General features: G+C 42.5%; 2 protein-coding genes across 2 annotated transcripts; one reads left to right on the top strand and one right to left on the bottom strand.

The window, feature by feature from the left end:
• Positions 1–2660: 2660 nt before the first annotated feature.
• SLC49A4 (solute carrier family 49 member 4) lies at positions 2661–126031 on the bottom strand. Its single transcript, XM_056861436.1, has 9 exons — positions 125668–126031; positions 100312–100405; positions 68472–68740; positions 66394–66523; positions 44148–44256; positions 41622–41689; positions 35559–35686; positions 11751–11933; positions 2661–2834 (listed from the first exon to the last, which is right to left on the bottom strand). The coding sequence occupies exons 1-9, from the start codon at positions 126029–126031 to the stop codon at positions 2719–2721; spliced, it is 1461 nt and encodes a 486-aa protein (XP_056717414.1). The 3' UTR covers positions 2661–2718.
• Positions 126032–149535: 23504 nt separating this feature from the next.
• HSPBAP1 (HSPB1 associated protein 1) lies at positions 149536–194648 on the top strand. The gene is made up of 7 exons (XM_056861438.1): positions 149536–149716; positions 155968–156152; positions 167736–167872; positions 173363–173534; positions 185628–185711; positions 190274–190384; positions 194133–194648. The coding sequence occupies exons 1-7, from the start codon at positions 149578–149580 to the stop codon at positions 194646–194648; spliced, it is 1344 nt and encodes a 447-aa protein (XP_056717416.1). The 5' UTR covers positions 149536–149577.
• Positions 194649–243793: the final 49145 nt, after the last annotated feature.

The raw sequence follows: 243793 nt of genomic DNA, 5'->3' as shown, positions 1-243793 counted from the left end.
AAGCTATTGCAACGTAAGTAATAACACAGCTGTCAGGGGAGTCTTTGCATTATAAAATATTATCTGCTTCTCATCAAGGGTTTTCAAAAAGATGTATCCAGCAGGAAAACCACTAATGGGGAAACCATACAGTATTTATTAAATGGCAGAGAAATTTTGTTTATATCCTATCCATCCTTGAATAAAATGGACCCCCAATCCAAGTTCATGAATTGCTATCAGTTGGACCTCCTCTGTTGCACAGTAGCTTTAAGTTGTTTTCATACAGAAACTGCTACAGGGCACTGCAGAGTTCTAGAGGAAGACTTTCCGTGAGCAATCTGCCCCTGCCCCTCCTTGTTGTCGGGCAGCCCGAGCAGAGAGTTGTGAGAAAAGAACGACTAAATCCCCCCTTGGAGACCAAAAAAAAAAAAAAAAGAGAGAGAGAGAGAGGCCTGGTCTGCAAAGTGAAGGGAAATCTTCCTGCCTATAAATTTCAGGTGGTACATGTCTTTGCCCTAGTTGGGAGCTGCAGGTCTGCATGTGCTGAGAGCCCCAAGCATGTTCTTGGCAAAAAAACCGGAATTACTTTATACTGCAACATAAAATAAGAACATTTGCTTTGCTGGAATGGTATCTCTAAGGGAAAAGGTTTAATCTTTAGTGAACTGTCACGTCCTAGATCATTGCCCTCCATGGCATACAAAAAAGGCAGCAGTAATGACCACTAAGAGTAAACTCTGTAAAATTACAGCAACAATTCCCTTTGAACTCACAATTGTAAATCTCAGTTAACATTAAACTCATAATCCCCTGATATACAGAATAACTCCAGTTGGACAAGCCAAAAATAAAAAAGAGCCATGTGACAATAGAAAATTGTTAATTTCCAAGTTACAATTGGCCAAATGAATCAAGAGTGTCAGACTAAAATCTCTTGCAGGAGTGAAATACATCCAATTCAGAGTTCTCACTGAAGCAGAATAATACATGCCAGCATCCTCAAATGTCCCTGGGTAAAATGGCTATGTCACCCACAGCAGAACGACAACAAACAAAATTACTGTATTAATTCTATAGCTTATACAACTCACTTGAGAAGTTTAATTTCCTGAAGAGACCCCTTTGCTAACGGACAATGGCACCAATGTGTCATTAGAAGTTTTTCTTTGTATATTTTACTGCAGAGATATGCCATGCAGAGAGAAAGGTTAGCAAAAATATGTATGTATGTACAATTTTCCCCTCAAACACACATACCAATTGAGCCAGCACACTTGGTAAAAAAGAACAGAGTATTTGAGTTACAAGAAAACTAATCAAGGTGGCAAATACTTAAGAGAATTATTCTTGCCATGGTTTAGTAAGTTTGCAATAACCATCACCCCTCCAGAGCGCACCACAATGACAAACATATTCCACACTTGGCAATGTACTACTTGCTTTAGAGTTGTTAAGAAGAAGCACATTAAAAACAAGCACAAGACCCAAATGAAGAGCACAAGTGAGGTGCAGGGGGCATTGGCAGTGCCACTTAAAACCTGCCCCTTGTTTTGTCATTTTGCCACAAAAAAACCTGAAAAGTGTCGCTGTAAGGGAGAGGCACTCATTAATTGTAAACTAATCTGAAAAGAGGCGAGAGCTACAACATACATGTAACAAGAACCTTGGTTCTTGGCTTTGGTGAAGCTACAGCTTGATGGGAAAGGTAAGTCAAGCAATTCCTTCCAGATGGAATATACAAGCAAAAGTACAGTACTGACCTGTAACAACGTTGGTACCTATCAGGAGTGGCCGCACCCTGACAACTGAGATGCCCACCTTTACTTTCTATACCATGGCAGAGAAGTGACATAATAAGTCTTGTAGCACCAGTTTACTATATGGCTAAAATTACTCCTTCCTTCAGTGTCAAGTAGTGAAACCAAATGAAAGCACGTTTATCCAAAGGGTATTTACTATGGTTAAAAACCAAACATACCACATCAGAAATTTCTTCATTAGAAAATATATGTAGTGTACAGGGGATATACTAGGACATGTCTGTGGAATTCAACATTTAAACACAATCACTTATTTTAAAATCCTGTTTTTACAAGGGTTATTTGTGTCTATTTAGCATTCCTCTTATGAAAAGAACACAGATGGATTATTTATAAATAGAAGAACAAAAAACTGGCCAGGAAGTCTTTGCCATCACTTTGCCACAAGAAATTTCCTGCCACCACGAGGGATAGGATGTTATAAAGAAAAGAAAAGAAATAGGTAATCATCAGAATTTTCAATCAGTATCTTGGGGGCTGCCAATAAAAGTGGGTGGCTGTTGTTGTTGTTTTGGCATATTGGAGATTCTTTTCTCCATCCTTGAATGAGAAGATTTTATTCTTGGGATACAGTGATTTCAAGTGGCACAAAAATATACACCATTAAATAGCTTATTAAATAAAATATAACTTCTTACATTACGGCTTTTCCCTAACACACATTCTGTTGCGTGTTTACTTAAAAATAATCTAATTCCCATTCAAGTACAACACTCAAAATTATCTGGATAATAAAATACCAAATCAGGGAGTACAGTTTTTTTTTAAACCCTTCTTTCATAACCCAGTTAAAATGTCTGTGTTAAAATTTTGTAGTTTGCTTGCCACATTCTTGTGGCTGTTTAGTTTCTAAAAAAAATGTACGGAGCACCATTCTGAATTCCATCCTCTTCTTGAGCTCCTCTGTTTTGTGCTATCAAACGGAGACCACAACATCAAGATAAAGTCTATCATAGGATTCCCTGAAGCAAAGGATGAGAAGAAGACTTAGCAGGCAGGATCCTGGGAGACACCAGTTAAACCAGGAGAATTCTGTTTGGGGAGGGGAAAAAAAGAGAGTTTTGCCTTAGATATTTGTACAATGTGCTCTACTCCACCATAATAAAACTTCAATTCTTACAGATAGTCAAAATCTAGATTAAAGCAGCTACAGGCCACCCCAATGACATATACCAAACTGCAGCATGCCAAACTAGTTTGCTTGGCATACAAGGATGGTTGTCTCCTCAAGCAACCCAGGAAAACCTCTGAGGTGCTGGCGGTGATGTTGGAGCTGGTGGCATGGGAGAAGGCGATGTGCATGGCCTATGCCCTCCATTGGTGTCCGGACCCATGTAGCCACCAGCTGGCTCTGCCTGAGGCAGCAGTAGTGCCCACTGGGGCTCAGTTTATCCCCACTACACCTGGTCAAGAACAACTCTTGCCCCCCTGCCAATTTGGTTTGCCAGAACACCAACACCTTCCCAGGTAGACACTGCCTTTCTAGCATCTAGACGTAAAACATTACCTATCTCCGGGTTAAGTTAATGACTTTTATTGGATCAGCCTCTCTGGATGTAAGACAAAGCAAATCTTATCCTCACAAATCTTTATTTAGACAGAAATTGGCACTCTGTTCACCAACAGACATTACAAACTCATTGATCGTCTTTCTTTTTCATGCTTGGGAACTAAACAACAGCCATTTTTTATACCAACTAATTTCTGTAAGTTGCCAAGGCTTTAATTTGAGAAGCAATATATAGTGAGAATCACACAGAGAGAAATGTATTGGGTTGGATCCAGTGAAGTCTGAGTGGAAAGGAAAAAGTATTTTGCCCAGTTCTGCTTGCACAAGCAGTAGCGCAACGGGTACAACAACACACAGCACTTTACTATAATCTTTCACAAAATAAATGTTCATAGATAGCAATGGAAAGTACATCAGAGGGTTCACATTATTTAATTTGGTTTTGAAACTGTATCTGAAGCAATACCTTGTAATACATCTTGCACATGGGGAAAATATAGTCGGGATACAATTGCTTTCACTTAGCGCAAGCAGAGGAGTAATTTTAGTGCTTCCACTTATGCGAGGACCATTATGCACACAGAAATCAAACAATGGCATTAATTTCAATCACCTTCATTAGCTGAGATACAGAAAACGATTCTAGCTCATTAAACAAAAATTCAGCCATCTGCTATATGTGGAGGGCAGGCGAGAGGCTGGAGGCTGGCAGCATCCTGTGTAGACTTTCACCTACAGGTCCATGCTGCCACCCATGGCCTTGGCCCTTCTGACTGGACCTTGGGCATCCAGGCAGTTGGCAGCAGGGAAGTCCTAAGGACTGGAGGTAAGACTGCCAATATGATTCCGAATCTAAAGAGCCTGGAGATCATTCTGGAATGAACTGTAGCATTTTTAAAGGATCTAGTAAGCAGAAGGTCCATTTTAATAGTTACTTATTTCATGGTCACTTTTTTAGTATTTTCAATTTTTGTGAACTACCTCTTTACCCTTTGGCTCCCAATGCAGAGGTTAAAAGGATGCTCACTAACTAGATATGACCAATTAGTTTGTCTGGAACACAAAGGTAAATGGTTAGCAAGTGAGCCAGTTCATGTTTAAATAGCTGTACACAAAATCTCAAGAAGTCATCTTGTTGGCACCAGAGGTTAAATGCATCTAATGCCCTGTTTTCATCAAAAAGAACAACCAAGTTCTTCTTTGTATTTTTCTCTCTGACTCGGATTTTTTGAAGCAGAATATACTTCTGTTTTGAATGTTCACTCTTCTCACAGAACTTTAAACTATCAAGCAACCTTGGCTTAGTTTAATCCCATAATTCAGAGGAGCTAAAGATAAACAGCAATTAATTTTATCAAAGCCTGCAAATTTAAAAAGAGAAAGGCTTAAAAAAATCAATGCTTCTGCAGAAATCGACCTCTCTCTACATTCTAATATTTTCCAGAAATCTTTTCAATCAAAAGCTTTACTCTGTGTTAAACTGGGTTCTATATAATTTAAACCAACTATCTGATATCACTAGGAATTTAATTTGCCCCTCATTTCCTTACATCACCCTCCACAAGAATGGTAGGATAAAAGAGTATGGAAATTATCCAAGTGGGCCATATTTTTTAAAAGGCAGCAACAGCTTTTATGAGACTTCCAAATACCAAAGCTATTTTGCTGGCTAAACGACACTTCTATTAACCCAAGGGCTTTGAGGTATCAGAAGAAATAAGGTGTATGAAATCAGAATTCACTGATAATAAATAAGTTTCAGTGAAGTCAATTTGCTTAGTATTTCCTGTATCAGGAGATCCACACATCTAGACAAGAAAACCCAGGACATAATTGATTACAATAGTGCAATATCCAAAGGCATGCAGAGTCCCCTTTTAGTGTAAGCAGTCGGTGGCACTAATGGAAGAATACATTTTTATTCATCCTTCAGAAGCTCAAGGCAATCCCCTTTTCTCGAACAACAACAAAAGGGGGGGGGGACAAATTAAACTCAACCAAAATGTTGAATACCTCTAAGGCCTCATCCTGTGGTATGTGTGTGTGTGTGTAAAGTGCCTTCAAGTCGCAGCCGACCTATGGCGACCCCTTTTGGGGTTTTCAAGGCAAGAGACTAACAGAGGTGGCTTGCCAGTGCCTTCCTCTGCACAGCAACCCTGGACTTCCTTGGTGGTCTCCCATCCAAATACTAACCAGGGCTGACCCTGCTTAGCTTCTGAGATCTGAAGAGATCAGGCTAGCCTGGGCCATCCAGGTCAGGGAATCCTGTGGTATATTAGTATATAATGATACCACATTCAGAGATACAAAAAATAACTCCTCTGTATCCAGCCTTATGTTGTTAATCTGATTCAGGAAATCCATGGTGTCCTTCAGGTATGAATCTATTTTTTTAACTAATGGTTTTAAAAATATGTCCAGATATTCTGCTCACGGTTCTAGACAGACCCACACCCAGAGACAATTGGTCGTCCTGGTGTGGGTTGTGTGCCTTTATGGATTGTGGGTAACAGATAGAATTGAGGCACCCTTTCTTCTGATTGTAATAAGAACTCATAAGTTGATTTGTTGATGCATCCTTCCTGCATGCCTTCTAGCTGTACTATTAGTGCCTTTATCTGTTTGGAGGGGTTCTGTATACTCTTTGAATAGTGCTTAGGGTTGTTGTCTGTGGGCCTCAGCTATGTAGTCCTCTCTACCCCCGATAACTGTAGCCCCCCCCCACCCTTTATCTGCTTTCTTAATAATGATCTCCCTTCTTTGGCTAAGTTGTTGTAATGCCTTGTTTTCTAATTTGCTAAAATTATGCCAAACTGATATGCCTTTGTTCCAGTAGTTTCAGTTCTTATAAAATAAATTCCTGGAATGCCAATATCCTTGGATTAGTGGTGGTTGGATTAAATGTAGATTAGGGTTTCAATTGTTCTCCCTTTGTTTATCTCCCACCTCTTTTTGGTCTTTAAAAAAATCTGCCAGTCTATTTTTTCTGAAGAGGTTCTGGATTTCAATCATAAGTTTTAGAGGCCGAAACGCATTTGGTCCTTATTTGGCCCTACTTTGGTAATTGTACAGTTTCACATCAAATGTGAATGAGCTTCATGTATTTATTGACTGTGTATGACTCGCCTATGATATAGGCAGGGCCGGTGCTACCATTAGGTGAACTAGGCGGTTGCCTAGGGCGCAGACCTCAAGAGGGGCACAGACCTCAGAGGGGCGCAGAACTGGCCTGAGGGGCACAGTTTTTAACAGATTAGTTTCTTGAAAAAATGCAACTGACAATTTATATTTTTTATTTTAAGGTAAGTATCACAACAGTGCAATGGAATATAATTAATTATAATGTCTTAAAAGATTTTGTAGGAATGCATCAGGCTTTTATTTTTTCTACAAGACATGTTTTTGAAAATTGGTTAGCAATGGGGGGCACAAGTAGTTAGCCTTGCCTAGGGCGCAAAAAAGACTGGCACCAGCCCTGGATGTAGGCCTTATGTTTTTAACTTTACTGTGCACCATATTAACATTTATATATTTGTAATTTTAGTATTTTTTAGCTCAACCCTTTCGGCTTGAATTCCCTTTTCTCTTCATAACATACACAATACACAACATGAATTCTCAAAGTCCATGCACTGTTATAAGCAATCACAAATGCATGTCTGTTGCTGTGTAATATGTGAAACACCTACACTGTGTCGCTAACAGCAGATTAGACATATACTACTGAGAACACACAGACACAATCTGCACTAAAGTGAACAAAAGTTGTGAGAGAACAAATGGCTACCCAGGAGGAATTCCAAGTTAACTGCGCACATTTATCCTCAAACAATGCTTGCTGGGGTTATGTTTTTCTTCAGGGAAACCAAAAAGGTTTCACCTTACTGCTGTATGGCTGCCTGATCTTACATGCAATAGAACAGTGGGGCTTTTTTTTGTGATTTAAAAAAAAAATCTGCCTTTAGGGAATACTTTCTACATCAACTCATCAGTGGTGGCAGGGGGCTGTTGCAGAGACTACATGGAGACTTCCCAAGGTGCCACGTCAGTTTCCTGCAGAGTCTGCTGGGCCTCACCGCTGACCCCGTGTGAATTGTGAGCATAGCCCAGAACACACTCAACACTCAGGGGAAGCTCAGCCATGTTAGGCAAGCTGCTTTTCAAGAGAACTTGTCCGCTACTACAGATTGTCCCATTGAGAAAACCCCGAAAAGTTTCCAAGGCATACCCAGGGCCTCCCAGGAATACAGCTTGAAAAAACAGCTATACTAATCCACAACCCTTAGAAAAAAGGAAAACCACTACTTTACAGTAATGTTTTTTAAAATGCTGCATTTTGAAATTACCAAGAAAATGAAACAGCTGAACTGTTCAGCACTGTATTTTTACATTACATGGAAAACATATCCATAGCTCATACACATTCAACTCAATTTTGAATGCTTAATTAGAAACAAATCCCAAGAAGTTCATTCAGTGAGGTTTATTCCAAAGGAAGTGCAGATGGGATGACTTTATGTCAAAGCCATTTCTGCAACCATGAACGAAAAAGCAATTCTCAAGGTCTGAAGAAAACTTGGCTCACTCCATGATATTCTCTCTCGCGCTCACTTTTCCATTTGTTTTGCATGGATTTTGTCATCTCATTTGTAAACATTCAGCTTCACAGGCAACACATTATTGAGAAGCCTCAAAACAAATGGAAGAATCGCTACTGTGGCAGAGACTGTCTAATGAAACGTCATGTCAATTTTGACTTCTGTGACGAGGAGTATGATTTTCAAAGCTAACTACTGGAGCTACAAAGGAAAGGATTTATATTTTGCCGTTCTGACTTGACTGCATCCACAAATCACATAGTTACAAAGCATGAGGCATCCACCTTTACGCTGCTATTATAAAAATAATATTAGAAGTAACAGCTCTAGGCTGGATTACTGTATCGTGCTTTATGCAGGGCTGCCCTTGAGGTTGCTCTGGAAGCTTCAACTGGTCCAGAATGTGGTGGCTCAGGTGACAGAGACCCCCTGGAGAGCACATATTCAACCTGTGCTCAGGTTGCACCGTCAGCGTCAGCTGCACCGGCTCCAGATTGAATACCAGATCAAGTTCAAGGTTTTGGTACTCATCTAAATGGTCTGGGACCTTTGTATCTGCGGGACCGCCTTTCCTGATATACCTCCCAGAGAGCTTCATGATCATCAGGAAGTAACCTATTGGTGGCCCCTGGTCCCCAGACTATCCAGCTGTCTTCAGCCAGGGCTTTTTCAGCTCTAGCCTCAGCCTGGTGGAACTCCCTGTCCATTGAGACCCGAGCCCTGCAGGACTTAACTCAGTTCCTCAGGCCTGTAAGACAGAGATGTTCCACCAGGCATATGGCTGAGGCAGCAACTGTAAACAGAGCAGTCGGCCCCCTTCCTTTTCCTGCCCCTTGTCTCCACCCCTGGGGATTCTACTAGACTAGGCCTTTTCGGCCTTCTGCTTATGACTGTCATGGACCTTCCCCACCTTTAGGACTTATATTTTATCATTATTATAGTAAGTGTAAATTAGGCAGCCTTTTAAAAAAATCTGTGTGTGTTTTAAATGCGATGTTTTAACTTTTTTTTTTTTGCTTTAAATTATATATTGTATGACACACATTGTTGGAAACAGCCCTGAGCCCAGCCAGAGCTGGGAAAGGGTGGGATATAAATTGAATAAAGTAAAATAATAAAATAAACATGAGAAAGAGGGTGGGATTCGCAGGCGGCCTGCAGAGAGGATTCCAGGGGCATGCATGCAGGTGCTTAGTCAAGGCGTGGCACAAGTGAAAACTTATTTAAAAGTACTGCAGTGGAGCCTGAAGACATTAAATAAATGGACTCATTTTGAGGCAGTGAAATAAGTGGGCATACAACTAGAGCTCAAATGGAGTAAAGTTCAAAATGTGAATGTGACCTAACATAGCTAAGAGGGTCACATGCCCTGTGGAAGCTATGACAATGAAATGGGCTTACTTCTCTGCTACCACTGCATCTGTCTAGAGATGGTATTCTAGTTTCTGATTGGGTTTTATCTTAATTTTCATCCTATCCTTATTTTATGTGGATGCAAACTCAGAAAATGTGCAGGTTCACTGTAACTCTTTTGTGATACATTTTTTTCAGTGAAAATAACTAGGATCTGCCACAACTTGGATGTCACAGTTGGTTCAGTTAAAACTCAGGCTGTTCTTAGAGTGCAGCCTGGTCCTAGTTTTATGGATGACTTTCAGTTGGTGCAATCTGACAGATGCAACTATGAGACCTCTCCTGAAGAAGGCATCCCTGGACTCGAATGACCTAAATGATTACCACCCATTGGCCACTGTTCCACTGTTGGACAAGGTGCTTAAGCAGCTGGTGGGCAGGCAGCTTCAGGTGGTCTTGGAGGTGATGGGCTATCTAGATCCATTTCAATTTGGATTCAGGTCTGGGTTTGGGGCAGAAACTGCTTTAGTCACTTTGACCAAAAGTCTTGGGAGTGTGGCAGGGAGGGCATCTCCATTGATTCCCCTGTACCTCTTGGCAGCTGTGTCTATACCACTAACCACTGAGGCTTGCTGTGATGGGAGTGGAGGGGGGTAGCATTGGGTTTTGGTGGCTCTGTTCTTACCTGGCTGGACAGTACCAGAAGTTGTTACGGGGTGTTTGTGTGTATGCTGTGGGCTTCCATCATGGCTATTTAACATCTACATGTAACTGCTAGGAGAGATTTTTCAGCGACTGGGACTGACACACTATCAATATGTGGATGACACTTAATTCTATTGCTCCCTAACAGCTGAGCAGATTGGTCTGTGGAAATCATGAACAAATGGCTGTAGAAGATAATGAGACAGATGAGAAACAATAAACCTGAAGCTCAGTTCAGACAAAAGTGAAGTTCTGTTGGTCAATGACAATGCTGATGAGGACTGAAAAATCAGCCTGTCCTGGAGGGGCTGTATTCCCCCTTACCCCGAAGTTCATAGTTTAGGGTACTTGTGGGATCCTGGTCTACAACTAGAGGCTTGGGTGTTCTGTGCAGCCCACAGTACCTTTTATCAGTTTCATCTGATGCACCGATTTTGGCCATTTCTTCAAAAGCATGATTTGGCCACAGTGACTCAGACTTTGATCATACCCAGGACAGATTACTGTAATGCACTTTGTGTGGGTCTGCCTTTGAAAACTACCAGGAAACTTCAAAAGTGGCAGTCATGCTACTCTCAGGAGCTTAATACAGGGATCATGTATTCTGTGAATGAACTGACCTGAAAATAATCTGCCTTTAGTAATATGTTGAAATGATCTAAAACACTACATGAAATATGCCACTCCATGTTTTCCAATAGCTCTAGTATACCAGAATTTGAAACAGTTCCAACCTGGGCTTTACTTAGGGCCCTGTCTCTCTCTCTCTGGCATGAACTGGCCACTAAGGAAACAATTAAGGGAAATCCTTGGGTAAGAGAAATGGAGAAAGATCACAGGAGCCCCTGTACACAGCTCAATAACAAATGTTTTCCCAACTAATGACCAAACACTTCATCATTACGTCTGAACTTTCAACTGTGATTGGTTCTCTTTCCTCCAAACCAGAATGAAGCCATGGCTTGTTTGAAAAGTACAGGGCAAACTGTAGTTTGTCACTTAGATGTAAAAACACTATTGTTAACCAAGAATCGAAGATGATGGGAAAACGAGGGTCTATGTGAACCTGTGTCATGAAACATTCTACTAGGCCTCCACATATTTCTTTGAACTAAAGTTCTAGTAAAACGCGACTTTGCCTTGTGTGTTTCTCTAAATTTGCTCACATTTAAGACAAATCTTACAACTGCCAATATCTGGCTTCATTCTCCAAATTACCAAAGCAACTCTACATGTACCCATCATGCTACACAGTAAGAGGAATGCTTAAAAGGGTCAGAGTGAAATATCTACTCTATTACCATTCTGTGATTGTGAGTATGGCATGAATATAAACAATAACTTAAAGACGTGATTGGAAAGGAGGGGAAAAATCCTCACACCTTTACTGACCCCCAGCAGGCAATCGGATTAGACCCTGAAGCATGAAATTGGATTAGTTTTATCATTGTTTTAGCCTGCCTAGCTACAAGTGTTATTAATGGTCATAACATTATGCTGTTCTTTTAAAAAATCCTGCCACAGTGTTTATCTCAAAGACATCCTGCTGCTCTGGCTTTAAATCCCTCTATGTGAGGATTTCATTCTTTGATTGACACATATATAAAGACAAACAATTAGGAGGGCTATTCTTCACTACAAATGCTGTGGGGATTTATACACATCATTAGCACTGGTGCAAGATCTGCATGCAGTTCTTCTTAGTGGAGCCAACAATAAGACCGAAGACGAAACACACAGTTCTTGCAAATTACTGTCAGCAAGCAGGGAAACTCTCCTTACCTTCATGGTAAAAAGTAAGAAAAAACAAAAGGACTCCCATGAAGATGTTACTTAGAAAAGTGACTACGCCACAGGTGATCCCTTCTGGAACAGGGTAGACTGTTTCCACAAAAAGTTCAAAGAATATAGGTACGCTGCTGTTCAAGAAGACGCCCAGCAAAATGCAGGATGTGTACAATGTGGCTGCAAACAAAACAAAAGCACAGTACATTTATAGCATAACACTAAAAATAACCAATTCAGATGTTTAAAATCTTCAGCTGATGTAACTGAATGGCCCCTATGGATGTGTCTGAGAGGAGAACACAATATCTGATTTTGGCCATCTGCAGATATTTAACTTTTAAATGTATACATTTCATTTAGGTCCAGACTCTCACATACAGTACCAGCTGTTCCACTGCAGCTAATAAATATGCTTTTGGAAAAATCATGGGTGCAAAAAGTGTTTATCCACACACACACCCCAAATTCTTCCCCAATTCTGTTTGAAAAAATATGGAAGAACACTGAAAAAATTCCTATGAAATGTTTTCTCTGCAGATATTTCCATTTCCCAAGAATTTCTATTTTTCTTTAGGCAGAAAAGTTCACACATGAACGGGCCCTTGAAGCCCTTGGAAGAAAGAAAAGATAAAAGGTATATTCAAATAGAATAAATAAAATGTTCCTTTTGGATTTTTAAAATTATAACATAAACATTTCCTTTACCATCAGGTATGATGTACAATTGTTCTGAACTTTTCACATAATTAAAATAACAACAAGATAAATGCTCCCATCTTTACCCACTGTCATTCTCAAATTGTTCATGAATATTTATTTAAATAAAATGGTTTATCCTCTCATTAACAGCTACCTATTCTAGTTATTAACATTCTTATCCTGCCCTTTCTCTAAAGAATTCAGGATCATATTCATGCTTCCTTCCCTCCCCACTTAAACTCACAACCTGGTGAAGAAACTTACCCTGATCATAGTGTATGGTGTAAGGTCAATCAATAAGCTTTGTGGACGAGTGGGAATTTGACCTTAGCTGAACAACGATTACATCATGCTTGTGGATGTTGTTCCATAGTTGAACACATGACGTTACTTTTCACCAAGTCAGACCACTGGTCTACCATTGACTGAGCTAATCTGACTGGTAGTGGCTCTCCAAGGTCTTGGGCAAAGAAGGCTTTTCTCTATATCTGATACCTGATCTCCTTTAGTTGGAGATGCCAGGGATAGAAACTGGACACTTCCACATGTAAAGCATACAACCTACCACTAAGCCACAATCCATCTGTAATATGGTTACAGAAGGTTAGTGGTGTGGATTTATTCAAATTTCAAATACCTTTATTGGCACAGTACAATCTGAAGTGTGGACTTATGTTAAAGATTTCTATACCTCATTCTCTAAGCCACTGAGGTAGTTTCCAGTATAATACAACAATAAAGCCAACAACTGCAAGATCCTGCATATTTTTTAAATATGGGACATAAAGACATAAAACAGCATGCAACATGATCAGCATAAAAAGAAGAATGCCATCTAATCACAGATAAAAATCAATAAAGGGGCACAAATTCTAATAAACCAGCAAGTGGATTATACAAAACGATCCATTTTAACATACTCAGATTCAATATTGAATACATAGTGCACATACAGAAGTTATTCCTATATGTATATATGTTGCAATGCTACTTCATTAAGCAGAAAATAAGAAATCCCTGTTCTTACCCATACAGGCAAAAACAGAAAACAAATCTCAGAGAGGAGCCTCTGCTCCTTTCCTATCTCTCTAGCATTCTTAATAGCAGCTGCTTCACGTTCTATAACCCAGCTGGCTCAGTGACAAGGTCACCCTTCGACACTGGCCCTCTCCATGTATTTCAGAAACCCACTCCTGAGCAATGCGAACCACAAAAATTTTATCTGAAGGTAGTAAAGAGAGTGCAGGCACGGCCTACCTTCAAGATGCTGTGGAGCAGGCTAAGAGTGTGCATTCGGCTAAATGGGGGGGGGGGTTTACTGGTAAAAAAAATGGCGGCAATTAAAGGGAGTCCAAAAAGTGGGTCCCAAATAATGCTAAATTTTGGGGGCATTATTCAGGGCCGCTTCGGCTCCACCACCATTTTCCATCCTCCCTCCCCTCCACGTGGACTTTGAAGGTGGCAGTTGGCAGGGAACTGAACACTGGATTACGTGAAGCCCATCATTCAGCTCTGCACCACGTATTTTTCGGGTTTAATAAATCCCCCCCTCAATTGATTTTTCCAGAAAAGCGGAATCCCTTATATTTAGCTTTTCAGATTTTTTGAAAATGTCCACGTTTATTAAACCCGAACCCAAAAAATACTGGGGGGAAAGTGCACACCCCTAGAGCAGGACACAAAGCTTCTCACCAAGTGTAACAGATAGCTGCTTCTAATCAACGATTTCATGAAAACACAATTCAGGATGAAATGGTTTCAAACTATTTTCAATGATTATTATAATGACACCCCAAAAACCTGTTTCCACACTGGTGACTGAATGTTTTAGTAACTTTTAATTGGAAAACGTATTGTTTAACATTTTTCTTCAATCCTGCTTATTAATGATACATGAATGACAACTATGATACTGCTTGGAAATACAACAATCTGCTTCAACTACAGGAATAACATCTAGCAGCAATTACAAGAGACGAGTGCTTGCTGAAAAGTGGGCCTAAAAGAATCCTTCGGACGAAGGGCTTGGTCCATATTGGAGCGGGAAACTCTCTGAATGAACTCAGAGCAACATTCCAACAATTGTTTCAGGCTTCACCATAGCATCAGCAGCAACAGCTGTTCCTCTTCCCTTTGCACCATTTACTGAACTGATATTTAATAGGATAAGAGGAGCCAAATCTTGTTAAATGGTAATTTAATTATTTCATCCCTTAAAACCTTCTATTTGCTAATAAAATGGGCTGTGTTACATTTTTGGTGACCTTGCAGGTTAAAAAAATAACAATTTTAAGAATAATGGAATCATAAAGTTGGAAGGGGCTATATAGGCCATCTAGTCCAACCCTCTGCTCAATGCAGGATCAGCCGAAAACAACCCTGGAAGTGCTCGTTCAGCTGCTGCTTGAAGTCTGCCAGTGAGGGGGAGCTCACCACCTCCCTAGACAGCCAATTCCACTGCTGAACTACTACTGTAAAAAATTTCCCCCCAATATCCAGCCAATACCTTTCCACCCATAATTTAAACCCATTACTGAGTACAATCCTCTGCTTCGAACAGAACAGCTCCCTGCCCTCCTCTAAGTGACAGCCTTTCAAATACTTAAAGAGAGCAATCATGTCCCCCCTCAACCTCTTTTCCAGAGTGAACATTCCCAAGTCTCTCAGCCTTTCCTTGTAGGGCTTGGACTCCAGGCCCTGATCCTCCTCCTCTGCACCCACTCCATTTTGTCCACATTATTTATGAAGTGTGGGCTCCAGAACTGCACATAGTACTCCACGTGCGGCCTGACCAATACAGTGTGCAGCAGAACTATGACATCTTGGAATTTGGATGTTATGCCTTGGTTGATACACCTCAAGACTGCATTAGCATTATTTGCTGCTGCATTATACTTGCATGATGCATCATAACCCCACGATCGTGTTCACACACACTGCTACTCAGAAGTATACCGTCCATTCAGTATGTGTGCTTCTCATTTTGTTACTCAGATCTAGAAGTCTACACTTATTTTTGTTGAACTGCGTCTTGTTCATATCTGCCCACTTTTCCAGTGTGTTCAGATCTTGTTGGATTCTATCTTCCGGGGTGTTCGCTACTCCTCCCAATATGGTGTCATCTGCAAATTTAATTAGTCCCTCCACCTTCTCATCCAGATCATTTATAAAAATCTTGAAATGTACCAGGCCCAGAACCGAGCCCTATGGTAGCCCACTGGACAGCTCCATCCATTCAGATGAAATGCCAGACAACTACTCTTTAGGTGGAGTTCTCCAACCACTTTCCTATCTGAAAGCTTTACTGAAATCCAGGTAAACAACATTGAGGGCATTCCCATGATCCAGTAAGCTCGTCACTTAATCAAAGAAAGAAACAAGGTTGGTCTGGGGAGTGGTGGCGTTCGGGGACCCCGTTGGGCCTGTAGAGGTGGAGATCACATCCTGGGGGCGCGCATGGAGAGCGGAGGGTGCGCCGGAACGTCGGCCCGGTGGTCCGCTCCTGCGGCGGGGCTGGTCCTCAGCGGCCGCCTTCTGCGGTTCGGTCGGGGCTTGGCGAGGGGGGTTGGGACGACCCGAACGAGAGGGGCATTGCGACGCAAAGTGTCCCTTTCCCCCGCAGGTCAGGCAGACACCGGTCTCAAAACGCTTGCGGCGTTCAGCGGCCGAGGGACCCCCGCTCCCTCCCGGTCGGACCTTTTTTCCAAACAGGTCCATTTCGTTCCATGTGCGGGTCTTCCTTCGGCCCAAGGCTTGGCTAAACTGTTTGTCACGCACGTCCTCAGACTACACTCGATCCCTAGGAAGGTCCTCTCCGACCGGGGGGTCCAGTTTGTAGCCAAATTCTGGCGAGCCTTCCTAAAATTGATGGGGGTGGAGGAACAGGGCCTCTCTTCCGCCTATCACCCCCAGACTGATGGTCAAACTGAACGTGTAAACGCGGTGGTAGAATGTTATTTGCGTTGCTATGTGAATTTCCACCAAGACGACTGGGTCGACCTGCTGCCTTTTGCCGAATATGCGTACAACAATGCGCCCCATTCCTCTACCGGCTTTAGTCCCTTCCAAGTAGTATACGGGACGGAATTTGGTCCTTTCGGTTCCGCCCCCGTCACGCCAGAGCTCCAGTCCACCCCCGACCTTCAGGAGTGGATTCAGGTAGTTAAATCTACCTGGCCGTGGCTGCTCAAAAACCTTGAGAAGGCAAAAAGCAAGTACAAGGAACAGGCAGACAAACACCGGTCTCCGGGGTGGGAACTTAAAGTGGGGGAGCAAGTTTATCTGTCCACCAAAAACCTCCGCTCTCTTCGTCCCTGCAAAAAACTCAGCGACCGTTATGTGGGACCTTTCCCCATTACCAGGGTGATCAACGAGGTTACCGTGGAACTAGAGCTCCCAAAGACCCTCAAGGGAGTCCACCCTGTCTTTCATATAAGCCTTCTCAAACCCTATGTGGCAGCTCCCCAGTTCCACCCCTCTCCCGAACACGAGATTCCTACCGTGGTGGGAGGGGATACCCATTTGGAAGTGTCCAAGGTTTTAGATTCCAAATGGAAGAAAGGGAAACTGTATTACTTTGTTCGTTGGAAATACCTTGGGTCCGCGCACGACGAGTGGGTGGCCGCACCCCACATGGCGGCCCCTCGCTTGGTCCGAGAATTCCACCTCGCTTATCCCGATAAGCCTCGTCCTTTCGAGGACGCGGGAGGGGGGCCTTAAGGGGGGCAGAATGTGAGGGTCTCTGTGTCTCTGACTCTGTGTCTCTGCTTTCCATCACCTGCTGTGTTATCAGTGAACTCATAAAAGCAGTTCACACCTTCTGGTCCCAGGCGCCTGGCCTGATTGCCCCAAGTATCTCCCCCCCGCTGTTCTTCCTGTCTGTACTCCCTCAGGCCGATGCGGCCTTGGAAGTGTGATAGCTTCAGCAGACTTCCTGGGACTCGTTTGATGTTTTGTATTATGCCAAGCTTGTAACTTCCCATAACAATAAGTGTGAACCCCAGTGCCCCAGTGCCCTGGAGTCAATATATTCTGTAAACCCGATAAGCCCCTCACTTGCAACTTTCTACCTGTGCCTGTCTCATCTCCTGATGTCTTCAATAAATCCTTTGTTTCTGTATCAACGCCTGAGCAATTGATTTGGAGAATTAGACTCAGAGAGGGGGAACTCTCACAGTTTGTTTCACAGCACACATCAGGGAATTTGAAGTCACCCATAACAACATGGTCATGTTGCTTGGATACACTGTCAAGCTGCTCAAGAAGGGCAGCATTCAACTTCTCACCCTAGTCAGGTAGCCTGTAGCAGACTCCAACCACAATACTGTTTGTCCTTTCCTCCCTTATCCTCACCCAGATATTTTCCATTGGGCTGTCACCCACCTCCTCCAATATTTCCTGACAAGCAAAACCTCACATACAGCATCACTCTACCTTCTCTTCGACCCTTACAGTTTTTCTTGAACAATTCATATCCATCCGCTACTACGTTCCAGTCATGGGAATCATCCCATCAAGTAATGCCTACTAAATCATATCCCTCTGTCTGCTTTAAAAGCTCAAGCTTCTCCTTCTTATTGCCCAAGAAGGTCATTGGTACATCGGCACAGGACTTAAGTTACACCAAAATGAATATAAGCCTTCCATTATCTTGGAAAAGTAAATGAATATCTATTGTTGATTTATCTCTAAAATAAACAAACACTAATATTCTACAGCCAATTACTGTGCTAAATAAGGATTGCAGTGTAAATTAATCTTTTTTGTTTGGCTCCAGAAAGGTCAGGATTAATTCTGGCTTCTACATTAAAGAAAACTAGGATCTGATGATTTACCAAGTTTCAAAAGCCCTGGTATCCAATACAGGTTGATCCTGTAAAATACAAGTTTGCTTCAGGCTCAACAGGGAAGGGAGGGATGCCTGGACCATTCTAAGCTTGAACCCCAAATGGACTGAAGGAGCAATCATAATTTTTCAAGGAGTCTTGCTACACTCCTGTCACATTCACAGGATTTTACAGAAGTGCACCACTCATGACCATGTATTTTAATTAGATAGATAGATAGATAGATAGATAGATAGATAGATAGATAGATAGACAGACAGACAGACAGACAGACAGACAGACAGACAGACAAGCTACACATCTTTAGAACATAAGTGTATGTTTCAATCTTTCCTAAACTGGGGAAGGGGCTAAAGGAAATGGTCAAAAGTATTTCTGTATGTGTGGTGTTAAGTTTTTAAAAATACAGAAGTGATACTACATTTATACACAGAGGGGTAAATACGCCGGTCTACTAAAATAGTCTAGCAGCCTACAGCTTACCAGATGCCATCACATGCCACAAGAAGTTCCCAACCTTGTATTCTGTTTCTGGCTACTGCAATAACACCCCTCTCTGTACACGCACACTCTGGACACACATCTCCATCTTCAGCATCTCTTGCAGAAGTATATTCAGGACCTGCCAAGTCACTACATCCAGTTCACTTTCACTGTCCATTTCATGTGGCACTGAGAGACTGTCTTCCTATTCTTGCCTTCCAACAACTGCTTTCTCTATGGCAGGCCTAGCCTAGCCACATTTAGGCTCTTTTTCTTATCCTTCCAATTTAGGCTGGGGGAAAATCCACAGCCATAGCCTTTGCAAAGCCTGTAAGGCATACAGTGTGAGGTACATTTCCAAGGATGTTAAACGTTTTTAAATGGTCTTCGTTGCTTGTATTTATATTATGTCCTGCAAATCTGATCAAATTTTTTTTGTGGCACAACAAACTAATGTTAAGTGAGTACATGGTCAAGTAGGCCAGTAAGAACAAGACCCATGGCACCAAACTTTCTGTAATTACATCAATCAGGAAGATGACTGCTGGTCTGGAAGAGGGCTCAGCAGATGATAATCAAAATCCACCACGCGTTAAATGGAAATCGATGGGCACAGATAACAAGTGGTTTTGGAAATGTCAAGCAGAGACTTCTTAGAAGAAAATCAATCAGCTGTACTGGAGGAAGCTTCAATTCACTGCATTTGAAAGCTGGAAAAGCTCAACTCACTACACAGAGAGTGAGTATGAAGATCATAAAGACCACCCACAGTGCCCAAAAGAGCAAGTGTGAATGCTGACTACCCTAGATGGAGCTCACTACCTACAGGTAATCAGCCACAACTGATGATCTAAAATGACTTGCAAGAAATCCAGTATGGCAATAAGAAAAGTGCAGGAAGACTCAAGGTACACATTTATAAGAGTTACAAGCCCCTTTTTCATTTTATTTGGGTTTCTAAGGGAGAAAATGTCAGCACATAGCACTTCTACCACCTTCCGTTTCATGAGGTTGTTTAAAACTACCTCAAAGTAATTATGGGACCAATCCTAAGCAGGTCTGCTCAGAATCCTACTTAAGGATTCTGAGGATGGCACTGTATGTCACAATACACACTTCAAAACTAAACAACACATCACATTGTGGTGGTTTCCACACGAGAAGGGGCTTGTGAGGTTTTCTTGCTTCCTGCATGACTGTTAAAGCACAGCAGTGGCGAGGGCTTTCCCATGGGCACGTTTCCCATGGGCTTTCCCATGGGCACGTGGCCCCATCCAGGAAGTGGACCGCCTCCTCTTCCCCTAAGCCACTGGGGCTTTTGTATTTAAAATAAATTAGCCATAAAATATCATTATATCCATATATCAGTGTAACAATAGATATAACAGCTTCCATTAAGAGTCTCTAGCCCCTTTGGTTGTGCAGATATGCCTTTCCTCTTCTAGAGGCTAGAGACTTACTTTAAAAATCAGAGAACCTGTTAAAATATTGTTACAATAGTATATCAATATAACAATATTCTACTGCTAATTTTTTTTTTAAATGAAAAGCCCCCTTCCAGTGGCAGGGGAGGAATGGCTGCCGCAGGGACAGGGTCAAGGAAAATAGCTGCCATGTGGGTGGGAAAATCCAAATCCAGACTTTACTGTGGTCTTTCCAAAAACTTCAAAGCAAAGCAAGTTTGAGAAAGATCAAAATAAAGCCAGGGAAACACCAGGAGGTGCACAAATGCATTACATACTGTGGGGGATCAGGAGGGGACCCTGCTTCCCAACATCACTGAACCCAGGGCAGATTACCTGTGCAGAAACAGTCTGATAATTTCATACAAAGAATATCTGGCCTAAAAGAGAATAACTGAAGTAGCCACAACCTTAAGACTGACAACCCTTTATAATCACAGTTAAGATACAGGACTGCAGGATCATGTTGCCCCTTCCTCTAGCCTAACTTCCCCATTCTCCAGTCATTATATCTAATGGCAAACTGGCTGAGCCCTGTGTGAATCATGAAAGCAGCAAAACAGGTCCAACTACAGACAAGGCAGGAGGAACTACATGCGTGAGGAACTTCCTAGTTAAACTGAAAAATCTGGAAATTAACCAAAAGAAAAGCCTAAGAAAAGGCCTGATGAAGAGAAAATGTGCTTCAGAAGGGATGGAATGCTAAAAATAGCCAAGTGCCATTTAAAAGAAAAAAAGGGAGAAGAAAGGAAACCAGCCTGCTCAAGCACGTAAGAGCTTAGAGGATCCTGGAGAAGAATAAGAGAAGGTTTTTATACCCCACTTTTCTCCATCCTAAAGAGTCTCAAAGAGGCTTACAATTGCATTCCCCTCCCACAATAGACACCTTGTGATCTAGGTGGGGCTGAGAGAGTTCTGAGAGAACTGTGACGGGCCCACGGTCAGCCAGTAGGCTTCATGTGGAGGAGTGGGGACTCAAACCCAGTTCTCCAGATTACAGTCCGCCACTCAACTACTACACCATGCTGGAGGGGAAGGTGTTTTATGGGATTCTTACAATTTCCAAATTATTTCTCCTCACCACAATTCCTTGAGGAGACCCAGCTTTCTTCAGTTAATAATAAACCCTAGTTAGTGTTTATCACGTTCAGAGCCACGTTCAAGTAAACAATAGCATCTGTGCATGGCTCTCAGATTGAAGAAAAGCAAGACTGGGAAGATTGCCCCAAAGATTTATGGCATCTTTACCCCTCTGGTGTATCTAAAGGCTTTCCCTGAAGTTAAAGTATGCTAGAATATATACTATTCTATATTTATCTTGGGAAGTAGAGAACTTTAAAAAAAATGCTCCCATTTGCTAATATACGAGAAGCCACAAAAAACAGATAGGAGAGGCTTAGGAGATAAAGCAAAAAAAACTATTCATCAGATTATTTGTGCGATATAAATTTTTCTAAAGACACAGAGGCATACTTCTTTGAAGAAAGGAAAGTGCCTAGATACAAAACTCTGAACAGCCTGCTAGAAAGATGACAAATGCCATGAGTTTGGAATAGGACAGATTAGGTTGGTCTTTATGCAGGTTAAAAAAAAATGTAACTAGGTTTATGTTAGGGAAAAATTAGGGTACTTGTAAACTCTCTTTATTCTCACTATTTTGATTACAGTTCTAAAATAAAAGGCAGAGGAACTGTTCCAAGTTAAGTTCAATACAGTTCAGGAAGAATTGGACGGAATTTAGTGTCATTGAGCCAGCAAGCTCTTGAAGCTGAAGTGAAATGAGCCAGTCCCTTGCCATGACACCCACAGATTCAACAGAAGGTCTTTACGGAGATTTGTAACTCAGTAAATCTGTTGCGCAGACCTCTTCTGTTGCCAGCAACAGAATTCTGCATGGCAAGAGTCCCTTAATCCTTCATTTAAAAAAGTTATCATGGTTTCGTTTTTCTGTTTCATCGCTTGGTGTTTTATGAAATTTCAGTATCAGATTTTTTGGGGGAAGGGGATTGGTCACTTGCTTTAGAACAAATAAAGCTACCCCTAAAATAAAGGGGAAAGTATTTTTCTGAGAAAACAACTTAGGTGAATACCAACAACTGCAATCACAGTGCCCATAACTTTCTAAACATGAACCCATACAATGCTTCGTGGAGGACTGACTTTCATTCCTCAAAGAGGAATTTTGAGAGCACAGAACCATACCTGCACCAGCACAAAACCCACGATTTCTGTGACAACAACCACCCAGAATGCTCTTTCACTAACAGCAGTTTCAACAGTAAATTTTATTAAAACCTTCTAATTGGCTATTCATTTAATCTCAGTTTATTCTCAATTAAAAAACAGTCCATAAAGCACAACAGCTTGTTAGACCTATCCTTATTGTACTGCGGTTTACCCACACACAAATACAAATCAATACCCTTAACAGTTTCACCTAATAATAAAATAAAACTATGTTTTAAAATACCCTCAGATAATAAAATCATAATATAAATCTTCCATTCAGTTAAAATCCAACTCCAGAATAATCTAATCTATCAGAATGTCTTCAGAACTTTATCATGGAGTTTTAGTACCAATAAAATAAGTTTTACTACTGTTGCTGTAGTCCTTCTGTCATCCCCAGCAGGAGATTCAAGGAGATGATAATCAGCAAAGCCATCAGGAAAAGTACCCATAAGAGGAACTATCATATTTGCTTAGCAGACAGTTTACAAGAAAAGAAAAAGGGTGCAATAGATTCTAGATTTCCTTTTGTGGCATCAACACAGCAGTAATTTGCTACATGTCCCCCATGGGGAACATGTAGCAAAAATGTACAGCTCATTTTTTTCCTCCAAGTTGATTTCTGGGCCCAAGTTAAAGCTCCGGTTTTAACCTTTAAGCTCCCAAACTTTAAGCTCTGGTTTTAACCTTTAAGCTGCCTGAAAATTGACGACTTCCATACAAATCTCCTTGTGCATTAAGACCTTCCTTAGAGGCCCTGTTCTGGATGCCTTCATTATCTGCAGTGAAGCTCCTGCCCTAGGAAGGTCTGCCTTGCCCCTTCTTGCCTAGTTTTCAGACAGCGCCATCCCAAAGTAGTTTTCTACCATGACGCTTCTGGGCTGCCCTATTTGTAACTTGGAATTGCGTGCTGCAGCTGCAAATTATGTGTGTTATGTGTCTTTTATTATTTTGTTAGCTTTGTTGTTTTAGCTTACGATTTGGTTTCAATTTACATCTTTGGTTTTGAAATGTTTTTGTTAGCTATCCTGGATATTTGTATCAGGTTCCCTCTTAACTGGGATTTGCAAACCCAGTTCAAACCGATTCCAAACTAGGAACTGGTTAGGACTGGTACAGATGAAACACTAAAGTATGGCTATGGCAAACAAGGGAAAAAAGTAGAAGAGGGGAAGGGAAGGGGGGAGCACTCATTCCCAAGGCCAGCTTTCAATGTATAAACCATAGCTTGGAGGTGGTAATATTGACCTCTTTGTAGGGTGGCAAATTATAATTGGGAAACCAAGCACAGTATGAAGAATGTTTGTATCACAGTAATTTCCAAAGGCTGAAAGGTCCAGCACCAGCAATCTGTTTTACCCCTCAACTGATCCTACAAGATGTAATGTCACATCAGCAATATTTGCTATACTGAAGTCCTATTATTTTAGACTGTGCAAAGGTAAGCTACCATAAAAACTGGCAGTGAAGTAACAAAGTTTTAACAATTAAGAAACCTAGACTAGTGTAATGGCAAACAAGTTTCCCCATAATTAATTTATAGGGGTGGGGAAATAAAAATAAAATGCATTTCTCCAGCGGTTATTTATCAGTTTAGTGAAGTTCACTCAAAAGATTCCTAGTCTGGTGCACACTGATCAAATTCTTATCCACATGAAAAAGTCATGAACGTTGTTTGCCATTAGAGAACAAATTTAATTTGCTTGATACTATTTACAGAAGAAAAATGCACCAATTCATTATTTTGGAACCCTACCCCAAACACAGTGCAAAATATGTCAGATGATATAAAATATGACTTTGCCCATGAGACGAACAGCAGCATAAAAAGGCCTCATTTCTTTTAAGTGAAGAGATTTCCTACATAACCTAAATAATACAATACCATGTTTGTTTAAAAGGAAATATGCATCTTTCTAGTAACAGCAAGAAAAATATACATGCTGAATTGGGCTATTTCAGCATAGCAGACAATATCACGCCATGTCTATGACTTAGAGGCAAAAAACACCCCCTTAAAATGCTGTCACTTTGGACTTATGGGAAATAATGGAAACAAATCTTGTATGGACATATATTGTGCAACTTTCCTTCTCATTTTCTTTATATTCACACCCTCCAATTAATAGCTTGGATCCCACAATCCATCAGGAGCTGATGTCTGCTGACCTTCTCAACTTTCCAGTCTTCCTATTTCTGACCATTGTAGAGTAATAGTAATGTGGGTTTGGGGGCTGTAGGAGGTAGGGGCAAAATCATCCCTGCCTGGCTGTTGTGGGAGTAGAGCTTCACTGAGGAAAGAGACAGAAGGGAATGACTTTGTCTCCTTTTCCCTCACCACTGTAGCCTCCCAACCTACATGGCTGCTATTCCTGGCAGGTCCACAATCCCAGGAATAAAGTTCCTAAAATTGAAAATGGCTGCCACGAGGAAGAGGAAAGTTGGGACAATCAGGGATCCTTGCATGAACTTCTCATGGCCCTTCTGCACAGGATCCAACCTAGTATCAATGAAAATACTAACCACTGGCAGATGTTACATTCAGATCGAAAATGCTTTCCCCCCCACTATGGAGATGATGTATTCTTTTCCTGGACATTTTCAGGGCACAGTCTGACATGGAATCCCTGCAAAGTGCATCTTAGTGGCTTTCTTAGGTTACCTAATTCCACATTTTTACAAACCCAAACTTGCTCAGTGGGAAAGCATGCATAGCCCCTAAGGGGTGTGTGCAACTGATATTACAAAAACAAAGCCCTTGCTCTACAATCATAAATATTTATTTTTAGAAAATCAAACCACCATGAAGCCAATTTACAGAGGGAATTTATGTTTAGGGCTTCCTTCATGAAGCATGGAAGACTCATTAGAATTTGTACATGCATAGACCAGTATGACTAGAGATGTGGAAAGAAAATACATTGCAAGCCTGACCATTCCGAAAGTACGCACAGGTAAGCGGGATCACCCCAAGTTATTTTTGACTTCAGTTTATGCTGATGGTGTTACTTATGGATAAGACTGTTAAATCATGATATTCCTATGCAGATGAAATAAACACTGGAGAACACACCATGATAAGCTTCTTTGTTTGATATTATAAAAATATTTTTTTTATTTTACACTAAAAAATTTACACCTTATAAATCTTCGTCATCTTTTTACGTGTTAGGTACCACCTATACATCATTTTATAAACATTTTCACTCATTGATTGAGCATCCACAGTCTTTCCCACTTATCCAAAGGAATATCATGACCCAAAGTTTGTGCCCAATTGATCATAGTAGGTTTAATTCTTTCTTGTTTAATTCTTTCTTGTTCACAATAAATTTCCAATAATAATTTGTATATCCTGGAAATGAGCTGGTTATTGTAATCCAGTAAAGATTTGTGAAAAGTTGATTTGTTTTTAGAAAAACCTGTTTTCATATCTTGTAAAAAAACTGAGTTAATCTGATGGTATTGAAACCAGGTTAAAACATCTTTCACCTCCTGGTAATCTTTTAAGTAACATTTATTACCATCCCATTTCAATAGGTCCTGGTATGTAACAAAGCGTTCTGGTCTAAGTGGGCGTAATGTCAGCATTTCTTGTGATGATATCCACATTGGTGTCTTTGGTTCAAGAAGATGTTTATATTTCATCCATACCCTAAATAACGTAGATTTAATTCTATGATTCCAAAATGATGTTTGTATTTTAATTTTATCATACCATAAATAGCCATGCCATCCACTTATATTCTCAAAACCTTCTAAGTCAAGCAATCGTGCATTTGATAAGTTGATCCAGTCCTTAAGCCATACCAAAGCAGCCGCTTTAGCATACAATTGAAAGTTAGGGAGTGCAAAACCTCCTCTATCTTTAGAGTCCACAATTCTCGATTTTTTCCCTTGCCAAATGAAATTAATAAGTCCTTTCTCCAAACATTAAAATATTTTACATGGGAAACAATTGGCAAGTTCTGAAATAAAAAAAGTATCCTTGGTAAAATATTCATTTGAGTTGTTGATATACGTCCCAAAAAGGAGAGTTTCTTATTTGACCAAGATATCATATCCTTCTTAATGGTCTCCCATAATTTAATATAATTATTTACAATCAAATCTTTGTTTTTTGTAGAAATCCAAATTCCCAAGTATTTAACTTTGTTAGTCTTTTCCCATCCTGTGTATGATACAAAGTCTCTCTGTTCGGTTTCAGGTGTATTCTTAAATACTGTTTGTGTTTTTTCTTGATTAATCTTAAACCCTGAGACATGCCCAAACGGTTTCAAAATATCCATCAATTTGCCCATTGATTGTGTTGGATTTTCCAAAGTTAATAAGAGGTTATCTGCAAATGCTCTCATTTTGAATTCATGTTTTTTTATTTGTAATCCACGGATGGCCTCTGTTGCTCTTACCTTACAGCACAAGGATTCCAATACTAAAATAAACAGTAATGGGGATAGTGGACAGCCTTGTCTTGTCCCTTTTTGTATTAAACAATTATCAGACATAGATTCATTAACCAAAATTTTAGCTTGTTGTGATGTATATATTGCTGTTATGCCTCTCATAAATAGTTCACCAAAGTTCATTTTTTCCAAAACTTTTTTCATGAAGTCCCAAGAGACCATATCAAAAGCTTTTTCTGCATCTAGGAAAGCAAAAGCTGCTTTATGCTGATTATTATGTTCATAGTATTCCAAAGAATCCAATAATATCCTGATATTGTCCTTGATTTGCCTTCCTGGTACAAAGCCTGCTTGGTCCTCATACATTAAATCTTTAATGAACTGTTTAACTCTATTTGATAGTACCGAGGCATAAATTTTATAATCCACATTCAACAACGAAATGGGCCTGTAATTTGAGACTTTCTCAGGATCTCTTCCCACTTTATGTATCAAAGATATGAAAGCATGTGACCATGTCTCAGGAGAAATTCCAGTATCCAAGATTGTATTACAAAGTGTTAGAAAAGGGTTTAAAATACTTTCTTTAAACATTCGATAGAATAAAGCAGTAATTCCATCTGGACCAGGGGTTTTGTCAATTTTTTAAGCCCTACTGATTTCAATAGGAAACTTACACTGCAATTACTATGCATGTTTATTCAGAAGTAACCCCTACATTGCTCATTGGGGCTTACTCTCATAACTACACATACAACTGCAGCCTTAAAAGTATTTAAATGCCTCCCACTGAAATCAACTGTATTTTAAAATGCTTAATTTTGCCTGGCTCATATCCATAGCTATCTTTCCTCAGTCTCAATACTGATTTTTCTGTACTAACCTATTCCTGTTTGACACATTCTTCCCTCTTTCATCCTCAGTGGCATCAGAAAATCACCACATCTCATTGGCTGCATAACATGATGATGTCATCAGGTTTACGACATGACTCATTACTGCTGACATCAGAATCTCCAGAAATTGTCAGGTTCCTAACTGAATGCAAGGTCCAGTCAGGCTCTTGACATAAGTTCCGGCCAAGTTCTGGCCACAAGTCAAGTCCTTGGTTCCCAGGGTTTTGAAGCTCCTGTGTATACTTACCTTTGCAAAGTGTTTTGTCTCCACTCATGAGAACCACTATCTCGCTGTTGCCTAGCAATGTTTATCTTATTCTTCTGCACTAGTGTTTTTAAGCAAGTAACCTCCTAGAGATCTCTAATGCTAACCTTCCTTGCCTGTGAGCGGTCAGTTCTTTTATTTGCCTATTAGTTCCTAATAAAGTATTACTGCTTCAGATCTACCTGACTGGATGAGTTTGCTTGAGGGATACTAGAGGCAGACGCCTGAGACTGACAGAAATAGTCTATTTTTGGTTTAGGTTGGATTACTGGGGTGCTTGATTGGGAAGGGAGATCAAGATGTTTTTACACTCTTTCCAGACCTTCCCTTCTAAAAATTTATTTTCCTCATGACTGTTTAAAATTAAAAGCAGACAATTCCACTCTGATAATGAGATCCATTTAGCAGAATACTGTACACCTGTAGTGCATGATGCATTAGCAGAGCAGCAGTTATAAGTAGCAGTTTCACCACCGCAATATTTAAGTATTTGGGTACTATAACCAGTAAAAGAAGGAATGTACTATTGAAAAAAAAAAACAAGAAATTGCTCAGAGATATGTAAAAGGATCAGAGGGATCAGTACTGCAAAGATGCATTAATTTGCAGGCCTTCTAACAGGTAGCTTGGTTTTATTTCAGCCCTCTCTAATCACTTTGTCTGGGTGCCGTCAGCCCTTTGAAAGCATAACCTAGAAAATAGTTTGGACCTTAATGCTTTTCATTCAACCTTCCGGCTGAACAGCAAGCATGATAATGCTTAACAGGTAGGGATCCATTTATTGGGAGTACTTACGATCACTTAATGAACCCAAACTGCCTTGAAAATTCTACCATAATTGCTAAGAAACATACTTGTGCACAGTGATAAACTGTTTTTGTTATACACAGTGCGTTCCCTCTTCTCGATTCAAGGAACTGCAAGTGCCCCTGTAACCTCCGATGTCAATGCAGCCCTGCTTTAGCATTAATCCTGAAGTTGTTCTGGCAGCTTAAGCAGCCATCTCACATTCCCTCCCTACAACCCGAGTGTCACTGAGTACTGCCCTGCATTTGAACTCCAATACTTTGTCTCTGTTACACACTACGCCCTGAAACTTTTAATTATCACAAAAAAGAATAAGTTCAACCAAATCAATTTAAATGTGCCATTTCTTCCAATTACCCTGGAGCACAGAGGTCGCCATTATATTGCATCATTACATTCAGGAATAAGGCGCCACGAAGCCCTATAAATTAGCACTTAAATAGCTGGTGCATTTTCACCCTCAAGAAATTATTCCATGTGGATGCGAGGCTGGTTTTCAAGGCACAAAGGCATCAATTAAGACAATGTAGCATTAATTTGTCCAAGAAAACAATTTCAAAAATTATGCTTCAGAAAAGCATGTGGAAGCTCCAGCAAAAACAAATAAATCGACTTTAGAAGACATAAATTAAGAGAAAGTGTGCTAAATCTGAATACAGATAGTCTGCAGAAATTCATTGTGTTTTTTCCCACTGTGAGCTTCAGTACTCAGATGTGCACACACAGACCGACCAGCCAAAGGCGACAGTTCCACAAAGACCAGAGGGTTGGATCCAGCCAGCTTTTCCACTGGTAAGAAACAGAAGGGAGTGTCCCCTTTGACCACCAAAAAGGCTATGCTGAGTATCATGGCACCTGCACAGGAAAAAGGCATGAATGATAGGAGGTAGAGTAAGTACGGAAATAGGGTGAGACTGAATGAAAAAGCTGGCTGGATCCAACTCAGTTATTCCAAAACAGCATCACAGCCAAATTCTGTACAGAAGTGGCAGTTTCGCCCAGGCATTTGATAACACTCCACCTTAAGGGACTGTCTTGTGTTGAAGGTAACAACAGTATTCTATTAGTTAAAGCGCTTCAGGAAAAGACATTGGACCTAAAAGAAGAATCTGACCTTTAGCAACTTATCAAGACTAATGGATTCTGCTTTTGGAAGACTTCATGCCAAGCACTAAAATATGAACTGGCATAAGAGAATGAGATAAGAAAAGGCTTTTAAATTTGAAGATTTATTGCAGTAGCTTGCCATATGGATGTTAGCAGTAAACTCAAGACACCAATACTAAAGTCTGCAAAAAGAGTGAAGGCTGCTTTCTATGTTAAAAAAGGAGATCACTAGGGTTGTCAACTCCCAAATTGGGAAACGGTATCATGTCATAGAGTCCACCCTCCAAAGCAGTCATTTTCTCCAGGGGAACTGATCCTGATCGGCTGGAGATCAACTGTAATAGCGGGAGATCTTCAGGTACCGCCTAGGAAGCGAACTGAGGAAGGGGCGATTCCAGCCCAAGAGACAGGAAATTGAAATTTGATCCTGCCTCCCTGATCAACCAGTGGGAATCACCCAAAGTTTCAAGATGCCCTCCTCGTCAGAGCAAGAGCTTGGTAGTTTATTTATTTACTTCATTTATTCCCTGCATTTTCCCTCATGAGGACCCAAAGCAGCTTACATCATTCTCTTCTCCATTTTATCCTCACAACAACCCTGTGGGGTGGGTTATATTGAGTGTGACTGGCCCAAGCTCACACAGCAAGCTTCCATGGCAGAGTGGGGATTCAAACCTTGATCTCCCAGATCCTCTAACCATTATGCCACACTGGCTCTCACACTGACTAGTCAAGAATCTTGGCAATTGCATTACAAAACAGGGCTGCATACACAGTCAACAAGATTACCGTATATACTCGCGTATAAGCCGAGTTTTTCAGCCCAAAAAAAGGGCTGAAAAAAGCCAACTCGACTTATACGCGGGTCAATACGGTAGGCGAGGGGAGGGGGGAGGGGGGAGAGAGGGGAAACTTACCGCCGCCATCCCGCACGCCTTCTCTGCGGCCTGGGAGAGGCCAGCAGGGCCTGCCTCAGTGCAGGAAGCCCCCCCCCCGTCGCCCCCCCCCCCGTGCCTTCTCTGCGGCCTGGGAGAGGCCAGCAGGGCCTGCCTGCGCTCAGGCAGGGCCCCGCTGCCGCCTCCGGCCTGCGTGCCTTCCCTGCCGCCGCCTCCAGCTGATCAGCGGGCCTCGTCCTCCCGGTGAGTAAGGGGTTCAGGGGCTCTTCTCCCTCCCCCCTAGGGTGGCGCTGGGGTCAGGGTGGGTGTGGAGGGCCCAGGAGGGGGTGGCACTGGGGTCGGGGTGGGTCTGGAGGGCCCGGGAGGCCGGGCGGGAGGGCAAGCTGGGGCAGGGGCATTGTGTAAGCCGACCCTCGGCTTATACACGGGTGCCTAATTTTTCCCCATTTTTGGGGTAAAATTAGGCACCTCGGCTTATACGCGGGTCGGCTTATACATGAGTATATACGGTATTAGAATTCATGTCACAGCATCCTCTCAAAGAAAAAAGCAGTGCTGTACAACTGGACATTACGAAAATTCATTCTCTCTGTATATAGTAACAAGAGGGGAACCCACAAGGACTTGCACTGAGCATCTCAATGTAATCCTCCCCCACTATTTCCTCTTTCCCTTCCCTGGAAGACCCAAAAGCGTCTCCACCTTTCCTGCTTCTTTCTGTCCTTCCAACTCACCATCCATCCTATATTTATCTGCCCTCCTGTCTTCAGCTTTCTGTCCTTCCCTCCTACCAGCAGCCTCCTCCTGGGCAAATGCTAGTCAAGTTGAATGGTGCTGGCTGAGCTAGGCCCAGTTGCACAGGGGGTAACCTGCAAGGACATGGTGGTGGTGGGACCTCACTTTTCTCTGTATCCCCCACACTATTCCCTCTCTCCCTCTTCCTGGCTGCCTCAATATTCCAATTCTTGCTTCATTCCCACCTACTAACCAATTTACCTTTTATCTGCCCTCCCTCTTCAGCTACATTATTTCATTCATATTCATATTTCATATTATATTCATTCATATTTCATTCATTATTTCAGTTGTACAGCACTGCTTTTTTTTTGAGAGGATGCTGTGACATGAATTCTAATTTCTCCATAGAAGGTCCTCAAAGCAGGTGACATCAGTCTCTTCTCCTCCAATTTATGCTCACAACAACCCTGTGAGGTAGGTTGTTAGAGTGTGTGAAGAACATAACAACATAAGGAAAGCCATGCTGGATCAGACCAAGGTCCATCAAGTCCAGCAGTCTGTTCACACAGCGGCCAACCAGGTGCCTCTAGGAAGTGAGAGTGTGTGAGGAAAATTGTGAGAGTGTGTTTGACTGGAACATGGTCATCTAGTGAGCTTCCATAACCGACTGGGGATTCAAACCTGGGTCTCCCAAATCTTAGTTTGAAACTCTAACAACTACACCGGCTTTTATGGGATAGCTGCTGTAGCCAGGGCAGGGTGAGTCATGCAAGTCAGGTGACAGAAAGTCACCCTCAGTTGTTGCTGGGCTTGGCCCTAATAAGCCCCCTTCAAATGCCAAACCAGCCCAGGAAAGAGTCATGCCTTTTACAAACAGAAATCAAGGCTTGAAGGCTGGCGATACTGTTGTCACTGCTTAGCAACAGCCACTAATGGCCCCCGTTCCTAAAAGTTACAGATACTCCTTTTATCATTTTGAGGTATTTTAACTCCCCCTCCCAATTAATTGATTTTAGATTTGATTTTTCTGCCAACCTGGAGCTTTTCTCAGGTTTATAGAAAGATTGGTCTTGCCTGTGCATGGCTTTAATGGCGGGATTTAAGTATCTGCAGACAGGGCCACACTGAGAATTAGATACACAAGTGGGGGACACAAAAGGACTTGCAGAGAGCATCTTATTTTCCCTCCCCCACCATTTCCCCTTTAACTTCCCAAAAAGCCCCCATAGGCACTCCTTTTTTCTTACCTCCTTCTTTCCTTCCAATCCACTGGCCCAACCTACCTTTATCTGCCCACCCACCTTCAGTTTTTCCTCTTTCCCTACCCCTACCACCCTCTTCCTGGGAAAATTCTGGCCAAGTTGCACAGTGCCAGCCACCAGACCCAGTAGGAACTTGTTAGGTACACCTCACTTCACCCTTTATCCCTTTCTCCACACAATTTCTTCTTTCCTTTCTCCAAGCAAACCTCATATCCTCTATATCTTCACCTTTCCCTGATTACTTCTCTCCTTCCCACCCACTCACCATCCTACCTTTTATCTGCTCCCCATCTTTAACTATGTTTATTATTAATTTCTTCATTTATACCACACCTTTCTTCACAATGTTAAAAGCTCTTAGCATATCCCTTCACCGCCAACTGTGGTTCAGTGATTTGCTACCCCAAAAAGGAAGCAACTGCTGCAAAGCTTGATTTGTTCAGCCATTAAAAATACTTTGCTAAAAAAAAAAAAAAAATCAGAGCTGATTACTTTAAATATGAAAAACAGATCACAGAAAAGACCAAGGGAAATTTTTGGCAATGGTAACTCAGGTGGTATTTTCTCTCAACTAGACACCAATTCCAATATGCTGTACTCATCTCTGGTTTATAGCTATACACCAAGGACAATTTTGAAGTCTCAAAGTTAATTTGAATAAGATAGACTATATATATAGATATGTAGACAGACAGAGAAAGCGCTCAGCAAAAACTCTGTTAATTAAACACAGTCAGGTGGTACAGCTAGGGAAGAGGTGCTTTGTGGCTATAGATCAGCAACAAAAAAGGGCACAAAGGCTCCAAGTTCATTAATGGATTTTCCACAACGAGGGGCAGCACCCCCGAAGTCCAGGGAATAGCACATCTGCTTCATGGTACCCACAATTACCTCTCTGAAACAGAGAGCACAATATGAAACCAAGGACTTGCCTACTTAGGTTTGGTGAAACAGCAAGGAGGAGCTTCAAGTCTACAGTTCCCTCTAACCTAATTTTAGTACATATTCAGCCTATAAGAAACGTTCCAGCTGTGACACATCTTGGTTTAAAGTCTTCTAAATCTCCTACCTGAAAAGAAAATCTTCCAAATGGGAGGAGAACTGAATTTGATGTGTTAATGGATCACTGAGTTTGCACAAAGCTTCAGACAATGGTCACCAAGGTGTGAACTCTGCCTGTCTCCCAGAGTATTAACTCTCAAGTCCGATAAATGCCTTCATGTGCTATTTGACTGCTGTTCCTCTTTTAGCAAATTGAATAGGAAAAAGTAAAATGTGAATCAGGGAATTACTAAAGGGAAACAAGAAAAGGGGAAAGATCAGCAGGTAAGCTACAGAAAAAGAAAGGAGAACACCCCTCTTCCTCCCCCCCCCCAAGTAGTACGAAACGGGAATAAAGAGCCAAAATAGTACAGAATTTAGCCCAGCAGCAAATTGTCTTAAAGAATTAAAAATGTGGAAGTAGCTTGCTGAGCAAATAAATAAATCATGGATTATAGTCTAGTCTCACACACACACACACACACACACACACAGGTGAAAACTCTAGCCTGGCTCTCAGTTTAAGCATCCCAGTAGCAGCAACAGAACAGAGACCACAGACAGGAGATGACATGCAAACCGAAAACATAATGTGCAGGAAAAAATACAGGGCAGTGAAATAAATGTATTATGCTAAATCAGAAAATGAAGGCATTCCAGAAATGTTTCTAAATCTAGTTCAAACCCATTACTTCTGCACAAAGTAACAGTACAGTGGGCCTATTCTATTCCAAATATATGATTTGAATGTAAAAAAACTGATGCAACTGAATCAGTAAAGCACAATTTGCAACATTCATTAATCCAATTTATTGCATACAACTCACTATAGTCATTTAACAACTTACATTTTTGGACTTGCTTGTTTTCCCAGATTTCAGATACATGGTATACATTATAGCACACCCATGTATAATTTCCATAGAAATTCTAGGAAAGCCAGGCTAAAAGTTGTAATTTATTTAAAATATTTATATGATGGCTTCCTCAATTAGCCCAAAAAATCAATATTTGTAACCAAACAGCAGCAATTTTGAAAAGTTTTAAGTTAGCAAACTTTGCTCAAAGCTAGCTTATTTTAACAAAAAAAATTTTTAAAGACTCCAGCGACAAAATTCCTTCAATTGCTTGTATGGATTTGCACATATGTAGCATAATCTTAAAGAGCCAGCGTTGCGTAGTGGTTGAGAGCAGCGGACACTAATCTGGAGAACTAGGTTGGATTCCCAACTCCTCCACATGAGGCCTGAGGCAGGCAATGGCAAACCACTTCTGAACGTCTCTTGCCTTGAAAACCCTACGGGATTGCCATAAGACAGCTGTGACTTGATGGCACTTTACACACAGCATAACCTTATACAATCAATCCAGAAATTCAGTTCCTGTAGCTGTATTGCAAGTAATTCTACAAAATTCTGCTTGAAAAGGGGGATTTGTAATCTGGCTTCAGATGCAGTGCAGCACTTGGGGGAGGGGGAGCTATGGTTCAGAACTGACTGCAAAAACAATCCCGTTCCCTAAACCCAGCAAGGCCACTGTTTTCAATTCAGAGTTTAAATAGTTTTACAGTATTTAATCTGTAACATAAAATTACTTTCACAACATTCCATATTAATCACTCATTAATACCACACCTGTTAATGAATGCTAGACATGAACATAAATACCTGTAGTTAAAGGCAGGTGAATGACAGTGGTTACACATGTCAAAGTGAACCAGATGGAAGCTAGAGTTGCCCCTGACAGTAAGAGGATAAGTATAAGTTTCAGCATTCCTCTGATGAAATCTGCAAACCTAGAAAAAAAGACATACAACACATTACAAGCACTTTACACATTGGAATAACAAGAGCATTATGCTTTAGCCTGAATTGCTGGGAAAGAGTTAATTTATCATGGTGATTGTTGAAACGGTATTGTGAAATTTAAGCCAAGCAGCAGACAACATTATCAAACATTACCTTTCCCTTTCTGAATATCATAATGTTTTAATAGCAGAAAGCAGTATCTAAAAAATCTTCAGTGAATTGAAACTTGTCTCATAAGCATTGCAAATGAACATAAGAACATAAGAAAGGCCCTGCTGGATCAGACCAAGGCCCATCAAGTCCAGCAGTCTGTTCACACAGTGGCCAACCAGGTGCCTTTAGGAAGCCACAAACAAGATGACTGCAGCAGCACCATCCTGCCTGTGTTTCACCACACCCAAAATAATAGGCATGCTCCTCTGATACTAGAGAGAATAGGTATGCAGCATGACCAGTATCCATTCTAACTAATAACCATGAATACCCCTCTCCTCCATGAATATGTCCACTCCCCTCTTAAAGCCCTCCAAGCTGGCAGCCATCACCACATCCTGGGGCAGGGAGTTCCACAATTTAACTATGCGTTGTATGAAAAAAAAATTCCTTTTATCTGTTTTGAATCTCTCGCTCTCCAGCTTTAGCAGATGACCCCGTGTTCTAGTATTATGGGAGAGGGAGAAAAACTCCCTGTCCACTCTCTCCTAACCATGCATAATTTTATAGACCTCTATCAAGTCTCCCCTTAGCCGCCTTCTTTCCAAGCTAAACAGCCCTAAGCGTCCTAACCGCTCCCCATAGGACAGTTGCTCTAGTCCCTTAAATCATTTTGGTTGCTCTTTTCTGCACCTTTTCAAGCTCTGTAATATCCTTTTTTAGGTGTGGTGACCAGAACTGTACACAGTATTCCAAGTGTGGTCTCACCATAGATTTGTATAAGGGCAGTATGATATCAGCAGTTTTATTCTCTATTCCTCGTCTAATTATGGCCAGCATGGAATTTGCCTTTTTTACAGCAGCCGCACACTGGGTTGACATCTTCACTGAGCTATCCACTACCACCCCAAGATCCCTTTCTTGGTCTGTCGCTGCTAGCACAGATCCCATCAATGTATATGTGAAGGTGAGATTTTTTGCTCCAATATGCACCATTTTACACTTGCTCACATTGAATCTCATTTGCCATTTTAATGCCCATTCTTCCAGTATGCAGAGATCCTTCTCGAGCTCTTCACAGTCCGATTTTGTTTTAACCACCCTAAATAATTTGGTGTCATCTGCAAACTTGGCTACTTCACTGTTTAACCCCAACTCCAGGTCATTGATGAACAGGTTGAAAAGCACCGGTCCCAACACAGATCCCTGAGGCACCCCACTGCTCACATCCCACCATTATGAGAACTGACCATTGATTCCTACTCTCTGCTTCCTATTTTTCAGCCAGCTCTCAGTCCATAAGAGAACTTGTCCTTTTATCCCATGACTATGAAGTTTGCTTAGCAGTCTTTGGTGGGGGACTTTGTCAAAAGCTTTTTGGAAATCCAAATACACAATATCCACAGGCTCATTCCTGTCCACATGCTTATTGACGCTATCAAAAAACTCTAATAGGTTAGTGAGACAGGACCTACCCTTGCAGAAGCCATGTTGGGTTTTGCCCAGCAAACCTTGCCCTTCTATATGCTTGACAATTCTATCTTTAATAATGCTTTCCACTAATTTACCCGGAACAGACGTTAAGCTAACTGGCCTGTAATTTCCTGGGTTCCCCCTGGAACCTTTTTTTATAAATGGGTGTTACATTATAAATGGGTGTTACAATGAAGTCCTTACCCAATGAGTAAAACTGTAGAATTTGCTGCCAGCGGATATAATGATGGCCACGAGCATAGACAGCTTTAAAAGGGAATCGGACGACTTCAATGAGCATACGTTTATCAAAGGCTAATGGCCATGGTGACTAATGGGGACCCCCCACATGCAGAGGCAGTGATCCTCTGAAAAACCAGTTCCAGAAGGCAACATCAGTGGAACGTGTTGGCTTCTGTTCCCTGTGTATTGGCCCTCCAAGGCAACTGATTGGCCATTGCATGAAACAGATGCTGGACTAGACCACTGGTTTGATCCAACAAGACTCTTACGTTTTTATCCAAAATTCAAGACGATAAGAAAAGCCATGCTGGATCAGACCAAGGACCACCAAGTCCAGCAGTCTGTTCACAAAGTGGCCAACCAGGTGCCTCTAAGAAACAAACAAGACAACTGTAGCAGCATCCTACCTGTGTTTCACAGCACCTAAAATAATGGGCATTCTCCTCTGATACTGTAGAGAATAGGTATGCATCATGACTAGTATTCATTTTAACCAGAAGCATGGATAGCCCTATCCTCCATAAACATTTCCACTCCCCTCTTAAAAGCCTTCCAAGTTGGCAGCCATCACCACATCCTGGGGCAGGGAGTTCCACAATTTTACTATGCATTGTGTGAAGAACCTTTTATCTGTTCTCTCACCCTCCAGCTTGTGTGAGCAAGTTACCATGCTTAAAGACCTATGATTGGTGCTATTATTTTGCAAGAGGCCGAAACGTGTATGGTCATTTATATTATGTATATCATTAACTGTGTTGCATACTTCTGTAAGTTTACACTGGTGGTTTTATATGTGGCCTGTATTCCAAGCCTAGTGTTTTTATCATACCTATCACTTCCTTATTCTTCAAAGCTACTTCAGCAGCTTCTCTCCTCTCTCTCATTCATACAAAGAGCCATACACTTTTGCTCTGGATGGGGAAATGACAGCACCAGTACCCTTTCTCATCCACCTCTCCTCCCCCTCTTGCACACCCACCCTTTCTCCAGCGAGGAAAGGAGCATGCTATCGACGCTTTCACCTTGCATCAGAGCTGCTGCTTGCCTCTTCCAGGAAAAACAAAACAAAACAGACAACTGTATATTTTTGTTCTGTACAGCATGGTGGTGGTTTGGAGAAGAAATAGGGTTGCCAACTCCAGGTTCAGAAACACCTGGAAATTTGAGGGTGGAGCCTGGGAGAGGGGTTCAGGGAAGAGAACTTGGTAGGGTACAATGCCATACAGCCCGCCTTCCAAAGCAGCCATTTTCTCCAGGAAAAGTAGATTAAATGTTTTAGATAAATAAGGAATATATAAACAAGCAATCTATGTAGTCTGGAGACCACTTGCAATTCTGGGAGCCCCCACCTGGAGGTTGGCAATCCTAAGAGGAAAGGTCTCCTTACCCAAGAACCGCAGACTTGCTTTAACCTACTGTACATTTTGTATAGGCTGCCGTTTTGTAGCTGGCTCCACCCACTAAGCCACCATTTTGTGATTCATAGCTCCCAAAAAAATTAAATAGCTCCTAGAACCATAATTTTTGCCCTCCCCTGCTGCATAGTACTTAGCTCTCTGTTAAACAATGGAAACATGAGAAACATGGAAGAGCATCACATTAATTCTTTCCTACCACAGATGCCAAGAATCTCTACCCCCCACCCCAAAGCCTGGACCAGTATTTTATGATCCAGAAAATTCACATTATGTGTCTACAATAGTGGAAAGCCATAATTTGTTGCTCTTGATCCCACTGCTGATTGCTATAAAAATTATACCAGCACACAAAGTTTGTTTTGACTTTGATGCAGTTTAAAAGATGAAGGAAATTCTGATCTGCGAAGGACAAAGTCTGAAAAATATCTGTGATCATTAATAAATGCGACAGGAAAAATGCCAGTGAAAAAAAAAGAGACTGATTTGTGTAGCTGTGTAATAAAAAAAAAGAATGTCACTGTTTGAAGTTGCTTCCCCTCCTCTCCTCAAACCAGTCTCGTTCTACAGTTGCCAACAAAAGGGTACAACACCCACCAGCTGCCCAAAATATCCAAGGCTCTTCAATCACAAACACACTTCATATAAATTATCTCAATGGCTCTTGGTCTGGGCTAGGAGAGCAGGAAGATTGAGCACATAAATCTCATGTGGAGGAAGATACTGTATGCTACAGGTAACAAAATAATGAAATCTAAGAGCATATTTTCCAACTGTGTCTTCCTTTGACAGGCCTAATTTTGTACCACAGGCACAAACATTTCTACTGAGAATAGAGATAGTTTTGACACCCAAATGATAGCTTTTTGCGTCACCAAAAATTGGAACGACACTCAGGGGTAGGGCTCTTTATTTAGGACGTCTGCAAGTAGTGTGCAATTATATTGTAATTTAGCTACACTGACCGGGTATGCGGGGAGGAGGCATTGACCAGGGGAAGGAAAGCTACACTATAGTTCTTAAATGGAAACACTTCAGGTTCTAACAAATTTGCAGCTAGAAGTACCAACAGCCCCCTTCCACACTGAGCCAAATTACAAAAGGTACTAGGCTGACAGTGAAATACACTGGCCTGTCACACTTGACAAGAATCATTACCTAATTTTCCTAATTACAACTTTCAGGAGATTATAGTCAGCACAGACATTGATTCAACTCCACCCAGATAACTGCTGAATAAGCCTAAAAAGAGGGAATCATCCATCAAAAACTGACAAATCACCACTCTTTTTGTGCACATAACTCTGTGTTTGAAACAATATAATCCCTCAACCAGAGAGTGATATTTGGAGACAGAGCTTTCGTTTTTCACAAAAAGCACAAATAAATACACTACAAAGCTAAGCAACAAGCTCTACAAGAGACGTCACCTTACTACAGAATTCGAAGGCAATTTTGTAGCAGTTCTAGGAGACATTAAAAGGGATATTCAGAGGTTGAAACTAGGCTACATATTAACCAAATTAATAGTACCACAAAAGGTCAAGATTTACATAATTGGCCTGAGTCAGCAAATCTGTGCTAGAACTGCCTTAAGGTTAGAAAAGGATGGCCCTCCAGTTTCAGAAGACTCCAATTTAATGGTGCAACATAATTTATGAGCAGAACGGAAATTTGGGCACACGCTACTATGCAGTATATAAAATGTCCTGTAAGAACCAGGAATTATTTTACATCACATAGGATCAGAGTTTTTTTACCTTTCCAAAAAGGGACTGAGGCTAGGCCTCTTTACAGTTGCAATTCTGTTTCCTTAATCCCACTGAAGTCAGCAGAATCTACTGGCAGAATCTACTGGCGTTATGAAGTGTGCCATCTACTGCTAGGAATCATATTCCCCAGGTTCCTGATTGCAGTTATTTCACTAGGCACTGCACACACTTTCAAGCATATCTTTGCAACCATAATGACAAGAAGCTTACTTTTTAAAAAAAGGATATTTTCCTTAGGTAGGTTACGCTGAGTGGCGGTGACCTGCCCTGGCTCAAGCAGGGAGTTTCCATGACAGAGTAGGTAACTGACCTTGGGTCTTCCAGATCCTAGTCTGACACCTCAGCCACCACACCATGCTGGCTTAAGGGTTTAGGGTGCTTTTAGCAATACTTTTTGGTCAGTTAGCTTAAGAAAGCAGAAAGCAACATAACGTTTAAACTAGGCCCTTAATGTCTAGTTCAGGATAGTATATTTTCTATAAAATTTGATTGAAGAAACTGTAACACCTATAAAGGAGGAGGTGTGAGTGAATAGGAAAAAAAGGACTGTCCTTGATTATTTTACGTAAGTGTTTCTTCCCACCTTAGGATGGTGTGAATGGGGAGTAGCCGACAAATACAACAGTATGAACTGCTCAGTTTGATCATTGAGCAATGGAATTTTCAGCACTTACAGGCGGAAAAACCCACAGAATACAAATTACTATTCTAGAAAAAGAACATATTGTCAGCTCAGACAAGCGCATTTGTTCTCTTACAGCTGTCATTGATAACAGAAAATTATCTCAAGGGTATCGTTTTAGTATAACTAAAGAACTATTCCACTGAAGGAAAGTAAAGCTACATGGGAAGGCTGCAATTCTTACCTTGCCAATGCTATGCCAAAAACACAGCCTCCTAAAATGGACCAGAATCCAATCCAACCTGCATCCACCTGGGAAAGATTAAATAAAGAGAATTTAGATGTTATTTCAAGCAAAGTGGAAAGCAATTTGAATATCTGCCATCTGTAAACAACACAAAAATTGACAAAAAAAACAACTCTCAATACAAGGGAACATTGTGGGAACTTAACTGCCACTTTATTGGATCAGATTTACAGTGCACATCTAGCACCGTGGTGAATGGACGGTAGCATTCAGTATGTGTGCTTCTCATTTTTGTTACTCCAATACCATCTAGACTTATGCTTTGGCAGTGCAACAGCTCTCCTCTGTGTTTGACCCCAGCAACAGCTTTCAATTGTACTCTGCTCCTGAATGTGGAGGTTCCATTTATTTATTTTAAAAAATATTTACACCCTACTTTATTTCCTTGAACTCAAGGCAGCTAACAATGCAACAAGTTGCAGAACATGAAACATAAAAGTCCATTCCCAAATAATGATAATTCACAGATTTTAAAACATACAGGGATTTAACACATACCCCTAAATCCACTGAGATGGCCACCCTCCTCCAAATGGTCCCTAGATGTGGCCTTCCAAGATATGGCTGATGAAGGTGCCTTCATCATCCACTCCACAGGACCAGACTTATACTACTACAGAGAAAGCACACAATCTCACTGTTGCTGTGTGGACAGTCCTAAGAGGGCACCACAAGGAGAAGGTTGTCTGAGGACAGTAACTGGTGCATGGGAGTGAACAAGAAGATATGGGTTGGTAAATATGGAGGCCCTAGGCTACAAGAGAAATAAATAGCACTTTGAATTGGGCCTAGAAGCAGGTAGGTAATGTGACAGAAATCCTAAAACTTGCTAAGGCTCACGAATGCTACTTAGAGTGCTGGGATCTTGGACCCCTAGAGATTCCATTAAAATGAGCTATTCACTTCCATTCCACCGTGAAGCATCCTGGCAGACTTAATCCCTTTGGACAAAGGGCGGTTAGGTTTGGACTAGACCACCTATTTGTCATGGAAGTTCAGAGCCACTACCAGGTGCTTGTTGGAGATGGGACTATACTGTATATAGCTCTGATTGGTAAACGTAGCCTCTGACATCAGAGATGGGGATTTGCATGAGATTGGAGAAATCAGTTTGTAATTCTTAGAAAGGAGGCTGGATTAGGTCCAACTACATTTAGCATAAATATCTAGACATTTGGGATTTTCACTTTTCTTCAGTGGAAACTGGGCCCACAGGAAGTTGGGTAGGGGTTAAGGACAGCATAGGTAACATGTTTATCTTAGTTAGTTCAACTGTATTGGTTTTCATTTGAATATTTCTGTGCTGTTGTTGCTGGGTGCTTTCCCCTGTATTTTGTTTTGCCTTTTCCCCGCCCCTTTTTGAATTCAACCACCCTTTCCCCTTTTCTCTCTCTCTTTTATAATAAGCCTTTTTATAAAGACTTTTTTTTTTTTGCTTCACTTAATACAATTTTTTTCTCTGGGATAGTTCTCTTAATCTCTTCCCTATGTGCTAGACTGTACAGGTGCTGCCGGGTTGGTTATAAGGTATTTTGTTATTGCTCTAGTACTGTGCTGGAAGACTTCCTTCACAGGTCAGTCTAGATGTTCTCTAGAGATTCTGAGTGGTGGCAACTGGTTATCAGGGTACTTTCCAGGGAACCCTTGGTCTAAGGGAGCTTCCCAGTGAGGAAAGACACAATTTTCCCCTTCCTACCGCAACTGGTATCTAGTGCAATTGAGGTAGCACTGGAGTGATATGCATTATGCAGCTGACCCGATAGGAATCTCACCAGTGCATTTTGTACCAACTGAAGCATCCGAGAAGACAGGCAGGCCCATGTACCACGCATTACAGTAGCCTGGTCTGGAGGTTACGGTGGCACGGATCAGCATGGCTAGGTCCTCAGGGGTCAGCTTGTGAGCTAGATGTAACTGAAATTTAGGTGTTCCTGGCAACGGTGCTGCCCTGTTTCTCCACCATCACAGCTAACAGCAGCTGGTAAACCATGAACTTGTTTTCATTTTTTAAAAACCTTCGAAGCCAGGAGCAATCATTACCTGTATGCCAGAACTTTTGTTGTATGAAGAATTACATTGTTTTGACTTTCCTGAATCTAATGCTAATCAATTTAATTCAGTGATGACTTGTAAAACTAGAACAATTGTTCTATATTTTTTTCACTTAAAAATACTTTTCAAATCTTAAAAACAAACATCTCTTTACCAATGAAATATGCTCTTCCAGTAAAGCAGAAACCAATTTTGTCCTCTTTCCTTTCTTAGTCCTCTCTTTTCTCAGCTTGGGAACTTTTCCAGTATCTGCTGAACCTCAAATGGTACCAGAGATGTTGGGCATACTTTTTTCTACATGGGCATCACTTTTTATGTGCTCTGCTTCAATCATTTTAGTTAACTGTAACAAAACAATAACTTACCAGCTACATACAAGCAAGTCTCATAAAGTGTCTTATACATACGTACCTGGCTCACATGAGCTGGGGTTAATATCCAGTCAAGAACTCCAGACCAACCAGAGAAAACACCCAATGGTATAGCATAAGCTAGAGCAATCATAAGGAACCTGGGATTGCTGTAAAATAAAAGAACAATTATAAATACCTGGGCCAAAGCAGAATCTAGAGAATCTAAATTTTGCCAAACGCAAACTCCACTTTATTATTATTGATCGTCAGGAACAGCTATCCCATTGGGTTTCACTGAATTGCAGCTTGTAGATGGAATCTGATTACACTCAGGATTCGGCTGTTTGCCACTTAAATGGTCAGAAGACCTGCCCCCCCCCCCACACACCAGATGTATACACTAGAGGCTCTAATGTATGTGTGGGGGGAGGGGGATTTTCTCTGGAAAGTCCCAGGTCACTGATTCAGATGGGGATAATACTAAAGTAGCCACAAGTGCTTTTCCCACACTACTTATAGGAACTTCCCTGCCTTTTCCATTTCTCTATTTATAGCTTTTTCTATACTTACCTGTTACTTTTTCTTCCACACAATACAGTGTTCCTCTCCCTACATCAAAGGCACTCTCATTACTGACCATCTTCTTCCTCACCCCACAAGTTTGCCTGCATCCTATATAACTGCTTTTTCGCTTCACCATCCAGGACCTTTCTACATACCGGTTCTCTCTTTCACCCTTCAGTAGCTTTTCTTGCCTGAAGTTTATGCCCCTGCCCCTTCTCTCTACTCCTCCTCCTTGCCAAGTTGGGTGGAAACATTACACTAGGCTGTCACTCTCCCAAAAATACACAATAAAGGAGTCTTGGTCATAAGCAGAGCTACCACAGTTGGGGAAACAATACAAACAAGTGTTTTATCAACTCCATCCTCACTCCTAATTTTGATAGGCTTGAGCACACTTTGACTATTCATACAAAAGAATGGGAAACGGTTGCATACTATGGATATTTCAAACTCAATGGGACAACTAGTTTTAATCATAACCCCCAAGGGCTGTTCAAACATTATGCTAGGAGTAATCTGCAAGTTTACTTCTTCCAATTTTTCCTTATCTCCCTTGAATGAATTGTTTTTTTTGATGAATGGTAACTTGAGGTGCTACCATTAGAAGCAGTCAAGAAGCTACTTAGTAATATCACATGTGGTAAGGCTCTTCTCTTCTTCAGATGTACAACAGGAACCAAAGGAAAAATGGATGTAGAGAAAGGCAATTTTTGTGAAATAAACTTGGTCATTCACCCATCCATCAACATCTGTGCACTTACTGGTGCATACACAATTAATATCGGCCCCAAGACACCTTATTTTTGGGCTGAGTGCCAGTTACACATCTATGTGCTTACAGTGCAATCCTAAACAGAGTTCCATCCTTCTAAATTCATTGAAGTCAATGGGCTTAGAAGGGTGTAACTCTGCTTGGGATTGCACAGTTAAGCAGCAAATTATCTGTGAAAATGCCCTATGCAGAAAACTCTTTAACCTTTCTCAAATAAATAATGCCTCTGACCTATAGAAACCATGTGAGGAGGAAAGAATCATAGCTTCACTTAAGCCAGGGACTTTCACGCAACCTTTAAAGAAAAGGGGTCACCTTATGCATTCATGGCATCTCCCAAGGAGAATGGTTATGTGTCTTGAAGCAAGGCAATGCCATTTAGGTATTAAAGCAGATAATAGCTGGGAGGAAAAAATGCTGAGACAGCAAATAAGGCTTCTGTATAAATGTACTAGTCCAAATTCCGACTCTCGTCCTGCAAAAGAGTAAATTACTTGGGGTCCAAGCACAGGGAGAAAATGCTCAAATAAGCCTGAGAACAAATACATCTACACAAATTATTAAGCGTGAAAGCCTTTGGAAGGGGGAGGAGAAAGAAGAAAGGAATCTGATATCGCCATTGTGTTCAATTAAGACTCAAGAAAAGCCCAAGAAACTGCACTAAGGGATGCAGGGTTTTCTTCTTTTAAAACACAGTTCACCTTCGCTGCTCACTTGAAGGTGAAGCAGTGCAAGCTGCATCACCATCCTCATTCAATCAAATAAACAGGAGCTGACAGAAAAGCCTAAAAGAAACAATTTTAGTGAAAATGGAGGAAACAAAAGGCAGTCCTTGGCTAAGAGGCACACAGTTCTTTCTAAACTACTCCAGTTTCTGAATTCTAGAGGTACATATAGCTTTACCTAATGCACGTTTTATGTTGCAATTTCAATATAAGGTTATTTGAAGGTTTTTCCAAACATTTAGCATTACATCAGCATTAGACTCTTGTTTTGTAGACAATGCTACCCAGGAACCACAGAATTTAAGGGTCCAAGAACCCCAAGATGATAACCAAGTCAGAACTTGGTTAAGGAATTAAAGGCCCAGAGGTTATTAATTTATTCCAGCTTTCTCCTTGTGAACCTCAGATACAACTGAGATTGGAACTTCCAGCCGTAAAGAAAAAGATTTGCTAAGCTGTGGTTAACTAGAAAGAGACAGTTACTGGATGACCTTCTGGATAACTATCTATAAGCAAGAGATAAGGTAAGTAATTTGTGATCAAAGTAGCCACAGTGCCAATCAGGGGCCCATGCTCTATTAATACCTTAAAGTTTGGGTGACTATCTATTAATTGAATTGATCAAATCAATGTGTAACTGCTTGCTAAGCAACGTGCACAAGACAGGAACAGAAGATGTAAGAAGCTATACGCTAGATAGGTAGGACTGCAAATCCTGTTTAAGCCCCCTCTTCACACAGACGTGTGAAAGTAAGGTTGCCTTGAACAGATGTATCTGGAGCATGTACATAAAAGCTGTTGCAGCAAAAAGGACCTGCTTAACGTAAACAATAGAAACATTTTTCTTTAAATGTGGATCATCTGGCAATGGCAGCTCAAGAGTACCCAGCAGAAGAGGAACTGACAGTGAGACCATCCCAAGAAAGCAAGCTTGGTTCTCCGCTCTCTAATGTAGTCGCAGCAAAGCTTGGCACAACAATGACTATTTCCTCCTTGCCATTCCTGAAAAGACCCAGCCTAACCATGCTCTCTACCATTGAAATGAATGGGTGGCCACCTTGTAGCTTTAACTTGATACCACAGATGCCTGCAGGTGAGTCAATATAACATACTTTACATACAGAGGGCTGTTAAAGTTCATGAAAAAGAGCTAACATTGGGAGGGGTATATATGTGTGTTAAGTATCATCAAGTCACCTCCGACTCATGGCAACACTCTGAATCAATATCCTGCAAAATGTCCTATCATTAACAGTCTTGCTCTGGTCTTGCAGACTGAGGACCTTGCCTTCCTTTGAGTTGATACATCTCATGTTGGGACTTCCTCTTTTCCTGCTGCCTTCAACTTTTCCTAGCACTATTGTTGTTCCAGGCTGGGGGACACACCCACTGGCTCAGGACTCCTCCCAACCCCACTCAGCTGACATGCCCCTGAGTGCTGCTCCAAGCGCCCAAGAGAAGGCCTCCCGGCTGCAGAGCCACCCAGACCCCATGACCCGATCCCACACTCACCTGAGGAAACAGGGAAGAAGGCCTCCAACACTCCCCGATGAGGTGGGATGGCCATGGAGCAGGGCGCCATGAGTGATGCCTCCGGGGGCGGCCCAAGCAGCGCCAGCCCAATGGGCCGTGCCTCCGAATGTGGCAGGCCGGGCAGGGCTCAAGAAGGCCGCGCCAACCCCAATGCTGCCAGCAATACATAAGGGGGGAAGGGGAAGGGCTCGGCCCCAGGCAGGGCAGGGCCAATAGTTAAGGTGGAACAACCCTTATGTAAGCAGAGAAGATATGGAGGCCAAGGAAGGAGGCATAGGATGCAAGTAGCGTGTCCAGTCACACTCAAAACCAGGAGAGGGGAGAGACCCAGTCGGCTCTCCCCTCCATTTCTGAGGCCTTCCCACAGACTCCTGCTGAGGGATTGCCAGTCACTGACCCACAGACCATAGGGGGCGCTGTGATGGACCTGGTCAGAGAAGGGACAACAAGGCCAGACCCGCTGTTGACAGGGGGTGCTGTGGCGGAAGCCCTCAAGGGTCTTTTCCAGTGACTCTTGTCTTCTCATAATATGACCAAAGTGCAATAGCCTCACTTTATTCATTTTGATTTCTAGGTAAAATCCAGGCATGATTTGATCTAGAACCCACTTATTTGTCTTTTTGGCGGTCCACAGTATCTGTAAACCTCACCTCCAGCACCATATTTCAAAGAAATCTACTTTCTTCCTGTCAGCTTTCTTCATTGCCCAACTTTCACACCCAAACACTGTAATGGGGAATCCGATGGCATGAATTAACTTGATCTTGGTTACCAGTGACACATCCTTACACTTAAGAATCTTTTCTAGCTCCTTCATTGCTACCCTTCCCAGTCTCAATCTCCTGACTGTTTGGCTGCATGATGGAGCCAAGTAACAGACAATCTTGAACAATTTCAATTACTTCATCATCATCAAGTTGTGTAATTCCCCTGTAGTCATTACTTTTGTCTTCTTGATGTTCAGACGTAATCCTGGTTTGACACTTTCTGTTTTAACCTTCATCAGTAGTCATTTCAAGTCTTTGCTGTTTTCTGCCAGTAATGTGGTATCATCGGCATACCTCAAATTGTTAATATTCCTTCCAATAATTTTCATTCCACCTTCATCTAAATCTAATTCAGCTTTTCTTATGTTCTGCATACAGACTGAACAGACAGGGAGATAAAATACATCCTTGTCTGACACCTTTGCCAATTGGAAACCATTCTGTTTCTCCCTCTTCTGTCCTAATAGTAGCCTCTTGTCCAGAGTATAGGTTGCGCATCAATACAATCAGATGCTGCAGCACACCCATTTTTTAAAAAAACCAGCTGGAGCTTTTCATGATCCACGCAGTCAAAAAGCTTTGTGGTAATCTATGAAACATAAGCTGATTTTCTTCTGACTTCCCTTGTATACTCCAGTAACTACCGTAAATTTGCAATATGATCTCTAGTGCCTCTTCCTTTTCTGAATCCAGCTTCAACATCTGGCATTTCTCGTTCAAGATATGGTAACAGTCTTTGTTGCAAGATTTTGAGCATCACTTTACTTGCGTGAGAAATTAATGCAATGGTCTGATAGTTGCTGCCATCTAACGTCTCCTTTTTTCACAATCGGAATGTAAATTGACCGTTTAAAATCTGTGGGCCATTATTTTGTTTTCTATATTTTTTTGGCATATTCTTGTTAAGATTTTGATGGACTCTGTATCTGTGACTTGGAACAGTGCTATTGATATTCCATTGATTCCTGGTGATATGTTTCTCTTAATTGCTCTCAATACAGAATTCAAGTTAATTCATGCCACTGTATTCCCTATTACTATGTATGCGTGTGAAAGTTGGACAATGAAGAAAGCTGATAGGAAGAAAGTAGATTCCTTTGAAATGTGTGTTGGAGGAGTCTTACAGATACTGTGGACTGCCAAAAAAATAAATCACTGGGTTCTAGATCAAATCAAGCCTGAACTGACCCTAGAAGCTAAAATGACTAAACTGAGGCTATTATACTTTGGTCACATTATGAGAAGACTAGAGTCACGGGAAAAGACAATCATGCTAGGAAAAGTTGAAGGCAGCAGGAAAAGAGGAAGACCCAACAAGAGATGGATTGACTCTATAAAGCAGGCCACAGCCCTCAATTTGCAAAACCTGAGCAAGGCTGTTAAAGATAGGATGTTTTGGAGGACACTGATTCATAGGGCTGCCATGAGTCGGAAGCAACTTGATGGCACTTAACACACACACACACACACACAGAGAGAGAGTCTTTTGCGCAGGAAGTGGAACTGACTTGTTTGTCTGATGTAAAGAGTGGAAGCACACTGTTGACATTTGATCGTGTATATAACACTGGAAGATGAACAAGTGAATGAGCCTGACATGGTATGGCTGGTATTGTTAGGGCTGTCAAGGCTGAATATGAGGAAAGAGTTGGCATCTTGTTTTGTTGCAAGCCCTGGTCCCAGAGTCCATGTCTATGTTAGAAAGGGCACTGTTATGAGTGAGAAGTTGTTTAACGTTAGACCAGGGGTCTGCAAACTGCGGCTCCCGAGCCGCATGCGGCTCTTTGGCCCGTTGAGTGCGGCTCTCCAAACTTGGTTCGGAGCCCCTGCTCTCGTACCCGTTCGCACCGGCAGCCGGGCTGCGGAGCCGGCACGCCTGAGAGAGAGAGCAAGCGAGCTGCCTCTCCCCCCACCCGCCGTGGAGAATGGCCAGGTCCCCCTTTCCCTTGCCCTCAATGGTTGGGAGGATAAAGCCTCCCCTCCCCTCTAGCCTATCAGCTGTTGGGCGGGGTGGGCTTCCTTTGGTAGACCTGGCCTCCAGCTGAGGCCCATTGGGAGGCCATGTCTACCCACTGGCTTTCTTGGCGGTAGACCTGGACTCCGAGGAGGGGACAAAGTCCCCCTTCAGAGGCCAGGTCTACTGCCAAGAAAGCCAGTGGGTAGACCTGGCCTCCCAATGGGACTCAGCCGGAGGCCAGGTCTACCAATAGGCTTTTATGGCGGTAGACCAGGCCTCCAGACGAGGACTCCAGATGGGGAGGGGGAAATGGCAGGGACTTACAATTTAATTTTTATCAATAAATAAGATCACTATTAAGTATGATATCAAGTTTTATTCCGTGTACCTATAGTTTAATTAAGACTTAAAACTTTAATTAAAGTTTATTAAGTTAATAAACAGTGTACCTACCTATATAGTTTAAGTTTAAGATATTTGGCTCTCAAAAGAAATCTCAATCGTTGTACTGTTGATATTTGGCTCTTTTGACTAATGAGTTTGCCAACCCCTGGGTTAGACTATCTGCGGGCAAGAAAAGATTTGCCTCTCAAAGCCTGTTAAAGAGAAGCATCGTTGTCCAGCATAGTGTGTGTGTGTGTGTGTGTGTGTGAGAAGTGCCGTCAAGTCGCAGCAGACTTATGGCGACCCTTTTTGGGTTTTCATGGCAAGAGACTAACAGAGGTGGTTTACCAGTGCCTTCCTCTGCATAGCAACCCTGGTATTCCTTGGTGGTCTCCCATTCAAATACTAACCAGGGCTGACCCTGCTTAGCTTCTGAGATCTGACGAGATCAGGCTAACCTGGGCCCTCTAGGTCAGGGCCCAGCATAGGCTGCACATCATTAATGATGCGTCGAACAGGTTTGAGCTGACAGCTGTGTGTGACCACCAGTAGCATTCTGTTGTTGTTTCGTTTGGGCCCATATTCTAGGGCATTATCCCTTGGTAGCATTCTGGCTTTGTTTATCTGTTTTTACTACATCAGGTGGGTATAGTAATTCCAAAAATGTCTGTTGTAGATCCTGCAAGTGAGAATCTTTGACTGAGGGATCATAACAGATGCTGTTGTGTAGAGCTTGGCTGTAGATGATGGATCGGTTGGTAAGTTTAAGATGGTGACTGGAGGCGTGTAGATATGTTTGGTGATCAGTAGGTTTCTGGTATAAGGTAGTTTTTATGCTGCCATTATACAGTGGTGTCCAGAAAATGTATTTCTTGTATGGATTGGTTAATGGTCAGGTTGATGGTGGGGTTGAAGTTGCTAAAGGCCTGGTGAAATTTCTCCAGTGCTTCTTTCCCATGTGCTCAAATGATGCAAATGTCATCAATAAATCTCAGGTAGAAGAGGGGTGTTAATAGATGTTTGCTCAGGAAGTGCTGCTCCAGGTCAGCCATCAAAATGTTGGCATATTGTGATGCCTGAAGCAAAGCAGGCATCCTCAGTAGAAGAAGTAGGGAAAACCCAATTAATCCTACTAAATGTGAATGCAGATTTAGGGCAACTTTGAACATTACAATGAGGCACACACAAAAAATAAAGAACACAAGTGACAAATTAATCCTCTTTCCACAGGAGAGAAGCAATTTGCCAGCTTTGGACATTCTTCCAAAGTCTGGAAATAAAATGAATGAATCACCTTGCATTTTTTTCAGCACTTCTGTTAATTTTTCCAAGGATCCTTAATTCCTTCTTCAAGAAAGCATAACTGCAAATGCCCACACAAGCCAAATTACACAAAAATGATGCTATACTAAGCACAGAAATTAATGAAGCTAGGGAAGGAGTTTAAAAATATTGTCGAAGGCTTTCACGGTCAGAGTTCATTGGTTCTCGTAGGTTATCCGGGCTGTGTAACCGTGGTCTTGGTATTTTCTTTCCTGATGTTTCACCAGCAGCTGTGGCCGGCATCTTCAGAGGAGTAACACTGAAGGACAGTGTCCTTCAGTGTTACTCCTCTGAAGATGCCGGCCACAGCTGCTGGCGAAACGTCAGGAAAGAAAATACCAAGACCACGGTTACACCGCCCGGATAACCTACGAGAACCAATGAGTTTAAAAATATTCTCTCAATGGTCTTTTTCACACTTCTTCTCACAGCTAGGGCCGTTAGAAACAGTTTTTGTATTTTACAGTCTTTTTGCTATATAATGCTCTGAAAGAAGAGGCTTTATAAACATAATGTTATAAACATACCTTTGTACAATGTTCATGTTAGTTTTCTTATTAAAAAAAGAAATGCAAGTTCTTTGTTGTTGTTATTTCTTCCTATTCCTTGCTTAGCCTTTTCAAAATTACCTATGTGTCTGCAAAGTTGGCAGAGTTCTTTGATCTACTGTTTTTTCTTCTTTCTTTCTGGACTGTACCCACAGTATTGCACCTACTGTAATTTGTAGAAACAGTACTGTGTACCACAGCGTTTATTATCCAAACTGCACTCCTCCCAATTAAAAATACACTGGCAGAATCAATCACACATCTCTCACGTGTTATTGCACATCTAACATGTTGCTGAACCACACAATAGTGTTCTTTCCCTCTTTTAGATGCATTTTAGCATGATTCATTCTATAGTTCAGGGGTGGGGAACCTCCGGCCCGTGGGCCGGATACGGCCCGCGAGCTCATTTTATCCGGCCCCCGGCTCGCCTGCCAAGGCGGGGAGCTCCACTGAGCTAGCTGTTGCTAGCCGAAGCCTCCTCTTGGCACTTCAGGTTTTGCTGGAAGGCAGGAGTGCATGCCGGCCCCAAACCTTCCCCCTCCTTGCTTGCCTTTCTTTGTGGGGCGTGGTAATCCCCTGGCCACACCCCTGTGCCGCGAGCTTTCGTGCCGGCGGGGCCTCGCCAGCCTGCGCGCTGGCCGCGCTGCCAGCTCGGGGGCCCTGTTCAGTCCTCCCCCTGCTCGACCCCACCCCTGGGCGCACCCCCGCTCTGCGGCCTAATGCTGAGATGGGGTTGAGACTCGGGCCTCCGGGGACTCGCCAGCTGTCAGGCTGCTATCTCGGTTTCGTTATTGCCTCTGTCTCTGCGCTGTACTGTCTGGCCCTCAAGGTCGCATACCTAGGCCTGGGAACTCAGCTCCTGGGAAACTGTATTCTGCCTATGCTTGTAATCTCCCGCCTTTTCTGCTTTATATTATCTCCCAGCTAGTGAGTCTCTCATAGCTGTCATTTTATTCGTTTGCACTGTATGCCTATTTGACCAGTAAAAGCCATCTGCTTGGACTCTATATGACTTTGTGGTGATTTCTGGTTCTGTGGGCCAAGGGCTGACATTATGACAGCTATCTCTTCACCATTCTACTAGCCAGGCTGGAGCCCAGGAGGGTTCGCCTGCCACTTGGATGGGAGCTGTGCAGCTCTCCAGGTGATCTACTACCCTGGAGCCCTTCTCTGAGGATCCTACTCTGTTACAAGACTTAATCGCTGAACTTTTCCGGACTACCCTAGAGGTTTGCCGCTTGCGGAGACTGGTGCAGACACAGTGGCAGTCTCTAAAGGGGGTTCTCTGGATGTTAACTTCGGAAGCTACTGATACTCGTTTAGACCTTCAGGATTTTGATCAATTACTGGATGATGCCCGGTTGGCATCCGAGGATTTACAAATACTGACTGAACTTTTGGACAATCTCATCTCTCGGGAGTCTCTCCCATCCAGGACGTTGACGCGCTCTGTTACCCGGGAAAGTGCTACGATGGCAGGAGCCGCGCCGGAAGTTTTTTCCCTGGTACCTAATGCAGCCGATTGTCAGGCTGAGGCCAAGCGGATTGCCGTTCACACAGCTCTCCTCCTTGTGGACTGTACAAAGGACACCCCGGTGGCCACCTTGGCCCAACATTTGGCCTCAACATTCGAGGCCGATGCGCCCGCAATTGCAGTTCGGCTACAGCCACTACTGGGCGGGGCCCCCGATCCCATACTTGCACTTCTGGAAACGGAGCTGTTACCGCGTGTTACTGCAGCTATAGCCCAAAGACTTGAGAACGCCAAGGTTCTTGCGGATAAGGAAGCTGCTGAAGCAGCTAAGGAGGCCGAGGCTCAAGCTGCCAGGGCTAAGGAGCGGGCACCGATGGACACCCGTCCCAAAGACAGAACAGGGGTCCCGTTAGGTCTCTCTTTCTCCCCAATTTTTGCTCCGTCGCGCACAACCCAACGCGCACGCCGCCTTGCTGGCCGACGTCAGGATCCAGAGGAGTCTGAGGAAGAGAACCTTTATGAAGACACCTCTCAATGGGCCACGAGTTTTCGGACAAGTAAACCTCAGCGCACTGGCGGCCCAGGTGAGGACGTTTACCTCTTACATGCCCGGAATCGGGAACTCTCCGACCGTGTCGATCAGCTCCAAGAACTAATGGAGCGTATGCTTCAGGACAATAGACAGTTACAACAAGCTCTCTTAGCCCAGGCACAGCCCGCTCTACCCCCGGGTCCGGGGGTTCCCGGCCAGCCACCCGCTAACGTGCCTGTTCTGCCTCCGCCTCCCGGAGCTCCCGTTGTACCGCCACCCGGACCGCCTGTTCAACCGGTTCAGCCTGTACCCGGACCTTGGAAGCAACTCAAATTGAGAACTACTTACGATGGGTCCCTCGAGACTCTACCTTGTTTTTTACATCAAGTGGACAGCTATATGCGGGAACAGGGACAATTGTTCCCCACAGAGGATAGCAGGGTGCGCTATGTGGCTTCCCTTCTAACGGGTAAAGCAGCGGAATGGATGGTCCTCCAGTTCGACACCCGTTCCCGCTCTATCCGTACCCTCAACAACTTTATGACTGCATTGCGGAGGAGGTTTGAAGACCCCTTCCTGGGGGAACGAGCCAAATCAGAACTGTTACAACTCAGGCAAGGCTCCACTCCGGTTCGAGAGTTTGCCGATGAATTTCAGAGACTGGCGAGTAAGATTGTGGGATGGCCCGAGGCCACCCTAATTCATCATTTCAGGGAATCCCTACACCCTGATATTCTGAACTGGTCTTACATGCGAGGGGATCCTGATACTCTTGAGGGATGGATCCTGTTAGCCGAGGAAGTGGAAAGCCGCCGACGCTATGTTTCCCATGTCCGCCAAAAGCACAGGGAAAAAGGCACCCAAAAGCCTCAGCCCAAGGCGCCACCGCCCACTCCACGGAATCCCGCACGCCCGCCCCAGGAACGGGAAGACCGGTTTCAGAGGGGGGCCTGTCTTATTTGCGGAGGAATGGGTCACTTAGCAGCTGTCTGCCCGTACCGCCCGGAAGCATCTCGCCCCAGCACGACAACCCGAGCCAGAGGTCGTCCACCACGCAGAGGCACCGCGGCCACCCGCAGCGCAGCGCCGGGAAGACCCACACCCTCTGCACTTCACGTTGGAGACCCGACCTCCCTGCCTACTACTGATGACCCTGCCGGGTCTCGGATTACAAGTGCCCCATTGGGGGACAACTCTCCATCCTCGGATGAAGGAGACCCATGGAATTCTCCAGCCTTAAACCTAGAATCTCCCCTCGACTTGTCAAAAAACGGCTTCGGTCTGTGGTGAATGGAGCGTCTCCACAGACCTCTGCAGATTCCCCTGCTAAACCGAATGCTCCCACTAAAATCAAGGAAGTGGACACCACTGTCTACGTGGACGCAGTTCTACAACACCATAAAGGTGGCCCCCAATTGCCCGTCAAAGCACTCATTGACTCCGGTTGCTGTCGCACTCTCATAAGCGAGGCCACTTTTGCTGCTCTCAAAGCCGAATCTGAGGCTTTGCCAAACCCTGTCCAATTTGCCCAAATGGACGGGAGCGATTTCCAGGGGGGTCCAGTTGATCACCGAACCGTAGGGGTAGCGATGGGAATTGGTTCCCACTGGGAACAAATAGACTTCACTATAGCCCCTATCCGATTTGAAGTGGTCTTGGGAATTAACTGGATTAAAGGACATAGTCCCAGTATTGATTGGGAAACAAACACTATCTCCTTCGCTAGTCCCACCTGCGACCAGCATCGGCAGAACTTTGCTCTGCTATATCCGCCCGTTCCAGCATTAACCTCTACTGCCCCAGCACCACCGGTTCTACCTGCTGTATACCGGGACTTTGAAGATGTCTTCGACCTTAGGGAATGTGATGCCTTACCCCCCCACCGGGCCTCAGACTGTGCGATTGAAGTGGTAAAGGACTGCACATTAACCAAGAGTAAGATTTACCCTATGAGCGCTTCCGAGCGCACTGTCCTCCGGGACTTTTTGGACAAAAACCTCGCCAGAGGGTTCATTCGCCCTTCGAATGCCCCAAACTCGGCCCCCGCGTTTTTCGTCCGGAAAAAAGAGGGCGACCTTCGCCTGTGCATTGACTTCAGAAAGCTCAATGCGGTTACCCAGACCAACGCCTATCCTATCCCATTAATATCGGATATTTTGGGACAATTACAGGAAGGCCGTGTGTTCTCTAAGTTAGACTTGGTGGAAGCCTACTACCGAGTCCGTATCCGCGAAGGGGATGAGCACCTCACTGCCTTCTCTAGCTGTTTCGGAATGTATGAATTCCTTGTGATGCCGTTCGGATTAAAAGGGGCCCCGGGGGTCTTCATGCAACTCATCAATGAAATCCTACATGACCTTCTATATCGTGGGGTGGTGGTCTATTTAGATGACATTCTCATTTATTCGAAAACTATGAACGAGCATGTGGCTCTGGTCCGGGAAGTTCTGCAACGCCTGCGTGACCATCAACTTTTCGCAAAACTAGCTAAGTGCGAATTTCATCAAAGCAAACTCACGTTTTTGGGATACATCATCTCCCACCAAGGTCTTCGCATGGACCCCGCCAAAGTCCAAGCCGTCCTCGATTGGACTCCCCCCACCAACCGTAAGCAAGTACAACAATTTCTGGGATTTGCAAACTTCTATCGGGGATTCATCCCTAACTTCGCCCAGGTGGCTCTACCCATTACGGACCTACTGAAAACTAAGGGAAAAGTAAGCTCGGCTGCCTTGCCCTCCGCAAAAATCCTATGGACTGAGCAATGCCAAGCCGCTTTTCTGGCCCTCAAACGCCTCTTCACTTCGGAGCCGGTGCTACGGCACCCAGACCCAAATCAAATGTTCATTGTGCAAGTCGATGCTTCCGATGTAGCCATGGGAAGGGCTCTCCTCCAGCAAGGACCGGATGGTCTTCTTCACCCTTGCGCTTACTTTTCAAAAAAATTTGCGCACGCTCAATTAAACTGGCCCATCTGGGAGAAAGAGGCCTCAGCAGTTCATCATGCACTGACTCTATGGCGGCAATTCTTGGAAGGGTCTAAAGTCCCCTTTGAGGTTTGGACCGATCACAAAAATCTAGCTGCCCTCACGGGGTCCCATAAGCTGTCGGCGAAACAACAACGGTGGGCGGAGTTCTTTGCTCAGTTCCGTTTCACCCTGAAGCACGTCCCTGGGAAGCAGAACGTTCTCGCGGATGCCCTCTCCCGTTTACCACAATATCCGGTAAAACTCGAGAGACCCACCAACTCTCTGTTCACCCCTATGCAACGTGGGGCCCTACCTGTGCTGGCTGTGCAAACTCGATCCCAGCATCAGCACGCCTTACCCAACTTACAAGCTCCGCCAGCCCAACCGGCTGCCCAGCCGCCACCGCAACAGACCGGCGTTCCCGCCCTTCCTACCCCTCCGGCCGCCCAGCCGCCTGCAGTCTGCGCGCCGCCGCACGTAAGCACTAGCCCCATAACTGTTTCTAAGATCACCATGACCGACGGGGGGGCCCCCTCCAAAATCCCCATCTCCGAGTCCTTTTTAAATGTCCTTCAGGACCAGTGCCTTTTAGAACGCTCCGCTCATACCCTACCTCCTGGTGTTTTGGAACAGGGAGGGTCCTGGTACAAGGACTCGAAATTGTATGTACCCAAAGCTCTCCGGAAGGACGTTTTACATTTAGCTCATGGAGCCAAAACAGCTGGGCACTTTGGGTTTCTGAAAACCCTTCACTTATTGCGCAGACAGTTCTGGTGGGGGGGAATGCGTTCCGACATTGACTCCTTCATCCGCAGCTGTCCCGTTTGTGCCGCTGCGAAACGATCGCAGGGCAAACCCCCGGGACTGCTACAACCTCTTGAAACGCCCAGCAAACCTTGGGAAGTGATTGCTATGGACTTTATGACTGATCTCCCTCTCAGTGGGGGTAAAACTGTGTTATGGGTTGTTACTGATTTGTTTTCTAAACAAATACATTTGATTCCATGCGCAGGGATCCCCTCTGCTCAGAAACTGGCCCGCCTCTTCGTGACGCATATCTTTCGTTTACATTCGTTTCCGCGTAAGATAATTTGTGACCGCGGAAGTGGTTTCGTTTCTAAGTTTTGGAAAGCTTTCCTCAAGTTGGTGGGAGTGGAACAAGGGTTGTCTAGTGCATACCATCCTCAAACTGATGGTCAAACTGAACGTGTCAATGCTGTACTTGAATGTTATTTACGCTGTTATGTTAACTACCACCAGGATGACTGGGTGGAACTGTTACCTTTAGCAGAATATGCCTACAATAATGCCATGCATCAATCCACAGGTTTTAGCCCATTTTTTGCTGTGTATGGACAAGATTTCAGTCCTATTGCTCCTGCAGATGATGTAGAGGGGGAGGGGAACCCCGACATTGCCTCCTGGGCACACGCCCTCCGTACCACTTGGCCCTGGCTCGTTAGCAACCTCGACCGGGCCAAGCGTAAATACAAAGCGCAAGCTGACAAACATCGCTCCCCCGGGGGTGATCTGCAAGTGGGTGCTTTGGTTTACCTTTCCACCAAAAATCTCCGTTCCACCCGTCCGTGCCATAAGCTCAGTGCTAAATTCATTGGCCCTTTCCCCATCACCCGGGTCATAAACCCTGTCACGGTGGAACTGGCTCTCCCCAAATCCTTGAGGCGTGTGCATCCTGTTTTCCACATTAGCCTCCTCAAACCCCATGTTGCTTCTCCACAGTGGCATCCGGATCCACCTCCTGCGCAACCCATCATGGTGGGGGGGGAGGAACACTTCGAAGTCTCCAAGATCCTTGACTCCCGTGTTCACCATGGCAACCTGCAGTATTTAGTCCGTTGGAAACATTTCCCCCCTGCCTATGACGAATGGGTGCGCGCACGGGATGTCTCCGCCCCCGACCTCGTCAACGCCTTTCACATTGCGTACCCGGATAAACCAGCCCCCTTGCGAACTGGGAGGGGGCCTTGAGGGGAGCAGAATGTCAGGCTGCTATCTCGGTTTCGTTATTGCCTCTGTCTCTGCGCTGTACTGTCTGGCCCTCAAGGTCGCATACCTAGGCCTGGGAACTCAGCTCCTGGGAAACTGTATTCTACCTATGCTTGTAATCTCCCGCCTTTTCTGCTTTATATTATCTCCCAGCTAGTGAGTCTCTCATAGCTGTCATTTTATTCGTTTGCACTGTATGCCTATTTGACCAGTAAAAGCCATCTGCTTGGACTCTATATGACTTTGTGGTGATTTCTGGTTCTGTGGGCCAAGGGCTGACACCAGCCTGCATGCTGGCTGCGCCGCCGGCTTAGTGGGCCCCTGTGTGCGTGGCCGAGTTCATGCAGGAAGGAACCTGGGACCTTCTGCAAGCGGGTGGGTGCCTTTGTATGTGTGCAGGGGAGGGGGGATCGGGAAGGAACCTGGGACCTTTTGTAAGCCAGTGCATGCCTTTGTGTTTGTGGGGAGGGGGGACCGGGAAGGAACCTGGGACCTTTTGCAAGCGGGTGCGTGCCTGTGTGTGTGTGTGCGCAGGGGAGGGGGGGGAACCGGGAAGGATTCCATGTTCCTTCCCGGCTCCCCCACTCCCCTGCAAGCACACACACAGGCACGCACCCGCTTGCAGAAGGTCCCAGGTTCCTCCGAGTGGTGGGGGGAGGGAGAAAGACGCTTCCCCCAAGGCTGCCCCTACAGCCGCGGTGTGCAGGAATGTTGTGGCACACTTAAAAAACCCCTTCCACTGCCTCAGCTGTTCCTGCATGCCGCGGCGGCGTGCGCAACTGGGCTTCAATCTTCCCGCCTCCCTACCCCGCCCCCAGAGTCGCTTAATCGCCTCCCGTGCGGATGCTCCGCCGCCGGGAGCGGCTTGGCTTCTTCTCTTCTTCCCCCCTCCCTCTTGCCACTCAACAGCTGACAGGCGGCGAGGGGGGGGAGAAGAAGAAGCCAGCCGTTCCTGGGAGCCGATTAGGCACTCTTGGGGCGGGGCGGGATGGGGAGGCGGGAAAGTTGAAGCCCAATTGCGCGGGGTTGCGCGCGCCGCTAGGTGTGTGTGTGTGTGTGTGTCTGTGGGGAGGCTTTTCTCTTTTCTCTTCCTTTTTCTGTCACTCCTTTCTCTCCCTTTCTTTCTCCCTCTTTTTCTGTCTCTTTCTTGGTCTGCCACACTCTGTCCTTTTCTTTTTCTCTGTCCTTTTCTTTCTTCCCCCTCCATCTTTCTTTCTTTCTTTCTTTCTTTCTTTCTTTCTTTCTTTCTTTCTTTCTTTCTTTCTTTCTTTCTTTCTTTCTTTCTTCCCAAAAACCTCCCTAGCCTCTCCCCACCCCACCCCCCGACCCCCTGCCGAGAGATCTACAACCGGTATGGCCCCCCGAATGATGTGATAAATATGCAAATGGCCATTGGCAGAAAAAAGGTTCCCCACCCCTACTATAGTGGGTCTCTGGTAAGGCGGCCTGTACATTTTTTAAAGTTTCCTAAATAAAATTGCTTATATAGCTGCAGTAAGACATTATTCTGATTAGAAATTATCATTAAACCACAAATTTGCCAACACTTTGGCCTTGATATGAAACTCCCTTTTATTTCTGTGAACAAAAAAATCCAGATATCCTTTGTGAAATCCAACCTGTAATACTTCATATAAGGTGCCAAAATGCCAAGTTGTTATGGTAGGTAGAGAGCTACAAGTGGGAATCCACAAGGACTTGCTTGGGGCGGGGGAATCTCATTTCCCCTCCCCCACTATTTCCTCTTTCCCTCCTTGAAAGTCCTCATAGCCTCTCCTCCTGCTTTCTTCTCTCCCTCCCACCAAACAGCCAACCTACCTTTTATCTGCCCCTCTGTCTTCAGCCTCCCCCAGCAGCCTCTGCCTAGAAAAACTATGCTCCAGCTGTGCAGGAGTGGCTGCTAGGCCAGGTTCACTTGCATGGTAATGAATTCTCAAGGACTTGTGGGGGTCACATCACTTCTTCCTGTATCCCCCACCCCACATTATTTCCCCTTTCCCACCTCCTGGCAACCCCATATACTCACCTCTGTCCTTGCCTCATTAACTCCTCCTCAGCCATTCACCAACCTATTTTTTATCTGCCTCTCTGCATTTTATTTGGGGGGAAATTTAACCCCCCTTTTTAATGTCAGATTTTTCTGCAAACCTAAGGGGTCCCTCAAGTTTGCAGAAACATCTGTTCAGTGCAAGTGTGGACCTTACCTCAGTAAGGCACCAGGGGCCCGACCCTTTCTTGCTTACAGACAGCCTGCTAACCTAAAACAACTTCTCACCCGCAATGATAAACTATTTAACAGTAGCATGGACTCTGGTACCAAGGCCTGCAGCAAACCAAGGTGCCAACTTTGCTCTCATATAGATCCTAGCAACACCATCACTGGGCCCAGCACTGTCAGCCGTACCATCTCAGGTTTATACTCCTGTTCATCTTCTAATGTGATTTTTGCCATCACATGTCAGCAACGCCCTTCCACCCTCTACATTGGACAAACAGGCCAGTCCCCATGACAAAGATTAAATGGACATAAGTCTGATATCAGAAATCACAACATTCAGAAACCAGTGGGGGAACATTTTAACCTTCCAAGACATTCAGTTGCTGATTTAAGAGTAGTAGTTATATTACAAAGGGATTTCAAAGGGAGATTAGAAAGAGAGACTGCTGAATTACAACCAATAATGAAGCTCAAGACAATGCATTCTCCTGGATTAAATAGAGATCTGGGATTCCTGTCTCATTACCAAAGCTAATTTCTCCATGCCTACTAAAGGTAAATGTAGTCCCCTGTACAAGCACTGGGTCATTCCTGACCCATGGGGTGACATCACAACCCAATGTTTACTAGGCAGACTATGTTGATGGGGTGGTTTGCCATTGCCTTCCCCAGTCGTCTACACTTTACCCCAGCAAGCTGGGTACTCATTTTACCGACCTCGGAAGGATGGAAGGCTGAGTTGACCTTGAGTTGGATACCTGAAACCAACTGCCGTCGGGATTGAACTCAGGTTGTGAGTAGAACTTTTGACTACAGTACTGCAGCTTACCACTCTGTGCCATGGGGCTCTAGTCCACGTCTACTACCCTTCTGCATATCTCGCTTACTAGCCTTCTACTAATCCAATCACACCTGCTAACGTCATTTACTTGATTTTGACATTTACATTGCCATTGTGTCTAATTCACTCTTCTCTATTTAAGGATAGATGAAATCACATTATAGCTGTATCTGAAGAAGTGAGCTGTTGCTCACAAAAGGTCATACCCTGCCAGAAATTTGGTAGTCTTTAAGGTGCTACTGGACTCTTGCTCTTTTTTATTGCTATTGACAGACAATCACCCATGGTGACAGATATCAACATATCACATGTTTAAGTCAACATATTCTACTTTTAATGTTTTGTTTGAAAAGGCTGGTGTTAATTATGGTTTATACAAGTGAGAAATCTGCAAGGACTTACAGGGGGCATCTCATCTTCTCCCATACTTCCTATTTCTCTTCACAGAAAGCCCCCATAGCCTCTCCCCTGTTCCTGCTTCTTTCTCTCCTTACCACACACAAGCAAATCTACCTTTATCTTCCCCCCTTCAGCTTTCTTTCCTTCTCTCCCCCTGGCAGCCTGTCCCCAAGAATAGTCTGGTCCAGTTGTACAGTCCCAGCCGGGCTCAGCAGACTTGCATGGTGCTGGCTGGGTTGGGCTAAGTTGCATGGTGGGAAACTTGCAAGGACTTGTGGGGAGTACCTTACTTTCATCTATATCCTCCTCCCCACACTATTTCACACCTCCTGTCAGCCCCGTTCCCTTCTCTCCCAATCAAACAACCTTATATATTTATTTACTTCATTTATACCCCACCTTTCTCGCCAATGGGGAGAAAGCAACTTACATCATTCTCTTCTCCTCCAATTTATCCTCACATAAACCCTGTGAGGTAGGTCAGATTGTGAGGGTGTGACCAGCCCAAGGTCACCCAGTGAGCTTCTGCAGTAGAGTAGGGATTCAAACCTGGGTCTCCCAGATCCCAGTCTGAAACTCTAACCACTGTACTACACTGGCTTTCATTGGGTGGCTGATGTCGAACAGCAGCAAGTAACCAGGCATGGGTGAGTCATACAAGTCACCTGGAATTACTGGCAGGCCTGGCCCCAGTGAGTCTTTCCTCAAAGGCCAAAATAGCCCTGGAAATGGCCTTGCCCCTTGTCCCTGCTTTTTACTAGCAGAAACTAAGTCTTTCCATGCATAATGCAAGGCCTGCTCTTTACTAACAGAAACTAATTCTGTTGTAGTTGCCTAGCAATGGTTACTGAAGGCGTTCATTTCTTAAATCTACAGGCCCTGCTTCTACCATGTTGGGTTTTTCAACCCTCCTGCAAACCTGGGATTTTCTCAGGTTTCCAGAAAGATCTAACTTGTCTGTCTATTTACCCAATCTCCAGATTTAAGCATCCACAGATGGGGCCATGTTGAGAATTAGATATATTGATGATTGTAAATGGCCTATTACAATTCTTGTTTTAAGATGATTTACAGTTTGCAACCAGTTGGCTATTTTCGTATTCTTTGTTGAACATTTATACCCTATTTCAACCCTTCATTAACTTTTGTTTCCCCCCCAGTAATTATAATAGTTCACAATGCAGGAACTCACAATATCCCTTGGTACTTTGGAAAAAAATCTAGATAGTAGTACAAATCATTATTGCATTTCACACACAAAGATGCATCTCCACAACAAAAGAATGTGATTTCTAATAAAAAGGTGCCTGCTCTTAAGGACAATGAAATTTGCACTACATGAGCAATGCCATTTGCTTCTCTGATGCACTACCTGGAGTTCACCAAGAACCATCTTATAGCATTTCTCCTTGGATGGAGAAAAGGATACCCAGAAGGAAAATGTTAAGGAAGTGTTTGAAAGATATGATTTTGATAGGTGTACACGGTGAAGCAAAGAAAACAAATATCAGGGGATGATAGCTGGAAAACAGGTACCAAAGAACTGGGTTGCTTTTAGAATATTAATCAACTCAAGCTTTGAAAGCAGAATATTAAAGACGCAGTCACTATTTGTCAAGTTTTTTGTCAAGCTTTTTTAAAAGGATAGTAAATTCAAAGTTTTGTAGCTTATCGTTCAACTTTACAGGGTTCTCAGATAGGGTGTTTAGAGTACTGTGAACAAGCACTCCTTTTATTAACATAGGTCCCAGATGGAGCCCCATCAACTGACATTTTGTATTTCACCTGCAGATCCAGTTGTTATTCAGGTTTTTATTTGACAATAACATTTTAACACCACAGCCCACAGGCAGATTTGCAAATGATGGCACTTCTGTGAGCACCAAGCATCCTCAACAGGAATTGCTTATATATAATAAAAATCAGTCAGGCTAATCCTGCTGTGTATGCTGTTTGATACAGATAATGGCTGCACTGATCACAGAAAATAAGATACAAACAGGTTCCTCTTAATAGAAGAATTACATTATCTGTCCTTGGTAACCTGGAAAGAACCCATTTTGGAGATAATCATGCTTACAATTTTCAAAAAGATTATGTAAGATCTATGTGAGGGATCGTTAACAAAAATATAACCAGGGTTATGCTTATGCGGCACTGACCTGGATGGTCCAGACCAGCCTGATCTCGTCAGATCTCAAAAGCTAAGCAGGGTCAGCCCTGGAAAATATTTGGATGGTAGGCCTCCAAGGAATACCAGGGTCATGACGCGGAGGCAGGCAATGGCAAACCACCTCTGAACATCTCTTGACTTGAAAACCCCACCAGGGGTTGTCATAAGTCAGATGCAACTTGATGGCACACCAACAAAAACACACTTATGCTGTGATTCCACAGGAACACAGAGGCACTGAATTTTGTACTGGGTGCAAAATTCAACTTTGTCTCAGCTTTTATTTTAAAAAGAGCCACACTGTTGCAAAGATATGCTTGAATATCAGAATATCAGAAGTTAGAGGAGGTCAGGGGTGCTTTAGAGCCCTGCATAACTGCTAGCAAACCAGAATCAATTTCGTAACGTTACATGCAGATTGATTTAACAGGTCACAGAGCTGAGCTTCTCTTGGCAAAAAAAATCCAGTTTTCTCTGTATGCTGGGTTAGAAATATTTTTAATATTAAAAAATCTGAGCAAAGGCTTTTCAGTGGAAAGCACACAGGCCTGAACATAGCAGAACTCTGAGTTACTTTAGTTAAAGATTTGTGAAATAAGAGTTTTCATAAATTATACTTGAGCATGCTAAATGACCAGTTTTATCCATTTCTAAAGCACTACACTGGATGGAAATATACAGAGGCTGAGGGATGCACACACAGACTTATGCGGACATATGAATCTACCACAACGAGTTAAACAATTGGTGCAGTCTATTCTTACTAACAGCAGGTCTCAGGGACAAAAAGGTTTTTCTAAGTCTTTATTCTTGAAGTCTTTAACTGGAGATACTGTGTAATTAATGAGACCTGCAGTATCCAAATCGTGTGCTCCAAGAAAGTTTGTCTTCAATATTTACAGTGCTACATCCTCACTAGAAAATCTTAATCCTTCAATATTGGGAAGTAGAATTCATTTTATTCATAATTTATTCTGCTTGCACCATTTGGGTTTCACTGTGATTCCCCTCTCCCTGGTATATATGCTATCCCCATTAGCGTGCATCAATGACTGCTTGATATTAGAGAGGCCAGAAGCTGCTATGATCTCTAACACCATGGAAAACATACATACCTTAGTAACCTACAAAAACTTCTTCTGTAGCTGAGCCTCTGGCTAGCTGCAGCGACACTGGGAGGAAACGGAGGACGTGACGGGAAGTAGGCTAGCGCTGCAGAGAATATCAAAGCCACAATGCCAAATTCTAAGGCGAAACAATTAAGAAAGAGCCAAGTAAGAAATGAATTATTGTAGAAGGTATGCATTATTCATAAAACATACTATTTGATCCACAGGAAAATTGTATTCAAACTTTTGTAAAAGTGAAATCAGATGCTGCATTAACAGAGGAGAATACAATCTAGAAATATCTAATAGCTAACTTCTGGAAATAAAAGAGCCTACAAACTGATGACGATCTTTTGATGTAATTGATTTAATTGTAACTGTGATCATGACATGGCTTGTAATTTCTTTTTTCTCTCTCTTTACTGTTTTGTTTTCCCTTCTCACTCCTACCCTGACATCGCATTTTAAAACCAAGCAGCTGGGACAGTCACAGCTATGACAGCTGCATGTGCTTCTGCTTCTTGTTTTAAGCGACAAATACCGTGGCAACATTCAGTTCTTTCCCTGTGCCCAGGCTAACAGGTGCAACATGGCCCAGCTTAAAAAGACAGAAGCATCTGAATAGCCCCGTGATGTTCCTTCCCTTAAGCAATTGCTATTCACCTTGGGCTAAGAAGATATAACTAGCTGAATCTCTGAGTTAAAATCTATAAGCTTGACTCAAGTAATATGTGTGAAGAGCTCTGAACAATCCCAAGCCCTGTTTGAATTCTAAGTATTATTTTTATCACTATTAGTAGAAGTAGAAGGGGACTCTTTTGAAATAAAAAAGGATCAAATGAATCACTGAAATACAGAAAAAACATTTAAGGCAGAAGAAACTGCAAGAACATTCCCCTCATAAGAAGCAAAGGGGATATAACATACAGGAGATCCGGGGGAAAAAAACTATCCACAGACTGAAACAAACCAAGAATTTGGATGCAAGGACGTTTCAAACTTGGATCTCAAAATTAACAAAGGATTCAGTGTAAGAATGAAATAAGAAAGGATGTATCAGGAGACTGAGACATTTTAGAAAATGAAGTACAGAAGAAGTGCATTTGAAAAGTAAAGACAACAGACATGGCATGAGACAATATAAAAGAAGATCCATAAAACAGACGAACAATTCATTGGGTCAGATAAAAGTGGCACCTAGGCTACTAGAGGATGCTTCACAGGAGGCATTAATACAGGATTGTCAAAACACCTCACATTTCCTGAACGTCACTTCCTGTAGTCCAAAATATGGGGACTGGCAAGAGAACTGTGCAGCATGCAGGCATCACAGCTTCTCAACATGCAGATTTATAATGAAGGCACAGACAATATTCCAACTCCAACACATTCAAGAAATAAGTGAACAATCTTACGTGAAGGAGAAATTAAGTACCTGATATCAAACATGCCTAATATCAGTGGAGTCAGGTCTCCGTGGGTATATTTCATACTATGGCAAGGCAGTCTGTGTGTAGAGATGTGAAAGCCTCAAAGGAAAAATTGAAAAAACTGAAAGAAATGTTTTCTTCCTTTTTTCTGAGCAGTTTTTAAATTCCAATGGAAAATTCTTGGAATTTGAGAGCGACTAATACACTGTGAGAGGAAGTTCCTGTACCTATGGGTAAGTTGGGAATGCATGCAAAATGCAAACACCGAAACAAAAAATACAAGGCCTAGTGGCCTGAATCATCTTAAAATCAACCCGTATGTTGCCAAAATCAGCTTAAGGTTTTCTTGGTTAGAATGGTGAAAAGTGACTGGGGCTGAAGTGGCACACAGTAATTACAAAGACACAGAACTTATACAGAAATCTAAGTAAGTTACTATTCTTGGAAAATCTCTTTTAAGGTATTCAAGAAAAGAGTGAAGTCAACAGCCATACAGCATGCACATGGCATCTAGCACCTCAAGAGAAAGGGCAAATAATTCTGAAGCTCATTGTGATAAAGATTTATTTCTACACATGTCACTAGAGGGCAGCAACTAACTCATAATAGATGCATGTTCCATACTCGACAGAAATTAAAGGGTTTCTTTAATACCTGCATATAGCACAGCCTCAATGCGGTCCTTGATATACTCGGGGCTGCTCTCAGAAGCAAGTGGAGGTGTTGACGACCCATTCGGCCCTGGAACCACCAGGGGTCCTACTAAAAAGGAAAAGGCTCCACCAAGGTAACTAATCAATGAAGCTATAGCTGTAGCAGTGGCACGCTCATCTGGTGAAAACCATGTTGTGGAGAGGAATGGAGCAGCACTTGTTACAGTTGGGCCTGCCAATCCATTCAACAGTTGCCCTCCATGAATCAGCCTGAAAAGAAAAACACAACACAGATATTTACACACAACTTCTTGGATACACCAGGTCCAAGGTTTCAAATAGCATATTAAAAAATGGAAGAAAAAATAACATTTTTCTTGGTTCCTGTTAAGAAAACATGCATCATTTTTATTACTACAGCCATTTATTCAGCTCTACCACTTCTACTATAGTAATTTTCAACCATCCCTTCTATCTTCCGTTCCTCTCTTACTTGTGTATCTGCAGTTGCTGTTCAATGTCGCCCTTCTTCCTTACATATTGTGTGTGTGTGTGTGTGTGTGTAAAGTGCCGTCAAGTCGCAGCAGACTTATGGTGACCCTTTTTGGGTTTTCATGGCAAGAGACTAACAGAGGTGGTTTGCCAGTGCCTTCCTCTGCACAGCAACCCTGGTATTCCTTGGCGGTCTCCCATCCAAATACTAACCAGGGCTGACCCTGCTTAGCTTCTGAGATCTGATGAGATCAGGCTAGCCTGGGCCATCCAGGTCAGGGCTCCTTACATATTACCACTCCAAAACTGAGCATACAGTCTCTCCCTGTCAGGAGTCAGGAGTCCTGTGGTCCAGGCAGGCTCTTGACATGAGTTAGGCCCGTTTCTGTTCAAGAGGATCTTTCAGTTTTGTTTCCCTGAGCTGTTCAAACTATCCCCGCTCCCTGCCTCCCCCCCACCCCCGCTCTGACCTTGAGTCACAAGCAGGCAACTTCAGTATTATGGCTTGCTCACTCCCTACTTCCCACCAGGCACTGTTATCTCCCAATTCCCAGGCCTGCTTGATCTTGCACCTGGGATTGCTTTGTGCTTAAAGTTCTGCTTTGTAGACTGGATGGTCATTAGCAGCTTTGAATCTGGGGATTGCTTATGCTGTACCTGCGGCTCCTGAATAAACGTTTACCTGCTTTAGATCTGCCTGTCTGAGCGAGTGACTTTTTGGGATTGCCGAGGTTGGCTGGAGAACCTCACACTCCCTTAACTATTCCTTACAAATTCTTCATCTTCTTGATAATATTATCTACCTTTTCCTCAGAGTTATAATTTAGATGTTATTTTACTGGTACTTTTTCCATCTGTTGTGGCCACTTCTTTCACTTACTTTTCTTCATTTTTCTTCTCTCAAGACACAACTCTGCTGTCCTTCTTATTCTGTTTTATGCTGCTTGCTCATCTCACTCTTCTATACCACTCTCTGCGCTGGCTTACTCCACTGTACTATCAAGTTTCTCTCAGGTGGAACCAGTAACCCTTACTTGGAGAAGGAATGTGAATCTTATCAAATCAAAATCATATAATGCCACCCCAAATATTGCAAAATAGTATTTTCAGCACTCTTCATCATGCAGATGTTCAACACAAACAAAAAAACAAACCAAAAGAGCATGGGGAGGGGAGATTTCCCAAGGCCATGGTGGAAATGTCTATGGCCTGAAGTCTATAGACCTTAGACTGGCTAGATACCTACAATAGCTATTTATTTTGGGAACTACTAAGCTTAGTAGTCAGACAGAGATTCTTCAACTGGAGGAAGATCAACTGGGATAGTGCTTTCCTTATTGGGGATTCTTTCCCCACAACCAGTAGGAAGTATTACTTTATGCCTTTCATTGCCTCTAGTGCCTCATAGAACAAACTGGAGTTCAATTTAGATGACTACCATTTTCTCCTCTAAACTCAGCTTTTAGGAGATTTGTGTATTCTATTTGGTGCTAGAGAGACAGCTGGCACCTGCTAGAGACAGCTGGCACCTGCTGGCATTTATAAATGGAAACTTCCACTTCTCCCCTTCTTTATTCCAGAAGACTTTGTGGCAACTTTGAACCTGTTGAAATCATACATCAAGCATCACCTAATCCATTTGCCTGTACAACACATCCATATTCTATTTTGAAAGTCTAACAGTATAATCCTGAGTTAATGTAGTCTGCCCACTGATTTCCATGGGTTTAGACTGGAGTAACTTTGCATAGGACTGCACTATAGAACTTGAAGACCAGAGGCCTTTCCATCATAGCTTGAAAACATCTTTTGTCCTGACCTCACCTCATGCTCTCCCTGCTGCACGCAGTTCAGGGTCTTCGGTAAGGAAGGGATGGCAAGTAACTATGGCCGAGATGCTTGGCGAGGCTGGCAGTAGGGTGCCAAAAGGTGGGAATAAGGTGGCAGCGTGAAGGGTCACTCGTCTCATCGGCGAGATGATTGCCATTGATGGGCTGCCCTTCAGCGCTGTAGAGAAAGTTGGCTCCCTGGTACATGCCCCCTGCTCTCACCATGATGAGTAGAGCTGTGATATCCTTGTTGTACAGGGCTGGGGGGGAGCATGTGAAGGCAAAGATTTCCCATGCTGGTGGGAGAACTGTGCACTTCACATCCAATATCTGGAGTAGCCCACAGTCGCAGCATGGGTTCATTTTCCTAACTGGGCACTGGTGGCAACCCAACTAGGTTCTGGGGAGGGGTGGGGAGAGCAGCGCTAGGTAGGGTGAGGGCCGGAGGGCTGGCTATTGCCAGGCTCTGCTCCACACCAAGCAGTTTGATGTGGTGCATGCATTGGACAACATCACTACCGCCATCAGACACCAGTTAGCGTCCTGGGCAGGCAGGAGAGTCACCATGGACTTCATGGTAATGGATGGTGGCAAAAACATCAGGGCAGCAGCAGTGGCATTGGGCCTAGAGACTTTGCAGCCCACCTTCTACACCTCGTGTTGAGGGATGCCCTGGGTCTGGGTTCTTCAGAGGAATCCAGACTGGATGCTGCGACTCATGATTTCCGGCATATCATCATGAAATGCTGGAATCTCGCGGGTCACCTCTAACAATGTTTGAAGGACTTCGTCTTTTTGGTGATGTCAGCACTTGCTGGAATTCCACTGACACCATGGTTGAGCATTTGGTGGAGCAGAGGAGAGCCCTCAATGCATTGTTCAGTGAGAGTGATGTGTTGCGGCAAAAGTGCCAGCTCAACCAGGAAGAGTGGTTGACTATCTCTCAAACCATGGAGGTCCTTCAGCCCTTTAAGGACTACACACAGTTGCTCTTGTCTGACACGGCTACGCTGGCTCTGGTCATTCCCATGACACAAGCACTTCATGAGAGGATGGCTGAGTTTCTGGAGCCAGCTGAAGGATGTGCAGACTACATTCCAGCAGTGCGCACACTGGTGCTGAGGCTGCAAAACGGTGTGACAACTCATCTTCAGCCTCTCGCCTAGCAACTGATCTACATATTGGTGACCATGTGTGACCCACACATCAAGGGCAGCATCGCCGAGCAGGCCAACCAGCCGGTGTGCTGGAGCTCTCCCAGCATGTGCAGCAAATGCAAGCCCAAAGGGGGACCTTGCCAGTGAAGGAGAAAGTGGGGGGGGGGGCAAGAAGCTCCTCTGCTACTTGTCCCCCACCTCCCACAACCTGCCACATCCTCCCCTGGGCAACCACCAAGATGAAACTGGAGATGGAGCTCGCTGGGCGGGCACTTGGCCCCTCTGGGAGGCCCCTCTGGGAGGACAAGGTGCATGAGAAAGGACACAGCAGCTGTAATGGTAAGGGGGTACCTTTCAGAGCCCTACGAGTTGCAGTCCATAAGTCCACTGAGCTACTGGGCCATGAAGGATTCAGTCTGGCCGGACCTCTCTCTAGTGGCCCAGAGACTCCTCTCTTGCCCTCTGATGAGCGTCCAGAATGAGTGTGTTTTTTCACACCTGGGTGACACCCTCAGTCCACATCGTTCACACATGGCACCTTGGCATGCAGAGCAGTTGGTCTTCCTCAAGGTCAACTAGCCTCTGTTCAACTTCCCAATTCTGGACTTTGAGGATGACTGAGGTGAGCACACACTTGTGCATACATCCGCTCAGGGTCTGTCTTGGGAAACTGGGGTGAAACACTCTTCCCGAAATAAAAAAGTCAAAATTAGAAAGAAGTGGCAGGTCAGATTTCCAATTTGATTGGCGGTCCCCTCCCCAACCCCTAATGCCACCTGAACCCACCAGCACGCACACTGAAGCCTCCATTGACCCTTCGTGGCCATGTGACACAGGGGAATGTTGAAGGTGGTTCTCGGATCATTCAGCCCCTTGCATGAACCCCGAAGTTTGGTGAAGACTGGGCTGGGGGTCCAATTTTATGGGCCCCCAAAGGGGCAGCCCCCATTCTCCATAGGAAAACATTGTGAAGTTTGCAGTGTTTTCCTATGGGGAATAGGGGCGACTCCTTTGGGGGCCCATAAAATTGGACCCCCTGACCCAATTTTTACCAAACTCTGGGGCTCATGCAAGGAGAGTCCCTTCAAGCTACCTGAAAACCTGGGGACTCTACCTCCAAAAATGCCCCATGGGAGCTTTGAAGAAAAAATTCCATAGACTATAATGGGCCCAAATGTGTTTTGTAAACCTAGAAATAAAGCCGAATACCCATTTACAGGTATGGGTATTCGGCGTATTTCAGGTTTACTGAAAAAAATCGCGCCCAATAAACCCAAGTACAAAATTTACCAAATTTTTCCTCCCCACAGCCCTACTGAATCTGATGTTTAAATGAAGTCACTGCTTGAGGCGATGTTTGTATTTTTACATTTCAAAAGCTTGTGCAGTGCTTTTTTATATTAGGTAACAAATGACAAACACAATACAGTCAAGTACAAAAAAGAAACATTAGATTAAAAGTTTTCTATCATCAAGAAATAACACCCAGAGGAGATAATCTATGTACTGTATGTTGAGATCTCTGTTGTTAGCCAACAACAAAATTGCTAACTTGGTAATAAGCATTTTGAACAGTGATGCAGTCCAAAGCTCTTTGGTTGACAAATGGGAAAGCCCAAGAGAAAAGCCCAGAATGCTGACAAATTGCAGAGGTCATATAATCACTAATGTTGTTGAAATAACATGACTATGTGGTGTTAAGGAGCCATATGCTTCTCCTGGATCACAATTCAAAATTAAACTCCTAAATGCTTGACAATTATTAAACCTTTACAGAAGTTTTCCAGACAGAGAAGCACTGGTCTGCTTCCAACTGTAGTAAATTATCTTGACTCTTGAATAATTCCCTAGGAAGCTTAACAACATACAGTATAATTCAGTGCTGGACCTATAATGAATTGCATGTCTCTCTCTGGATGTGAACACATTCTATTGTACTAGCAATGACTGCATTTCAGAGATATTTAGAGAAACACAACCTGAATAAGCAAAATCACTCTGGACTGAGAGGTGCAAATGCTCTGTTATTGCCTTGCAGAGAAATCTGTTTCCTAGTAACAGTCTCGAATACTGCCAGATACATCAGGAAGCTGCAAATACAATTCAAATTGTATTGTACATATAAGATGGATTCCTTGCATGATGGATGTGCAAGGCACTATTATCAGATCACACATACTGAAAAGATTACTGACAGTGCATAAGAAATAAAAAAGGAAGAGGACTGTGTGTAGGTAAAACTATGGATTATAAAGTTGCCAAGTCTTCCATCAAAATAGCATAATCAGCACAGAATGAGTATACTGAAGCTCTGCAACTGTCACTGTTTTTGCAGTATCATATAAGGAGTAATGTGATTACTTAATATCTTGGGAAATAGAAAAGGAACAGATATAAAAAAGAAAAATGACAGTGGCACAACTAAGTCACTTCTCCTTTTAGTTGACAGGAATGGGAGGAAGGTTAGCAGAAGAGATAAAAAAAGACTTCCTGCTGTTACCAAATAGGCTAACATACACTTTCTTAGTAGCAACTTTCTCTGGCCATAAAAACACGCTAAGGTGCTAAAAGCAGGGAGAAACCCTCTCATCTTTCTACCCCATCCAATGGCTGCCTAAACACCAAGTGAATGCATGTGTACATGTACACAGAGAGAGAGAGAGACTTTCTACTCCTTTCCCATGACTCCCTACCTTGACTCGAGTGATCTGGTCACATGGATCCATGCTATGGTGACCTCAAGGCTAGCCTATTGTAATGAACTCTACATGGGTCTGCCACTAAACTCAAATGGAAACCCCAGAACATTGTAGCTCAGTTACTACTGGGCACAAGGCAAAGCATGCCTGCCACACCCATTCTGAGGTCACGCCATTGGCTACCAATTTGTAACTGGGGTCAGTTGAAGGTGCTGGTTATAACCTGCAAAGCTAATAGGCTTAGACCCACATACCTGCAGGGCAGTCTCTCCTTGTATGCTCCGCCACAACAACTTCGCTAATCTGAGCAACACCTTCTGAAGGTGCCACCCCACAAACAGGTAAAATCAGCAACTACCTGCTCAAGTACATTCTCAGTGGTGGCTTCCACCTTGTGGAAACACCTGCCTGAGAAGGTCAGGAAGGCTCCCACACTTCTAGCATACTAAAAATTGAGCTACCATCAGTAACCAACAGCATTTATGCAAGCTAGTAACTCAAGGAGGGAAGTCTAAGCCACAAACTAATCAATGAACTCCTGTACAGTATTCAATAAAAAAATTAAGCTTACAGAGGATGCTTCTGTTCTTTTAGATGTGTCTGAGGCCAGCCAGTAAATATTTAGAAGAGTTCTAGGTACAAATATAAGCAGGGCCACTCACTAGTAGTAGAACATTGCTGCTCCAGATCAGGTTTTGGAGTTTATTAGGGACATGCATTCAGATATATCTGAGCCAAAAATACCCCAAAAAAACACCTTACTAATACTAGCTGGTTATCCCCCCCCCCCAAAAAAAAACCCAACCAAGTTTCTTTGGGTTCATTCAGTTAAAGGCGCCCAATGTTGCCCTATGCCCGTGTTGGCAAACCTATGGCATGCGTGCCGCAGCCGTCACGCCAAGCCCTCTCTGTGGGTACGCAAGGAGCCGTCACGCCTGCCTAGGGCTGTGCCGTGTTGCCATGGTAAGGGCGCTGAGGGCGGTGTTCCTTCTCCCCAAGCCCATGCTCCCAAGCCTGCACTGGCGCCCTCGCTCTCCTTGCACCCAGGGCTAGCCCCTCCCTCTCTCTCAGCTGAGCTGCAGCTCAGCTGTTTGTTGGGTGCCCCGCCCCTCTTCAGTTTGGACCGGGAGGCTGTGGCAGAGCACCTTGCCATGTCCCCCCTCTCAGCTGAGCACCCCACCCGTCTTCAGAGGGTTCAATCCTCTCTCTCTCTCTCTCTCTCACTCACTCACTTGCAAGGGTTTTTGGGAATTGTAGTTCACAGGAAAGAGGAGACAAGGCTGCAATGGAACAAAAAGCCCTGTTCTTTTATGGATCTTTCCTGTTCCTCCTTTCTTGTTTCCCTGCTTCCAGGAATTTTCACGTAGAAGTGGGGAATCATCTTCGGTTCTCCTTTGTGGAGGGGCGTGTGCATGCGTGCAGTCAAGTCACCACTGACTTAAGGTGACCCCACAGGGTTTTCAAGGCAAGAGACCTTCGGGGGTGGTTTGCCCATTGCCGGCCTCTGTGTGGGCTGAGAGAGTTCCAAGAGAACTCTTCAGTTTTGACAGGGAAGGCTGTGGCCGAGCACCTTGCACGCCCCCCCTCTCAGCTGAGCTGCAGGGCAGCTCAGCTGTTTGTCGGGGGGGGGGGGCCGCCAGTATTCAGAGGGTTCAGTCCTTTCTCTCTCTCTCTCTCTCTCTCTCTCTCTCTCTCTCTCTCTCTGAGCAGAGGACGAGTCCAGGAGAGATGCATGCCAAATGCAAACTTTTACCTTTCCATAAAAAGTTGTTTGTATCATTGAAAGCTCTATTATTGTGTTTTTCTTTTAATGCAAAATATGTGAATGTATGAGTTGTTTTTTCTAAACTAAAACCTCAGTATTCAGGTTAAATTGCCGTATTGGCACTTGGCGATAAATAAGTGGGTTTTGGGTTGCAGTTTGGGCACTCGGTCTCTAAAAGGTTCACCATCACTGCCCTGTGCCCTTTTCTACCTTTGGACTGGTTTCCAGGGGAACAGGAAGGAAGGGGGGCAAATAGAACAGCACATTAGGGGGAGCTGTATTGTTTGCCCAATCACAGCAATTATTTTATAGGGTTGTTTGGATTAAAATATGCTCCTCCCTCCATTAGCAGATTTCCCAGGGAACAGGAGGGAAGGGGGAAGGAGGCAGTGGCAAATAGGATTGCACATTAGGGGGAGCAGTGCTCTTTGCCCAATCACAGGAGTTGTTTCATAGCCTGGTTTTCTTTCAAGTTCTTCTGAGCATGGGCAAAGAGCATAAAAGCAGGCCCTGACTGCAGCTAGACTCCATTAGAGTGAGAGGTTTCTGGACTGTGCACTGCTAAGCTTCTGCAGCTGCTGCCTGTGAGTCTGTGACTTGGGCTGCATTAGAACCCGCCTGCCTGACGAAGATCATCGATCGGTTTGAACAAACTTGTTTATTTAATGTTTTCTCTTTTTCTTTTTTCCTTTGGGCCTGGTGGTGGTTTGTGCAGCGGGGAAATCTCCAATATACTCGAGTATGAAAAACACAGATTTTTTTAAAATGTACCCACCCCAGTGTTAACGTCTTGTGACTCCTTTAAATTGTGCATCTGGTATAGAGTGCACCATATGCATTTTAGTATATGTATGACATTGTTTTATACACTCACCCACGATGGAAGCCACAACCATGCTCAGTCCTCAACAGAACATTGAGACAAGTCTTTTTTTTTAATTTCTAAGTTCCTATTTTTCTAAATACCCAAGGAGCCCCCTTTTCTGTGGGTGAGCTTTTTCCACTACCTTCTGCATTTTCAGACTCCTGAAGGACAATAACCATGCTCAATATTTATCAGGCCATGAGCAAGTCTTCCTTTAAAATTTCCCAAGTAATATTTTTCAGTGAAATTCATGCATGAATAACCTGGGACTGCAAGCAATTTCTGAATGCTTGAAATTTTTCTCTTTTTTGGGACATGTGTTAGTGAATGCTGATAATCACACCTAAGTATGGCCCAGAGCCCATGTCCGCTGTAACATCCTGTCTCTATATCCATGGAGGCAACACTATTAGAAGACCTAAAAATGGCCAGGCTGTCTGGGGCCAATGCACCTGCTTGTTCTTCAGCATGATATATAAAACATCACACGCAAACCATGATAGGATCCAACACTCCTTTTCTACCAGAGTAAGGGTACATCTACCGGTGATAGGGAGGGAGTGTGGCTGCCATTTTCATGCCTTCATCATGCCAGCACTACTCCTGGGGTCCACTGAAACCCGGGGCGGCACTGTGGCTGCAGCAAGAACACAGGGACAGGACGTTCTACCCATAAGAGGAGCTCTCGTGACAGTACTTGAGATAGAACCCAATACATTCCGTTGGAATAAAAAATCAGCCTCAACATAAATGAATTAGTGGCCATAAATCTTACACTTAAAAGTGCTTTTATTATGTTGCTATCTGATTGGGATTTACTGTTCAAATTTTAAAGCTGTTTGTATTTTAATTGTGCTTTTGCTTTCATATATTTTAAGCTACCTTGTTGTTGTTATAAGGTGAGATATATTTTTAAAACGTTTACACCTAACTAGAAGAACCCCCAATATATTCTACAGATTACAAACACACACACACACTCACCCTCAAAATAATTTACGCCTCAAAAGGAGACTTTATCACTACCGCCTTCTTTGCCTATATGCTATTTTCCTTTCTTAGCTGATGCAACAAATTTGGGGGAAGGGGAGACTTGTGGTATCACACCCTCGATAAAAATTTCTCTTTAATGTTATTCTGCAAGACACAGATTTGTGATTTACAGGTTCTATATTTAGTCTGAAAAAGTCTTGATGTTCTCACATATTCTGAAGGAAGTGGTTAATTCCTTCTGTGTAATTTGCCAGAACAAGCATTTACACTATGTGATAGGGAATTTCACATAGGCAGACAAAAAAATTTTGAGCATTGCAAAAATTTTTTGAAATATATTTGTAAGATTGTTCTAAGGATACTTTGCTTCACATTCTATAAAAAGCAGTAGTCACAGAATGTAGATATATTAAGTAGCATGCTAGTGATCAGGTTCGTTCTGAAAGATATTTACCAGAGAGCCACCTACAACCGGATTTCTTCATTTTCCTGTGTTTTGTATTTTATGCAACATGCACCAGGCACAGCAGCCCCATGGTGGGACAGATGCTTTCAAACTACTGCTTCGCTAAAATCTCTCTGCAATATGTTCATATTCATTCATTGATTCATGAACCCTACCTTTCATTGGTTTTCTGTGTGTGTCTCCCTTATCTTTTTAGAGACAGACCAAAAGGAGATACTCACAATGTTGTTCAACTCATGTAGTAATCTACTGGTATTCTAGGAGACAAATTTGCAACAGCTAATACAGATGACAGAGAAATATGAACACAACAGTATCAGTGCATTTTGATGTTTGTTATAGTGTCTTGTTATCACCGTAGCAGATTTCAGCCTGAAAAGACTATCAGAATTCTTCCTTGCAGACCATCATCTATTCTAAAAATTGCTCTGAGATTAGAAGCATTTGTTCCTGTTATTTCCCCATTTTCTTCTTGTTGCAGTTATCCAGAAGGAGCAAAGAGCAACTACATTTTCCCCCAATGCCTCATACTGTAATTTAAGTTTGATTCTGTAATGCAAGATGTCTTTTGTATGAAAGATGAGCATAGCAAGACAATTTCATTCAGTGCTTTGCCCTGTTGGAAAGCATTTTCAAGACTGGCTAAACTAAGAGTTGCATTTTGATCGATTTCTATATCCTGTGTTCTTCTCTCAGGATTATACATTATTTTTTCAATATCCAGCTAATTATTTTCAGGCACCAAGCAATGTAGGGAGAACTGCGAGTTCAATCCCAGAGTGCAAGGTTTTTCATAACAAGGTTGCAACAAAAACTATAAGAGAAATGTAGAAGGAAAATTTCAACAGAGGGATTTATGAAATAATCAATTACCAAGTCTCTGCCTCAAGACTGAGGTCGATAAATGCCAAACCAGATTAAAAAAACAACACCGTTTGTAAACCAGGTTAAGAGTACCATATTAGCATTAATTTTGGATTAACTGCTTTGAGCTAGAGAACAGCCTGGCAAGCTCACCTTCCAAACAGCTGGCCAACTAAGGCAGTGTATAACTGCATCCTTTTCTTTGACTCTGCAGTACCCTAAATTTCTACATAAATAAGCACTGCATATCATTCATTCCATGGGGTAGTAAAATAGTAAGATTGATACACTGATTCTACTATTGATAGTATTTATAAGTAACCACTCAGGATATTTAAAGTGCTTGCTTCCTGAATGGAAGCATTCTCAGAGATATTAGTTCACATCTGGTAGATTTACAGCACAATCATACACACCACTGGTAGTTGCTTTGGTAGGCCATTCTATTTTGAATCACAAAGTTCATACAGCTTAAGAAAATAGCTGTTTTTAATTGTTCAAACTAATGAACAAGAAATGAACAGAAATATGCCATTCAAAATTTAGTAAATGTGACGTATGAAAATTAATATTAACCCCTCTTTCAAAAACCAGAATATTAATGAACAATTTTATATTATAGTTTTGTATATCTGGATTAAGCACACACACAAAGGGGAACAAACTCTTAATCACCCTGTTAGCTGATAATGAAAACTTGCACCTGAATGATTTGGAAAAAAACTATAGATACAAAGGCATATAAGTAAATGAAAGGTGGTTCCAAATATTAAGATGGTACTATTACCTGGAGGTTGGCAACCCTATCACACCTAGATAAAAGCCTTGGAAAATAACTTTCCTTCTGAAGAACCTAGTATTTCTACCTATTAATATAAGCTTACCAAAAAAAAAGTCTATTTGTATGAAAATGGGAATTTATTTTGAGTTATTACCGCAAAATGAGTTATTTCTACTGAGAAGTTGTATTCTTGCTAAATATTTATGGACTTGGGTTACTTGCATATTTGGTTTCATTTTCAATATATAAGGTCACCAATACATGATGGGTAATTTACAAGCAATCTGGCTCCAAAAAAGAAACACTGCGAATAGAAAACTGGAAAATAAACGAAACCACAACACAAGCCTTGTTGCCGAACAGTGAGGTAAAACAGGATCTTTATGAAGATCCAGGGGATTAAATCAAGAACTGTTTTCACGTCTCATAACCTGCAACTAACTACAAAAAGAACAAGAAAAGGTAAAAAAAGCCAAATTTAGTCCTGAGTGGGGGTGGGTTTTTTTTTTTAATGCTGAATTAGGTAAGGTCCCGCTCTCACTTACGTTTATGGGCTTTTGTCACTGCAGCTGTTTTTAAAGAAAACTTAAGCATTTTAGAACCCTGTGGACTGGTTTCTGAAATAATTGCAGAAGTCTTGTTATTTTGAAAATGTTTTTAACTGAAAGCCTGCCAAGCAAGAGAACAAAGATTTGCTATGAAACAAACGCAATACCAGGCCAACAAGCGCAATGCCAGGCCAACACGGCAGCATCTCTGTCAGAAATCCTGACAGTTAAAAGGCAACAACATCACGATACAGCGAGACCCCTGACAGTACGGTGACAAATTCTTTCAGATCCTCACATCATAATGCCCTGTTATTGCACTGCCATCACAGTTGTCACACACTTGAGAATGCTTCTTCGGTCAAAGCTTCATCTAAGTTTGAAAGACAAGGGCAAACGGAATCAAAGCTTGCAGGCCACATGTGTTATTAAGAGACCCCTGGGGTAAGAAAAACAAAATCGAGCCTCTCTTAACATTGTTTATTTCTTTCATGATGCCACACTTACAGAACACCACACAATAAAGACATTTCTCTCTTAGGGTAAGATGCACATTTACTTAGCAGTGAACTGTTGCTTATTAATGGGAGCCAATGATGGATAAGAACACAATCAGACAGATGAAAGAACCGCCAGGTGAAAAGGACAGGTGTGCAAATAGCCTCTTGCTTGGCTGCCTGTGCTAAGCAATAATTATGTCATACAACCAGGTAGACAGGAAGCAAGCTTTTGTAAACTGGAAGAGAACAAGGCTGGCTTTTTGTTCTTTTTAAAATCTCTTCTTAGTTTGCAACTAACTTGAGTATGCCTTGGCAGATGAGCTAGTAATTTCTCCAAAGGAATTTTAAAGGATGGAAAAAAAAACCTCATGGAATAAGAGTAAATGCTTTGAAAGGAAGTGGTGGTTAAGGAAACTGCAACCCCCTAAACCTACAATACATGCATGCAAAGGGTGACTCGTTTGTGGAAAAGCTACCACATGGTGACTTTTTTGCATCAAAAACATACATTCAAGGACTTCCGGTGGTGTCGCTGGGGTGAGTGCTACGTTTCCCCAGGTTGTCCTGGGGGAAATCCAAGTTTGCGTTAATTTTGGGGTATTATATGCACCCCAACCCGACCCTTGCAAGTGGGTCGGATAGCAGGAACTCCCTGCAGCCCGCAAACGCAGTTTGACCTCCCAAATACTCCGAGGGAGCTTCTCTAAGTCCCCCGGAGTTTTGGACGCCGGTCCTGCGAGGGCACCAAGGGAAAGAAATCACCAAAACGCAACTTCGGCTCAAGGCTCTACCCTCCACCACCTTATAACCAACATAAGGACTACTTTAAGATAAGAACCTCACCTCTAGATGCCCAAGTGAGTACACAAGAATCCTTCGTTTTTTACTGGCGTTACCGAATAACCGGGGGGTAGATGAAGACATTCCCAGCACCCTTGCTCCTCCCTTAATTGAATCAGATAAGATTGACTTACAAAACCCATCAGGATTGGAGGCAGGAGCCTTATCAAGTTGATCAGCTTAAACCAAAACAAAGAGTTAGAAGGATGCTTACAAGATGGACTAAAATCTCTACCAATGAGAAGCATTCTTGAGGGAAGGGGAGGGTGAATTTCTTTCTTCCGGTGGAAAGAGGTCCTCCTGCCACGTTTGCAACAAGGGATTCCTTAGACCGGAAGACCCTCTATACCACCCTCTCTATCATCTGACTTACAACAACAGGAAGTAAGTCGTAGGACCGGATACACGTCGCACTCGAGCAACATAGAAACAGTTCCTGAAGGAAACAACCATCGAGAAGAGGAGGTAGAAGGTCCACGGCGAAATCAACTTCCGGAATACTTCCTGGTTGATCCGACCTAGAGCGTCCGGCAAAACTCGCTGGTATTTCAAAACTTTAATAAGCTGTTTTAAAGCTAAAAAGGGGTCTTTTCAATGCGAAAAAATAATTAAGCTGATCATTGAATCATTCTCTATCAACTACCAATTAGAGGGCCCTGCCTGAGGACATGTATTTTACCAGCCTTATTTCAATGTAAATGTCTAGATCCCGACCCCGTTCTGGCTCACTACATAGCCCTGCCTATACAAAACTGAAAGAAACGGCAAAAACCTCAACCATGGATAAGAAATTGCAAGACATGTTAGCCAAACAAACAGAGGCAACAACTAAACAGTTTGAACAGATGTCCACACAGATGACGCAGCTGACTGCTATGATGACAAATCTTGGCCAAGCATCTCAAGCTATTAATCAAAAATTGGATGTGGTTAAAGAAGACCTTAAAGATGTAAAGACCCAAATGAATACTATGAAGACAGATATGCAAGCAATGGACTCATCAATCAAGAAAGTGATGGAAGAACATAAGGATACAAAGAAAAAATTAGCAAGCCAAGAAAAGCAGATTGAAACAATACAAACTAACCAGACAGCTGCTAAAGATCAGATAGCAATGATGGAGATGAGAGTTAGAGAAACCAACCTTCGTCTGCGCAACTTTGCAGATATGATGGGAGATAACAAAGAAACTGTAGTCCCCAATCTGGCTTACTTATTTCAAATAGAAGAACAAGTCTTGAACCAAGCCATCAATAGAGTCTACAGAATACCATTACCTGCTAGAATGAAAAGATCTAAACCAAGAGATCTCATGATTGTTTTTTATGACACTAGGATCAAGGACAGGATCATGAAGATCCACTATGACAACCCGGTTTCAGCAGGAGATATTCCTCTGATACTATTAAAGGACATACCAAGACTTAAATTTTTTTTTTCATAAGATGTTATTAGACAATGATACTCAACTGATTTCTAAAATGTATAATCTTCTTTTAACAATATACTGTGAGCAGGAGACAATTAAACCAACAATGATTGATTGGGCTCAAAATGTGGGACATGACATTGTTTTAAATAAATGGGAAAGATTATGGTCGAAAGACCTGAAAGGATTGAATGCGCAGTCAGTTCGAGAAAATATTTATAAAATTATGTATAGATGGCATTTAACACCTAAGAAGATTGCAAGGATTTACAAAATGACGTCTCCTAAATGTTGGAAATGTAACAAGGAAATTGGTTCCTTTTACCATATGTGGTGGACCTGTGACAAAGCTAAGGATTTTTGGGATATGATTTATAATGAATTAAGACTGATCGTACAAAAAAATATACCCAAAATACCAGAAATGATGCTACTAAGTATAATACCTGATGACTTGTCAACACAAAGAAACTTTTTGATTTATGCTACAACAGCTGCAAGACTGATTTATGCAGCAAAATGGAAAGGGGCAGATATTCCTGGGAAAAAAGACTGGATTATGAAAATGTTTGAACTGGTGGAAATGGCAAAACTTACAGCCATTTTAAATCAAAAAGACAATGCCCGATTTATGGGGGAATGGGAGGCTTGGATGAAATATTGTGATTATGAATTAAAACTGGGAAAAATGGAAGAATACCTTTTAATCTGATCTAGATGATACTATTAATATTAAGAGTTATAACCATTTATATCAATAGAGTATGTTATATGAAATGTAGCCCTGTTACTCACCGAGAGGGCTCTTTCCGCTCCGAGGTAAAAGGGGCATCTTGAAGCTTGGGTTTTCCCGCCCTTTGCTCGGGGAGGCAGGACTTAAATCTTCTCATTTCCTGTCTCCTGGGCGGGAAAGCCTCCAGCTTCCACTTTTCCAAGAAGCCGGTTGCTAGAGACAGGAATAAAAAACTAGAGAAGACAAACATAATAACCACAACCAAAAAACTTGGTATGGAAACAACCCAACGTTTAACATCCTAACTACACAAACAAGACGAGAATTACTTGGTGTAGCAGGGAATTAAGAACAAGAGGGTAGGCTACCCTCAAGGCTAAACAGACCTATGGATAACCAGTGGACTGAAGTGAGCTTGCATGTGCTATAGATAATCCTTCCTAATAAGGAAATTGTTGTGAAGGAGAAAGTAGTGTATGTTCTGAATAAGCCCAGGTTAACTAGAACCTGCCCCTCTAAATCAGGGTGGGGCAAGATGCCCCTTTTACCTCGGAGCGGAAAGAGCCCTCTCGGTGAGTAACAGGGCTACATTCCCGCTCCAGGCAAAAGGGGCATCTTGAAGCTTGGGATGTCCAAGAGCTTAAGTATCATCCGGGCGGGATTTAGAGTTCCCCTTCCTCTATTACATGCTGTAAGATTCGCCTTCCGAAGGCCGCATCTGCCGAAGCATAGGTGTTAATACGGTAGTGCTTCACAAAGGTGGAATTGGAAGCCCATGTGGCTGCTCTGCAAATTTCTTCGACTGACGCTTGTCTGTTAGCCGCAGCTGTGGTGGCAGCACTACGGACCAAATGGGCTGTGATGCCAGCTGGAACCGGAAGTTTGCTTTGATGGTAAGCCTCAGAAATGCAGCGCTTGATTGCTCGGCTTAAGGAAGGTCTGGACAATCTGCGACCCTTATTTGGTGCCGAAACTGAAATGAATAGAAAGTCCGTCATCCTAAAAGAAGCAGTCCTTTTGATGTATGTCCGAAGAGCTCTGCGGACGTCAAGAGTGTGCCATGACTTTTCTTTTGGGTTAGTAGGATTAGGACAGAAGGAAGGAAGGTAAATTTCTTGCTTCCTGTGGAAGGTAGAATTGACTTTAGGTGTAAAGGCCGGGTCAGGTCTAAGCACCACTTTGTCCCTTTGGAATAGACATAGTTCTTTCCTGATAGAAAGAGCCCCCAACTCTGAGATTCTCCTAGCAGAAGTAACCGCTGTAAGGAAGATAGTCTTCATTCCTAGATATTGAAGTTGTGTCTCTCCTAAAGGTTCAAATGGTGGTCTCGTGAGGGCACGAAGAACCAGACCAAGGCTCCACGTGGGGAACCGATGGATTGGATCAGGAAGAGTTTGGGCTACGCCCTTAAGGAAGGCTTTAACCTGTGGATGGCTTGCTAGGGTGTAACCGTCGAGTGAAGGAACTACCGTGGCAATGGCCGATACCTGTTTGCGCAAGGTATTTGTCCTTAAGCCCAGCAGGACTCCATGCTGTAAAAAGGCCAGAAGGGACGGGAGGTCTACGTTGAGTGGATCTGTATGTTTACGCCTGCACCACCTGACGAAAGTCCTCCAGGTGTATTCATATATTCTCCGTGTAGAAGGACGTCTGGCTTCTATTATGGTGTTGATCACTTCTTCACTCAGTCGCAACTGACGTAGCCTTAGCCTCTCAATGTCCACACGTTGAGCTTGAACCAAGCTGGATTGGGGTGTGAAATGGGTCCCTGATGTAGTAAGTTGGGGAAAGTTGGGAGCCACCAAGGCCTCTGAACAGACATTGCCATCAGGTCCGCGTACCACGGCCGGCGAGGCCAGTCCGGAGCAACCAGTATCACCAGGGCCTTCTCCAGCTGAATCTTTCTGATTACTCTTGGGAGAATGGGCAGGGGAGGAAAGGCAAACAGGATACCTGGTGGCCATGGAACTAGTAGAGCATCTATTTGTTCCGCACATGGATGGAAATAACGGGAGAAAAATCTGGGAAGTTGTCGATTTTGAATTGAAGCAAATAGATCCACCTGTAATGGACCCGACTTCTGGTTGATCAGTTGGAAGGCTTGATGACAAAGAGCCCATTCCCCCTCGTCCAGTATCCGACGGCTGAGCCAATCTGCCTGTACATTCTGTACTCCCTGAATGTGTTCTGCCTGAATGTGGAGAAGGTTCTTCTCTGCCCATCGGAAGATCTTTTCTGCTTCCTGGTGTAGCGTGGACGACCGGGACCCACCCTGCTTGTTTAGGTGGGCCTTCGTTGCTATGTTGTCTGTTCGAATGAGGACATGTTGGAATTGGATGTGACTGTGAAAATGAAGTAGTGCCAGGTACACCGCTCTTAGTTCCAGGAGGTTTATGTGATATTTTTGTTCCTCCCGGGACCAAATCCCCTGGATCAATTCTTTCCCTAGGGTGGCCCCCCACCCATGCAGGGAAGCATCGGTGAAGATCTGCAATGGTTCTGGCAGAATGAACAACTTGCCTTTCCGGAGATTTGATGTGTGGCTCCACCAATTGAGACTTTTCCTTGTTACCTGGTTCAAAGGAATGATCTTGTTGACTTTCCTGGTGATATGAGCCTGGTGGGGTCTCAGAAGCCACTGTAGCGGTCTTGCGTGGAAGCGGGCCCACGGCACGGCAGGGATGTATGAGATCATTAGACCCTGGAGACTTGCTAGGGTGAGGAGTCGTGAGCAATGTACCTTGGAAAGTTGTTTTGCAAGAAGAGATACCTTGGAGACTTTGTCCTCGGGGAGGATGATGGTGTCGTTGGCTGTGTTGATGACGACACCGAGGTGTAGTAGAGTCTGAGATGGTTGAAGGAAACTCTTGTTGTAATTCACAAGGTATCCGTGATCTTCTAGAGTGTGGATAACCCTTCTGGTGTGTGACAGCGACTGTTGATGCGATGGAGTGCACACTAGTAAGTCGTCTAGATACGGGTGTACCTGTATTCCCTCGCGTCGCAGCTCTGCTATTAGGGTCACCAGCACTTTGGTGAACACCCTGGGGGCTGATCCCAATCCGAACGGAAGGGCCTTGAATTGAAGATGGTCTCTGTGATAAGCAAATCTTAGATATTTTCGATGTAGAGGGTGGATTGGGATGTGGAGGTAAGCCTCCGTGAGGTCGATGGATGTCATGAATGATCCATGTTTTAGGGCCTCTAAGATGGAGAGGAGGGTCTCCATCCTGAAATGCTTTGTGGGGACAAATTTGTTTAAAAATTTTAGGTCTAGTATGGCCCTCCAGTCCCCGTTCTTCTTCGGGACAGTAAAGAAGGTTGAGTAAGCCCCGGTGTACTGTTCCAGAAGAGGCACTCTTTCTATCACACTGATGTGAAGAAGGTGGTTGATTGCTTCCACAGTACGAAGATGTTTGGATTCCGATTGGGATCTTGGAGAGGGAATGAAGCGGTCTGGAGGTGTCGTGCGGAACTCGATCTTGTATCCCTCCCGTATCAACTGGAGCACCCAGGCATCCGTCTGGGAACCCGTCCACTGTGGGAAAAAGTGTTGGAGTCTTCCTCCCACGGGAATCGGTTGGGCGTCATTGTTTATTGTTCTTTGAGAACTTGCCTGTCTTATCTCCTCCTCTGAACTGGGATTGCTGGAAAGGCCGGTTGTAGCGTCCCTGTCCCTGTCTACGAAAAGGCTGGTTGTTGTGGGACCAGGATGGTCGTCTGTGGTCCTGTCTAAATCGTTGGAGAGTATGGAAGGAACGAAAGGAGTGAGTGAAACCCTTGGTTTCCTTTCTGGAAGTTTTAGGCATGGTTCGCTTTTTGTCTTTGGTTTCTGCCAGCATTTTGTCTAGGCGTTCACCAAATAGCTTTCCCTCTTGGAGAGGATAAGAGAGAGGAACAGTTTTAAACTTAGAGTCCACCTGCCAGGTTCTCAGCCAGAGTGCCCTGCGGATTGCCGCATTGGAGGACATAGACCTGGCCGAAAAGGAGAGAGCGTCTAGAGACGCATCCGCCAGGAAGGAAGATGCTAGGATAATCCTGTCCATGCCATCTGTAATTCTTCTATCCGCTCCTGTGAGTAACTGAGAAATCTTTTTAGCCCAAGCGATGGAGGCTCGGGCTATGATGGCAGCAGTAGCATTGGCTTGGATAGTAAGAGCTGTGGACTCGTGCACTTTCCTGGAGAGAAACTCCATTTTGCGGTCAAACTGGTCTTTTATGGTGCCCACCCCTTCTTCTGACAAATCATCACGGGTCTGAAGAGAAGCTACTGGTGCATCCACCACAGGCAAGGCAAGTAATTCCATGGCTGGTGGAGTCATTTCGTATAGTTTTTTCACTGATACAGGGAACTGCCTGTTTTGTGTGGGTTTGTCCCACTCTGCTCTAATAAGCCTAACAAAATAATCAGGTAGAGGGACTCTCCTGCTCTTTGGGGCGCCCTGTGGGAAGTACTCCTTAGTACCCACCGGCCAGACCTTGGGTGTAGGCTCATCTGACTTAGATGGAGGCTGCTCAGAAAGTTCCAATGCGATTAAAGCCTTAGACAGTAAGTACTGGTAATCCTCAGGGGAAAAAAGCCTAGGCTGCTCTTCCCCTGGTGTGAGATCAACCTCCGTGTTGGAATTGTATTCCCCCTCCTCTCTATCCTCCTCAGAGTAGTTGGATTGGGAATCATCAATTGGCCCCCCTTGCCCTTGAGAGACACCACTGGGGGCCTTTAGGGCAGCTTTAGTGGGCCAGGGACCAAAGGACCGGGACTGGCTGCAGCAGGGTTCGCTTGCCAGTGATCTGGAGGGAGAGGAGGTGTGTTCCCTGGGCTGAGGAACCTGAGGGGCCTGTAAAGGGGCATTTTGTCTGGCCTGCCTGCGGTCTAACACTCTCTCTATGATCGCCTCCATATCGCTTAGAGTAAATATATTTGCCCCCGCCTGCAAGTTCCCGGCGCCCGTTACGTTACCGTCCGGCGATCCGCGGTTCCTGCCTGGGCTGGAATGACCCGACTGCTCAGCACACCGAGAGGAAAAAGAGAAGTCGGTAGAAACGGCCGCATGGACACCCGAGCTGTGCTTTGGGTCCCGCGGCCGCTTGTGGCTCTTGTTACCGGAGCCGCCTGCAGTCTTTGTAGAGTCTGTATGCTTGCGCTTGGCTGCCGCCTTTCCCGCCTTCTTTGAGGCGGCGGCAGGGCCGGGAGGCTCCGAACCCTCCGAGAGTCCGCCATGGCGGCTGACAGAGGATTCCTCCTGGGACTGAGTCCCTAGAGTCCTAAGGGACTGATCGTAGTCTTTTAAAGAAAGTAAATCGTCCTCTCTGGGGACGTTCTTCGCCGCGTCCACCATTTTGGATCGGGTCGGGCGAGAGAGAACTAACTAACTTTTTTTTTTTTTTTAACAGACGAAATAAACTGCACAGAACACACAAAGAGGACGAAACGCACAACTAAGACAACAATTAAACAATTGAAACAAGCCTAAAAGGATGAAAACCAAGGAGCTCTGCTAATGCGTGCTCTCCCCGCAAAGGCAGGAGGAAAAGTGGAAGCTGGAGGCTTTCCCGCCCAGGAGACAGGAAATGAGAAGATTTAAGTCCTGCCTCCCCGAGCAAAGGGCGGGAAAACCCAAGCTTCAAGATGCCCCTTTTGCCTGGAGCGGGAATTTAAATGAGTTTAAGAATAATTATGATCAGATCATATTACGATGGGACATAATTCTTTATTAAGAGGCGGACAGAGGTGATGGGGAAGTCAAGAAATTTTCTTTATTTTTCTTTTTTCTCTTTGTAATGTTTATATGCTCTTAGTTATCATGGAAAATTTATATTATAAAAACCAATAAAAATTTATTAAAAAAAAAAAACACATTCAAAATAGTACTAAAGAAGCTGGCCACCCCCCTGTGGTGGGAGCAGCTGCTCGTTTACCTATTCCAATTCATGGAAATGTATAGTACCCACTGACTAGTACTGAAGCGGAGTCTTATGGAATCCAAAACTCACTCACGCTACAGTCCTGCCCAACAGTTCAAAAACTGTGGGCTGGACATCTAACAGGATGGGGCACATGACACCTGAAGAAGGTGTGTGAAATTTCAAAAGATATTCATGCAGTAAGAGTTTTAATTCTCCATGAGCCAAGACCTGGATGGGTTAAATACCTTCTACCAAAATGCACTCATTTATTCACACTGGATTTGTGGGGGTGATGGCATATACAGTTCACTGGTACAGCAGTTGCTTCGCATGCAGTAGGTCCCAAATCCAATCCCTGACATTTCCAGTTAAAAGGATCAGGCAGTAGGTGAAGTGAAAGACCTGTACTTAAATCCTGGACAGTCAAAGCCAATTGCGCTGTCCTTGACAGACTAAAGGTCTGATTCAGCAGAAGCAGCTTCATGTGGAAGAATGCAGCTCAGAAAGAACTGGAGTGTTATTCTTGTGTGTGTTGCCCTGCTCAGATCCACTGAGTCTACGATACTCCCCTTAACATTGTGCTAGAGAGCTGATGAGTGTCCATAAACATAAGCAACCTCAATCAGGTTAGCTGGAGAAGAGTGTGCCATTGAGTCGCAACCAATTCATGGCGACCCCTTCCACAGGGCGTTCCAGGCATGACAATGAGCAGGGGCGGTTTGCCATTGAATATATCCACATATCAACCCCACTCTTCCTTGGTTGTCTCCCATGCAAGTACTGACCATGGCCATCCCTGCTTAGGCCCAAACCCTGACAAGCTCAGGCCAAACTGGGCTAATCAGGCTGAGACGATAGAAATTTTCAAAATAAAGCAAACCGACACATCACCCTCCACAAGCACTGCTTAGCTTGCTCAGACACAAGCAGATGCCAGGACAGTTGAAAGATTTCCCATCAGAGCCAGACACTGCTCGCCAGTCTTGGTCTTCCAGTCAGTGAAGCTACTTAAAATGGAAGCCACACTGCAACTGAAAGAAACATGACTTAAAAGGGTATACGATTGAACTATGCTGAGCACCACTAACAAATTCAATGTAAAAAAGGTTCATAGCATGTGTCTTTTCCATGTGCTGCACACTGTGAGCCACAAACAAAGCTATAAGTAGCTAGCTGAAGGACAAATCCTAGGTGCCTTAGTTCTGAGCTGCTGCTCTTATCAGCAATACACCACATAAGACTATTTAACTTCTATAAAAGTCAGCAGTTCATAAGGACTTCACAAATTGGGCCAAATGGCCTGCTTAAATTTTGGCTTGGCTACTAAGCACTTTTGCCTAATGGTTCCATTTACAAATTCCATCACAAAATAGTTCTCCTTGAAGGTTTATTACTCATTGATAAGTACATATACTGGCAGCCCAATGGTTTCTTTTTCTACACAGCAACGTGGCAGGTGAGCAGTTTTTGCCAAATGCTTTATTGATTTTTAATATGAGGGAGAGTAACCCAATGAACTGTATCCTGCTCACAAATAATAAAATTATTAATAATCTGAACTTCACTGGAGGCTTCTATCCAAAAAAATCACAGTGCTTTAAAAATAAATGCATTAAACCACACTGAGGCTCCAACCTAGAAGCTACTCACTAGTTCATTAAAACCTCACCATTTTATGGTAAGCACCTTCATTTAGTTGGAAAAGACAGCAAATGCTTGGCGTATGTCCATAAAAGACTCCATCTTGCTTCAAGACAAAATTTTATGTTCTCTTCATGGGTAAATATGCCACACTAAGAGCAGATTGTTATTGGCCTACATCCGCTATTTTCTAAATTATCTTGTTAAGACTACAAGACTGATTTAAACCCCAAAAGCCCAATATTTTAAGTTTCTGAATTCAGATATATTTTGACAAAACATTTCATAGAAAGAAAACAACAAAAAATTGATGATCCATGCTGGTAATCCCACAATAAATAACTAATTTAATCACAAAAGGCAATTTTACGATGAAAGTAATTGGGTGACAGCTAATTTTTGACAGGTTTCGTTTCACAATTCAGATATTATAAAAAGTCAAATCCAAGCCACATTTGTAGACATGTTGAACTTGTGCCTCGATGTCATGGCATAAGAGGCATTTATGCTGGCAGTGGGGGCTGTTCTGTCGGCACCTGGGTGCTGTGGAGCTCCATGTCGCAGTCTCTCTGGGACCTAAATCCTGGAAGAGATATGCAGCGCCAATGTGTGTGTGGGGTGTTCCCGGGGGCAGAGCTGATGATAGTCAGCTTCCAAAGCCCTTCCAGCCCAGGAACACCCCCTTGCACAACACCATTGCTGCACCAGGTTTTTCCTGATGCAACATCGCTGTTCTCTATGGGGGAAAAGCCCCATTTTATTTTTAATCATTTAAAAAAGGCTTTTTAAGGCCTTGCGGTGGCCGGGGAACCTCTTTGGAGGTGCCATGGCAGCGCCTAGGCTACACTGTCCTCAGCCACTGCCATTCATCAACTGAACATTAAATCACAAAGCACGTAAGCAACGTCTTTTCACTTAGGCCCTTGCTTTAGGTCCCTTAAAACATATTTAACTGTTCTTTTCAGTTTTGTTTGTGAGACTCAGATTAGAGTTGATTTCAAAAACTTGATACTGTGACTTAAATTTCAAAATTCAAAGCATTTAGACATGGTTTTGCTGCTACTTATCTTTTCTATAAGTGTGGCTGTATTAGAAGTCACAATAAACTGCTGCTTTGTTTAAACCAGTAAGTCTACCAAACAACAGACCACAGTTTGTTCTAGTTAGTCTACAGCAAGGAGGCGAGCAGAAGCTCTGGATGCCATTCCAAGCTTCACTGAGTTGCCACCAGCCTGCTGACAAAACCTCTCTTTAGACACAGTAGGCACAACAATGTTGGCTGTAATAAATGGGAGGAAGGGCTAGGAGAAGTATGCCTCCTTGCTCTCGGCTACGGATCGCTAGTATCCCTACTGCTTTCATTTTCCATCTAGCTGCTTCATTACATTATTTTTTAAAACTCTGAAACAAAATATACCCTTTACAGCCTTCGCCTCCTTTTCTTACTTCTCAATCACATTTCCCCTCCCTGACCATCCAGTTTCCAAGCACTCCCTAAACTACACACTGAAAAAGACAGACCTACAAAATTACCCTTTCTGTCTTACCATGTTCCCTAATTCATTTTTTTCCTCTCAGAAAAAAAATAAAAGTTGACCAAGACCAGGTCACTCACTCTCTCCTGGGCAAATCTGAAGGTATAGTGGTCATTAAAGGGAAGAAGATACAATAGTAGGTGGGCTGGGAACGGAACAGATTTGAAGTATGACATTGCCTTAAACTGTATCAGATCACCGGCATTCTGTATACTTTGACTAGCAGTGGCTCTCCAAGGTATTCAAGAGTGGCCTTACCAACACCTACAGTCTAGTATACTTTTAACTGAAGATGTGAAGGACTGAACCTTCAATCTGCACACAAAACCTGTATTCCACCATTCACCTTTGATCTTCTTTCCTCCTGCCTTTGACTGCAATAATGTTTTGTTTGGAACAGTTTGTTTTGTGTATGCTGACAAACTGAACAACATCAACTCTTTAAGAGAGATCTTTGTCCTGCTGCCTTTTAAAATTCCCCTCAGCTGAAGCTCACATTGCTGTTTTGTAAGATACCACTGGGGCAAGGGGGCACATGGAAAGCAGGCAGGAAGAGGGAGGAAGCTTTGAGAGAAGTACCACGGCTAGCTGTGATTTAGTGCTTCCATAGCTACATGCAGGAGGCTGAGAGGAGAACTGCTACTGAACAAACTGGGATTTCAACATTCAGACACCATAATAAACCACAGCTAACAAGGCAATAGCAAACCATAGTTTAGAACCCAGGTTTTGCTCCCAACAAGAGGGCTTTTCTCATGCTATAAAATAATAACATTTATTATTATTCATTACATCAACCACTTCCAACAAACATTTTTGTACCCTGACATTTGTACCCAGTGGGCACGAAAGATGTCTGTGTACAGAAAAACCCTGGTGTAACAGGCTGCTACAAAATTAGAGGTCTATGTGTGCCTCCCATATCTACACCTAGCGATACCCCACTGCCCACTGGTCAAGTTACTGGAGTAATTTGACAGGCCTCCCATTCCCTGGTCTGTTCCGATGTGCAACCAGTGCACAAGCTCCAGTTTGCTACCTATATACAACCAATACTCAGATCCTTCTGCACACAGGAAAGTTCATGTTATGGTAAGTTATGGTGAAGAGCAATTCAAGGAGTTTCAATATTACCTCTGTTTCAATATTACCTCTGTTACCAGAGGTAACAGTTATTCCCAACTTTGGGCCCACAAGAAATCTGAACAAACTAAATCAGAAGGGGAAATTGCAACATATCTTTATTTATAATAGACCAAGATGCAGCATTTTAAAAATGTTGGTCAACAACTGGAATTCTGAAGAGAAATCAAGCTGTAAGAGGTAACAGGGCTGGACAGTACACAGGGAGATAAACAGAGAACAAGAACTGTAAAAAATGTGAAGTGCTCTATGAAAGTCTCACCAAAGCATTCTTGGATTTCTGAGACTGCCACAAATGTTGCTCAAAAATTTCAGACTTTCTTTTGAAGCCAATAACCCCAGAAGGTTGCTTTTAAAAGAGGTAGAAATGGTTCAATCTCTTAAAATAATGCAAGGATCTATATTAAAAGGTGTGATAAAATTGCAAGGAATTCTTTCTCTGCTGTAACGACACTCTCAGATACACTACATATTTAAAATCAGAATAGTTTCATGGTTCTATTAGACACCGAAATTCACATTTAACCTTTCACTGCTTTAAACTATGAAAAAATCATCAATATTTCAGTTCCCACGGTGGAAAACTGCCTCCTTGCTCTCGGCTACGGATCGCTAGTATCCCTACAGCTTTCATTTTCCATCTAGCTGCTTCATTACATTATTTTTTAAAACTCTGAAACCCTAACCCTAACCCTTGACAGGCCCAAAATGCAAACATACTTGCTTAGTTAGCTAGATGGTGAGCAATACCACTAAACGCTTCAGCACCATGACCTACATCCATGTCCTTAATTTGAACTTCAGACAAATAAGGCTGTCAAAAGTATCAGTGTGAGGGCTTTATAGCCCTTTGAACCCCTAGATATCCAAGAGATATTATACTGGTGGGTAACTCAGTTAAACTAAACAAGAACACCTTAAAGACAAAGAAGATTTTACACCAGCAAAAGCTTTCATGGACTAAAGTCGACTTTGTCAAGCTCCAACAAAGATGGTAATTAGTGCAGGGCTTTAGGCAATTTTTATCTCAAGCTCTCAAAGGATAGAAAACTAATAGTAAACTGCCAAAGTTTTCCACTAAGTCACTAAATAGTACAAGATAGTAACTAGTGATTGAGATGGGCAACATTTAAATTGATAATTGAAATATCTTATTGCTAATTGGAAAACTGGCCAGTTCAGACACTGATCTTGCTTCTTCTGTAGATTATCAGTTTCTGGCCTCCAAAATACATCAGGTACCTTCCCGCCCTCCTTTTTAATGATTTTTTTTCAATTAAGGCAAACTGGTAATATTATCACTAAAAAGAAAGAAAGAAAGAGCAAAATGATTCACTAGCAGGGATTATGAGAGTACACAGCTCCATGGCCAAAGCGCAAAAAAACATGATGCTGAAAAGCAGGTATCAGGGGTCAGTTCAGACATGAATGAGGCCATGCTTGTATATTTCCTCCTTGTGTATTTCTTTCTTTCCCCACCCCTCTTATAGTCAGAATATGTTAGTGACTTCCAAGTTAGTCAAACCATTAGTTGACATTTACATCCAAACTGGTAAATTGTGGCTTGTGCTGAAGAAATCACTAACTGATTTTCAGAATGCTAGGGTCAGTGTATGTACAGAGCATCAAACCAAGATTGTATGGAGTTACACCTGAGCCAACCTTAAGAGCCCAATCAATAAACAGCTGAGAACAGCCTATGTATGCCTTAAAAACTGTAGGACTTAAAAACTGCTAGTGTCACACCTGTTTTGAAAGGCCATTACAAATGTCATGGATGCACCTGTTGTTCGGAGGCAATTCAGACCAAAACTTTAATTCATCCCTTTACTAAAAGGGCCTTTACTTTAAATCATTTTTCTAACTGCTCACCATTTAACGTGGTTCAATCCCGACGGAAGTTGGTTTCAGGTATCCGGCTCAAGGTTGACTCAGCCTTCCATCCTTCCGAGGTCGATAAAATGAGTACCCAGCTTGCTGGGGGTAAAGGGAAGATGACTGGGGAAGGCACTGGCAAACCACCCCGCAAAACAAAAGTCTGCCTTGGAAACGTCGGGATGTGACGTCACCCCATGGGTCAGGAATGACCCGGTGCTTGCACAGGTGACCTTTACCTTTTTACATTCATATTTGTCCTTGTGATTTTTTATACGTGGGCACCACCACACATCCCTTGAGACATGGACTCTCAGAACATGACAGCAAAACCAGCAATTGCAGTCTACAAGCTCTTTTGATAGCTCATTTCATGGAGAAACACCATTCAACATCTGATTTTAAGTTTTTAGTTATTGACAGGATATTACCCTGACCCTACCAATCTTATAACACTGAAAAATTACTGTTACAAAGGGAGGCCCATTGGATTATCACTTTAAATACATCAGCTCCATATGGCCTTAATGATCACTGGGACCTATCTTCTTTTTTATCAACTTTCCTCATGTTTGAGCTTTACACATGAAATATCTCTGTTTGCTCTGGTCCCTTTAAGGATGTATTTCCCCACATGCATATAAGCCTGGATGATGCAATGTACTCCAATTCAACCCATAGCCGTCTACACTGCACATGTCAATTGAATTTATGCCTTCATTGTCTCATATTGTCAGTCTTCAAATTGGGTTTGGGAGACTTTCAATTTTATCTTTATGTGCCTATGTTTACTAATTGTTATGTATTTTATTTTACTCATTAGACTTATGTGTCATAAAGGATAATTACTTCATTTCTGATGATAGCTACAGTAAATCCCATGTTATACGTTGGGTGTTGTAAATTGATTATGTGTTGTTGTATTATGTATTATTGTTATGGTTAAGCTCAAGACCTTTGGTCAAAGGAGCTAGTAAATAAATGGAATGGAATGGAGTAAATCCCATGTAATCTGTTGTGAATAAGTTATATCTAATTATTGTGTGATATTTGTACTAGTTATACTTCTGTTTGTTGATTTTCAAGGTTGCATTCCGAAGAAGAATATCGAAATGGGATACTAGCTGGCAAACCTGTCACTGTTGTGGCTTTATGTTATATTATCAACACTTTTGCTTTTTGCGTTTGATCGTTATTTCTATGCTGTAATACATGCCTGCAATTCAACTGAACCTTTGATGTTACTACTATTTTGTAAAACTTTGGAGTAGCTACAAGTGATTAGATAAACACCTTGTAACCTCTGGTGTTTTGCACATTTTTTTCTCTTTCTGCTAAATACCTACAGAGTAACATTGAGACCTTTTTGTTACTAACAGAAGAGGCATTATAGCCCCCAAAACAAAACAAAAAGATACCATTCAAAATAATTTCTTGATCGTTTAAATACATACACATTACCTTACTGAAGGAACTGAGATACCTTTTGCCTCCGGTGCAGTCTTAAATTAGTCCTGAATTCACTGCATTGGATCAATCAAATATGAAAAAAATGTTTCTTCTTCCAAAACTAGGAAAAAAACTATGCTGTTACGCTGCCATTCAGTAATATAAAAGAAACAGCAAGTGCTCCCTATCACAGTCATCCAGAATCTCTCTCTCTCGTCCTCTCTGTCTCTGTCTCACTCTACCCTTCCCTCTCCCACATGATTTCCACTTTCCATGATTTGCTTTAACCATTGTGCAGCACTGCCTCTACATCACCACTAACCATGTCAAGGGTTAACTGGTTTTCATTCCTTAACCAGAGTTTGAAGACTGTCTGAAGTATATGGTGCAACACTATTAGTAAGCAGATAACACTTCTTATTCCTATCTTTTTTCAGAGCCACGCTATGCATCTTGGTTTTGAACTGGTGCCTTGCCCTATTTATAGTCAGGACAAAGACTGGACAATTCAAATAAAATCCAAGCATAACAGATTTTCAAATAAAATCCAAGCATAATAGTGGTAACCAACTCTGATAAAATTAGCAAAGAAAGACTTCCTCTTAGTGAAGGGATTGAGACTACTTTTCATGACAGGTGGAGTCTTAAAATATTCTTGAATTGACCAGATGAATCAAACAACCAGAAACGGAGAAGTTCTTTTACATAAACTTGTTCCAACTTCCACTTCTCACTACAGCCCCCAATGCCCCCTGAAAAGCTGTGCCTGTGGGTGACATGGCAAGGGATGCTGCAGCACTAAGAGAAAGCATCATTTTTATATTTATTTAACAAAAATGTTTGTATTATTTTTGGATTGTTAGATGCCCTGAGCCCAAGTTGGTTGGGAAAGGGAGGGATAGAAATTGAATAATAATAAAATAAATCAGTAGAAATCACTCCTGTCTTGCAAAAACACACCCACAAACAGAGGAAAAGGTCATGCTGGAGTGGAGCGGAATTTCTGCCAGTTCCTCATTCATGATTCGACTCCCCCCTCCAATTTCCAAGGAGCTCCTAACCCTCAGAAGTGGCTAGAGAACTGCAGTAGGAAGGGGTAAAAATCTCTTTCCATGAACTCACTCAGTTCAGTCAAATAAATCCAACTCAGTGTTATCTCTAGATTCTCAGGTGTAAATAAGAAAAGACACAGTCTTGTTTCAACTGAAACAGTGCTCAGCCAGTCATGCAATTTCACTTCCCCATGGCCTATGATGACCCCAGCAATGGGCTTTCAAGGCAAGTGAGAAGCAGAGGTGGTTTGCCATTGCCCTCCTCTGCAGAGTCTTCCTTGGTGATCTTCCTTCCAAGCACCAACCCTACTTAGTGCTCGAGAACTGATAAGATCGGGCTATACCATTCCACCATCCCTCTCAATTCCCTGTATAACAGACACAATTCACAGTGCTGCTGCTAACTACTAAAGGCCTACACGCTTTGAAACAGATTATACAGCAGAAGATCTCTTGCTTTAATTTCTGAAAAATACTGAAGGCCCCAATGATAAGTAGTGGTTGGCCACAGTACACAAAAGGACACTCGCTATCTTCACCCCTCCTGACCTTTGGCCTAGATTGGGTTGACTGAGCATGACAAGCCAGCATAGTCAGACATGTGTAATCATGACAGAAGCACACTTAACATTACAGAGCAGATGAAAATGTTTATTAGAAAAATACAGCCTCATAACTTAAAATCAAACACTGAAAACATAAAAGAAGTATTTTTCAGTTGACAACTAATTAAAAGTGAAAAAGTGACCTGCAAACTAGATGAGATTTAAGCAGTTATTATTAGATTTGACTTTTTAATTTAACAATGGTCAGAAAACTATTGGTATGAGTGAACAACATGGAAAAAAACATTTTAATATTTACTACTTAAAATTTAATCTCTGCTTAAATTAATATAAAATAATTTGTGAACTTTTTTTCCTCCAGAGAATGGCGATATTCCACCAGATCTCCAGTTGAGGGTGGCTACTGTTCCATAGGAGATGGCCTCCCTACCCCCGTCCTTCTTTTTGTCTGTTCCCAACTAGTCTATGGGGAGGGCCCTGACAGTCTTGTGGTACCATAATGTGGGTGTTATGCTCTAAAATGAGCACCACCTGTCTGAAAATTTTAAATTGCTGAGGTTATTAGGATTGTTTTTATTTATTGACTGTGTATAATGATTTTATTGTACTTATCATATTGATACTTTTTGGTAGCTGCCCTGAGCCCAGCTTCAGCCAAGGATGAGGGCAGGATAAAAATCAAATGAATGAATGAATGAATGAATCTCTTACCATTTCCTTGTTGTTTGGTCTGTCACAGGTACACATCTCAGACCAGCTCCTAACACCATGAGGGATGATGTTAACAACACAGTTACTCTCAGGCCTAAATGAAAAAGAAAGGCAATTTAATTACAATAAAAAGTGGACATTGTAGAAGTAAAACACAGTACATAAAACTTAATTATTGCCAGTCACAAGTAATTCCTTTTGATAAAGGATTATCTAGCAGGAGAGATATTAACCACATAAATTTCTCTTTTCAGTTTCAACACTTATCTATATGTACTTAAAGAAAAAGGACTATACACTGAACTACACTTTACTGCACCAGATTATGCTATGTACACAGACTGCTCCAATCACTATGATGGAGAGGTTAGCTTCATGTAGGCACCCCTGAAGTAGACAACTGTTTTTGTTTCTGGGTGTGAGCCAGAGAGGGCTCAGGGCTCATAGGCTAGGGCCTATGTGTAAGGTAGTGTCATCAACCAGCAGCTCAGGATAAGTTTGAAAATTATTGGTTTTTGTTTTCATTTTGTGAGCTTCTTTGGGTCTCCGCAGGGAGAAAGGCAGCACACAAATGCAATAAATTAAATATCTACAAGAAATTGTGGGACAACCAGGTGAATTATATTTGTGTTTAGATACTGAACCTAAAGAGAAAGAAACAGATGTACTTTGCTACCTTTTCTGAAACAGTTAAAATGATTATTGTTTTAAAGTGATGTACTACATCTAATGAAAAAAATGATTTCTTCATTGGAAGGATTTTCTTACTTTCCAATACTGCAAAAGCGTAGAAACAATTGCTCTGTACAGGTCCAACTACCAAGTGATATGCACAGCATTTTAAAAATATCACATTGAGTTTCGATGAATCTTATGCATCCCTGTATAACTGCTACTGAGGAAGGAGGTGTAGGTGGACAGAAAACTCCATTAAAGGATCTAAAATTCCATTTCACTATACTTATACACTTTTAATATGTAACTTTTGTTGCTGATACAGAAAGCAAATATCTACTTCAATTACAACAGACTTTTTGGAGTTATATACATGATGGGCAGGGGCCATGGCTCAGTGGCAGAACATCTATGCTGCATGCAGTCGAGAACTAACCCGTGGTATCTCCAGTTAAAAGGATCAGGTGGTTGGTGATGTGAAAGACCTCTATCCAAGATCCTGAACAAGCACTGCTGGTCAGAACAGTTAATTCTGATCTTGATAGACCACTGGTCTAACCCAGTATAAGGCAGCTTTATCATCAACCTTAGGCCTGCTGGCTGGAGAAGGCCAGCCAGCAAAACTGATCTTACTGGTACAAGAAACTGTATAATCATCCTTGAGGAAGTGAACTGACACCTCCCCTTAAGGTCCCAGTACTTAGAACTACATCTAAAGATACCCTCAATGAAAAAAATATTGTCTCTCATCTCTCCTTTTTAAGGAACAACATTGAATACATTTTTGAAATTCTATAGCAGTCAGTTCTGGAGAACTCAAAATTCTTTGAAAGTCTTGACTTGGGTCCAACAATCAAGAAAAAATAAATGATGGAATGGGGCTCAAAAGAGAAGAAAAAGACCCCAATTTGATAGAGATCTCCTAACCCCGTGTTGGGGAACCTATGGCACGCATGCCGAGTCCAGAACGCGTAGCCCTCTCTGCCGGGACGCGCAGCTCAGCTGGGCGGCGGGGCCCCCGCCCTTTCCCTGGACTCCCCGCCGCCGGCTTTGAATTGCTCAGGCAGCGTGGAGCAGTTCAAAGGCCCCGCCCCCTTCCCTGGACTCCCCGCCGCCCAGCCTTTCCCCTCTCCCTCCCCCCCTCCCCGGCCAAAAACCCCTTTGCGGGGTGCACGACGCGGCTGCCCCCCTCCAGCCCCCTTCTCCCTCCCCCACTCGACTAAAAAACCCTTTGCAGGGTGCACGAGGCGGCTGCCGCCCTCCAGCCCCCTTCTCCCTCTCCTTCCCCGGCGAAAAACCCCTTTGCGGGGCTCACGAGGCCCTCCAGCCCCCTTCCCCCTCTCCCTCCAAAACCCCTTTCCTGGGCGCGCAAGGTGGCAGAGTGCCGGCCCAGAAGCCCCATTCTCTCCCCCACCCCCGCCAGAAGCCCCTTTCCTCAGCTTGCGAGGCTGCAGCTGCCTCTCATGCTGGCCCAGAAGCCCCCTTCCCCACCAAAAAACCCTTTCCTTGGCGAGCGAGGTGGCTGCCGCCTCGCTCACCAGCCCAGAAGCCCCCTTCCTTCCCTGACCAGAAAGCTCTTCCTTCCTTTCCCTCCCTCCCTCCCTGAAAACTTTCCTGATTCCAGCAAATGCCTGCTAGGTGTCTCCAGGACTTCCTCAAGAATGGAGAATACAGCCCTCCCACAACTGGTAGACTGCCTCTGAATGTGAAGGTACCACTAAGGGTGTCTGGTTCCCAGCTATATTAGTTCTAATGTAGTTTTTGTTCCAATGCAGTTTTTGCAGGCAGCACGGAGCAGTTCAAAGGCCCCGCCCCCTTCCCTGGACTCCCCGCCACTCAGCTGGGAGTCCAGGGAAGTTGTTTTTTCTAAACTAAAACCTCAGTATTCAGGTTAAATTGCCGTGTTGGCACTTTGCAATAAATAAGTGGGTTTTGGGTTGCAGTTTGGGCACTCGGACATCACTGTCCTAGCCTTTAGCTGAGTAGATATGCAGCCTAATGAATCTTTTGTACCCTTCATTATTGTTGCACTGATAAGTAGTAACAAAGAATATTTCCTGTTAAGGGGGCAGCAACTTTTCCTAGCATAGGGTCTTGGCAGGCATCATTCACACATTTATAACTTTAAGGGCCAACAAATGTAATGTGCTTCAAACCCTTGGAAAATGTTCAGAAGCTAATAATAATGTAATGATAGCACAGTCTAGTAAAATGTAAGAGTTTAATAATTTTAAAGAAAATATTGATTTTGTATATCATATATTTGTTCTGGTACAACTGAATACTGACTGGAATGGGTTATAGGGACCATATCTGTCTAGTCTTCTTCCACCTACCCTGATTTCCAGTCTTGTTCCACCTACCCTGGGGTTTCCAATTTTCTCCTGGGCCCATTTCAAGATGGCGGTATTGACTTTTCAAGCCCTATATTACTTGAGCTCAACAAACCTTAAAGACCACTTACTCCCACAATAACCTACCCAGCCACTCCGGCCATCTTCAGAGGCCTTGCTTCAGGTGACCCCACCATGTAACACTAGACAGGTGGCAACCTAAGAGAGTGCTACCATGGAATTCCCTCCCCCCAAAAATTCATCTGCTCACTTCTGTCATTGTCTTCTGTCAGAGGGTAAAAACATTTCTGTTTTGTTTCGCATTCCATAACTGACCCTTTTTCCTGTTTAATCACCTCGGCCGTTTTAGTTGGGCGGTACAAACAAATCCCCAAGGATCAACGCTTGTGTATCTGCAATACCCGTGTGCAGGAGGATTTACCCCATTATTTATTTCATTGTCCACTCTATGCACAGTCCAGGATTAAGTTTCTTGATGGGCTACTAGTGGGTACAAACCTCCACTCAGAAAAGAAGAAAATCATATTCTTGCTGTCTGACTCCAACAAGTATATTTCTCATAGAACATTACTGTTTGCTCTGGCAGCAAGAAAAATAAGAGCTACGGTAGTAAGCTCTAGAGTTCATATCAATGTTAATTCCACTAGATTTTATTTTCTTGTACATGTCCCTTTTTGTAACATTGTGCTACTCTGTGGATGATGTTTTGTGAAGGCCACATACAAATTGTTTATTCACCTATGTGTTTTGCTTTATACACACATACACACACACACAAAGTGGGGACTTGTGGGAATCACAGGGGAGGGGATCACACCCTTGGAAAACCCTTCACCCACCAGACCAGGCACTCGCTGGCTAGCAGCCAATATGCAGCTCTGACACTGCTCCTGACCTCCCCCCAGTCTGGCTGACACGGTGGGGTAGTTAGTGGCTCCAGCTCCGCCTCCCCCGGAGGAGAGGTGGCAGTGATGGGGGTGGCAGGCAGCAACAGGGTGAGCAGTGGTGGCTCCTGCTCCTCTTCCTCTGCCTGTAGCACTGCCACCTTGGCAGCAGAGGGGGTGGCAGGGGGAGGGGAGGCTCCTGATCCGCCTCCCCCCACCCACAGAGGAGAGGCAACAGTGCTGGGGTCGGCATTGGTCCCTGCTTCTCATCCCCTGCCTGCCCACCTACCTGCCTGCTGAGGAGAGGCAACAGTGACAAGGTTGGCCTTAGTGGCAGCCTCTCTAAGAGCTCCTTCCTCCCCTCCCCACTCACACATGTTGCCTGAGCAAACAACATGCCTCTGTTTTGGGGGGATTTAAACCCCTTTCACATAGTATAGTGGTTAAGAGTGTCAGACTAGTATCTGGGAGACCCAGGTTCAAATCCCCACTCATGCCATGGAAGCTCACTGGGTGACCTTGAGCCAGTTACACACTCTCAGCCTAATCTACCTCACAGGGTTGTTGTGAGGATAAAATTGAGCAGAGGAGAATGATATAAACCCCTTTGGATCCCCACTGGGGAGAAAGGCAGGGTACAAATGAATCAAATAAATAAATGCCTCCATTTGGGGGAGATTAAACCTCTTCACTTGGAGGTGGTTCACATTTTTCTGCTAACTTGGGAGATCCCCAAGTCTACAGAAGAATATCCCCTCTCTGAACCTAACTGTCAGGTTCTCCAGCCAACCTGGGCAATTCCCAAAAGGCCACTCGCTCAGACTGTCAAGTCAGAAGCAGGTAAACTTTATTGAAGAAGCAACAGGTACAGCTAAGGTAACTTGCGGGTTCAAAGCTGCTAATGTCGAGCCAGGCTACAAGGCATAACTTAAAAGCATGATTACATCACAGGTGCAGTTGCAAACAGCCTGGGAAATGACTAGATAACGGTGCTTGGCAGGAAGGAGGAAGACGGAGCCTAAACACAGTGCTGCTTGTTAGCCGCTCAAGGCCAAGGCAAGGGAGGGGGGAATGGAACAGGGAGTGGGAATAACAGAGCAAATGAACATCAAAGCAAAAATGCAAACACTGGCCGAACTCATGTCAAGAGCCTGACCGCTTGTACGGGCCAGCCCAAGCATGGCTAGGCAAGGACTCTGAAGACATTCAGTGAAGAACCAAAAGGCTATCAAAAGGCAACCTCTGACACTAACCTTCTTCTCTACATCCATTAATCTGCACGGGAGACAGGTTCAGCATTAGATACAGGATGTATGTATTGTTAAAACTAGTTTTAATGTTTTGATTGTTTGCTACCTTGGGGAACCTAATTTTGGTTGAAAGGCAACTTTAAAACATTTTAAATAAAATAAATAAAGTGATAGTATTGACCTATACAAGCCTAAATGGTCTAGAGCATCCAAAGGATCATCTTCTCTTGTAAGCACCCGACCATCAACTGAGATCATCATGATGGACCCTGTTCTGTAAATCCCGATGTCCTGAAGCTAGGTGAGTGTGTCTTTACAGTAGCCATGGTTACGTTTGAATTCCTCCTCCTTAGAAGCTTGAGAAGTGCCAGGACAACTTCATTTTAGTGTAATTTATTAGTGAGGACAGAAGGGGAAGTGCTCGCTTCTAAGCCCTGTTGCAGCCAGGTCAGGCATAGTAGTTTCTCCTAGCCATCTGCTGTGCTGTTGGACTGCTGCCTACTTGGCAAAACTGTCTTTAAAAGCTACTTCCTATTTTAAATAGTTGCTGTTAACTGTGCTTTATTTTAGTTCATTTTTTAAAATGCTGAAACTGAAGGTGGTCCAAAACGAAAATCAAAGAGAACAACAATTCCGTAATAATTTACATTTTACACAATGGAGCTCTCCTTTTCCAACATTTCCCCATTTTTCACTGTCTTCTGCAGCATCTCACAGCACCAAACAAACAAGTATAGAGGACTCTTGAGAACTGCATAGGATTCAGTGTTGCTATCTCTGGATCCAATCCATAGTTTCACAATTCTTAACTAATCTGTGTAATTAGCCTAAGTAACTGTCTATTTACAGTACCTTCTTATGTTGATTTAATAAAACCAAGTCTTTACAAAATACCTCCTACCATGATTATATGTAATGTTTTATCCACAGACTTTTGTACCTACGGTATGTAGTTGTTGTTGTTTAAAAAGAATACTACTTCCCTATGTGCTATTTTAAAAACAACAAGGGAACAAGAGCATTGTAATCAAAAAGAACCCTTTCTACAGAACTTCTAATCACAATTCTTATGGCAGGTGGAAAAAAGAAAACTTTTCCACTGTTCATAAAACTACTACGATTGCACAGGGCATGAACACACATGTGATGTATATGAGCACATAATATATTTGTTGGATGACCTGATAAAGACTAACAGCATTAACACACTTTAGGAATTTTTATCTTCCTTCCTCCTTACTATTTTAGCAAGTTTTTTTTAAAAAAGAGATTGAAATGTAATAAATCTTTTTAAAGACAAAACTCACTGAGAGTTGAATACGCTCCAGATCACACCCGTATTACTCATTCTGTTATTTTAAGTAACAAAACCAAGAGGCACTCCTCCTCTCCATAAGACTGGCATGGTGTTTCAGTTTATTAGTGATAAACAACCACCAAAATCCAAATAGGATTATGCATAGGAAAGCAGAATTACGCAGAGACATATGACTAAATTATGAAACGAGCATCTGACCCTTTCACACAATCTACAGCTTGAAACATCTTTGCATCACTTCTACATTTTGAAACACTGTACTTGTTATGCTACAGAAGGATTCAGGAAGAAAAGACATATGGAAGAGGACTGCAGCTGCCAGGTTCTTACTCAAACTCAATTTAAATTCATATGGAGCAATTTGTCTACAGCAACAGCCAACATCTCTCCTTTTGTACTACCATTACAACGGTGCCAGCATACATCATTGAATAGTGCACCAAACAGAATACTGATTTACTCCTAGGCAGGTTCATGTCCTGACTGACTCACAGAGCTACCCAATGGTCTGGGGGGGGGGTGTCTCAGTTTCCCATCTGTAAATAGGAGACTAGTAGTTCACTGTGTTTCTTTGAGGACCAAGCAAACTAATAATACAGACATGGAAATGCCATCCAATGCATATAGTTTCCAAGGTTGGCGTGCCGTAGAAGAGCTAGATTTGAGTCCAATACCACCTTAGAGACTAACAAGATTTTTGGGGTATGAGCTTTTGAGAGTCAAAGGTCTCTTCATCCGATGGAAAATTCAGATGCCAATGCAGAGTTTGTGCACAGTCAAAGGTTTCCCCATTGCTTTCAATGTACAGGAACACCATGCAGTCAGAATGAACCTTGGATTAGGGGTCTTTTGCCACTGGTACTGATTCCTTTAGGTCAAGATGGATCATTGCTATAGGGGAAAAACTAAACTATCTCTGTTAATTATTATGAATGGGTTGTGTGTGTATGTTAAGTGCCATCAAGTCGCTTCCGACTCATGGTGACCCTATGAATCAATGTCCTCCAAAGTGTCCTATCCTTAACAGCCTTGCTCAGATCTTGCAAATTGAGGGCCGTGGCATCCTTTATAGAGTCAATCCATCTCTTGTTGGGTCTTCCTCTTTTCCTGCTGCCTTCAACTTTTCCTAGCATGATTGTCTTTTCCAGTGACTCTTGTCTTCTCATAATATGTCTAAAGTACAACAGCCTCAGTTTAGTCATTTTAGCTTCTAGGGTCAGTTCAGGCTTGATTTGATCTAAAACCCACTGATTTGTTTTTTTGGCGGTCCAGGGTATCCGTAACATTCTCCTCCAACACCACATTTCAAAGGAATCTACTTTCTTCCCATCAGCTTTCTTCATTGTCCAGCTCTCCCACCCATACACAGTAATAGGGAATACGATGGCATGAATTAATCTGATCTTGGTTGCTAGTGACACATCCTTACACTTCAGAATCTTTTCCAGACTGACAAGAGACTAGACTCCCAGCAGAGTCACTCAAGGTGGAATGGTCACAGCTGAGACACCAGACGAAGATGCATCCACCCACTTCAGGGATCAATGGCCACATCAACAGAAGAGAACAGGCAGTTCCAATGGTGATGAGGGCAGAGGAATCCTTGAAGGCTAGCTACTGGGCAGCAGCAGTAGTGGAAGGTGACATTGGCGGAGGATCTTTCGTAGACAACGGCAATGCCACTACAGCTAACCCTGGTTAGTACTGCGCAGAAGAAGGCACTAGTAAACCACTTCTGACCAAACTTTACCTTGAAAACCCTATGATGAGACAATCCAAAATGAATGGGTTGAGGAGGTCCAAATTAATACATCCAAACAAAGTAGTAAAATGTGGTCCCCCCCCCCACATCCAGTGTCACATGCATGTGGATGGAATACCAGTCTATGTTAATGGTTGTAAATATGTAGTTGTGAGCAATTTTTGAATTACACAGCAAGTGCGGGGTAGTGATTTTGAAGACTTGGCGTCCTTTTGTGCACATCTTCTCATTCTCACTTACTTCACTCTCTTTTTTTCATTTATCTCATTCACTTATGTGTCCTGAGTTGTAGAACCGATCTGATTTATGCACAACTTTGGATGTTACAGTTCACATTCAAAGCAAACAAAGTTCTAGCTTAAGTTTCTCAAAAATTGTGTTTATGGTTTTTCTTAAAGTACATCTTGTTTGATGTGCAGCAGACATTAAGTTTGAAATTAGTACTCAATTCCTGAACCCACCCCAATAATTAGAAGTGACTAAATTAAATCTGAAACAGAGTTCAAGCAGTTACTACTATTGTAATAATAGAACAACCAATTATTGTCCTTTTGTGACTGTTACTTTGTTACTATAAGCATTAAGCTTCAAATCATGAGACAAGTAACTGAATCTTTTTAAAGTAAAAGTAATTGCCAGTAGTAAAATCTATGTGTTTTTTTTACAGGGGCAGACTGGAGTGAATTTAATCTCTACTGTACAAGTAATTCAAATACTTTTGACATCATACAGAAGTACACAATTCAATTCAAAACCTTTATTGGCATAGCGAGTCATTCAGAACATTCCATGATTAATCAGCTAATAAAATATCAATAGACATAAAATGGAGTATGCCAAAATAAAATGAATTTGGAATACATATAAAACAGGAATCTAAAATAGATAAATGATGATATCAGCTATTGCATTTTTGATTTGATCTTAATCATTGAGGCGTACTTCAAAAACATGGCTACTGCTTCTGTAATTTCTGGATCGTAACCATTCATTAGAAATCTAAAAAGGGAACGAGGAGAAGAGTTCCTGTTTACAATTAACGGCATTAAAAGTTTGGTGCGTAAATCGACTAACATTTCACACTCCAATAAAATATGATGAATGGAATCTATCTGATTCATGCCGCAACTGCAAATTCTCCTTTCCAAAGGGGTATTATTAAATCTCCCAAATAAGACCTCCGACGGGAAAGCATTTAGTCTTGCTAGCGTAAAAGCCCTATGAAGGGAGGGATCACTTAAAGAGTAGAAATAACCCTGGAGCAAACCAAAACGGTAAGATAGGCCTAATTTGGATGGCGAACAAGATGGAGGCATTGCAGGCAAGATTTTTTTGTCATTCATGGTCAAACAGTCTTTGTTTAATTACTCGGAAAATGGTTTGACTGTCCAGCATCAATAGATTGTCTATGTCTATTCCCAGGATTTTCAATTTGTTTGAGATAAGTGTAAACCACTCTATATTTGCAGCTTCTCGTAATAAAAAGAAAATGAGGCGATTTTCATTTAAAGAAAAACGAATCTTGATCCCAGAAGTACACCATGGGCAGATATTTTTGTGCAACAATAGGACTTACAAGTAAAAAAGAGAATCCCCATTTTCATTTTTGAAATGCTGGAGGGTAAGATTGACAGTTCTGTGAGTACAGCAGCGCCAAGTTGACCCAGACAATCACACTGATTTGTTGTGCTATTTATTTCTTTGGGTCATGGACAACTCCCAATGATCCTTGTGATTCTCATCCAGCACCAATATGAAAAGGACCTCATTCTGTACCTGCTTTTGTGGTATCTAGCATGTAAGGGTACAGGGTTGTACTTAAAAAACACACTTAAATTTCCTATAAAAACGCATTTCCAAACTCAGTAGTCAGAGAGTGTCAGTGATGTACAGTTTACTCAGAAGCAAGTTACACTGGGTTTAATGGCACTTACTCCCAAACAATTGTGCACAGGATTGCACTTCAAAGCTATGCACAGTTATTAAAAGCCACTTTATACCAAGTCAAACTATTTGTCTATTTCGCCAAGCGCTGTCTCCTTGGAATAGCAGTGGATTTCAAGGTTATAACCAAAGAAGTCCTGCTGTTGGAGATCCTTTTACCTGGAGATGGCACTGTCTAAACCCAAGGACCTTGTGTGCAAACCTACGGTTGCTCTCCTTATCTGGAAAATTGTACCTGAAAAAGTGGACTCTAACCTATGAACTCTAGCCAACAAAAATGTTTCTTCTTTAAGGTGCCTCAGAATGTCTTGTTCTTGGAAACACTGTTGTTTCATAGAAAATTCTTTTGGGCAATAAGCATTTCACTGGTCCTTTTTACAATAAATACATATTGTATAACATGATTAAAAATCAACCCATACACTTTGTTTGTAAAATAAAATACAAATATAAATTAGCACAGTTAGTGTAAGGTCCCATTAGTTGATTACCAAGCTCAGCCACAATTTGTGGACCCCTGGGTTACAGACATGCTTTTAAGTTGCTGCTATTGTTCATCTCTCAGCTAACTGCATAATCTTTACTATGAAGACAAAAAACAACTTCAGCTAATGATACACAGAGCTAACTTCATTCTATTGATCCCCCCCATGGGCAAAAACATTTCTATTCAATTACTAAATATAATTTATATATTTCATTTTGCCTAAATTATAAAAGAAGAAAATTTAGTATTTAACTTAACACACTATTAAACGTTTAAGGTACATTATTAATAAAGCAGAAGATTCTAGAAACATACATTCCAAGCACTGGTGTTATTCTATATCCCAAGTATAGCAACCCTATGGTACACTAATCATAACCTCAAGCTTATAAAACATACAGTAAACTAAGCCTATTAAAAAGAGTCATTCCTAAATCACAAATTAATGCAAGTGTTATATATTTTTTCATTACTCCAGAAACCAAATCTCTTTGCATAGATAATGGATACAGAATTTAGCAGTAGGAATCAACAGACCAAAATGCTAAACGCACAACTTTAATTGTTTTCAATAAAATCCATATCTTTCAAAGTCTTTACATTTTAATATCCTGTTTCTCAGCTAGAGAATACCTACACTTAAATTACATATTCAATCTGACATATTATGAATATGTCCAACAACACTAATGAAAATATGAGAACTCTTTTCAGAATTAGCTAATGCCCTAGAGAAAGCAGGATGGCACATTGGGTAATGCAATGAATTAGGCAATCATGTGAAGCAGAACACCTATTTTTATCTTTACTGCTAATCTGGCTAAATTATGCCACAACTTTGTTTTTGTTTTGTTTGTCTATATGCTGCAAACAGTTCACACTGAGTGGCCACTGGCTAGAAAGGGCGAGCTCCTTGAAGCTTTCCTCAAACTGTTAAAACAATCTCCTTCCCCAAAAAAGCCTTATATTGTCAACTTGCAACCACCCCTTAAGTTTCCCTCCTCAGCACAAACTCATCATTTGTCTAAATGTCTGCTGACCCAATCAAGATGCAGAAGCTGCAACAACCCCTATGTATATCAACAAAGAATTCTGGAGTGGTTTTAAGACAGTTTATTTTTTTTAGTTTCAGCTGTAATAAGCTTCTTTTTTTAAAAAAAATCTGGTTTCAAATGAAACCTAAATTGGCACAAAGATATGTTAGGAGAATCATATATTTGGTTTTAAACTACTAAAGGCTGTCTTTTTTTGTAAGGAAGACCTGTGGGGAAAGCAGTTGTGGCAGTCACCACAAAGCACAATCATTTAAGTAATCATTTTATGGCTTCATCTGCAATTCATCCCAAGTATCATCCACTGATCCAACTAGGTGACATTATACTACTATTTTATGTCCAGGAGCTACCTGACCTCTACAACTGGCTTAGTACTCTATTAAATGTTAATGACTCTAAGTACCAAACACCATGAACATTTACCCTCCTGGATGACAATAATATGACCAATAATGATCATCAGACCTTGCATATGATTTGAGGTTTTTTGTTTTGTTTTGTGGGTCAGAGCAGTTATGCAACAAAGGATAAAATGCAGCCCAAAGCAGAAAGAACACTGGAAAAAAGAAGGACCAAAGGATTGCTAATTTAAACCAGCATATGTTGTCGTCCCCCCTCGCCAAAAGCTTTCTGCAGGTCATAAAAGAGATCCTATACATACCTATAATTCAAAACTTTCTATTTAAACCAATCATAATTTAAAACTCTGCATTCAAACACCAAGGGGAAAAGGCTACTATAAATCATATAAATCAATCCATCCTACCATTCCTCAGTACAGTGTGAGTATTCCTTCTGCCATTTATTCTTTGAAGGTGATAACAAATCAGGTAAGAAAATGATTAAGGGCTATCTTGGGCCCTGTTTTAAATCAGATGGCCTTTTAATTAATTTGGTTTTATTATGTCAGGTTTCTGGTTGGTTTTAATCTGTTTTTATTGTAAAGCCACATTGAGCAATGGGGGGGGGGCATAGAATGTAATACATAAATAAATTGAGGATGTACCCTAGAATAATTGATCATATATGCAGAGCCTAAATCAAACACATTCTATTTCACACAACATTAATTTGAAACCAGGGCCTGAACAAGGTTGGTTAACCCTGGATAAGAGAGAACAGTTAACATTAACTATGGTTACCACCAGTGCAGATGTAATGCTAAACCGTGGCTACTGCTGAGGAGGGAAAGGAAGAATAATTCATACAGAAAAGGAGAGGAACTTGCTTTCCATATCCACTTCATACATTACATAAGTTTCTCACCCAAACACTGCTATCAAAAATTATTTTAAAATTATCATAATAAAAAAGTAGTAGCTTTAAGTAAGCATTCTATTTGTAACTGATTAATAAATATGTTCAACATGATGAGAGATAAGGCTATTTTTTAAAAAAATCCTTTATTTCCAAAGAATCAATAACATTGTGGGGAGGGGTGCCAGTTCCTTATTCTCCCATATTTCCTGACTGAGTATGGGCCCAGATAGCTCACAGTCAGGCCAAGAGACAGCATCATGTCTCCCCCCAATGCCACCCACCCACCCCATTCAGGATGCGCTACTCTCCTGCTGTTGGACTGACTGCTCATTCTGGATGTAAATGGCCCGACACGTGTGGGGGCACCCTTAGAGTTCTTCCTGAGGCAACTTAAAACATGCCATGAATCTCATAACTTCATTTTCTTCAACTTTTTCTCATCTGTACCAGGATCATGAAAAGCTTATATTTGATTTTTCCTCTGGGGTATTTACAGAGGCACAAACAGTTTCAGAGTGCAATCCTAAGGGAGGGGTACTTACGGTGGGGTTGGAGACGGCACAGCTGCATCGCCTCCTGAGCGGCCTGCAGGCTCGATGCAGAAGGGGAAAATGTATTACCCCCCAAAATCCTGTGTAACTGCCCCATTGAATTACATGGGGCAACACCATGGTTTTTACAGGCGCAAGTTCACACCTGCAGAAGGGGGCGTTCCCAAGGTGAAAGGGAGCTGACTAAAGTCAGCCATACCCCTGGGTACACCTCCTTTGGAGCCAACGTGAACCCTTGCACCGGAAAAACACTGTGGCGGCGGCTGTTCTACCACCCAAGCACGGTGCAGCTGCACCGCTCCCCAGCTCCAATGTAAATGGCCCTGTGCCGGCGTTAGTGCCACTTTAGCCAACGCAAGTGGCACTAAAGCCGGCACAGGAGTCACACAAGCTCCAAAGGCCTATCGCCTCCCCGCCCCCGAGGATTGCTCTGCCCATCTGAATTAGGGTTTCTATTTTAAGAAGGCTATACTGTACCTAGCAATAAAACTATTAGAATAGGAGACAAAAAAACAGCAGCAATAATACATTAATATCAATCTGCATTTTCATTTAGAGCAGTATTTTATGCCTTTTAGCATTCCCATCTTAGGTCAATAGAGAAGCACATAACATCATAGTTCTCAATGTCTGATGACGGCCACACACTAATATGTCTGATTGTTCATCAAAATGATTAATTAGTTATTCCCTTAAATCACAAAAAATTGAAGCTAACTGGACTGAAGCACACATAACTTTGTTAAATGCATCCATGGAGCTCTCTTTGGGAATTCAAATCTTTTTTTAAAAAAAAATACTAGTTCAAAAAGAATATGCAACTCTCACTGCTATCTAATGTCTCAGGCCTTTTAATGATCTCATTAAAGCTTTTATTGCTGTTTTTGGTACATGCTCCTGAATTGCTAATGTTACTGCTAAATTTATTTTTATTTGATCTTAAATCTATTTTTAATACTGTTTGTGAAAAAGCAGGATATTAGTTTAAATAAATACATCTGTTTGATAATAACCATATCTGTTATTTGGTGTAAATTACTCTATTGCTCCCACATAAAAAGTCTTCAAAAAATATAACAAAAAGCATTCTAGCAGTGGAAACCTATTCCCTTTTATAGCTTCTGTGCCCTGGGTAGACTTTGCCCTCTGGTCTTTACTCTGCAGGTAGTCTAGGGAGCTGAAGCAATTTAATTCACTCCCATTTTCTGCTATTTGGGAGCTGACTGTAATTTGGAAAACCAGTGACTGGGAAAACCAAATTTCTACAAAGTCAGCAAGTACGGAATCAGTCATCCAAACACCAATGCATGCACAGATGCACTAATTTCATAGCAGAATGGTGATGCAATGATCCCAAAGGATTTAAAACTCCTGCAGAGCTAGTCTCATGGACTTGTAACATCAGGTTTACCATATCAGATGACAAGAATAAGAATGCGGTTTTTTTTCCACTTACATAATACTAGCACGGTTTGAATCAATAATTTTTAATACAGTTTTTTAAAACTACATTTCTCACTTTCAAAACACATTCATTTGGGGGTTGAGTAAGATGAACCTCAAACATTGCAAAACAAAATGGAATAAAATTGCTTTTATGATTCAAGAGTGTACATGGACTACAAGCAGTCTGAGGATGCTGCAGCACCAGTTCCTAGAACACTGGGACTGACTTCCAGGGAAGTGTTCTTAGGAGGTTCAAAGTACTTCCCATATTCATTTAACCCATTTATACCCACAATCTTAATTTCATTCCCAAACAGCAATTGTCTCTGTAATACTTAGATCAAATAGGTCTGCATTATTATTATTCCCATTTTGCAAATGGATATATTGAGATTCCCCACACTTAGAAACAGAACAGCTTGCCTAAGGCCAACTAGCAATAATATGTAAGAGGCCAAGACTGAACTGTAGGATCTCCCTATCCTGGGTATTCCGGGCAAAGAAAGAAAAAAGGTATACATAAAATAGAGACAGAAATATAACAGTGGTAGCAAATCTACACATACGTTTCTACAAGCATTTTCGAAATATCTAAAAATAAGTCAGTGTAATTGTCATCTATATAACATGTCATCTATATGACATACTGATAGAGTTTTCTAAGGTCTTCAGTCCACTGATTCACCAGAGGTGGGCATTTGTCTTTCCAATGTTGTAATACGAGTCTTTTAGCTGTAATAAGGGATGGGCAGATTACTTACAAGTAAAGAAGTTGCTGGATTTTTTTTCCGGGGGGGGGGGGTGTTTTTGAAAATAAAAATTTTAAATCATGGATATTCTGGGCAGTTTCATAAACTTCATATTGTGTCTTAGGTATACAAACAATAATCAGCAGCTTTCAGTCTTAGCCTGCAAAATATATATATATGTTCATTAAAAAAGTTAAGAAGTACATCTGTTAAAGCATAAGTATTTTCTTCAAATTGCAACATCGACTAAATTTAATTTCAAAATGTTTTGGTGTGTGGTGTGTGTGTGTGTGTGTAAAGTGCCCTCAAGTCGCAGCCGACTTATGGCGACCCCTTTTGGGGTTTTCATGGCAAGAGACTAACAGAGGTGGTTTGCCAGTGCCTTCCTCTGCACAGCAACCCTGGTATTCCTTGGTGGTCTCCCATCCAAATACTAACCAGGACTGACCCTGCTTAGCTTCTGAGATCTGACGCGATCAGGCTAGCGTACAGCTCAAAAATATTCACATTTTGTGAGTAGCAAGAAATTTAATCTACTAAAAAAGATTCTGAAGAACAAGTGAAGACAGCACCATTTTAAATTTTAAAATAAATCTCCACAATTCTTACAATTTCCAATCACCATTCTTTAATCATCAGGTTTAATCTTTGTTTCTCTCTTGATTAGTTTCTTGTTGTTTACATGTATTTCTATATTATTGAGGTTTATGCCTTTTAAATGTAATGAACTGCATTTTTAATAATGAAAAACTGGCTTTAAAGTGTGCTCAGCAGTTTTTCATTGTCCAGAATATGGCTATTTATTTTACTGTGATTTCTCTATAGTTAGACTACAGACTGCAACCAAAAATAATATTATTCATTACCACATACCTAGTACTTGTAACTGCCTAATTTTAATTTCTGGCACTGCTTTGCCAAATAGCCTAATTTAAATTGCAGATAGGACCTAGAAAGATTAATGGTCTTTAATTTAGTAGAACTTTACTTCTGCTCATGTTAAAATCTGGAAATTCCATGAATTTTAAGTTGAAAGATTCTAAGATGTACAGGAATAATTATAGGAAATGTGACATCTCTGCCAACTATCATAAATCAAACATAATTTCATTACCTGGTTGATTTAGGTAAAGCAAATCTTATTATAATAGGACTCTATTTAGCACTGACCCTTCCTAGTTCAGTCAAACATAATCAGAGCCCATATTTGTAACTAACAGTCCCATTCCACTTTTCTTTGCATGACCGTCTAAATGTACACAGCACAATATTTCCCCTCTGGATGCAGACGGGATCTCAGCAAGCATTCAGCTGCATCCATTCCTCCCATGTTTGATCCCAGGTGGACATAGAACATAGGTACTCGCCAGGAAATTCCAAGTTAACACATTCCTGTAGCTTCAGCTTCTCCCCAGGCCACGAGCATTTAAGATAGAAGCAGGCCATAAGAGGATTGTGTGCGCGCACGTGAGCGGATATCACTCAGAAACCTTGAATTATCAAGAATGGTAGGGTAATGACAGCACATCCAGCATTGCTCTGGGGGCCAGTAAGGGAAGGGTTAACCTATATAAAGAACTTGACATTAACATTCTTGAGTCTTACTCATTTACCATCACAGCTTCTTTTACTTTCTGTCCAGATTTTCAACACACACAACAAATTTAAATTTCTGTGTCTATAAGACACTTTTTTCAACATGTTTTCCACTGTGCTAAATAAGACATCTCAGAGAGCCAGTGTGGTGTAGTGGTTAGAAGATTATATCAGGATCTCAGGGACCCAGGTTCAAATCCTTACTCAGCCATGAAAGCTTGTTGGGTAACCTTGGGCCAATTACATACTTTCAGCCTAACCTACTTCACAGGGTTGTTGTGAGGATAAATGGTGAAAGAGAAATGTTATAAGGCACTTTGCGTTCTTATTGGGATAAAAGAAAGGTATGTGTGTGAAGTGCCGTCAAGTCGCAGCCGACTTATGGCGACCCCTTTTTGAGGTTTTCATGGCAAGAGACTAACAGAGGTGGTTTGCCAGTGCCTTCCTCTGCATAGCAATCCTAGTATTCCTTGGTGGTCCCCCATCCAAATACTAACCAGGGCTGACCCTGCTTAGCTTCTGAGATCTGACGAGATCAGGCTAGCCTGGGCCATCCAGGTCAGGGCAAAGAAAGGTATAAATGAAGTAAATAAATAAAAAGTAAAAAATACTACTGAGATTGATAGTAGTAGCTCTGAAAAGGTTGAAGGCTATTAATATTTTTTGTACATTTTCAAGTGAGTTTTTTTCTGGCTTGTATATAAGTGTTGATAACCTTAGTCTCAACCTAACCTCAATGACTCATTATCACAGCCATAAGAATGCAAGTCTAAGGCCAGGATCACAGGCAAGTCCAATTTATACAAAATTCATGCAACAAAAAGCCTACTCTGGAATGCTAGTTCTCACATTACTGACAGTTCAATTAAGATCCACTGGAGCTTTATGGCAGTTTTCACTCAAAGGTAGATTGCCAACATGCCTTTCTACATGTGCAGATTTCAGCACCAAGCCATTTTCAAATTTTCCCATAGTAACATAAAAATATTTAATATTGTAAATTCAACACAAAAGTGCAAAAGCAAGATGTCAAGCAACGTTAAACCCAGAAAATTACTAAAATTTAGCAATTTAACTGTTTCTTTAATATGAAACTTTCTGTCTCATTTCCTTTAAGATTGAAGCGGGTCAGTGCCTTTCGAGTGACTATGCTCTTAGAATTGACCCCTTCCTGAGAAGTGGTATGTTATCTTATTCAGTTAGTCACCTACTAAGCAGGACTCAACTACTTTACTCACTTAAAAAAGTAAGTCTTTTTATTGATGTGCTCCAATGTAATTGTGTCTATGTGTGTATATGCAAGTATTACAAAGTCTTAAAATTCAGTAACAATGTATACAGAAAAACACGCAAGTTCTACACACTATTCAGTTATAAAATCCAACACTTAAAATATAACAGTTAAAGAAGTCTGATTTAGTTCAAAGTATCTAATTCACATTCTAGAATAATATATTTGTAAAGCCATACATACCAATACCATCTTCTGAGCCTCCCTTAGAGGTCTGAAGTTCTAGCCCTCTCCCTGCCTATATTTATACTGTTTCAGTCACCTTCAATGTCGTCCCCTTCTATAAAAAGGAAGTAGAAAGGACCCTTCCAGCTATAGGCCAATTAGTCTCATAAGTGTCATCAGCAAATTATATGCAAGGCACCTGCTAGATAAATTAACCCTTTGGCTCAATCAAGAGGATATTTTGGCAATAGAGCAGGCAGACTTTAGGGAAGGGAGAGCAACAATAGAGCACTGCCTTGTCCTGCAACATCTAGCAGAGAAATATTCTAATAAGGGACAACCCTCTTTATATGCGGCATTCATTGATTTTAGGGCAGCATTTGATTCGATTTCCAGACCTTTACTCTGGGACAAGCTCAAAGCCTCCAATGTAGATAAAAGGCTCCTGATGCTGCTGCAAGCCCTACATGAACGGACAGCACTGAGAGTCACGTGCAATAGGACATCTTACCGTCCCCATAAACACCTATAGTGGAGTTAGGCAGGGCTGTTTACTCGCCCCCCTGCTATTTGCCTATTATATAAATAACATAGTCAGTTCCTTGAACGCACCGGATTTACATCCACCTAAACTAGTGGACAGGCATATTCATATTCTGCTCTATGTCGACAACGCTGTACTTCTTTCAAGAACCCCAGTTGGCCTAAGGAGGGCGTTAGTGAGAGTGGGAACGTTCTGTGAGAAGGAACGCCTGTCTATTAATTATGATAAAACAAAAGTAATGGCTTTTGGTAATCACCCTAATTATAGAAGGTAGAGCATAAATGGCCATAGGTTGGAACAGGTAACCCAATTCAAATATCTTGGAACGACAATCCAGGCATCTGGCTCCAAGCTGGCCCATAATACCTATGTTGCCAATTTAGGGGAAAGATCAGCCCGTTCAATAATAAATTTTCTCCGGACCAAAGGGGCACACTATATTCCAGCCACCCTTAAACTTTTTCAGGCGAAAACTCTAGAACAAATGTTATATGGAACACAACTTGACTCTCCACCCTCATGTCTTATTCCCATGGAAAGAGTGCAATCCAAGTTTCTTAGAGCTGCCCTGCAATTGCCAAGATGTGTATCAAATGCTATGATCCATTTAGAAACTGGCATGATGAAGGTGGAGTCAAGGGTTGTCTTGTCCTCGCTTTATCTCTGGCTGAAAATTAATTTCAACCGCAAGGGTCTTCTTCCACTGATTCTTTGTGATACCTTTAGGTCAAAGTGGATAATATCCACTGAAAACAAATTAAATAACCTGGGTTTTACCCCCCTAGCACTACTTCAGTTAGGGTGGGATCAAGCTAAGTCAACTATAAACCAGAGTTAAAGATATTGAGCGACAAGTAGATCTAGCAAGAGTGCCCCTATTTATGGCTCCCCCCCATTCCAAATTTATTCTTGCACCGGCAGCCTATCTCCGTTACTTAGAGATAAACAAATATAGGAGGGCTTTTACCTTGGCTAGGTGCGCAACTTTACCCTCTGCTATGTTAGAGGGGAAATTCAAGAAGATACCCAGGGCAGAGAGACTATGCCCCTGCAAATCCGGGGATTTAGAAACCACTGAACATATTCTCCTGAACTGTAACTATTACACTATACCCCGTTCTAAGTTTATTGAGCCCCTCATACTGAGAATGGGACCCGACAGGGAAAGAGAAAAGATAGAAAAGCTCCTACAAGGAGATAATCCCTCAATCACCTCTCAGGTAGCAAAATTCTGTACGGCTGCAATGAAAATTCATTGCCACAGAGTAGTCTCTTAATCCAAATGGCAGATGTAACTCGGCTGTTATTTATTTTATTATTTTTAGTATTTTAAGTAACTTAAGACTCGGAATGTAAACCTTTGTCGGTAAGACCATTTTAGTCCATGTATCCTGTTTTATCTGGCCAAGGGCCGCAAATAAACTATCTGAATCAGTCACCTTCAATGAGCTTGAAACTAGAGCTCGAGCAGGAGACAGTTGTACTGCACATGCTCAGTGGCGTCCCTTTAGACTATCAAATAAGGACTTCCTCTTCCACCAGGCTAAGCATACCATTTCTTAAATAGTCAGTTTTGAGTTTTGTTATACTTTATATAATCAATTTTATCATCATTCTCATCTCCAGAAACACACGTTGAGAATGAACCTGTTCATTAATTTCTAGCATCATGTCTTCATGTTTAAATCTTAAAATACAATATATTGTTTACATTACATCATTACATCTTAGTCAGCATAGAATACCCTTGGAATGGAGAGAATTTCAGCACTTGAAGTCATTGGAAAAGCAGGAAGTTAGCACTCTGCTCTGTAGCCTAAAAAATGTGGGAGGTGCTGCAAAGGCTTTGCTCTCTAGCTACTGAAAAAGGCTGGGAAATGTCATAGAAAAAGGCAGAAAATGCTAGTAGCAAATCTGCACTGACACTGAAACCTTCAACAGAGTAATTCAGAAACACAAGCCTCTGGCAAAGAATATCCAGGCTCTCTTTCCTTTTAAAAGGAAATTTAAGCCTCTGCGGTATAGTTAGTTTATATGTGTAGCTTGGTTTTACATTGAATATTTCTGCATATGTACAACACTAATACCACAGTTCATGTGCTCTAATATGTCAAAGCCTGTAACAAGATGTCTTAATTTAGTTAATTTAATGTCTTCCGCAAAATTTGATGCAATCCTATCTCAATTCACCTTCTCATACATTCAGTTATTTAACTTTATTTTATCAAACATTTAGTTTTTAAATGCCACAATCCACCTCTACAGGAGGAGCAAGAATGTCCTGTTCCAAGACGTTTCTAGCACAACTGTGTTTTTTCCTGCACTTTGAACCAAACCGTCAGCATTCTCCCCAATATTTCATCATAAACATTTTGTCTACTGCGTTGGGCAAGACAGGGCATATATTTCCCTATTTCTAACAATGAATTTCTCATGTAGTTTTTATTAAACCCTTTTTCCACAATTGATCTCCAAAAGAACATAATCAAGACCTGCCCGTTTCACCAGACTGCCTATAGACAGAACCAACTAAAAAGTATATTTTGCTCTCATGTTCTAGATCTCTTTCCAGTTTTTCACACACTGATCCTGTTAGTTTTCTAATCTACACTTCAGAGAGTCTTTCTCTAAAGGCTAAACATCCCTGTACATGGTCAAGAAATATGGCAAGCTACATATAGGTGGAAGTGGGGCAAGGTTACAAAGAGGCCAGTTAGAAACAATAACCAATCAAAGTGGGTGAGGATCACTCACTGAAGGCAGATAGGCAGAATAGGATAAACATAAAAAGAGACCTAATCAACTAAGATGTAGCACGAGACATGATAAGCAGAACTAATTACTACTATCATGCTGCACTATTGGAGCTCACCTATAGGGAGTGAGGAAATTCAAGTCCCTATTCAAGCCTGGTAGAGATAGTGTGTTGAATCTCTTAATGATGGACTCTCTCCCTTGAAGTTATTCTATAGAACAATAACTTTAACCTTCCAGAACATACTGTTCCTGATCTAAAGTGTTTCCCCACTAGTTTCTAGGTATTGCAATTTTTACTGTCAGATGTGAGACCTTTCATTCTTTTGCACAGGAATGCATTAGAGAGCAATAGGGCATTGTTAACACAATAGGATGTACTAAGATGAGCCCAAGATGGTACAGCCACTATTATTAGGTCCTGTAACAGTACATACGAGACAGTTGGCATCTATGTTTTTTGCTGGGTTTGGTTCCTGGCTTTGTCTTTCTGTTTCATGGTCCACTGTTGTTAATAGGAAGCTGTGCTTTTGAGGGGGAGGGGGTCTGTAAGCACGGAAAGGCCTGCAACCCAAGATTGTGTGTGTGTGTGTGTGTGTGTGTGTGTGTGTGTGTGTGTGTAAAGTGCCATCAAGTCTCAGCCGACTTATGGCGACCCCTTTTGGGGTTTTCATGACAAGAGACTAACAGAGGTGGTTTGCCAGTGCCTTCCTCTGCACAGCAACCCTGGTCTTCCTTGGTGGTCTCCCATCCAAATACTAACCAGGGCTTACCCTGCTTAGCTTCTGAGATCTGACGAGATCAGGCTAGCCTGGGCCATCCAGGTCAGGAACCCAAGATTAAAAAGGTTAAGGTCCCCTCTGCAAGCATCCCGATGTTTACTAGGCAGACTTTGTTTTATGGGGTGGTTTGCCAGTGCCTTCCCCAGTCTTCTTCCCTTTACCCCCAGTAAGCTGGGTACTCATTTTACCGACCTCGGAAGGAGGGAAGGCTGAGTCAACCTTGAGCCGGCTACCTGAAACCAACTTCTGTCGGGATCGAACTCAGGTCGTGAGCAGAGCTTGGACTGCAGTACTGCAGCTTACCACCCTGCGCTATCACTGCTGTTTCTAACTGGCCTCTCTTTGTAATCTCTTTCCACTACCACCTTTGTGATGGTTGGTACTTTAAGCATAAACATATCCCCTATGGATGGACACTCAATGAGCCTGATTAAGTAAGCTCTGTCTCACAAGAATTTTGTTAGTGTTTAAAGATGCCATTAAACTTGTTTTATTTTTACCCCTCTGGGAATTACGGTCAAGAAAAGACAGACAAAAATTATCTACCAACACACAGCGCAGGCCGATTCAATTATCTGCTTTCTTCTGATACAGATAAATCTGCCAATTAATATGGAATGTGGATGCAGAAACAGTCATATGGCAAAGTACCCATCAACTTGTGGACATTTTCTAAATTACTCTCACATCAAGATATTACAGCCCTTAATATCCAAGAAAGACATAAAAACCAGATATTTGAGACCAGAATAGACTTCTACATACAGACACAATATTGGTTATGGGGAAGGGAATTATTACGTAAATTTTACTTCTTTCACTATTATCATACCATTGTAAACTTTTTAAAATAAATTTTTATTAATTTTTAATAACAACAAAAAAACAAAAAAAAACAAATACAATAAAAAGAAAATCAACATGAGAAAATACAAAAGGGTATCTATATATACTTATTCATACATTCGTAGTTACAAAATTATGAAAACCAAAGATACCCCTTTGACCCACCATCCACCTTAAAAAAGTGACCCTTCACCCAACTTCTGAAGAAGTGTCTTAACAGTTTTAAAAATATCTATTAACAGTATAATATAAAAATATCAAAACTAGTTTCTATAACTCACTAATTAAAGTAGTAAAATCCATTTTTGCCATTGTAAACTTGAGCAATAAGGTTGAAAGACAAAAACTTTGGTGACAACCTGTTAACGTGGCTAAAAATGATGGAAGAAATCAAGGTGAATTTCTTACTGATAATCGTATCCCTGTAACAAATATCCTTTTAAAATTAATACCATGGAGCCAAAAAAAAACACAGCAAAAACAAAACAACAACAAAACCCCGGCTGTATCCATGTTTATTTCACAAGGAAACCTCCCAAGAACATAAAACTGTAGATAAACACAAGCTAGAGGTGGGAACTGGTTCACTTTATAAATTCTTTTTTTCCCCACTTAAGAAATGTGGGTAGGGTTATATTAAGGGTTATATAGGGTTATAATAGGGTTATATTAAGGTACTGAAATTAAGGTACTGAAATTATATTAAGGTACTGAAATTACAAATTTTAACGAGACGAGTATATTTTAATTAAACAATTTGGGGATTAAGGTACTGAAATTATATTAAGGTACTGAAATTACAAATTAAGATTAAGGTACAGATTAAGGTACTGAAATTACATTAAGGTACTGAAATTACAAATTTTAACAAGACAAGTATATTTTAATTAAACAATTTGGGGATTAAGGTACTGAAATTATATTAAGGTACTGAAATTACAAATTAAGATTAAGGTACAGATTAAGGTACTGAAATTACATTAAGGTACTGAAATTACAAATTTTAACGAGACAAGTACATTTTAATTAAACAATTTGGGGATTAAGGTACTGAAATTATATTAAGGTACTGAAATTACAAATTAAGATTAAGGTACAGATTAAGGTACTGAAATTACATTAAGGTACTGAAATTACAAATTTTAACGAGACAAGTATTTTTTAATTAAACAATTTGGGGATTAAGGTACTGAAATTATATTAAGGTACTGAAATTACATTAAGGTACTGAAATTACAAATTTTAACAAGACAAGTACATTTTAATTAAACCATTTGGGGATTAATTTTGTCAGCAAAAGTATATACAATTTATTTGTAGATGGAAAAGCGTGAGGGGGAAGTCCTTTTAAGTTTAAACTATTGCTATTGTTGTTGTTGTTTTTTTACCAGTTTTGTTAATTCTTCAGTAAACAGATGTTGATGTCATGTTGTATATTAAATGAAGAAAATAATAACAATAAAAAAAATTATTAAGGAAGAACAGAAATGCGTCGCGAACACAGCTGCCAACGGGACGGAGCGACGGGCCTCCGTCCCGGGCCTGCCTACCTCACAGGTTCGTCGTGAGGGCAAAGCGCCCACGCACCCACCCACCCGCCCACCGCACAGCGCGACCTGCCCGCCGGGGCCTGCCTCGCTTACCCTTCTTGTCCATGAGCCACATGAAGGCGAAGCAGGGCGCGAAGCCGATGGGCCCCCAGAAGACGAGCAGCGCGATGTCCATGCCGGAGAAGGCGAAGGCGCGGCGGGCCGAGCTCTGGATGGGGCCCCACGTGTTCCACACCAGGCCCTGCGCGAAGCTCAGCAGCGAGAACAGCAGCAGCACCAGCCAGCGCCGCCCGGACACGCGCCCGGCCGCCGGAGCCAGGCGCGGCGGCCCGGCCGGCCGAGGAGGCCTCCGGAGCGGCGCCGGCGGGGGGCGCGCGGCCGGCGGGGGGAACGCGGCCGGCGGCGGCGGCGGCAGGAGGGGCTCCCGCTCCTCGGCGCTGCTCCAGTCTAAGCCCATCGCTCAGGGGAGCCCCGGCCGACCGCCCAACCGCCGCCCCAACCGCCCCAACCGCCACGGCCTAGGCGAGCCGGCGACTGGGGGGGGGGGGAGCCCTGCCCAGACGCATGCGCAGTGCGGCCGGGCCTCGCCTCGCCCGCCTCAGCGCGCCCAAGGGAAGGCGCCCACAGGGCGGCCAGGGGGACCTCCGCCCACGGCCCTCGGCAGAAGGGGCGGCCGCAGGGCCTTCCCCCCCCCCGCCTCCAAAGCGGTGGTGCTTCTCAACCGTCTTCAGCTCCGTTCGCCCCCCCCCCTTTCCCCGTTGTTCAGGATATAATCCCCCCCCCTTCCCAAAACAGTAGTAGAAAAGGGCCAGAGTCCAGGAGCACCTGAAAGACTAACAAGAATGTTTTCTGGCAGAGTATGAGCTTTCGTGAGCCACAGCTCACTACTTCAGATACCAGTAGTAGAAAAGGGCCAGAGTCCAGGAGCACCTGAAAGACTAACAAGAATATTTTCTGGCAGGGTGTGAGCTTTCGGGAGCCACAGCTCACTTCTTCAGATACCAGTAGTAGAAAAGGGCAGGAGTCCAGGAGCACCTGAAAGCCTGACAAGAATATTTTCTGGCAGGGTGTGAGCTTTCAGGAGCCACAGCTCCCTTCTTCAGATACCAGCAGTAGAAAAGGGCAAGAGTCCAGGAGCACCTGAAAGACTAACAAGAATATTTTCTGGCAGGGTGTGAGCTTTCAGGAGCCACAGCTCCCTTCTTCAGATACCAGTAGTAGAAAAGGGCAAGAGTCCAGGAGCACCTGAAAGACTAACAAGAATATTTTCTGGCAGGGTGTGAGCTTTCGGGAGCCACAGCTCACTTCAGATACCAGTAGTAGAAAAGGGCAAGAGTCCAGGAGCACCTGGAAGACTCACAAGAATATTTTCTGGCAGGGTGTGAGCTTTCGGGAGCCACAGCTCACTTCAGATACCAGTAGTAGAAAAGGGCAAGAGTCCAGGAGCACCTGGAAGACTCACAAGAATATTTTCTGGCAGGGTGTGAGCTTTCGGGAGCCACAGCTCACTTCAGATACCAGTAGTAGAAAAGGGCAAGAGTCCAGGAGCACCTGGAAGACTCACAAGAATATTTTCTGACAGGGTGTGAGCTTTCGGGAGCCACAGCTCACTTCAGATACCAGTAGTAGAAAAGGGCAAGAGTCCAGGAGCACCTGAAAGACTAACAAGAATATTTTCTGGCAGGGTGTGAGCTTTCGGGAGCCACAGCTCACTTCAGATACCAGTAGTAGAAAAGGGCAAGAGTCCAGGAGCACCTGGAAGACTCACAAGAATATTTTCTGGCAGGGTGTGAGCTTTCGGGAGCCACAGCTCACTTCAGATACCAGTAGTAGAAAAGGGCAAGAGTCCAGGAGCACCTGAAAGACTAACAAGAATATTTTCTGGCAGGGTGTGAGCTTTCGGGAGCCACAGCTCACTTCAGATACCAGTAGTAGAAAAGGGCAAGAGTCCAGGAGCACCTGGAAGACTCACAAGAATATTTTCTGACAGGGTGTGAGCTTTCAGGAGCCACAGGCTCACGAAAGCTCACACCCTACCAGAAAATATTTTTGTTAGTCTTTCAGGTGCTCCTGGACTCTTGCTCTTTTCTGCTACTGCAGACAGACTAACACGGCGACCCACTGTGAATCATCTGCACATTTACTGTTCAGATTTGTTAGAGGAGCTGCGCTTCCGGCGCGGTCGCCGTTTCATTCTGCAAAAGAAGCAGCCGGGCCCTCACTGATTTCAAAATGGCAGAGCTGCCTTTGGTTTTAATGGATCAGAATTGTGGCTCGGGTTTTGTTGACACAGAGGAATTGGTAGGACTGTCAGAAAGCGATTCCCCCCCCCCCTTGGCAGAAGAAGACAGGGAAGTAGATTAAACTAAGGGGTAGAAAAGGGCAAGAGTCCAGGAGCACCTTAAAGACTAACAAAAATATTTTCTGGTAGGGTATGAGCTCATACCCTGCCAGAAAATATTCTTGTTAGTCTTTAAGGTGCTCCTGGACTCTTGCCCTTTTCTCTGAAGAAGTGAGCTGTGGCTCCCGAAAGCTCACCCCCTGCCAGAAAATATGCTTGTTAGTCTTTCAGGTGCTCCTGGACTCTGGCCCTTTTCTACTACTGGTATCTGAAGAAGTGAGCTGTGGCTCCCGAAAGCTCACACCCTGCCAGAAAATATTCTTGTTAGCCTTTAAGATGCTCCTGGACTCCGGCCCTTTTCTACTACTGGTATCTGAAGAAGTGAGCTGTGGCTCACAAAAGCTCACACCCTGCCAGAAAACATTCTTGTTAGTCTTTCAGGTGCTGCTGGACTCTAGTAAATATGCAGCTCAGTGGTTACTTTGCACGGCAATTTCCTTCACAACCCGGGCAGAGGAGAAACAGCCAACCGACCGCTCCGCCTGGCCTCCTGAACCCGCGTTCCACGATAGCCACGTGACTGGGCTCAGCTGGCCTCTCACGTGATCCTGGTGACGGGGCGGCTTGATAGTTGTGACGGAAAAAGCCTGCGCCGCTGTCAATGGGGGGGGGGGCGGGGGAGTGACGGTTGGGCCGGTTTCTCTTTCGGAACAGGGAGCGTTGCGAGGGGGCAATGGCAGGAGCCTCCGCGAGAGCCCTGGATCTCTCGCCGCCTGGTAGGTGCGCCTTTCGGCCTCCCAAAAGGATGAAGCTGTTGTGGCTTTTCGTGTCTCGTATGCAGCTCTGCAAACGCACGTGTCTGTCGCATTCCCAGATCGACGCGGAATACGCGTCGCATTAGAAAAATGTGGTGTTTGTGGCCGAGCCTCCTTTCGCTGTGTGAAATATAACTCAAGCCTCTTAGGTTGTCGCCCTAAACCACTTTATAAGGTAATTCACAGTGGGTAGCCGGGTTAGTCTGTTTGCAGTAGTAGAAAAGGGCAAGAGTCCAGTAGCACCTTCAAGACTAACAAAAATATTTTCTGGCAGGGTGTGAGCTTTCGTGAGCCACAGCTCACTTCTTCAGAAAGCTCACACCCTACCAGAAAATATTTTTGTTAGTCTTTAAGGTGCTACTGGACTCTTGCCCTGTTTGACCACTTTATAAGGAAACGTGCCGCTGAAATTAGTGCAATTGAATGCAAAATAAGGATGCTTTGGAGTATGATATTAGACTAATAAGGCTCATCTGTTGGGAAGATATGTAAAAGGTAAAGGTAAAGGTCCCCTGTGCAAGCAACGGATCATTCATTCCTGACCCATGGGGTGACGTCACATCCCGACATTTACTAGGCAGACTTTGTTTTTATGGGGTGGTTTGCCAGTGCCTTCCCCAGTCTTCTTCCCTTTACCCCCAGCAAGCCGGGTCCTCATTTCACCGACCTCGGAAGGATGGAAGGCTGAGCCAACCTTGAGCCGGCTACCTGAAACCGACTTCCGTCGGGATCGAACTCAGGTCGTGAGCAGAGCTTGGACTGCAGTACTGCAGCTTAACACTCTGCGCCACGGGGTTCCTGGGAAGATATGACAAGGGTGTTAATGAACACCATTGGAGACTGGCAAAACTTTGCAGAAATTAGCATGGAGCCCCACCTGGCCAATGGGCAGTAGGGTTGCCAATCTCCCTGTGAGTTCTTAAAGAATTACATCTGATCTCCATACCACAGAGATCAAATCTCCTGAAATAAATGGCAGTTTCGGAGGGTGGATTCTATAGCTTTACATCCCCACTGAGTTCCCTCCCCAAACTCCCTTTTCGCAGACAGTGTCCCCCAAATCTCCAAGAATTTCCGAAGCTGAAGTTGGCAACTCTAAGGCAGCCTCATAACTAGTTCAAGTGGGGGGGGGTTCCATTCTAATTGCTCCCCGTCATTCAGGGTACTGCATGGGGTATGTGTGCTGAGGATAATGACCATGAAGTACGCATTCACCTGAGATCATAGAGAATGTGCACATACTGTGTGGATGAACAGGTAATTGTGTATGTTTCTGACCAACATACATGTTGGACAATACACATTTACCAGTGAACATGCAAAGTCTCCAAGTGGAGGATAGATATATCCCAAAGGCATTGTATGAAATAAACCGTTAATGGTTGAATACTACCTGATACAGTATAATTTGGAAGCTTACAATGTTCACTGGAAAACATGCAAAATCATCTGCAATCCCCTGTTCATTGTGCACATGCGGCAGGATGTTTGATAAGTGGCTGTTTTTAAGGCACATTCTATATTCATCTGATGCAGTATATGACATTTTATCAATGTCATCAGTTCATCCATTCTTCTCCTTTTCACCACCAGCTCAGTCATCAATTAATAGTAAAACACAGTGTTTTACAATTGATTTGGCATTCTCATCTCCCCTTTGTAAAGTGATATATCAATCAAACTGGTCTTTGAAAAAGACAATGGGGTTCCAACACACAGCAACTTTCATTCCAGTTTCACAAACTTTCAGGTAGATTATATGTTTTATGTTGCATCTCTCCTCACTCCCTTGAAACAGGTGTGTTTGTTAAGCTGTGGTTTGCATTTGAAACATAGATTGTAATCTTAAGCATGAGTACCGGTGTTCATTCTGTTGTCTCAGTGTTCATGGGGGAATTGAGGGAGACTGTGTGTGAGCACTTCACTCGCACAGTGAATTTGGATCACTTTCCTTCGAATTAATATCCCTAGCTGGTGCAACAGACCATCCTGTGCCACCAGGTGGGCAAGTGGCTGTATGCCTGCCTTCTTGCCCGTGTCGGGCGGGGGCGTCATCTGGGGCAGCTGCCTGCTTAGGGCTTGGTCAGCTAATTTTTAAGGTGATAATTTTGTATGGCCCACGAATGATGTTATAAATATCCAAATCGCCCTTGGTGGGAAAAAGGTTCCCCACCCCTGCTCTGTGCAGCCTAATCTTAGGCAGGTTGATTTGGAAGTAAATCCAATTGAGTTCAGTGAGACTTTAATCCTAACTATCTCTTTGATCCAGTGCAAACTGTGCAAGCACCGGGTCATTCCTAACCCATGGGGTGACGTCACATTATCCCGACATTTTCTAGGCACACTTTGTTTGCGGGGTGGTTTGCCAGTGCCTTCCCCAGTCATCTTCCCTTTACCCCCAGCAAGCTGGGTACTCATTTTACCCACCTCGGAAGGATGGAAGGCTGAGTCAACCTTGAGCCGGCTACCTGAAACCAACTTCAGTCGGGATCGAACTCAGGTTGTGAGCAGAGCTTTTGACTGCAGTACTGCAGCTTACCACTCTGCACCACAGGGCTCCTAGTCACAACTAGGAATGTCTAATTCTACATAGGATTGGACAACAGTATGCATAGAATTAAATGCATAACCCACCACCAACCCTTGGCGTATGACTCAGTCTCCCCCACCCCGGTATATCGAAGGATGATTTTATAGGGGCCTTGACAGTTGACAGTTTATTTTTGGAGGGGTTTAAAGCAAATGATTCATTAAATAAATGGCATAATTGGTTAATTTCGTTATATTGTTTCACTAATAATGTTCTTTTATAAGCATTTTCAGTACAAATAAATGATAGTTTGTACATAAAAAGTTGTATTTTAATTTTTTTGAAAAAAAATTTCACTCAAGATTGGCAGTATGACTGGCGGTAAGTATATTGATTCCATCAATATACATTCAGATGAACTGCAGTGTTTTGTATAAAGTAACACAGATATTGACTTTGAGCAAAAGGGGCTAGGAAGTTGACTAATGTCAGCTTCGCCCCTTGGAATGCCCTCCCAACACCAGCGTGAGCTTTCCCTTTCGAGAAGTCCCTGCCAGTGTGGCTGCAGTGTTCGTCCTCGCGCCAGCTTATGCCGTCTCCTATGGAGCTTTGCCCTCCCCTCAGGAATGCGCTCTAAATCTCTTTGCTTATAATGAATATTTTAGGACAGATATTAAATAATTTGCATTTTTTTCCTATTAATTAAAATCATAATTGAAATAACTATTTTTAATTACAGCATTTTAGATTGCTTTGGTTCATAGCACCAGTCTCTTCATACACAGATTTCTTTAGTGATGTGACCTTTCCTCCCCAGTTAATTGAAGATGGTGTAGCATTCCATGTAAATTACAAAAAACAGAGCCATCTAAATTAGTTAATGTAGAGAGATGTGCATTGTTGATAAACTGTTAGAAGCCAAATTAGTTTTATCTTGCAGCCAACTGATAGCATTATTTCACTCCTGGGATTAATACATCTTCTGAATATGCTAATTTCACACTTACTTTAGTTGGATGACATTTTTAAGATTCTCATCATCGACATTATAATATTAATGGAAGGAGATCTTGTCCTGCATTAGCCTTTCTTACAATATAACCCCAAAGTTAAGCACTGGTAGGGTAGGAAAATAAAACACACAAGGACTTTTCACATGACATCCCATGGATAGTGAACATGGTGTGATGGAAAGCTCCACCCCAAGCTAACAAGCATGCATTGTTAGGAGAGCATGGGTCTTACAGATGTAAAAATGTAGGTCCATGGGGGTTATATGCCTGGATCTTCCTGCCATCCCCTAGGTCCGTGATGGCGAACCTATGGCACACGTGCCAAGTCCGGCACGCCAAGCCCTCTCTGTGGGCACGCGCGGGGGCTTTGAAGGGAGCGTGGAGCCGTTCAAAGCCCCCCCCTTCCCTGGACTCCCTGCCGCCCGGCTTGAAGGGCTCCGCGCTGCCTGCTGGGCGGCGGGGGCTTTGAAGGGCAGCGCAGAGCCCTTCAAAGCTGCCCCCCTTCCCTGGACTCCCCCCTTCCCTGGACTCCCCCCCGCCCAGCTTGAAGGGCTCCGCGCTGCCTGCTGGGCGGCGGGGGAAGGGCTCCGCCCTTCAAAGCCGCCCCCCTTCCCTGGACTCCCTGCGCCCCCCCCCCTTGCTGAGCTGGGAGGAAACCTCAGTATTCAGGTTAAATTGCCATTTTGGCACTTTGCGATAAATAAGTGGGTTTTGGGTTGCAGTTTGGGCACTCGGTCTCTAAAAGGTTCGCCATCACTGCCCTAGGTGATGGGGTGGACTATCATGGACAAAATGGCATGAGAGGTAGCAGTAAGGAGGGAAACTGGGCATATTTGTTCCCTGTCCACCTGTAGAGGAAGTTGGTGAAGAAAAATCCCTGCTAGTAGAAGAGGCAGACAGCAATTTCCCCTCATTTCCCATCTTTACTATAGTCCCCTCCATGCCACTTGGCATTTTATCAAGAGAAAATTCCAGCCCCCCAGGGTTTTCAGGGTTCACAGTGGGGCTACTGGAGAAAGAGAAGGGACTTTTATGCACGGGTTGTTTCCATTGGATATTCTGCTCTCTCGATGCACCGAATTTTCAGTCGAATTCTCAAATCACTCTGGGGCTTCCCCCCCCCCAATAAATTCCTGGAGTACTTGGGATTACTCGGAGTAAATTTCTGCATGCGCCAGTGAAAATGCGGAGCATCTGAACCAAGGGGGGGAGTGGTCGTTGATGTTGTTACACTGCTTACCACCCCCTTTTTTTGGTCATGCATGCTCTCTAGCAATAGATTGATCTCGCAATAGATCGCAGGTGGGGAAAAGGCACTTATGTATGAGACACCCCCGCCCCGCAAATACTGCTTTGTAATTGTAGTGTTTTTTTTAATATGTCACCAGCCTGGTGGTAGGATTCTTTCATTTTAACTGAGCTGAGTAGCCCCCCCCCCCATTAGGAGGGCAGTTGAAGAGAACATTAAATGGAGACTGGAGAAATAAGCAGCCACATAGGTTGTTTTTTATTATTCCAGAGTTATATCGCTAGTCTTGCACTCAGAAAAAAAGAAAGAAAAGAAAACATGTTTCATGCCTATCCTAAAGAGGATGTGTATAAGGGGAGGGTGGCAAATCAGCCTAGCTCTGTTTGATCCAGCCAAGGTCTTGAAACTGACCAACTTTCACTGTGAAACTGACCAAATAATTAGCGGCATGTGTCCTTTGTGATTATTTCAGCATTCTCTCACTAGTCCTGCTCTCTTCGAGGGTTGGGGTTGGATGAGGGAAAAAGACAAGTGGGAGGGAGAAGCGAGAATAGGCATGTGGAGAAAAACACAAAATGCACAGGACCAGCTTTCGATGTGGGATTGAGGCACACTTTAAACTCAGACTAAAACAGCATCCAGAAAATGCAAGGGGAGAGCAAGGTGACTTCTAAAGGTCGGAGAAAATGTGCATAATGAAAAAAAGCCCTGAAGTAGAAGTAATTGTGTGTGTGTGTGTGTGGGGGGGGTGATGGCGATGGAAACAGCCTGTGCATAAAAAGCCAGGCATAAATGGAATGTGATGTGTAGGATTCTTGTGTCAGCTACACAAGAATTTGCATTTCTGTTCAGTTCAGGGACAGGCTGATTCAGGGACCAGTGCTGAGAACCAACTTCCTGCTAAGGCTGAGTTCATGCAAGCCACCTGAAATGCTTTTCAGCCTCTTTCCCACAGCAAAATAGAAAACCAGTTTTAAATGTGCCCAGGTTACATTTCTAAACCAGCTGAAGACCAGTCACATTCCTATCTTCCTGCATGTAAGACAGTCTTCCTTATTTGCATTTGACGTTACAAAGCTGTAGGACAAATAAATGTTTCTATAACTATAGTTGCACAATCAAATGCTTTCTGATAATTTGCATTAATTTTATTTACTCAGAACAATGGGATTTTTTTCCTGCTTCGACATCCCCCATTCTAGGTTCTTAGACTATCTTCCTGAAATGTCTTGAAATGTTTTTATGTAGGTTACCTTACGTTAGCAAGCTTAGATGGGTGCAGGGGCATGTAAATTAAATTAACTATATGAAGCCAAGATATACCAATTAAAAACGGTTCTCGGGACCATGTATAGATAAATAGATATAAAACATTAACTGGCTTCATGGTAAAAAAGCTACCCACCATGCTAGGCAGAATTTGTAGAAAGGGATTTTTGCCTTTGCATTTGGAATCTTCTATCCCTGTGAGAAGCACCTTGGCAAATCAATTGGAAGATTGCAGTTACCTTTTTCAGTGTCCTGTAATTTTTTTTAATTAATGTTATTTATAGCCTTCCTTTCTCACTGGGACTCAAGGCAGATTACACAGAGGGAGTCAATAAAATCAACAGGATGGGACATTCAGTAAACAATGAAATAGGCTTTGGGTTGTAGAACCAACCAGAAATATAAAAACAGAACTGAAGCAAAGCAAAGTGTTAGTATGACACATTAAATGAAGCAAAATTACTTAATAGGATCCAACATACAGCAAACTGTATACACTAATAATAACCCCTAACAATTTATCCAAGTGACTTTGCGAATCATTTTGTATAGTGTTACTCTATTATCTGTGTAGAAAAGCCCTCTTGACTAATTCAGTTTTGCATAGTTTTCGGAAAGCCAGGCGAATGGGCGCCTCCTGACCTCCTCAGGCAGGCCATTCCATAAGGTGGGTGCCGCAGCGGAGAAGGCACATGTCCAAACAGTTGTTGATTTTGGCCATTTGCCAGTTGGCACCTGCAGAAGGCCCTGCTCATATGAGCGAAGCCGAAGTGGAGCACAGGGGGAGAGATGATCTCACAAATAGTCCAAGGCCGTGAAGGGCTATGTATGTGGTAGCCAATACCTTAAATTGAGCCCAGTAGCAGATGGGCTACAAAATGGGAATAATATGCATGGGCCACCTAGCTCTCTGATATTGATGTTGCATAGTAACCCTGAGGCTGACACTTTTTATTCTTTTAAAAAAGAAGCCCAGCCTGTTTTAAACTATCAAGAATTGTCTGTGTCTTGTTCCCTGCCCCAAGATGTTAGGCTGATAAATTATTATGCTCTTGTTAGAAAAACAGCTGGATGTCGCGTACACTAAAAATAGGGTGTTATTTTAGTAAGACTGGTTCTTCCTTCAGAAAATAATTCGAAACCTCTCAATTAAACCCCCTATTTAATCAGCAGGATACGTTGGCAGAAGACAACTGCTGACATCTAATGAATTCTTCTAATTTGCTAAATTATTCTAAATAATTGACAGTACATTTAACTTCTTAAGAACGCCGTCTTCTTTTCTACAGAAATCCTGCTGTGTTATATTCTTTATTTTCCCCAGTTCTACACAATTCTCAGCAATTAATTGAGACGTTGAACAATATTCTGTGTTTTACAATCAACTTATTTCCTCCCACCCCCTCTTTTCTGTTCTGAGCAGAATAGTAGAAAGAAGTTCTCAGTGTGAGGTGAATTTCCTGGAGAAAATAGGAAAGGGATTACGTCTCACATATCAATGTCTGTAAATCAGTCAAGGGTCTAGGACCATCCCTAAACTCCAGGTTTGGAAGTGGATAGTGAAAATGGGCAAAATCATGTGATTGCTTCCCACAACTTTCTGTGTGGTACAGTAACTCACAGTTGTACTATGGTAAGTGGCCATTCATGTACTGGTACGCTGCCTTTCTTTTCTTGTGCGAATTGTGACCGCTTCTTTCATTGAGGCAAAGTTAACTCCAATCAGACATAATATTATCTGCTGCACAGTGGCCACTGGAACCCATTTGGACCTGCTCACAGTGTGACAAATCAAAATTATCTTCCGCTGGCAAGGCATCTTGTAAACTTCTCTGGTATTTTAGTTAATAATGAGCAAACTCTCCTCAGTGTGTTGGGTTTGGCAAATGGACTTATTTTGGGAGGAGGGGAATCAAACAGTAAGTAGCTCATTTCCTGCCAGGACCAGCTGGATCCTTTCACACTTGCAATGACATAATTGGGGGAATGACAGAGTCCAAATATCTTCCCTCAGAACCCCGCAGTCTCCTGGACCCAGTGCCGGATTGACGTATAAGCTAAACAAGCTATAGCTTAGGGCCCCACTCTCTTGGGCCCCCAAAAAAAATTTAAAGGAAAAAAAACTGGAAGTACATTTCCAAAATATAAGATAAAAACCAAATAAAATATAGCAAGTTTCTAGAGACTAGATTATGAGTCTTTGTAAATTGTGCTTCTAAAGGAACTTTTGTTTTTGCCAAATGCCAATGTGTTTGCATTATTAAGTTTGTTATGAATAAAAAATCATTTAAGTTAGAGCTTAATAATTATTTCACTATGAATATACTTCTTCTTAATTGTATTTCAGTTCAACAATTACTGTGATAAAATACATATTTTGTTATGTGCAAATGGCTTTAGATACCTATTAGGTCCATAAATTACCATAGCATACATTCAACACAAAAAACAGCAACAATTTGTGGTTGACAAAGGACAGCTAAATCCGGCCCTGCCTGGACCTGTCCCAATACCCCCTTCTTTCCCCTCAAATTTGCTTATCAGCGGGAGAAACAGTGAAGTGGGCTTTTTCTCTGTAAGTCTTTCTCCTTCCCTGGCATCCTGAACACCAAGCACCACTCACCCTTGGCAATGTAATTCCCCAGTGCACTGGAGTCCTTACTTGTGGACATACCGAAAGCTACATGTCCCAGGGCTCCTTGAACCAAGGATGCACTATAATCCTCTTCTAATGCTATCAACCATACCGATGATTAATGTTTGATTTGGAGAGAAATGCTTTGATCTGGAAATGTCTCTTTGCAATAATATACTAGTTATATTCTTTGGCATTTGCCTAATGGTTCTCCAATAAAAGTGTGAGAGAGCGGCCTGTTGTTACAGCCTGTGTGTGGCCCATGGACTTATTAGAGAACCGTAAACGGAACTACCTGCCTCATTCCTTTCTATATCTACTCTTATCCTCCACTCCATTCTTAGAGGACCAGTTAGATAGAGCCTGTGACAAACCTGTCCCTAAGATGGGCCAAAGGTATGTTGTCCACAGTGGTTTCCCTTGTTTAGACGTCTCTTTGTGTTCCATCCCCTTATTCTCTCCCTTCAGCCTTTCTTCCTTGTCTAATATAGATTGTTGACTGGGCTAGTACTCCATTCCTTCTGTGTTTTCCACAGCATCTCACAGAAAGTTTATGCTAAATAAATGGCAAAAGAGAAGCACAGGAGCAATATCAGCAGTAGTGGGCTAATGTGAATTGTACTTTTATCCTGAACTGTAGATTGAAATGAAGAGTCAAGAGAGGGTCTTCATGAAAAAGGCTGTGGCTTTGTGTTGGCCCTAGTGGGGATTCAGCATGGGCAAGGGATGAGGGAGAGCAAGCTGAACCTGGAAAATCAATTGCACAGATTGATAATTTAGTTAAACCAAGTATAGTTTGAAGTCAGCAGGAGACTCATTCAGTGATTTGGAGTTCTGTAAGATAGAGCAAAGCAGCTGGGTATGGCGACAAAGAGTAACCAGAGATGGCCCAGTGGGCGCTGAAGACTAGGTAAGTAAGTAAGCTAGAAGGAGCAAGAAGTTACCATATTGCCTGTTGTTCAGGTACAACCCTTGTTGTGACTTGAAATCCTTGGTTTAGGACACGTTCCCAACCAGGGGTCCACAGACCCCCAGGGGTCCGGGAGAACTAAATTAAGGTCTGCAAAACAAAGTTATAAACCCATAATAAATTAATATTTTAAATTAAAAGTTCTCTATTATAAAAATATATTCAAATATTATTCTAAGTTTAATATTTAACTAACAGTTATGATTAAAGTTTATTTTCAAATTCTCGGAATTTTTATTTTGAACCTTGGGGTCCCTGCACCGAACAAAAAAGTCCTAGTGGTCCCTGGTCAAAAAAAGGTTGGGAACCACTGGTTTAGGAAGTAGGAACTGATACCTGTCCATGGGAGTAGGGACATCTATCCGGGAAGCAGCTTTAGTGAATACGGTTTCTGGCAAGCAATGCCTCTGAGCAGGAAGAATTCCTTGGTTAGGGATTCAGAGTTCATGAGTTCAAGGCCATGCAGCTGTGGTGTTTTGAGACCAGAGGATGCAAATTGGGAAAGAAAGCATTACATCTAGAGAGAAAGGTTTGTGCAAGTGAATGTGTTTGCAGGAATGTACAAAGCAATTTTCTCTTAATAAAGTTCTCTTTGTAATATGTTATACTGTGTTTGCATCCCTATTAAATATTTCCTGTGTCCTTAGCAACTTTCCAGTTAATACTAGTAAAATGGCCAAGTAGGAATACAGATGTGTGTGTGTGTTAAGTGCCATCAAGTCACTTCCGACATATGGCTTATGGTAATACAGATAGCATGTTTATTAATTTTGTACTTTTGTAGCTAAACTGTATTCTATCACCCTTCAAGTCGATCTCCAGAAAATATTCTTCACAGTAACCTCTCGCGTGCAGGAACTGCCTCTTTATCTGGAGGCAATTTTGTTTGTTTTCTGAAAGCCAAGAGAAGGATTGTGGCTATTAAACAAGCAGATGTCATCTTTTTGGATAGCTTGCTTAAGAGGGCATCCCCCAGGTACAGGTTGATGACTCTTGTTCTCCCTCTATGCATATGAAGCGATTGTTTTTCCAACCTCAACAAGTACCCCATTCTTTTTGGACTACAACTTGAGTATGTCAACATATAGAGCATTTTCTGAGTGTGAAGAACTACCCGTATTTTCTGGTGTATAAGACTACTTTTTAACCCAGGAAAATCTCCTCCAAAGTCGGGGGTCGTCTTATACGCCGGGTATATAAGGGCGGGTGCTGAATTCCGAGCCGGACTGGAGAATGTCCATGTCCGCCGGAGGAGGGAGGGGAGGCGAGCCCAGCGAGGGCACTCGCTGCCTGGCTGGGAGTCGGAGCCAGGTGCGCCGGGGCGCACAGAAGGAAGCGCTCGGCAGCTCTCCGGCGGCAGCGCAAGGCAGGTGGCTGGCTGGCCGGGGCTGGGGCGGCCGCTCTCCCCGCATACTTCTCCGCCTCTTGGCTCCTTCCCACCCGCTCCGGCGTCGCAACTGCAGCTGCGCCATGCTCCAGCCTGGCGATCAGCAGACCGTCCCCCGCCACTAAGCCTCTTTGAATGGCGAAGAGGGGCGTTCTGCTTTCTCTCCCTCTCCTCCATTTGCCACGTGCAAGATCCCAAGAGCGGGGGGGGGGGGAAGGGGCCGTTAAGCCACGAAGCGCTTCTCCTGAAGGCTCCAGAACAGGGGTCCTCAAACTTTGTTAACAGGGGGCCAGTTCACTGTCCCTCAAACACTGTTGGGGCCCGGACTATAGTTTGAAAAAAATATGAACAAATTCCCCGTGTGCGGGAGAGGAGGAGGAGGAAGCGGCGCGAGGGGGCTCTTCTGAAAAGCATCCTCCTCCCGAGCCCGGACCTTCCCCCTTCGCTCTGAGGCAGACGCAGCCTCGCCCCTGCCCCAGCCTCCCTTGCCCTCTCCGCACGCACGCACAGAGGCGAGTTAATGGGGAATAAAGAGGCTGGAGTCTGCGGCAAGTGCCTGTGCCTTACAAATGTAGTGGTTAAGAGTGGCGGTTTGGAGCAGGGACTCTGATCTAGAGAACCGGGTTTGATTCCCCACTCCTCCACGTGAGAAGCGGAGGTTGGTTTCCCCACCCCTACACACGAAGCCAGCTGGCTGACCTTGGGCAAGTTACAGCTCTGTTAGAGCTCTCTCAGCCCCACCTGCCTCACAGGGCGTCTGTTGTGGGAGGGTATGGGAAGGGGATTGTAAGGCAATTTGAGTCTCCCTTTAGTGGTAGAGAAAGTCGGCATGTAAAAACCAAGGCCATTTATGCACGGGAGGTTTTGCCTTGGATTTGCCGCTCTCCAGATGTACATTTTCCCCATCCAAATTCTCCAAACTCTGCCCGGGGGTGGGGGGAGCTTACTTTTGAGTTCTGAGAATTCGGATGGGGAAAATGTGCATCTGGAGAGCGGCAAATCCAAGGCAAAACCTCCCATTCATCAATGGCTACAAGTCTTTTTCTTCTCCCTGGAGATATGCCCAGCACCCCCCCCAAGGGGCCCTTACAATTACTTCCAGGCCACAAGGATACCCCCGGGAGGACAGAGAGCCCCGAGCCGTGAGAACGCTGCCCGACTGCAGCCAAAACAGGAACGCCAGGGCCATGTTGGGCTGCTCCAGAAGCTAGGGAGGAAAAGGAAGGAGAATCCCCCCTCCCCGCATGGGCGCCGCAGGAACTCCCCTCCTCCGTCCCCCTGACGGCCACCGCGCCTGTCTTTGTGCCTCTCCCCCCCATCCCGGTCCAAGCAGCCGCGCGGGGAGAGCCCTTCCCGTCCCCTCCCACCCCCCATCCTTCCAGGGGGGGGGGAAGCGGAGCAGGAGGTTATTTTTAATTTTTATTTGGAGTGCGTTGGAAGAGGGGTAGTCTTATACTGCGAGTATATCCCAAACTCTATATTTTAACTGGAAAAGTTGGGGGTCGTCTTATACGCCCAGTCGTCTTATACGCCGGAAAATACGGTATATAAATTTACAGAATACCCCCCCCCCCATTTTTGTAAGGGTGGAGAGAGAAAAAGCTTCTGCAGGGCTCAATAAATTTTGGATGGCCTGGGCAGATGGCTAAAATGCTTGGGCACCATGACCCAGCTCCTCCAATTTGGGAGAGAAGTGGGTTCTGACATCATGCTAAGCACTGAAAGTAGTCGAAGCACTTCTGAAATGTATCACAAGGACCTCCTCTCCCACTCCAAGATAAGTAGAAGGCCAAGGGGAGGATCATGCATGTTGCAGGAGAATACGGTCAATTCTTCCTCCCTGGCTTCAAGCTCATCAGAGGAGGAATAGGTGCTTGTAATGCTTGACATCAAGAGAATATTGGCATGTGTGAGCTTCTGCTTCTTCTGTTTGCAATCAACAGTGGCAGGATACTGTCCTGTGAGAAAGAGAGGGGAGCCTTAAAATGACTTTGTACTTTTTCAGATTAGTTTCACTACGCTTGCCAGTGTCAATAAGTATTTACATAGTGTTTATTTTTTAAAAGTATGAAACTTTGCAAACTTACTGCTGCCTTGTAAAGTAAAATGGGTAAACGAACAACTGTGTGCTGATCATCATAGTCAAAAAGGGCAAGAGTCCAGTAGCACCTTAAAGACTAACAAAAATATTTTCTGGTAGGGTATGAGCTTTCGTGAGCCACAGCTCACTTCTTCAGATACAGCTAGAATGTGAATCCTTCGGTCTTTAAGTAGAGGAACAGTATGTAAATGTGAATAGCAGGCTTGATGGGATTAGGTGTGATATGCAGAAGAGTCTGTGATGTCCAGGGGAGAGATGGGTGTGGAGAAATCAGCATTGGTAATGGGCCATGAATGCAAGGTCTTTATTCAGCCCAGGTAAATGCATTGACTTTAGTTTGAATATCAACTGTAATTCAGCAGTTTCTCTTTCCAATCTCCCTTTAAAATTCCTTTGTAAGAGAACTTCTACTTTTAAATCAGCAACAGAATGTCCTGGAAGGTTGAAATGTTCACCCACTGGTTTTTGAATATTGTGGTTTCTGATGTCAGACTTATGTCCATTTAATCTTTGTCTAAGAGACTGACCTGTTTGTCCAATGTAGATTGTGGAAGGGCATTGCTGGCATGTGATGGCATAAATCACATTAGAAGATGAGCAGGAATATGAACCTGAGATAGTATGGCTGACATTGGTGGGTCCAGAGATGGTGTTCCTAGAATCTATATGAGGGCAAAGTTGGCACCTTGGTTTGTTGCAGGTCTTGGTGCGAAGTTCATGGGTGAGAAGTTGTTTTAGGTTAGCCGGCTGTCTGTAAGCAAGAAAGGGACACCTCCCCCCCCAGTGCTTCAGCGAGGGAAGTGTCACAATCCAGCATTGTTTGTAGGTCCTTAATAATACGTTGGACTGGTTTTAGTTGGGAGCTATAAGTGACAACCAGAGGTGTTCTTCTGTGATTCTCTCTGGGCTTATCTTGTAGTAAGTTGTGCCTGGGTATCATTCTGGCCTTCTCAATCATCTTTCGCACCATATCTGCAGGATATTGTAGTTGCAAAAATGTTTGCTGTAGGTCTCTCAAGTGTGTATCTCTGAAGGATTGGAGCAGATGCGACTATAGCGTAGGGCTTGACTATAGACAATGGATTGTCTGATATGGTTGGGGTGGTGGCTGGATGCATGTAGATACGTTTGCCGATCTGTCGGTTTCCGGTACAATGTGGTGCTTGTGTGTCCCCCATGGATCCGTACTGGAAGTTGATTTCTAGGAAGTTGATTTCTTGTTCGGAATAATTCATAGTTAGATTGATGGTGGGGTGGAAGTCGTTGAAAGCCTGGTGAAATCTTTCAAGGGCTTCTTTGCCATGAGTCCAGACAAAGAAAATGTCATCAATGAATCTCAAGTAAAGGAGAGGTGCCAGTGGGTATGAGTTCAGAAAACGTTGTTCTAGATCTGCCATGAAAATGTTGGCATATTGTGGAGCCATGCGAGTGCCCATGGCAGTGCCATTGATTTGAAGGTATAAGTCCTTACCAAACCGAAAGTAGTTGTGAGTGAGAACAAATCTGCAGAGTTGTGTAGCCAGATCTGCAGTGTTGTTGTCAGGGATGGTATTTCTAATGGCTTGTAGCCCGTCGTCAGGGGGATGTTGGTGTATAGAGACTCCACATCCATGGTGACTAGAATGCTGTTTTCTGGGAGACAGTTGATGGACTGCAGTTTCCTTAGGAAGTCTGTGGTGTCTCGGACATAGCTGGGGGTATTAATGACATATGGTCTCAGAAGGGAGTCCATATACCCTGATACTCCTACGGTGATGGTTCCAATGCTCGAAACAATGGGGCATCCAGGGTTGCCAGGTTTATGTATCTTAGGCAGGAGGTAGAAAGTGCCTGCTCGAGGTTCCTGAGATAAATCCATATCAATTCGTTCCTGTATATGTTTGGTACCAACCGACAGATCGGCAAACGTATCTACATGCGTCCAGCCACCACCCCAACCATATCAGACAATCCATTGTCTATAGTCAAGCCCTACGCTATAGTCGCATCTGCTCCAATCCTTCAGACAGAGATACACACTTGAGAGACCTACAGCAAACATTTTTGCAACTACAATATCCTGCAGATATGGTGCGAAAGATGATTGAGAAGGCCAGAATGATACCCAGGCACAACTTACTACAAGATAAGCCCAGAGAGAATGACAACAGAACACCTCTGGTTGTCACTTATAGCTCCCAACTAAAACCAGTCCAACGTATTATTAAAGACCTACAACCAATGCTGAATTGTGACACTTCCAAGACCTACAACCAATGCTGAATTGTGACACTTCCCTCGCTGAAGCACTGGGGGGGGGGTGTCCCTTTCTTGCTTACAGACAGCCGGCTAACCTAAAACAACTTCTCACCCATGATGATAAACTACTTAACAAGAACATGGACTCTGGCACCAAGGCCTGCAACGAACCAAGGTGCCAACTTTGCCCTCATATAGATTCTAGGAACACCATCTCTGGACCCACCAATGTCAGCCATACTATCTCAGGTTCATATTCCTGCTCATCTTCTAATGTGATTTATGCCATCACATGCCAGCAATGCCCTTCCACAATCTACATTGGACAAACAGGTCAGTCTCTTAGACAAAGATTAAATGGACATAAGTCTGACATCAGAAACCACAATATTCAAAAACCAGTGGGTGAACATTTCAACCTTCCAGGACATTCTGTTGCTGATTTAAAAGTAGCAGTTCTCTTACAAAGGAATTTTAAAGGGAGATTGGAAAGAGAAACTGCTGAATTACAGTTGATATTCAAACTAAAGTCAATGCATTTACCTGGGCTGAATAAAGACCTTGCATTCATGGCCCATTACCAATGCTGATTTCTCCACACCCATCTCTCCCCTGGACATCACAGACTCTTCTGCATATCACACCTAATCCCATCAAGCCTGCTATTCACATTTACATACTGTTCCTCTACTTAAAGACCGAAGGATTCACATTCTAGCTGTATCTGAAGAAGTGAGCTGTGGCTCACGAAAGCTCATACCCTACCAGAAAATATTTTTGTTAGTCTTTAAGGTGCTACTGGACTCTTGCCCTTTTTGACTACTGCAAACAGACTAACACGGCTACCCACTGTGACTGATCATCATAGTTTAACTAGTTCTGTTTACTCAGTGTTCTGAAAATATGGAAGAAAAATCAACCCAACGCAGCTGCCAGGTCAAGGAAGGCTAACTCTGTGCTTACTAGGGTTGCCAACCTTCAGGTAGTATAGCAAACTGAAGTTAGCGTGCTGACAACAACTTAGCAAACAAAACAGCACACAGTTGTTCTTTTACCCATTTTACTTTACAAGGCAGCAGTAAGTTTGCAAAGTTTCATACTTTTAAGAAATAAACACTATGTAAATACTTATTGACACTGGCAAGCGTAGTGAAACTAATCTGAAAAAGTACAAAGTCATTTTAAGGCTCCCCTCTCTTTCTCACAGGACAGTATCCTGCCACTGTTGATTGCAAACAGAAGAAGCAGAAGCTCACACATGCCAATATTCTCTTGATGTCAAGCATTACATGCACCTATTCCTCCTCTGATGAGCTTGAAGCCTTCAGGTAGTAGCTGGAGATCTCCCACTATTACAACTGATCTCCAGCCAATAGAGATCAGTTCACCTGGAGAAAATGGCCGCTTTGGCAATTGGACTCTATGGCATTGAAGTCCTTCCCCTCCCCAAACCCCGTCCTCCTCAGGCTCTGCTCCAAAAATCTCCGCCGGTGGTGAAGAGGGATCTTGCAATCCTAGTGCTTACTATACTAAAATAAATGAGTGCTGAAAAGCAGCATAGAAATGTAATAAATTGAATGGTACCAGAAGCTAATGTATTTAGAGGGAAGGACTGAAAACTTGGAACGCTTCTTTCAGGCCACACAACTTTTGATCTATCACCACTGTGCCATACAGCAATAGAAGAAATGTTGTCCTTGATGTTTTACTGACGGTCATTTTAAAGATATGATCAGTTAATCAATCCTGAAAATCAGCTTCCCTGTACTGGCAGCTGTTTTTACAATCAGCGCGCACAGCTGGACACACTTTCAGATCTTGCTTTTTGTGTGTTCAGCCTATTGGTTGATAACCCATAGGTTTCCCTTTGCTATGATACAAAACAACATATGGCAAGGCATATAGCTCCTGTGAGACCTCCGTATGCCTTGGACATGTAAGATAGCAGAGGGTAAAGCCAAAGGCCAAGTCCTGTTTTCTTCTTCTTAGTTTTGGAAATGTCAGGCTGTCAACTGGCCGACTGCTCATAAAAGATAAAAATAAAAGCTGACCTATAAAATGACCGTGTAAAAGCCTGCCATTTTTGAAATATCTGTAGCTTAGATCCATCTGCAATTAGTTAGTTTGAGATCTCAGGTGAAGATAGTGGAATGTGGTCACTGAAGGATGCAGATGTCTGGCTCTGATTATTCTATCTCTGCTCTGCTGAAATTGAGGGTTTCATGCTAGTATTTTCAGTTCTTTGAAAAAAAATTCAGGGGCTTTAGGGTGTTGTACCCGCTGATAGGTTTCCGGCACCCATTCTGTTCTTCTTCAAAGCAGAGGGCTTTCTGGTTTTCTTCCACCTCATTGGAGATGTTTAAGAAAAACCATGGCGGTATCAGCTTTGTTTTGTCAGAGAGTGCTATTTAGAAATATCCTTGTGGAAGGATGCTTGGTTTGTAACCCTCAAACATTTTGTGAGTGGCTCTGGTCTCCACGGCAGCCAGTTTGTGGTGGCACCCAACCCCTGTTCTCAAAATTCCAAAAGTACCTGCAGGCACAACAAGGTTGAGGAGTCCTAGTTACAAACTTTTTAAAGGGCTCTTGATTAAGTGGGACTGTCAAAGTGTAGCTCTGCCTTGGTATTTCACAAAGATCTCTTTTGTGATTTTTTGGGTGCTTGCATGGAATTGTCCTGTAGCCTTGCATGCTGTCAAGTTGAAGCGGTTTCAAGTAGAATAGTAGTTGTACCATGCACTGATTGTCAAACAGAATATTATAGTGATCTAGCCACAATACTAATATACTTGTGCCACCTTTTGAGGGGATCTGCTTGCAAGGCAGGGTTTGGGGAATAAGTAAGCATTTGATACAGCTGTGCTGGCAAATACGTTTTGCAGATAATGATAAGCCGTTATTGTTATCTACCTCCTACAGGGATCTGTAAAGTGTATGGAAGGGGGACAGGGCTACTTTCTAGTACCTTCTTTAATTAGGCTGTCAGAGTACACGGGAACACAGCCCGTTGGTTTTTAAAGGTCAGTATTGTCTACTCTGGCAGCAGCCCTCCAGGATCTCAGGTTTTTTTTCACATGATGCTTGATCTTTTTAACTGGAGATGCCAGGATTGAGCCTAGGACTTATGCAAAGAGATTCTTTACTACTGAGCCACAGCCTCTCTCTGAAAATTGTCTAGGATTGAAGTCAATAGCTAGTTCCTTTTCAATATCTCTTTTTATTAGATACTGATTGGGATTATGAATGACTGCTGTAGGGATTTTTGTTTGTTTTACAGTAAGTAGGTATAGTCTACTACCTTTACAATTTTGGTAGGGCATATAAATCACAAGGATCATAGAGTTGGAAGGGACCACCAGGGTCATCAAGTCCAACCCCCTGCACAATACAGGAAATTCACAAATACCTCCCCCTCCACACCTCTAGTGACCAGAAGATGGCCAAGATGTCCTCCCTCTCATCATCTGCCTAAGGTCACAGAATCAGCATTGCTGACAGATGCTCAGCTAACCTCTTCTTAAAAACCTCCAGGGAAGGAGAGCTTACCACCTCTCGAGGAAGCCTGTTCCACTGAGGAACCGCTCTGTTAGAAAATTCTTCCTAATGTCTAGACGGAAACTCTTTTGATTTAATTTCAACCCGTTGGTTCTGGTCTGACCTTCTTGAGCAACAGAAAACAACTCGGCACCCTCCTCTATATGACAGCCCTTCAAGTACTTGAACATGGTTATCATATCCCCTCTCAGTCTTCTCCTCTCCAGGCTAAACATACCCAGCTCCTTCAACCTTTCCTCATAGGACTTGGTCTCCAGACCCCTCACCATCTTTGTTGCCCTTCTCTGGACACATTCCAGCTTGTCTACATCTTTCTTAAATTGTGGTGCCCAAAACTGAACACAGTACTCCAGTTAAGGTCTAACCAGAGCAGAGTAAAGTGATACCATCACTTCGCGTGATCTGGACACTATACTTCTGTTGATGCAGCCCAAGAGTGCATTTGCCTTTTGAGTTACAGCATCACACTGCTGACTCATGTTCAGTGTTTGGTCTACTAAGACCCCAGGATCCTTTTCACACACACTACTGCTCAAATAAGTCTCCCCCATGCTATAATTATGCATTTGATTTTTCCTACCTAAATGCAGAACTTGACATTTGTCTTTGTTGAAGTGCATTTTATTAGTTCTAGCCCATTTCTCCAGCCTGTCAAGATCATCCTGCATCTTGGCTCTGTCTTCTACCGTATTTGCTACCCCTCCCAATTTAGTATCATCTGCAAATTTAATAAGCATCCCTCTATTCCTTCATCCAAATCATTTATAAAGAGGTTGAACAACACAGGGCCCAGCACAGATCCCTGAGGAACTCCAAGTGGACGAGGAACCATTAACTAGCACTCTTTGGGTACGATCTGTCAACCAGTTGCAGATCCATCTAACAATAATAAGATCTAACCCACATTTTCCCAATTTGTCTACTAGAATACTATGTGGAACCTTATCAAAAGCCTTACTGAAATCTAGATAAACTGTGTCTACAGCATTCCCTGATCCAGCAAGGTAGTAACTTTCTCAAAAAAGGAGATAAGATTAGTCTGACATGACTTATTCTTGAGAAACCCATGCTGGCTCTTAGTGATCAGATCCATCCTTTCTAAATGCTCAAGGACGGACTGTTTGATGATTTGTTCGAACACTTTTCCTGGTATAGAAGTCAAGCTGATGGGTCGGTAGTCACCTGGATCCTCCTTTTTCCCCTTCTTGAAGATGGGGACAAAATTTGCCCTGCTCCAATCTTCTGGCACCTCACCTGTATAAATTGAAAGGTGAGATAGTATATCCTTTGCTTGTCATTCTTCTTGTCTCTTTTTGTAATAAAAAAGTAAGTTAAGAATTTTTAAAAATTGTATCTTCACTTTGCATTACACAGAATATTTATTTGAATAGCTAAAATTGGCTTCATTAGACATATTCTGCCATATCCTAGTCTTGTTTTTGCAGGAAACTTTTCTTTGCATTGAGGTGGGGGATGAATTTTCTCTGCAATCAATGCATGTTGACCACAAAATGTGTCCTTTTAATGTTCATCAGTTTGGAAATTTGTGATTAATGTCAAACTAATGCTAAACTGCTAGGGCTATGCTGCACATTGGAAAATGAAAATCATAAATATTTACCAAGATATTTGTATTCTGGATGTTAATGTGCTGCTTTAAATTCTCATTTAGCATAAAAAATGACCTTGTCAGTAGTGTAGCAAAAATGTGATGAAACAAAATTTTGAAGTGAATAGGGAAGGGGAAAAATCAGCCTTAATCAGGATAGTTTAGTAATTCATGTGTTTGGTGCTGCAAGAGATGACAGATAATTGTTCTCAAAATGATTAATCATCTGTTTCTTTTTTAATAGGTGAAGAAGTCAAGCCTTTTATACCAGAAGAAGCCAAAGAAATTGTGATGTCTCTGCAGGAACCTGCAGTATTCTACAACATGGCTTTTGATTGGCCAGCACTTCAGTGGAATGTTACTTACCTTGCCAAGCTGTTGGCTGGAAAAAGAATCCTTTTTAGGGTAGGGTTGAAGGACTTGGGCACAGGTAGATGTATAATCTTGTTACTCAGTTCTTTCTACATTTGTAACTTGTATTTTAATTAATGTTTATCAGTATTCTGATTTTTTTGTGACAAGACCTACAAAACACTGCATGATTAGAACAAAACCAAAATCAAAAAGACCTCTTAAACTAACTGAAAAAGACATTGAACAACCATAACACCATAAAACCAAAGCACTGAAAAAGTCTAAGCAGCAAAACTATGTATTGACCAGTGAGTGTGGGAGTAGAAGCTTGGGTTGTTTTACTGTAGATAACAGGGATTGGACCTGGTACCTCCTGTATGTAAAATCTCTACTACTGAGCCATGGTCCCCAGAAGGGATAAAAGAGAGCAGACTAGATGAGCTTCTCTGGGAAGTATTTCACAAAATGTATGACAGGACAGAGAAAATCCTGCTCTTTGTTGCCAAAACCCTAATTTTAGCTGATCGTGACATTCAGAGCAGGATCTTACATTGGTGACATGTGATATTGCAGAAAATATCCAAGACATAGGCCATTGAAGTCTTTAGTGGATCTTTTGACTCAAGTATAAATTTGTTTTCTTTGACCATCATGCGTGACTAACCAGTGTGCTGCATTCTAGGCCAGCTGACACATATCATTCTTGTTCTACAGGTTTAGGGTATATCCACAAAGCAGTTTCCTTTATGGTGCATTACTCATGAATTCAGTAAATATTTGGAAAGAAAGATCATCACACTTTCCTGTAAGACACTCCTATACTGGAATTGTCACATTTCAGAATGTTCTGGATGGTTCATATTTTGGAGAGTTCTATGTATAACAGGCGGGACATTTGTTAATGGGGAGGATTTAGTCCACATTCTCACAAAAGTTGACGGATGCAAGGCAGCTGAAAACCTGGCCAGGTTCATGCATAATTGGAGTTGGCAGACTGTGATGATTCAATCTTCTATGAAACAATCACCTCTGCTGCCATGACTGACCAAAGCAGTCAGAACAAGTCGGAACAGGAGTGATTAGAACTCACAGGACTAGTCCATGGTAATAGAATTATTGCTGGTTGTTATATGGCAGTCTCTGAGCCCCAAGTACGCACTGGTCTGGTTGCTGAGGGAGAAGGGGATATTAGCATGGAGCAGCACAGTTGTGGGCAGAGGTTGAAGATAATTAACTACCCAGTGGCTGTTCTGTTTCTAAAAATATATATTCCTCATCAGTGCCATAGAGAATTTATGTAGCTTTAAGATATTTTGATGGAAGATGCTGCACAAAGCATTTATGAAAATACTTGACATCGGCAAAATAAATATCCTTTACCCTCTAAATTCACTTAAGGATATCAGAGCTCTGAGAAGGAAACAGAGATTAAGCCCTTACTCCTAAATATTGTAACAAATCTACCACTTGCAAGAGCTATGTGCTGTGTATTGCCATACTAGCAGTTATGTAGATTAAAGGTGGAACACCCTTGCTGTTTATGGTTTTGACAGCCGCACTGAGATGGGAGAGCAGACTGTGATCCGGGGTCTCAGTTTACCTCCCACCCCCCAATCGATTGCATTTATCTGCACATGCATATTTCCGCTTAATAATTCAGGAGTTTGTTGAAACTTTTGAGGTCTGAAAGGGAGTGGGCGAAGAACGCATCCAGTGCCCCGTTCTGGACATCCTAGGCATCTTTCTCAGGTTTGAGACAAACAATAAAAAGACGACTGATGACATCCAGTGAATTTGATAACAGTCATCTGATAAAAGTGGCCTTCAGTCCACAATGATGGGTTCCACTCAGGAAAAAATTGTTTATATCTTCAGGTCAAAGTCTCTGTGTGTCTTTTCATCTATTACTTGAGAAATCCAGTCTAAGGGGAAGTCTTCTTTCTTTCTTGAGACAAACATCATTGTATGCTAAAATAGGCTGAAGACTTTTTGGGAGGGGGGATTCCTTCTGAGGTAATGAAGTAATTAGATATGCCTTTCTGCAATTAAGAAAAGATTACACCAGAAGAATGCACAGCTCACTCCAAGAGGGCTAAACTGGCACAATGTACTTACTTGCTGCTCTTGTGAAAGATGCACTGCCCAGTTGGTTCCTTTTATTCCTTTTTTTAATGAGCTGATGCTTCCAAGATAGCCCTGCATTTTTCTGATTTACTTATTCCGTTATCATTGGCTGACTTGTGCTGGTGATAGCTTTTAATTATTCACTCAGCACCCAATGAATAATTTTGTATTTCTTGCTGCATCGTAGGTAAATTAAATCAAAGTGTGTGCTCTGAGGATCAAGGAACCAGCTGAACAACCTTTTGCCTACTCTACTAATAGTTCTAATTATCAAATAAAATATTCAAGTAAGAGACATCATATTTCCTGGTTTTTACAAATATTTGCCTTATCTCAGGAATAGGCAATGTTAGGAGCACTCTTTTGTTCTCAAAAGTATTCAGGTATTTGAACTTACTTAAGTAGCACACATTTGTGTATTCAGTTCCATATTTTAGCTAGATAATGCATCTTTAATTCATGTTTGGATATCAAGGGGCAGCACTGGGCTTCAGGATATGAAAGTGGGTACCAGAATTGCAAGGCCAGTTTCCATATAGCTTAGATTTGTAGGTAATACATGTGAGAGCAAGCTCCAGACTTGCTTGTTGAAGAATCTGATCAGCCCTTTTTTGGAGCAGATGAATCATGTGAATAAGGGTCTGCTAACAAAAGTGATGTCCTATATTTAAACGGATATGCACTGGGACAGAGCAAGATAAAAATGCGATATATACATGAACAAGTCCACCATATGTATTGCCTAGATACGTAAGATATGTATTAACCAGTCCAAAAGTAAGGTGAATTTCTGTGTATGTTTCTTATTTGGGATGGAGCTGATGTTAAAAAAGCACCAGCCTAAATCTTACGCTGCTGAGTACCAGATTCATCAAACATTTTTTAACAGTAATCCTGATAGTAAACTCGAAGGAAGAACTGATGTGCAAGCTGGTCAAATAGAAAATGGCAGTGGTAAGGGTTTGTTCTTTTGCCTGAAGGAAATTAGACCAAATGTATGAGATTCTGATGGCTGCAATTCCCATGCATAGTCAGAGGGATGAGGAATGAATGCCCTCGGAGCACAGCCTGGTGCATAAGAAACAAAGGCGTTCATATTTAAGCAGCAGTACATGAGTAGCAGAATGAAGGGTAAATTATTGTTCTGTCATTACCATTCATGCAGTCTCTTGCAATTTTCTTTCCCCAATAACAATGGTTTTGGTCCAATATGTAATTTTGTATGTTATGTTTTTTTGGAGGAAGGACTAACTCTGACAAATGAAGGTCTCTGATTAGTCACAGGAAATATGTGCCACAATGCAGGCAAAAGCACTGCAGTCTCTCCCCTCCCCCTGTGCAGTATAATGAAAAAACGGAGTTCAATCTCCCAGGAACAAATAGTGACAATTGACTTGAGTATTATAAATAGTGCAAAGCTACACAGTGTCTTAGTGGCACAGGAGCCAGCTACTTTACTATCTGCTACAGCGAAAAGTATGTAACCTGTAAGGAATTCCAGGGTAGAAAAACCAAAACCAAATGGTTCACTTTCCTTCAGTTTAAGGACCACCAGGCAGAGTCTAGACTTATACCCACGCTCTGATCTCATGCCAGCAGAAATTTATGGTACTACTACTGAGCAGAAGCAGTCCTTTTTCTGTCCCCCTGGACTTCTCCCTCCTTTTGTGGGCTTAATTTGAAAACCCATATTTATTTATTTACATCCTTCTCACTGAGAGTCATGGTGGATTACACAATGTAAGTCATATTTTCTCTTCATGCCCAGAGTTTTCCCCAGGTAAATAAAAATCTTCTTCATGGTTGTGTCTGGCCTCAGTACCTGCAAAAAACTGGCCACTTCAACATTAGCAGGTATAAGGTTCTGCTAACCCACTGAAACCATGTCATTAATAACATTTTGCAAGGAAACCCTGGTCTTTGTTAACTCTTTTATGTATATGTGTGTGTATGTGTGTGTGTATGTGTGTGTGTGTATAGAGAGAGGGCTGGAACCTGAGCCTCCTTCCTTTTGTGTAAGGGGCACTTCATGTAAGATTTCCTCCTTTCCCACAGGAGATACCCACACTGCATGCCATGGTGTCCCCTAAGCTCCAGGAGCTGTATGATGAGGAGAGGAAGTTGTAGTGGGAAGTAGGAAAGGTCTGTTCTGCAAACACAGCTCCACTTGTGGTACTTTGCATCCAACCTTATACAGGAAATACTTAACGTTCAGATAATTGCAGTTTGGGTGTAACCTTTGGAAAAGAGTGGTGGTAGAAAGTGCCAACAGGTCGCAGCCAGTTTCCAGAAAACTGTGGGGTTTTCAAGGCAAGAGTCATTCAGAGGTGGTTTGCCATTGCCCGCCTCTGCATGGCGACCATGAACTTCCTTGGTGGTCTCCCATCCAAGTACTAACCAGGGCCAACCCTGTTTAACTTCGGAGATCTGATAAGATAGGGCTAGCCTGGGCCATTTAAATCAGGGCAAAAGAGTTGTGGGGGGGAAGTGATAGAGCAAACCACTTTAAAGCTCTTCAGTATATTATGTGGAGGTTGAAAAATAGGTTCTAAAACATATTCTGCCCTTTGAATCTCAGCTGAATTAAGGTATTGAAGTCACAGTCAACAGTTCTTGTGCATGTTTTTGGCATAGATCATATAATTACTTTTAAACTCTGCAACATATACAGCATTGATCAGTGTGGTCAAATCACACATTTAAAACAAGCTCCTAACTTCTGTGTCTGCTGCAGAGTATTTTTCATGATGTTTGTGTGTTTGGTTAGTTCTTTAAAGGCAGCTTTGAGATTAAATTGCTTTTAGTCAAATTTCTCTTTTGATGGTGTACAAATGAAAGGTTCTCAATATATGTTCTTTGGGAAAAGAGTGCTTGCCTCAGATGAAGCAATACTCAATTGAATTTATATATAACTGGCTCTGAATAGTGTTAAGATAATTCTCTTAAAGGACCATCAGACATAGGTGTCTTCAGATATTCATTAGATGTGTATGACCTGCTAGAAATGTTTAATCCATTCCCACTAGGGCAAAAGGCTATCTGCCCTTCTATCTATTATTGTACTACATGCATTTGGTATTCAAAGCCCCAAATGTCAAAATTGGACAATTCTGACAGTGTACAAGCCCAGAACTTAAAATTCTGACATCCTAACCATCTCAGATTGCAAGTTTAACGATACGTGTTGCTGATCACTACAGTGGGAGAAAGGGATTTGTTTCTTAGAAAGATGAGTACACCTCTACTCATCTAACCTGAGGCCCAGTTTGTATGTCTAAAAAAATCCCCCATATAAATAGGTTGCCAACAGGCCTGGAGAAAAATGTCCTGTCCCTTTAATAGAGGCTTTAAATGTGGACAAGTGAAGCTTTTCATGGCATGAAAGTAAATTACATCATCTGGTAAATAACACCCCACTGAGAACAAGGAGCATTTTCAGGATTCTATATGTAGAGATGCAGCTGGTTCCATGTACTCAAGAGGGATTTGAACATATTACTCAAACAGCATCTCTATATGTCACATGGCAAACCTCTTTTGACACTCAGGAAAGTTTCAAAAGCCATTTGTGAGACATACATTGCTTACCGACAGAAGGAAGTCAGCTCGGCCTGAGCAAGCTAAGCTGTTGGGAGCACCTAAAGTGTTTTTGTTTGTTCATTCATTTGCCCAAGGAGCTTGAGGTGCCATTCATAGTCCTATGCCCAATTTTATCTTCACAGCTCACTATGGAGTAAATTAGGCTGAGAAATAGTGACCAGCCCAGGGCCATCCACCAGCAGAATCTTTTTTGAGGATATATTTAAAATGTCGTGCTTCTTTCTTGCCAGTTAAACACACTTCAAGTTTGGGGGAAGTGAAATTTAGAACGAAGAAGACCATTATGACTTGTAGTGTCTTAATGTTTTGCAAAGTTAACAGAACTTTTCCCTGCAGCTTCAAATGATGTCTTATCCTACTATTTCAGAAATGAAACATTAACCATCTGAGGCACAGTTTCTCTGTAAATAATCAATTGTTAGAAGGTTTTTCAGCCGAAACAACCAAGCTGTTGTAATTTCATTTGTAGGTTTATATTACATTTAACCAGCGGTCTGAGCTGACAAAGTTATTGTTTTTATCTGCCAAACCACCAAGCTAGTATCTATTATTGGTGTTGTATTCAGTGTGGATGTAATGTTGTCTCTTCTTATATTGCTTTAGCTCCACTGTTTGAAAATGAGTGCAGTTATGTGGAAGCTACGCTTGAAGAGTTTCTGGCCTGGAGTTTAAGAGAGCCTTCTTGCTCTTCTGGACTGTTCAGTGGTTACGAGTCACATAAATACTGGGCCTATGCTGACTATAAGTATATTGCTAGACTATTTGAAGACAACCCAGAACAATTCAAGGTAAGAACATAAGAACAGTCCCGCTGGATCAGACTAGAGGTTCATCTAGTCCAGCATCCTGTATCAAACACTGGCCAACCAGTTCCTCTGGAGGTCCAACAATGGCATAGAGGCCGAGGCCTTCTCCCCATGTTGCCTCCTGGCGCTGGGATTCAGAGCTTTACTGTCTCTGAACATGGAGGTTCCCTTTAGTCACCATGGGTAGTAGCCACTGATAGGCCTGTCCCCCATGAACCCACTAGCCACCATGTTCTTTATTAATTTATTATATATATTGTTGTTGGAAATTTATATCCAGCCTTTCCATTACTAAATGAACACACAAAACTGCTTACAACAAACTAAAACAAAATAGAAATAAGCATTAGACCAATCAAATTGAAAAGCAGAAAACTGCTAAGAGGATACAAGAGAATTCATGTAGCAGCAGGATATAAATCAATAGAAACAGCAAGAAGTAAAATAGTAACTCCTGAAATAGCACCACTGTTTCTAATAGCGAACTTGAAGCTCCCGTGCCTGTCCGGAAGGGAGTGAGACTAAGCCATACACAGACTCAGATAAAGCCCACTCCCCAAATTAGTTGCACCACTCAAAGGACTTTGCAGAGGAGCCCTTAACATCATCCGGCAGCAGGGCCTGTAGCAGCTTTTTATTCTGGAATGGGCAGTGACCAGTGGGTTCCATGAGATGCATATTGCAAGCCCCCCACCCCCCACCCCGGTCTCTCCCACAGGCCCATGATTGTGGGCAGACTCACAAACAGTACTCTCTAAAAGCAGACTTTATTGGCTATTCACATGCCTATCATCAGAGCAGTGAAATGGGACTATCCACAAACAGTGTGTGGGTTATGTTAATTTGTTAATTAGATAAAGAAGATACTACCCCTCTCCACAAACCCAACCCTGTCCCGCCCCAAACCAATCCAGATGAGGACTGATGATGTCCAAGAGCCCTAAAATGATGAGGGCAGTTAAGGGTTCGTTAAAGAAAAGGAAAACAGTCTGAGGGGGAAGGAAACTATCTCTCCCACCTAACTTCTTTATGGGTCCCAGATCTGTAACAATAATAAGGCCGATCTGTCTTACAGGATTCCTCTGTGTGCCTAATAATGCTATCTTTGTGCAGTATTAACTTTTTCCGAACTTCTCAAAACAGGAAATCCGCTGATCATTATGTGACCTCTAGAGCAAATATTTATTCTTGGTTGATATATGGGGGGGAATAAGAGTTGTTATTACATAGTGGCAGCATTGTTGTAAATACTGCTGAAGTAATCATTTGTGAAGTCATTTGAAGCCTCAAAAGCTCTAAATAAATGCTCAATGAGTGGCTCCAGTGGAAGATTTCTGCTGACAGAAGGGGGGAGGGATTTTGGTGGAGTCCATCCCTCTCAATAGAGATCTCTGACTTTCCACTTACCCTGTTCCTGAGGGTCTCCTGTTCCCAGAAGTAGCAACTTGGAGACATATTGGGGTGCAGTGGGAGGGAGGACATGAGGAAAGCATGCTCCACTGACCGATAGCCTTCCATCAGTGGGATTTTTTGGTAGATCCAATCCAGTAGCTTTAGGAAGAGGCAGGATATAATTGTTTTAAATGACTCTTGTAGAACTGCCAGCATGAATATTCAGAATTAGTGTGCCCATCACTATATGTCTAACTACTGTATTTTCACCCCTACTACCCTTCATAAAAAGTAAGAGTGAAATTTCTTTTAAAGGCAGACGTGAAAATGCTTCCTTTTTCCCTTCTGGCAAATCCTAATTCTTCAAGGAGTTCTGTGTGAAACCACACGCACACAGGCTATATGGGTAATGCTCTAAAGGCACCTCATAGTATTCCATTTCTCAAGGCATATGATCTGGGCCTGGGTAATACTTCGTTGAAAAATCTTTAATGGAATACAGATATAACAAATATCCATTTAGCCTCAAGGACCTATGAGAAATCTTCTGGCTGTAGATGTTATGCATTAACAGCAAGCTACTGCTGCCAGCTGAAAGAATCCCCCACCCCCGCGGTGGGCTGAAGATGGCACCCGTAGGGCATTAATATTCCTTCACTATCACTGTAGTGATGCATTCATCCTGGCCAAGATCTGACTCTTAGTTCTGCAGTCTTTTATTCCAGAGCATGAATAACACTGGTAATTGCATATTTCACAAAATAGTCCTCAGTAGTAGACCGTGATAATACTGTAGCTAACGTCAATGTATGCCTGAACTATTACCACAGAACACATAACTCACAGATATTCTGAGGCTGAAAACTGGCTTGTCTGTGCTGTGGAGAAGCATTCAAGTGTCAGAACAAGATCCCAAGAGAGACTTGCATTTATTGATTTTCTTTTTTTATACAGTCCCATGATTCGCTGCTGTTTTTATTCAGATTTTATTTGGATTTTTTCTAAGGTGATTTGAAGGGTAAAATAACGCAGTTTTTTATTTATAGTGATTAATAGAGCCATTTAGAAGTTGTTTGAAATTTAGATTGCACTGTTTATCATTTACAGTTGCGTGGCTTAAGGTAATGATTCCATTATTTTAACATATGAGCAGTATCTCACTTCTTACAGATTTTTTGTTCACTTGATATTGCATTACAGAATTCTGTGATATAAATCAGAAGCATGATATATGTATGAGGGTTAAATAGAAATGAGACCTCTTAAATTGACATATGGGTATATTAGCCCTATTGTAAGCAGCAAGCAAAATAAATGTAATTCACAAGTAATGTGCTATCTGTTATGGTTGGGATACTTTTAAACTGCTTCTCATTCAGCTTTGTGTTTTTTTAATGTAAAAAAGCAGCCCATTGTGCCAGGATTTCAGTACTTGCCAATTTCTTTTCAGTTCACTGGTTAAAAACTATTTTGCCCATAATCATATCTGCTATTTATTGCGGCAGCAGCATTTTCACAAAGCTCTTCTTAAATCTAATATTATGTTCTCTCTCTTTCTACTTAAGTTGACAGAATACAGAAACTACTTAGGTGTGAGATTAAAGTGCAGGGCTGGTTATTACCCTTAACTTTATCACTGAAATAATTATATTGGATTTTAAATTTTTTGACTTAAGGAAAGCTAGAATAACTTTCCTTTTGGGTTCTTGAAGCTTCTGACAAACGTTGCCATTAGGCTACTGTATTCCTTTCTATAAATCATCTAGTATTACATTACTCACTTGGAAGTTTGTCATTCACCTTGATGATGTTGAATCTTAGAAAAAGAGATGCTACCCTATAGAAAGTTTGCAGGTAATCATGTTGGTCGAAAGGAAGCTCCCAGAAACCACATAATGCCTTTACCAAGATAATATAAAACAGTGTACAGGCTTTTGAGCTCTCCAGCTGCCATTTTTTCTTTCTTCTTCCCAGAAGGCTAAAGATGCAACTTGGAAACCGCTCCAAAGAGTATCTATTCAAGTTTGCCAGGCATTGCACATGGGATGCAGACAATAGGGTTTAAGACCAGGACCGAGCCCTCTTTCCACCCCTCCTTTCTGTTTTTAAACATCCAGCTGATGGAGGGGGTGGAAAGAGGGCTCGGTCCTGGTCTTAAACCCTATTGTCTGCATCCCATGTGCAATGCCTGGCAAACTTGAATCGATGCTCTTTGGACCGGTTTCCAAGTTGCACCTTTAGCCTTCTGGGAAGAAGAAAGAAAAAATGGCAGCTTCCAACTGAAGACATAAAAGTCAGTCGTTAATAAAATATCTCTATAGCACATAGGTTCCTTAAAAGGCCAAAAGTGGAGGGAAAACATGATAGTCCTTATATTAACTTAACAGGACTGAAGATTTGTTTAGATGAGTCACTGGAAGCCAGTTTGAATAATGTTGTCTAGTAGTGGGGGCAAGAAATGGCAAAAGCACAGTCTCATACCAAACGTCTTCCTTAACTCAAAAATCCCTCTCAGCAGTCTAATGCATATCTACTCTGAAGTAAGTTCCACTGTGTTCAATTGAGCTTATTCCCCAGGAAGAATGCATAGGATTGTTCCCTTTGACAGATAACTTTTCAAACAGTATTTTCAAAATTGTCAGAGATTGCAGGTAGCTGAATTGGTCTGAAGAAAACTCCACAAATCCAGATAATACCTTTTCATTAGGAGCAACTAAAACAACACAAAACAGGATACAACTTTTTAAATCTTCAGAACTTATCAATACATCTAATTTTCAACATGGACTGTTTTGTGGATACTTGAAACCAGAGATTTGAGCCTTGAACAGACAAGACAGCTCTTTCTACAAAACTGAAATGTACCCAGGTTTACAGAAAACCTGTAATCTAATTTTCCTATAAATGAGGGATTTACCCCCCCCCCGAATTAATGGAAACTGCACCTGTAGTTTTAAGATATGAATGCTGTCACTGGCCATTGCAAGGCAATCACAACAGCATTACCAGCCTTCAAGCCTTGGTTTCTGTCAGTAAATGATAGGAGGAGAGGGCAGGGCCATTTCCATGGCTGTATTGGCTTTGAGGGAAAAGTCATTGGGGCTAGGCCCACCAGCAACCACTGTGTGACTTTCAGTACTGGTCTTGTACTCTTGTTGAAGGAACAATGAAAGAATAACAGATTCTCCTGAAGAAGCCTGTTGACGAAACTCAGAGGGAATTTTAGGGATTTTTTAACTGAGTAATAAAATATATACTTTCCTTTACTTGCACCATTGGCCTTGGCCTTATTTTCATCGCTCAGTGACTGGTGAGGCCCTTTTACTTTCTCCCCACCATGCAACAGGGCCCAACCCAGCTAGCACCAGGCATCTTGGCTCCATGCAACTGAACCAGACTTTTCCTGGATTGAGGAGGTGGGAAGGAGGGAAACCTGGATGGGGAGTGGGGGCTGATAAAAGTAGGTTGGCTAGTGTGTGGGAAGTAGAGAAGGAAGCAGGAAAGGCAGAAAGGCTATTGGGGCTAAAAGCCATGACTGGATGGTTGAGACATAGCCAGCTGAAATTAAATCCATCAAAGACGGAGGTCCTATGGCTGGGCCGGGTGGCTCTGAGGTGGCGTGCCAACTCCTGGCTCTTGACAGTTTACAACTAAAACCTATGTCTGCCATCAGGAACCTGGGTGTGACTCTTGATGCCTCCTTATCAATGGAGGCTCAGGTCACAGCCGTGGCCAAGGTGGCCTTTTTCCATTTCCTCCGGGCATGGCAGTTGGTGCCCTACCTCTCACACTCCAGCCTAGCCACAGTGATCAACTTGACAGTCACCTCCAGGCTAGATTACTGTAACTCTCTCTACATAGGGCTGCCCTTGAGACTGATCTAGAAACTCCAGCTGGTACAGAATGCTGCAGCGGGGGTCCTTATACAGAATGTGTATGCAAGTAGGTTGATACTTGCATACATATTCTGTATGGGAGACCAATACAGCCCAGTGTAGAACAGCTTGCAGGCACTCCAACTAGAGGGCTTTATAATTTGAAATTTATTTAACACCCTATACGCAAACCTGGGCTGGTCTATAGTTGTATGCATACGTTGAGATATTTGTAAATACTTGTGTATGCATTATATGGGTTTTATTTGACCACTGATGAAGGCCTGCTGGCTGAAACGTGTCTGGTGTGTGGTTTAGGTCTATCAACCTTATAAGATAGCATTGTGCCATGTTTTATCATTTTAATATTTTTAATCCTTATATAGCACCTTAAAATAAAATATATTTATCTATTATTATTTTATCTTTTCCACCCAACCTTGGGTACCCAGCTTTTGGTTTTTTAAGGTTGGGTTTTTCCTCTCCCCCCCCCCCGTTTTTTCAATAAAAACCTGGAGAGATTCATCAGGAGGGCTTTAAACTAATACCACAAGGGAAAGGAGATGACCAATGTAGGGATTTAAATGAAGGAGAGCAAACAAGTAGAGGCCCACCTGGGAGGGACGGGTGTAAAGGAGACGGAGGTGCAGGGCTTCAGGTGTCTACGTACCAATGCCCAAAGCTTGGGAAATAAGAAGGAAGACCTTGAGCTTCTAGTGCAGTCAGAGGGATATGATTTAGTAGGCCTTAAAGAAACTTGGTGGGACAATTCCCATGACTGGAATGTAGCAGTGGATGGAGATGAGTTGTTCAAGAAGAACTGAAAAGGTCAAAGAGGTGGTGAAGTGGTGCTGTATGTGAGGAAAAGATTGCTTGTCAAGAAATACTGGAGGAGGAGGGTGACAGCCCAGTGGAAAGTATCTGAGGATAACGGAAGGACAAGCTAGTATTGTAGTTGGAGTCTGCTACAGACCTCATGACCTGGGTGAGGAGGTGGATGCTGTCCTCCTTGAGCAGTTTGACAGGGTATCCAAAGAACAAGAGCTGGTAGTTATAGGTGATTTCAACTTCCCTGATGTGTGCTGGTAGACAAACTCTGTAAAGCAACCACAGTCATGCAAGATCCTAACCTGCCTGGCAAAGAACTTCCTTCATCAAATGGTGGAGGTCCCTACAAGGGGCTCAGCCATACTTGACTTAATATTGACCAACAGGCAAGAAATAGTAGATGAGGTGAAGGTGGTGGGGACCTTAGGGGGAAGTGACCATGTCCTCCTAGAATTCCTTTTGCTGTGGGGGACCGAGGAAGTTCGTAGTCACACGCGTCTGTTAGATTTTGGTAGGGCAGACTTTAAGAAACTCAGAGATATGATGAGAATCGTTCCATGGGCAAAACTGCTAGAAGGGAAAGGAGCAAGTGAAAGGTGGGCTCTCCTAAAACAAGCTCTTGCAAGCTCAAGCCCTCACTATTCCAACAAGAAGGAAAAATGGCAGGGGATCCAAGAAGCCAATGTGGATGATAGAGAACTCCATGGTGAGCTAAGGGAGAAAAAAAATGTTTAAGAAATGGAGGCAAGGACATACCTCTAAAGAAGGGTATCTACAGGTTGCTGAGCACTGTAGGTCTGCCACCAGAGAGGCCAAAGCTCAAAGTGAGCTGATGCTGGCCAGGGAAGCTCGCTATAACAAGTAAAGCTTGTTCAGATATGTGAGGAGCAAACACAAGGGAAAAGAGCCCATAGGCCCACTGTTGGGTTAAAATAGAGAAACTCTGAAAGAGGACAGAGAGAAAGCAGAAAGGCTCGGTGACTATTTTGCCTCAGTTTTTTCCCTGACAAAGAGCACAGGCTCATTTAGAGATGAGGCTCATCTAGGCAAGGCACAGCATCTGGGCTGCTGGTTGACATGAACAGAGAGGTAGTTGAGAAGCACCTGGCAGCACTGGATGAGTACAAATTCCCCGGGCCAGATGGTATGTACCCAAGAGTGCTCAAAGAACTTTCTAGAGAGCTTGTAGAGCCTTTGTCCATCATCTTCCAGACCTCTTGGAGGATTGGAGATGTGTCACAAGACTGGAGGAGGGCAAATATTATCCCAATTTTCAAAAAAGGGAGGAGAGATGACCCAGGAAACTACAGGCCAGTCAGTTTGACCTCTGTCCCAGGGAAGATACTGGAGCAGATATTAAAGAGATCAGTCTGCAAGCAACTGAAAATCAACTCGGTGATCCGGGGAAGCCAGCATGGATTTGTCCACAACAGGTCCTGCCAGACCAACCTCGTTTTTTTCTTTGATCGAGTGATGAGCTTAATGGATCAAGGGAATGCAGTTGATGTTGTTTACCTAGATCAAGTATAAAAGAAGGGAAGGTCTAACCTCTAAGGAAAGCAATAGGGAAATTATTTTGAGATGAGATAGGTTTGAACCTAGTAATACCTTAAAGGCCGACAAGATTTTCAGGGTGTGAGCTTTCAAGTGTCAAAGCCCCCTTTGTTAGATACAAGTAGAAATGGAGGGCTGTGGCTCAGAGCATCTGCTTGGCATGCAGAAGGTCCCAGGTTCAATCCCTTGCATCTCCAGTTAAAGGGACTAGGCAAGTAGGTGATGTGAAAGACCTCTGCCTGAGACCATGGAGAGTCACTGCTGGTCTGAGTAGACAATACTAGAAAATGTTCTCTCATTGGTTTTTTGAGTGTTGTGGTTTTTGATGTCAGATTTATGTCCATTTATTCTTTTGCATAGGGACTGATCTGTTTAGAGAGTGGAAGGGCATTGCTGACACTTGATGGCATATATAGTGTTATACGATCAAGTGAGTGAACCTGAGAGTATGGCTGGTATAGTAAGATCCTGTGATTCTGTTGTCAGAGTGAATATGGGGACAGAGCTGGCATCTTGGTTTATTACAGGCCCTGGTCCCAGAGACCACGTCCATATTAGGAAGTGCATTATAGGGAATTAGAAGTTGTTTAAGGTTAGGAGATTGTCTGTGGGCAAGAAAAGGTTTGCCTCCCAATGCCTGTGAGAGGGGAGTACCATTATCCACCATAAATTGCAGGTACTTAATGATGCATTGAACTGGTTTGAGCTGAGAGCTGTATGTGACCACCAGTGGTATTCTGTTGTTTCGTTTGGGCCTATCTTGTAGGAGGTTATCCCTTGGTATCATTCTAGCTTTGTTATTCTGTTTCCTTACTACATTAGGTGGTACTATAATTCCAGAAATGCCTGTTGTGGATTCCACAGCTGAGAATCTGTCAGAGAGGTTGGAACAGATGTGTCTGTAGCGTAGAGCTTGGCTGTAGATAGTGGATTGTTTGATATGTTTGCGATGGTGACTGGAGATATGTAGATATGTTTGGCAATCAGTTGGTTTCTGGTAGAAGGTGATTTTCATGCTTCCATTGTGTACTTGTACAGTGGTGTCTAGAAAATTTAGGAACATCTCCATTCCTACTTGTACCTGATGAAGAGAGCTTTGACTCTCAATAGCTCACGCTCGGAAAATCTTGTTGGTCTCTAAGGTACTACTGGACTCTAATGTAGCTCTTCTACTGCAGACCAATACGACTACCTTCTGGAACTCTCTAACACTATTTTGTTTAATTTTGGCTATCATAAATAAAATAATAAAATACCTTTCTGCATTTTTCTTTAGATCAATGTGGCTACCTGCAGACTTGCTGTAAAGTAGCATAGGAAATATCTCATGTCTTCAGAATGCCCAAATGGCTGGGAATCTTCACCCCAAATTTACACAGCACCTAAGGACATATAGCTGCATTCATACATATTCACCTTGTTAACCTTGCTTCTTCCCGTTTTCCTCATCTACCTCACAGCTGAAACTTAACAATTTAGACTGTTAGTTTCTCAGTCAATGTCCTGCCTGCTTTTCGCACACTTGGCTTTGTAAAGCACAGTGATTATTATTGGCTCTTTCTCTATTATGATTAGCCACTGATCCATGTGGTAAAATCCTTCCCCTTGATATCTAAGTCTAGGAAATCAAGTCTAAGATATCTGTGTTACCATTAATCCATATAGTTATGGGTGTGCAGTAGAGGGAAGCATACAGTATCCTTTTCAGAGTACAGATTTATGGAGGGAACTCTATGCATTTAATTTTTTTCATAGGAGATATTGGGTATGGTTGTTTTCTGACTGGATAATGTCCATGCAAATTGGTAAATGTACCTTTTAAATTATTTTAAAAATATTTACTACTGGCCTAACTATCATGTTGAATAAATTGGTAATTGATCAGCTGTTCTTTTGGACAAATTGTGGCCATTGTTTTAGGAGAGTTGGCATAGAACCAACCATCCATTAGATTAATTGTATTAGACACGATAGCACAGAAAGACATGAAAAGTGCCCAGGTATGCAAGAACTAATAGATATGTAAATTAAGCACATAAACTCAACCTAAACAAATCGGAAGAGCTTCTATAAATCTGAGGCATTCCAAAAGCTGACAGTTCAAGCAGTTCCCTTTCAAACAGGCACCAGGTTGGTTCCAATAACTTAGAATTATGGCTTCCTACAATGTAGAGAAGATTTATGCATTAAATATTGTGCATTTTTTGCATACTATTAGACCTTCCTTGGAAAAATTAAGATATGCCCCCTCTTCTCGTTGGTGTACTAAATACAAATGGACCCCAATAACTACAATGGATGGTGGTTTAAATATTTGAATGTATGTTTCTACAAAATTATGGGCCAACCAAAAATCAGACACTGCCTTAGACTTTCATAACACAGTGATAAGAAAGGAGACTGTATTACCTATTGTTAATGGCTGAAAGCTAATATTGAACCATCCTCTGCAAGAAATATTAGATTATCTAATGTATTATGTTCCTCTATAATCCAATAGCAACCTATATCCTATGTAGTCCTCTAATGAAGTCCATTTTTACATGGAAGGCAATGAAAAACCAATTCAAGTTGTAAATTGCAGTGGTGAACATAGAACCATATGAGGCTGCTGCTCCTAAAATGAGAAAAAAAACCCAGCTATATACTAGTCTATCTGGATTTCTGATAAGCAGGGGCATGGTAAAAATTATTCTCACTATGGGATGCCACAGCTGCTTGTGTGAAATTTATTGTAGATTAGTTACTGATTAAAATGATAGGAAGTAGAACATTATGACGTAAAAGGATTAATGTTCACAATAGGGGAAATAAAGGGGGGGAGTTAAACAAGAACTTGTCTTCAGACAAGAGTTGTTTAAATTAATCGTATCTGATCTAAGATACAGGAAGGAAGCTTGTGAACAGTATCACATTTAATTATTTATTTAAGTCATTTTTAAATCCAGCATTCAAAGTCCAGAACAAAGAAAACTTAATAGCCGTATAAAAAAACCAATAAACCAGTATCTGGTTTGTCAACCATAATGTAATCCTACACAGAGTTACACCCTTTTAAGTCCATTGAAGCTGGGAGAGTGTCATGGTTTTGCTCTCCTCCACCCAACAACCCTGGCAGGTAGGTTAGGATGAGAGAATGTTCAAGTGGCCCCAGGTCACCCAGTGAGTTTCGTGGCAGTGTGGTGTTTGAACCTTTGTTTGCCTATTCTCAGTCTCACTACTATGCTGTGCTAACTACTAGCTCTCACTCCCCCACATTTTAAAACAAACCAAACGCTTTCCAGGTAAAGAGCTGTCACAAAAGGTAGGGAGCAGGTAGGGCACTGGTTTGTAACCACTTAAAAAACAAGTTTCTCACAACTGGTTAAACGCCCACTGTGGAAACGTGGAAAATGTCTGTCCATATCAGCCCAGTGATCTAGAGTGTTGAGTGAGGAAAGAATTTCAGAGCTCTTTCCTGTATCAGTAGTTACTTACCTTAGATCAGTGGTTCCCAACCTTTTTTGACCAGGGACCACTAGGACTTTTTAGTTCGGTGCAGGGACCCCAAGGTTCAAATAAAAATTCCGAGAATCTGAAAATAAACTTTAATCATAACTGTTAGTTAAACATTAAACTTAGAATAATATTTGAATATATATTTTTATAATAGAGAACTTTTAATTGAAAATATTAATTTATTATGGGTTTATAACTTTGTTTCGTGGACCTTAATTTAGTTCTTGCGGACCCCTAGGGGTTCACGGACCCCCAGTTGGGAACCAGTGCCTTAGATAGATAGCAGTCTATGGGATTACTGTACTCTGAAAGGATGAGAAGAAATAAATGAAGGAGAGAGAATTGGAGAATAAGGCTGTGGCCTGGTTAATAGGATACTCAAAATGTGATCGTTTTACCTGAAGCTTCTTTCCAACAGGATGTGAGATGGTCTGACTTTGGATTTTCTGGAAGAGATGGAAGGGAGAGTACTCTGTGGATTGGGACATCAGGAGCAAACACTCCTTGTCATTTGGATTCCTATGGGTGCAACTTAGTGTTGCAAGTGCAAGGAAGGTAATTTACAGTTGTCACTTCTACAACTAAACTTTACCAATTTCCTCAAGAGTTTTTTTTTTATTTAACTTGATGCTTTAATTTTGTCATTCTTTTAGAGATCTAGGGGAGTCCAGTTCTTTCTTAAGAAACAAAAATGTTTTCAAATGAGAATGGAGATATATATTAAACGGCAGCAACGGCACCTAGCCCTCAGTCACATTGTTGTGGCAAAAACTGCTGCTCAGGTCTTGCAGCAAACAGCTGCGTAAGGAAGCATTTGAAAAATATTATACTTGTGTAGATCATTGTCTGGTTCTCAAAATGCATGTGACAAATGCAGGGGAAAACCTGTTTTGTTAATCAGGTCTCTTTAGTTTTTGTTAAAATTTACGATACATAATCAGAACCAGATACCCTTTAACAGAAAATTTCCTTGCCAGGTTATTTCTGCTAGTTAGTAATCCATAAATTTAGACGAGCTTTTTTATTGGCAAGGTGTAATGCCTTAGACTCAGCCAAGACACAAGGGAGATACAATAAAATTATTGCAGAAGAATGCAAATGCCCATTTTGTCCCGATCAAGTAGACTCCCTAGCCCACATTGTTTTAGCTTGTTCACAAAATAATATTGCACGAAATAAATATATCACTACCTGGATAAAACAGCCAATGACACTTTCTGAGAAGTGGGTACTGTGTTATCTGCTATCAAATAGATTGGTGAATTGTGTGAAAGGTGTAGCAACTTTTCAGAGTGTCAACAAAAAATTAATCTTCATTTTCCCCTTATTTTAAAAAGTATGAAATGGCAGATGAATAGCCAATGGCTGTTAAATCTAAGGAAAGGTATAGAAAATGTAACAATACATAATCAGGACCAGTATACAGAACAAACAACATGTCTAGTTCACAAATTAAAAACAAATGAAGGAAGAGAATGTACACAGTTATAGTTAGTTATTCCTCTTTTATCCATTCATTTCTAACAGCTGAAAGTTTTTTTTTTAAATGCAACCAATAGTTGCCAATTTTTATCATCTTAAATATTCTGTGAATTTTTAATTGCTGTTGATTGACTTAATAATTCCCACATCAGGGAACTATGGGATCTGCCCCTCTATCAGACTGACTGTTTTCGCCACCACCTCCCTATATTAAAATTTTATCATGGAACATTACAGGTTGGTGTAACAGGTTGAGAGATCCTGGTGTCAGGACCTATTTGTTGGATTTTCATATTATTCTGGTACAAGAAACTTGGGTTAGGGATACTATTGATGTACCTGGGTATGTTGTTTATACTGTAGATGCCGTTTCTGGTCCAACCCGGGGTCGTCCCAAATCGGGGTTGGCTTGCTTGGTTTCTTCAATTTTAAATTGCACAAGTATAACTTTGATCCCTTCTTTTAATTCTGTAATTGCTTTATTGCTGAAGTTCCCAGGGTTCTCTTTTATAATTATTACAAGCTACTTCCCTCCACTAAACTCAAGAAATGACATTAGGATTCTTTGGGACAAATTGGGATCCCTTTTGGATAAGATTACTGTGCGATATCCCAGAATTCCATTATTGGTAGCAGGTGATTTTAACGCCCGTATTGGCACCAATGATGAAGCTGGGTTAGTTTGGCCCACGACGGAGCTGCCCCCCCCCACATTTGTGTGAGAGATTCTCAAAAGATTCTAAGGTTAATTTTGCAGGAAAACAATTGTTTGAGTGCGCTGTGAATCAAGGTTTGGTAATTTTAAATGGGCACAGGCAGTTTGATCCCACAGGAGATTTTACTTGTGTAACGTTCAAAGGGGCCAGTGTGATTGATTACATGTTAGTATCAGAAGGTTTGCTACCGCGAATTCACGATTTTAAGATAGGAGAGTATTATGGAGGGGACCATCTTCCCTTACAATTAACTCTTTCATTGTCTCCTGATTGTTTTTTATTCCCCGGTTTATCAACAAACCTATTACAAGGACGAAAGGCCTTGAGGCCCGTTAGATGGTCACCTGAGTTAACTCCTATTGTAATGAATATTATGCATTCAAATCAATGTCGGTCCGCCCTTACTGAATTTTTTAAACAGAGGGATACGGTGCAGATGATAGAATCGTTAACTAATATTTTAAACCTTTTTAAACCAATCTATTCAAAACCATCATCGTCCCGAGGATTCCAACGTAAAAATAGCTGGTTTGATGGTGAGCGTAGAGAAAGTATTAAAAAAATAAGATCTCTTCACCGCTTATATAAAAATACCAGCTCAAATATACATCTGTTAGATCTTATACGGCTAAAGAAGTCATTTAGGTCCCTGATAAAGTTTAAAAAACAGCTGGACATATATAAATGCTGGAAATTACTCATCTCAGCAATAAATAATAATGAAACCCAGACTTTTTGGAATCTAGTGAATAGAGGACTCTTTACGGTGGCTAGTATCCCTTCATGCATTACTCCTGGGATCTGGGAAAAATACTTTACTTCTAATTTTGTAACGGTCCCTGGTTTTGATTTGGATGAGGAACTGGTTGAACCCCCCCAAATGGATAGTTGGCCACAGGTCTCCCCTGAATGTGTGAGTGCCTTAATTAAACAATTTCGGTCAGGTAAAGCTCCAGGTCCTGATTTAATTCCGGTTGACCTTTTGAAAGTAAATCTGTCTTGGTGGAGCCATATTTTGGCCTCACTTTTCACGCAAATAAATAACACAGGAGATATTCCCGCAGCATGGAAACATGCAATAATTGTGCCACTTTATAAAAAAGGACCAAAAAATGATCCTAAAAACTATCGTCCTATTAGTTTGCTTTCATCAGTAGGTAAAGTATATGCAGCCTTTTTGCAGTCAAAATTATCGAATTGGCTAGAAACTGAAGAAATAATACATCCGGAACAAGCTGGGTTTAAGAAAGGCACCTCTGTCTTGGAACATTGTCTTATATTATATCATCTTGCAGATAAGTATTCTTCATACTCAGGGGGCTCTTTGTATGTTGCCTTTATGGATTTAAGGGCAGCTTTTGACTCAGTGCCTAGAGGCCGACTGTGGGCTAAATTAAAAACCACAACCATAGATAAGAGATTACTTTGGCTGATTTTTAAGCTTTATGAGAACCCTACCGCTCAGGTCCGTTGTGGAGTTGAAGGCCAACTTACTAATAGTATTCACCTCTTAAAGGGGGTGAAACAAGGTTGCCTTTTGGCCCCCATGCTGTTTAATTTTTATTTTAATGATGTGATTCCGTTTATTCAAAAGACAGCTTATCATGCACCAATATTAGCTGGTCATGAGGTTCCCATTTTGCTCTATGCGGATGATACAGTCCTTTTGTCTAGATCTGAGGTGGGCCTTCGTAAGACTATTAATAGGTTTATTGATTATTGTAACCAGGAGGGTCTATCAGTAAACTATAGTAAATCAAAAGTAATGGTTTTCTCAAAGAAGATCAAAGTAAAACGAAATCCATGGAAAGTTGAGGGGGGTGAATTAGAGATGGTGTCCCAATTTAAATATTTGGGAGTTACTTTTAGTCAAAATTTGTCTTGGAAACCTCATCTTAGCTTGGCAAATAAAACTGCCAAAGTTAATTCGAATGCTTTGTTAAGATTCTTTTATTCCAGGGGAGGCCAATATGTTCCTATGGCTATTACAGCTTTCAATGCCAAAATAATCCCTCAGTTTCTATTTGGAGCTCCCATTTGGATTAATGAAATCACGGAGTCTGTTGACAATATACTTATACATTTTCTGCGGCGTTTGACAGGCTCTCCAAAATGTGTGGCGGGAACGGCACTTAGAATGGAACTTGCACAGTGTTCTTTTGAATCTAGGGCCTGGATTGCTGCCTTCAAATTAAGGCTGAAGGTTCTCTACTCAACTCCTAACATCCAAGGGGGCCTGTTACATAGATTAAAGGAAGATAACTACAGAGGGACGTGGGGAAGACATATAGATAGTAAACTGGTACTGCTTGACCTTCCACCATTAGTTCTTAACAACTTAAACTTTTCTGAAGCACTTAAATTAGTAAGGTCAAGGGTGAGAAATCTTGAGTGTGTTAGCACTACATTCCGCGCTAGGCGCGTATGTTCTACCCTTGCACTGGGGATTCCCCCTCCTGAGTTCGTGCCCTCTTATGTGAGCTTGCTGACAATCCCAAGCCATAGACGTGCCTTTATGCTTGCCAGATTAAATGCTTACCCAACTGCAGAGATGTCAGGTCGTTTTGCGAAAACTCCATACTCAGATCGAGTTTGTGAATGTAAATCTGGAGATATTGGGACTTTACACCATCTCTTATTGTTTTGTCAGCACTGGTCAGCTCCTCGGTTGCGTTGGATCACCCCAATATTGTCTAAATACAAACTTCCCTTGGAGTCCTGGGTGATATCCCACATAATGGGAGATATTCATCCTGATATCACTAGTTCTGTTGCAAGATTTTTGGCGGAGGTGATGTCGCTCAAACGTCAAAACAAAACAAGCACGTAAACTACGAGTTGAATGTTGAAACAGATTTTGTGATTTCAATGAGACTGGTTCAGGGGGAATATATTGTTATGGTATTAGTGATGCTATGTTTAGTAATTGTTTCTACTGTGTTTTAACCTTAAGTATACGTTGGGTGTTGTAAATTGATTATGTGTTGTTGTATTATGTATTATTGTTATGGTTAAGCTCAAGATCTTTGGTCAAAGGAGCTAGTTCCACATCTTAAAAAACCACTGTAATTTGCCAGGCAATATCAGTTGTTTCCAGTAATGTACAAATACCAGCCTCACAGAGGAAAGAGCATGTGAGATCACTAGTTAATGATTTCTACACAATTTAAGAGATACACTTAAGGTTTCAAATTAAGGACCAATTCCCATATCTTGAAAACTGTCTTTTGTACTATTTTCCAATAAACGTGAGCCCTGGGACTTGACCAACACATATGAATGTAGTCTGCTTTTAGAGGGGTACAAAACCAGCACGTTACTAACTGAGAGAGGAAGTTTAGATAATCCATTTGGTGATAAAGCAGATCTTCTTAAATGCAGTAAATGAAGTATGTGGGTTATTATTTTAATTACTTTTGTTTTCATCTCTTAGACCAGTGTTTCTCAAATGGGGGAACTAGGGACACTGGGGGTCTGAAAGTCCCTTGTAAGAACAGAGGGTAGGCCCTTCCCACTCCATTTTCTATGCCTGGGGTTAGGGGTTCTCTGTCTCAAAGCAGAGAGACATAATCTGCTTCCCCCTCCCCTCAAGCACTGTCTAGAAAATGTGCTGTTTGTCATTAGGAACCAATAGCTCGACCCTAGGAATTACTGGTTGAGTGGTAGAGACATACAGTCCTTACATAGTCATCATAGTTATGTCATAGTTTTTTTCTTTAAATGTTGCATAACCTTTTGTGACTCAAGGTACATAATAACTATCTGTTTTCCGACTCCTCACAACTTGTTATTTTAATTTTCTCAGCATAAATGTCAGGAAGTAAACTGACATAATTTTTTCTTCCAGGAAAAGGTGGCATCTGTACCCACCTGAAGACTCCAGTTTTCTTTATCCTACCAGAATTCCTTATGAAGAATCTAGCGTGTTCAGCAAAGTCAATGTTGTCAGTCCTGATCTGAAACACTTTCCACAGTTTAAGAAAGCACAAGTCCATGTGGTTACAGTTAATCCTGGTCAGGTAATTTAAGAACTAGTACTTTCCTGAAATATGAAAGGGGAGAAGTGTCATTAGGGTCAGTGAGGGCAGAAGCTATATTGACCTCTCAAAGTCTTGCCTAACCTTGTTATGTTTAATGCAGTTCTGTGGGTCTGAAACCCTCCTAATTCATGTTATTTCACTTACCTGTTAACTAAGAACTGTAAATGATGAGAGGACCATCTTAACAGCCTGTCTTACTTCTTACACATTAATATGCAAGCATCTCCAGAACATGTTGGAATGGTAGTACTGGCCATCTGAGCTTAGTAAGTTGTACAATGTGCACTTGATGAATAAGTGTGCAGAGCCAGCAAATAGATCTTATTTATGCTCTCATGGTGATGAATGACCTTCCATAATGGAAACATTTGCTCAGCTAGCGACATCGCTAGTATTTACAATGTGCATTAGTATTTCAATAGAAGATATCAAAGTCATGTAACAAGAGCATGGCAGAACTTGATATAATCGTATTTTACTGGGGAGGAGGCGAGGGTAATCAACTAGCAGCCTTGTCAAAGGTCTCACATTTTGCTTAGACATCAAAATGCATAGACATCCATTCCACCAATACATTTCCTTCCAAATGAATTCAAACGTGATTTCTCCTTACTACAACTAATTGCTTCTTTGTTCTAAGCATAGCTTATATTACAAAATGGACTCCCCTCCCCTCAGATTTAAGGAACTTTTAAAGCTGTTGCATAGCATATTAATATTCTATACCACGTGATGAATTTCGTACAAATACCAAAAATTAAATGAGCTGATTTCACAATTTTCTTCCCCTTAGCAGGATGATGCTTTTAATGTTTTTTTTTAAATAATAAAAATAATATTGGGGCACTCTCTTGTGTTCAGCTTTCCATGGAGTTTAGGAATTCAGTATAGGCACTTAGTTTCATTAATTAGAAATGATAATGAAGTAACACAATCATTATTTTTAATTAAGCTTAAACCAATAGAAGTTTAATCTGAAGAATAAAAATGGCCAACAACCACTATTAGCAGTGCCACAAGGTACTTCTATACAAAAGAGATTATGATATATATTTTGATCTCTCAAAACACCTATGGAGTGATTTGAAGCCAAACTACATATTCAGAATTCCTTTTAAGATTGTACCATTCAGAACATAGGTAGAGGGAATACTTGTGAAGTTCTACATGAAAAATCACTGCCCACAGAGAGGTAGCTGGAATGTGAAAAGGGTTCTAGCCTAGCTCTCCATCTGACATGTGAATTCTCTGCATATTTAATTTGAGAAGAGCATTTAGTCATGGGACCCTGCTCCTACTATCCATCTTCAGAAGCGCTCTAGTCCCAGGAGGACTATATTGAGTGATTCTTCTGAATATAGAATGGTAAGGAAGTGCTACTGTGAATGCTAAGCCCCTTTAGGACAGGTTCCATTTGTCTCTGCTTTATGCAAGAGTAATGCCTACTGGCTGTAGTGGAGCCTGTTTAGTATTGGGAAGGATGTGGCAAAGCAATTTAAAGAGAATCCTTTAAATAGCAAAGGAAGGCACCTCTTTAATAGGCATTGTTCTAACTGAAAGCAAAGATTGAGCATGTATTGCAAATACAATTACTTGAGGATTTGCAGTCAGCTTCACTCTGCGGTAATTTATAGTAATCTCCATTTCTTGCTCAGCCAAAAACCACATGCCTTGGATTAAGACATTGTAATAATGGAGAATTGAAAAATAAAGATAAAGGTGTGTTTTGCTATTCAGGAAAGCAGCTGCGTGCAGGCTGGATGCTGGCTTTGAATATTAAAAGAAACTTAATGTGCCTAATGCCATCTTCTGGCCAATGTGTCTCATTCCACCCCTTTCTCTTATATTAAAGACGTTTGGGATTACTGTTTCAGTATTTATTGTAATTACTTTTTAATGCGACCTTGGTCTTTAGCTCGTAACTCTGGACACATTGCACTAGATATTGCATTGAATATAGTTCATTGTTAAAGATTTAACTAGTTAGTTGTAGGCAACATTTTTGAGGAGGTTTAATGTGGAGCCCTCAATCTTGCATCCGCAGTTAAACATTTAAAATGTCATGCTATCAGTGATGTTCAAGTTACTGGAGAATTAATTCTGTCTAGCACTTGCACCTACAAGTGATAATTTGAGCCTTTGGTCTTGGGAGTATAATTGTGTGTTCAAAATTACAGGAGCAAATTGACAAATTCATTTGTGTCTCTCTGCTTGTAGCAAATTAGCCTGACAGCCACCTGACTGACTTAAAAAAGAATAAAAACCAACCAGTGTAAGAAGATCTGCCAGTGTGTTTCTCATCAACCCAAGTGTATTTCTTTTCACTAATTTATACCATTCATACTCATATATGTTCAATGTGGTGTAATGGTTAGAGTACTGGACTAAGGCTGGGGATGTCAAGATTACAAGTCTGTCAGATAGTCTGACAGGTGCAGGATAGATCAGTGAGATCTAAGGATGATGTAATCAGCCTGGAAAGTACCTGGGGAGCTAGAGAAAGCTGGCCTGATCCAGTTAGAGCCAGGTGGCTGATGCAATGCAGTAGCAATGCCAGGATAATTGGATATCTACTGTGATTGGTGGCTGCAACCACCAGGTGTATATAATGAAGTGAAACCGCAGTTCTATGCGGGATGTTATGAGCGGAGAGTGTGAAAGGAGTATCTGTATATATTTCTGCACTGTACAAATAAACTACACTTTTTCTATGTGGCCGTGGACTTTCTGATGGGTATCCTGGACAAGACTGCTAATCCGCTTGGCTTCCGCGTCAGGGGAGACCCAGGTTCAAATCTTTAGAGATAAAAGCTCCCAGAAAGAATAGTCCATAAGTAATCATCAGGTATAAAATGCGTAAATACATTAACTGAACAGGACAACATAAAGAAAAGACGGGAGCAAAACACAGAAGGGGTATGTGACAATATTATTAAATTTTGCTTAAATTATTTTATTGTCATCACAGCCTTAATGTTGGCTTCCTCGCTTAGAGTAAACATAACTTTAATTACTGGTTATCTCCTGCAGAACGGCAAAAATTTAGAGACTCTGGGCAGACACACCTAATTAATGAAGGTGAGCCCACATTGCCAACAATCTTTTTACAACAACATATTTAAGAAAAAAATAACATAGCTCTGTTTAAAATTCTTGCAGGGTATCAAACAAAGACATACATACCACTTGATAAAGCTTGAGCGAAACGAGTACCAAAGCTGGGTGGCTCATCACAGCTGCACTTCTAAAGACAAGATTAAGTCAAGACTGTTTATTTATAACATGCATTAAGTCATTTGCTTTCTTTCTTTCTTTCTTTCTTTTTTTCTTTCTTTCTTTCTTTCTTTCTTTCTTTCTTTCTTTCTTTCTTTCTTTCTTTATTTATTTATTTATTTATTTATTTATTTATTTGGCGATTTATAACCCACCCTCCCCATCCAAAGCTGGCTCAGAGCAGGTAACATCATATAAAAGTATTACTACATCAATATAAAAATCTAAATTTAAAATAATAAAATCCCACTTAAAACTCAAAATTACAAAATTTCAAATGGCGCCTAACCACACTCGTATTGCTGAATATTTGCAGCAGGTTACCCCTCCGTTTACATTGATAATATAACAGGAAGGGAGGCCAGCAGATGATATTTGCGGCTGTCCTCAGCCATAGGCCTGGCGAAATAGCTCTGTCCTGCAGGCCCTGCTGAACTCTTTAAGGTCCCGCAGGACCCTGATGTCACCACACAGAGCATTCCACCAGGCCGGTGCCAGGGCCAAAAAGGCCCTGGCTCTCGTCGAGGACAGCTGCACACTCTTAGGGCCAGGGACCACCAGTAAGTTGTTATCAGATGACCCTACAGATCTTCGGGGGGTATACCAGGAGAGGCGGTCCTGAAGATATGAGGGTCCCAGGCCATGTAAGGCTTTAAAGGTCAAAACCAGGACCTTGAACTTGATCCTGTACTCCAGCTGCTAAGATTCATATGGCACTTCGCTGTAATTATTTTGATATTTCACACAAAACGCTATTGTTATTTGAAAACTTGGTATAAACTTTATTATGCATGATATACTCATAGTAATAAGCTTGTTTAATTGGTAAGGCCGATTGGTCCATGCGCTAAACTTCAGTGTGAGCTTTCATGAGTCAATGAGTTAACTTTATCAGATGCATAGAGTATATGACTATAGTTTTTAAGGTGCCACAGGACTTCTGTTTAATATTGTATCATATAATGTGATTGCATCTGTAAAGACAGCCTATTTTAATCTAAGAATACCTTTATCTAGCATGTAACTATAGTGTTTTATGCTCTTTGAGAGATCAATGTAACTGGTCCTTTCATTTGTTTATGTTAATCAGTCTTTATTATTCAATAATAGAGATGTAATGTAATTGCTAGAAATGTTGATATTAAGTGTGAAAATTGTTTATGATTCCACTTTTTTCAGTGCAAAATTGACATTTTGGGAAAATAGAAAGATACATTTACAATGTCGTCCTGACTTATGGTGACCCCGGTTTTCAAGGCAAGAAATGTTCTGAGGTAGTTTGCTATTGCCTGCTCCTGGTATTCCTTGGAGGTCTCCCATGCAAATACTAGCCAGGGTCAGGGCTGAGAGTGTGTGACTGGCCCCAGGGTTATCCAGCAAGCTTCCGTGGTACGAGTGGGAAGTTGAACCTGGGCTTCCCAGGTTCTAGTCTGGCACCTTAACCACTATACCATGCGTGCTGTCACGAAGATTGTAGATTTACTAAATCTGAAGACCTCTTCTTTAAACAAACATTTTTGAAGCAGTTGGGCTTGGGAAGAAATTCCTCTTTACTATATTGTTTCATAGTTAAATTGATTTTTGTAAAGATTTCAGTTTCTGGAACTATTCACAGCCCTCTAATAATGGGATATATTCTGAGATCACTCCCCTCTTCCTTCAGACAGTCGCTGACTTGGCATTTTTGTTTAAGGTTTGGGACAGGAAAGAAACAGGTCTTTAGTTGTCTGTTCTGTAGCCCCTTGGTTTTCCAACTCTGGGTGGAGAAATTCCTGGAGATTTTGGGGGGTGGAGGCTAGAGAGGGCAGGGTTTGGGGAGGAACCTCAGCAGGGTTTAGTACTAAGCAGCTGTTTTCTCCAGGGCAACTGATCTGTGTCATCTAGAGATCATCTGTAATTCCAAGAGATCTCCAGGTCCCACTTGGAGTTTGCAACTCTAGTATATTCCTCCCATTTTTCCTTCACCTTTTGATAACTTTGTATTCTGTGCTGGTATAAATTCTTATTTTAACAAGCTTATGTTTGTTTTGCCCAGACATTCACAGTAGTGAATTGTGTAAGGACTGTTTATATAGGCCTATACTGGTTCCAAAAATATTCTGGTTCACTGTAGCTGTCATTACCTTGGACAAACATCAGTCATTTTTGCTTTGCTACTACTTTGCTCAAGAGCCCCGTGGTGCAGAGTGGTAAGCTGCAGTACTGCAGTCCAAGCTCTGCTCACAACCTGAGTTCGATTCCAACAGAAGTTGGTTTCAGGTAGACGGCTCAAGGTTGACTCAGCCTTAATGTGAGCTCCGAGCTGGGAGCACAGCTGGAGTCAAGGTCATGTAGCTCAGCAGTTTGTTGCCAATAGCCGTAATCTATCATGGGAACCAGAGTCAGCCTGGTATCTAACGGTGCCTTTCTGATGTATAACTGATGTATATGTTTCAACCTGCCTGCCTTTCCCCACTTGAGTCCTCGTCCCTTTTCCTATAAGTTGCTGCCTTTCACCTTATGCTTCCCAAATAAATGGCTTCTTAGACAACTCTGTTTGGATGTTCTGTTGTTTGGGATTTGACAGGTGGACTCAGACCTTACAATAGGACTCAAGACATATTTTTTTATTTTACTTTATTATTTTAATTTGTTGTATTCTACTGTCAGGAACGTGGTTTTTCCCTCGTTCCTAAGGTGCATGGGAACAGCACCTGAATCCACTGATTCCTCGTTGGGAGAGGACAACCGAAGGGGGGGGTCAACCGACGGCCTCCACCGCTCGAGAAATCCTCCGACAGCTCCTGCAAGGGGAGTCTGAGGATCAGTTCCGGAGTCTCCAGAGGGAGGTCGACCGGCGCCAGCGTGAGGAAAGAAGGAAGGCTACCCGGTCTTACTTATTAAACCAGTTCCGCCGCTTGACTACCGGTGCTGCTGGGGGGTGCAGTCACTTCGGTCTGCAATGGCGCATACTGGACAGCTGCGAATGAAGGAGTCCAGATCGGAACGCATACCCGCCCACCAGAATTGACGGCGAAGCAAATGCAGTGTTTTTACAAATCCAAAATGTCCAGAGGTTTTTGCTCCATGATGGGCGGATTTCTTTTCTCGCTTTCGTTTTGTAATCAAACATATCCTGGGCAAAAGAAACCTTTTAGCTGATGCTCTTTCTAGACTTCCTCAATATCCTGTTAAGGTGGAACGACCCACCGAGTCTCTGTTCACTCCAGAGCAAAGAGGTATCCGTCCCACCTTGGCAGTCCTTCCGCGTGCCCAGACGCGACAAGCCCAGGCCGGGAGCGACACCCCGCAACCCACTACGGATGGTATCCCTCCTCGCCTTCCACCCGGGATTGCTAGTGGCAACTCTCCGACCCAGGCTCAAGGGGGGGGGGATCCTATTATTCCAGGGCTGCCCCAGTCTTTCTGTGAGACTTTGATACGTGAGTGCCTAACTGAAAGGAACTACAACTCCCCAAGAAATTAAGAAGGGTCCATCCAGTTTTCCATGTCAGTTTATTGAAACAGTACGTGCCCACGTCCCAGTGGCATCCAGAGAAGCCCCCAGAGGTCCCCGAAATGGTTGGAGGGAAGGAATACTGTGAAGTTTCCAAAATCCTTGATTCCCGTGTTCATAGGGGGGGCTTGGAATACCTAGTCCGGTGGAAGCATTTCAGTCCCACCCATGACGAATGGGTTAAACATCGTCACATCTCCGCCCCTCGCCTGCTATGTCAATTGCATGCTATGTATCCAGATAAGCCCGCCCCGTCGACTGACGTGGGGAGGAGGGAGCTCTAAAGAGGGCAGAATGTGAGCTCCAAGCTTGCGAGGTCAGTCAAATGAGTACCCAGCTTGCTGGGAGTAAAGGGAAGATGACTGGGGAAGGCACTGGCAACCCACCCCATAAACAAAAGTCTGCCTAGGAAACGTCGGGATGTGACGTCACCCCATGGGTCAGGAATGACCCGGTGCTTGCACAGGGGACCGTTACCTTTTTTTTTACTACTTTGCTCAGGTATTAGCAGGGTCTTTTTCAATTGTGTAGAGAAAGATGTTGCCATTAACTGAGCAGAATGATAGGATACAATCCATTGTGGTTTTTGTTACTTGTTGTAAGCACCTTGTGCACTGTAAAGATGATGAGGCAAAGTAAAAAGTATGAGTACCATACCCTCATTAGCACATTATCTTGATACTTACAGGACAATGATTAGCACATTACTTTTGCAGGACAATACTCAGCTCAAACCCAACCCCTTTCTGACTATATATTACTCTTCCTACACCCTTGACACTGAGAGACACTGTCCTTCAGTGCTACTACTCTGAAGATGCCTGCCACAGTTGCTGGCGAAACGTCAGGAAAGAAAATTCCAAGACCACAGTTACACAGCCCGGATAACCTACAAGAACCAATAAAAAGTATGAGATTTGGATGATTGGTTAGAAAGTGGTGCATCAGGATAGTACTGTCTTTATGTATGTACCATATAAAACAGATTTAGACTTGAAATACATAATGGTTCTCATCTGCTAGAATGTAAATACAGACTTGACTACAGATCCAGCCATAATCAATGCATTTTTAAGTCTCATTGATTTTTGTGGGTGAGATTCAAGGAAGTACTACTCAGTGAAATGAAGAACTATCTCACTTTGAATATAGCGGGATCTAAAAGTGCTTACTGTAGAGTGAATTGTAGCTTTAATGTTTTGTTCAACTTGACTGAATTTTGATTTATATCAGTATAGGGGAACATATGGAAAACAGAATATCATAGTTTCTTGTAGGTTATCTGGGTTGTGTGACAGTGGTCTTGGTATTTTCTTTCCTGATGTTTCGCCCACAGCTGTGGCAGGCATCTTCAGAGGAGTAACACTGAAGGACAGTGTCTCTCAGTGTCAAGTGTGTAGGAAGAGCAATATACCGTATTTTTCGCTCCATAAGACACACCTGACCATAAGATGCACCTAGTTTTTAGAGGAGGAAAACAAGTTTTTAGAGGAGGCTTTAAAGCAGAGTCCCTGGAAGCTGGGCAGGGGGTCTTGAAAGTTCTCCATGCTGCCATCCCAGGCAGCACAGAGCACTTTCAAGACCCCCCCCCGCCCGGATTCCAGGGAGTCCCTGGAAGCCGGAGGGGGGTATTTAAACTGCTCTGCGCTGCCTGGGATGGCAGCATGGAGAACTTTCAAGACCCCCCCCTCCGGGCTTCCAGGGAGTCCCTAGAAGCCGGGCGGGGGGGGTGTCTTGAAAGTGCTCTGCGCTGCCTGGGATGGCAGCATGGAGAACTTTCAAGACCCCCCGCCCAGCTTCCAGGGACTCTGCTTTAAAGCCTCCTCTAAAAACTTGTTTTCCTCCTCTAAAAACTAGGTGCATCTTATGGTCATGGCAGCATGAAGAACTTTCAAGACCCCCTGCCCGGCTTCCAGGGACTCCCTGGAAGCTGGGCGGGAGGGTATTTAAACTGCTCTGCGCTGCCTGCCTAGGCAGTGCAGAGCAGTTTAACCTCCCCCCTCCCCCCGCGCTTCCCGGTCCGAGGCTCAGCTGTTGGGCGGAGGAGAGGGGGTCTCTGAATTTTGACTGAAATACTCTGCAGGAGTATATCATATACCTTGCAGTTGTGGACAAGTTTACATCGGGACCACAAAACGCAGCATACAAACAAGGATAAAAGAACATGAAAGATACTGCAGACTGGGCCAACCTGAGAAATCACCAGTGGCTGAACATGGACTGACCCAAACAGGACACAGGGTCTTATTCCAAGACACTGAAAGACTGGACAATTCTACCAACTATTTTGTCAGATTGCACAGAGAAGCCATTGAAATTCATAAACATCAGCACAACTTTAACAGAAAAGAAGAGAGTTTAAGAATGAATAAGGCTTGGCTTCCTGTCCTGAAAACCTCCAGACTAACAAAGACTACAGTCCACAATAGCCATGCGGATTAGCTTTGGGTTCCCCATGTTAACAGATCACTTCAGGATACAATGGTTCCACATTAACATACCACACCCTCATTAACACATTATCTTGATACTTACAGGACAATGATTAGCACATTACCTTCAATACTTTACAGGACAATGACTCAGCTCAAACCCAACCCCTTTCTGACTATATATTGCTCTTCCTACAGACTTGACACTGAGAGACACTGTCCTTCAGTGTTACTCCTCTGAAGATGCCTGCCACAGCTGTGGGCGAAATGTCAGGAAAGAAAATACCAAGACCACGGTCACACAACTCGGATAACCTACAAGAACCAATGAACTCTGACCATGAAAGCCTTCGACAATATTCAGAATATCATACTTCATAGAAAATACCATTAACAAATTTACATGATCTGGATTTGGCAGGAATCAAATATTTTGCTCATGGATATTTCCTGAAAAATCCCTGTGGCTTTCAAGCATCAATGTAATCTTTTGCATGTGCTTACTTCCATGGGAATAATCCCAAACAAACTCTGCCGAAGAAAATGTTATCCTGAAATCAGCTCTTTATTAATGGATGGGAAAGGATTGCTGTATTAGGTAAACTACTGAAAACAAGCAATGAACACCCTGCTGTGTTCATCGCTTGTTTTCAGTAGTTTTTCTAATGCATGCCAGATTGGTTTTATTTGCTGTATTTTGCAAACGTTTACCCTGCCTTTCTAGGCTTTGTGAGTTTTTAATGATTTCTAATCCTTACTTCTGTGTGAAATAGTTGTCTTACGTTCAGTTGTCCTCTTTCAGATAAAACGATTTTGGCTGCAAAGCTACCCAATAATTGTTCATTCTCTACAATAAATATTGGTTGAAGAAGGCTGTGGGCATTTTTTAGGCTTGAGATAAACAAATGCTTAAGTAATAAACAAATCAAGTGAAAGTCAAGCATCGAAAATTGTAGTCCAAACTAACTTTGGATATAACTTTGTAAAAATTTTTTTTGTAAGAGTTGGTTTTCAAAGGCCAAATAATTCCCAGATGTTTATTGAATATTCTTCTTTCCACCCCAAGTTCTCAGTGCTGCTTTAAGCACTATGATAAAGCATTCTATAATCTGATAGATCAAATCATGCCTTAATTCTGCTGCTGTGACTAATGGTGATATTGCTTAGTATAAGTTCTGTAAATGTTTCAATACATAAATTACTTCCAAGTTCTTAGGTGAAAGTAATACTGGCAATAAAAAAATGTTTTCACAATATAATATCAAAGTTTCTAAAATATTGTGATGTCAAAAGAACATCAGGCTAGCAGGAAGGGTGGAGGATAATGAAAAGTTATGGTTGCTTGGCCTTCCCATTACTTCATCTTCCTCACATATTGGAGTTATACCAGCATTTCCATTCAGGATAAGAGTATCAAGGAAGAGCAGAGACTAACACAAATCCTTACAGGAACAAGATTTTAGGAGAGGAGCCTTTGGCTTATTTTAAAATAGCAACTGAAGAGAGGTGGTCAATAAGAAAAAGCTGACTGTGTTGAAAAACAGGGTTCAGCCATTACTGCTAATCTAAATGAACGATAATAGGACAGGTATTGGAGTGAGAGAAACCAGGAGACTAATGAATCGGGACTAGAACAACAGGTGAGGGACTGGAATTAGCTGTAAGCAGTCTGTGGAAGAAGACAGGAAAATATTTTGGTAAATGTACAGATTGCAAGGAAGGGAAGGGGAAGTCACTACATATGAAATCCTTTGGTGCCAGAAGCAACATAGGTTTCAAGCATAGGCATATATATGATTGAATAGAAGCTGGCTGGGCTTTCTTTACAGAAGCCTTGCTACTTCTTCCTTAGTGAAACTTGTTCTTCTGTACACTTAATACTTTCCATCCACTACTGAAACTAATAGTTCTGTAATTTCACAACGTCCATACCCTCCAGTCCCTTATAAAAACTAGTGTAACTTTAGCTATCGTCCAGTCCCCCAGTAGGTAGGCCAAGTTTTAAATTTTGGGGCGTATACACCATCTCTCTCTGATCTAATTCTTCAGATGCTCTTTTGAGGGTTGGCTCAGATGTAGTTATCTGTTCAGCATCTGACATCGTGAAAATGGATGCAAATAATTAATTTTGCTTCTCCACAAGAGATTGACACCTGACCTGATCTGTTCCTGTCTGTTCCTATCCACGTTCTTTCCAAGATAAAATAAATGTAGGATGTGATGGATAATTTCCTTACCACTGTATTCTGGTATCTTCCACTCGGTCCTTTTCACAGTGGACTGGTTAGTAAACCATTAAAAGCGATATGGGAATGGGAAGGTTGCATTTTGAACCTAGTAATGAAAGGCAGGGTGATCTAAATTGATTCTGGTCAGAGATTAAATACATTGTACAACAGGCAGCAAAATACAGAAGGGGATCTATAGTCTTACAGCGCATTCCTGAAAGGAATGCCTGCGCCGGGCTTAGGAGGCAAACTAGCGGCGTTGCCTCCACCCGGTGCAAAAAACCCATGCAAAAAGCATGTGCCAGCGGCCGGAGGCCGGCGAGAGGCTGCAGCGGCGTCCAGGCCCAGCGCTGCAGCGGCGGCAGCCAGGGGCCAGCGGCCGGGCCTGCACACTGGTGCTGGGGCCACTCACACCGGCATGCGCCTTCCGGGCGCCAGCAGTGTGGGCCCCTGCGCCGGCGGAGACCTTTGTCGGCCTCCTAAGGCCTTTGGGTCGGGCGGCCGGCATATTTCAGGAATGCGCTGTTAGTGTCAAAGTGGAAACTGGCTTATTAAAATTTCACAGAAATGTTTTAATCATATAAAATATTTTTGCAATGGAAAAACTGCTGTGACAATTGTAATTTCTCTGTTTTAATTTCAGATCCTGTTTGTTCCCAAGCACTGGTGGCATTACGTAGAATCCATTGACCCCATCACCGTGAGCATAAACTCTTGGATTGAACTGGTAACTCTCCTCATCCCCCTGACGAAATTATTGCTGTTCATTGATTACAACTGAAAGGCACCTGCCTCATCCCAGAGCAGCATGGCTCTGGCCATTCAGAGTGGTGATCTGTGAATTGCAGGACTGAAACGTTGTACACTAGGCTTTCCCTTGGTCCACTGCTTGGCTTGTAATCTTTGCTTTCCCCGATGCTGAACCAGGACTCAGTACAGTAAAGGTGTTGGTGAATTGCCTGGCTGCTGCATAGGACTGTAAATATCCCTGAAAGATTGGGCATGTAGAAACCTAACTAGCAGTTTGCTAGGCTCAAATTACATTTAAGGTTATTGATAAACAGATTAATGTTGATATTTACGTTCTCTGAAATAGTGTACACGTATTCAAATTTAATAGAGCTAGAAATTACTCTAGGATTTTGTCCCTGTACAGTTAAAAACCTGTATGTGTATTTTCAGCGATGTCATGACATTTCCCACAGTGACTGCTTAAGACCGGAGCAGCCTAAGAGGCTGATAATGCTGTGCTTTCAGATCAGGAGGCTGAATTTGTAACAGCCAATATGGTGGGTTTAAAGTTTCAGACTAGGACTGAGGGAGGTAGTTGTGAATTTCCTGCATTGTGCAGGGAGTTGGACTAGATGACCCTAGTGGTCCCTTCCAACTCTATGATTCTATGACTCAAGAGACATGGGTTCAAATCTCTACTAAGCCATGAAGCTAGGGCAAGACACACCGTGCCATCCTAAATACATCTACTCAAAATCCTTCTCAGGTCTGTTCAGGAAAGTGTTTTTGGGATTACACTGACAGTTGCTCAATTTAACCAACCTTACCAAGTTGTTTTAAGAATAAAATGTGAGAGGGGAGAGCCATGTACGTTGCCTTGAGCTTCCTGAGAAAGTACAGGATAAAAAGGTAATAGATAGATCCTTGGTTGCGCAGAAGGGAAGGGAGTGAAAGTGAGTTAGTGTATCCTTTTAAGCTTAACAAAATATGGGGGGCACTTGTTTGATCTTGTATGATGTCTTAGGTATGAGTTGGTGTTGAGACTGTTAGGCTTTAAAACTGAAATCATGATGGTGTTCTTCACAAAATGACTTTTTGTTGATCCATCTTTTTTCCTGAGAGCAAATTGTTAGCAAATCTACACACTTTCATTTTTTGATGGAGTGCAGTATGCTGGACGTAGGTTATGAAGCAATCTCCCCGAATTGGAAGCCTCATAAATAGCATGGAAGATCTGAGCTCTTAAACTGAACGGGTGGTAGTGTTTAACCTCAGGATTGCCTGTGTGTAATCTCTGTGGTGCAGGTGACAGTTGATTATACCCTGTTATCCCTGAAGATGATGGCAACATTACTTTTGAGATGTGGGGCTATCCGTCTTGGGAAAATAGTGCATGACATGGATGTTAAAATAAAATATCAAGAACATTTTCATTATTCATTGGAGCAGTTCTAGCTTCCAGCAATAACCAGCTGCCATCATGTTGACGTGTGTTATGCCAGCCTCAGTAGCCCTACTGACATAATTAATTATTTTGTGGAGATCGTACAAAAATTTGTTTTCAACATGCTCCCAGCCTTGCTTCCTAAGGTATGATGGATGTTGCTCATGGATTCTGTGAGGCTAAATGAACTTCCCAGGGTTTCTGCACCTTGAAATTTTAACAATTATCATACACTCAAGGTAAGCGGGCCTACATGTGTATATTTTAAAATGGAAGCAATAAATAAACAAACTAAAAGTTTGGCAGTCTTGTGAGGCTGCATTATAATAATATCCAGAGTCTAAGGGTTTAGGGATATGAGAAATTCTCTAGAGGAATTCCACCTGGAAGTCCTGGGTCCCAAGTCAGTGCCAATTTCTATGGAATGCCCATCTTTCTGCTTGCTTCTGGTACAGACCCCACATTGTTAGGGTTTCTGAGTACATCAAAGTAGTGGCTTCTATGTTTGTTAATATAGGCCACACACCAAAAGGAACCATGGCTTATTACACACCTAAGAGCTTGTCCCTATTTAATGCTGAGGATTCAATACCCAGTGTTTCCATAGACAGAAATGTTTCTACCCATGGAGCAGATCTTTTTTTGCTTCCCCTTCTCATGCTGCAGTCCAAACTGCCTCCTAGTAACAGCATTTGGGGGGACATTTTGGGCTGTAGCTAGAAGAGGGGAGGCAAGAAAGTGATGCTTTGTGAGCTGAAATCCTTCCATCCATAGAAATGTTCCTTTGGGTACAAGATGCTGTTTCAGTGATTTAGCCTGAGCTGATCTATACAACTGACCACTACTGATGCAGGACCGGTGCAGGCTACGCAGTCGGTATGGCTGGTTTTCCATGGTCACTAAGGGACTCTCCTAGGAAGAGAAGGAATTCTTCTTCCCCAGGATGCCTAGTTGTATGTTACACTGTTGAATCAGGAATTTAGGAAGCCATGGTATGGCTAAACCTTGTAACCAAAATTCTGCATCTTGGAAAGTAAAGCATAATAAATATGTTGATTGATAATGTTAAATAAATCAATCAGGTGTGATTTATTTGGTATGGAATTTCCTCCCCAGGAAGATTCATCTATTCCCTCCCGTCATTGTCCTCTGCCAAGAGATGAAGAATTGCTGTTTCATCTGGCATACCCTTACAGGACCCTCCTTGTTTCTTTTTAATTGCCAATTATGTACTGTTTTTAAAAGCTGGATTTAAATATCTTTTAAATTGTTTGCCCTCCTGAGGGCTCTAATTGGGCAGAAAGGCAGCATACAAATGTTTTGAATCAATACATAAATACATGGCTTTACCAGCAATTCTGGCAGATTGTTCTCAGTACAGCATCCTTTTTCTAGTATGACGATAAAACAGTAGAAGGGATACAGGATAGTACAGTCGGTAGAAAAAGGGGGACTTTGGGAGATTGTAAAGAACTGGATGTAAGTTTGCATCTTCCTACACTCCAGTTTCCTACTTCCTGTTGCAAACTCAGGCAAGCGAGCCCTGTTTCTTCATCCATCTCCAGTTTACCAGGGACTCAGGTGCCCGAGCACCATGTCCCACTGTGGGTCTGTTTTTTCTTGCTTCCGAAGCAGCCCCCAGATCCAAAACCATTCATTCCGAAAGGAAGGCTCTGTCTTCAAGCCTCGTCTTGATGAAATTCTAAATTAGTCTTTGTGTTTCACTGCCTAAAGGCACCAAGCAAGACATGATGGCTCGTAACATGTAAGAATAAATTAGGGGATTCTTGTTTCATCTTTAAAAGCTGTGTGCTGTTATCCTTTGTTAAAGACCACATTTGCTTTTTTTTCCCTGTTGCTATTTAAGGCTTCAATAATATATCAGTGGACTGGTGTTACTGTCAAACGACAGCACGCGCCCTAGAATTTAAAATAATTTAGTCTTGTGTCGGTAATAGTTCCCAAGACATTTGCTGCCTTGCAGTATTAAATCATTTGAAGAAACAATTTTGGACATGCCTTCTTGATCTTCCTAAATTAAAGATCCTATATATTAGTTAGTGTCCCTGTGGTATAAATTAAGGTTTGCAAGCTTCAGTTAACAAGGAGCTAATAAAATGTATTGTTGACCAGTTAGAAAAAATGTAAATGCTTGATCATGGGGGTTTTATGGGTATCAGTTGGTTTTAACAATCCCTTTAACATGAGAGTTTTCTTTCCTGAACACTTGATGTTCATATGGTGTGGGCCTTATGAAGCCTCTGGAACAAGTTCATGCTTCCTCAGAACTGTATGGTATTATATATAATTATCAAAATTTGAGCCCAGTGGTAGAATCTGTATGGAATGCCAGCACAAGTAGTTGCTCACCTGTGAATGCCTGTATGGATTCTTGGCTACTTGCTTCCATGTCACTAAGCATGCAAATAGATGTGAAATGAATGTGAGGATTGGTGTAATGGTCACTAGTGTTGCAGAGGCATTGGCATGACAATGATAATTCCCCTTTGCAGTTTCTAAGAGGGAAAGGAATCTGGGAAGGTCTTTCCCAGGTGAATGCAGGGTCTCCAAAGATGGTTTATTATTTTTCCCTCCCTCCTATGAAAAATGTGTGCTTGAGAAGAAGTAAAATAAGTTGCTCAGTGAATTGATGCGATCAAATCAGAACTTATTGTATATAGCAGTTCTGCTTTACAATATGAATTTGTGAAATCTCTTCTTGAAAGGACTGAGCAGAGGGCTGTTAAAGAAGGATCAGAAATACTGAATGCTGCTCCAGCCCCTGTGTTAGGAAATCTCACACAAGTGAATTTTTTTCACAACTGGAAGCCCAGGAAACTGTCCCAGAAAATGAAATATACCATGTTGTCAGGCAGGTTGTGCCTCTTTTACATGGTCATCTTCAGAACTTGTGTTGACTCTACAGTTCTACCTGGCTATGTAGCTGTGTAGGGGGCTATAAAAATGCACGCACACCCTGGCCCAAAAACCCCTTTGGAGCTGAACATCCTTTCCTTCTTCATTGCAACTATGTATTGTTCTCCTAAGTCCTCCTTGCTTCTGCAAGTATGCATGCTGATTACCACACTTTTGTTACCTTTCATTCGGTATAGGATACAGATCATGATGATCGTGTAGAAGAGGCAATAACTCGGACACTGATATGTGCAATCAAATCTGTAGACCACAGCAGCACTTCAGATTCGTGGCTCAACCCCACAGAGGTTAAATTTCTTTTTTTGTTGCTTGCCATGGTTTGTACAACTTTTTTGCTCAATGACATTTTCTATAAATGATAGTGCCAGTTATCCAGTCTGATAAATGATACTGCCAGTTATCCAGTCTTATAAAAAAATTAGCATCTCTAGAGAAACAGAACATGAGTTTGCAAGGTCACTTCCCATGTTCTTGGTTTGGCACTTCAGTTCAAAACCATAAATGTAGGAGGGAAGTATTACAATAGGAAAAGGAGAAAGGGGTCTCCCCTTGCTGGAAAACTCCCTTAGACCAAGAGTTCCCTAGAAAATACACTGGTAACCTACTCAGGACCTCCTGAAAACCTACTCAGGACCTCCTGAAAACATCTCAGCTGGCCCACTGAAAAGGTATTCTTCCAGTGCATTACTAGAGCAATAACTAAGTGATGGTAGAAACCCTAGAAAATATCTTATAACTAATTTGATAGCACCTGTGCAGTTTAGCACATGGGGAAAAGGTTAAGAGAAGTATCCCAGAGAAATAAATTGTACTAAGCAAAGTCAAAAAAAGTCTTCATTAAAAAAAGGCTTATTATAGAACAGAGAAAAATAAAGAAAATTGGTTGGATTCCCCAAGTGGTGGGAAGAGGGCAAAAACAAAATACTTGGAAAGGCACACAAGCAACAACAGCACAGAGATGTTCAAATGAAAAACAATACAGATGAACTAACTAAACTAAACACACATTACCTAAACTGTAGCAAGTTCCTCAGAGCATGTACAGAGTTCCTTGCAGTAACAATTAGTCTAAGGAGTCCTTAACCCCTACCCAACTTCCTGTGGACTCAGTTTCCTCTGAAGGCTGAAAACGAAAGACAAGGGACAATCCCAAATGTCCCTGATATTTATGGTAAATGGAATTGGACCTAAGCCCGCTCCTCTTCTAAGAGTGCCTTGCTGCTTTAGTGAATTCCAAACAAAGCCCCAGCTCTGACGGCAGAGGTTACTGTTACCAATCAGAAACGTGTGAAATATAGCCCCACCTCCATCAAGCACATAGTGATGGCTTTGAACTTCCATGACACATAGGTGGTCTGGTCCAAACCGGATTGTCTGTTGTCCACAAGGGATTAAGTCTGCCAGGATGGTCCAGTGTGGGATGGAAGTGAATTGGTCATTCTGATGCAACCCTCCAGGGTCCAAGATCCCAGACACTCCAGGTGGCAGTCTGTCACAGGAAGTACCTTGTCTTTTAGGGTATGCCTGCAGCAAGATCACCAATTCAGTGCTGTAGACTGCCATTCTCTGTCTCTACAGATGTATGGGTATAGACATATAGGGAGAGGGGTGTAGAGACACAGAGAGAAGGATGGGAAAACTAGCATAGTAAGAACACTTCAGGGCATGTGGATTTGATCAAGCAACTTTTTCTGGTTTTGTATATAGTACTTTATGGTATGGGGACACTTTACAAAGAGATTAGGATTATTTAGTTTCCAGAGGTAGAACATCCAGAGTTCCATATGAACTACAGTGTGCTCTTGGAATTCTTGCCTAAGCAGCTTGCTCATTCACTTCTCTGGAACAGAAAAATTCATGTGGGTGCTTTTTGGGAGGTTTGTCACAGCAGTTGTGGTAATAGGAAAGCATTTGACAATGGAAGCTCCATGCGCACACTGGACATCCTGCGCCTGCAAGTAACTGATGGACAAAGAAAGATATGTATTAATATGGGGAAACAGTTCTAAATAAATCGATGTATGTAGCTAATTGCCTATTTCTGAGCTGAGTTAAATCTGTAGTGAATTCCTTATCAGGCATGCTGTGCCTCTCATAGTAGTAATTTGAGCTGAAACATTTAATCCGTTAGATTAATTATTTTTAAAACTTTTGATGAACTGCAAAAGTACACTTGATTGATTCAGCAGTAAATCTTTGTAAAGCAAAATATTGTGAATGAAGGCAGTAAGAAACGGCTCTTCCAAGATGATACTTGCTGTGAGTGTTATTTTCTGTGTGCAGATGTGATTCATTGTCCTAAACAAAGCTATCATCTTCTGGGGTCATGGATTTAGAAGGGTGAAACTCAGTTTAGGATTACACTATAAAACTCATACAATTAATTGATTAAGATTTGTTTGATTTGCTGTGCCATTGTTAGCAGAGTAATACTTTTCTAAGCCCATTGACTTCAATTGACTTAGAAGGATGTAATTTTGCATAGGATAGCTAAATTTGAGTCCAGTAGCACCTTAGAGACCAACAAGATTTTTAGAGCTTTCAAGAGTCAAAGCTCCCTTTGTCAGATACAAGTTGGAATGCAGATCTCTGAGTCCATATGTCCCAGTCAGAAGGTGCTCTGGGACTAAGACTGTGCTCTGAAACCAACGCCTGCAACAAACCAAGATGCTAATTCTATCCCCATATTCACTCTGACAACACAATCACTGGACTTAACAACACCATACCATCTCAGATTCATTCACTAGTTCATCTTCCAGCGTTATATATGCCATCAAATGTCAGCAGTGTGCTTCCACTCTCTACATTGGACAAACAGTCCCTACACAGAACAATGAATGGACATCAACCCAACATAAAAAAGACAGAACTCAAAAACAGTGTGGAAACATTTTAACCCTCCAGGCCATTCTATTGCTGACCTAAGAGTGGCAGTCCTCAAACAGAGAGGCTTCAAGGGGGATTACAATGTGAGACTGCTGAATTTGAGTCCATTCACAAGTTCAGAATAATGGAGCCCCCCAGAGCTGAACAGGGTCATAGGATTCATATCTCACTACAGATGCTAATTTTCTGCCCCCAAGCATGTCCCCGCTGCTGAATCCAGGTAATGTGCATTGTACCTCTGCATCTTGAGTTCCTTCTTTGCAACACCCCTCCCACCTTCTCACTGGGACATTAGGACTCCGAAATCTGCATTCCAACTTGTATCTGAAGAAAGGAGCTTTGAATCTGGAAAGCTCATACCCTGAAAATATTGTTGGTCTCTAAGGTTCTAGTGGACTTGAATCTAGCTGTTCTACTACTGACCAACACGGCTATCCTCTTAAACTATATGCATTAGATGGCATTGTGGCTGACAGCCATAAGAATACTTCTTTTCTACATGTTGAAAGTTTCTTCTGCTCATAGAAGTCTTATTCAACATTTTGCTAGACAGTGCAGTAGAAAAGTGAAAATAAAACCAGATGTGATGTTCTACTTTCCCAAGCATCTCCAACGGCACTGTGTGAACTCTTGTCCAAGCATATGTGTAGAATAGCAACTATTTTCCCTTTGTTCACAGTTCTTTGGATTCAATTAAATAGGCACTTTTTACTTAAATACTGCCTTTACTTAAATACTGCCTTTACTTAAATACTGCCTTCATTCCCAAGTTTTAAAATCACACAACTCTCTGGCTGCTTGCTCATAATCTAAATAAAATGGAAGACAGAAAAAGAAAAGCAATTGGAAATAAAGACAAGACTGAGTAATGTAGTTATGTTATTTGACAAACGTTTGGTGATACTTCCTGAAAATGTGGAAATGGACTGGATCTCAACTGGTAATGCATCCCTGAACGTAAAGCCTCCCAAATTGAGAAGAAGAGATAGACATTATGGTTTGGACAGCAAGGGAAAAACCCAAAAGGACAATGTATCGAAATAAAGTAATAGCAAAGAATGTAGTCTGTGAATAATTAAAATATTAAAAGTAACAGAGAAGATGTTAGTCTTCGATGTCTGAACATGTTAATTTTTTATATTTCAGATTGAAGTGACATCCCATGAAACCAATCTTCAATACTTAAATGCAGCAGTATCTGGATATCTAGAGCATCAGAAAACAAATAAAACTGAACCCAGAGTTCTTGGAAGTCATAATACTGAAAGGATTTTTGAAGACTCACATAAAAGAAGAAAAATCCAAGTAAATGCAGAAGAGAGTTTCAACCTGTGTGAATCTAATCTTGCAACCATCAAAATGAAAAAGCTGGGGGAAATCCCTTTTGGACACAGTCTCTTTAAGGTTTTGCCTCAGTCTCAGCAAACAAACTCAACAGGAACCACTGGAAATGAAGGAGACTTTGGAAAACTGCACTGTGCAGGGACAACATCTGTAACGAATAGCGACTCTGGAGTACTTGTTGATCGGAAGGATCCAGGCAGTAGAGCCAACTCCACACAAGCAGCAATTTGTACAAATGATTTGCTAGATTGTGTGCTAAATCCACAGGTCATCAGTTTAATGGCTCGGCTTTTGTTGGAGAGAACAAGGCTTGTTTAACGTTGGCCTACTTGTCGTTTTGAAAATAAATATCTAATGAGAAGCATAGTCTGGGAGGTTTTTTAGCTCCCGTACTACATTTTGGTATTCCCAGCGATGTATTAAGAGTTTGAAAATGTTATAAAAAACATCACTTTAAAAGGGTTTTTGGATACCTCTGCTTATAAATGGTTGGAAGACGTCTTCACAAAGTGCGAACTGTATTTTTTATAATGTTTTCAAACTCTTAATACATTGCTGGGAATACAAGTGCGGTAACAGCCATTGTCTGGTTACATTTTCTAAAAGTTCCACTTTCAAACAGCATAGCAGCAAAGTATGTCAGTGCTTCAATAGGATCCACATGTTGAGGGCATATAAAAATTATGTGACCATAATAACACTTAGTAATGCACTTCACACACACATTAGCTCAATAATGTTTATTACAATTGTGTTCTGTATTGTTATTATCCATGTATTGCTGAGGCAGAGAGAGAACAGACCATCCCTGAAATTCTTGGTTAAGCTAAGGTCTGAACTGGAGGCTTGTAGCTCATGTTCTGAACCGTTATGCTGCACTAGAACTGTCACATACTCCACTTAACCTATTGACATGTCAAATATATATGACTTAGAGAAATCCAGGGCACAGCAGCACAAGGGCTTTTTAAAATCTGGGATCAGGTGTTCTCCCTGAGCCCCTCTGAATCTCTCAAGGCTCATATGCCTTGTACTGCTTCCCAGCCTATCTGAACAGCAGAAGGCAACGAGAGCCAGTGTGGTGTAGTGGTTAAGAGTGGCAGACTCTAATCTGGAGAACTAGGTTTGATTCCCACTCTGCCACATGAGCAGCAGACTAATCTGGTGAACCGGGTTGTTTCCCCACTCCTACACATGAAGCCTGCTGAGTGACCTTGGGCTAGTCGCAGTTCTCCCAGAACTCTCTCAACCCCACCAACCTCACAAGGTGTCTGTTGTGGGGAGAGGAAGGGAAGGCAGTTGTAAGCTGATTTGAGACTCCTTCTGTTACGCCAATGGGTGGGGGCACTCCTTTTAGTGGGGAAATTAACTGGAGACAGGTAGAGCTTTGCAAGAGGTTGATGTGGAGAATCTTTGCACCAAATTTTACAGGGATGAGCACACCAGTGGAAAAGGTTCCCAATAAAGAGGCTTTTTGTGAAGTTAAAGGGGTTTATTAAAACTAATCCGATTCATTTACACACAAACAAATCCAGTGCATACAGAGCTAAGAAAGCAAAGGTAAGAGTGGAAGGTTCCCAGGGGGGTTGTAATTACTGTTACGGGGAGCGAAGGTCCAGATAGAGGCAGCTGCGTGGAGACAAGTAACAACCAGCACTACTTGCAAGGAAAAGAAAACAATACACGCAAGTATCATGGCTCGCGTCTTGGATCCAAGAAAAATGCTAGCGATTTGCTAAGGCCGATGGGAATATATTTATGCCCAGGAAAGGAGCAGAAGGCTAGGTCTCACTGCGCCTGGTAATGTTTGGGAATGGCTTGTCATTGCCAGTGACAAAGGCTTGATTGCTCTAGATTGGATTAGGAGTAGGCTGGAGAATAGAACCCGGAGGTGAGGCAGATCAGAAACAATATGTAGGTACTTGTGGCTAAGCACCTCAGAGCAGAGCTATAGCATTGGAGATGAAGGTGAGGCTGGAAAGGATCTGGCAGGGTGAGTCACAGGCCTTGGCTAACTACTTGATGAGATTAACTGTTTATATCCTAATTCTCTGAATGGAGTTGATGAGATTTGTCAAGGTGTGTCTCTTCTGTTGCAGGACAGCTAAAGAAATGCTAGAGTCTGTCTTTGTCTCTTGGTGTTCCAAGGAACACCAGACGTTCCTCCCAGAGGAAGCATGGTAAACAAGCGTGAACTTTGCCCAGTCGGCTTCTGTAGCATGGCACAACCAAGATGGAGGCCAGAAGACCCCTGTCGTCTCTGGGTATACAGCAGTGTTCCATCCTTACACACTAGCTCTAGTCCTGAACACCTTGCTGGGTGTATCAGGGTAGCCTAAGGCTATTAGCATACCATAACACTTAAAAGAGCAAGAGTCCAGTAGCACCTTAAAGACTAACAAAAATATTTTCTGGCAGGGTATGAGCTTTCGTGAGCCACAGCTCTATCTGAAGAAGTGAGAAGTATCTGAAGAAGTGAGCTACATTCTAGCTGTATCTGAAGAAGTGAGCTGTGGCTCACGAAAGCTCATGCCCTGCCAGAAAATATTTTTGTTAGTCTTTAAGGTGCTACTGGACTCTTGCTCTTTTCTGCTACTGCAGACAGACTAACATGGCTACCCACTGAGACATAACACTTAAAGGTAGTGAAAAAGTGGGGTATAAAAACCAACTCTTCTTCTTCTAGTTGGACTAGCATGTACCACAATACCTTCACAAGGGAACTTGTTAACTCACAACTCTTGCTTGCTATGTTCTTAGCATTTGGGTGGGGGGGAGAGATTTCTTCCAAGCTACTAGTTTGATGCTAACATCCCAAAAGCCTAGTTTTGATTTTCGTCTACAGGAAAGCACTCCAGTCTACTGTACCTTACTGCCACAGATGGTCAGATGCACATACCGATTTCCTCCATCCACGATGATAAAAAGCAACACAGAGAATTTTGCCATGCTAATTAGCTGCAGAGAATGCCCTTTAGGCATCATATTGTTTATCTAGTGGACTACCCCCAGAGTTTCATATATGCATATAACACAAAAATACCTATTCCCAAAAGCACCAAACAATGTGTTTACCAATACACGCAAAAACTTCCTATCTTATCCCATCTCCATTCTTCCATTGGTATTTGCTTGATAAGGGTCTTTGCAGAGCAACTTCCTAAAATACAACAAGTCTGAAAATCCGTTGCCGCTCCTCAGGCTTCACTGATATATGCCTCTGGCAAATTGCCGGAGAAAGATGGAAGAAATCAATGAATGGGTAGAAGAAATTGTTGGCGTGTGTTAGAAAGCGTTGCAGCTCTACAGGCGAGTAAGCACAGAAGACTCAGCACGTAGTACAAAAGTGCTCTTTTATTCACAGTGACAGAATGCTCCGCTTGGTCATCAACTCTCCACAACCCACAACCCAATACATATATAACACACCTATATACATATCTGGCATAGTCTCTCAGCCAATCACCTGTTGGCTGCCTTGTCTCCAGGACTATCTAGCTCAGTCCAGTACAAGCCAGTTTTTCTGCTCAGTCATTGAGCTGTCATGTGACACCACCAATCACCTGGCTGTCACATAGATCTTTTACATCTGCTTGCCATCTGCTTGCCATGTGCAGTCTCATATTCCAACACTCCTCCTAGACTGACATTGCAAGCCCCAATTTGCTTCTAAATAGTTCAAACTTTTCAGTAGACAAACATTTGGTGAAAACGTCAGCAATATTTACATTTGAAGCACAATGTTTCAGAACCATTAAACCATTGTTTACCGCTTCCCTGACATTCTGGTATCTTATTGTGATGTGTTTACTTCTTGTTCTTATACCTTGATATCCAGCCAATTGCTGTGCTGCAGTATTATCACAGTAAACACTTACAGGCATTTCACATTCAAGATTTAGGTCTTTAGCCAGTTGACACAGCCATTCCAGCTGAATCTCACTGTCGCTTAATGCAGAATATTCTGCCTCACATGTGCTGGTAGCTACATGAGTCTGTTTTAAAGACTTCCACATAACCAGTGCCCCATGTAGAAATAACACGTACCCAGTGGTAGACTTTCCTTCTTCTCTTTCCCCCCAACTGGAGTCACTATACACTGTGATTGTTTCCTCTGCATCAGCCTTTAAACACAACCTGGCTGAAGCTGAGCCTTTTAAGTATCGCAGCACCCTTTTTGCTGCATTCCAGTCTTTCATGTATGGACATGCACATTTCTGGCAAAGCAAATGTACTGCCATACAAATGTCTGGTCTTGTCCAACATGACAGATATAACAATGAACCCACCAACGATTGGTATTGATTTTTATCATGGAATACCTTATCATCCACCTCTTTCACATACCCTGTTGTCATGGGAGTCTCAGTGCTTTTTGCCTCTGTCATTTTAAATTTTTCTAGGAGCTGTTCAATCTTTTTCTCCTGGCACAATTCAAAATATCCTTCTGGGTTCCTGGTAATTTCTACCCCCAGATAATTTTGAATGTCACCAAGATGCTTCATTTTAAACAGTTTTCCAGTTGCCTCCTTAAACCAGTTTAGTTGTTCTTTTGTATGACACAACAAACAAAGATCATCAACATATAAAAATACAACACAGTCAGAGCCCTTTACACATTTGGTAAACATACAAGGATCAGCAACACCTTGCTTAAACCCAAGATTTGCCAATGCTTCACTAATGCATTGGGACCATGCACGTGCACTCTGCTTTAATCCATACAGAGCCTTATGCAATTTTAATACTCCTTGTTTACCCTTGCATTCAAACCCAGGGATCTGCTCCATATATATTTCTTCACTTATTGTTGCATTCAGATATGCTGTGGTGAAGTCAAAATGGTGCACTAACATGTTATCTCTGACAGCTTTACACAATGCAGCTCTTATAGTATCAGCCTTCACAGTGGGAGCAAATAATTCATCAAAGTCTTGCCCTTCAACTTGGGAATAACCCTTAGCCACAAGCCTGGCCTTACGGAGTATCTTCCCTTCTGGACACTGTTTGACTTTGTAAAGCCATCTGCACCCTATGGCTTTTCTTTGAGCTGGCAGTTTTGTTACAGAGAATACCTTATTCTCTTTCAGGGAATCAAACTCAGTTTGCATGGCTTCTAGCCAGGCCTCCTTTTCCCTGCTTTCCAAAGCCATTACCTCCTGAAAGCTCTTTGGTTCTTTGACTTGTACATGATTTACATCAGTGGTCTCAAAACCATACCTCTCCGGGGGAATTCCTTTAGTGCTCCTGCTTGACACCCTAGGAATCTGTCTCCCCTCTTCAGCCCTTGGCGATGAAGCCCTTTGAGGAGATCCCTCCTGCTTCACCCCATCTGCATCCTGTGAGAGATCTGTCAATGGTAGCCCAATTTCTTTTGGCTCCTCCTGTCCATGAATTCTGGCCCAGTTATTACCCTCACAAAAATTCGCAGCTCTGCTGTAGCTGAGAGAATTATGTTCATCAGCAAACCTGTATGATTTCATGCCAGACTGATACCCAAGGAAGGTTAGTTTCTTAGCTCTCGCTCCTCCTTTCCTTCTCTTGGATATTGGCACATCAACCCAGGCTTTTGTACCAAACACTCTGAGGTAACCTAAGCTAGGATCCCTCTGGTACAAAACCCTATAAGGTATGTCTTGTATGGACCTGGTCCAGATCCTGTTGGAAACATAGGAGGCGGCCTTTATTGCTTCTGCCCAGTATGTCATTGGCAACCCTGCATCCTGCAACATGGAATACATTTTTGTTTGTAGCATTCCCCCATGTCGCTCAGCAACACCATTTTCTGCTGGCACCGCCACGTTGGCAACTCTGTGCCTCACACCTTGCATCTGCAACCATTTCTTAAACTCATTTGACATGAATTCTCCCCCAAAATCTGTTTGGAGAGAATCCAAGGTACATTTAAGTTGTTTCTGCACTCTTTTGGCCCAATACTTAAATGTTTCAAACACCTGTGACTTCCTTTTCAAAGGATACACCCAGGAGAATCTGGTGCAATCATCCACCAGAATCAACGCGTAATGGTTACCTGAGTGACTCTCCCTGTAGGGGCCTATTACATCTGCATGCACTACCTTTAATGCAGTGTCTGAGAGTCTCTCACTATGCTTAGCCACTGGGTAAGCCTTAGATTTGGAACTTTTGCATACCTCACAATCCAGGTAGTTCCCACACTCTTTAACTTTTTCCTTCCCCAGTAAGGCTAGTGTTTTCTTTATGGTCTCATAATTTGCATGAGCCAACCTTCTATGTAGCAGATGTATGCAATTGTCATGGGGGCTCTTATTAGTTATCATCTTTGCCTCCACATGCCTATTTTCTACCACATACACATTATTACACATTTTCCCTGTAAGAAGCACTTTCCCACCTTTGGATATCTTACAAGCCTTGTCTGTAAATGTTACAGTATATCCAGCCCTGTCAAGGGCACTTACACTTAACAGATTGTTCTCTAGTTCAGGGACACATAGCACCTTTTTAAATGTATAGTTCAAAGCTGGGAACCACACACTCCCCTCACGTGTCACCTCAGAATTCCTTCCATCAGCGAGGCTTACGTGCGGCAAACTTGAGTCCCGTGTGTCTTTTAAAAGTTCCTGATGCCGGCAAATGGTCTGTGACGCACCAGAGTCTAAAATCCAGACACCGGCTGTGTCACTGTGCTCAGTCAGCACCAATGATGCCTTCTGACCGCTCACAAACTCACGTGACGACTGGTCCCTTCGGCTTTTCTTCCTTGCTTCTGGGCAGTCACGCTTTAAGTGATTTGTAGCCTTGCAGATGTAGCAACGTCTGACCCTCAGAGCCACGTGCTGCTGTAAATCACCCGGCTTTCTCTGCTCCGCATTCCTTTCTCCGCCGGCAAACCTCCGCGTCTCCTGGCTTGGCAGGTTTCCCTCCGGCTTGGCAGGCTTCTCAGGATTTCTTGCAAGCAATCTTTTTTCATGTTCCAAAATTCTTCCAATAACATACTGTAAAGTTAGTTTATCAATTTCAACCGACTCCAGAGCTGTAATTAGCATGTTATACTGCTCAGACAGAGAGCTCAGGAGTATATAAACTTTATCATCCTCCGGTAGAGTCTTCCCCCTCTGCTCCAGCATTTGGAAACATTCAGTCAGTTCATTTATATGGTTTCTCACAGGAACTGACGGCAAAAGAAAAGTTCTGTACAAACGCCTCGTTATGGCTATCAAAGAGCCAGCTGTTTTTTGGACGTAGACCTGAGATAATGAGTTCCAGGCTGCTTTCGCTTTCAAAGCTCCCGTCACATGGACAAGCTGGTCGTCAGCCACGCTCAGCACTATGCTTGCCAGTGCCTTCTCATCTTTCACCACGTCCTGCGGCGTCTCAGGATCCGGTGGGTTGGAGACATAAATCCACAGTGCCTCTCTTTTAAGGTAGTGTTGCATTCGTAACGCCCACACATTGTAGTTGGTAGAAGTGAGCTTCTCCACAAGCAAGGACATTGCAGCTTGAGCCATAATTTCTCCCGCTCCCTGCTGCTCCTGCTCCGTGTCGCTCTCCTCCTCCGCCTCAGACGCACTGCTGCTGACAGACCTGCTGGGCACCTCCTCTGCTCCGTCTGACTCAACCTCAGACATCCACTCGCCTTCTGCTCACTACAGCCCTTGTTCCACAGATAGTACCTCTGCTCAGAACCTCCAGGATGTAGCGCAGTTGAGCTGTTCTGGGCCCATAACCCTGTTGGCGTGTGTTAGAAAGCGTTGCAGCTCTACAGGCGAGTAAGCACAGAAGACTCAGCACGTAGTACAAAAGTGCTCTTTTATTCACAGTGACAGAATGCTCCGCTTGGTCATCAACTCTCCACAACCCACAACCCAATACATATATAACACACCTATATACATATCTGGCATAGTCTCTCAGCCAATCACCTGTTGGCTGCCTTGTCTCCAGGACTATCTAGCTCAGTCCAGTACAAGCCAGTTTTTCTGCTCAGTCATTGAGCTGTCATGTGACACCACCAATCACCTGGCTGTCACATAGATCTTTTACATCTGCTTGCCATCTGCTTGCCATGTGCAGTCTCATATTCCAACAGAAATAGGTATATATTTCTTTGTCTCTGGCTTATAGCAATGGTTCTCAGGTTTTTTGGAAGGTGGATAAATTGTCCTAGAATGATAAAGGTAAATGGATTAGTCCTGTGACCTACTAGTTGTTCTTGTCAGGGGAAATATCGCTGAATGATCTTGGCAATAGCTTTACCATACAAGGCAGTAAGAAACTCTTATAGTCCTCTACAGCGTTTTAAATTTCTTGCTTTACCTGCAGCAGCAGTACAGAATGATGCCGGCCACAATCCGTGTTAGGCATGCTTCAACCCTGTTGCTTTCACGGGCACTTAAATCATCGTGCCCTACATTGAATCTAGTCTTTTTAAATGGGATTGAATGTAAATTCTCCTGATTCCCCTGTCCTTGGTTTGAGAAAACCCACATGCCGCATTATGTGGGTTATTGTGACAGGCTTTTTCTACCAACTGAGGGGACCCACTCAGCCTCTTACGATATGGGGGGAACCAGGTTTATTTTGAACTGTAAACCTTCCTCTCAATGACAAGATGTTCTCGGGGTAATACACACAAAGGCTTTGGTTTGCTGCTGTAAGTTAAGTTTTGTGGTGAGCAAGAAGCATGCAGAAATCACTGTGGCCGGACTTGTACGTAAATAATAAAGAAGATTTTAGAGGGCAGATAAGCAGCACAGGTCTCCAGACAGTCAAAGGAGAAGCCTGGCTAGGGCACATCAATTTAAGCTAGTTATGGCTTCAGTGTGGTTTGAATTCTCTTGCATTCTTACGGGTACAAACAGGATCCTTTCTAGCCACTAGGTTGGATCCTTTCTCAAACACACACAGGATTCCTCCTACACCAGCCTGCCCTTTCCCAAGAGTCAGACTCATGATGCGAGGTCTGCTCATCACCAGAGACAGGCCTCACAATCAGGCACTCTTTCTTCTCCTAGAGCACTGGTTCCCAACCAGGGGTCCGTGGACCCCCAGGGGTCCGCGAGAACTAAATTAAGGTCCGCGAAACAAAGTTATAAACCCATAATAAATTAATATTTTCAATTAAAAGTTCTCTATTATAAAATATATATATTCAAATATTATTCTAAGTTTAATGTTTAACCAACAGTTATGATTAAAGTTTATTTTCAAATTCTCGGAATTTTTATTTTGAACTTTGGGGTCCCCGCACCGAACAAAAAAGTCCTAGTGGTCCCTGGTCCAAAAAAGGTTGGGAACCACTGTCCTAGAGGTAGAGTCACACCCTCTGCCACGCTACCAGGCAGAGTTATCCTTCAAACTGCTCTCTTGCTGAGGCCGACCCAGACGACATCTGCACTCCCCCCGAGGCAGACCTGCACGGAGGCGGCCGCTGTGCTTCCCTCCCACAGTCCGTCCCCCCTCTGAAAGGCGACTGGATGCTGGACCAGCGCTCCCATGGGCTCGGGGGAAACAGCCGAGCGGCTGTTTTTTCCTTTCAGGACAGCCTCCCATCTGTCGCAGTTATGACTAGAAGAACAATTCCAACCACCTCTACTCAGAAGTTGGTCATTTTATTCAACGAGGCTTATTCTCCAGGAGAGACTGTTGGACAAACAGGTCAGTCTCTTAGACAAAGATTAAATGGACATAAGTCTGACATCAGAAACCACAATATTCAAATACCAGTGGGAGAACGTTTCAACCTTCCAGGACATTCTGTTGCAGATTTAAGAGTAGCAGTTCTCTTACAAAGAAATTTTAAAGGGAGATTGGAAAGAGAAACTGCTGAATTACAGTTGATATTCAAACTAAAGTCAATGCATTTACCTGGGCTGAATAAAGACCTTGCATTCATGGCCCATTACCAATGCTGATTTCTCCACACCCATCTCCCCTGGACATCACAGACTCTTCTGCATATCACACCTAATCCCATCAAGCCTGCTATTCACATTGACATACTGTTCCTCTACTTAAAGACCGATGGATTCACATTCTAGCTGTATCTGAAGAAGTGAGCTGTGGCTCACGAAAGCTCATACCCTACCAGAAAATATTTTTGTTAGTCTTTAAGGTGTTACTTGACTCTTGGCCTTTTCTACTACTGCAGACAGACTAACACGGCTACCCACTGTGAATTATCTCCAGGAAAGAGTTATTAGGACGGCAGCCCACGAGGGCTTAAATTCAATCTCTTTGCTCAGAGAGTAAAAATACGTTTAATTCCTATCCTAGCTGTCAAACTTCTCTGCAGGCTTGTTAAGTGACTATTGTAATAAAAATCGCACCTATTAGAATTGACCTCTTTCATTTGTACTCCTTTTTACTCCCTTGAAAATACAACACTTTACTAATTAACACTTATTTCATACTATAAATTGGCTCTCAATTAAACTTTGCTCCCATGGTATTTGTCTATGCCATTGACTGTGGGATCATTTGCATCTGTTTCATTTACCCACAAGCAATTGGTCTAAGTCCTCCGCAGGACTTTTACTATGAACCAGTTCTGAACACCCCTACCCCCAATAAAGATGGGTTTGTCAGGTATGTTGTAAAGGCCACATAGAAAGAAAGCTAACTATATCCCTTTGCTTCTTGCTGGCTAATAAGCTACCCTGCTCTGTTTCCTACCATTAAGCTTGGAATCATTTAGAATGAAGGTTTTGACAGTCAAGGTGTTCATCTGCATGGCTTTTCTTTTCAAAAAATCAATTCCAACTGGCTGCCAAATCCTCCATTTAATCTAAATGGCTGCTTAGTTCATTGTCTCTGTTTTCCTTGAATGTGGGGATCAAAACATGGTGCAGGCAGGAAAAAGATATCCAGTGGACTTATATAGTGTAAACAGAAGTCAGTGGGCTTAGAAGTCAATGGGCAACTCTGTTTAGGATTGCGCTGCTGGTATCTCACTGCTTTGACAGGAGAGGCTCAGCCTGGCCACTGGCAGCCTGGCTCCTTTCCCCTCGCTCCCCAGCTAGAAGACGAGAGAGCAGATGCAGTCTGAGTTGAGTGATATAGCTGACATTGACAAGAGAAAGTGATGGCACCTCCAAAGTGCTCACTCACGTTCAGGTGCAAAGCTCATGTTGTTAACCATAACTTACAGCTGCACTGTGGGGCAGCAGGAAGCTCAGCCTATGCAGGGGGCAGGCAGAGAGCACTTGTGGTGTATCCGGGTCAGGAGGGGAATGGTTACAGCAGTGGTTCTCAACCTTTTTTGCTCCATTCCCCTCTTTCACTATTGTTCAGAATATAAGTCCCCCCTTCCCAAGATAGTCATAAACTTTATTGAATGTCACAGATTAAATTAAAAACAAACTACAGTTTTACAAAATATTGTCGAAGGCTTTCACGGTCAGAGTTCATTGGTTCTCGTAGATTATCCAGGCTGTGTAACCGTGGTCTTGGTATTTTCTTTCCTTTACAAATTGTACATAATCTACAGGACATCACATTTTGCTGAATAGTGGTCTCAGTTCCCCCCACCCGGAATACTAAGCAAAACGTCTGTTGTTGTCACTGTCCTTAACTTGGCTATATTTGAGTTTTACGCAGATGTGCTCTTGCTTCTTTAAAACTTTTGCAAGGTAGCCAACTTTCATCTCACCACACTCACACTAGGTGTCTCAGTCCCCAACTCAAACGCTTGACAGCCACTGTCATGTAATGGTTATAGTATTGGTTTAGGAGGAGGGAGGTGCAAGGACAAATTTCATTTGACTGTGATTTTTAATTCCCCCACCCACCACCACCACCACAGGCAGCCAAAGTGCCAGTGGGTGGGCAATGAAACTTGGGGCAGGAGATCTTCCACCCTCAGTAGGTAAATGGCACACCTGTTTGTAGCCTGGTACTAGATTGTGAGGCATATAGGAAGATTTTAAAAGAAAAAATCAAAATGTTGCCTATTGGCTCTTACACAAGTGTAAGCTGGAGTACAAGTAAGTAAGCAGTAGCTCTTCTATAAAAACATTAGGCTGGATAACAGAAAACTAATAAAAGATATGGCAGTGTGCATAGGAGGCCAATGGGCCTGTCAGATTTCTAGTTCAACTTTCTGCCCAGTGCCTCATGTACCACTATTGACAGCGTAGACTTTTCTGCATTCTCAGTTTCTTTGCTTGTAAGTTCCTGTTTCTTCGAGAGGGGGTTCGGTTACACATGTGCTTTGCTAGTGGTCAATTCAATATCAAACAAGCTTATATCCAGCATAAATACCTTCAGTTTAAATCTGCAGGGATATAAACTTGTTTGATATCGAATCGACCACTAGCCGAGAGTCTGATTGAGTAAAGATGTGAAGAAGAGCAGCTTAAAGCTGACCGAAAACAGTCAATTTGTAACAAAGGATCCTAAATGCTAGAATAGGGAAACAAGGAAAGATACCCACAAATTCACAAGCTAAGATCACTGTCTATATATATTTTAGGATATGGATAAATGGGGCCATGGGTGAATGGAACAGTGTTTGAGTACCCAACCCCATTAACTCTGAACAGTGTCTGAGTTAGGGGCAATTATTAAAGGAGGCCGAGTAGATGTGTGACAGCCTGACCTGACCTACCTGTAATTCTGAACCTGTGGAGAGCAGTTGTGGAGGATGGTAGGCACTTTGTGCGAGTGAAAAGGGTATGTCACAATAATCTCTCCTGGTATGCCCCATTTTGACAGCTGTGCTCACCTGAGCAGAGTCTGCTGAAGGTGCCACCTTGCAAATGGGTAAGATCAGCATCTGCTCATGCCAAAGCATTCTCGTATATGGCTCCCTCTTTATGGGATGGCTTGTTTGAGGGGGCCAGGAAGGTTCCCACACTATCTTTCCATAGAATGTTGGATTCCAATCTTGTTGCAATGTTTGATTACAATTTATACAGTTTCTATTGGGTTGCTAATTTTTAAAATCTGCCTCAAGTCTCAGTGAGGACGACACACTATATAAAATAATAAAATACTGTCAATCTACATTCCACTAAAATCTCTGGTGAATCAAACAGCCTTCTAGTGCCTCCTGAAAGTTTCCAAGCATGATGCTCTCCTTACTACCTCAGGGAGCTCCTTCCATCAAATGGGAGCAACCACAGACAATGTACAAGGCCCTTGTTGATGTCAGGTGGGCCACCTTTAATGAGGGAACAACCAGAAGGGGACAATCTGAAGTTTATAGTTGGCGGCGTGGGGGAATATCAGGGTTGCCAAATGCCCGGTGGTGGCGGGTAAAATCCCGCTGATCCACCAGGCTGCCCACCGGCCAGCTGATGGCCGGCGTGCACTTTGTGCACGCATGCATGCATGCACACACGTGCATGCGTCACTTTTGGGTAAACTCAAAAGTGATAAAACTCTATGGGAACCATAGAGTTTTGGCCGAGATTGCTAGAGCGTCCGCATCTCTTCCAGGAAAATCCAGAAGTGACGTAGGCTGTGCGCGCATCGCGCGTTGCAGCCACAGCCCCGTTATGCTCCTGCTGGTGGAGCTACGGGGCCTGGCAAGCCTAGGGAATATGGGAAGAGACATTCTTTTAGATGATCTTTTTTCTGCCACATCATCAAATGGGTTCGACACACGGAGCATCCAGTTCACCTGTTAGCCTTATATACACCCTAGAGAGCATCCCACAATTGCCAGAAAGCCTGACCTAGTAGGGAACTCTGCCTCGGGGTTTCTCCCCTGCTGCCTTCTTGAATCCATCTGCATTGGCAGAATGTCTTTGTGTTTCCTTAGTAACAGCTAAGTTACACTTGTGCAGCAAATTCTCTCATATCCTTCCCGCAGTGACCTTCACCTTCCCTCCCCCCTTTTCTCTTGGGATATCTATTCAAATACACTTAGGGACATTAGACAACAGAATATGGCTCCCCCACCCCCAACTGAAGCTAACAGCTCCACTTCTTTTCTTCCTGGCAAAAGAATCCAATCCAATTAGTAAAAAGGCTTTGCTGAACTGCCTAAAAACTGTCACACCGATGAAAAATCGTGCTGCATTAGTGTCGCGCTCAGCAGCAGGAAGTGCATGGCAGCCTGAAACAAGAAAATACTAATAAACTAGTAACTAAGAACTGCTGCAGGTTAACTGAGCTTTATCATATTTCCGGTGGAGCAGTCCTGGGTTAGCTCATCCTTGTGTTTTGGATTTTCCTTCAGAGCTTTGCCAAAAAACATGAGGACCCCCCGCCCTGCCCTAGTTAAAACTGGCACTTTCTTCCATGTTGCCATGGTTCACTGAAACATCCTGGCGTTCCCGAGCCACGGCTGCATTGACTGAAACTGCAAGACCCGCCAAGGTTTCAGCTGCAAGCGCTAAGTTGGTCTTGTTGGCATTCAGAGACGGCCTGACCTAGGAGTCTTTGGGGTCACTTCCCTGACATCCTTTGTCCAAATGTGAGTCAGGAGGAGGGTGGAGTAGCCGTCTTTTAAAAATTAGTCTTCATCTCTTATTTTTCGCTTTTCATTGCTAACAGCTACCCTTCTTTCCCCCACCCTTCTGATTTTGCTTGTCCTGCTTCAAGCAAGTCATATGCTTAAATCCTTCTTATGCTTAGAACTGCCAACTTCTTAATTTCCCCTGTTCCTATGCCTTTAATAATACTTTACGGATTCGCAAGCAGTTTGTTCGTACTTCTAAGTAATGTCATTTTAATGTAACCTGTTTTAACCGTTTTCGCAACTCTGTTTATTGTATGCTGATGTACATGCCTAATAAAGGTAATGATGATGATGATGATACTTTAAACTATGGACCCTAGCATGTGATAATTATTATTTGTATGCTGTAGAAAAAAATCAATAATTTGTATGGATCTGGCTGCAAACTCACTAAAGGACACAATTAATTAGGGTTTTTTGTTGTTGCTGCTGTTTTTTTCAGTTGGCTCATACTTAGAGTTAGATTGCCACATTGGTTTTAGTGATGAAGGAGGAAAGAAATTTATACATATGTGATGGAGAGGGAAATGCCTCTCCTCGGTACATGGTGACCCTGTGTCAGTAGAAGATTGTTGTTGGTATATATACAGGGCCATAGCCAGTTTGGTGTAGTGGTTAAGAGCGGCAGACTCTAATCTGGAGAATGGGGTTTGATTTCCCACCCCTCCACATGAAGCCAGCTAGGTGACCGCTCAGAACTCTTTCAGCCCACACAGAGGCAGGCAATGGCAAGCCACCTCTGAACGTCTCTTGCCTTGAAAACCCTACGGGGTCACCATAACTCAGCTGTGATCACTGATCCCCCTCAGCTGGCTTGCTTCTGCCAGCCCACCAGCTGAGGGGTGGCGGGCAATTGCCTGACATAACCAGGCAGTTGGTAGGCCTACCAGCCATACATGGCAACTCTAGTTCAGGAGCACCCCCAATCTATGGACCCATTCCCTCAAAGAGAGTGCAACCCCATCCAGAACAAGTCACACCTTAAATCCCGGGTAATACCAGGTTGCTCTGATAGCCCAAGAAGCCAGGCATTCCATCTGTCTCATTTTGTTTTCAGGCAAGTGCAAAAGCACAGCCAGCACTATGTCTATAATTTTGGGGCTTCAATAACAGTGACATTCTTAAAAATCCCATGTTTTCCACTTTTCAAACTGTATATTTGAGAATAAACAGAAACCAACCCCCCCCCCAAAAAAAAACCAATTCTCCAGTAATCTCTTCTTACAAGGAAACTAACGCTTTACAAGGCTGTCCCTGAAACTTTGTACTGCTCGGACAGTAGGGGCATAAAACTCCTTGAGTTCCACAAATTAACCAAGGAAAATACTAACAGTAGACAGGAACTAAAATACAAGAATGCACAAACATTTGTGAAGCTTGGCAATGTAAATTTCTCATTTATCACAAGCTGAGGGTGATCTAACTTCTTTGTTCCACCTTCCTGTTCAAATTGTGACACTCTTAAAATCAAATATTAATGCATTTAAGGAAAAAATAATGACTCCTCTAGGAAACAACACTGTGCCAGCTAGAGGGAGGAAGGGGATATAGACATAGCAGTCCCATCCTAGCATTAGCTCCTGGGAGAATTAATTAGGCTGACCACTGAGTGTTTGCATATCGGCTGCATTCCATTGCTGTCCTGTGGGCTAAAGTCAGGAATACAAGCCAACCTGTGCAATGCAATCAAGACCAATTAATGCAGATGTAATTTCCCCAGATGCTGCTATTAGCATAATTCAGAATGTTCCTAGCACCATGCATAGGATTAACCTGGTTAACTATTTTTACATTGTTTTGTTTGGCTGACACCAAGTCAATAAGTTTCAGTACACACAATTCATAATTTATTATCATCATCATTCATTATTTATATAATGCAGAAAGACATTTAAGAGGCCCTCTTTTCGTTAACCATCCCTTATGACTTACAGGAATGGGCAGCATTCATGATGCGGCATATAAGTGATGCATGTTACTCCACAGTGTAATATCAAAAATAATAGTGAATAATATTATAAATAATAACAGCAAAATTTAGTCTAAATTCCTGTACCAAATTGCTTTGAAACATATTGGAAACGATGACAATAATAGCCCATAAACATAAGGAATTTCTTGGAGGATCAGACCAATATCTCTCTATGATGTCCTTGGTCCATAAAAGTAGACAAGTAGAATAAGGAATGGAAATAAAACCACTATCTAAAGTAGTCTCCAGCCTTTCTCTCAATATCCAACAGCCCCATGATCAAACAGGAAAGCGTGAATCAATGGAGTAATAAGAGAAGATCTTATAGAAAAATATACCGTAAATAAATAACAACTGAATAAAAATGGGTGTTTCTGTCTTTGCCTTTCCACATGGATACACTCTCTGTTTTATTGGGCTATCAAGGAATCTAATAATTCATTGAGGCATTGTGTCTGGCAAAGAAGAAAAGTCTTCTAAAGGTTGGAATGGTTAAGAATTCTGGCTTTTCACATCACCACATAATTCAATATGGTCCCTACGTTCCAAATCTGTAACTATTTCATTGCTAAAATCATCTGTAACTATTTCATTGTCTGAGGGAAAATCTGGATCGGAAATCTGTAAATGTGAAAGTCTTTTGTCTACTGTCTTTGTCCAAGAGGACACAAAAGGGTCAAGCTCAGTCCATTTTAAAAGACCAGAAAGAAAGTCTGATCTAATAGAAAACATCTGAATTTCACCACAGCTTTCCATACTAACAGGGAGATGGAGCTAAGACCAGCCTCTAAGTATGTTAGAGTTTGAGATACAATTAGGCGCTTGAAAGATGGCACGTAAAAATATTGATTGCAAAGATTCAATTTTAGAGGAAAGTGTGGGAAACAAAATTGGAGCTCCATAAAGCAGGTAAGGTCTAATTTTTACCTTACAGACTTCCAGAGCCAATGGAATAGATTGCCCTCCTGAATGATAAAAGGGTCTCATAATTGCAGCCAATGTGCTTTAGTAGACTCAAGAAGATGAAAATAATGAGATTTCTACTTATTGGAAGAGGCAAAATAAAAGCCTACTGGTAAGTAGTTGAACTTCGACATTTGCTCAATTCTGTGCCATCCAGAACCCAGTAATTTACTTTCTTTCATAATGGATATTTCTGACAACACATGATTTTCGATGTAGCGTAATTAATAGTAAACAGATTGTCATGACAGTACGAAGCAAAGGCTTGGATAAAATGTCTTAATCCCACCATTGAGCAGGTAAGAAATGCAACGTCATCTGCATAAAGTAAAATTGGTATTGAATGAGCAGCCATGCTGGGACCATGGAAATGATTTGCTTGCAATTTATTGGGTAAATCATAAAGATAGAGGTTGAATAGATCAATTCTCTTCAGCTGCCAAGCCCTCTAGAAACTCAAAAGAAGAGCATCAAAATAAAACAAGAATCCAAGTGGCATTAGATCTAAAGACATTTATTCCAGCATAAGCCCTTATGAGTAGAGGTGTACACCGTTTTTTCCTGCATTTTTCGGGTTTGGGTTTATTAGTCCCAGAAATTTTCAAAAAATCTGGGAAAAGCTGAATGCTTAATAATAAATTTGGCATTATTTGGGGATCTGCTTTTTGGCTTCTTTTAATTGCCACCATTTTTTTCAGTACTACCCCCCCCCCCCCAAAAAATACTGAAAATGTATTTTTAAGGTGTTTTTTTCAGTTCAGCATATTGATATGCACACCCCTACTTATGAGTCAGAGCTCACTTCATCAGACACAAGGAACAGAGTTGCCAACCTTAAAGTGGTGCTTGGAATTCTCCCAGAATTACAACTTATATCCAGACTACAGAAATCACTTCCCATTGAGGAAATGGCAGCTTAAGAGAGGGGGCTGTATGGCACCCCTCCAAACTCCGCCTTTCCAAGGTACCGCCCCCAAATCTCCAGGAATTTCCCAAGCCAGAGCTGGCAATCCTAGCATGAAGTGTACATTCATAAGGCTGATGAATTTATATTAACGTCTGCAAACAACAGAAAGCTGGGGAGAGGGGATATGTCAGGAAGAACGAATCCATTCAGATGTGAGAGCTGACTCACAAAAGCTTATGCTGGAATAAATTTTGTTAGTCTCTGAAGTGACCTTTATTTTGCTGCTACAGACTAACTTGGCTACCCATCTGGAATTAACAAGAAGAGCAGGAAAATGATTTTCATCAGTTATTCTTTATCCTAGCACCTGGAGACCTAGGGTAAGGTACCTCTTCCTGTACATGGAGGTTCCAGTTAGTTAACACACTGAATAGGCTTTGATTGTTCTGGCCTGCATTAATTTGTCCACTTTTAAAAAAAATGAAAAAGCAATCACATATTTTGTGGAATTGAATTTCTGTAAGTTAATTATGCAGACTTGCACTTCTATTTGGGAGAAGCAGGGAAGTAGCTCAGGTGGTTATATAAAAGTGCAGGAAGATCCTTCCAAACAAATAGTTTAGTACTTACATAGCGTATTAAATTTTTTAAAAAATGTACCAACAATAGATGAGATCACTCTATTAATTCACCTGCCTGAACTGCAGAATGACACATGAACAGTGCAGATGGAACAAGCAATTCATTATGGTAATAATGGAAGGAATTTCAAATTAAGGAGAATTTCCACAAAGTGAAGCAAGAGATGCTGTCAGGCCATTTGAGCATCCCAGAAGAAAAATAATTTTGGTAGAAATTGTAATGGGTAAAATGATGATGATCAATTGGTAGTGAAAGACATCAGCAGGAGGAAGAAGCATGGTTCACCTCCATTCGAGTCTGTGTTGCTAATGCCCTATCCCACTTTCTTGGCATTGAGGATTTGTAGCTGTATTAGGACTATAGCTAGATAGACAGGCCCTTTAAATGACAGACATCAACTCTGAAGCTCTTGAGAAGCTCAGTGCTGCATTTTATAATCTGACAAATTAATACACTGAAGTTTTGAATGCTGTCTAAGTTATTAGACAGGATAGCAAATGAGACTGGCTGGTCTGGAAAGGCTTCAAGAATCTTAAAGTTTGTGTGACACAGCCTTCAGAAGCAGGTGGCAACCAGAGACAGGGCTTTGTTAGTGGTGGAACCTGTGGAACACCCTTGCCCCTGTGCCTTGCCTGGTACGTACACTACTTTCTTTTGGGTGCCAGCCAAAGTATTTTGCCCAGGCTTTTAATTGAGAGATGTGTTTCTTGACCTTTGTCTAAAAAAATAATTTTTGTAGTCTGTTTTAGCCTGATATTTAAGTCCCTTTTTAAACGGCTTCAGGACTTTTGTGTGGTTTTATGTCTGGTTGTGTTTTTGTACGCTGAGTTTTAAAATGTTTTTGTCATGTTTTATATTGTAAGCCACCTTGGGCAAGTTCCCTGGAGAGATAGCCTCAAAACTTTCCAAATAACACTAAATAAATCTTTCAAAGGCCCCCACAGAAGGCCTTTGAAAGTGTGTGTTTTGGTTTGTTCCTCCCACCCCAGCCCGCTTCTTCAAGCCAGCTTCAGCACCTTTCTGTGAGTCACAACAGGCAAGCAAACACACCTTCTGGCCATTGCTGGCTGATAGCCAGTAGGACAGTACCTAACCTCATCATATTTGCTGAAAAAAATAGCTGTTCCAGACAAAAGCCTGGCTTCACGCAGGCTATCGGACCATTAATCAAGGCTTTCCAGTGCACTTTTAGCTATAGAAGGCTTCTGCTGCATTAGCATTCTGACAAAGAAAGATCTGTACCAACATTTGCATTTCCTACAAAATAAACCAAACTTAATTCCCCATCTGTCTTGACATCACATGATCTCGCCTGTGGTTTTGGATTACTTTGGTTTTTTGCTGCCTTCGTTCTTGGACCCCCTGCCCAGGCTACAGGACCTTTGCTAGACCTGTACGGATAGCTGTAGCCCCTACTTTACTCTCTCACTCTACCTCTTAGGCCTTTGGTTGTCCCCATTAAATAGAGTGTGTTGCACAGTGTGTTTGGGTGCTTGGAATATTTGGCTCTTGATGTGGGCTTCTAGTATTGGGGGCTTTTTACTGCGAATGCTTGATACCATTTTGACTGGGTTGCTAATTGTCCAGCCTACCTGTTTGTATTATTTTACTCAATACATGTTATTTCTGTTTTCATTTAGACCAGATTTATTTATTTAAAACAGCTATAAGCGGCTTTTCCCACTGTTTATTATGGCTAAATGCAGTTGACTGTGGTAGCCAAACACTGTACAAAACAATTATACTCATAAATATTCTTAGGATTCCTTCCAAATAGGTAAGGGCACCTTGCCACTTTTAAGCAAATTTCTTAATACTCATGTGTGTCCAGACTGGGGGCATTCCGGAGGGCCTAACTACATATTACACAGTCGTCATATCATAGAATCGTAGAGATGGAAGGGACCACCAGGGTCATCTAGTCCAACCCCCTGCAAAATGCAGGAAATTCACAACTACCTCCCCCACACCCCCAGTGACCTCTACTCCATGCCCAGAAGATGGCCAAGATGCCCTCCCTCTCATCATCTGCCTAAGATCATAGAATCAGCATTGCTGACAGATGGCCATCTAGCTTCTGCTTTAAAACCTCCAGGGAAGGAGCACTTACCACCTCCCGAGAAAGCCTGTTTCACTGAGGAAGCGCTCTGTTCGAAAATTCTTCCTAATGTCTAGACGGAAACTCTTTTGATTTAATTTCAACCTGTTGGTTCTGGTCCGACCTTCTGGGGCAACTGAAAAAAACTTGGCACCATCCTCTATATGACACCTTGAAGATGGTTATCATATCCCCTCTCAGTCTTCTCCTCTTCAGGCTAAATATACCCAGCTCCTTCAGCCTTTCCTCATAGGACTTGGTTTCCATCATTGTTGCCCTTCTCTGGACACATTCCAGCTTGTCTACATCTTTCTTAAATTGCGGTGCCCAGAACTGAACACAATACTCTAGGTGAAGTCTAACCAGAGCAAAGTGATATCACTGGACACTATACTTCTGTTGATACAGCCCAAGATTGCATTTGCCTTTTTAGCTACCGCATCACACTGCTGATTCATGTTCAGTGTTTGGTCTACTAAGACCCCAAGATCCTTTTCACACACACTACTACTGAGACAAATCTCCCCCATCCTATAATTATGCATTTGATTTTTCCTACCTAAATGCAGAACTTTACATTTATCTTTGTTGAAGTGCATTTTATTAGTTTTAGCCCAATCCTCCAGCCTGTCAAGATCATCCTGTATCCTGGCTCTGTCTTCTACGGTATTTGCTACCCCTCCCAATTTAGTATCATCTGCAAATTTAATAAGCATCCCCTCTATTCCTTCATCCCAGGACAGATCCCTGAGGCACTCCACTAGTCACTTCTCTCCAAGTAGATGAGGAACCATTAACAAGCACTCTTTGGGTGCAATCTGTTGACCAGTTACAGGTCCACCTAGCAGTAATAGGATCTAAACCACATTTTCCCAATTTGTTAACAAGAATATTATGTGGAACCTTATCAAAAGCCTAACTGAAATCAAGATAAACTATGTCTACAGCATCCCCCTGATCCAGCAAGGTAGTAACTTTCTCAAAAAAGGAGATAAGATTAGTCTGACATGACTTATTCTTGAGAAACCCATGCTGGCTCTTAGTGATCAGATCCATCCTTTCTAAATGCTCAAGGACGGACTGTTTGATGATTTGTTCAAAAACGTTTCCCAGTATAGAAGTCAAGCTGATGGGTTGGTAGTTACCCAGATCCTCCTTTTTCCCCTTCTTGAAGATGGGGACAACATTTGCTCGCCTCCAATATGCTGGCACCTCACCTGTTCTCCAAGATGTCTCAAAAATAATGGACAGAGGCTCAGAGATTACATTTGCAAGTTCTTTGAGTATCCTTGGATGCAGTTCATCTGGCCCTGAGGACTTTGTTTCATTTAAAGAAACTAGGTGTTTGTGCACTACCCCACTGCCAATCCTCAGCTGCAAATCCCTTCCCTCATCATGTGTTCTGTTTATGCCATTTTGAGCACCGCTTCCCTCTCAAGAAAAAACTGAGGAAAATAGGAATTGAGGAGTTCTGCTCTTGCTTCATCTCCTGTTACAATTTCACTTTCCGGTCCCCGCAATGGGCTTATCTTGTCCTTGTTCTTATTCTTACTCTGTACATAGGGAAAAAACCCTTTTTTGTTGTGTGTTGTAGTGGTTAAGAGTGGTGGTTTGGAGCGGTGGGCTCTGATCTGGAGACCAGGTTCAATTCCCCACTCCTCCACATGAGCGGTGGAGGCTTATCTGATGAACTGGATTTGTTTCCCCACTCCTATACACAAAGCCAGCTGGGTGACCTTGGGCAAGTCACTGCTCTGTTAGAGCTCTCTCAGCTCCACCTACCTCACAGGGTATCTGTTGTGGGGAGGGGAAGGGAAGGTGATTGTAAGCCGGTTTGAGTCTCCCTTAAGTAATAGAGAAAGTCAGCATATAAAAACCAACTCTTCTTCTTCTTCTTCTTCTTCTTCTTCTTCTTCTTCTTCTTCTTCTTCTTCTTCTTCTTCTTCTTCTTCCCTCATACTGAGCTTTAGCTTTCCTAACACTCTCCCTACAAGCACTAGTTATTTGTTTATATTCCTCTTTGGTTATAAGGCCCTCCTTCCACTTCCTAAATGAGTCCTTTTTATTTCTCAAATCTTTAAAAAGCTGTTTATGGAACCACCCTGGCCTCTTTAGGCTCTTCCCATTTTCCCTTCTCATAGGAATGGTTTGTGATTGCGCCGTCTCATTTTTAAGAAATTCCCACCCTTCTTGAACTCTCTTCTCCTTAAGTATTTCTGACCATGGGTTTCTACCAGGCATAAGTTTAAGTTTGCTCTCCTAAAGTCCAACCTATATGTCTGACTATGTACAGTTTTTCCTTTCCCCAAGATTGTAAATTCCAAGATTACATGGTCACTACTACCCAGAGTGCCTACTACTTTAACCTCATCAATCAGTTCTTCCCTGTTGGTGAGAATCAAATCTAAGATAGCAGATTCCCCTTGTTTCCCTGTCCACTTTCTGGAATAGGAAGTTGTCAACAAGACAACTCAGGAATTTACTGGATCTTCCATTTTTAGCAGAGCTGAGCTTCCAACAGATATCCGGGTAATTAAAATCTCCCAAAACAACTGTGTCCCATCTCTTTGAGAACTTTGTAATCTGTGTTCTGTGAGTTCCCCATTAGGAACTTATTTCCCAGGCATAGGAGGGGGACAATTTGGAGATTGGCCTTAAGCCTTTTCCCTTGAGCTGTTTTCCTGAAACATCCCAGAAGAGTGCTATTTGGCTCAATGGGGACTCCACATGTACTGCTGAAGTACACGTAGGTTTACCCAATGGGGCAAATAGCACACACACACCCAGGGCCATTTCAGGCTGAGAAACAGTATGGGGGAAAAGGTTCAAGAATCATCTCCCCATACACTGCGGTCCTGATACAATTCTGTCTCCTTCCTATGCAATTGGAAATTGAGTTCCCAGCAGGGAGCTCACAGTACTTTTCTGATCAAAAGGCTTTTTGGCTTATGCAGATACCATGCAAGGACTTCAAAACATGAAGTTAGGACCATGTATTGAATCAAAGTTAGCAGCCCCTTTAGCAGAGAAGTGAGAGGTGTTGGGAGAAAGGTTTTCACTCTTACTCTCAGGCTAATTTAAAATTAGATCCAAACTAAATTTTCTATCCATGAAATTGTTCTGCTTTCCCCTCCCCACTGTATCCCTCTGACTTCCACAAAATGTTACTCCTAGAGGTAGGGGACCCCGAGGAAAGACATGAGGGGGGTTAGCTCCAACCATCCATGGGTAGTCCAAGCTGGAAAGTGGGCCACATTCATACTGATGTGCTTAGTCAACACATATTTCCTGGTCACATATGGTAACATACTTCCATACAAGCTCTTATAATGTACATCCTGGTGATTTCAGAATATAAGAAGACCCCTGTTTTGTCAGGCCAAAAGTCAACCTGGCAATTAAAAATAATTGCTTCTTGTCTCTTCTAATTGCTATATCACACTGGATCTCAAAATTTTCAAAAGGTCTCTCTCATTCAAGATTTGAACCCAGAATATTACAAACACAAACCTGACTATTTGGGGTGGTGGTGGTTAGATTTCACAAATCTATTATCTCCACTACATCTTTATCTTTGTATTATCAGTTCATAACTATTTATGTATATATTTAATTACAATTTTGGGGGGATATTTGATGGTCTATGACTACAAATAAAGTCTGATTCTGATTCTGATTCACAAATCTATTGCAGATTGAGTTCTCTAGTGTTTCCAGATCAACAAAATTCTTTATTTTTTGTGTGTTTAGACATAGGAATAACAGCAAAAATAAGGTGTTTCAATTGGCCTGGATGGGTTCTAATCAAGTATGAAAGACTCTGCAGTATGAAATTGACAAAGGACAGAGAAGCAACACCCATAACAGGAATCACAGCGATCAGAATAGCATAAAATTGGCAAGCCACTGCCTCAGGGGCTTAAAAACCTTTCTTCCTACCATGGCCCATGTGGAAAATTATCAATTTTGCTGCCATTAAATGATTTCAGACCTACAGGTTTTTAGGTTTTTGTTTGTGATGCCTTGGCTAGCAAACAACTGTTAAGGAATGATAGCATATGCCTGGTGCTCTGCTCACTAGCATAGGTTTAGCGAAGCAGAAAATAACTTGATTTTCACAGCTTGATTAACACTGTGGCCACGAAAGCAACAACGAAACTAGAGACAGAAGTGACAAAGAACCGTAGAAAAAGGCCAGTTTATTCAACACCAATTCATAGTTCTCAAATTTCATTATGTGATAAGTGTAGCATGTGGTGTTTATCAGTAAGAATCATTCACATTCATTGCAGCAAGCATGGCTAATGTCCCATTTCACTTTCTGAAATTGAGGGGTCTGTTCACTCTATAGATGGAACCAAAAGGGTCCTTTGAGAACTCAATTAATATTTGTATTTAGAATGTTAGTTGATTTTGAGAAAATAGGTGCTAGAGGCAATGACATGTTTTATCAATTTAACCACTTGTATAGCAACCCAACTTTTAGTACTGTTTTTCTTTTGCCTTCCTCTTTTGATCCAGCCAGTCAGACATCAACATGTATCTCAAAAACAATATATTTCATTTTTTTGCTATGTATACCTATGCTTGCACCTGTGGGGCTCAAATACTATAGTTAAATTACTAATTCATTCTTTTCACAAACATGATTCTGTGAAAATCTCTCCATGGGAAGAATTACGAAAGTCACTGATGGAAGGTGGTAAATGACAGTGCCATCCTGAGCAGAGTTACCCTTCTAGTTCTACTGAAATCAATGGACTTAGAAGGGCAGAACTCTTGTTAGGAGGAGATCACTGTATGTTCAGATGTGCATAGTAACACACCCACAGTCCAAGGTACTCTCTTACTTCTTGCACCTTTGATATCAAATGGTCTGGTGAACAAAGTCATTCTGTTCCTCATGCTGAAAATGCTGTTTGTATTTCAAATAGTCTTGAAGTTGTGAACACAACTCCTTCTTGCTAGACATGTGATGAGGAATGTGTTCTGAACATCATGAGATCCAGCAGAGATACAAGATAGGAATTTCAGCATGTAAGGAGCCCCGTGGAGTAGGGCTGTCAATTCGGTTCGACCCGAACTGAAAATCAACCGAATTTCCCCTGATTCGGTGCTTTTCTGTTCGGACGGATCCAAACTCAAAACTGGCGGGCAACTGGGGGGGCCGAATTCAGCGAGTTCGGGAGTTCGCGAATAAATTCGGCAAATTCGGCCGTCAGTAAGCAGCATAACCATCAGTAAGCAGCATTCTCCTCCCCCGGCCAATCGGTGAGCAAGCTGGGTCTTCTTCTGGCCAATCAGTCAGGATTGAGTACTGGAGGAATCAGCTGATGTGCGGCCCGGCCAGGGAGAGAGAGAGAGAGAGAGCGAAATCCTCGTGTGTGTGGGGGGGGTGCTTGTGCACATTCGCTCCTTTCTGTGGCTGCAGGGGGCGCATTTTTTGGGGTACAGACACAAAACTTTCACTGGAACTTCAGATGAAGCTTCTTAAGGTACCCCCCAAGTTTTGTAAACATTGGGTCAGGAGGTCCCGAGATATGGGCTCCCCCCCTTTTTCTTTCCATGGCTGCAGGGGGTGCATTTTTGGGGGTACAGATCCCAAACTTTGAGCGGAGTTTCAGACCAGTGTTCTTAAGATACCCCCCAAGTTTTGTAAACATTGGGTCAGGGGGTCTCGAGATATGGGCTCCCCCCCTTTTCCCTCCCTCCTTTTCCATTTATGTGGCTGCAGGGGGCGCTTTTTTTGGGGATATAGCCCCCAAACTTTTAGCATAGCTTCAGTGAATTATTCTTAAGATACTACCCAAGTTTTGTAAAGATGGGTTCAGTGGGGGCAGAAATATCGCCTCCCTCCTTTTCTCTTTCCATGGCTGCAGGGGGCGCATTTTTGGGGGTGCTGATCCCAAACTTTGAGCGGAGTTTCAGACCAGTGTTCTTAAGATACCCCCCAAGTTTTGTGAACATTGGGTCAGGGGGTCCCGAGATATGGGCTTTCCACTTTCCCCTTTCCCCTTTTCCCTATTGGGATGAATGGAGCAGCCGATCCTGTGTGCATCTCCTCTCCAGAGCAAAACGTTCCGTGCCTAATTGGAATCATCTTGGATTACAGCCCCTCTTGATGGAACAGAAGACAGCCACAGTAAGACCCCTTTGGGGGCTTTAATCTATAATTTTTCTCCTGTGTATGTGTGTGTGTGTGTGGGGGAAAGCAGAGTCTGTGTGTGTGTGGGGAGGGAGCAGTTTCTGTGGGTGGGGGGGAGCCAAAGGGGGCTTTCGTCGGTTCTGCCTGGGGTGTGTGTTCCCCCTCGAGTCTCTCGCTCCCTGGTTTGAGGGGGGAGGTTTCAGTTATGTGTTGCAAAGGTGTTGTTTAACAAGGTTGTGTTTGCAGTTATTTTGCTAATTTCTCTGCTGTTGTCGGGGCTGGGAGCTTTGTGCGTGGGCGGCAAGCTCTGCTGAGAGATGCACATTAAGGGTGGGGGGGACCCCTTTCAGGGCCCATATCTCAGCCCCCCCTGACCCAATCTTTACAAAACTTGGGGAGTCTTTCAATAAACGTCCTTTGAAGCTCTGCCAAAAGTTTGGGACCTCTAAGCCCAAAAATGCCCCCCCAGAGCCGCGGAAAGGCGCGGTTGTGTTTTTAATGGCTTTATTCGGCCGAATTTGTTTCCGAACTTTGAATTCCCGCCGAATTGAACGGATCCGAAGTGGGGGAGTTCGGACTTCGGCACGTACCGAACCCACAAGGGCCAAATTCGGCCGAATCCGAACTGTACCGAATTTTTTTTTGACAGCCCTACCGTGGAGCAGAGTGGTAAGCTGCCGTACTGCAGTCCAAGCTCTGCTCACGACCTGAGTTCGATCTCGACGGAAGTCGGTTTCAGGTAGCCGGCTCAAGATTGACTCAGCCTTCTATCCTTCCGAGGTCGGTAAAATGAGTACCCAGCTTGCTGGGGGTAAAGGGAAGATGACTGGGGAAGGCACTGGCAAACCACCCCGTAAAACAAAAGTCTGCCTAGTAAACATCGGGAATCGGGATGTGACATCACCCCATGGGTCAGGAATGACCCAGTGCTTGCACAGGGGACCTTTACCTTTTACATCACCCCATGGGTCAGGAATGACCAAGTGCTTGCACAGGGGACCTTTACCTTTTTAAGTAACTGTACAAGACCATGAACCTTTAATGTCTCAAAACTAGTATAATTTATAAACTATTTCACAAATGTATAAATTATGGTTGAATTAAATCTAGGAAGTTGCATTGGAAAGACTGTCTAGATTCATTTGTGGAACTTAGGTGTTAAAATTGTGTATGTCTAATTGAAAAGCAATTATATAACGAATTACAGAATGGAATAACTCTTTGGAAAATTAAAATAAATGTATGGGAATGCAGATGCAGAATGTTGGATATCTTGTAATGTTAAAAAGTGGTCATGTAAATATTTTTGAAGATGTCATGCAGACTATAAGAAAAGCTGTGGGTGTGGTTTTCTTTGCTTTTTGAAGTTTGGGAAGTGTTATTTTATTTGCTAATAGCCAAAATAGAAAGCTCTTTAGAAGGCTGACTCTGTAAGAAGCACTCAGGATCCCTGTGGGGCTTGCTACCAGTGCTCTGAACAGAGTTTATAATAGGGGAGTTGAGTCTGTGATCGATGCAAGAGACGAAGAGGGGGGGTATGCCTCTGTTTGCTTGAGGTTGTGTGTTCTGTGCTGTTCAGGGTGTGTCCATGTGAAAATCTCCTTCTAGGTTTTTGTGAGTGCACAAGAAGCACATGGCCCTGCTAGGAGGGGATTCGGCTTGAGTGAGGTGAGTGAGATGCCTGCTGATCTGACTCCTGGGGGGTGGAGCCACAGGTCTCCTGTAAAGCAGAGCTCATTAGGGGGCTGATTCTGTAAGAGGCGCTCAGGATCCCTGTGGGGCTTGTCACCAGAGTTGCAAACAGGGAGTTCAGCCAGGGAAGGCAAGGGGATGCAGGAGAGAACCCCTGAGAAACTACATGCAAGTTTCCTGAGAAAGGACATGCAAGCTCCGCATCAGCACTTCCAGTAGTGTGTTGCTGTATCCTGCTTTCTACGGAAACCCGCACAAGTTCAGGTAAGCACCTTATTTCACTCTGTAACACTTTTAAACAACTAAATTAGTTATGAAGGAAGAAAGCCAGCAGGGGAGTGGGGGCTAATCAAAGTTTTGTAGGGAGTGCCACATGTATGATTATCTACCCACTGGGCGGAAATCATGGGTGTGTGCTCAATGCACAGAGCCCTTGGCTGTCAGGGAACAGGTTCATTCCCTTAAGGCTAAGGTTGCCGAACTGAGGCATTGAGATGCTGAGGCAGAGAGAGAGGTTTGGGGATGAGACCTTCAGAACAGTCCCACTCTTGTCCTGACAGCTCTTCTGCTGTTTCAGTTTCAGTACCTTTATTGGCATACCAAGGGCAATCAAAAAGAGTAAACCTAGCCACTATACATCATTTTACCTCGCCTCTTAATTACATCACCCAAGAAATTTGGCTACAGATTCAATAATCTCAGAACTTCGGGAGGATAACAACAAGTTAATCTTACTATCGTCGGCTTGATTAGGATAGTTTGATAGAAAAGGATCTAAAAGGGCAGCACGAATTTCGCAATAAAATGGACAGTGCAAAAGAATATGGTCAATACTTTCTATCTCCTCCATAACACAGTTACACACTCTAGCGGAGTATGGAATTTTCTTGTATCTCCCAAACAGAATGGCAGAAGGGAGAACATTAAAACGGGCTAGCATATAACCCTCCGAAGATGGGGAACAGTAAGACAGGAGAAGTACTCTGGGAGAGAGTTTAATAACCCCCAACGTAGTGGTGAGAATCTACCAGAGGCTCTTCTGCTCTTGTGGAGAGTGAGAGTCTCGAAGCCACAGGGCTATAGTCTGAGGAGGAGAAATGTGATCCCTTAGAAGGGACCCCTTCCTTAGGTATCCTTCGGTATGAGCAGTATCCTCTCATACTGAGGATACCCCTCTAGGGTTGGGGGAGGTGGGCTTTTGGTAGTGCATGGAAGGAATACTGGAAAGTCCTGCCTCACCAACCTTTTGGAGTTCTTTTAGAAAGTGAGCAAACATGTAGACAGCATTGACTCCATAGATATTATATACTTGGAGTTCAAAAGGATTTTTGACAAGGTACTTCACCAAAGACTCCTGAGTAAATTCAGCAGTCATGGGATAAGAAAACAGGTTCTCTTATGGATTAAAAATTGGTTAAATGACAGGAAGCAGTTTTCACAATGGAAGTAAGTAAGCAGTGGGGTCCCACAAGGATCAGTGCTAGGATCAGTCCTATTTAATTTGTTCATAAATGATTTGGAACTAGGGGTGAGTAATGTAGTGGCCAGGATTGCAGATAACACAAAGTTATTCAGGGTGGTGAAAACCAAGGATGACTGTGAAGAGCACCAGGAGGATCTCCACAAATTGGTGAGTGGGCAACAATGTGTCAGATGAAATTTAGCATTGGTAAATGTAAGGTGATGCACATTGGGACAAAAAAATCCATATTTCAAGAATAGGCTAACGGGATCTGAACTTGCTGAGATTGAGAGGGGGAAAATCTTGGGATCACAGTAGATAGACAGTGTCAATAAAGTAGATAGATAGTGTCAATGAAAGTGTCAACTAAGTGTGCTGCATTGGTGAAAAAGGCAAGCTCTGTGTTAGGGATTAGTAGGGAAGGGATTGAAGATAAAACAGCCAATATTATGCCCCTGTATAGATCCTTGCATTCTGCTAACAACAATGTCCTGGTGGTCCCCGGTGCAAAAAATGTCCAGCTGTCGTCAACTAGGGCTGGCCTTTCTCGGCCCCGGCCCTGGCCTGGTGGAACTCCCAGCATGGCCTGGGAGGACTGAGTTATTCTGCCAGACCTATAGTTGAGGGCAGCTACAGTTTTTCTCCATCATCGCTGGCCTCCCTCTCCCTCTTAGCCTGACTCCACTGCTTCCAGGCTTCTGACCCCAGGCTTCTGACCCAAGCAGGACAGAGTTTGACTCGGAGTCAGGGCCCTGGCCATGTGTTCCTGGTTCCCATGCCTTTGTACAGTATCTGCCTGTCCTGTTTACCACGATCTACTTACCACATTCTCCCCAGCTGCACAGCTGTTATGTCTATACCTAGCCTGAGAATGCTTATCATGTGTTATAGCTGTCTGTGTACCTTGCCCAAAGTCTGGACTGTATTTTAACCCTGTTTCCTCGCCTTGATTCCTCATGAGTAGCTTTCTATGCCCGAGGGCAGCCAGCTTCTGACTTTGTCCAAATATGCTCCTAAATAAAGTCTAAACTGCTTCAGAGCCTCGCCTGATGAGTTTTGCTTGCAGGAAGCTAAGGACAAACACCTGAGCCTGACACTTTTAGTGTGTTATATGTTTGCTATCATATATGGGGGGGACTGCCTTTTTCGACACTACAGCGGTCCCTATATACTCCAAATAAATGACTGCCATCTGTCTGTTAAACATTGATGTCTTAAGAGGCCATTGATAGCCTCTATTTTACATTGTGAATTTATTGTATTTCTTATATTTTATTGTATCTAATATTGAATTGTTAGCCTTGGCCAGGGAGATAATTCACAGTGGGCAGCCGTGTTAGCCTGTCTGCAGTAGTAGAGAAGGGCAAGAGTCCAGTAGCACCTTAAAGACTAACAAAAATATTTTCTGGTAGGGTATGAGCTTTCTGAAGAAGTGAGCTGTGGCTCACGAAAGCTCATACCCTACCAGAAAATATTTTTGTTAGTCTTTAAGGTGCTACTGGACTCTTGCCCTTTTTGGCCAGGGAGTGAGGGTGGGATAAAAATCAATCAAACAAAAAATAAATAAAATGTGGTGTGGCCTCGTTTGGAATACTGTGCCCAATTCTGATCACCATATCTTAAAAAGGACATTGTACAGCTGGAAAAGAAGAGGGCAACCAAGATGATTAGGGGGTTGGAGCACTTTCCCTATGAGGAAAGGCTGAAGAATCTGTGAGTTTTCAGTTTAGAAAAGAGATGACGGAGAGGGGACATGGTAGAGATTTATAAAATTATGCATGGGTGAGGAGGGTTGACAAACAGAACTTTTCTCCTCTCCAAATACTAAAACTCAAGGGCATCCAATGAAGTTTTTTTTTTTAATTTTTTAATTTTTTATTGCTTTTTTTATAATAACACATACATAAAAAATATGTAATGAAGTTGATGGATTCAGATGGACAAAAGGAAATACTTCCTTACACAGCAAGTAATTAAGATGTGGAATTCACTGCCAAAGGATGTAGTGATGGTCACAGCCATAAACAGCTTTAAAAGGGGATTAGACAGATTAATGGAGGAGAGGTCTATCAGTGGCTTCTAGCCATGGTGACTAAAGGAAACCTCCACATTCAGGCAGTAAACCTCTGAATACCAGTTCCAGGAGGCAACATCAAGAGAAGGCCTCAGCCTCTATGCCCTTTTGATGGACCTCTAGAGGAACAGGTTGGTCACAGTGTGAGACAGGATGCTGGACCGGATGGACGACGAGTCTGCTCCAGCAATAGAAAGAGACTTGTTTTGGGATGAACCCCCTCTGTTTAATATCAGACTTTCTAAAGTTTGAGAGATCTTTCAGCAAAATGAGCTTTAATCGTCAATGCAGAGGTTCAGAAATGTGCAGGTATTGATTTGCGAATGTGTCCATTGATTATGGGTAGGTGGATTCTCTTTTTTCATTTTTCTTCTGAGTATTGCTTTGTGTGTGTGTGTGTGTGTGTGTGTGTATTTGTTACTTTGGCATAATTAAAAGAGCATTTGAAGTGCTGTATTCTCTTTTATGTATACTGGAAAAAAAATCGATAAAACAAAACAAGCACAGAAAAGCACCTACAATAGCCATACCTGACTAGAGCAATGATTCAAGCTTATAGAATCTTCCGTGTGCAGGAGATGCCAATTCTTCATAAACATATGGGAAAAACTGATGTGACTTTTAGAACTAAGTTGTGACCCCCCTCCCCCAGAAGAATGGTAATTCTTTTGCTCCACATCCTGCAGCAAATCGATAGGTCTTTTCAGTTAAAACTCCCTGCTTGTTCCTCGCAGTCTCCTAAATCAGCCCCTTGTTTTTAAAAGGAAAATAAAAATCCTTTCGCTGCGTAAAACCACACTCCGCATGATTCCTAAAACAGCACATGCCTTTGAAAAATTAAGGCAGTAAATAAGGCCTACTTCCCCTACAACAGGACAAGTAATATATAAAGGGAAGGCTGTCAGAAATGCTCAGCCAATTCAAAGGTTTTAATCCCTGAAGTCAATAGGAAAGCCTGGCTTTACAAAGAAACGTTACAAATCCTCCAAAAGTGGGACTGACAGTCCTGAGGTCCTTCAATCTCTTCTTCGCTTGCTCTCTGACTTTTCATCCTTATTTTTTCCTACCTAGCTTATACAATTGACAGAGCCAGAGACATCTTTATGTCTGGACTGCATGATCTAGGCAAAGGTAAGTACTTTGAAATCCCATCAGGTGAAACACCTAGTGACATGCTGAACAGTGCAATCCTAAACAGAGTTGCACCCTTCTAGGATTGCACCGCAGATCACAAAAACTAATGGTACTTCATTTGCCTGGACTGAACCCATGATTAATTGTTTTAAATGCATAGTTTCCAAGGCAGGGAGGTCCATAATCAATAACCGCCCATACTTGTGCATTCTCTGTTGTGGCCCCTGTTATGTTCTTAATGCTAGGTTTCAAGCAGGAGCACAGTTTAATAAGTCCAGTTCTTTCTCTGCCTGGAGCTACAGTGAGTGCAGTTCCTTTCTCCCTGTTTCTGCCCAGACTTACAGCCCATTCCTGATGGGTTGGGGGGAGCCAAAGCTCCTTTGGAGCCGGCGTGACCCTGCGCTGGTGTAGGTGTTAGTTTCAGTCACCTTTAATGGCATGATAATTAAATAGTAGTGGTGTAGGTGTCACCTTATAACAGTATGTGGCACCTTTGCCGGCGCGGGGGCAGACATGCCGACATCTGGAGCCTCCAGCACAGCCCCGGAAGGGAAAGCCCATGCTGGTGTGGGGGTGTTCCCAGGGCATTCCTGGGGGTGGAGTTGTCTTTAGGCAGCTTCTACAGCCCTTTCACCCTGGGAATGCCCCCTTGAGCGGCGGTGGGGCTGCACCACCTTTTTGGGTGGCGCAGCCTCACTGTTCCCTATGGGGCACCCCCCACTTTTCTTTATTTTTATATTTTTAAAGTGTTTTTAAATATCTGCAGTGGCTGGAAAGCCTCTGAGGAGGCCATCGTGGATCTACCCCCCCTTCAGGGTTGTGCTTTAAGTCCTGGAGTGGACAAGGGCAATCTAAAACACTGGTCTGGGTTAAAGGAACAGAGTTGTCAAAACATCACAACCTCCACTTTATGATTGGCCTGCCGGACAAGATTAGGAAGGCTCCCACTCTCTTGGCTTTATGCAAACTATGCAAAATGGAGATAGATCACTATGGATAGCCGTGTTAGTCTGTCAACAGCAGTAGAAATGAGCAAGAGTCCAGTAGCACCTTAGAATCATAGAGCTGGAAGGGACCACCAGGGTCATCTAGTCCAACCCCCTGCACAATGCAGGAAATTCTGAACTACCTCCCCCACCACACCCCCAGTGAACCATACTTCATGCCCAGAAGATGCCCAAGGTACCCTCCCTCTCATAATCTACCTAAGGTCATAGAATCAGCATTGCTGACAGATGGCCATCTAGCCTCTTCTTAAAAACCTCCAGGGAAGGAGAGCTCACCACCTCCTGAGGAAGTCTGTTCCACTGAGGAACCCCTCTAACTGTTAGAAAATTCTTCCTAATGTCTAGACGGAAACTCTTTTGATTTAATTTCAATTCATTGGTTCTGGTCCGACCTTCTGAAGCAACAGAAAACAACTCGGTACCATCCTCTATATGACAGCCCTTCAAGAACTTGAAGATCGTTATCATACCCCTCTCAGTCTTAAAGACTAACAAAATTTCTGGTAGGGTATGAGCTTTGTGATCCACAGCTCACTTCTTCAGATACAGCTAGAATGTGAGTCCATCTATCCTTAAGTAGAGAAGAGTGAATTAGACACACAATTGCAATATAAATGTCAAAAGCAAGTAAAGCAGCCATGATTGGATTACGTAGGTGCTATATGCAGAGGGGTAGTAGGTGTGGAGAAATTAGCAATGATAATGAGACAGGAATCCCAGATCTCTATTCATAACAGCACTACTTTTCGTGCTCATCGCGTCTGTTCATCCCAGTTCTTCGGAATACCCCCTCCACGTGGTCTGCCTGCCTATACATATTATCTGACAACTCCTCGTCTCTGTAGAGCTTTTTGCTTGGCTAGATTGAATGCTAACCCTTCTATGGTAATGCAGGGCAGAATTCTGAATATACCATACTCTGACAGGATCTGCCCTTGCTCTTCTGGCTCTATTGACTCATTAGCCCATGCCCTTTGGGAATGCCGCTTTTACGAGGAACTTCGATCGCACTATATTTCCCCCCTTTTAATATACAAATCCAATGCCTCTGTGACTGACATAATGCCTTTTTTACTAAGCGACAGGGACCCCAAGGCTACATTGTCAGTGGCAAGATTTGTTTCAGTCCTTGTATCCCTCCAACACTGGATATATGCTGCTCAAGATCAATTGATCAAGGAGCTTCTAAGGGATAAAAGGAAAGGAAGGAAAGATCTCTATTCAATCCAGGAGAATGCATTGTCTTGAGCTTCATTATTAGTTGTAATTCAGCAGTCTCTCTAATCTCCCTTTGAAATCCCTTTGTAAGAAAACTGCTACTCTTAAATTTCAGATTTATGTCAATATAATCTTTGTCGCAGGGGCTGGCCTGTTTGTCCAATGTAGAGGGTGGAAGGGCATTGCTGGCATGTGATGGCACGAATCACGTTAGAATATGAACAGGAGTATGAACCTCAGATAGTATGACTGACGTTGCTGGGCCCAGTGTTAGTTTGCAATGTTCCATGCAAAGTTTTATTTTTTCATGTCCGCATGGCTTCCCCTCTGTTTGGTGTTGGAAATATTTTGCCATCATTTTATCTCCATGTTTCCCACAACCACTTATACCCCAATGTTTCCTTTTTCTCCATATCAAAGGATATGAGGATGTGGACATGTTTGAAACGTTCTTCATTTCTCTGCCCCTCCGTTGTCCACATCCACTGGTTGCCCATCTCCCTTCCCCTTCCCCTCCCCGTCCTCCCACCATCCCTTTCCCAGCATTTAATGTATTAAATTTAATGCATTTAGACTAGCGAAGGAATACTGGAGTGTCAGAATAACCCTCCCCATTGCTGCGTTTAAAAGAGGGTGATTTGTGTGGTGTCCTGATGTTTCTATTTCCTATTTGTGGAAATTGTTGCTTATTGCATTTTAAGGGAGACATAACCACCGAAATTTTTTTTAAGATCAGACTGGAAAGGGGGAAAGTTTGGCACACTGTCAATTTGTAATGTGCTTGTCATTTAGTGCTCTGTGCTGTTGTTCCTGCTCTACCCATTCCTACAGCCTGTTTCTTTCTTGTTTTCCACAGAGATGGAAGAAAGAGGAATGCTTAATAATGAACTCTAAAGGTTACCATCCATCCATAGTGCAAATTTAATAGGACGGATGTGCTCTGATTGTTTTGGGGGGGGTGCGCATATGTGCCAGCTGTTGCATGGTGGATCGCAGTTTGGGTTGGGGCATCCATTTTGAGTAAATTGACCTTTCCAAATGCATAATGGCAGATAAGACGCATGTGCGCTAGAGAATCGCCATTCCCCGAATGTTCCCAGAAACCACCTCGTGGTCAGTATGAAAGTTAATGTGAAGCAGAACCATCACGTGCATTGCTGATATCAACAAAAATGCTGTGGCTACACGAGTGCCATGCAAATGCAGTCATTCTCCAACATACACTCAAAATGGCGTTCAGACGCAAGAATCTCATAAAACAGTGGAGGCACCAATTCAATAAAGGAACTCAGTGAGGTGGTGACCAATCACAGTGCACTATCGCTATGGCACATGCGCAAAAACAAAAAAGGGGGTGAAGGGGGGAGCACCAGTGCATCCACAACGCCACGAATGATGCCACACTCCCCAGGAGAAAAAAATCATCCTTTTTAGGAAAGCACAGACAGGGAAAAACATTCTCAGGAAAACAGATTATACAGTGAGGGGGAAAAAGTATTTGATCCCCTGCTGAATTTGCTCGTTTGCCCTCTGACGAAGAAATGACCAGTCCATAATTTTAATGGTAGGTTTATTGTAGCTGTGAGAGACAGAATAACAACAGGAAAAACCCCAGAAACCCAGAAGACAAAAGTCAGAGATTGATGTGCATTATAATGAGTGAAATAAGTATTTGATCCCTTTGCAAAAGATGACTTAGTACTTGGTGGCAAAACCCTTGTTGGCAATTACAGAGGTCAGACGTTCCTTGTAGGTGGCCACCAGGTTTGCACACATCTCAGGAGGTATTTTCTCCCACTCCTCTTTGCAGATCCTCTCCAAGTCAGTAAGATTTCGAGGCTGATGTGTAGCTACTTGAAACTTCAGCTCCCTCCACAGATTTTTGATGGGATTAAGGTCTGGAGACTGGCTAGGCCACTCCAGGCCTTAATGTGCTTCTTCTTGAGCCACTCCTTTGTTGCCTTGGCCGTGTGTTTTGGGTCATTGTCATGCTGGAATACCCATCCTCGACCCATTTTCAATGCCCTGGCTGAGGGAAGGAGGTGCTCACCCAAGATTTGACGATACATGGTCCCGTCCATCGTCCCTTCGATGCGGTGAAGGTGTCCTGTCCCCTTAGCAGAAAAACACCCCCAAAGCATAATATGTCCCCCTCCATGTTTTTCCCCTCACTGTAACTGCAAAAGAGGAGACGTGGACAAAAAAATTAAATGTGTTTCCAAGTGTTGTGCCTAGAAAACGCTATCTAAATAGCTCTGATAAGAGATAGCACACTGGAGATCAGGAATTCCTTTTACAGCTTACTATTTAATAGTACAAAATTTAAATAGTACAAAGCTGGGATCAAGACTCTACCAGCCCAAGGTTCAAGAGAGAAAAAGCCCTCTCTCTAACCAAGAACGAGAAGAGAAAATCACACTGCCCGTTCTCTGGGCATTAGTTTTATACAGTTCTTTTCAGTGCAACTCCATTCGATACATTAATACAGTTCCCATGGTGTGATCCCCTAGTGAACAATGGACAAGCGATTCTGGATTGAACCAGCTGTGTAGATGAAAGGAGTGAATGTCTCCTTACTTTGCAACATTACGGCTGTTAGTGTGTGTATGTGCTTATGCTGACGTGTTGGATAACAAGCAGGTAGAGAAACGGAGGAAAGGGGGGGTTTCTGAAGGTTTTTGCACCCTGTTTATATATACAGGGGCATCTCAGAGTGCCATAAGTAAAATACCTTTCAGGCTGGCACTTCACAAGCCTTACAGATTGACCACAAGGAAACTCTGTTGTAAGTTATTCATGCAGAAACGGCCGACATTTGGTTCAGAAAACTCTTTAGCAACACATGTGTGTGTGTGTAAAGTGCCGTCAAGCCGCAGCCGACTTATGGCGACCCCTTTTGGGGGGTTTTCATGGCAAGGGACTAACAGAGGTGGTTTGCCAGTGCCTTCCTCTGCACAGCAACCCTGGACTTCCTTGGTGGTCTCCCATCCAAATACTAACCGGGGCTGACCCTGCTTAGCTTCTGAGATCTGATGAGATCGGGCTAGCCTGGGCCATCCGGGTCAGGGTTAGCAACACACACTATAAAGCAAAAAAAGCTTTACTGAAGGAATTTAAGAAAAGGTTTGAAAAGCAATACATAAAGTTCCAGTGGCAATTCAAGTACACAGAATACAAGAAAACTAGCTGTCTGCATACACTTAGTCAGTTCTGTGGCATGGATGTTGACTTCTCATAACTAAAAGCAAAGGTGTTCCAGAGCACACAGCAAAAGGCCGCAGGCAACAAGGATGAGGTAAGGGGAAGAAAACAAGAAATGCAAAAGGGGTGTGCCATCCCATCATAGGCTATACTTTATAGCAAAAGCAGGCCAGAACTTCCTGACCTTCCCCAACCAATCACAGGGCTGTCCCCAAGGCATATTCTGGACATGAGCAAGTTGCCCCCTCCCAGCCAGGTCCCCGGGCAACATGGAACTCCAGGTTCAGCAATTTGATGCATGCATAGTCTTCCTCCCTGCTAGGTTAAGACAATGGGGGAAAGGCACCCGCAAAGTACTTCCATTAAAGTTCATTCATTATATCGCCTGCACAGTAGAGGGCAGGGGGCATGCTGCTTCCCCAGGCCTCAGGTGATAACATATGAACTGGGACTACATCTTTTGTTGTTGGTGTTGTTCACTCTTTACACTTCCTGGCTGATGTACCCATTGGTTTTTGCATCGCTCAGAAGGAACGAAGAACAGCATTCAGAAACTGGGAAAGCACAGCAGCTCCTTTGTCTCCTGTCGTAGAGGAGCAAAAATAGTCTTGTCTCGAGTTTAGCATGAATGCAAGAAAAATCGTCTCACTAAGCCTCCATTTATCAAAGAAGACTGAAGGGCAAACCATGAAAAAGCTATGGGACCTACAGCCTTTTCATCTTGTACATTTTGTTTATATTACAAATGGTGTAATTACAAAGATTGGTCTTTCTATATATTAAAACAACAACAACACGGCCTTGACAAATGCAGAGTTGTCAATAGTGAAGAAATGCTTTTGGCCAAGGAAAGCAAGGAAGGAAAGACTTTGTAGCTCTTTACTGGGAAAATTACTATTTTTCTTAATTTCACAAGGAAAAAAAATCTTTTGTACCTCTTATTTCACTGGTGATGCTTGGAGGATTTTGCAGGGTGTGAGTTGTTCACAATCTGAAAATATATCAGATTGATTAGTTCAGTACCCTAAAATAAAAAAACAACAACTTGATTTGTCTTTACTACATAAAAATAGCCCTTCCCTGCTGAGGAGATAAAAATTTGACATGACATAGCTGATCCCATGCTTCATTGGCTTGTTAATGTGGGTAGGTCAGACTATATGGGTATTTCCTGTATGTTCATTAGCCACCCCAATGGAGGGGATGCTACCTTGATGAGTGCTAATGTGGTATAAACTTATATGTTAAAGGTATGATATGATATCCGAAGAAGAGGATCACGATGATCCATCATGCTGATAAATAATTTGTGTAGTAAAAACAATACTAAGGAAGTCTTCCCCCAAATTCACATGAACATTGAATCACAGAATGAAAGGTCCCCTGGCTCAGTTCTCTGCAGCAAAGCAGGAATGTGTGTGCCACCAGCTCCAAGCAACTCAGCCTGTATAGTCCAAACTATAGGGCTGGATCCTGTCAAAAAGATCTGCTCACACAAGGTGATTGTAATTTTTTGCTGATTCCCTCTTCTGGTGGCAGCCCTTCAACTCCTCCCTCGTGTTGCTCCTGATGGTCCTTCATCTACAGGAGCAGAATGGGGGGGGGGGAAATTTGGGGTGCCACGGGAAAAGGGAAAGGGTAAAGATACTTCTGTGCACTGAAGTTCTGCAGGATTCAACACAGTGTGTACCACAAGTAGAGGACAAGTATAGCAAAATATCTGCAGAACAATAACCCAGTGTTATGGCTGAGGAGGAGGGAAGGCGGCATTGTATAACCGGATCTCGTCAGATCTCAGAAGCGAAGTAGGGTCAGTACTTGGAAGACCACGAAGGAAGACCCCACAGAGGGGTGTTCTTAGCCAATGGGTAATAGGAGCCCTGTGGCGCAGAGTGGTAAGCTGCAGTACTGCATTCCAAGCTCTGCTCACGACCTGAGTTCGATCCCAACGGAAGTTGGTTTCAGGTAGCCAGCTCAAGGTTGACTCATCCTCCTTCCGAGGTCAGTAAAATGAGTACCCAGCTTGCTGGGGGTAAAGGGGAGATTACTGGGGAAGGCAAACTACCCCGTAAACAAAAGTCTGCCTAGAAAATGTCGGGATGTGTCGTCACCCCATGGGTCAGGAATGACCCGGTGCTTGAACAGGGGACGTTTAGCTTTTTAATAGGAGCAGCTGCCACCAGCTCCACACTTGAGAGGAACCCAACACCCATAGGTCCAGATGCCAAAGGAGAGGGGAAAGGAAGAAGAGCAGAATCTTACTTTTGCTTGCACCTGCCTTATCTGAGACTTGGGCAGCTGGTTCCCACGTACCTTGCACAGTGGGGGTGGCAGTAATTCTGGGCCCCCATCATGTACTTTTGCCTAAGGCCCAGGAATCACTAAGATGTCAGCCTGTCCTCAAAGACTGAACAAGAATGTGGTGGTCAGAATCTGAAGAAATGGTAAAACAGTTGTACAGCTTGTTCATTGCACAATGAAATAAACAGTGGCTGACTTCACTCTATCAGAATAGGTAATGTCTTGTGAATTAGCCTTAGAAATATACTGTTAAATCCTTGATGCTTTATTTTTGTAGACTTTTGAGAAAAATCTGTTCTACATCAAGAACAAGATCAATCCTGTCGAGCATTAAGAATGGCGGTGGTTTCTAGAACAAGTTCCTTTATAGAATATTTTCTGTGCTGCCCAGAAATGAAAGATGAGTTCTTCAGGTAGAAACCCTGGTGCATTGTGGCATTTTAATAGGTAAATAAAGAAGTTATTATGATATAGAAATGGAAATAATGAGTCTGAATACTAGAGAGGAAGAAATATGACATAAAGATTGTTAAATATTTGAATGTAATGTAAATAACAACTAATTTAAATATTACGCTCTAGCAACATTCTATTGCATTTAGGCAGAATATTCATGGCGATGAAAATTTGGCATCTAGATGGAGATGAAGAATTATTAAGGATCAAACCTCATCTAGTTCAAACTCATCCAGGTTTATCTGTAAAAAAATAGGATACAGACATCTAAGAGAAGATAAAAAAGGATGAACAAATTAATGATGCATAATAAATTGTGAGAATTCAGAGCAATGTGCAAATTTTAGCTTCATTTCTGAAATGCAAGAATGCCCTCAGAGTTCTTGAGAATTCTTTGAGCAGCTCTTTTGCACCATTGCTCATTATATTCAGATACTGAGAAAAATACTAGGTCAACCAGAAAATTTGTAACTTCTCCCAAATCAGCAGAGTATATATATCGCTGTCTTCTTGCATTTCTGTTGAGGAAACTAAAATCAATAAGAAAGACTGGAGCAATGATTCTCTAGCAAAACTCATTTGTTCTGTACAAAAATGCATCTCTGCTCAGATTAGTAAGGATGTGCTGTAATGGGCAGGCTAATAATTTTGGAGTCTTCTCCATGGAGGCTGATTAGGGTGTCACCCACCAGTGAAGGTTAGATATTTGTCTGCCTGAGCCACACCTTTTAATCTAATGTACCTGATATTCCGTGGTAAAGCATAGAGCTAAAGTTTGGGTAAGTTGGTTGTTGCTGAGTTGACAATGGGTTTATTTATTTCTTCTTTAAACATTTATATGCCATCTCTTCAGAGACCTATTCAAGGCAGCTCACAAAATAATACAAGATAAAATTATAAAAAATACACCATAACAACCCAGCCAATAAAAACCCAGACCATAAAATATGCATTAGATCACAGAGCATAGAACACACATTAAAACCTGCAGTGTAAAATATCGAGCAACCGTATGTGTCCTCATAATAGCTCTCAGGCTCGAAGCAGGTTGTTGGACTGCCCTGGGTAAAGTTTTGGCCTGGCACCTAAAAGAAAGTAGGCTAGGTGCCAGGTGAGCATCAAGGCAGAGGGCAGTCCACAAGCAAGGGTTGGATTTTGTTAGGCCTGGACTGTTGGATATTTAAGGGGAACCAGCAGTGTCTATCTTTGCTGTGCATGTTCATAATACCTGCTCAGCCTCTACAGGTTGCCAACTCTGGCTTCGGAAATTCCTGGTGATTTGGGGGTGGAGCCTGAGGAAGGGGCAATCTGGAGGAGGAGCTCAGCAGACATGTGATATCATAGATTCTACCCTCCAAAGCTGCAACTTCCTCCTAGTTTTGGGGGTGGAGCCTGAAGAGGGGCAGGACCTCATTTGGGTGTAATGACATAGAGCCCACTCTCCCAAAACAGCCATTTTTCTCCAGAGGAACTGATCCCTGTTGCCTGGAGATGAATTCGAATTCTGGGAGTACTTCAGGTCCTACCTGGAGGATGGCAACCCTATTGTATGGAGATCACAGCTGTGCACTCCATCCTCTATCAAGCCTCATTTACTGGGGATTAAGAAATTGTTGTATTTCAACTTGTGCCCAAATGGGGACTTGAACCTAGGTCTCCCAGGCCCTAGTTCAACACACTGTTGTGGCTTGCTTGATGCTCAAATTAAAACCGCACACACCACCTATGGGCAGGGACCTCACAACCTAAAGTTATTTCTAAGAAAAATGTGTTATAGCTTTTAATCTTTTTATGTATAATCCATTTCCATTTATTTACTAGCTCCTTTGACCAAAGGTCTTGAGCTTAACCATAACAATAATACATAATACAACAACACATAATCAATTTACAACACCCAACGTATACTTAAGGTTAAAACACAGTAGAAACAATTACTAAACATAGCATCACTAATACCATAACAATATATTCCCCCTGAACCAGTCTCATTGAAATCACAAAATCTGTTTCAACTTTCAACTCGTAGTTTACGTGCTTGTTTTATTTTGACGTTTGAGCGACATCACCTCCGCCAAAAATCTTGCAACAGAACTAGTGATATCAGGATGAATATCTCCCATTATGTGGGATATCACCCAGGACTCCAAGGGAAGTTTGTATTTAGACAATATTGGGGTGATCCAACGCAACCGAGGAGCTGACCAGTGCTGACAAAACAATAAGAGATGGTGTAAAGTCCCAATATCTCCAGATTTACATTCACAAACTCGATCTGAGTATGGAGTTTTCGCAAAACGACCTGACATCTCTGCAGTTGGGTAAGCATTTAATCTGGCAAGCATAAAGGCACGTCTATGGCTTGGCATTGTCAGCAAGCTCACATAAGAGGGCACGAACTCAGGAGGGGGAATCCCCAGTGCAAGGGTAGAACATACGCGCCTAGCGCGGAATGTAGTGCTAACACACTCAAGATTTCTCACCCTTGACCTTACTAATTTAAGTGCTTCAGAAAAGTTTAAGTTGTTAAGAACTAATGGTGGAAGGTCAAGCAGTACCAGTTTACTATCTATATGTCTTCCCCACGTCCCTCTGTAGTTATCTTCCTTTAATCTATGTAACAGGCCCCCTTGGATGTTAGGAGTTGAGTAGAGAACCTTCAGCCTTAATTTGAAGGCAGCAATCCAGGCCCTAGATTCAAAAGAACACTGTGCAAGTTCCATTCTAAGTGCCGTTCCCGCCACACACTTTGGAGAGCCTGTCAAACGCCGCAGAAAATGTATAAGTATATTGTCAACAGACTCCGTGATTTCATTAATCCAAATGGGAGCTCCAAATAGAAACTGAGGGATTATTTTGGCATTGAAAGCTGTAATAGCCATAGGAACATATTGGCCTCCCCTGGAATAAAAGAATCTTAACAAAGCATTCGAATTAACTTTGGCAGTTTTATTTGCCAAGCTAAGATGAGGTTTCCAAGACAAATTTTGACTAAAAGTAACTCCCAAATATTTAAATTGGGACACCATCTCTAATTCACCCCCCTCAACTTTCCATGGATTTCGTTTTACTTTGATCTTCTTTGAGAAAACCATTACTTTTGATTTACTATAGTTAACTGATAGACCCTCCTGGTTACAATAATCAATAAACCTATTAATAGTCTTACGAAGGCCCACCTCAGATCTAGACAAAAGGACTGTATCATCCGCATAGAGCAAAATGGGAACCTCATGACCAGCTAATATTGGTGCATGATAAGCTGTCTTTTGAATAAACGGAATCACATCATTAAAATAAAAATTAAACAGCATGGGGGCCAAAAGGCAACCTTGTTTCACCCCCTTTAAGAGGTGAATACTATTAGTAAGTTGGCCTTCAACTCCACAACGGACCTGAGCGGTAGGGTTCTCATAAAGCTTAAAAATCAGCCAAAGTAATCTCTTATCTATGGTTGTGGTTTTTAATTTAGCCCACAGTCGGCCTCTAGGCACTGAGTCAAAAGCTGCCCTTAAATCCATAAAGGCAACATACAAAGAGCCCCCTGAGTATGAAGAATACTTATCTGCAAGATGATATAATATAAGACAATGTTCCAAGACAGAGGTGCCTTTCTTAAACCCAGCTTGTTCCGGATGTATTATTTCTTCAGTTTCTAGCCAATTCGATAATTTTGACTGCAAAAAGGCTGCATATACTTTACCTATTGATGAAAGCAAACTAATAGGACGATAGTTTTTGGGATCGTTTTTTGGTCCTTTTTTATAAAGTGGCACAATTATTGCATGTTTCCATGCTGCGGGAATATCTCCTGTGTTATTTATTTGCGTGAAAAGTGAGGCCAAAATATGGCTCCACCAAGACAGATTTACTTTCAAAAGGTCAACCGGAATTAAATCAGGACCTGGAGCTTTACCTGACCGAAATTGTTTAATTAAGGCACTCACACATTCAGGGGAGACCTGTGGCCAACTATCCATTTGGGGGGGTTCAACCAGTTCCTCATCCAAATCAAAACCAGGGACCGTTACAAAATTAGAAGTAAAGTATTTTTCCCAGATCCCAGGAGTAATGCATGAAGGGATACTAGCCACCGTAGAGAGTCCTCTATTCACTAGATTCCAAAAAGTCTGGGTTTCGTTATTATTTATTGCTGAGATGAGTAATTTCCAGCATTTATATATGTCCAGCTGTTTTTTAAACTTTATCAGGGACCTAAATGACTTCTTTAGCCGTATAAGATCTAACAGATGTATATTTGAGCTGGTATTTTTATATAAGCGGTGAAGAGATCTTATTTTTTTAATACTTTCTCTACACTCACCATCAAACCAGCTATTTTTACGTTGGAATCCTCGGGACGATGATGGTTTTGAATAGATTGGTTTAAAAAGGTTTAAAATATTAGTTAACGATTCTATCATCTGCACCGTATCCCTTTGTTTAAAAAATTCAGTAAGGGCGGACCGACATTGATTTGAATGCATAATATTCACTACAATAGGAGTTAACTCAGGTGACCATCTAACGGGCCTCAAGGCCTTTCGTCCTTGTAATAGGTTTGTTGATAAACCGGGGAATAAAAAACAATCAGGAGACAATGAAAGAGTTAATTGTAAGGGAAGATGGTCCCCTCCATAATACTCTCCAATCTTAAAATCGTAAATTCGCGGTAGCAAACCTTCTGATACTAACATGTAATCAATCACACTGGCCCCTTTGAACGTTACACAAGTAAAATCTCCTGTGGGATCAAACTGCCTGTGCCCATTTAAAATTACCAAACCTTGATTCACAGCGCACTCAAACAATTGTTTTCCTGCAAAATTAACCTTAGAATCTTTTGAGAATCTCTCACACAAATGTGGGGGGGGCAGCTCCGTCGTGGGCCAAACTAACCCAGCTTCATCATTGGTGCCAATACGGGCGTTAAAATCACCTGCTACCAATAATGGAATTCTGGGATATCGCACAGTAATCTTATCCAAAAGGGATCCCAATTTGTCCCAAAGAATCCTAATGTCATTTCTTGAGTTTAGTGGAGGGAAGTAGCTTGTAATAATTATAAAAGAGAACCCTGGGAACTTCAGCAATAAAACAATTACAGAATTAAAAGAAGGGATCAAAGTTATACTTGTGCAATTTAAAATTGAAGAAACCAAGCAAGCCAACCCCGATTTGGGACGACCCCGGGTTGGACCAGAAACGGCATCTACAGTATAAACAACATACCCAGGTACATCAATAGTATCCCTAACCCAAGTTTCTTGTACCAGAATAATATGAAAATCCAACAAATAGGTCCTGACACCAGGATCTCTCAACCTGTTACACCAACCTGTAATGTTCCATGATAAAATTTTAATATAGGGAGGTGGTGGCGAAAACAGTCAGTCTGATAGAGGGGCAGATCCCATAGTTCCCTGACAGGGAGCTGAATTGGACTTAGTATTTCTATTATTGATTAAAACTACTGGTTCTAAGGGGATGTGGTTTGTCGTTTGGATCAGAGGATCTGTTATTTGAGGGAGTTCATCACTAACTTTAGGAGGGAATACATGAACTTGGGGGTGTTCTATTTTTGGATCTGTTTGTACCAAACTGCCCTTCCTAATATCATCGAGCGAAATCACTAAGACTTTAAGTCGGTTTATCAACTCATCTTGTTCGCTAGGAGGGAGAGCACCAAAAGATGATAAAAGAGCAGACTCCATGTCCTCAACTGTTCCAGAAGTTTCCAAGTTTATCAATACCTCCTTTGATTCAGATATAGCAGGGAGTATAATTTCAGGAGTTATAGGAGTTTGCAAGTTCACTACCTTACTAGGAGAATGCAAATGGACAACTTGCATTAAATTTTCTGATCCCTCTGGACTGTCTTTTCTTTGAATTGTTTTATTATTTAATTTATTTCTACCCAAATTTTGACATGGTGCTTGGGGATTCAATTTTACTAAAGGTTGGATTGTAGGATTTTTAAAATGTCTCTGAAACCTGACCCCATATTTAATAAATTCATATCCGTGAGCAAGCACCTGGGATGGAATGCTGCTGGATCGAAAGTACAAAAGAAAACGTTCATGTCGCAGGGACCCAAAAATCCGTTCTACCTTAATAAGATCTAATGCAGATGGGTTAGTTTTGAGGAGAAATGCCAGATGATTTGTGGCCCATCGCCTTGTCGACCAATTTATATGTCTTCCTTGATAAGGGAAGACATTAACAACAACACATTTAGAATCATAAATTAGTGACCCAGGGCCTTCTGACTTTCTATCCAGGCCTTCCAAGTACATTTGTTGGTTAGGTCTCAATTCCAAAACTCTGCCTTTGTCCATACTTCTGGTCTTCGTCTGCTTCTCTTTGAAATCTTGCGGCTCATTTTTAAATGGATAGCTGGATTCCTTTTCAGAAAGTAAGACTATTATCTTATCAAGTTTCTCATAAATATTGTGTAGAGACTCCGCAATTAATTGGGACTGAGTTGCTAGCAGACTCATTTCATCAGCTCTGCTAGCCTGCTGCTGTGGAGATGGGGAACACAAATCTTGAGTAGCTGCTCCATTATCAGAGTTAATTGTTTGTTCCAAGAGGCAGACACTTTCTTCCACAGCCAGGCACTCAAATCTATTTGCATGCTGAAATGGGGCAAAAAAGTCCTCCAACCTTGACTGTTTACACACAGGCGTTTTACAGTCCTCTTCAAAAGGGTAAGCTCTTTTAGGGCCCATATCCCAACGTATAACTCAGCTCCTTTGAGTTTCCTTTGCCTTTCGCACTCTTCTATTCCAGAGCTCCTGCTTCACTCATGCAGCACCAACTCGACATTAAAATCACAGAGTGTCCGGCTTGGAATGTTAGAGATGTTATAATTCTATCTTGGCAAACAGTCAAACTTCGCAGACCCAAACACCGGGCAATTAAACAATCAAGCAATCGTACAGGGAGTAGGTTGTTTAGCGGCCAGCCGTTTCAATCCTTCTTCTTATCCAGAAGAGTAACAACTTAAAATTAGGAAATGATAAAAGCTCACAAAATAAAACAACCGTTTAAAAGAGCAATTTTAAAAGTTTAAAAGGTTTAAAACAACGTTAAAACTTATCTCCAACGGAGTGAAAAATCTTGCAACCGACTTCCTCAAAAGCCGGAAGTCCCAAAGAGAATATATACAAGTGAATCCACAAGGGAGAATTGGAAAGTCTCTTTCAAGGTAGGTCTCTATCAGAGTAAGTGAAAGTCTTATCTCAAGGTAGTTTCTTCAGATAATAACCCCAAGTGGAACAAAGGGGAGAAGGTCCACAGTAACGCCGTCCGGATGTTCACGAGCGTTTTCACTGCGTAATTGCAGCTTCATCAGCTAATATCTTCTTAATATATATCATTTATCTTAGTAGATGCAATAATAGCAGTTTAATACAAGTATTCAGTCTAAATGCACCAGAAGGCTGCTCAAAATGGCTACAGTTCAATCTTTTTATGTAAGGGTCATTTTTAATCCTAGTATTGAAAGAGAGGAAGTGTCATTTATTTATTTATTTATTTAGACAAATGAGTTTGGCAAGAACATTTGTGGTGCCTTATTTATTTCTTGCCCAGCAATTTGCACAGAGGTGCTAAACCCCACCAACATCCCATCCCCACCAAACAGCAGCTAGGGTTCAGATGAATGCTGCCCAGCACCAAGGGGGCGCTCTCCCCATGCTCCCGGCCATATAGCCAATAAGTGGCTGACTTCGGCGAAC

This window comes from Euleptes europaea, chromosome 15, assembly GCF_029931775.1.
Source record: "Euleptes europaea isolate rEulEur1 chromosome 15, rEulEur1.hap1, whole genome shotgun sequence".
NCBI lineage: Eukaryota > Metazoa > Chordata > Lepidosauria > Squamata > Sphaerodactylidae > Euleptes > Euleptes europaea.
The sequence above is the reverse complement of the archived record's forward strand: the minus strand, read 5'-3'. Positions and strand labels throughout refer to the sequence as shown.

What these genes read in the sequence shown, in the direction of transcription:
- SLC49A4 (XM_056861436.1), bottom strand. Translation starts at nt 126,031, where the DNA reads ATGGGCTTAGACTGGAGCAGCGCCGAGGAGCGGGAGCCCCTCCTGCCG. An exon ending in GACCAAACAACAAGGAAATG is followed by an intron (nt 68,741 to 100,311) that starts GTAAGAGATTCA and finishes TTTTCTTTTCAG; the next exon opens with GCTGATTCATGGAGGGCAAC. An exon ending in AGTTTTTGTAGGTTACTAAG is followed by an intron (nt 44,257 to 66,393) that starts GTATGTATGTTT and finishes TTTATTTTACAG; the next exon opens with CAATCCCAGGTTCCTTATGA.
- HSPBAP1 (XM_056861438.1), top strand. Translation starts at nt 149,578, where the DNA reads ATGTCTCTGCAGGAACCTGCAGTATTCTACAACATGGCTTTTGATTGG. An exon ending in ACAACCCAGAACAATTCAAG is followed by an intron (nt 156,153 to 167,735) that starts GTAAGAACATAA and finishes TCTTTCCAACAG; the next exon opens with GATGTGAGATGGTCTGACTT. An exon ending in CGTGGCTCAACCCCACAGAG is followed by an intron (nt 190,385 to 194,132) that starts GTTAAATTTCTT and finishes TTTATATTTCAG; the next exon opens with ATTGAAGTGACATCCCATGA.